Below are 245,267 nucleotides of genomic sequence, written 5' to 3'. Positions count from 1 at the left end.
ACCCTTATCGCCATGAGCGTTTTTGGGTCGATAGAGCTTAAATCCCCGGGGGCTAAGACGCATGTAGAACACATACATTTTTTCAGAAAAATCAAAGGAAGTCGACTGTGAGGAAAGAAAATAAGCCACCGGACTGATTTTAGGACTGCCGTGACACGGCAAAAATTCCCGTGTCTCGGTACTGTGCACCGTCAGACGGTGAACTGTACCGTGACACGGCAAAAATTCCCGTGTCACGGTACTGTGCACCGTCAGACGGTGCACTATACCGTGACACGGCAGATTCTGCCGTGGCACGGCAGTCAGAAGATCTGACTGGTGCCCTGTTTTCCATCGCGCGCAACCAAGTTATTCAATTTTTCCTACGGGACAGACCTGAATGCGACGTTAAAACGTCTATGCAGATGCAAAAATGCCAAATTAATCACAGGAATATTTTTTCAAGAATCTTTCAAGTCTCTTCCACTCATCTTAATTAAATACCGATCACTCAAATCGATAAATAATTAAGAATCCTCCCTAGTGGAGTCGCCAAATTGTAGGCGTCGCTCGAAGTGCGCCTACGTTAAAGCATGTTGTGAATATGCTTGGCACTCATAGGAAGTGGGAATTGACATAATACGATTAGGGACAAGGAAAGTAGGGAGCCGCCAACAAGTTTTTAAGGAACTTGTAAACCGTTAACGGATCATAAAAGGCAACCACGATAAAGGGACAACGAAGGCAACAACGATTGACCCGTGAAGGTTACACCTCATTCATAATCCATGAGATTACTAACTCCATATGGTTCGGAACCACGAAAGGAGGATCGGGGATGATGGTACGAAGTGAGTCATGGAGTCACATTCGCCCGTATTGGCCTCTACTCGATTCTTATAGTGAAAAGTGATTCCTGCGATCTCAAAGGCATACAAACAGAGATTCAATTTGCTCCAAACTATTATTAAGCTAAAATTGGTTTAATATTAATGCAACACATAATTCTAAAATATTAATGATCACTTGAGTTAATAACAAGATTAAAAAGGAACCTAAATCGGTTGTCCAAATTATCTTATTAGGCGCGATTTTCAATTACATATTCCCTTTAACATGCAATATGGTGATCAATAAAAATATAATAAAACAACATTAATATTAAAACCAATTTAATCACAATTCCAACAACATAAAATCGTTAGAAAAATAATAAGAATAAAAGGAGCATGACTCTTACTTTGATTCTGTTTGTTTGCAACTACAAAATAATAAACGAGTTAGTAACTTCAAGGAAATAATAAAACGATGATTAAATTAAATTAAATAAAGTAAAGTTGATTTTGGGGCCAAACCCTCAAATAATTCTACCTTTCACGCCTTGGCTTAAGAATGGAACCACGAGTGAAGTATGGACTCCTTTGAGTACTTGAAGAAGGAATTTTGAAGTAGAAAAGGGTAGGCTATTGTTTAGGCTAAAGCATAGAAGAGGGGAGAATAAAATTAGAGAATTACTCGGTGCCCCATACATCAGAAATGAGGGGGTATTTATAGGGAAAATGTGCTGAGGGAGCACACGGAACCCTAAAATGATAAAAACCCTAAAAAAGTATCCCGTGACACGGTCAAACTGTACCGTGACACGGGAAGTCCCACCGTCAGACGATACACTTTCCCGTGACACGGTACATTTTTGGTGTGACGCGGGAAATTTTCAGAAAACGGGAAAGAAAACGCGTTAAGGGTTTACGCGGAAAAGACACGGAATGTCCCGTGTCACGGCAGACTTCCCGTGTCACGGGAAATCCCTCCGTCAGACGGGAAGGATTCCCGTGACACGGTAGGTACCTGCCGTGGCGCGGGAAATTCCAGCCCGTTTTTCCGTCTAAATACATTTTTAACCCTAATTTCCTTCGGCATTTAAAGTGTCGATTGATAATTTTGGGCCTTTTCTGACTTATTATTATTTGGGCTAAAATAAGAAAATAATAAAATAAAAATAAACAAAAGGTTTGGGCCAAAAAATAAATAATAAAACAATAAAATAAAAAAGGTTTGGGCTAAAATTAAATAATAAGTTTGGGCTGAAATAAAAACTATACTTTTACCAAACATCAAGGCTAATCCATGGACTGTTCAAAAATACGAATTTAATCAAATACGATTTTTTAAGCACTCTCGGGATTAAATACTGAACCCGACCAATAGTGGCGGTGAAAGGTTGTTCATCATCGGGTGTTATTTTGGGGAGACATTTTAAAGTGTCTACAGGGCCGTTTGGTTCGCACGAGGGAATCGGAATGGAATGAACAAAGGGAAAGGAAAAGAATGGAATGAAAATACCCTTTTTTTAAGTTGTTGTTTGCTTTTAAAACAAAGGGAATCAATCCCCCCACTACACCACCACCACCACACCACCACACATTTCATCTTTCTTAGCCACCAAACTCCTCGTCGGCCATCCCCTGCCCCTCGCCGGCTCTCCCCCTCCCCTCGCCGCCCTTCCCCTCCCCTCGTCGCCGCTAGCCGCGTGAGCCACGACCTCCCCTTCCCCGAAAAAACCTCCCCTAGCCCCGCAAAACCCTAGGGTTTCGAGGGTGGTGGGAGGGCTGGGCGGCGGTTTTCGGGGTCAAGGGAGATCGGGGCTAGGGTTTTGCGGGGCTAGGGGAGTTTTTTTCGGGGGAGGGGAGGTCGGCGAGGCTCGGGGGAGGGGAGGGCGGTGGTCGGGGTAGGGGCGGCGGTGGTCTGGGTAGGGGCGGCGGTGGTGTTGTGGTGGTGATGTGGTGGTGTGAAGGTGGGTAGGGAATGGGAATGGAAATACCTGGGGGGGTGGGGAATGATGTTGGAAGGATTTGGGGTAATGGGGAGGGTAAAGGGAATGAATAAAAGTGCTAAACAAACATCAACAAAGGGAATCGAGCCAGTTGATTCTCATTCCCTTTCCTGATTACCCCCAACCAAACGGCCCCTAAGTATTTAATATAAATATCAAAAGATAATACTTTAGGAAAGAGAAATCTAATGATTAGGTTATGGTCATGACCATTGGTTAAGACTTAAGAGTGGGCAAACAATATGTATTTGCCACTTGTCATGGTATGAGTGGGTTGTTAGTTTTTTATTTTCTTATTTTTTGATGAATATTTATGATTATACTGTATAAAATTAGAGGACAACTAATGAGTGTATATGGACATAACTAGGCATGGATAAGATGAAATAGAGATATTAATAAAAAAGTTGATGATCATCATTGGCTTGGGCGATCAATGGTTTTGCTCTTACTAACATTATGGCATCAAATAATGCATATGTCCTTCCCTCATCTATAGATATCACATAATTTGATAAATTTTTCAACTTGCACTCAATCTCTTTCTCGGTATCTCCTTGTTAATAAATGTCGCTACACGATTCTAATGGACAAGTATATTATAGATTAACTCGGCAAGTTGGCATCACGAGTTCATGGCTTGATGAACAAGATTATCCCTAAGTCTTAAGATTCTAGATGACATCATCATTTTCTAATTTAGTGGTCTTAAGACAAGACTTTATTATTTTAAAGCATATATGAAGTTTAGCCTTAATAAAATCTGAAGTGGAGTCTTGAAAATTCAAAACTCAACTTCAGACTCAATTAATTTTTTTTTTTATTTTAAAAAAACTTTAATAATTTAATTTATATGTAAAAAATGAGTCTGAGCGATTGAATAGATAAATTTTACAAAAACTTTTGTATACACCTGGTTTAAAATAATATTAGTGTACATCAAACAGTATAAGGGTAACTTTTAGCTAATTTTAGGGTAACTTTTTGCCTATTTTTAGGTAACTTTAAACATAATACACCTTTTTATATAAATACACAACAAGAAAAGTTTTATAAAGGTAATATAATTACATTCAAGCACTAATATTTGATATTTAGTCATTCAATCACTAATAAAGCGTAGATAGTTTTTACTTGTATTGGGTTACTTTTATGCCTATTGGGGTAACTTTTATTCATTTCAGGGGTAACTTTTGGTCACTTTAGACTATCTTTATAATGGATGTACAATAATTATTGTACACCCGATTTTTTAAAAAGTTTGTGTAAATGTTATCGAGTTTTAAGGAGTCTTACATAATTATAAATTAGAAAAAAAATTAAATCTATATTATATATTAAAAGGCGTTCCTTTTAATGGAACGGTGACACGTGACACTCTTCAATGTATATGACAACATGTCACAATGCCACGAAAATTAATAAAATATTGTTTTATTAAGATTTAAACCTTCAACCTCAAACAAATAAATGCTACACACTTACCATCTCAACCAACTTTTATTAGTGTTTTAAATTTCACATATTTAACATTTTGGCCATGTTTGGTAATTGGCTTTTTAATGGCTTTTTGGTTAGCTTTTGGATTTTTTAGGTGGTCAAACAGCCAAAAAATGTGTTTGGTAATTGGCTTTTTAGTCAGCGAAAAAGCTGATTTTTAAGCCAAAATGAAAAAGCTGCTTTGAGTAGTTTTTTTGTTGGCTTTTGGCTTGTTGTCCCACAAATTATCTAATAAACAGCCAACAACCAACAATTAATTTACCAAACACTTTTATAAACACCCAGCTTAAACAACCAATTTCAAAAGCCATTATAAACAGCCAAACATTCTAGCTAGTCAAACAAGCCAAGTGAACCAGCCAACAGCCAACCGCCAACAACCATTTGCCAAACAGGGCCTATATATTGCTTTTAAATTAGAGGTTATTTTATTTATTTATTTTTCACAAGATTAAAAAATAAATACATATAAAGTAAAAAAAAAAGCGTAACATCCAAGACAAATGCTCAAATCACACTAGCTATACAACAGTTGAACATAATTATCAAATTAAAAAAATACAAACTAGCAATTCGGGATTCCGGGGCATCGCCCGGGATATACACTAGTTTAATCTAAAAAGCTGATGTGGCAATGAATTAGACTCTTACGTTGGTTAACATTTTAACGGACAAGTTCATCCTCTTTCATTTCCCGCAAAATTCCAACCACTTATCTTACTCCTCTCTCTCGTCACTCTTCCCCAATTTGGCGATTTCTCTCTCTTCCCCTAATTTCCTGATTTTGAATTTCCACTTTACAAACATTTCAATTTCCTGCAATTACTCAAAATCAAAACCCTAATTTCTGAATTCTATGCACAATCAAAAGGGCGAAAAATTAAATCAAAATCAAAACTCAAATGATCACATGCCACCCATCAAATTTACTAACAACGACGAATTTCTCAATGTTAGGGCAAAGAACTTCCACCACTACCTTCAAATTATTCCATAATTTTCGCTGGAATTCCCGCCATTTTCGCCCCTTTTACCCTCACAAAGTTGGGGGTTCCAAATTTGTGATTAATTCTTCACTTGGCCCACTTTTTGCCTCGGCGGCAGCTGTTGGTTCATCAACTCATGCCGCCGTAACTTCCACCATCACCCAGGTGGCTGTTTCCGCCGTCGCTATCGCCTCGGGAGCTTGCCTTTCTACTAAAGTGGACTTCTTGTGGCCTAAATCCCATGATCAGCCTAGTATGACTTTCTTTTGACAATCTTATTTATTTTGTGATTTTCTAGAATTTATTAGTTTATGCTTAAATATAGCAAGGAATTGTTAGTTTAGTGATATTGGTATTTGGACTTGTTGAATTACATACTGTTTTATTGGTAAACTAACTTTAATTGTGATTTATATTAGGAAACTACCTCCATTTCATATTATTTACTACTTTGAAATTTTTTATGTCTCACGAAATAATACACAAAAGTTGCAAATAATATGAAACGGAGGTGTATATTGTTTCAAGTAGCATATGATATGGAATGGAGGGAGTAACATTAGTGCATATGTGTTTGTTTCCTCGTTTGATATCGGTGGCACATAAGTATGGATGCTCAGCTTGCTGTTGTGGCTAGAATAAGTTAAGATGGAGTACCGGAAATGTTAAGGAAAAGTTTAAACATAGTTTTATGCGGTGTTAGCTAGCTTAAAATGCTTAACTCTTTCTAACAATAAAGTGGCCCTTTAAATAATTGTTCAAGTGACAAGAATCACAAGATTTAGAGATATATTTACGGTAGAAGCATTGACTTTATTTCTGGAAAGAGGGAGATTGCTTGTTTCGTTATTGAATTTCATTACACGTATTTGGTAGTGGAGGTGCATTGCCATGAATATTTGCATAGTCAACCATGTATGTCTAAGTTTGTATATATTGTGAAGGAGCTGCAATCTAGATAATAAATGCATTTTTTCTATCTTTAAACATAATCTATCTTTTGTTCGTCTTTTAGTTATAAAGGGTAAGGCTATATGCATCTGGACCGCCTACCCTTTGTTTTAGTGGGTATTATTGGATTGTTGTTGTTTAGTTGTATTCATTAGTATAGCTGTTTTAAATTTATGTTTCTGACTACGTTTCACTCGAAGCTGAAAGTTCTTACTCTGAATTTGGTGATGTTTGTTATATCTTTGATGGAATGAAGTGGATGGGTATCTTTGTGTTTTAAATGGATTTTATTTATCCTTTTTGGTTTGCATTTCTGGAATTTTTTAATTACTTATGTTTGTACATTATTCCCATGCCCCCTCTGATTCAGGTCCTCTTATACTAGAAGGAGTGGATGTGACTGGCTACCCCATATTTAACAATCCCAAGGTTTTCTATCTGTACTCTAAAGTCTAAAAGATATGTATACATAACCTTCTGCTGTATTTATGACAATGGATTGTGAAATCAGGTTCAAAAGGCTGTATCTTTTGCTAGGAAAGCCCACCACGGGCAACTACGCAAAAATGGAGAGCCTTACTTGGCCCATTGTCTTCATACGGGAAGAGCTTTGGCTGACCTAGTTCCATCAAGTGGACAAAGGGTATGTATATGATCCTATGTATGGCCTATGCGAAGCTTATTTACTTTAGAACCTCTCCTTCTTACAATAGCATAGCACATATGCATATGGAAAGTTACATTGTCCTCAACTACATTGCAAGGTTTGCAACAGCAACTTATTGATGTGTTATATGAACATAATGCCATAATTCTTGGAATTATAGTTTTATACTGTTGTACACAACACTATCCAGCTTGAATCTGGTTGTCGGCTATTGCTAGGTCCAGAATTATGCTATCTATATTTTCAAAAATTCCCAGAGGATAATTTTTCAGAGTTTTTAGAAGTAATTTTTTTTAATTGAAATATATTTTTAGCTGATATCTATGTGTTTAGCTTGCAAACTCCTTGTAAAGTAAGTTGATTATCCCTGTTTATAATACTGTAGTAAAAAGTATTTATCAGAACTCTGATTTTTGCATCTTAGGATGGAAAGCAATGCATAATTCTGCCTCTAAAATACTTAAAACGTTATGTCTGAAGCTTAAAGGAACTGATGCTGTCTATTAAGTTTATGTTGTCTAAGTGTTTTATATGCTGTCCGTACAGTAACAGTACAACAGATATAGATATAAAAACTTTGTTGTTTGATTGAGCTCCTCAAAACTGATGAAAGGAAGAAAATGTCATTGTGTGTGCTATTGGAATACTGGATAAGATGAAATAGATCATATGCAGCTGTAATAGTGCATGTTATTTTCATAAGGTCTAGTTTTTAGTGGCTAGTTAATCTGTAAATGTATCAGCTCCATCTTTGGTGCCACAATAACAAGAGGACATGCTTGACTGATTCCACATTGCAGGGTGCTGTATTGCAGCTCCATTATTTCATTTCCACTTGTCATTACTTTATTTTTTGGTGCTTTTAATTTTTTTTCTATTTTATTGTTGTTATTATTTTTATTATTATCTTTATATATTTGTACTTGTAGGCTTGTAGCCTCTACTGAATGGATGTATGTACTTATATTGCTCTTTACCCATGGTTACCCAAGTTTCTATCTAATTAGATGTTGCTGCAGGCTGCTGATACAGTGGTGGCTGGAATTCTTCATGATGTTATTGATGATACTAGTGAAACTCTGGTCAGTATAAGAGAAAATTTTGGCAATGATGTAACTCAACTTGTAGCTGGTGTTTCCCGGTTAAGTTATATTAATCAGGTATAGAAAACTTGCATGTGTTCTTGATGTTTCTTTTACTTTTCTCCCTTCTCCTTTAGTCTTTTAGTTTTCTAATCTTTACTGGGATAACTTCCATTTTTTACATTTTGGATGCTAATATGGATTAGAAGGCTATAAAAGAGCTACACTGCAGCTTTAACAAAGAGTCATTTCATGTCTCTACAGTTGTTAAGAAGACATCGCAGAATTAATTCAAGCCAGAGCAGTCTTAGTCATGAAGAGGTAAAAGTTATTTCAGCTTGCTGAGCACTAGCTGTATCAATCGCAGTGTTTTCAAATTTGTCTTATTTGTTCTTTATGTTGTTGGATCACTTAAAGAAGTACTTTTGTAAAGTGTTAATGTGTAACTATCAGTTTAACACATTCCTGTCAAAAAAATGGAAGAAATGGTACCGACACAGAAAATTCTTCAAGTTATATTTAACAAAAACTATGAAACTATTTATAGTTATATTGACATATATATTGTTTAGAGACCTGGCTCATGCTATAGGCTTTTAGAAACTCTATTTTATTGTGTCTCCCTATTCACCCGGATGCCTATATGTGCACCACCATGAGGATTAGAAACGTGTATTAAACGCTTAAAATCTTACATAACCAAGATAAACATGTTGGCTCATGGATCATCAAGCATGTTAGAAAAGGCTAAATTGATTGATTCTTTAATTTCTTCTATTTTTTATCAGGCAAATAATTTGCGAGTGATGCTCTTGGGCATGGTTGATGATCCACGTGTGGTACTCATAAAGCTTGCTGATCGCCTTCATAACATGAGGACCATGTATTAGCTCTCTTTATGTAGTTTTTTTTATTAGATTTTTTTTTTTTTTTTTTTTTTTTTTTTTACTATTTGTGTTTACTATGAACTAGTTGGTCATGAACTTTTCACCTACAGTTATCTTCCTGTTTGGCAGCTTAAGACTAATAATGTGTTAGATTTCTTCTCCGTTAGTTGTTGATCAGACTAATTTTCCAAGAACTTTAATCTTCTGACATGACCTCCCTCTTTTTCACCGCAGATAGTTAGAATTGTTGGAGATAGAATGGGTAGGTTGGAGACTGACTGAACTAATAACTATCCAAGGAACCTGGAAAGTCAGGTGAATTTCAATCATTCAAAAGGGGAATGCTTAGGGCATATGCTAGTTAATTGAAAAAAAAAGCTAAGTTATTATGTGGTAATTTAGGAGACTACAAGAATGTATCAATTGCATTTTTTTCCCCCGCAAATGTACAAGTTTAGCAGAAAAGTGCATGTAATTTACAGTACATTACAAGGTAAGTAGGTCAAGAAAAGTTGTAATCTGTGTGTACGTACATAATAATTTATGCTAAGTGTTTTATTTTGAAGTGAGTTTCTTAATGACTTTGTGGATGAAATTACATGTTATCATAAATCTGAACCTTCTTTTGTATGTAGAAGACACACCAGGATTACAATTAGTGGATTCTTTGTTACTACAAGAAACGAGAAATACCAAACCCTTTATTTTATTATTATACTTGTATTGCTTATACAGCTATGTGGTTCTTCTTAAAATTGTGCAGTTATGCTTTGCCACTTTCCAAGGCTCAAGCTGTTGCTGAAGAAACTTTGGTAGTTTGGTGCTCTCTTGCTTCGAGACTGGGCCTTTGGGCTTTGAAGGCTGAATTGGAAGATCTTTGTTTTGCCGTTTTGCAGGTTTGCACAGTGTAATTTCACCCCTCTTGCAGAAAGTGTGCTGTTTTACTTCAGTCCAACCTTATCACATCGACTGGATTTTGTATTTCTTGGTCAAGTCCAGAGATGAATCTGGAGGAATTTTTATGGGTCAGGGCAGCAACCACTTTTATATTCCTGTGTCCCTAAGTAGATCCAGAAGTATACTTTTAACGTTTTAAGACTAAAAGATCAATTTGAGAAGTTTTTCTGATGTGTGTGCTTTGTACTAGTTGAATATCTTCAGTACAAGGGTCCTCTCGTGGAGGGATTGCCAGAAGGAGGGAAGGGTGTGGATTGTGGAAGGATGCCAAGCAAGTGGTTTTAACTTCATTTATAGAGGACTGTATACATCCTATCCCTACTGACTGGAAAATACTGTTAGGCTTTCTGCTTTGCTAATTCTTAACATGCCTTAGCCCCACCATGTTCTGCCAACCACTGTTAGCGGCTACTTCAATAAACAGTAAAAAAAAAATGCACTTATTTACAGTATTGCCACTAGATAAACATTTGTTGTTTATCTTGCAGATCAACTTGTATTTTCTCATTTCTTGAGTGTGTATCAACATTCCAATTTACGCCTTTATGGTCTTTAGACTATATTTTATTTGGTGTTTCACTGCTCGGTAAAATGTTAACAAGTAGGAACAAACCAGCAGAATTGGCTTTAAAGTCTCGAGTGATGTTTTTGCAGCCTCAAATGTTTTGTCAAATGAGAGCTGAGCTGGCATCCATGTGGAGCCCTTGCAGAAAGGCAAAAAATCCCCGAAGAGTGTCCACAAAGAGCAGTTTGCTTTCAGCCTCTGATACAACTGCATCAAATAGCTTTAATTGTGCTGTGGCTACTGAGGACGATGATACAGAAATGAAGGTAGAGCTGTCATCAGTGAAAACTCTACTCTTATATATACGCTATCATCATATGCCCATGCACTAGGACCTTGTATATATAATTAAATAATAGTAAAAAAGTATAAAAGTTGATATTATGAAAATTTATATTAATAACTATATTTCATGATTAAAATTGTTTTACTGCTTTAAAGCTAATATTTGAATAGCAAAAATAAAGTCAAATTTGTCAATTATTTTGGGACAGAGGGAGTCTTATCCATCATGTCTATGTTGATGCGTTTGGAGTAAATAATTCTGATGCATGCTTTTAAAAAATCATGCTTGTTAGTAACACATAAATCCCTATGTATTTAAATGACTGTACCCTACTTTCTTCTATCAGAAATTGAAAACACCTGATCCTGGACCTCTCTTGTAGTAACTGTGTGCATTAGCTGGCAATACTTTCAGCATGGGATCTCCCTTCATACTCTCTGTCAAGTGCTATTTCTAAATAATTGATGTTTGATACCAATCATGCTGTTTCAATATTGATTGTATCCTGTCTTCTGTCAAAGCGTTTGTTTTCTGAATGATTTATCATCTGCAGGATCTTCTTGAAGCAGTCTTACCATTTGAACTATTGTTAGACCGAGGAAAACGAATGAACTTTCTAAGTAATTTTACAAGCCATTCTAAGATTTCAACAAAACCGAAGGTTGTGAGGGATGCTGGAGTTTCTCTGGCGTCTTTAGCAATGTGCGAGGAGGCACTTGAGCAAGAACTTCTGATATCAACTTCGTATGTTTCCATCTTTTTCTAAATATTTTTATTGTGTTTGACTTCTTATACACATCTTTGAAATTGCTCATTACTGTGACAACTAAGGGTTACATGATGTTCTATGTACACATTCTGTATTTACAGTTACGTACCAGGAATGGAAGTTACTCTATCCAGCCGCTTGAAAAGCTTGTACAGCATTTATAGCAAGGTTCGGTTACCTTAAACTTATTTCTATGTTGTAGTGGCACTTTTGAGAATGGATTCTGAGACTAAATCGATGATAATTGGACATCTTCAAATTATGTTGAAGATCACTAAATAAGATTCACCTTGTGAAGTGCAAATAGCCGAACAGTGTGAAATCTATTTTTGAAGTGCAAAGTATATGTAGTTCGTTTGGCTGAGCTGAATTTTTGTACCTGGTGAAATTTTGCTTATAGTGCTGGATATTAGAAAATGGCTCTAATTTTTATCAGTAGTAGTAGTAGTAGTAGAAATTACGAGTAATCTAGCTATTTGGTGAATGTTAATTGGGTGGCCTATGTTTGATGTATATGTTGCTTGTGTTTAAGATTTTTCTCCTTTGTCTGTCTGTAGATGAAAAGAAAAGATATTGACATCAACGAGGTCTATGATGCACGCGCATTACGGATAATTGTCGGAGATAAGGATGGAACTCTCCACGGACCTGCTGTGAGTTGTTGCTACAGTGTCCTTGACATAGTACATAAGTAAGTAATTTATCAATCATAACTTCAATGAATTTTTTTTGACTTTTGTTGATTTTATTTGTGTGCTTCAGAAAATTTTACTATCTCAAATTCTCAACCGTGACTTGTTTTTGTGTGCTTTCTTAACGTTATGTCATGCTATGGTGTCTGATAATAGTTAGCTGCCTCATGCAGGTTCTGGTCACCTATTGATGGCGAGTTTGATGATTATATTGTTAATCCGAAGCCTAGTGGTTATCAGGTTAGATCCTCCTGTGTGAAATATGCTGCCCTTGGCTTTTCTTATTTTATCTTCATATTCTCTGAAGATGTAGTCCTATATCTCTGTTCAATTGTCTTAGATTTTGTGCTTAATGGACCTTTATGCTTAATTGCTTAGTTTTGTAGTACATTCCAGTGACTGGTGGGGATACTCAAAAAAGAAACAAAGGGAAAAAAAAAAAAAAATGAAGGGAAGCCTTTTTATCTCTTAAGTTAAGCTCCTATTATAAATGAAAATGGTACAAAATTGCCTCATCATGTGCCATGGTGAGATTTTTTCTTTATTTTCTGTCAAAACTTCATTTCAATGTCTAATAGCGGGTCTTTATTGCCTTTGCTAAGAGATTGAACCTTGCAGCTCCTCTACCAATACAATGTAATACCGATATAGCTACATACCTGAACCAAACTCAATCTAAGAACTTTGTAGGCCTATCGGTAGGCTTATTATGGTTCCAAACCAACTTATATGACCTTGAGGGACACCTCATGCATTTCCTTCAAACTCAATCTAAGAACTTTGTAGGCCTATCGGTAGGCTTATTATGGTTCCAAACCAACTTATATGACCTTGAGGGATACCTCATGCATTTCCTTAAGTGTTTGAAAATTTTCCAAAATTGTCCAGAAAGTGTGGATTATAGTCTTCAATTTTGGACAATTTTTGGCTTTTTCGGACCTAGAGAAAAAGAGGTTAAGGTGCTTCCCGTAGACCCCATGACACCCTGGGAGTCTATTTCGGAAAGGGTGGAACTATCCTATTTGCCTTTAAGCCGACACTTTAGCCAATAATAATTTACGCCTTCCTTCATCAATTCAAGGCCACCACGAGACATTATATGACCGACTAGTGGTCATATATGGTTCCAAACAACATTATTAACCCCGGGATGTATACCCTTTAATCCCGAGATTTTTTAACGCCAATAACTCTAAAATTGGTCGTATTTCGTATATTAGCCTTCCGTTAGAGATTTTTTTACATTTTCCAGACTCACAAAGAAATGAAATCGAGGTGCTTCCTATGGACCAAACGTCATCCCGAGAGGTTATTTAGGTGGTTGAAACCGTCCACTTTTCCTTTAAACCATCAGTTTATCTATATACGTACATACCCCCACTTTTTTAACTCAAGGTCACCATAAGCCTTTATGTGAATGAAATGGTCATATTTGATTCCAAACAACATTATATGACCCTAGGATGCATCCCTTACTACCGAGTTCCACCTCTAAAATTGGTCTGTAAACGTGAATAATAACTAGAGCTGTCAATTCGGGTAAACAGGTCATGTTTGGGTCGGGTAAGAGTGGGTCGGGTCAACTCGGGTCGGGTCAATTCAGATTAATTTCATAACCTATGCGGGTCGGGTTTGGGTTGGGTGATGCTTGAGTTGGATCACGTCAGGTCATACTACTTATCAGGTTTGGTCGGGTTAATAACACGTCGGGTTTAATTCGGGTTTTCACGGGTTAAAACGGTTTAGGACAATTTTCGGGTTCAGTTCAAGTCAATAATTTGCGGGTTAGAATCAGGTCGGGTCATTCTCGGGTTTGAGTCGGGTTCAGTTCAAGTCAATAATTTGCGGGTTATAATCAAGTCAGGTCATTTTCATGTCGAGTCATTCTCGGGTTCAAGTCGAGTTAGGTTCAAGTCAATAATTTGCGGGTTATAATTAGGTTGGGTTATTTCCAAGTCGGGTCATTCTCGGATTCAAGTCGGGTTATGTTCAAGTCAATAATTTGCAGGTTAGGTCGGGTCATTTCTAAGTCAGGTCATATTTGGTTTCAACTAACTATAAATAGATAATTATCATTTTTATCAAGCTAATTATTTCCTTAGACTGTAATATATATGACAAAATACTAGGGAACTATAGTCTAAAATTTAGGAAGATAATTATCTCCTTTGACCATACAACAAATATATACTATATTTAACTCTTAAATTTGAGGATGATGCTCCTTTCTTTTGCTTTTGCTGGTCTAGACAAAATGCTTTGATCAACAATGATAAGGTGGTCTAAATTGCATTTAAGGTGATTTGAAATCGGGTGAGGAACAATTTGGGTTGAATTTTGGTCAGGTCAATAACAAGTCGTGTTAATTTCGAGTCGGGTTAGTAACATATCGGGTTGAATTTTTGGGTCGGATAAGTAATAGGTTTGGTAAAATTCGGGTCGGATCAATAACAAGTCGGGTTGATTTCGGGTCGGGTTTGTAACAGGTTGGATAAAATTCGGGTCGGGTTAGGAACGGGTCGGATTGAATTCAGGTCAGGTTAGTAAAAGTTTCGGGTAAAATTCGGGTTTTGACGGGTTAAAAAGGGTTAGGGTTACTTTTTGTTCAAGTCGGGTTCAGTGCAAGTTAATTAAATAGGCTGTTGTAAACCGGTAAATCGGTGAAAGTTCTAATCCGGTAAATTGGCCGTTCAACAGCAAATTGGATGGTTCTACACACCCAAACTGGACTCCCGTAGGGTATTAAGGACCATGGTAAACATTTTGGCAATTTTTATTTCCGAGCAAAAAAAAGTCAAAAAATTCCAAAATTGAATGCTAATATCCACTCTTTTTGAGAAATTTTGGAGGTTTAAGGGCCTGGTGTCAAAAATCATTGAGATTTTAGGGAGTGCATCTCGGGGTCATATAATGACGTTTGGACCGTATGTGATCATTAAATGTTGTCATAAATGTTCGTTGTAGACTTGATTTAATGAAATTGGTGCAAGTTATAAACCGGTAAATAGGCCGTTTAAAGGCAAATTGGATTGTTGCACCCACCCAATTAGACTTCGGAATCTATTAGGGACCATGGTAAACATTTCGGCAATTTCTATTTCCGGACGAAATAAGTCGAAAAATTCCAAAATTAAAGGCTAATATCCACGTTTTTCGAAAATTTTTGGAGGTTTCGAGGACCAGTGCAGAAAAGTCTTGATGTTTTAGGGGATACATCTCGGGATTATATAATGCCGTTTGAAACCATATATGATCATTATATGTTTTCATAAATGTTCGTAGTATGCTTGAGTTAATGAAATCGGTGCAAATTGTAAACCGGTAAATTGGTCGTTTAAAGGGAAATTGGATGGTTCCACCAATCCAATTGGACTCCCGAAGGATATTAGGGACCATGGTAAATATTTCGACAATTTTTATTTCCAGGCAAAAAAAAGTTAAAAAATTCCAAAATTGAAGACTAAATATCTACGGTTTTTGTGAAATTTTGGAGATTTCGGGGCCCGGAGTCGAAAAGCTTTTGAAAATTTAGGGGATACATCTCAGGGTCATATAATGGCGTTTGGAACCATATATGATTATTATTTGTTGTCATAAATGTCCGTGGTAGGCTTGAGTTAATGAAATCGGTGCAAGTTGTAAACCGGTAAATTGGTCGTTTAAAGGCGAATTTGATGGTTCCACCCACCCAATGGGACACTCGGACGATATTAGGGATCATGGTAAACAATTCGGCAATTTTTATTTCCAGGCGAAAAAAAGTTAAAAATTAAAAAATTAAAGGCTAATATCCACGTTTTTTGAGAAATTTTGGAGGATTCTAGGGGATACATCTCGGGGTTATATAATGTCGTTTGGTGCCATTTATGATCATTGTATGTTGTCATAAATGTTCGTGGTAAGCTTGATTTAATGAAATCGATGCAAGTTGTAAACCAGTAAATTGGCCGTTTTAAGGCAAATTGGAAAGTTCAACCCCCCCAATTAGACTCCTGGAGGTTATTAGGGACAATGGTAAAAATTTCAGTGTTTATTTTCGGGCGAAAAAAAGTTAAAAAATTCCAAATTTGAAGGTTTTTTTCACGTTTTTTGGGAAATTTTGGAGGTTTCAGGGCCCGATGTCGAAAAGTCTTGAAATTCTAGGGGATATATCTCGGAGTCATGTAATGCCGTAAGGAACCATATATGGTTATTATTTGTTGTCATAAATGCTCGTGGTAGTCTTGAGTTAATGAAATTGGTGCAAGTTGTAAATTGGTAAATTGGTCGTTTAAAAGCAAATTGGATGGTTCCACCCACCCAATTGGACTTCCAAAGGGTATTAGGGATCATGGTAAACATTTCGGCAGTAATTATTTTCGGGCGAAAAAAGTCGAAAATTTCCAAAAATAAAAGCTAATATCTACACTTTTTGAGAAATTTTGGCGGTTTCGGAGCCCGGTATCAAAAAGCCTTGAGATTCTAGGGAATAAATCTTTGGGTCATACAATGTCGTTTGGAATCATATATGATCATTATATGTAGTCATAGATGTTGGTGGTAGTCTTGAGTTAATGAAATAGGTACAGGTTGTAAATCGGTAAATTGGCCGTTTAAAGGCAAATTGGATGGTTCCACCCACCCAATTGGACTCCCAGAGGATATTAGGGACCATGGTAAACATTTCGACAATTTTTATATCAGGGGAAAAAAGTCGAAAATTTCGAAAATTAAGGCTTAATATCCACTCTTTTTGAAAAATTTTGGAAATTTCGAGGCCCGGTGTCGAAAAGCCTCGAAAATTTAATGGATACATCTCGGCGTCATATAATGCTGTTTGGAATTATATATAATCATTATATGTCGTAATAAATGTTCGTGGTAGGCTTGAGTTAAACTCGGTGCAAGTTGTATACCGGTAAATTGGCCGTTTAAAGGCAAATTGGATGGTTACATCCACCCAATTGGACAAAGGTATTAGGGACCATGATAAACAATTCAACAATTTTTATTTTCAGGCGTAAAAAAGTCAATAAATTCCAAAATTGAAGGCCTAGTTCCACACTTTTTGAGGTTTCAGGGCCCGATGTCGAAAAGTCTTGAAATTGTAGGGGATATATCTCGGAGACATATAATGCCGTTTGGAACCATGTATGATCATTATTTGTTGTCATAAATGTTCGTGGTAGGCTTGAGTTAATGAAATCGGTGCAAGTTGTAAACCGGTAAATTGGTCGTTTAAAAGCAAATTGGATGGTTCCACCCACTCAATTTGACTCCCCGAGGGTATTAGGGACCACGGTAAACATTTCGGCAATTTTTATATCTTGGCGAAAAAAATAAAAAAATTTAAAAATTGAAGGCCTAATTAAAAACACGACTTTTTCCAAGAAAATGGACGAGTCCGATACTTGGACACCCGTGTCTAATTTGACACTTCATCCGAGTCCAAGTAACATAGGGGACCATGGTAAACATTTCGGTAATTTTTGTATCCGGGCGAAAGAAAAAAAAATTTCAAAATTGAAGGCTAATATTCATGCTTTTTGAGAAATTTTGAATGTTGCGGGGCCCGGTGTCGAAAAGTATTGAGATTTTAGAGGATACATTTCGAGGTCATATAATACCGTTTGGAATCATGTATGATCATTATATGTTGACATAAATGTTCGTGGTAGACTTGATTTAATGAAATCGGTGCAAGTTATAAACCGGTAAATAGGCCATTTAAAGGCAAGTTGGATCGTAGCACCCACCCAATTAAACTCCCGGAATCTATTAGGGGTAATGGTAAACATTTCGGCAATTTCTATTTCCAGGCGAAAAAAAGTCGAAAAATTCCAAAATTGAAGGCTGATATCCACGTTTTTTGAGAATTTTTGGAGGTTTCGGGGACCAGTGTAGAAAAGTCTTGATATTTTAGGGGATACATCTTGGGATCGTATAATGCCGTTTGAAACCATATATGATCATTATATGTTGTCATAAATGTTCGTAGTATGCTTGAGTTAATGAAATCCGTGCAATTTGTAAACTGGTAAATTGGTCGTTTAAAGGGAAATTGGATAGTTCCACCAATCCAATTGGAATCCCGGAACATATTAGGGATCATGGTAAACATTTCGACGGTTTTTATTTCCGGGTGAATAAAAGTCAAAAAATTCCAAAATTGAAGACTATATCTTAGGGATACATCTTAGGGTCATATAATGCCGTTTGGAACCATATATGATGATTTATTGTTGTCATAAATGTCCGTGGTAGGCTTGAGTTAATGTTATCGCTGCAAATTGTAAACCGGTAAATTGGTCATTTAAAGGCAAATTGGATGGTTCCACCCACCCAATGGGACATTCGGACGATATTAGGGATCATGGTATACAATTCGGCAATTTTTATTTCCAGGCGAAAAAAATTAAAAAATTAAAGGCCAACATCCACGCTTTTTGAGAAATTTTAGAGGCTTTGGGGCCCGGTATCGAAAAGCCTTAAGATTCTAGGGATTAAATCTTTGAGTCATACAATGTCGTTTGGAACCATATATGATCATTGTATGTTATCATAGATGTTCGTGGTAGGCTTGAGTTAATGAAATCGGTGCAAGTTGTAAACCGGTAAATTGACCGTTTAAAGGCAAATTGGATGGTTTCACCCATCAAATTGGACTTCCGGAGGGTATTAGGGACCATGGTAAACATTTCGGTAATTTTTATATCCGGGGGTAAAAAAGTCGAAAATTTCCAAAATTGAAGGCTTAATATACACGCTTTTTGAGAAAATTTGGAAATTTCGAGGCCCGGTGTTGAAAAGCATCGAAATTTTAATAGATACGTCTCGACGTCTTATAATGCTGTTTGGAATTATATATAATTATTATATGTTGTAATAAATGTTCGTGGTAGGCTTGAGTTAATAAAATCGGTGCAAGTTGTATACCGGTAAATTGGCCGATTAAAGGCAGATTGGATGGTTCCATCCACCCAATTGGACTCCTTAAGGGTATTAGGGACCATGGTAAACAATTCGGCAATTTTTATTTTCAGGCGTTAAAAAGTTTATAAATTCCAAAATTGATGGCCTATTATCCACACTGTTTTAGAAAATTTGGAGGTTTCGGGGCCTGGTGTCGAAATGTCTTGAAATTTTAGGGGATACATCTCGGAGTCATATAATGCCGTTTGGAACCATGTATGATCATTATTTGTTGTCATAAATTTTCGTCGTAGGCTTGCGTTAATGTAATCAGTGCAAGTTGTAAACTAGTAAATTGGTCGTTTGGTTCCACCCACCCAATTGGACTCCCGGAGGGTATTAGGGACCACGGTAAACATTTCGGCAATTTTTATTTCTGGCGAAAAAAAAAAACAAAAAATTTAAAAATTAATATTCACGCTTTTTGAGAAATTTTGAATGTTGCAGAGCCTGGTGTTGAAAAGTATTGAGATTTTAAAGGATACATTTCGAGGTCATATAATACCGTTTGGAACCATATATGATCATTATATGTTGTCATAAATGTTCGTGGTAGGCTTGAGTTAATGAAATCGGTGCAAGTTGTAAACCGGTAAATTGGTCGTTTAAAGGCAAATTGGATGGTTCCACCCACCCAATAGGACACTCGGACGATATTAGGGATCATGGTAAACATTCCGGAATTTTTTTTTTTCTGGTGAAAAAAAGACAATTTTTTAAAAAATAAAAGCTAATGTCCACACTTTTTGAGAAATTTTGGAGGTTTCGGGGTCAGGTGTCGAAAAGACTTGAAATTGTAGAGGATATATCTCGGAGTCATATAATGTCGTTTGGAACCGTATATTATTATTATTTGTTGTCATAAATGTTCGTGGTAGGCTTGAGGCAATGAAATCGGTGCAAGTTGTGAACTTGTAAATTGGTCGTTTAAAGGCAAATTGGATGGTTCCGCCGACCTAATTGGACTCTTGAAAAGTATTACGGACCATGGTAAACATTTCGGCAATTTTTATATCCTGGCGAAAAAAAGTCAAAAAATTCTTAAATTGAAGTATTAGGAACCATGAAATCCATGCTTTTTTTAGAAAATTTGAATGTTTCGGGGGCTTGGGGTCGAAAAGTTTTGAAATTCTAGAGGATATATCTCGGAATTATATAATGCTGTTTGGAACCATATATGATCATTATTTGTTGTCATAAATGTTCGTGGTAGGCTTGAGTTTATGAAATCGGTGCAAGTTGTAAACTGGTAAATTGGTCGTTTAAAGGCAAATTGGATGGTTCCACCCCCCAATTGGACTACCAGAGGGTAATAAGGATCATGGTAAACATTTCGGCAATTTTTATGTTCGGGCGAAAAAAAGTCAAAAATTTCCAAAATTGTAGGTTAATATCCACGCTTTTTGAGAAATTTTGGAGGTTTCGGGGCCTGGTGTCTAAAAGTCTTGAGATTTTGTGGAATACATATGGGGTCATATAATGTCGTTTGGAACCATATATGATCAATATATGTTGTCATAGATGTTCGTGATAGGCTTGAGTTAATGAAATCGGTGCAAGTTATAAACTGGTAAATTGGTCGTTTAAAGACAAATTGGATGGTTCCACCCACCCAATTGGACTCCTAGAGGATATAAGGGACCATAGTAAACATTTTGACAATTTTTAATTTCCGGGGAAAAAAAGTCAAAAAATTCCAAAATTGAAGGCTAATATCCACGCTTTTTGAGAAATTTTGAAGATTTCGAGGCTTGTTATCGAAAAGTCTCCAAAATTTAAGGGATACATCTCGGCGTCATATAATGCCGTTTGGAATCATATATAATCATTTTATGTTGTCATAAATGTTCGTGGTAGTTTTGAGTTAATGAAATCGGTGCAAGTTGTATACCGGTAAATTGGCAGTTTAAAAGCAATTTGGATGGTTCCATAAACCCAATTGGACTCCTTGAGAGTATAAGGGACGATGGTAAACAATTCGACGGTTTTTATTTTCGAGAGTAAAAAGTCAAAAAAATTCTAAAATTGAATGCTTAATATCCACACTTTTTGAGAAATTTTAGAGGTTTCGGGATCGGTGTCGTAAAGTCTTGAAATTCTTGGGAATATATCTCGGAGTCACATAATGCCTTTTGTAACCATATATGATCATTATATGTTGTCATAAATGTTCGTGGTAGGCTTGAATTAATGAAATCGGTGCAAGTTGCAAGTCGGTAAATTGGCCGTTTAAAGGCAAATTGGATGGTTTTACCCACCTAATAGGACTCCCAGAGGGTATCAGGAACAATGGTAAACATTGCGGCAATTTTTATTTTCAGGCGAAAAAATGTCAAAAAAATTCCAAAATTAAATGCTAATATCCACACTTTTTGAGAAATTTTGGAGGTTTCAGGGCCCGGTGTCGAAAAATATTGAAATTCTAGGGGATATATCTCGGAATCATATAATGCTGTTTGGAACCATTTATGATCATTATTTGTTGTCATAAATATTCGTGGTAGGCTTGAGTTAATGAAATCGGTGCAAGTTGTAAACTGGTAAATTGGTCATTTAAAAGCAAATTGGATGGTTCCGCCCACCCAATTGGACTCCCGGAGGGTATTAGGGACCACGGTAAATATTTTGGCAATTTTTATATCCGGACGAAAAAAAGTCAAAAAATTCCAAAATTAAAGGCTAATATCCATGCTTTTTTGAGTAATTTTGAATGTTGCGGGTCCTGGTGTCGAAAAGCATTGAGATTTTCGTAGTTACATTTCAGTGTCATATAATGTCGTTTGGAACCATATATGATAATTATAACTAGAGGTGGTATTTTCAATTTTGGCAACAATAGATGGTGGTAATTATCAAAATTACCTTTTTTATCAAGCTAATTATTTCCTTTGACTATAATATATATGGCAATATACTAGGGAACTATAGTCTATAATTTAGGAAGATAATTATTTCCTTTGACCATACAACAAACATATATACTATATTTAATAGGGGTGAAAGTTCGGTTTTCGGTTTGGTTTATAGGCCAAACCGAAACCGAACCACCCTAATTCGGTTTTTGGTTTTTGGAAACCAAACCGCACCACTTTACTTTTGAAACCAAACCAAACCAAACCATATAAATTTCGGTTTCAAAAGAAAAAACCGAACCAAACCGATTTTTTTTGGGCCTTGTTTATTTGGGCTTTAATCTGCAATTTTTGTGGGCTTAAATCATATAAATATTATATTCATCAACATATGTAGTAGCATAAATGCTTAATGAGATTTAAACAACATTAACAAGTTCTAAAACTTCAAAGTTATAATTCAAAGTTTTAAAAGTTCAACACTTCATCCAAAAAAAAATAAAATTGTTCAACATTACAACTTTAACAATTGTTTAACAGCAGTAGCAACAAGCAGCATAGACCAAGTTCTAAAAGGCAGTAAAAAAATTGTTTAACAGCAGTAGCAACAAGCAGCAGGGCAGCAGCAGCATCATAACAGCAGGTCAGCAGCAAAAGCAGGTCAGCACTCAGCAGCATAGACTAAGGCAGTAGCAGTGATAGAGCAAGGCAGTAGCAAGTCTGGCAAGTGGCAACAGCAAGTCAGCAATGAGCAAAGAGCCACATCAGTCTATTATTTCAAGCACTTCATCAATATCAGCATCACCAACTGCCATATTCTTCAAGTCTATCATAATTCATAACAAAAATAACCAAGTTAAAATATATACACATAATGAAAATAAGTAACTTATGATTAGATGTTCTTATATATTACCCTCTTCAAGAAGCTCAACTTCCTCTAAACATTCTTCAATACTTGGAAATGGTGAAGCACGTAACCAATTTTGAGCACAAACAAGACCTTCTACAACTCGAGGAGTTAATGAGCTCCTAAACTGATCTAGAACCCTGCCCCCAGTGCTGAATGCACTCTCAGAAGCTACTGTCGAAACAGGGACAGCAAGAACATCACGGGCAATTCTCCCCACAGTAGGAAACCTTGAACAATTGAACTTCCACCAGCTCAAAATGTCAAATTCATCAATATCCTCCGCTGTATCCTCCTCCAAATATTTGTCTAACTCTATTTTTGCATCTCCATCTCTCTCACACTTGTGTTTCTTATACTTACTCTTTAAGACTTCAATCTTTTTATGTTTGGGACTCAATGGAGTTTTGCCATCCTTACTTGAAGACACTTCCTCCCTATTCACATCATTACCAGAAGAAACACGATACTCCTCATACAAAGCATTCAAAGCTACCTTCACATTATCAACTAACTTTGATGCAACAATAGGGTCATAAATTTCAGTTATCATCCACTCAACATAATCAAGCTTATAACGAGGATCAAGGACAACGGCAATAAAAATCAGGAGGTTTATTTTTTCTGGATCACCCCAATACTTTTCATATTTTTCTTTCATTCTACAAGCCATAAGACACATATCCACATCATCACTTGAAACCAAATCTTTCATAAGTACAGCAACACTCACCAATTCATGAAAAAACAAATTCAAACTGACATATAAAGAGCCAGAGACATGCAAGGTCAGATCATAAAAGGCTTGTAGAAATTCAGAAAGTCTTCTTACATTATTCCAATCATCAGAATCTGGGCTACCCTTACCATCCCTCTCATTCAAATCAACTACATAGTGAGGGTCTTCCCCAGAATACCTCTCAAAAGCATCTTGAAGCTCAATAGCAGCATTCAACATCAAATAGGTGGAGTTCCACCTAGTAGGCACATCAAGGCACAATCCCTTTTTTGTGTTGATTTTTTCATCTAAGACACATTTTTTAAACCTTTGCAACCTAGCAGGAGATTGTTTGATAAACCTAACAGCATGCCTAACACGTTGAACCGACTCATTAACAGTTTTCAACCCATCAGAAACAACCAAATTGACAATGTGTGCAACACAACGCATGTGAAGGAAACGACCCTTAAGAACCCCAGTTTTCCACCCATTTATTTTCCTTCTCATATACCCAATTGCAGTATCATTTGAGCTAGCATTATCAACTGTTATGCACATGACATTTTCAAGCCCCCAATCAAGCAAACACTTTTCAATTTCTTTGCCAATATCATCACCCTTATGACTAGAAATAGGACAAAAATTCAGAATTCTTTTGTGTAATTTCCAATTATTATCAATAAAGTGGACAGTCAAGCACATGTAATTGATTTGTTGTATAGAGGTCCATGTATCAGTGGTTAAAGAAACTCTTGAATTACACCTTTTTAACACATTTTTCAGCTTTCGTTTTTCAGTTAAATATGTTTCAAAACAATCTTTGGCTACTGTAATTCGAGAAGGAACATTAAATCTAGGCTCTATTACACCACAAAAATGTCTAAAACCTATACCTTCAACAAACTTAAATGGAAGTTCATCAACAATCACCATAAATGACAAAGCTTTTCTAATACTACCAGCATCAAATTTGTGGTATGTCAACCCACTAGTACCACCACTTAGTTCTTTAGCACTTTTAAATGAAAGCAAACTTTGTTTTGAATCTTTAGGGGTGTTAAAGGGATACTTACGACATCGCGAAATATGAGCCCATAACACACTAGTGCCGTTTTTCTTTGCCCCACACTTGTAGCTCATCCCACAATACTTGCAAATTGCCTGCATTCCAGAAGGTAAGTCTTCTTTATCAAAGTGCTCCCAAACTTCAGAGCGTTCTTTCATCCTCTTCCTTTTTGCTCCCTGTTCTTTTTTCTGATTTTGAGAGACTTCGTCAGTCTCATGTTCGGATTGAGGCTGGTCAGGAACACCACCCACGTTGGTTGTCATTCAATAATTCGTGGTTGAATAACAATCTGTAAGAATACATGCAAACTCATAAATTAAGAATATTGGATCTTTTAAAGGGAATAATAGGTTGGGGCCGTTGTGCATTAGTCATGCAAACTGTTTTCTTGTTTATGAGGCTTGGTGCAAAACTTATTATGATATTATATTAACAATTGTTGTTAGATGAAATTAAGTTAATATTGGGTTTTGTTAGTTTTGTTACATATTTTTGAATTGTAGTTAATTTATTTTAGTAAGAATTACAATGAATTTATAGTCCTATAAAAAAAAAAAAAAAAAAGAGACTTACAGTACCAATAATAATAATTATACCCCTAATAAACAAAATCAGTAGTAACTGGCTAACTGCACCAAAGACAATAACAATTTAGCAATAATAATTAGCCCCCTAAGATTCCACCCCACCACCCAAAAACAATCAAATTAAGCACTAACTGACTAACTGTACCCAAAACAAGTAAAATCAAAATTAACAATAATAACAAAGATCAACAATCTAATAAACACTTATCAAGACAATGATAATGCTATTAATCATGCGAACCCTTGAATTAATAACTAACTAATAATCTGAAACAATCTTCAACAGAGTCCAATCGAATAGAGCTTCAAAATACCAGAAAATTCAGAATGTTTTACTAGACCAAAACCCTAATCAGAATGTTTTACTAGACCAAAACCCAAAATACCCTTGAATAGACCAAAACCCCGAAACATCAAAATACCAGAAAATTCAGAATGTTTTACTAATTTGTACAGAATAGAAAATTCAGAAACAACATCGCAATATGAACATCAAGCATAGATTAAAACCCTAATCAGAATGTTTAACAAATTTGTACATGTAATTTGCAGATTTTCGTAATTAACATTTAACACTAATCATAATTAAAAACCTAAAAAAAATATGAACATCAAGCATAATCAAAACTTAAAAGCATACCTTTGGACGGTGGACGGTGTCACAGTGAACGCCTGAACGAGTGCCGGTGAACGATGGAGAGTGAGAATTCTGAGAAACACAAAAGAGATGATTGAGAAACTGAGAAAGTGAGGGTGAGAGACTGAGAAATTCGCAATGAGGGTAGGGTAAGAGGCGAGGAACTGAGGAAGTAGGAGAGAGAATCAGAGAATGAGGGTTAGGGTTTTTTTTTTTTTCCTTATATACTTAGGGTAAATCTGGGCCTAAATTTCGGTTTTCGGTTTTTTTCGGTTTTCCATTTCCTCAAACCGAAACCAAACCGAAATATTTTTTTTTAAAAACCGAACCGAACCACTTCAAAAAAAAAACCGAACCATATTTCTTATTCGGTTCGGTTTTCGGTTCGGTTCGGTTTTAACCCGAATTTGTTTCACCCCTAATATTTAACTCTTAAATTTGAGGATGATGCTCCTTTCTTTTGCTGGCGTGGACCGACTTGGTCTCCTTAGACAAAATGCTTTGATAAACAATAATAAGGTGGTCTAAATTGCATTTAAGGTGATTTGAAATCGGGTCAGGAACAATTTGGGTTGAATTTAGGCCGGGTCAATAACAAGTGTTGATTTCGAGTCGGGTTAGTAACAGATCGGGTTGAATTTGTGGGTCGGGTTATTATTAGGTCTGGTAAAATTCGGGTCGGGTTAATAACAAGTCGGTTTGAATTTGGGTCAGGTCAATAACAAGTCGGGTTGATTTCGGGTTGGGTTTGTAACATGTTGTGTTAAATTCGGGTCGGGTTAGGAATGGGTCGGGTTAATAACAAGTCGGTTTGAATTTGGGTCAGGTCAATAACAAGTCGGGTTGATTTCGGGTTGGGTTTGTAACAGGTTGTGTTAAATTCGGGTCGGGTTAGGAATGGGTCGGGTTAAATTGAGGTCAGGTTTGTAACAAGTCGGGTAAAATTCGGGTTTTGACGGGTTAAAACGGGTTTGGGTCAATTTCGGTTCAAGTGGGTTCGGTTCAGGCCAATAATTTACGGGTTACATTCAGGGGTTGGGTCATCTCCAGGTTAGTTCATGTTCGGGTTCAGGTCTCACATACTCGGGTCTAGGGTTGGTTTCAGGTTGGGTCAGGTCGGGTTTGGGTCACCATTTTTTCGGGTTCAGATGGGTCGGTTTATAATCGGGTTTGAGTCGATATTTCGGGTCGGGTCAACTTTTGACAGCTCTAATATTAATAACCTTCAGTTTTGGAAAATTTTCAATTTTTACGAAATCAAAAAGGAAAGTAATTGAGGTGCTTCCTATGGACTCTAAGACACCTCGGGAGTCCATATGGGTGGTTGCAGCCGTCTACTTTGCATTTAAACTGTCAACTTACCCACTTACAACTTACGCACTTTTATTGACTCAAGGCCACTGCGATATTTTATGTAACCGAATAATGTCCGTTTATATTTTCCCCTACGATCTCATGACTTTTGGAGACCAGGTCCCCATATCTTTGAAAATGGTTCTGGTTCGTGTTTAATAACTTTCAAATTTGGCTTCCTTAAAACATTTTGGACTCTAAAAGATTATGCATTGTTTCCTACGGCTCCCAAAGGATCCTGGGAGGCCTATTGGTGCCCAGATTTCCATATCTGTCGTCGTTTTTCTTTTAGTGGCTTTTATGCGATGCAGATGAAAAATATGGACCCTAGGCGATTCTTGAGAGATTACATAATGGCCTATATTATAGGCCTATGCATGGCTTAAACATTGGACAACACTGTTTCTGGCCTTGGTTGAGAACATAGGATAAGCACATATATAAGTCACATCTGCAAGCATTCACAACGTAGTTCAGTAGGAGTAGGATGTTAGGGTGGCCTTCATGAAAGTGTCAAAGTTTAGGTCCTACAAGGAGATATATAGCCACCATAATATTAACTCGTTTTGCTGGTTTGTTTGGAGCCTGATTAATTTTTGTAGATTCATGTCTATCTGATTTGATTTTGTATGTTTAAACTGTTTTTATTTGTTTATTTCAGTCTTTGCATACTGCTGTACAAGGTCCTGATAATTCACCCTTGGAAGTTCAAATAAGGACTCAGGTTAGCTATTACATCTCTCTCTCTCTCTCTCTCTCTCTCTCTCTGCTTGTTTGGCTTCTAACCAAAAGTTTTTGGGAATTGCTGGTAGAGGATGCATGAGTACGCAGAACATGGACTTGCTGCACATTGGCTCTACAAAGAGATTAACAACAAATCACTTTCTGGTATAAGCTTGGGTGATTCCCATGGACATGAGCTCTCCAATTTTTCACAAGGCTTGGAGGAGCAAAGCTCTGTAGGAGATATGTATTGGAAGTATAGTTCCTTGAAAGCAGGACATCCAGCACTTAGAGTTGAACGAAGTAACTTGCTTGCTGCTGTTATCATCAGGTAGTTTATGATTTGATATCGTATGTTAAATTAACAATGCTTATACCTGGTCAAGCTTATCTCATACATGCTCATGGAACTCCTCGTCCAGTGTTGATAAGGATGGAAGAGAATTACTTGTTGCTGTCAGCTTTGGATTAGCAGCATCTGAAGCAGTTGCTGACAGACGAACATCTTTCCAAATAAAGAGATGGGAAGCGTACGCTAGGTTATACAAAAAAGTACTCCCCTAATCCCTGTTTCTTCAAAATTTATTATTGTATGAAGTCTTCTGCGTGTATCAGGCTGAAGCACCCAGTTTGCTATTTGACTTATTTCCACTTTTCAATCTTTATATCACCTTCCAGTTAGCTGTGGTATCTTAACTTTATTTCTGTTTTTAAATCTTGTATTATGCCTATCCTAGCAACAGCCAACAGCAAGCTTCCCATAAATCTTAATTTTTGAATGTGCTTTGTATCTTAGTCATGCAGCGGGTTCTTTTCTTCTCGGTTGTTGCTAGCTTTCTTTGCACCATATTAGGTGGCCTTAAATGTGTCCTAGTGCTGCTTGACATTTAATGTGTAAGTACTTTCCATGCTTGGAATCTGGCGCTGACCAACTGGATCAGAGATGTACGCTTGTCAACTCACCTGTTAGGTTTTCCATATAGTCCAATCCATTGCATTGCTGTTCCTGGTGTAATACCCTTACTGAGTTCCATCATCTATAGGAAATAGTACTCGTGATTATAGGTGTTGATCTGATTGTCTGGCTTGTATCGCTTTGATGATTGCTTATCAATATAAGTCAATGCCACTTCCTAATTTTATTGATGTGTACCTCTCAAGGTTATATTTTGGATGCTCTCAGCCTCCTATGGTACCTCAAAAACTTGACGAATTTGAGGCCACAGATGATTTTTTTTTATTAGTCTTGACGAATTTTACCATTCTCTTCTATCAGAGTATTATTAATAAGATACAAGAAAATTTTGGCAATGACTGTTTCATACTATAGCTCAATATGTGTTTTTTTTAAACAGATGTATTTATTCTCTTCTACTTGAGCTGTATAATCAGAAATTGCAAACCAATTAATAATTTTACAGTGAAATTATTTTTCTCAGATCTCTCTTTCGTCATTTAGCAAGGCTCACCATGGTAATGTCTTGGTCTTTCTATTTATATTTCTACTTTAAACTTTTTGCTCCAGGTCTTGGATGAGGGATGGTTTGAACCAGGACATGGAGATTGGTGTACATGCCTTGAGAAATATTCACTTTGCCGAGATGGACTATATCACAAGGTATGTGAGTGTGATGTCCACTAGCTTCTGATAAGTGAGTTACTAAGGCTGATTTTATTCGATATAAAACAGCTAATTGGGTTTGCTGAAACATATCTCTTGTCGTCCCCCCCCCCCCCAAACACACACACACCCTTTAAAAGTGAAAGAGAGAAAATAGATGAATTTTAGGGAATTATTGGTAAAGGGTGAGTTACTAAGGCTGATTTTATTCGATATAAAACAGCTAATTGGGTTTGCTGAAACATATCTCTTCCCCCCCCCCCCCCCACACACACTCTCACACACACACACACACACACACCCTTTAAAAGTGAAAGAGAGAAAATAGGTGAATTTTAGGGAATTATTGGTAAAGGTAACTAATTTGTGTGGAAGAAGATGTATTATAGATTCAGTGATGGGGGCCTAAATTACAAACTTTCCCAGTTGCGTTGTCTGTTAACCACTTTAAGTGCCTTGCACACTTTGTTAGGCCACCGGGAAGCAGTACCTTGGGATGTCTAAATAGGCGGCTCAGTGGCGTGAGCCGCTAGTGTAGCTTAATATTAAATTGAGTATTTTTTTTTAATGATATTCAAGCTGCAAGTATTATTGGACTTATGTATCATAGTTGATAGGAACCTTAGTGGCCACGTGAGATTACAATGATCGAGCAGAAATATCTGGTATAGCAAAAAATGAGCCATCTGAATATTAATGATTTGATGACATTTATGATGTCTATGTTATTATTTATGTTCCAATGCAACCAATCTGAGTGAACTTTTTCTATGAGAGGGGAGAGGGAACAGGGAAGAGCGTCATGGAGAATTGATGTTTATGGATCAGACTGCATGCTATCAGGCTAATGTATCACAACCTTAACTAGACTGTATCAATCAAGCGATATCATGCGATGTACATGTGCAGCTGAATTAAATATAATTCTGACGTGAATTTTACTGATATCCTTCTTTGCAGCAAGATCAATATGATCGTTTGCTGCCAACATTTATTCAGGTTATTGACCTGACTGAGGAAGAAGAGTCTAATTATTGGACTGTCATGTCAGCTGTTTTCGATGGAACAGATGTTGATTCAGTTACGTCTTGTTTGGGGAGCTGTAAGACACCCATGTCTGGTGCTTTTTCTTCTTCCAGCGAAGCTAATATCAATAACAAGGTTCGTTGACCATTCTCTTATTTCAGAATTCTATCTTCTTATATAATCTTAATATCAGGCTACCCCAATCCATTCTGATGATTTTCAGTACCAAATTATCAGGGTTTTTTTTTTTTTTTTTTTTTGTGTTAGTCTGACATTTGCTGTCTTAATTTATCAATGCCAAAAAGCTGTTACAATGATTAACATGAAGTTGTACCTTTTACCTAAATTGCCTGAAATTCCTGACACTATGAGCTCATTTATACATATTTTCAGGTTCATTTACTTAGGACAATGCTCCAGTGGGAGGAGCAGATATTTTCTGAAGTAGGAGTGAAACAAGGCTCCAAGTTGAGTGAATCATATGATGATTCCTTAATCATTGGGGAAGTAGCAGTTGTTTCTTGGCCAGATGGTGATATTGTACGATTACGAGCTGGCAGTACTGCTGCAGATGCTGCAAGAAGAATTGGGCTAGAAGGAAAGTTTGTTTTGGTAAATGGTCAACCGGTACAACCCAATATTGAACTAAGAGATGGTGATGTGGTTGAAGTAAGACTATAAATTCTGTATGTGCATAGAATGGGTGTAACTTGAAGCTTCCAAAAAAAAAAAAAAATGTATTTATGTATTGTCAAGTGTACATAAAACTTCTGTATATTTGTCTATAGTCATAATTAATCTGCGAGAACAAAATTCTTATAGCAACAAATATCTCATCCCTTAACTGCTTGCAGCAATCAAACAAGTCATATACTTTATCTGAACCCTTATATTCTCTGTGTCCTGTTTTATAGTGGTTTACCAAATGCTGCAGTCTGCACAAATTTGATGCGTAACAGAAGTACATCATCAAGCCTAGTACAATCAAGCTTCCGAGCCTTCTGCTAACACTTAACTGCAACATCTTATAGTAATACATTTTATGACAATCAACAACCAAGAAAGAGTAATATGTAGTACTTTTTTTTTGGAGTAATATGTAGTATATTGATCCACATAAATTGCACTTTTCATCAAGAAAAAAAGTTGCAGCAAACTCCTACAATATACAGTACTCGACTGTAAAGCCGTTCAAGATTCTTGTTGGGAACGTATAATTTCTATACCTCCCCCCCCCCCCCCCCCCCCCCACCAAATAAACGAATACACTTTCTTATTGGAAAAAAAATGCAGAAGTGCAAAAAATAATATATCATAGCTACTATGTATATAATTGAAATTTATAAATGATAATAATAATAATAAAATAATAATAATAAAAAAAAAAAACCTGTAATCTAGTCTAGGGACATGGCAATTAAACTAAAGTGTGCAGCTGGTGCTGTCAGAACAAACCATCATCAAAAGCTTCATAATCTTCTTCATAATAACCATTGTCTTGGTAGTCTCCGTAATTTCCTTCTTCACATTCATCCACTGTCTCCAATTCATCCTCATTATTCTCACCTTCAGCTTCAGTTTTGTTAGTCCATGACATGCCATTCTTTTCTATATTGGTTTCTGACTGACTCTTCTTTGGCTTATCAGGAATTGCCTGCAAAGACATGCAAACAAACTCGATAGTCATAAACTATTGATCCTGAAAGAGAAATCATAAGGTTTCCAGTCCACCACCTTTGACCACAGCTCACTCCAAAATTTAGCACCAAAGATCAATTCAAAACCCTACAACCTAGTAAGAATGTGTGCTATAATATATCTACCTTCAATTGGTAAAACCAAATAGCAGTGTTCCAACACACTTCAAGGAACAGCATAAGGTTTGAATTTTGTAATTAAAAAACAAAATACTTGCTCCATTTTTTTTTTTTACTCACAATGTTTCCACAGTTTACAGTATTAACAATTCCACTTCAATAACATTTTGTGATTTATACTTGGAGAAAATAATAATCCTATGCAATATTGTTGGATCTGTCTCAATGTGTACTATATTATAATTTAATTTTCATAGTTTTTACAAAAGTATAATTAAAGATATTAGCAATTAAAAAAAAAAAAAAAGCACTGGCAATCGTGAAAAATATACTGCAGGTAAAAAAAAAAAAAATTAAAAGCAAAAATCTATGCTGAATATTAAAAGTGGATCCTATGCAATATTGTTGGATCTGTCTCAATGGAAACTTGCATTTTCATAAAAGTGGGTTTACTATGGATCCTATTCAAGAAAAGCGTGCAGGAATGGTGCATACAATAAAGAAGCATGACACTCCTCCCCAATAATTATTATGGGTGAAGATGCTGCCGAGGAAAATACAAAGAAACAATGTCACCAAGAACTATTGCGCTTTGGATATGGCAAATATTGCCATGGAAAAAACTTCACCTATATGTCGGAAACCATCAAAATTACTTACAGAAGAGGCAGTCACAGTAATGGATTATATAACATAAAGAGGTAAGTCATATTTTACACAATTTAGGTGTATCTTCAAGTAACACCCCTAAAGAAATCTTTAAAAAATTGAATTAGTGTACTTACAGGTTCATCAAACAGTTCCTTCAATCTATCATATTTGATATTTGTACTGGTCCTCCTCTGAAACCAAAAATAAATTCAATAGATATTAGAAATTGCATGCAGCATCTAAATCAAATGAGAGATGGATTAATATCTGTCCTAAGATAAGGTTAACAATAATCTATATTTTCAAAAATTAGAAATGGATACAAAGGGGATTAATCAACCTGCCAACCAGTAATCAAATAGACCATATATTAAAGCTCCAAATAAAGAAGAAACCAACACCAATTTATAATATGGCAAACTTTACCTTTTTAGATAGCATTTGTTGAACTGCTTCTGCAGTAGTCTGAGGATTCTTTGTTTCAGCAGCCCTTTTTAGCTGGCGTCCCTGAAAAGTGGCACTTATAAGGATTTAAATAGTCACATATGGTTATATCTGCATTCTTGTTGGAATGGTTTAATACAATCACCAGTATTCTTAAGCTTGGATTCAAATTATTCAATATTCAAACTATAAGGGCATAGGAATAGCCGAATAGGTATGGAGTAGTAGTTGAATGACACTGAGAGGATCAGATGAGCACAATTAAAGCACAAGAGATGGGGAAAGGACTTTTGTTTTAACCAACCAACAATCAATCAAAGGCTTAATCCCATAAGTGGGGATGGCTACATGAACCAAAAGTGACTATTCCGAATAGTTATCCACAAAAATCTTCCTCCTCCATCCCTTACGACCAAATACCTCATTCTCAAGCAAATCCATTTGCTTCATATCCTTCCTAGCTCCTTCCAACCAAGTCTATTTCGGTCTCCCTCAACCACGTTTACGCACTCCTTGATCCCACTCTTCGTACTGGTGCACCTGGAGTCTCCATAATTTTCCCTTGGTATGTCTACAATGCCTTAACACCCACTTTCTTGCGAATAACATTCATTTTTCATTAATAATTTCTTGGTATGTCTACAATGTCTCCATAATCTCTTAGAGTGTTCCCACACATACATCTTAACATGCGCATAAGGGCAAAAAGGTAAATTAATACTATCACGACTAATTATTTAATATTTCACTATTCCAGAATTCCATCACCTATAAATTATCTACAGTCTAATTTTCAAAAAGGTAAAATAGTCTCTCATATTGGATCAAACGGGTTTTTTCTGTTCATAAATATCATTTAATGTTGTACCAAAAAAGCACTTTGTATGTTGTATGCATAAGAGTGATATGACCACTACAGAACAGATATATAAACTACTTCATATTAACTTAATTTCCTCTTGCCTACCACCTAGATTATGTTACATTTGGTAAAAAACAAGAATCAAAGAAATTATTGGTTAAATTGTTTTGTGCACTCAATGAACTAGTCAATGAACCCAAATGGCATGCTTAGGTTGAGAGTAATGTATTAATAGGAAAATAAAGTCAAATCAAACAAAATGAAAGTAAATATAGTGGAGGAGGGGATAATGAAGGTGTGATTGTAATTTGTAAGGAGTCTTATAATTTATAGTGATGTTAATCGGTGAAGAAAAGGGACTATTACCCTCATATTGGGGATAATGGTTACAGTATGAGGAGGGTTGGTAACTATTACCCTCATTACGAAGGTAATGATTCCTCCACCCCTCTCTTTTCCTTCACAACTACCTTATTTTTATAAACACCTTATCTCCTTACAACACCACCTCTCATCACTTATGTTTTCCTAATTTGACTTTTATTACTCCCAATCCAAGCATGGATTAAAAGAACATGAGAACTAACACGAAATAACATGAACCCCAAAAGAAACAAAAGAGCATGCAGTTTAACCCCAGAGAACATGTCTAATCTCCACAAAGAAAAAGAAATTAAAAAAGAAAAAAAAAAAAAAAAAAGAGGGAACCGTATAGAAAAGAATATAAAGTAAAAGAACATGTAGCTCAAACCAAATATCTAAAACCCATAAATAAAAAAACACGAGTGGTAATGAAAACTGAAAAGATTATAGGCCCCGTTTGGTTTAATGTAAAACATTTTCAATGGAAAATTAGTTTTCATGGAAAATATATTTTCAAGGAAAAACACAATTGCAAATTAGTTTTCCTTTGTTTGGTTGCATACAAGAAAAGTCCAAGAAAAATAAAAAATAAGAGTGGAAATGTAAGGATGAATGAGAGGGAAGTAAAAAAAGAGGTAAGGAGGAGAGAGGAAAATGTGGCTTCCCTTGTTTTTAGAAGGAAAATGTTTTCCATCATTAAGGATGGAATTTTCCACCCTTGAAAAATTGTTTTCCACTCTTTAACAAACCAAACAAAGGAAAATGGGAAAAAATGGAAAATTCATTTTCCATGAAAACATTTTACATCAAACCAAACAGGGCCATAATCTAAAGAACATATTCTTCAACCTTATATAAAACACAAAATCATACATGGCCCGTATTGAAAAGAATGTAAAGTTAACAAACATATAGTTCAACCCTAAAGAACATGGGTATTTTGATTGAACGCACCATCTAATTTGTGACCTACTGGTTTACCACTAAAAGCAAGAGTTAAAAAATTTATTATCCATTCACCAGAAAGATATAGAAAGAGCAGGAGAAAAGAAAGAGAGCATCAAGACATCAAGGGCAAAGATGAGTTATAAGCAGCAAGAGTTACTTTTTTCAACTTTGCATAATTTGCAGCAGCTTCATCAGCCAGTTTTTTGGCATCAAGCGCCTGTGCTGAACCATTTTCAAACTTGGCCATCATTGCTTCCCTCGCAGCAGCTTCTGCTTCTTTAGCTGCTTGTTCCTGCACACATGGGTCCATATCAAGTAAAAGTAGAAGGGTAAGGTGGATAATCTGATCTTTAGAGAGTGAAGGTATAAATAAGATCATGTCTAAGATTCCAAATACAATCAACCTTAACCTACTCTAGGTGATAAACCCAGGATTCAATAGCACAAGTGGTTCTCCAGGAAAACATAGTAGCATGTCCTCGGACTCAGATTAATGGGAAAATATGAATTTCTTACATTATCAAGTTAAAGTTTCTAAACCGCCCCCCCCCCCCCCCCAAATCAAAAATTAAACACACACATTTGAACTAAGTGTCCACATAACACATACAATTTAGAAAAGCCACTTGATGACTGTTTAATTACCAAGTCCTTATCCACATACCCATTGACCAATACTTATTTAAAAAGACAGCAGAGACTGATATTCTAGAAGTATTGTTTCTCCCATGCAGCAAAGGACATATTCCTCTGTGACTAAAAGATAATCTTAACTTTTCTGCTAACTCTTTAATACTGCTTCATATTTACTGATATAATCCAAGCCATAATAAACTTACCCATATCCGAAAGTCATGAATCCTCCAAGTCTCTTTTAAGAAACTATGCTAAATAGCTTGCAGCATACAAGAAAATTAACAAAAAACAAAGTATTATTTGCATTACGGGGCATAAATGCAACTTAATAATATACCTGAAGGTATTCCTGATTTAAGCCCTCCCAGATTTGCTTCTTGCAGAGCATTTGTTCTTCATTATACAAGTAACCGGCAACCTTCAAAAAAAAAAAAAAAAAAAATAAATTTTTGTTTCAAAATTTGTTTTCCTCTGTTTCTTTATATTGCACCACTTCCTAAAATAAAAATATCACAATGCTTGCAACACACCATAAAAGGTAACTTTTATTTGCCAAAAGTTACAATTTTATCCTTTTGTAACAAACTAAATTTTATTTAATTAACCTTCCCCATTTTTAGTAACTTTCTCTCTCTGCTCCCAATCCTTTACCTTAGACAATTTCATGAGCAACCCATATTAACCCCACCCACCATTATTTCCACCATAACCGCCACTACCCCCACTGTGACAGCGATTAACCCAAGTACCCAACCAAAACCAACGCCTACCTAGTCAAATCACCATCCACCCTCGTCGATCTCGTCATAACCACTACCAACTTCACTTAAACCACCAACTACCTCCACGAATCTGGCCAAAACCACCACCCACTTTCACTACTTTAACAAAATTAATAGTCTACCACCATGATTTTATGAAGAATAGAGAAAATGGGCTAAATAAAGCATATGTGGTCAAAATCGACCAGAGGTCTAAGACTTCCAACGCCAACTCCAACCACTGAGAGGTTGAATGTTGCCTAGTTCATTCTACCTCTCTCTCTTAATTTATTATAAATGATGGGTTCTTCATTCTTTTTATTATCCTGTCTTTCCTGAAATTTCTCTTTCGATTCTTTATTTTTAATGGCTGGTTGAAGGGGTCATGAGGGTAGTGATGAAGAAAAGGAGGAAAGGAAGATGGGTTGTGGCGGCAGTGGTGGTGGAGCTGGGTGTTCAGGTCATTGGTAAAGATGCAATTGTGGGGTGGGTGATTAGAAGGATTAATTAAACTGTGATAAGTCAAGTATGGCCCACCCAATTCTACTTTCTTCATAACTATGCAAAGGGCCATCTTGCAACAATAAAGAAACAGGAAAAGTATAAATCAATTAGTAAAATAATAGGACATGACTTGGACAGCTTGTATATTTTACAAACAGTCAAACACAATATGTACATATCTTCAAGCAAAACAACAAATTTTCTACCAAAAATAGATTGGACAAGGAAAATGATACTAAAGTTGAGAAGATATTAAAAGGGTTAAAACCCAAACAGAGATGTACTCCTTCTGTCCTGTATTGTTTCTCCCGTTTTCCATTTTGGGTGTCCCAAAATAATCTTCCCATTTTCAAACACTCTGAAAAGACCAAATTGCCTAAACTCTTTTTGGTTTTTATTCACTCAATTACCTAGAATACTCTCAATTTTTCTGTAAATATTTGTGCCCCACTCATGTGCATGTACTTATTTCTTTATCATGCACTTATTATTTGTGCCCCACTCACATTTCTTGTACTTTTCTCTCTTTTTAATGTACTTCATATATTTCCTCCCATTTCTTAATTCCCGTGAAATTTTCACAACGGCAAAAATTGTATGGGACGGCGGGAGTAAGCAAATAAAAATGTCTTAGGCAACCAGCAGTATAAGGTCAACAAATGAAAGGACTTTCTGCAATCTCGCACCATCACAGGACACTGTCATTCCAACATTTCCCTTCATGTCAAAATACAAACAGGATCTCTCACAGCTCACACCGTAACAGATACTGTAACTTAGACATTTCTCAACAGACTCCCTCTTCTTCCCAACCACCCCTTAGTTACAAACCCAACAATTTCTTTATAACGGTTTACAAATCACTATATGGTTTTATGGTTTACCAATCAGGTTTACAGCTCAAAGTTTCATAATTTGCCGCATGTGTTAAACACCTTAGACATTCTCCTTTGGTCCATCTTAATATTATTAGCTCAATCGCTCGCCTTATTATTTTTATTATTGTTGTTAATAAAAAGAAAACAAGCTTAAATGACAATGCAGCAGCCACAAACATAGAATAGGGGTAAAAAAAACAAAAAAAATATTTGACCATACCTCATCGTCATCAATATACGAAAAGTTTTCAGATTCATTGCCTCCTATACACATGTAATCAGATTTAAAGGATTTCTCACCACGTGTTAGGTTTGGAAAAAAGGGAGGGTAGTTTTATGGTTTACCAACCAGGTCAAAAGCTCAAAATTTCATAATTTACTCGATACACATTGTTAAACACCTTAGACATTTTTTGAAGGTCCATCTTAACATCCTAAGCTCAGTTGCTCGCATTATTATTATTGTTATTAAAAAAAGTATAATCGAACAAGTGACGTGCAGATAAATGACAATGCAGCAGTCACAAACATAAATTAGCAAAAGAAAAAAAAAACAAAAAAATACCTCATCGTCATCAATGTCTGATAAGTTTCCAGATTCATCGCCTTCGACGCCCATGTAATCAGATTTAAAATATTCCTCACCACCATCATCTACTGCCTCATGCTGAGTTCTGACACCTGATAAATCAAAAGATTTAAGGGCAAAGCCGCAAAGTAGATATGTTATCACTTACTATGACCAACTTTTGATTTATGACAAAAAGGCAGATAAAGAAGACCAACAATTAACACCTGCAGCTGCCATTTGGTCAATTCCATCAGCACCGAGTCTTCTTTCTTTCTCCATCTACACAAAGGAATAATGAGTAAATAGACACAGAAGAAAAGTAGAAGCCATCTGAGATTTTATATATATTTAGAATAACATAGTGCAACATGACAAGAAGATGATCTGAAAACCACTCATGAAACATCAACAATATTCATCGCCAATGGAAGATGTAGGGAGTATGGACACTAACACTAATGAACAGAAAACTGCACAAAAAGCATTTATAATGTTCCGGAGAGAAGTGAAGCAGAAATAATAGATATAATACAATTACATATAATCCCCCCCCCCTTCTGATATAATACACCTTCATACAACTTCAGGTAGAGGAAGATACTAAAAGATAAGATTTGCACTGTCATAATAGTTCAGAAGTGAACTATTATCATTACCAATTGTATTTATGAGTAAATAAATAAGCAATAGACTAAAAAAAAAAGTAAATATCGATAAACAAAATAAGTGATCTTGCATAGAGTAATTATGATGCAAGTAAAAGCAATACCAGTACTTGGGGTAACTTTATTTGGATATGGGAAACTTTTGATGGGATGTATGTAAAATGATAAATTCTTATGGGGTATGAAGAGACATTTTATAGTCAAGGTGATTGCAGTTTTGCACTGTCTCAACAAAGCAGATAGTAATTAGGGTGAAAAAAATGCAAATCATTAGAAAAGCACATATTGATTTGCATGGCCGCATGCACACACGTGTGCCCTACCGATATCTAGTGCTCAGTGACAGATCTGGCCGTATAATCTATTGCTATATTCACAAGTCAAAATTTGGTCAACAATTGTCTTTATTGTAACTCAGCCAGTGGGTTTCTTGCTGCTAGTACCAAGCCTAGATAAAGGAGGGTTACGGTAGGCTAGTGACAGCCAGTGTAAAACTTTGTCACATCTCTTGACATGAGCCACAATGATTGAGAGTGTACTAGGATGGATGACCTCCTGGAGGTCCTCATGTAGCCGACCCCACTTATGAGATTAAGGCGTTCAAGCAAGCACGTAATCATTTGTCTTCATTGTATTCTTCAAACATTTATTTTTAACTTTGATTGTAAAAAAAAAAAACTAGTATTCTATAGGTGGCAGTAAAACCATTGAAGGTGGGAGAGAGAGAGAGGTACCAAACTTGCACATCTCAAAATACATACTCCCTCCGTGTTTTAACAAGTGTTACACTTTGATCAAACACACATGCCGAGACACAACTTTGACCATTAATTTATCTAATTATATATTAGTAAAATTATAAGAAAATTGATATCATGAAAGTATACATTATAACGAACCCAACAATGTATTATACAGTAACATTTTTTAAAATATATATTAGTAAATTAATCAAGTCAAAAGTCAAAACCATTGTGTGAATAATGAAAAGTCAAAATGCAACACTTATAAAAACAGAGGGAGTATATTCTTACAAAAAGGCCAAAGGATAAAATTTTCCAGTTTCATATTCTATGCATTATGACCCTTTCTTCGTTTAAATGAATCCTATCAAGAAAGGGTTAAATGTAGTGGGGTCTGCATTTTAAATTTTTCTTTAATCAATGTGCAAGCAATTCAATATTCATCACAGATAGACCATTGTAAAAATGAAATAGGGACATAAGATATAACATAACATAAATAAAACAAGTAGCGAGGCAAATGATGCAGATAAGGACAGTACATTTGAGTGTTCACAACTGTTTTCCACAAATGCAGGTTCCATAAGAGAATCTGCAGCCATTTCATTTGCACATGCCACTGCTAATCTTTCTCTCTCAGCACGCTGGAAAGCTGGGGGTTCTGATCCCCCGTCAAGACCTCCTGAAAGTTTTATGAACTGTATCACCCAGCCAGCATGAACTATGTTAAGACTACTAATGTTACATAGCTCAGCAAAATAAACTGTATATTGTTAAAACAAGAGCCTGAATAAAAGTATAAACCTCATGATAACAGCTTTCACAAAGTCCATGAGCAAATTGAGGCTCTCCACCACCCTTATGTTTGCAAAGCAATTCCTCTCCTTTGATCATGTTGTCTCCAAAATTCGTATGTTTGACTTTATTACCATTTCTGTCAAGCTCCTCAGCTTTTTGGTTGAATTCCTCTATCTGTTACACCCAATACATTCATGACAAACTGCTCTCCAAGGAACAGAAGATTGAAAACTTCACAAGCAAATGACTAATAACAGTAAACAATAAACTACACAGCAGCACCCTACTACACACTCAGAGTGGTGTTTACAGTTATCAAACCTCTGGTCTTAAATTATTGATCCAACATTAGCCATACCCCATAAAAAAGCCAGATGTTAAGCTAGCACAAGTTATTTGAATAAATATATGACATACACCAAGAGAAAGGAGGAAATGGCTAAGCCATAGAAAGCACGAGCGGGTGGTAGGATAAACCCTAACAAAGCTATGTGCCCACCATTTAAAATTATTTTCTCCACTCAAAAACAGTGCAAGCACCACGAAAATAAATCCCCTCCTGGATTAGCACAAAATTTATCAAATTTACGAGAGCAAAAAGAAACTTTGACACTAAGTGATGCAAGAGCAAGTAGATGGTTTTCATTAATTATTAGTCGGTAGATTATTAGTATCATTAATATTGTTGTTTTAGTAGATAATATATCTTATTGGTTATGGAAATTTATCTTTTTAGAGTTTATGTCAGTCAAATAACCCTATATAAGGGATAATAGTATTAAATTATGGGCAGATATTGATTATATAAAAATATATGAGTTAAGCTTTAGTGCTTAAATTTAAGTTAGAGGATTCTTGTTAAGAGTTCGAACGGGTTTGTTAACCTGGAATTTAGTGTCGTTGCCACTAAATCCACCCTTAGAGGTCATTCCTTTCTAAGTTTTATCCTACGGTTGTCAAGATCTGCATCACTAAGCCATAGACATTGCTAGCATAGGCTTTTGGTACCCCTAATAGAATACTTTGAAAAGTCTGAGTTTACTTTGCCACTACCCATCCCTCATTAGGTACCAATCCACAGACAACAATAACACGACAACGACAACCAAAAAAATGTAAACAAAAATTTTTAAAAAAAAGTGCATAATATGCACGAACCGTGAGGCCCCCTGATTCTGTTCCCTCAAATTCAATCAACCTCTTGGTCAATGTGGCTTCACAAATATGTACATGTTTAACCTGCACAAAACAGTAAATATTGTCAATGAAGGACCTAAAATCATTTCCATGTAAGCTTTGTAAAATGTATATTGTATTAGGGATATAAACATCAAGAGCAATCCCATTAGTTGGTTTAAAATACAATCAACGTTCTTCAAGAAATTGATACCAATCTTTGATTTAGTTAGTCTTTAGATAGTCGAGGCAATCTAGAAATAAATAAATTTATCAATTTAGAAAACATCAAAACAAGAACATTGACCAAGCAAGCATCCAACCAAAATCAAGGCCAAGGGAGTTGCTTCCCTTATTTTTTTCACATTTGTTTTAAAAATAAACACATGTTTTATTCCCTAAACCAGACACAAATCTCAAATAACTTTTACTCTCATTCACAAGGAATGTCACATGCCCCCACTATCCGATACTAAAACATTCAACTAAAAAGCCATACCCCATTTAATTGTGTTGAATTCTATAGTGAAAAAAGTATGAGGTGGAGGAAGAATCTTATTCACAGGTATGTGCTAAATGAAAATATTATGTTGGGCATTTTATGCATGTATAGATGCCTAAATATGAAGTTGGATCAAGCTAAATGGAAGAAAGAAGCAAGAAAGGAAGCATATTGAACTGGAAAGATTAGCATGGTTGAACGGAGCCTCACAGCATGAACCATAGTTGTCAGGCAGCCCACATCCTTAGTCCTAAGACACGGCTGTGCAGCTCTAGTGAGCCACATGGTTTATTACATATAAAAATTTCCTGAGTACTTTATGACAAGCAAACAGCCACTTTTAATAGTCAATTTTTTATGAAAAGTAATCAGCTCTAGAGAAGTCTGACTAATCAATCAAGACACATGTCATGAAAAGAACAATAATTTCATATCATCAAGAAAAATGATATAAAATAAATTATTTTTTAAAAAAAAAAAAAAATTCCTAGTACGCTGATAAGTTTTTCATTGACTTCATGTATGTCTCTATATCCTACTTGATACATTGGTGTCATAAACCTATCTCTTGCCTCTCTGTTTCCCATACAAGTGCAAGTGCAAGTGCATAGTGACAATGAGAAATGTACACTTCAGGGAGTGCGCACTGCCCAGCATCCTTCAAAGTTTGTAACTGTTTCCATAATCATCCTCTAAATGCTTTAAGATCTACCACAATCTATAGACTATACCTTAATCAATTCATTGATCATAGCCATACTTTGTATGAGATATTGAGATGGACTCAATTTGTCAAACTATATCATTTTGGAGGTAACTTCAAGAGAGGAGAAGGTAAGAGAAAAACCCTTTGTTTTTCAAGATACATTTAGTATCTCATACCTTTTCACTTGTCTAGAAGCCCGAGAATTTGAAAAAGAACCCTGAAGAACCTCAAACCAAGAAAAACAGGAAAATTAACGCATATATTGGCACATACTCAATGGAATGTCTGATGCATGGTTTGGTGCCTATCAAATGGTTCTTACAACTTTCTTTCTGTATAGTGCACCACTACTATTCGAAAGTAACCACCTTTCACACTTACATAGTATTCAGCTTTCTTCATACTTATCTCAACATAAGGTTGAACTAAACTGATACAGAACAAGGTTGAACCAAACTGATACAGAACAAGGTTGAACCAAACTGATACAGAACAAGGTTGAACCCAGTTGATACAGAACAAAGCTTAGAAAAACAAAATATCAGTTGAGGTAAAACTGAAAGGGAGAAGAGTAAGTGACAAGGAAAAGATTCTCCTTCCATTTGACTTAAGCTATAAAGGGTTGCAAGTGCGGAGGAAAAGGAAATTGCATCCTTCACTGGGCCCTTATTAACAACTTCCAGTGCTCCAATGTAAACAAAATGCTTAAAGAGGAGCCTTAATCTTTCAATACTCATCTGCTGGGAATCTAGACGATTTCCTTTAAAGAAGATCACGACAGTTTATTGGCCAAAATACAATAAACAGATAAATAAACAAAATTTTAAAAAAAAAAATTAAAAAAAAAATCTCTCTTGTCATATAGCCAAAGCATCATACAGACTTATAATTTTCCATCAACACCAACCTATAAATAAAGAAAACAGTCCAGCACGCTTCGCTACAGGTTAAAACTGAATATTCTTTCTAGTCATTAGAGAGCCTTGAAAAGGGAACATTTTAATGGTTCTGATAATCTAGTTACCGTTTTACGCCATTACCTTGTTATTAGTTCACTCCACAAGAAAGGCAGTAATCAATACATGTAGGTATATAACCTTAAAGAATTGATCCACTCACCAAACTAACCCTTGATCTACTCTTTACTATGAAACCCTCCAACTGGTTATCATTATAAATGCCCATTGGTGTTGGAGTCATTATTTTTATATGCTTCATAAACATAAAGTAATAATATTCTACAGTTGCAAGTATTTTATAAAGCAGGAACACTCACTATCTCTGCCTTTGAAAACTTGAAACCATGCGAAAGAGCTGATATGTACAGTGCTGCACCACATAAGCCACTAGGCTTTCTCCCTGTCTGCATGCCATGGCAATAGTAAAGAACTAGATATCTCACTATAAACACCAAAATGTAAGGTATGAAAAATGAAGAGCATCAAGTACCATAGATCTGATTCAAATTGATTACTAGCTACTGAAAGCAACAGAATTTGGAAAGTAAAAGCAATGTTGACAGAAAGAAACAAAAAACTAACTGGAGCCATTACACCAACAGACATTAACTATGCACAAATTCTGGAGCTTTGTCTGACCATTCAATTCTAACCATGTAATAGTACAGCATGAAAAAGGGTACAATTCCATGCAGAGCATAAATAGCTTGATTAATATGGTTTTTTTTTTTTTTTTTTGATAAGAAAATAAACTTTGCATTCAACAGAAGAAATCTACAAAAAAAAAAACCCAGGAGGATAAAAAAAACGGAAAATATATCAAGTCCATAGCTCATAACAGAACGGAATTACTTTACATCATCTATTCCATGGAAGTTTTCCAGCCCCCCACATGATAAAACAGAAACTGGGGGGTGGGGGGGAGGGAGTAGACAATGTCAATACCTGCATCCAGTTTAGTTTCATGCTAGCCATAATACGCAAAGCAGTCTTCTCTACGTCATGGTTTACTTCCCCCAGCAGAACTGCAAATAATGAAGTGAATATTTAGGACCTTATTTTTTCACAGAGATGAGGGCTTTGACCCTTTTGTGAAGCGCTCTCTCAGAAAATTCCACTCCAGCCCCAGGATAAAAAAATCCGGGGGGGGGGGGGGGGAACTGGGGAAGGTAAAAGCCACCATGTAAAGAAGAAAGGAAATTTGACTCAAAAACATATAACTTCATCACATTTATGCATAAACTATCCAAGGCTTAAAACATTACGCAATAGTAATTGAGTTGCACAGATTATTTTTCACCAACCAGTGCAAGAAATCTACAATAAAAAAAAAAAAAAAAATAAAAAAAATAAAATAAAATAAAAAGAATTCCTAAATTCAAGATTTCAAAGCAATATGCCCTTATTGAAAATGAACTTCTAAGTTAATCTTTATTTTATTTTCCTCTCAAGTACTTTAAGAAAACCAAAACAGAACAGAATATTAGAAAACAACAAAACTCGTTCAGGCCTCAGGGTTGGGCAGAAGAGATAAAAGAAATTAAGGCAAACTGCAGGATATAGAATATCATGTAAAATCTCTACGGCGTTAAAAAATTGCAGTCAATGAAATAATGCATACCATTTGCAAATCGGTGAATAAACAGACTCGGATCCACTGGTTTTTGAACAATTGGATGTTCTTGAAGGTGCAGTACTTTACAAAGCTGCAAAAATACAGCGCCTAGCACATATCTGCAGTGCATATGTTATCAGGACATGCAATAGAAAGACACTTAGAGCTTTTTTATATTTAAAAAAAAAATACAAAAATACATCAAAAAGAATGCATGCAAGGATAGGAAAAGGGAGATATAAATGACAAATCAAATTAAACTATGCATACATGCAAGTATATGTAATCATATATGCTGACTCAAAGAGCAGGAAGATAACAGCCTTACACATTTACTCGCAAAAACTCTGAAAATTCAATAAGGAGGAATGGTTTGTTGTTATCCCTGCACATATAAGAATCCCAACAGCTAGTTAGGAAGGAAAATTATTTACCCATTAACAAATGCTATTCGTATTAGTAAAGTGTCTGAAAAGGGAAAATGTAATATAACATGGTAAGTAATCTAGAAACCTAGTTCTCAATAAGTTTACAGTGAACTTTGTGGTCAAAATCAGCCTCAAATTAGTGCTGTGGATTAAATCAGTCAAAGAAATCCAAAATATATACAGCAAGGGTTTTCTGTTGGACCTAAACCCCTTGGAAGAACTATACATCAATCACCAACCAAAGAGATAGTCAAATTCAAAAGAAAAGGAGAAAAGCTGTCCATTCTACAGCTTCTAGCCTTCTACATTAAAATAGAAACTGATTCAAGCAATAGATGTATAACAATAGTATTTAGTTGCCTTTTGAAAAGTGATAGGAAGGGAAGAATGGAAGATATTCTCAATTAGATCATTCTATTCATTCATAAATTTAGGGTTCATAATATCAATAAGCAAAAAATTACAAGGGGCCCAGAGAAGGATTAAGGGAGAGAGAATGATCAGCATATTATGATAGAATATAGCCCAGGTGAAAGTAGAAGCCTAGAAAGTTGTGTATAATTTTCCTTTGGTTACATAAACAAACAAGAACCCTCGTTCAATACTTTAAAGAGAAATAACTCCACTACTAAGTTTCAATACAAAATTAATGAGCCCCACCTCGAAGCTTGTATCCTTGGAAACAAAAATTGGCCTGCCATAGAGCACTAAGAGCAACTTCAATGACAAGCTGCAATAATCTAACTTGCTTAGCCACATCAAATTTTAAGCTTAAATACTTTCTGACTACAAGTACTCTAATGGTTAGCAATAAGACATTGTAGCTTGCAATATTTACGGAGTAAATAATAAATATAGTAAGCATTACATCTACATGTCACATTGTAAGAGGCATTTGCTTTACTTCAACAGATATAAAACTAAAAAATAAAAAATATATATATATATAAATGCTAGTTTGAGCTACCCATGCTTTCAAGCTAATATTTTTTTTTTAATACTCCAATTTTATCAACCTACTTGATATTTTTACTTATTTGCAAGTGGGTCCCTAAAAGTAACCATTGGAGATGCTCTACAAATAGGGACTTGCTTGCAAATTAATTAAATTTGCAAGCATGTAGCTTACCATTGGAGTGGAAAATTGATGTAGCTAGATTAAGCAACGTTTCTCGAACAAACTACGTTGCTTGATTTTTTCAAAGATAACATCACCGATTTAAAATATGACATGTGTATAATAAAAGCTTATTTATTTATTTTTCTTCCAAGCTACAATATGCTACAATTAACCATTGGAGCACTTTGTAGCTACAAAATATACTAGCTTGAATATTTGATGTGGTAAGATAAGCTACAGGGTATTGTAGCTTACTATTGGAGATGCTCTAAGGACTACAACCTTTAGACAAATCAACCTACAATGTACAAGTGGTTTCTCTAAGAAAACAACTCAACATCGAGAGACAAACTCAAATACAACTTGAACTCTTTCCCTTTAGCCATCCGGCGCAGCAACAACCATTGCGGCAAGTTTTCTTACTCCCTCCGTTTCATAATGTTAGTCCCATATACTATTTTGGGCGTTTCAAAAAGATATACCCATATTGAATATATTTCATTTATAACTTGATTTTTTTTTTGAATTAATAATTTGTGAATTAATGACATGACTCTAAGTAAGGAAATCTTTACCTTAAATTATGCAATTATGACTTGTGCTTTCTTAATAAAAAATTAAAAAAGTTAAATAAGATAAACTAATTATGAATTATGTTGTACTTTAATGTTAGATTCCAAATATATTTCTTTTCTTATTTTATGTATTGATTCTATATGGGACTAACATTATGAAACGGAGGGAGTAAGTTATTTTTCACTAAAAGTCACAAAACTAGGATAGATGCAACACAAACCCACACGTGAATCATGGAATGAAGAATCAAAATAAGAATTTGGGTTCACTTACCGGCATGCAATGTAAAGACATGCAGCTTGAACCTGTTCAGCTTTACGTCCACGCACAAAATTTTTCTCAACAGCTATCTTTAATAAATGTAGACACTCATCAAGACTTATCATATTATAAGTAAATTATGAATATCAGCAACAGGATAAATTCTTTACAACTCACTTCATAAAATCGTACAGCTGGTCGTGCTAAGAGGTCTCCACCACCCACACCCAAGTTCTCGGCCATGTGAATAATGTAGTCATACGCTGCAGTAAATAAAAATGAGAGGTTGAGATCATATAAATATATACAGCAAGCTTCCAATCCCCATCCAACCCAAGGTAAAGGAAACAACACTACATCAATACCCCCTGGCCTGGCACACCTCAGTAACTTTTTCTTATTTCTTAGGGAGCGGTGAGGATGGAATAGTGGCATGTCAACTAAATAAGCGCCAAAGTTTAGACCGCTCACAGTAATTCAGAGCCAACCGAGGAGAACTTTAGATTTTGTGGAATGGGTCATGGTGCATTCGGAAAAGTATGAATACAATTACAGAGGCTATCCACAAAAAGAGGATCAGGAGGAACAAACGAACTTAATCAATGCTACAATTTTTCAATCATACCTAAAGTCCATAGAAGTAGTCTCAATCCCCAACCTTCAACTGCACACTTATCATACTGCTTGCAAAATTTTTACACAATAACACTCCCACTGCCTCAAAATAGTAGACCACATAATTCTGAAGTTGAAATGTGTCTACTTGTTGTCTGTCAAATTCTAATCTTTCCTTCTCAAAAGAAAAAAAAAAGGGGGAGGGGGGGATTTAAGATCATAGCGCGGAGAATAAGGAGCCCTCAAAAAGAATACAGATGAGAAATTGAATAGAATACCTTTTTTAACATAGGACTTAATGCCTTATATACTGCATCAGGTGAAAAGGGGAGCGAGATAAAAATTATAAACCTGCTCTAAATGTTTCACAGCTTTTTTTTAACATTACATTATCTTTTAATGCACATCAACTCCATATATATTTTGATAAGTGAATAGCCAAGTTAGCAAGCATTGTTAACCAGGCCATATAAGGACTAGTCAAAATTAAGTTAGCAACCATAAGGACAGGAGACATCCCGTTCCAACCTTGATATACGAAAAAATCCAGAAACATGCTTACATACGTTAAGAAAGAGAAGGAATTAGCCTACCCATAGAGCAACAAAGAAGCCAGCTACAGAATATTATCCAGAAATTACTACTTCCTCCATTCCTTTTTAGTTGACAGATTTAGACTTTTGATACAATTCATGACCTCTACTTTAACTAGCTTTTGTAATTTATAATTATGGTAAAACATATTCATGTAAGACCTTGTTGGACTTGTCTCAATGAGTCAATGTATATTTTCATAATATCAACTTTATATAATTTTATTTATAAATCATTAAAGATATTAATCATTGAATTTGTGTGTAGGCAAACGTATTAATTTATTTTTTTTAAATGTCAACTCAAAAAGAACGGAAGAAATACATTGCAAAAGCATAAACTAACACAATCCAACAACAATATATTTAGCAAAAAAATCCACAAAGTACATTAAGAACAACCAAGTTTGGCAGTAACAATCACATCAATGTGATGCTAGCCACTACACACCTCTATTTAATGTCCTCTCCCTTGAAACTGCATTCTCAGTTTGTACAGTTTTCACATAATTCCCAGCCAACTGGCTCTGTAACATAGAAAACCACAATGTTACACCAAAGAGTAATAATGTAATATATAAACAAATAAAGCAACCAACTCCTCTTAACACAAAGCACCAACCTGCCCTGCTGCATTTTTAACAAAACTTGGCTCATTTGAATAAATATCATGATCAACGACCTTCCCACAAAGAGTACAACATCTAAGAAAAACAAAACAAAACAAAAAAGGAACAAAATTAAGATATAATGAGGATACAAACCCAAATACTTTAGTATACATCAACGTGTGACAATTGCGCAATTACATTACACAAATTCTATAGGAGCATTCTTAACACATATAATTCTTAACTTCTCCCACCTCAAAATTTATTATATCAGTATCACTATCATGGCAAATAAGAGGTCCAAAACATCAATAAATCACAAACTATGCAATACTCTATTTTAAGTAATACAAATACAATACTAACTTCCTCATACTCGCTGCTCGACCCACATAGTTCACCACAATTCACAAAGTATTATCCCCCCCCCCCACTCCCCACCCTTTCTAATCTTAAGTCCAAAAACATGTACTGTATAACTTTGATGTGGAATGAAGAGTCTAAATAACATATAATCCAATTTCCAACACAAACCATATTTAAAACAGGTCATCTCAAAATTCGAAACCCGAAAATAAAATTAACAGGCAAATATATAAGACCAAACAGAAGGGTTTATAGAGGATAAGTGAACTCACACATAACCCAACTCGGTTGTCTCAACAGGCTGACGTTTAGAGCAACTGTTGCAAAACAGCAGGCGAATCATCCCCAAAATCTGAATGATCAAACACTTTCAAATTAATCAAAACCCAACAAATATATATAGCTCAAATTGAAAAATCGCATTAAATTCTTCTCAATTAAAAATATGTATTGCAAAATTCTAGCAACAAAATCACTCGTTAAAATTTCATAGCTTCGGTAATTAAAACCAATAGTTCAATAATCCACCCTAGAAAAACCCTAAATTTGATTGTACTGACAGTAAAAAATTAGCGATTATCAGTACAATGTGAAATTGATATTCTATGATTAAATAATGAAAAGAAAAAAAAACCAATTACCTAGGAAGGTGCTTCAATGGAGGAGAGAAAGCTCCAAAGCCGCTTCAATGGAGATTTCCGAGTACCCTTTAATGGAGGGAAGGAGGGGCTGTAGCCGCGCAGCGTAAACGTTAAACGGTTAGAGGCTCCAAAAGGGGAAAAAAATTAAAAAAATTACGAGTAGGACTGTAGGAGGCTGAATATAATAATGTTAACCGTCATATCTTTAGATAGCAACAAGGCCAACAGGTTAGAATTCATTCTCATTTAAATTTTATTCCTCGTGTTCTTTCAAAAAAAAAAAAATAATTCCTCGTGTTCTTTCAAAAAAAAAAATTAATTCCTCGTGTTCTTTCAAAAAAAAAAAGTTATTCATCGTATTTCAATACAGTTGTGAGCCTGTGATTAGATTTTGGGCTCAATCGGCACCTCGGGTTGTTAAGTGACGCTTATTTCAACATACGATCGAATTTGTAAAATGTTGTCTTACTTTTTTTATTATATGTATTTTAATACTTATATATTGTACGATTGGTATAAATTTAGTTATTTCAACATATAATCGAATCTCTGGGGTTTTTTTTTTTCAATACTCTATTTTTAATTTTTAACATGTGATCAAATCTAAATTATTCAAATTGTTAACAATTTTGTTATAATTTGACAAATTTAATGTAGACATGTCATTGAGCGCACCTAACATTATAGTTGATGTTATCCCATTCAATTGATTATCCCTCAATGGCTCTACCTAGATATTACATTCATTGTCATCAAATTTTCCGATTCTTAAAAATTGCATTGGGCATGTAATATTCAATTTTAGATTTGGACCCAATAATTGCTTATTGGATTGGAGTGAAATTGATCATGATGTTTGTATTGCAAGCTGGAAGAAAAATGTAGCAAAATTTGAATGTCATGCACATATAGTTTGGGTTTCTATGAAGCAAAAGAGAAAGCAAGCACAATCAAGAAAAACCTTTGTATCACACATTTACTGTGCTTAAAGTGATTGAGTTTGATTATTATACTAGACTGCCAGAGTATGGATTGAAGGTATTTGTTATCAAATGGAAGACGTAATTGCTACTGATTATTGTGTCGAAAAATGAAAGATAAACCCCCAGCATTTTTTTTACTGGAGAAAAAGAAACAAGAGAGATCTTGAGTTTACACTACAACCACATTTGGGCCATAGAAAAAATCCTAGCAAGAGATGGCTTTAACCTCCTAATACATCATTAACCAAACATGCACATTGCTGAAGTTTTCAGTTAAAGGGCTAGCTAGCCAACAGGCATTGGTTTTTCGAGCAGGCCTGCAGTGATTGTCTCTGCATGTCTGGCTGCTGCATCATACATAACACACACCAGAGAAAGATGTGAATTAAGGGAATAAGGGTACACTTAAATAATTGATAGAAGAAGAAAATATTTCGGACAAAAAAGCCTCACCTGGTGCACGCTGAATTAGTTATTCAGCATCCATCCCCTGGGTCATAGTGGACAGAATGTTTCCATTCTCAGATTTAGCATCAGCCCCTACTTTTCCTCTTGTATTGTTGACATAGCTGGGCTCATCGTCGTCTGAATATATAACTTGATCAATGACCTTCCCACAAATAGTAAACATCTAACAAAACAAAAAAACAAAAAACAAAATTAAGATATAATGAGGATACAAACAACAAACCCAATTAATTCAGTATACATAAAAGGGTGACGATTGCACTAATAGTCTAATACATGACTCAAACTCTATGGGAGCACCCCAACCTCAACACACATAATTCTTCACTTTATCTCAATATCATGGCAAATTAAGAGGTCCGGGACATCAATAAAACATAAACTCTGCATAATTCTATTTATGTCATAAAAATACAGTACTAAATCCTCACACTTGCTGCTCGAGCCACAAAGTAATATCCCCCCCCCCCTCTTTTCACCCTTAAACCGAGAAAAATAAACACATTCATTATATTAGTACATTTATAGTAACAAATGCACTAATATGTTTCTCAAATTCGATATTGAAGCATCATTAGTGAACACAATAATAATGCGAACTGAAGCTTCACTTTTTCCCATCAGATTTCAATATTTCATCAGCTAAGTATCTAGGCAAATTAAGAGGTCCAAATACATGAATACGAAACAAACTCAATCAACCAATCACATTACATTTTTCATAATGCACTAGCATACTAGAAATGCTTTTAGCCTGGTTAGGACTATAAGAAACCTATGTACCATAAGAAGAATATACGGAATAAGATACACAACCAATAAATAACACCTCCTTATTTTACAATAGGAGGCTCTCGAGGTCTAAAACATGTAAAATTGTACACCAAATTACAACTTTGATCTAAATTCTAAAATAAAGAGTCCGAGTAACATATATCCCGATGCCAACAGATACATGTACACAAGAGTTCTTTACAACGATCGATAACCATGGAAACAGACAAGTGCAGCACACAAGAAATTAAGAGTTTAAGAGCATAAGTAAACTCACATGAAACCCAATGAAGTAGTCTCAACCGGCTGACGTCGAGTGCAACTGCTACACCAAAGTGAAGCCATCTCTGTTGAGCTTGACAGATTAAATAAATTGATACCAAAACACAAATTTAAAAATGTACCATAAAATCATCAACAAACAGTATTTTCTTGAGTTTGAATTCATGATTGATTATACTTCAATTTTTGTATAATTTAAGTGCTTTTTCTAGACAAATCATGATTTATTCTGCTTTATTTAAGCAAAATATACATCTCATTGTGCATCATTGATCATATCAGATTAAGAGTGACCGTAATTTTGTAACCAAATCAATAATTCTTCACATATTTTGATACCTCATTACAAAAAAAAAAAAAAAAAAAAAAAAAAAAAAAAAAAAGACTAATTAAGTTTTTCCAATATGATCCATAATAATTCAATTGTATATAATGTTTCAATTCATAATAATTCATATTTTGATACAATCTAACGTATATAATAAAGAAAAAGAATGAGAGGAAGAAAAATTACCGATTATGGATTTATGGGGTTTTGAAGATGCAGATGAACAGGGGTTTGCGGTGGATTATGCTTGACACATTGGAACGAAGAACAATGGTGTGTCAGTGTGGCCGGAAAACTAAGATGATTGCTTTGAGAAGCAAGAGGATGGCGGTTTTCCGGCGAAGAAAAGCCGATCTTCCGGTGACGAGTTATCAACTAAGGAGGGCTGATCAAAAAAATCCTGTGTAATACTTCGTATGAGAAAGTTAGGATTCAGGGCCAAGGCTTATACGAAGTAGGGTTTTATATGTCATACTCCATAGTCCCATACATAACATTTGTAGTATATAGATAGCCCGTAATCCCGTATTATATAATACTTAAACAAATAAACAAATTAAAATACTCTTATATACGAGAAATATAATGAAACTCTGTTTTTTATTTTTTTTAGCGTTTTATTGACCTTAAAATGTCAAATTTCCTAAGAATAAGGTTTTTCTATATTTGTAATGTTAGTTTTTTTTCAATTACATCGCTTAAAAAACTCTTAAATTTGAGATACAAAAAATCTTGAATCTTGAAAATGATAGGAAATTACCATCATCTTATTAATCAGTCTACCACTTGACTTCATTACTAACTTTGAGATAAGTTTCGAAAAAAATGATCCAAACTTGGGATATAAGTTCATACGTCCTCCATTCGTAGTATACAATCTTTTACTCCGTATTTCATAAGAGCACTATAAAAGTACACAATCCCATCATTTGGATTGTAACCAGGTCTAATGATGTTTGAGCCAAAAGGTAAGTATTCATTTACTAAAGAAAGATCAGCTTTCGATCAGAAAATGTTTACCATCCATCTAAATTTGTTGCATTATCATTTACTATATAAAAGATACAAAAACACTTGCGTGGACCTGGTCCACAATAATATTATTGTGGACCCGAAATCTATACACACGCAACTGATATTATATTGAATATAGTGATCATTATTTTTAACATAGTAACCTTATTTTTAACATAGTAACCTTTATTAAAACTACTACAACGTTTAATAATATTGTGAACTTGAAATACGACGTTATTACACTAGTTTTAGCATAGTAGCCTTTATTATTCATATTGATTAGTATATAAAATATTTCATTACAAAAATATCCACTTACGCCTATATATTAACAAAATGATTTTTATTTCAACATAGTGACTTTTTTAAAATTATAGTGACCCTTTTTTTTGTTAATAAAACAACCATACTTTCTCTAATGTTAGTGGTCCACAATAAATTAGTGTGAACCAGGTCCATTTAAGAATTTCTATAAAAGATATCGAGTTTATTATCATCTAACAAAAAGAGATTTAACATACCCACATTTGGGCCATTGAGAAAATCATAATAAAAACTAAAAGCAGGTAAAACCAAAGATTTAACCTCCAACTATTGATCAGACTTGCAGGACTAAAACACAGGTCTTCAGTTCACGGGCTAGCTAAGAGGTATTGGTTATCAGAACGCGACTGCAGTGCTTTTTTCTTCTTCTCGGACTGCTGGAGCCCTTTGAATTCCTTTTTCAGCATCCCCATGCTCAAAGCAGAAAGAATTTTTCCACTTTCAGTTACAGCAACTTTGATTTTTCCAGGCTCGGTTTTACTGATACTGTCAATGTTCTCCTTGTTGACATCCATAACGCGGTTCTTCCTTCCAGCTGACATTGGAGTTTTGCAGGCAGATTTAGTTGGTGTAACCATGCTAACCGACAATGGCTTCTCAGTCATGCTTGAACATTTGGTTGGTGTAAGTGTTGGACATGGGACAACATCAATGTCACCAACTACTGCTTCTTCAGATACAACTTCATTGTCCGGTAGAATGTCAACTGGGCAGAGTTTTGCAGTTTCGATGGCAGAATTAATCTCTAGGGTCTCCTGAATCACATCCTCCTTGTCTTTCTCGGATCCTGTCTCATCAACGGTGTTTTCTTCTGATTCTTCAATATCGTCCTCATTGGCTTCATCAGAACCAGGCATCACTTGAGAAACTGGAACATTTCCTGTAAAAAAAACATGACATTACTGTAAGTCTCAATTCTAGAAATTACTCATATCCATCTACGGTTGGTAAACAGGCTAAAGTAATATACCTTGTTGCAAATTTTCATCCACATTGGCCAGTGGGACCTCAGTCTCATCCAAGTCCAATTTCACCATTCCCTCAACCAATGTTTTTTCCTGCAATTTGACAATAATAGAAGTCAGTATTCATAGGTAAATAAACTTTTTGAAGAGAAAAAGGCAAAAAGAAATTTCTTAAAACTCACTTGTAGTTTCTCCTTGTACATCCTCTTCAATTTTCTCAGACTTTTATGGTTCAAAGGTGTCTTACTTTCTGTAGGAACACGTGAACGAATTTGAATAGTTGATTCAGTGTCGAACTGGTTGGCAAGAAGTTCAGCTAGGCTAACTTCAGGCTTTTCAACCCAGTCTGTAGCAGAATCAGCAGTTATGTCTAGTTTCTCAAGCTGGCTTTTTTCAGATCCACTGTCCACGTTGGCTTCCATGCTCAGTAGATCAGACACCTCGTCATCTTCTGGCATCTCGTATTCAGACCAGTCAGACTCATCTTCTGTACAACTACCTTCACTTTCCACATTGGTTTCCAGACTTGGCTTATCAGCTGATGTAAACTCAGTATTAAACTCTTCAGACACCTCGTCTTCTGCAGGTTCAGGTACATCAGAATCAAAAGTAAATGTGACCGCCTTTTCAAGCTTGGTGTTTCCAGAATTGCTATCCTCGTTGACTTGATCAGCTTCAGTAGTAGACTGACAAGCAAAATCCTTGGGCATTTGACCTTCAGCAGGAGTAATGGCAAGGTTCTCATCGAGGCTCTCTGCAGCAGAAACAGGAGCACTGGCCAGGTTCTCGAGCTGGCTGTCTTGAGAGTTTTGAACCGTGATAGTTTCCAATTCACTATCAGCAGAACCCAATTTCAGGTCCTCGTCTTGAATGGCAACGTTGGCCACTGCTTCAGTCACCTCCAAAGTTTCATGGCTCTCATCTTCAGCAACCACTGCTTCAGTTACCTCCAAAGTTTCATGGCTCTCCTCTTCAACAACAATTTCATTGTCTACTTTAGCCACAAGATCACTTGATTCCGTCAGATTCTCGACATTGAGAAGATCGTTGTTACCTACAGGTTAAAACGGAAATCAGAATCATATGTTAACACATGCAATCACTATCTTCGCCGCAATTGATACTGCACAATCTTCAGAAATGAGTAGGTACTTACTGTTACTGATATCATCATTGTTCTCAGAAAAAACTGAAACTTCAGAAATCTCAACACTAGAGATATCCCATTGCACTGCACCACCTTCCTCATTCTGAGTACTTGGAGCAGCTGGAGTTTGATCAGCTACATCATTCTTTCCTTGGTCTGTTTCTTCTACGATCCTCTTCCTTGAAACGCGGCATGATTTTGTTATCAGCTTGGAGCTCGGTGGCTCTTCTCTACTGATTTTCATTGTGGTACGTGATCGACGAGCACAAGATGAAGTAATTCCTGACATCAGAGGGGAGCTTGGTACTTGAGTGTCACATCCCATCAGTAACTCTTGCAGACCTTCAACCTATAAAAATGCAACAATCAGAAAATTTATTAAGTTTAGAGATAAAACGTAGTCATTTTGGCCTCCAAAAGTCAGCTATACAAAAAATTAGAAGAATGGTTTAGGAATTAACAGCCAAATTAAGGTATGGCAGCAAAAGAAACTTACAACTTCGAGGGATTCAAGCGAAGCAGCCATTGCAGCATTGGTAGTATTGGCAGGTTTCTTGTTTCTCTTACACAGAGCTTGGAGGTCCCTTCGGCTGAGGCTGTGGAAGTCCACCTTACTGTCATTCGACATCTCGGTAGCTTCTTCTTGTGCATCCAAATCAATGACTTCTTGCCCATCATTGACCTGCTGCTCTACATCCTTTTGGGGTTCACTTTGTCCTTCAATTTCTTCACTAACTCCGGAAACCACTTCTGAAACTTCCTTAATCTCACCTCCTAAACAAGAATTAGAAACAAAATTTAGGCTCTCAGAGATCAATAGCAGTAAATAAAATCCTAAAAATTTCAAAAAAAAAAAAAAAAAAAAAAACCATTACCAGGAAGCTCACTGTTGTCAGTAACTTCAGATTGCTTCTTTTCAGCCTCAAATTCAGCTTCCATATTCTTCTCCATATTTGTCTGGATTGAGGCTTCCTGAGATGCTCTCTTCCGAGTGGTTCGCGTTGCCGGAGTCTTCCTTGCATCAGTTCCTTCCACCGCTCTAGTCCTTGTACTACAGCGAGTTCTTGTGGCTGTGGTCCGGGGTGCGTAAGATGAGTTGATCGCTGATCTTTCAGGGGAGCCCTGGGTTTCAGAATCTGGTTTTGCCAAATATTCAGCTAGTCCTTCAACCTGCACCATTGAATTATAATTAGATTCAATAAAAGAAAATATATATTGAATTGCAATAAAAAAAAAATAAAAATCCTTACTACAAATTTAATTTAACTTAGATCAGGATTTAATTTCATTTCTAGCAAGCTGACAATCCAATATCAACTTATTACATTTAACAGCTCCGAATTCCTATTATAATGACATGTTTTCATTCATACACTAACAATATACAAAGAGAAGACATTGTATAAAAGCCTAATTTTAAAAATTAGTCTTTCTGCATTCATTAGTTGAAACTTGAACGCATGAAATGTATGCAACACACCAGAATACTCCGTATTAAACATCATAAATCATTTGATTCAAACCACTAATTCTGACAATTCAAAAATCAACTTGCTACTAAAAACTACTGATATTCCAGATTAATCATCTTCAACATCTACATACTCGAACAGCTCTGAAATTACAAACATCCATCTGCTATTACACTATCCATCAACATAACATTACTTTAATCCAACGATTGAACTAATGCTTATAAAATTAAATCTGGATTAGTTATCTTCTTCACACTTGCAATTATCCGATTTACGATTATTAACAGATTAAAAATAAGTCCTCGAACATCTACACATTCATTTCAATTTAATCTTAACAATTATTGAAATCCAGTTTCATATAATTTGAAACACACAAATTCATCGATTACTCAAACATCAACCGATCAACAAAAAACCACAAACATCTCCACAGTTAGGTTTAATTAAATCCAGTATAACAAATTCTTCACAAATAATTCATCAAATAACTAAAACATATAACGATTCAGCAACAGCATCATAAGATCAAATCAAACAATATCAAATCAAAACAAAACCCTAGAAAACGAGATTAAGCAAAAACTTACAGTAGGAAGCGAAGCGAGAGCATCAGCCATGGCAGCATTGGTAGTATTAGCAGGAATGTTGTTGAGTTTGCAAAGAGATTGAAGGTCACGTCTCTTGAAGGTTTGGAAATCCATGGATTCTGGAAAGTTCTCTTGAACAGAAAATTGAAGATGAAAGAAGAAGAAGAGAGAGAAAATTAGGGATTGAATCAATCAATGTAAGAGAGACGATGATAAATGGTGGTGGCTAAGAGATGTGAGTTGTGGGGACTTTATATACGATGGAAGAGAGGAGATTTGTTCAGGGTAAAACTAACCGTTAGAGTGTGAGAGAGCGGAAGATTTTGAATTTGAATTTTGTGTGATTATTTTATTATTTTTGTAATCAGGGTTTGTATGCGATTTTGTTTCCTAAGTGGTATAATTGTTTCATTGGTGCAGAGAATGTGGTTCTTGGGCCTTGGGTATTAGGGGAGATGGATTGTGAGATTTATGACCCAACTTAATAATGACGTGTGGTTTTGGAGAGACATCTGAAGGCTGAAGCTGACCTAGTTACAGAGAGATATCGGAATTTATGAAATTGATTGACTTATTTGACTCTTTTATCGTATTTTGTGATTATCGTAATTTTAGTGTTGAATAGACCCAAGGTCTAGCTCGAACCTAATTTGTTGAGTATTGACTTAAATAGCGAGTTTTATAGAACGACTAAAACCGATTAAAAAGGGATCATATAGTTAAAACCCGATAAAAGAGAATGATGCCCAATGATAAATTTGGCTCAATTTAAAAGGTCATTGTTGCTTTTTAAGAGCAATTTCCATATATAAATAAATAAATAAGGACTCTTTAATTTCTTTCTCATATATGATTATAAATTGTTGAAATCATCTATCCAATATTTTTAAATGTGAAATTGTCAGTAAGTTATATCTCAAATTGCAATTTATAGGTAGATGGACTAAAATCACTAGATAGAAAATGTAAAAGTACGAGTATTTTCATTTATCAGTTCACAAGAAGTCAAAGGGAATGTATGTAGATGTGTCATATCAATCACACGTACATTGTAAATTAGTACAAATGCAAGCATTTTCAATGGTAATCTTAAAGCTTATCTTGCCACATCAATAATTCAAGCTAGTATATTTTGTAGCTTCAAAGTGCTTCAATGGTTAATAGTTGCGTATTGTAGTTTGGAAGAAAAATAAATAAATGAAATAGGTTTTCATGATACACAAGTCATAATTTTAGTGGGTGATGTTATCTTAGAAAAATCAAGCAATGTAGCTTAGCTAAATCAAGCTACGTCAACTTTTTCACTCTAATGGTAAACTACATGCTTACAATTTTAATTACTTTGCAAGCAAGTCCCTTTTGTATACCATTGGCGATGCTCTTATACTTCGTACATAGTTTCTTAGGGATATGCTGAGCATCTAACTTGTATAGACTAGCTTAGCAAGATACAAGTAAGGCACAACTTACCATTAAGGCTTCAACTAATGTTTTGGTAATCATAGTTTTAGTTTGATAGTATAAAGGGATAATGAGCTTAGAATATTTAGCATTATTGGGTAGTCATTAAGTTCTACATAAAATACTGGAATGTAAAATTAAAGATGTGTGGAAATACCAGGTGGTTGGTCTTTCAAAATATTATTTTAATTTCATATATAGTTACTTCATCCTTCGGAATAATGGAACACATCCATACAGGACATTTAGCAGACATTAAGCAAACGTAAACAAGGTTTCAGGACATTATTCTTGCTCAATTTAAGACTAAAAGGTTCATAGAAGTTCAGTCAAATCCAATAACTTCAGGGTTGATAAAGCACATAATGGCTTACACGCCCTTAACGATAGGTATAAATCGCCATGGGCTCCCTTTAGAAAGATCTAGGCTTACAGCAATTATCAAAAGATATAAAAGATGTACATAGCTCCCCAATTCTTCAGTTGCTTTCAACAACGAACAGTTGTAGGTTTGTAGTCAATCACAAGTACCTTGTCCAAGTGAGCAAGGAAGAGGTTAGCAAACTCAACATGCTTCGGGTGTGAAACATACTCTGCAACGCCTTCAGTGCTCCCAAATGAGGACTCAAAGATATGGGTGAAACCCTGATGCAGGTTCTCAATGCTTACATCCTTGCCCCTGCAACATCATTCAGCAGATATATTAGGACCCAATTCCAATCCTGTGCAGGTATATGAATATAGCAACACAAAGCTGAACAAATTTATAATGCAATTATCAAAGGCGTTCAATCCAGCTAAAACTTGAGTGTGGCTATGCAGAGAGCCAGCTGAATACCCCCCCCCCCCCAACACACACACACACACACAAAGCAGTTCCAGGCTTAGTGTATATTTTAGGGGCCAAGGAGAACCACTTATGTGGCTATTCACATAGAAGAATCGTTAGGAACATGATAGAAAAATCTTCCTTGATACTTCTCCGCTACAATTAGCCCCTCTGCCTTATGCACAGACCAGGCTTCTAACCTGCTGAGCACATAGTAATATTGGTGTTGCTTTCTTTCTGGTTTACTATGCCAGGGACTTCCCCATGGTTTCCTCGGCTTTAACTTTTATTGGTTTTTTTTACCTTTATAATGCAAAGGTCTTGTAGTATTCTCATTCTTTTGTGGTGGCTCTCTGCCATACTTTGGAGGAAAGCATTAAATCTTTTATATACTCCCAAAAATGTAACATTAATCAACACATAAACCTTCCCTAATTAAGCTTTATCATCCACAAAGTATATGATATACATTTGATGTGCATGTTATGATGTGAGGCTGTGAGCTACCAGCTATGTCCTATTGTCTCTGCACAGATCATGTTACTAGAACTTAGAAACAATTATAGCCTAAAACAATTTAAGGGGCCAAAAAAAAAAAAGATATTGCATAACCGAGCAGCAAGTGGCACCATATAGTACTTCAGCAAGAGCATTGAGCTATTGATCATAGACTAGCATGGAAACTCCCCCTTTCAGAGGCTATTTGTGAGCTTGTTAAGAACTTCGAGAGCTATCTGCATTTGCAGAGGCTCTTTGCCATTCAGGAAGCAACCAAGGTATACCTTATTAATCTATATCTATACTTAGTATTTAAAAACTATAACCAAGGAAAACACATGTCTCTATCCTATTACACTTCAATATCTTTTTCTCTAACAATATCTTTTTCTCTAACCTAAATGCCGCATTTCTTCTTACACTATTAATTAATTTTTTATTACACTATATTTCTTTAATTCTTTCATTAAAATTATATGCTTCATCTTCTATATACACTTCATCTTCATCTTTATCTCCCCTCTTCAATTCAACCTTTTGTTTTTCTCTCTTTAATTTTAACCCCTCCACCTTTATTTAATCCCCATTTTCAATTACAATTCCAAAAATTAAATTTTTTAATCATATTTTTGTTCACACGTTATAACCATAATGGTTTATTGATATATCTTAATTCATCTTTCAATTCAATTTTTTATGAATAACCCGTGCATTGCACGGGTCAGAAGGCTAGTTTTTTAGAAGACACCAACCCTTGTGGCCCTCCAAGCGAGTCCATTATTGCAAAAAAAAAATCCAGCTAGCAAAGAAGATTAGGTATCAAGAATTTTAAGCCAATTGACTGTAATTGTAACTTGTTAAGCATTGTTCTCTTCACCTTATTTTCACTTATTATAATAGCTAAGATAAGATAATATAAGAGTCAGGTAAGATGATATAAGAGTCAATGAGTTCAAATGATATATGATAACTGGATAAGACTTGATAAGTTCGGATTAGACATGGGTTAATAGTTACAATAAGGTTTACTGACCCATTATTTGAGACCCGTAAAGTTTAAAAAGGTCCAATAAATAAGATATGATAAGTTCGGGATAAGTAAGATAAGTAAAATTCGGGTGTAGAGTACCTTAAATCCATTTCAGTATATCGGCTATAAATGCTATTCCTACTTCACTATCTCTTATAGTAGTATCACAAACCTCTTTGGGTTGAGAGTGAGGGATAGCTCAAGTGGTTAGAGTTTTCCTCCAGGTGATCCTGGGATCGAATATCACCCCGGCCTTGTAGCTCTCTAAAAAATAAAAAATAAAAAACTCTTTGGGTTTAGATTTCTAGCTTGGAGCTAATTGACCTTTCATCGAATACGACATTCCACAAAATTCATTACATATCTAATTTCTTATCAAATTATATAAATCGCATGTATGAATAATTGAGTGAAACGAAACAAGAACCCTAGTAAATTACAAATCAAAAATCACTGACACTGATAATAATCACAAATTTCAAACAGGGCATTCACATAAACTATTGCAAGCTATAGATCATACTCCAAATTGAAGATATTCAACCAAAACTAAGAGAATTAATACTCAATTTCAAACCCTAGGTTTTCCATGGCAGATCAATATCAACGAATTGGAATGCAAATAACAAGAAATTGAAAAAATTGAAGGGAAATGAGGTACCAGTGAAAGGCTTTCATGGGTTCAATGTGATTGACGAGATTTGCATAGCCTTTGATGAGATCTTCAATTTTATCAGGTGAAATGTCATCTTTGAACTTTGCTAATAGTACATGCTTCACCACTCCCCTAGCCTCCTCCATTTCTCACTCTCTCTTCTGACTTTGTGTTGCTCTTTTTCTTTTCAAGTTTGATGATAGATTGAAATGTCTATGACATAATATTGCCATGACACTTTGCCACTAATAGAGCTAATCAAAAGTAGCCCGACCCGGTTCGAGTGGCCTAAAATGGGTTTGGGTGAAATTGAGAGTTTGTCTGGTTTGAAAATTGTCCGAAAAGTTCGTTTAATAGTCCGACTGGCCAATCCTAGCCTAAAAATATCTACGCAATATTTTGGGTCTGACCTCAATTTTCGCAGGCCGAGGGGAAGGAGAAGAAGAGTTTTCGTGACCGCCTAATTTTTTAGGCAATCTGAATTTGAAATTTTAGTTAAGATTTTGCCCGATTTGAAAACGGCCAAAAATCGCTTGACTTGGCCGAAATATGTAGGTTAGGGGCTTAAGGTATGTTATGTTTACCTTATTTTCTCTAAGTGAAGATACTTTAATTTTTCAAGACTGGACTTTTATTAGAGAATTTGATGGATGGGAATGGGATTCCGTGGTTGTGCGGCGGCGATTTTAATCTCGTGCTCATGTCGGAGGAGAAACAAGGAGGGAGGGTGTTTAGTGTGGAAGAGGCGGATATTTTTCGAAGGGCAATAAGCTACTGCCAGCTAGATGACTTGGGTTTTATAGGCCACAAGTACACATGGACCAACAATAGGGGAGGAGTGCGTAATGTGCAAGAAAGACTCGATCGATTTTTGGCGAATCAAGCTTGGCGTGACTTATTTCCGGGGTCTTTTGTCTCTCATTTGTCAAAAAGAAAATCTGACCATATCCCAATTTTGTTGTGCATTCGTGATACTATAAACACCCCGAAGAAAAAGAAAAAAAAGAAACAATATCGCTTTGAAGAAATGTGGCTAAGGGAAGAAACTTGTGGTGAGATTGTAGCGCAAGCATGGGAAGTAGGGGGAGATATTTGCTCAAAAATTGCTTTCACCTCAAATAAACTGAGTGCGTGGAGTAGGAAGAAGTTTGGTGATTTCTTTAAGGAGATGGAGGATTGCAGGGCTAGAATGAAGACATTAATGTCTGAGAATCAAACGTAGGAGGTTATAGCTGAGATGAGAGTGCTAGATGATCGCATGGATGAATTGGAGAGTAGATAAGAGGCGTATTGGAGGCAAAGAAGCAGACAAGATTGGCTAAAAAATGGGGATAAAAACACAACCTTCTTTCACACAAAAGCAAAACAAAGAGCAGAGAGGAATAATATTGTGTGTATCAAGAATGAGCTGGGAACCGAATATAAGAAAGAAGAGGAAATTTCTGAAGTTTTTGTGGATTATTTTGAGAACTTGTTTGCCACAGGTAACCTTATTGATCCGGAAGCAGTCACGGCTAAAGTTGAGCCAACCATTTCTGAGCGACAGCAAACCATGCTTGCAGCAGCTTTTAATGGGGAAGAAGTTCGTGAAGCTTTGTTTCAAATGCACCCTACTAAAGCCCCGGGTCCTGATAGTATGTCTGCTATTTTTTTCCAAAAATTTTGGGATATTGTAGGAAATGATGTAATTGCTAAAGTACATGACATTTTGAATAATGGGGGTGATATAGGTTCTATTAATCAGACTCATATCATACTAATTCCGAAAAAGAAAATTTGTGAGTCTCCTGTTGATTATAGGCCTATTAGTTTGTGTAATGTGATGTATAAAATTGTCACAAAAGTACTTGCAAATAGGCTAAAGAAAGTTCTGCCATCTATTATTCATGAATCCCAGAGTGGGTTTGTCCCGGGAAGATTGATTACTGATAATATTCTTGTAGCCTATGAATGTTTCCACTATCTCAGAAAGAAGAAGAAAGGGAAGAAGGGGTTTCTTGGGCTAAAACTTGATATGAGTAAAGCCTATGACAGAGTTGAGTGGGGCTTCCTGGAAAAAATGATGAGTAAACTGGGATTGCCGGAAAATTTTGTGAATATGGTGATGAAATGTGTGAGCACTGCCTCTTTTGATGTTCTTGTTAATGGTCAACCGTCGAGAAATTTTGTGCCGAGTAGGGGGCTTAGGCAGGGTGATCCACTCTCACCTTTCCTGTTTATTATGTGCGTGGAGGGCCTTTCTGCATTACTACGGGATGCGGAGAATCGGAAGCTGATCCATGGTATTAAAATTGGTAGGAGTGTACCTCCTATTTCTCATCTATTCTTTGCGGATGATAGCCTCTTGTTTGTTCGTGCGAGTGAGGAGGAGGTGGAGAATGTGCTTGACATCCTCTCAACCTATGAAATTGCTTCCGGACAAAAACTGAATATGGATAAAGCCGAAGTTTCCTTTAGCCGAAATATTGAGCCGGAACGGAAAAACACGCTTCAGATGAAGTTATCTTTTAAGGCTGTCGAAGGACATGAAAAATACCTCGGGTTGCAACATACATTGGTGGTTCGAAGAAGAGGGTTTTCCAAATTATTCAGGATAGAATCTGGAAGAAGTTAAAAGGATGGAAGGAGAAATTCTTATCACAAGCCGGAAGGGAAGTCCTTTTAAAATCTATTGCTCAAGCCATTCCCACATATGCTATGCAATGTTTTGCCATCCCGGTTAGCATTCTTGATGAGATTGAAAAACTGTGCCGGAATTTTTTTTGGGGTCAAAAAAATAATGAAAGGAAGATGAATTGGGTGGCATGGGAGAAAATGTATGTTCCAAAAAAATTCAGAGGCCTTGGGTTTCGAAATATGAGGAATTTCAACAAAGCCCTCCTCGCCAAACAAGCTTGGAAAATTCTGACGAACGATGATTCCTTGATGTCAAAGGTCCTCAAAGGTAAATATTTCCCGAAAACATCGTTCATGGAAGCAAAAATTGGTCAAAATGTGAGTTATACCTAGCGTTTGATTTTGGGAGCCAGAGAAGTTCTTGAGAAGGGGCTTAGGAAAACTGTTGGTGATGGCTATGCAACCCGTATTTGGGAAGACCCTTGGATTCCTGGAATGCCTGGCTTTAAAGCTATGTCTCAGCGGAGGGAAGATGTAAGTGAGTTACAATATGTTAGAGAGCTCTGGTGTGACAGGAAATGGAATATGCAGCTCCTCAATGTTACGTTTTCTCAGTGGGAAGTTAAGGAAATTTGCAAGGTGATGATTCCGTTGTTCGACAGGAGGGATGCTTGGACTTGGCATTTCTCGAAAGATGGAAGGTATGAAGTTAAAAGTGCCTATAATATGCTGACTTTGGATAGGGCTCGTGAACAAGCTTCTTGTTCCATGGGTGCCCCTACATTTGATTGGAACCTCATATGGAATGCTAACGTCCCACCGAAAGTGAAGATCTTTGCTTGGAGAGCTGTCAGGGAAGGTGTTGCTACTCGCCAGAATTTGGCAAACAGAGGAATGAATGTCGACAAGATTTGTGCAATGTGTGGAGTAGAGAGTGAGAGTGTACTTCACATGATTGTATTTTGTAAGGAGGCTAATCTGATATGGAGATCATCGCCGCTTCGATTGGAGGTAAATCACTTCGAAGGCACAAGCTTTAGTGAGTGGTGCAGCAAAGTGCGTGAGAAATATAAGGAGCCTCACTGGTGGGATATCTTCTGGTGTACTGTTTGGGGATTGTGGCTTCGAAGAAACGGGTGGGCTTTTGAGAAAAAAAGGAAACCTTCTATGTAGGTTATTTCGAAGGCTGTGAGTTTAGTGGCCGAATTTGAAAAGGCAAATGAAGCTAGTAATGTAGGTGTGGAGGGTCCGAAGTTTTCTGCTGTTTGGAGTGCTCCCATTGCTGGCTCGATCAAAATTAATTCAGACGCCGCCATGTTTCCCGGAAATCAAGTGGGATTAGGTGCTGTGATGAGAGATTTTGAAGGTGAGGTGGTGGCTGCAACATGTGAGGTTGTAAAGGGGACGGGCGAGGTTGATGTGGCAGAAGCTTTGGCAATGCGCCATGCTCTGAATATAGCTATTGAGGCGGGGTTCAGGAACTTATTGTTAGAAACCGATTGCTTGAAGCTCTTCAGTGCCCTCGTTAAAGGTAAAGCTAGCCCAAATAGCTTTGGATCAATTGTTGAAGATATACTGCAGCTCTCCCTTATGTGTGACTCTTGCTCTTTCTCCTTTGTCAAACGAGAGGGCAATAAGGTGGCACACAGCCTAGCAAAGCTGAGCAACACCTTTGAAGGTCTTAGAGTTTGGTTAGAAGATTTGCCTACTGTTTTGTATGAACTGGTTTTGGCCGATTTGAGGCCCTTTGTTTCTTAATTTTATTGTTTGATTGCTTTTCGTCAAAAAAAAAAAAAAAAAAAAAAAAGATACTTTAGTTTTTAAACTTACGGTTGGGGGTTAAAAATTATACAATCCATATTAAATGAAAGACTCAATTAATTGAGGAGGGCACCACGTGGCATATAGGCTTGTTTAGGAACATTTGTAATACATAGTATAGAGAAATTTGTTTAATAATTAGTTTTGAATGTAGTATAGAGCAATAATTTATAGTTTATACGAGTATATTGAGAAAGACCCCATTGTATTAAAGAAGAAGAATATGATGATAAGCAAAAAAAATTAAAAAAAAAAATCTTATATATATATATATATATATACATAAAGGGGAGTTTTTCCCCAAGTTTTTAGAGAGCCACGTAGGATTTAATTTTCTTAGCGCACCATGTAGGATTATAAATTTAAGTGGTAGCCAATTAAATAAGAGATTATTAATTTCTTTTACAATTAAATATTTCAAATGCCACGTAAGCAAAATTGGTGAATGAGATTTTAAAGTTTAAATTAATTAAGTACAAAATATTATCTTTTGATGTCAGGAATTTTATCTAAATATATAAGAAATTTTAGCACATAAATATATTTATAAATTTTTAAAAAAAAAATTTAAACAAAAGTATATATATATATATATATATATATATATATATATATATATATATATATATATAGGACAATATAGTTTGGAGTTGATTGCTCCACATTTGCCACATACTCATTGCAACTTATGCTTTACCATCATCATCTTGTTATTGTTTAAAATAAGCTCAAACTAAAGTTAATCTATTACAAACTACTAAATCAATGACAAAGAATATACACTATAAAATGATTGCATGAATAAGAATATGATGAGTACAAACAAGATAAGGAGAGGGGAAATGGAAAATTAGAGAAGAGGGGGGGGGGGCAACAATGTTTGGAAAAATGCAATATAAATACAGAGTATATAATATACGAAGTATGTATATAATGTACGAAGTATGTATGTATAAATTGCTCGTTATATGTATGCATAAGTTTTTATGTTATTATTTCAACAACTTAGGTAATAAATGAATTCGAATAGAATTTTTATCATTCATGAATTAATATTGCTAAGCTTCATTCCACTTTGTTTGGGTTTAACTAGGTGCATCTGTGCATGGTTGATCTTTCTAATTAAATTTTGCTTTAGATTAATGAAACATGAGACATTAAGCAACATATACAAGATTTCAGGACATTATTCTTGCTCAATTTATGACTAAAAAAGTTACATAGATATTAAGTCAAGTCTAACCAAATTCAATAACTCTAGAGTTGAAAAAAACACGAGTATATAATGGCTTAAACGCCCTTAACATTAGGGATAAATTATCTCGGGCTCCTTATAGAAAGATACAGGTTTACAGCAATCACAAAAAAGATTAAAAGATGTACTCAATTATACCCAGAATTCCAATTAGACCAAACTGTCTATAAATATGAGATGATTCATTTTCACCAATAATAAAAACAAAATAGTTTCCCCATTCTTCATCTTCTTTCAACAACGAACAATAGTAGGTTTGTAGTCAATAACAAGTACCTTCTCCAAATAGGCGAAATAGAGCTTTGCAAATTCAACATGCTTCGGGTGTGAAACATACTCTGCAACTCCTTCAGTGCTCTCAAATGAGGACTCAAAGATATGAGTGAAACCTTGACTCTTGTTCTCAAAGCTTACATCCTCGCCCCTACAACATCATTTAGCAAATATTTATATATAATGCAAATGTGGAATTTATTAAAAGAAATATTGATAAGTGGCATTTATGCCACTATTTAGATCCTCTAATCGCGGTATTTTTCTACGTTTGTCCCTTGTTTGTACCCCTTTTGCTCAGTTTCTCCCTTTATTATGTTTTTGTGCTTTTTCTCGTGTTTTGTAGGCTTTTGGAGTTGATTTTAAGAGAATGAAGAGCTTGGAGAATTGGAGTTCATTTGAAGAGCTACAAAGGAAGTTAAGGAGCAAGCAAGCAAGGCCATGCGGACAGCGCGGGTCGCGCTTTAAGAATGGCGCGGGCGCGCCAAACCCAGCGCGGGCGTGCCTAACATTGGGGTCGAAAATATTGGAGGCAGAATGTAGGCGCGATTTGGGCGCGGCTTAGGCGCGGGCGCGGCTTAGGCGCGGGCGCGCCTAAGATAGGCGCGGGCGCTCAAGGGCCTGAACTCCAAAACTAACCTTTGTTCACTCTTTTAGCCATAACTTTTGATCTACAAATCGTATTGAGGTGATTCAAGTTGCATTGGAAACTAGACTTGAAGAGCTTTCCAACGGTAGGTCGCACGCCCCTAGAAGTCTCTTAGAACAGAAGTTATGGCCGTTTGAAAATGAATGTCGCTGTCAGGCCAATCCCAGTGCGCGGCCGCGCAGGCCTCTATCGCGGGCCCGCACGAGCAGCTACTGGTCTTTTAAATGCTTCTTCCTCTCCTCTTTTTGGCCAAGTTTTTATGGTGGGTTTCTTTGGGGTTTTCTCTCTCCTCTTTGAGGGGTTAAACCCTAACATCTCTCCATCAATCTTCACATAAATTAGGCTTAGATTTAGTTTTAATCTTTGTTTTTATACTTTGTAATGTAGATTAAGAGTAATTTAGGGTATTTTAGAGAGAGAAAGTGAAGAGTTTCAATGGTGGATTGAAGAAGATGAAGGTACAAAGTGACATTGTTTTGGATTCCTTTTCAATACTTCAATGAGCATTCTAAACTCTATCTCATTTATTGTTCTTTCTTAATTTCTTGCTTGATTAGAGTAGTTGTTTAGTTTAATTTCTTCTCTTTGTTCTTCTTGTTGGGTTTTGTGTTAGTTGTTCATGATTAGTGAGTAATTCCCTTTACTAAGGGATTGGTGATAGCATGTGGTGAATCTTGAATGTATTAGGCTAGACAAATGTTGGTTATATGTGATTAAATATACCTTGTAACCATGTTTTACTAATTACTCCATGTGAATGGCCAATCATGTGTTGTAATTGGGTGGATTGAACTAAGTTATGACGATAGTGTAACTTAGGGATATCCATTAGGTGATCGATTCTATGCAAAAACCTTAACTTTCATAGCTTATGACGATAGTATGAGCATGTGTTAAGTTGGGAAAGCCTTTGACCCCGATAGGTGGTTAGATGGTATTGTTGGTATTGCCTTATATGAGATATTTGGTTTGCATGTAAACTCATTTCCATTGCCTAACTTTATTGAAGATCATTGTCATGTTTGACCCTCTCCCTTGGTGTTAGTTTAACTTAATATTAATCTCATTTTGTTTATTGTTCTATCCATCTTATCTCTTTGACCTAGCTTAATTGGTGGTGGTGTTGATAGTGTTTATGTCGTCTTCGTGGTTCGACCCTCTACTTATCACTAAACTTGTTTAGTGTGGGTGTAGGTTTATAAATATTGTTTGGTTGAGGGTAGTTAGTCCAACGACCTAATTATCCTTCACCAAATATCAAGTGAAAAGTTTATAATGGCAATTTCAATCGTGTGCAAGAATGTGAATATAGCAAACATAACACTGAACAAATTTATAATGTGTGAAATTGTTCAAAATGTTATTTCAAATTATGTAATACGGAGTAGCAATTATGGCATATTATAAAAAGAAATATCATGTGAAAAGTATTGGCAGTTTAGCATTTATAAAATAATTTAAAATATATTAATCTTTTAACCACAATCGTAATAAATTAATATCATTAAACTCTAAAAAATTGTTAAAGCTTTTATCTAGTGTCAAAATCATACAACTGAATTATTGTACAATAGATCTTTTTACAATTTATTTTTAATTTTCAATTAGTCATTTTTTTTTCCTTTGTAACAATAAGTCACTTGTTATAGAATATTCTAAGGGATATACACCAATTAGTTACGGTAATTTCAAATAAGGGTGTCCATTATTCTGATAAAAACCGAAATCCAATCAAATCCAAATCGAATTATAAATTCGGATTGGATCCAAACTTTAATTCGGATCGGATTGAAATTTTTTGAAAATTTGAATTTTGGATCGGATCGGATTGACCTTGTTTGGATCCAAAGAATCGAATCAATCAAAATATGAAACCATATTTTTTTACATATAATTAATCATGTAGAGTTATGTTGATAATTACATTAATATAAATTATGTAAATCTGTGTTTTCAATACTTGTATTAATCATGTACAACTATGTTTTCAAAACTAAGATTTTTATAATTGCATCTTCATTTTATAATTACTTTAGGCCCTAAAAATTTGCAATGTATTTTAATTTGAATTTTTGGATCGGATACAAATACCCAAGATTTAATTTGGATTGGATTGGTAAGAAATGCGGATCGGATTTGAAAATTAAAAACCAAATTTTATTTCGGAACAAATTGGATTTGGGATTTGGTCAAAATCCAAACCAAAAACCGAATAGACACCCCTAATTTCAAAAAGGGTAAACATTTCACAAAATCGACTTAGTAATGTTTGCTTACATGCGTTCCAAAAAATCACGCACGCATCGGGTGCATAAAAGGATATATGATATTTTAAGCTAAAACTTTACTCCAAATTAAAGATATTCAACCCAAATTAAGAGAATTAATACTCAATTTCAAACCCTAGATTTCCCATAGCAGTTCAATAAAAAACGTATTGGAATACAAATAACAACAAATTGAATGAAAAAAACGCAAAGAGAAATGTGGTACCAATGAAAGGCTTTCATGGGTTCAATGTGATTGACAAGATTAGCAAAGCCTTTGATGAGCTCTTCAATTTGCTCGTTTGAAATGTCATCTTTGAACTTTGCTAGTAGTACATGCTTCACCACTCCCCTTGTCTCCTCCATTTTTCTTTCTCTTTCTACTAAGTGTTGCTCTTTTTTTTTTTTTTTTTTTTTATGAAATGTCTATGACACTTGTGCCTTTATTAATAGAGTTGATCAAGAATAGCCTTACCCAGTTCTAACCTGTAAAATAGTTTAAATTTTGAAATTTTGGTTGAAATTTCGCAAATCCAGAACTGGGTTAAAAACGTCAGCTTAATTTGGTTAGGACACATTAAAAATATTTGTTCTTTTTAGCCAATAAGTCAAAGGTTTCCACTCAGTCAAAATTTGTACACAAGCATTTATGGTAACATTTATAATTTTATCAAAATCAAAGGATATCAAAATTATTCAAATATCTTACTTGTATTCAATAAGAAAATAACCCCATTCATGTATCAATATTGCTATGGATTCAACTTAATTTGATGTTAATCTGGTCAATAACTCTATCTTTGTATCGAATTTAGAAATTTTCACACATCGTGTCACTTGCATGTCCTTCAAATAACATGTGTTCGAACATATGTACAACATTAACACGTTAGTGAAGTGGTAGTTTTTTCTATTGTATAAGACACATTTATTTCACAAACATTTTTAGTAACATATATCATTCATTATATCAGAATCAAACAATATCAAAATTATATGGCAACAAATTAGCTAAGTATCTTTAAAATTTGATCCATATAAATATATCTTTCCATTATTGTAAAGAATCCAAATTATTAATATTTCCATACAAATAATATATGAAGTGCTTTGTACCTAGTAACACAATATTTGAGAACGTAAACGAACAATTAATTTTTATTAGAGCTGTCAAAACTCAAACCGACCCAAACTCACCGACGTTATTTGAGCCAAAAAAAAGAGGGCAGGAAGCATTTCTCTACAACATTTATCAGAGCCAGGTTTCGATCCTGGGACCTGTGGGTTATGGGCCCACCACGCTTCCGCTGCGCCACTCTGATTGATTGATAAACTCCCCTCTCAAAAACTATACAATCTCAAATAAAATCAAAATCCAAAAAAATAAATTGTCACAAGAAAAACGAGCACGAGTAAAATCGTCCGAGTCAACCCAGGTAAAACTCAGAACCGAGTGAACAGAGGTCTTTCTTCCATTCCCAACAACAAGCTTCTTCTCTTTAGGAGAGAGAAAATCTCACACAAACACAAGAGAGAGAAATTAATTTCAGAAGAAGAAGAATTTGCAATTTGTTCAAGTTTTTGACGGTTTTCGATCATACGAATTCGTCGGAAATAAATCCCAATTTGGTTGATTTGCCGAATCTGAATCGATTACAAACCCTAGAATTTTTTCTGATTTTTTTTTTTTTTTTGAAAAAGAAAAAATCTATCCAGAAAAATCAAAGATGATTTTTTTCCCATTTTGAATGGAAACCCTAATCATCTTCTTCCTTTTTAATCAATGGCGTCTTCTCCTATTTCCCTCACCACTTTCCGCTTCTCTCTCTTCTTCGCCGCTGGTTGATCGTCCTTTGATCAAATAATTTCTTATTTTATTTTTTTCTGTGTAAAAATATTGAAAATCCGCCATTTTTGTTTGCTGTAAAGCTTTCTTAGTATACCCTGTTTTTTCCTTTTTTTTTATTTTTATTTTTAGTTATGGGGAGCTCAGAGTGTGGTGGGGTTAGAGATGGTGGGGCCGGTTCGATAGTGTGGGTTCGAAGGCGAAACGGGTCGTGGTGGCCGGGTAAAATACTGGGTCCGGATGAACTCTCTGCTTCTCATCTTATGTCTCCTCGATCTGGAACTCCTGTTAAGCTTCTGGGCAGAGAAGATGCTAGTGTGTAAGTAATTTGTTCTGTTATTCTTTCTGTTATTTATGTTCATGTTAATTGAATATTAGATTGAGTTAAATTGGTATTTTTATATTAATTTTTGGTTATTGTTTTGCTTTGGTTGGTTTTATAATTGTTTTTTATGAATTGGGTGCAATGTAGTTTGTGTATGTTGTGGGATGGGGTTGGTTTAGTTATGTAGAAGAGGAATGATTGATTCTATGAATGGAACTTTGTATATTCTGACCGCCACGAGCTGCTAATTTGGCCCGAGTTTTTATGAAGTACTAGCATAGAGCTTGTGAGGTGCCATTATAGCTATATGAGATTGTTTTAATTCCTAGGGAGAGAGCGGTTTTCCTTGTTGAATATGTAATGATGTTGCCGAGAATGTTGTTTAGTTTAGGGATTTAGGGTCTTTGGAAGGAAGGGAGGGAATGTGGCTATGTGAGGAGGGTAGGGTTACTTGTGGGTTGAAAGATAGATTGAAGCCTAGTAGTTCTAACTGGCGAGTGGCGTTTGTTTGTGGGTAAGTGGAGTGAATCTTGGCAGTAGGCTGTATGTTATTTTTGAGCTGTAACATCCCGACTTATCATCTAGGGACTATTGGTATCAAATTGCCGTCGACCAAGTTGCAATGGGAAGGTATAGTGTTAGTAGCTGTTTGTGTGCTAGGATAGGAGGTGGGTTGAGAGTCTTTAGTAGGAGGCAGGGGGCAAGGTTGGGTTGATATCCTCATTAGTAAGAACTTGATTTGACAATCAGTTCTAGCTTTCCACTGCTAAGATCATAGACTTTGAAGACACATCTTTGTAAGATCTGCCTGAAATTTCAGTGATGCACATTTGTTAGTAAGTTGGGAAGAGACTTGTATATTTCTTATAAATATCTTTTTTGCCCTGGTTTTGCTCTGAGGAGGACGGACCTAAGGACACTGAAAAAGCTTTTACTGGCCAATACACTAGTGAGTAGTGACTGAACTAGATATTAGTAATACTCTGAAATCTCTGTAGTCGGAGTGTCAAACACATGCTCACCAACTTGTCCGGGAAGAGTGAAAGCTATCTTATCCCTTGAACTGGAAGCAAGAAATTTGCAGGAAGTTGAATACAGTTGCTTTGGATTAAGGATAACTGTTTGTTTTAAAGGAATTATGAAAATTTGTTTTCTTAGAATACTAATCTCCTTATCTGATTTGCTAGTTTACTTCACCCACACCCTTCTTATGTCGAGTTGTCAGTTACTTGTGGGTGGTCAAACACTCGCAACAAAATGTGTACATACTTGTTTAGTGCTTCAATTGATACCAGACTCCTTAGCCTTCATGCAGTCACTACCCTTTCTATCTATCTCCATATCTATGAGGTTAGCTAAAAATATTTGGACTTCCTCTGCGGCTCTACCACAAATGACTGACAAGTTGGTAGTACTAATGCACACGTAACCACGTAAGGCCTAAACATGCTTTGGTTGGTAAAGTTCTCACAGAAATAGCCGGTATACTATTGCACACTTAAGACCTAACTGTGCTTTGGTTGTTGAAAGTCTTGTGCCACTTGTGGGAATGCTATCCTTTAATATATATGATATATGATGGCCCTCTCATATAATTATTCCGCTGGTACTCCAATATTCTAAGATTTACCTAGTGTTGTAGAAATTACTTTTCCTTCTTCAGTTCCTACTATCACTTGCTGGTATGTTTTTTAAAAACATCCATGTTCTATATTCCTTTTAAGCATATTTTAGTTTGTATTTCCTTGTCTTAAAATGCCTGCTAATACATGTTCAACCTGACTCTAAATTCTGGCTGGCATCATGTTATCTACTTGTCTTGTGTGGTCTAAATAGGTGGGTGGTGCGTAGTTACTACTGTCATGAGCCTACACATGTATCTCTAGTTAATTTTTAGAACTATTATTATTTCTATTACTTCCTGCTGTGTTATATTCATAGGCATGCATCTTATCAGGAAGGCAAATGCTGAAATTCTGGTATTTGAACAAACTGATCTCTCTTTCATTCATCAAGCATTTTTGCGTGCTCTTCACGTGAGTGAAGCAAATATGTTGAACAGGAATTACAACACTGCATTTCTTCATCCTGATTTCCCATTAATATTTTATGGATATTTTCTCAGGGACTGGTACAATCTTGAAAAATCAAAGCGTGTGAAGGCATTTCGATGTGGCGAGTTTAATGATTGCATTGAGAGAGCTGAAGCCTCCGTGGGACTTCCTGCAAAGAAACGTGAAAAGTATGCACGGCGAGAAGATGCCATACTTCATGCTCTTGAACTTGAAAAACAATTTTTTGAAAAGAAATATGGGAAATTAGGTAACACTCATTCCATGCGAGAAAAACAATCAGATTCTGAAAGAAAGGACTTAGTTAGATCATCTGGAGTTCTGGAAAATGGTAATGGGAAACTTGGAAACCATGAATCAAGTCAACTTGGCAGGACAGTTGATATATCTAAGTTAATGGAGAGAAAATCATTTCCCTTGTACACCCACAAAGCTATAGATGGAGCTCATCCAAGTTTAGAAGAGAGTGGCACTGATTTGAGCCGTCATGTAAGAGAGTTGCATGCTTTTGGCCTTAAGGCTGTGGCTACTAATAAAATGCTATACACTTCAACTGTGTCTGAAGAATCTAATAGAATGGCAGTTGATGGTCTTGCATATGCTGTCCCAACAGCTGATCACCGCTTTGAGAATTCTAGTTCATCTGATTCTAGGAATTCCCTTGGCAAGCGGAAGCGGTCACTGGATGGATCTGTTGAGGAGTCTCTTCCAAAAATGAATGATAGGCTGAATTCCTTTGTCAAGGTCAGGCATGATAATGCAAAATTTCATTCTAGTTCTTTGCATCCTGATGTGCAAAGAAAGGGGCTTCCCATTGCTGGTAGTCATCGTTCTATGTATTTTTCATCCGAGCCGCGTGAAATATTTGTTAACAAGCAAGGTAGCCTGATAGAAGCACCAATTACCCAGCTTGAGGTGGGCACCTGCCAATCTCAGCACAGCGCTTTTGCAGAAGTGTCTACCTCTGGATCATCAGAAGAAACTGAATCTGATTCATCTGGAACCCGATCTTTAGAAGCAAATGTTGAGACAGGGGCAATGCTTTCAGGTAGTTAAACAATTTTGCTACTTTCAAGAGTGCTCGCAATGAGCTTCTTATTTTATTTTGATTTTTCATGTTTGACTTGGCCAATTGCTACAAATGGCTCGGTCTATTTTTTCTACATTTTCTGGATTTAAGTGGCATTTTAGACATTCTCAAGTTTATCTTTTGTGCATATTTGACAGGTATGCATGTCAGATGCCTCTCAGCTCTTGTGACTACATGCCATCTAGTGCTTATCTGGTGAATTGAATGTAATTGTGTAGTGTGAATTGGACTACATACCCTGACTATTTTACTAATTGTTTAGTGCTCGACTTTTTTAAGACTGTTGTAAGAATGATTGTGAAGCATTGTTAGATTTACTAGTTTCTAGTTCAGCAGTTCACATTAAGTCTGGTCTGATTTCGTACTTGCTAGTCCGGGCTAGTAATTTTTTCTGTTGAACTTATATATGCAATCTTGAAGCAAAATTATGACCTCATCTTCCTGATTGCATTTGGTCCTGATCTAATTGGAGGATACACTTTGTAAGAGATCAAATTTTGAAGAGCCACTTGAAGGCCATTTGAAGATTAAAATCAGCAGTTTCAAGTAGAAGTAGGACTGTAGGAGTATGGATATTTGGGGGGTGGGGGCCGGGGTTTGGGGAGCTAAATAACTCATCATTTGATGTCTTGCTCTATTTTGATCCATGTGTCCTTTACAGTTATTGATTTTTGTGATTTAACTGTTGTTATTTATAAGAGATTCTGTTAATCCTGGATTTAGTACACTAGGTCTTTGCATAGTTACTTATAATCTGAACAATGTGTTTGTTGTAAAAACTCTAATTTAGTAAATTATTAATTGCTTTGTTCATTTGTAGCTATCATCCCTTGTCCCCACTACCAGTGGCTTAAGTGGTAAAGTTTGTGCAATTGTCTTGATGTGCATTTGGAATTTTGCTCTTTAAACACTTTGTTGCAGTGCGACATAAGCATGTGATTACTTAAAGATTTCTCTTTTTTGTATTGAAAATTATCCCACAGCTTGACGTATCTCAATTTGGTGGTTTATAATACAACTGAGTTTTGCTGCTTTTTCAGATGCTGAAACGTGCATCAGGGCTCAGCCAAGAATACTTGATAGGCTGCAAGTGCAAACGGGTCATGAGAGTACCAGCAGTGATGATTCTGAAGATGGTGATGAGAGGTCTGAGTTATATTTTCATGATCCAAGTCGTGCTGCCGCAGTCTCTAAATGGCAGTTGAAAGGGAAAAGAAATGTTCGCAATATCAACAAGAGACCTGGTGAGAGATTCACTTATGGATCATATCTTGAAACAAGGGGTAGGTCAATGAGCCAGAGGGCACCAAGCCATAGCTTGATTTACTCTCATAACAATGGCTATACCAATGACACTGATTATATGGAGGATGACTTTGACCGCCATTCACAAGGATTCAGTAAAAGAGGTTACTTGCCATCACAAGCTGCGGCCAGAAGGCAAAATTTCACCGGCCAGAATATGAGTGATTGGGAAGAGTTGACATGGGGAAGGCCTTTGAGAGGATTCTGGGAAGATAGAAGTGGCTACTTTAATCCAATGTTTGGTGGCCGAAATGGGCATGATTTGCTAATAGATGTAGACCTGAAGGTCCAAGCAAACCGTCAAGGCGGTGAGCATGTACCTTGGGTGTCTTTGATGAGCAGGTTAAATGGGAAGGCAATTATAGGTCATCCTATCCAAATCGAAACCCTTGAAGATGGGTCAACAGATATTATTGTATCAGCTTGTGATGTATATGGTGATGTAAGATATGACTCTGATAGAAGCAAAGTTCCACCAATTTGGAGGACTGCCAAGAGGACGGCCAATTTTCGAGTGCCACGTCCTCGTTCATCTTCATCCCAGATGGTTGGCAATGAAGGTTCTGATAATCAGAGTATTCATCAGTCTATGAAAGTAAGTTCCAAGAAGTCACATGCTTCAAATTCTGTTCGTAAAGGCGGAATTTTGATGAAAAAGAATCATTCCACACATGTGACCAGGACTCCTCACGGGACGAAGAAGCTTTCTCGAAAAGTGAATTCATCTTCCAATCAGAAGACAAAGACACTGTCTTCCATTGGCTTTGATCAGAAGTTCCCTACCGAAAAGAAAGAGGATGATGGTGATGGTGTGATAAAATCTGTGATTTCAGGTCCCCAACCAGTGGCCTGTATTCCTGTCAAACTCGTTTTCAGTAGATTACTTGAGGCTGTTGGTAGGCTGCCTTCTGCACCTGATAAGCAAGGGGTTTCAAGTGAACAGCAATAAGGAGAGAAATCCCACCCGCGTAGGTACTCTGTAAATTGTAATGTGGGGATGAATAATCTATATACCATTTTAATAGTCGATATCTTGCTAATTCTTTCGCGATAGAAAACAAACCGCATCAGTATACATCACCTGCATCTGGAGCTTAACGGAGTCTTTGCTGTCTTCGGAATACTGGGATGGAGATGATCACTTACTGGTATATGGCTTCAGATGCATGTCTGATAGTGAATAGTGATAGTCTCATAGAGAGGAAAACAGCTACCCTTTGTTCAGTAGGAAGTTATACTAATACTCAGTAATCAGTATTTAAAGAGAGGTAGAACTTTTAGTTTTGACATGAAAAATGTAAAGTTTAATGTAAATGCTTTCATATCTTGAAGCATACATTCCTAGTTTTTACTTATATGATAGCTTTTAGCTAATGTGTAACATTGGGGTTATATTTGAATGTGTTATTTTGCACATATTCTGGGGAATATATTGATGTATAGTCTGTCAAAATTTTCAGCACAATTTAAACTTGCCTAATCATTTTAACTACAGTTTATGGGAACATGATGCTTATGCCTTGGAACTAATATTTGTAATAGGGGAATAACTGAATGAAGTGGGGAAGTGAAGACTCATACTGAGCTGTTTTGCTTAGCCTAACCCTGATTAATATGATAAGTCATTAACCATGAGTATAATGAAAGTGATCAAATGTGTGCATTGAATACCATTTTTTTTTTAAAAAAGTGCATAGTGTTAGAAAAAAATGGAGGATTAGTGACTAGAGTTTCTAGGCACATAACTTAATGTTGACCCTCTGATATAACATGGTTTACAAAATGACTATTAGAATACAAAGAAGAGACCAATTCATTCAGGTTGTTTATTAAACCATTCATGAACATGCATGTATTGTCCTATTTTTGAGTGAAGAAGAATGCAAGGGGAATAGTTGAATTATTTTAAATTTTTTAAAATTATAACTTAAAAAATATATATAATAATATTTGAAGAACAAAGAAATGAATCTAATAAAATTTAGACCCCTTGTAGAAAGGTACTCCATCCGTTTTTAAATATTTGCTCCATTTCTATTTTTTGCACTATTCATTTATACTACTTTGACTAATGTTTGTGATTTATACATAAGAAAAAATATAGTCTTGTGGGCATTTGTTGCAATCATCTCAATGAATAGATTATTAATTTTCAATTGTTAGAAGTTATACCTATTGATAATTAAAGAATTATTGATAAAAGATTAGCATCGTCATGCGTGTCCAAGAGAAATGGAGCAAGTATTTAAAAACGGAGGGAGTATATAATATAGGAAAAATTGTCCGGAATAATCCGACCTTTGCCTCATCCGCCCAAAATAATCCCACCTATCGATTATTTTTTAATAATCCGACCTTTATACCTCTCCCGCTCCCAATGGTCCCAAGTGACTTGAAACCGGCTAAACAAGTTACCATTTATAATTTGGAATTGTTTGGACATGTGTCACCACATAGTTGGTTAAAAAATTAATTAAAAAAATTATTGAAAAATTAATTAAAAAAATTAATAAAAAAAATTAATAAAAAAATTTGGAATCTGGTTTGTGCGTGGTGGATTTGCAGCGGTTTGAGGGAGAGGGAGGGGGTGGTCAGAATGGGGAGGGAGAGGGAAGGGAAGGGATGGTCGGAAACGGGAGGGAGAGGGAAGGGAAGGGGTGGTCGGAATCGGGGAGGGAGGGGGAGGGGGTGGTCGGAATCGGGGAGGGAGAGGGAGGGAGGGGGAGGGGGTGGTCGAAATCGGGAAGGGAGGGGGAGGGGGTGGTCGGAATCGGGAAGGGAGGGGGAGGGGGTGGTCGGAATCGGGGAGGGAGAGGGAGGTGGTGGACGGAATCGAGGAGGGAGAGGGGAGGGCTGGTCGGAAACGGGGAGGGAGAGGGAGGGGGTGGACGGAATCGGGGATGGGAAGAGAGATGGTGGCCGGAATTGGGTAGGGGAGGTGGGGCTGCCGAAATTGGGTAGGGGAAGGGAGATGGTGGCCGGAATTGGGTAGGGGAGGTGGGGCTGCCGGAATCTGGTTTTAGTTTTTTTTTTTTTTTTTTTTTTTTTTAACAAAAATTCTGTTTTTTTTTTAATTTTATTTTTAATTTTTTGACCAATCGTAGAGTGACACGTGTCTGGTAACTTGTAATAACAAGTTATGTGACCGGTTAGGATCATTTAAAGCGGAAGAGATATAAAGGTGGGATTATTTAAAATAATCCAAAGGTCGGATTGTTATTAGCGGACAGCCCAAAGGTGGGATTATTGCGGACAATTTTTCCTATAATATAAGAAAACTATGAAAATGAATATGCATAAGTGTCATATAGTGACTTTATCGCAACTCGCTCATACTAGTTACATTTGATCCTATTTCATTTTTTTTTTTAGTTTTCAATTATACTAAAGATAGATGTCATGACTTCCAATCAATGATTTAAAATTAGTTTAAAGATTACCTTATTGTTGGTTTCCGGAAAAACAAATCTCAATTATTCTCGCAGTTAATTTCCTTTTTTTTATTGTGCGTAGCTTACATCCTCCCCTCTTTCTTCACCTATATACATTATAATCAATATGTATATATTACAATAAGGATAAAATGTTTTAAACTAGTAAAAAAAAAAAAAACAAAAATATATAATTTTACATAAAAAAAAAAAAAAAAGTATTGGTGGATCGATGAATTTTTTTTTTTTTTTTTTTTTTTTTTGAAAACCAATCGATGAAAGTTAATTAGTAATTAATTAATTGGTTTAAAAAGGAAAATTTGTCAAATAACACCTTTTATAACCCTTTTGTTGGGAAGAAACACTTTATAATTTTTGTGTTTTTCGTTAAAACACACCTAAATCCAGTTTTTTTTTTTTTGCTAGAACACACCATAGGGTGGTTTTAGGGGGATTGACTCGGTTTTCCGACGTTGATTATCACGTGCCAACACCCTTCCTTTCTTTTCCCCCTTTTTTCTCCAATTACTTTCTCTTTCCTCAAAACCACCAAACCATTACCTAGCCAATCCAGTCGCTGAAACTGACACCACCGCCTAGCCAACCCAACCACGCACCGAAACCACCACCCACCAACCCTAAGCATCTCCATAAACACCCATAACCACCTCATAAACAACCCCAAACATCTTGACAAAAACCCTTAACACCCTAAAACAAACCAATTGAGAGAGAAGAGGGTTGATAGTGGTTTTCCCCCCTTCATACCTCCAATAATGATGTTCAACGCAGGGAAACTGAGCCAATCCCCCTAAATCGCCCTAAGGTGTGTTCTCGCAAAAAAAAAAAAAAAAAAAAAAAAAAAAAAACTGGTTTTAGGTGTGTTTTAACAAAAAAAAAATTATAAAGTGTTTTTTACAACAAAAGGGTTATAAAGGTGTTATTTAACAAATTTTCCTATAAAAAATTAAAAGAAAAGTTTAAATTATTAAAAACATGTATCATACACCGTACAATAATTAGAATACAGTTGTACGTTAGTATTTCTTTAGTTGTTCTACTTTGACTTGTGTAGATACAAACCATTACAACTTTGACTATTAGCATATATATAATTAACTATCTTCGAATATAAAATTAAAAAAGCTATATTTTAACAGTGTACATTGAGAAAAGCTCTAGCATTTTACATTTTTACACAATAATTTTTTTAATTTAATTTTCCATATTTGGGTAAAAAAAAATGGTTAAAAGAAGTTTTGTAAATAGTGTCAAAAGACAAAATGAAATCGCTATTAAAAAAACAGAGGGAGCAAGATTTACTTAGACTAGAAATTTAAATGAAGAGGAGTGAGTTTTCCTCATCTACATGTCTCTCGAAACACATTTAGTCTTAGATCTCTACTCATGTCATTTAGTTTATCAAATCAAATCAATCAATCTAAGTAGTATATGAAGTTATATTATTACACCATGTCTAAATAATCACAAATCTAGTTGAAAATCAATATTAATGGCATAAATTAACAAAATTAACAGCAATAATCAACAAAATTTTCTTGAATCATAGGCATTGTATAATTGTAAATCTGCCTTAAAAAATAACCAAGAAAATTAACATTTTTGAAAAAGACAATTTTTTTACTTTAATTTATGTTATAAAAAAAAAATCAAATCAAATGAAAGAGTTTAATTTGAACTTAAATTACATTAAAAAAAAGTGAAAATATTAGAAATTGAAGGCATTACTTACAACAAGGGTCAAATTGGATTGTTAAAAACAAAGCAATGACATGCAACTTTGAATTCATATCTGATAAATGGATTTAGATTGTGCGGAAGCAATGAGAGATACAGAGGTAGAAAAGAGAAAAAGTAAAATTAAGAAAGCGAGGAGAGGAAGTTGAGTAGAAAAGGTCGATGAAATCAAGAGATTGAGAAAGAAGATGAGAAGAAATGTGGAATAAGGAAGAAATAGAGAAAATTGTTGGGAGAAGAGAGAGGGAGAAAGAAAAAAAGTAGAAAACTATAAGAGATAGAGAGCGTGTGAGATATCACTGGCTAAAAAGAAGAAGAAAAAAACGGCAAGAAGAACCATCAAAGCCGGTTACTTACCCTTTTGGCCAGAGTTCTCTCTCTCTCTCTCTTTTTTTTTTTTTTTTTTTTTTTTTTTTTTTTTTTTTTGTGACGTCTTGGCTAGAGTTCTTGTACCAAGGTAATGATGAAGAAACCCCCCTTTTTTTTTTGTTACTATGAGTATTTTACTATATTGTGTAAAATAAATTAAGATATTTTATGACAAATTTTCCACTTTTGATTGAGCGGTAAACCCTTCATATATTTTTTCTCTTAAAATCCCGCTTTCTTGCTCAAATATTAGGGATTTATCTATTAAATAACACTTTAAAAGAAGATTATTACAAGATACTAATGCTCTCTTGGCAAAAATAGTAGAACATCAAACTTTTAAGGTAACATATTTTCTTGACTTGATAAGTTCAAACACAAAAAAATAAAAGAAAAAAAAGGAAATTTTGTTAGAAAAAACCATTTATAACAACTCTTTTGTTGGGAAAAATCTTTTAAAAATTTATTGGCAAAAAGAAACCCGATTGTAATTTATTTTTGTTGAAGACAACCAAGACTCGTATTCCGACATTGACCTGGTCTTTTCCGGCGTTGACTCTACATGTGCAGGTCACGTGACCTCCTTTTTACTAATCTCACCCAATTTCTTCTAATTTCCGCTAATTTCCCTCTAACTCCCTCGTTTTTATTTTTCCCCCTTTTCTTCTAATTTCCCCTATCTTCTTTGTTGAATTGAAGATCTAACAAGGGCATGATTTTTTGAATTAATCGCAAAAATAGTTTTCGGGAAATAAATTTGACCAATGATACACTAACAGAGTTATTGAATTGTTGCCCAGTTCATCATATTTAATTTGTAGGTATATTAAAAATTAGGGTTTTTTTGCCCCTTTTTTAATTTGCGCTAATTACTCTTATTTATTTCAATTATGCAGCATCCATGGCTCAATCCGTTTAACTTCTTTAAACAAGACGCAACTTCTACGCTTGCCTCCTTTCTTGCTTTGCTCATCGCCGTGGCAGAGCAATTGAAAAAAAAATCGGAAAAAAATATACCCAGAAAAAGAAACCCGCATCAATTAAATACAAAGCAATAATTAAACTTACAATTTATGGTGGGTGAAAATTATCTTCCTCGATTGATTTCCAGCTTCAGAGTGACGCCATAACAGAGCGCAGTAGAGAAGAGGATTGAATACCTCGTTTTTGTAGAGAGAGGATGGAACAAGGAGGGAAATTGGAAGAAAAAGGGGGAAGAAGAAAAATTATGACAGACTTAAGAGGGATATTAGGGGGGAATTAGAAGAAATTGGGTGGGATTAGTAAAAAAGAGGTCGTGACCTGCACATGTAGGGTTAACGTCGGAATGTGAGCCTTGGTTGTCTAAACAAAAAAATTTTACAGTCTGGTTTTTCTTTGCCAAAATATTTTTTAAAGTTTTTCCCAACAAAAAAATTGTTATAAATGGTTTTTTCTTACAAAATTTCCAAAACAAAATGATTCATGTTTATTTCTTTTTGAAACATAACATCACAACTGATATATTATCTTTACTTACCTCTATCTACCTACAAAAGGAAAATTTAACAAGAACGCATCAACCTTTGCTCCGTTCTCCCAAATTGCACCAACCTTTAATCTGCCCAAAATAAACCTAAATTTGTAATTTTTCTCAAGTAGTAAAGGTTGATGCATTTTGGGAGAATGGAGCAAAGATTGATGCGTTATTGTTAGATTTTCCTTCAAAAAATTCAAATCAAATCTCAAATTACAAAAAAAAACTCTATAATAAAAATAGAAAAGTTAAGACGAAAATAATATAATCAACCATAATCAACATCAGCCAAGAAATGCTAATGATGTTTAACATAATCTAGCTAACTAAGCTTCAAACCAAATTAAAGTACATTACTTCACAATTTACATTGTACTGTATTTAGTAAGACTATTTCGAAATACCGCTCTCGAACTTAAATATGTTTTGACCATTAAAGTCAAATACGCCGCTCATATATCTCCCTTAAACGTTATAAAAACCCCAACAAAATCCTAAAATACCCCTATTTTTTCTTCCTTTTTCTCTCTCCTCACTCCTCTAAATTCTCAGAGCAGCTGTAGTAGAGTGACGAAAATGGCGTCGGATCTAACAAATTCCGATGATCCGATGATACATCGGAAGTCACCTAGGTTGTCTGTTGAAGGAGGAGGAAAGAGAGATGCTAAATTGACTGATTGTCCTGCTTCCGGTGACAAACAGACCAATAAGATAAAGAAGAAAAGGGGTAATTCTGCCTGTGTTTCTTTCTTGATCGGTGACCCAATTCCCGATAAGGAAGCTCGCCGCCGGTGGCCGTATAGGTATACGAATAAGGTACATTGTCTTAATTTTACATTTTTTTCTTTGTAATTTTAGTTTATTTGATTAATTATTAGTTTAATTAATTGGGTTTATTCTTGCTTAGTTTTTCAAATGCATGCAATGATTTAAAAAGAAATCCAATTTTCTTTAAAGATGGGATTGATTTTATTTGTTGAGTGTTTTTTTTCCCTATTGTTATAACATTTTTTTTTTAAATGTACAATATTATGATAATGAGGGTGTAAAATTGAAATTGGGCAGTTGATAATTTAAGTATTAATCGTGTTATCATAATTATTCTATTTAAAAATGGAGGGAATTATATTCTCAAATTTGTATCTAAAAGTTTTGCTGATTTTGCACATTTTGGGAAAAAAAAAGAAGTTTTGTTTTGTTGGGTAATTTTATTTTATATAGTAATTTAAGACCTGTTGATTCTGGGGTTATAAAGATTGATCATTTAGTTGAAATGCTGTTTTTTTTTTGCAGCGCCAAAGAAATAATAATCGAGGGAACTCGATTTCAGTGTAAGTGAACAATCATTTAACCATGGTGCTTCTTTTTGTTGGTGGTGCTTATTATTATTCAATTTGTGTTTATATAATTGATGTGTTTCCATGTATTTCCACAGTGATGATGATGATGAAGATGAGTTGATTTTGGATGTAAAATGTCACTATTCGCAAGCTGAAGTTGCGAATTGTATTTTTGAAATTGGAGATTGTACATATGTAAAAGTAAGCCTCCATGCTTTTCCTTTGGTTATCCTATTGATCAATTACTATGTCCGGGATTTTCAGAAGAAGATTCTTACAATCGTCACTTGTATTACTTTGTTATTAACATTTTACGATGTGCATTTATGCATGTGTATTGAGGTGGGGGCTTGAGTGTGGATAATGAGTTAATGACCTTGGATGATTGACTACTAAGCCAAGCAAAATGCTAATATACTCCTGTGTCCTGTCTGATCGCAGCCTCTTTCAAACACATGATTGGTAGCTTACCAAGATCTACTTTATTGGTATAATTCTTTAGAAGAATTCTCTAGCTATAATAATAGAAATCTGATAGTGGTCTTGTCAAATGGAAGGGGAACATGAAAGAAAACATGAGAATGGAAGTTGCTCCTGCTATGAAATGTGATGATTTGTAATGTTAGGGTATCTGGTCTGCTAGTAGGATTGAGAACGAGGAAATGCAAGTATGCTAACCTTGAGGCTTAGTTGGGGAGATCTCCTCCACGTTGAAGTCAGTGTGGGATGCCTTAGTTGATTGAGCGTGTGGAGGGGTATTTAGTGACTCTCTGTATGATCTTGGGACACCTGGGCTGGGGTGGAATTAGTCTTTGGAGGGTGCCAACAAGACAAGCTGCTACCATGGGTGCTTGTGGAGTTGTAGGCTACGTTCATGGTTGCAGGGAGGGTTAGGTTTTCTGTTGTCTTAACCATACTGGAATTGTATGATAAGCCATAAAGCCCCCACGTTTAACTAGCCTCCCAGAATGGCTCCTTTGATCTCTGTAAATCCTGATATTATTTTGGCAGGTTGGTGGGCTTCGTACTTGTGGATCACAATGTGATTCATTCCTCTGTTATGTGAAATGGGAATCTTTTGAGAGAGGCTTGTTTCATTTATCGAAAATTTGGTGCTTGGACCCACGTGGGTACTTCAGTGCTCTGAAGAAGCTAAGAATGTTGATCTTTGTGTGCACTCCAGAGCTTCCTAATCCAGTTTCAAAGATCTAGGAGGGTGGGACATAGCTAGAATGTATAAATTCTCGGTGTGGTTTTGAGTTGATTATTAGAGGCCTAAATGGAATTATGGACCAAAGGATGGACATTATATGGCGTCTTATGGTCTCATGACTCTCAACTCCTTGAAATACTTTCAAGACCATGCATATCTTATATTCAGTGCTAAACACCATTTTTAGTCCTTTTAATTTTTTTTTTATCCATTTCCTCTTTATTCTTTCCTCACAAACTATCTATGTTTTGTAGGGTGAAAAACGGAAGAAAAATTTTATTGGCAGGATTGTAGAATTCTTCAAAACCGTGGATGATGAAGATTATTTTCGAGTTCAATGGTTTTATAGGGCTGAAGATACGGTAAAGTTATAAACCTCTTAGGGATTTAGTTTTTCTGTTGCATATTAACTCTGTTTATGCTTCATTCTTTTCCCTGCCTTGCAGGTAGGTAAAAAAAAAAAAAGACACATAAGAAAAATTTACTGAGTGTTGATTCTGTAGCACTCATTTGCTTGCAGAAATCTCAGTCAAATAGTCAATACAATGGCCTTAACCTTTTGAAAAGTTCTTGTTTTTGAGCAACTTGGAAATAAGTTGGCTATTTTCTTTTGTCGTCGTGATTGGGAACTTTAAAGATTTAAGAATTGCAACCTTTGTGTGATTGCTTTGGCTCCTTTTCAGGTTATAGATGATGAGGCAAAGCCTCATGATGAAAAGCGGTTGTTCCTTTCGGATCTTATGAATGACAACCCATTAGATTGCATTGTTTCAAAAGTCAAGATCATACAAGTACCACCAAGTGTATGTTCTCTAGTCATGTCTTTTATCGTAAATGATGCATGCTATCCTGAAGGTTGTGTCTTCTTCTGAATTTCAACTTTTAGTTGATTGCAGTTACAACAGTAGGTTCTTGCTGACATCATGATACCCATGCTTTTGTGTTGGCTATATTTTGATTATGTTACTTTTAATTTTGAAGTTTTTTGTTCTCTTTTACCTGACAGGTGGACTTGAAAACAAAATCCCTTTCTGCCTTTGACTTCTATTATGACATGAAATACTGTGTGGACTATACCACTTTTTCTACAGTTGTTGATGGTAAGTTGATGATCTTGACTGAAGGCCAGGATATGTTAAGATCTCCTTCTTTGAGTTGCATCTACTGCTGTTAGTGTGTTAGACTCTCATCACAGTGATAAGCATGAACATCACCAGATAAATTACACAAGCGATAAAAACTGAATTTTTGCCTTCTTTACTTGAATACTGTGTGGGGAGTGATGCTAAAGCCAATGAATTTAAATTGACTTGGTTGTATCTGGTTGTCTTGACATTGAAGTCCTCTTTGGTTGGTTACAGAGGAACCTGGCCTTTCATCAGGTGATAACATGAAGAAGATCCAAGCAAATGGACTCAAGCCTAATTTCTGGAACTTTTCTGCCCATAAGCCAAATAAGTCTGACATGGCATTGTTAGATTTGTACTCTGGTTGTGGAGGAATGTCAATGGGACTATGCCTAGGGGCTAAACTTGCTGGAATTAATCTTAAAACAGTAAATTGTGGACCTTGTGATCTTTTTTTGGTTTCTAACTGCTATGATTTCTTTCGTATTATTAAACTTATTTCATTGCCTTATTCTAGAGATGGTCTCTTGACATCAATAAATCAGCCTGTGAAAGCTTGAGGTTAAATCATCCCCAAGTACAAGTCAGTAAGCCCAGCTTTTACACTGTCAAGCTATGCTTTAATTTCATTGGCTGTTTACCTCTTTGAGAAAGAAGGATGTGTGTTCTTATATTATGCCATTACAGATAAGAAATGAGCCAGCTGAGGAATTTCTTGGCTTATTGAAAGAGTGGGATAAACTCTGTAAACTTTATGTTGGTAACTCTAGAAACAAGAGTATGTCCTCTCCTAGAGTTCAAAGCCAGTTGCAGTCTCCGAAAAGTGATAATTTGAGGAGCAAAAATAAAAAATCATCTGATGAGTATGAGGTTGCTTGCCTTACTGATATCTGCTATGGTGATCCCAACGAAAGTGGCAAACCTGGACTTCATTTTGAGGTTGGTTTGATTTGTCAAAATCCATGAGCTTGCTAGTCTTATTGATATCCTCCTTACTGTTGCTGCTGATGGTTGTCTTTTGGGAAGAGAGGGGGGAGGAAGTGGCTAATAATAGTTGACTTTGCTAATTACCTTGGTGTACTTAGGTGCGTTGGGCTGGTTATGGCCCGAGTGAGAGCACATGGGAGCCAATTGAGGGACTAAGGTATGCAAGTTTCATGTTGTCAATTATTTTACTTTGCTGATCATTGATATTTGCTTATTGATACACACAAATGCGCAATTTTTAGTAACTGCCAGGAGCGAATACAAGAATTTGTTCAGAAAGGTCATAAACTTGGGATTTTGCCTCGGCCGGTAAAGTATTTAGGGTTATGCCATCCTTTCACCATTTGATTTAGATCTTAATTAATCAATTTGCTAATTTCAAAAGGGGTTACTTCTTTATCTTGCATTTGGATGTGCAGGGAGATGTCGATGTAATTTGTGGAGGTCCTCCATGCCAAGGAATTAGTGGGTATAACCGTCACAGAAATGTTGATAACCCTTTAGATGATGATAGAAATCGCCAAATTGTGGTGTTTATGGATATTGTAGAGTTTCTCAAGCCAACCTACACATTGATGGAAAATGTGGCCGACATTCTGAGGCTTGCCAATGGTCAGCTTGGAAAATATGCAATTAGCCGATTGGTTCAGTTGAAGTATCAAGCAAGTCTAGGAATTATGGCTGCTGGTTGCTATGGCCTTCCGCAATTCCGCCTACGTGTTTTCCTATGGGGAGCTCATCCTAATGAGGTTAGCCACTTAATGTTTGCCGAATGGGAAAAGAAATTCAGGCAAAACAATGAAACATGATTACATGACCAGTACACCAGTAATACATAGTTATAATAATTTTTTTTTTTTTTTTTTTTATTTGAAAAGGTAAGAAAAAGAAACATTAGTCATGTGGCGATGTATACGTAAATAACGTGATAAATGATTGATGGTGCATGTTTGTCAATTACTAGAATTAGCTTGGATCGGGATCACAGGTTTAAATTTTTTTTCTAGCATATCTACAAGATATTTAAGAAAATATGCCTACTTGGACTGTCAGTTAGATGATTCAGTTGGATTATATAGGGTTCTTCAGAAGCATAGGTGGGGTTTTCTATTCATCAGTAAAGTTCAAAAATTAGTTATCAATGCTGAAGAAAAACACAGAAAATATCTCTAAAATTGCAGAAACAAGATTATGAATTTATAACATAATTGTTCATGTACTGTACAGAGATTACCGCAATTTCCTCTTCCTACACATGATGTGGTGGTGAGATATGGTGCGCCATGTAAATTTGAGGTATATATCCTTTTTGTGTATTTCAATAATATTACTTATAGCTGCTTTTCTATAGTGTTGTATCCTTATTTACTATGATATTTGATGTGAAGCGCAATGTTGTTGCATATGATGAGGATCAGTCTCCTAACCTTGAGACAGCTCTTAAACTGGGAGATGCTATTTCTGATCTTCCGCCGGTAATACCTTTACCTGTCCTTGTTCATTCGTCCTTTTGAATTCTTGCTCACTAAAATTTTCCTCAAAAGGTGACAAACAATGAAGTTCGAGTAGAGATGTCATATCGAAAACCTCCAGAAACGGAGTTTCAAAAGTATATTAGATCAAGTGAATGTGGTAAGTATTCCACATTGTTCTCCATTTGAGCCACCTGGACTTAATCTTGTGATTCATATATAGGTCAATAGCCCCATTTTTTTGTTAAAAAACTACTTTCTCGTTTGACTCCTACCTAGCACTAAATTGGCATTCTATGTGGTTAAATTTGCTCTTCGTATAAACCCTTGAGATTCTAGCTTTTGCTTTCATTAATCATTACTATATTTTAGCATTATCCTTATCTATAGTCTCGTCCTCCAATATAGTTTCTTCTGCAACAGCATACACCGGGGTTCTCATCTTGGCTAGACCCTGTTACTTCATCCAATGTTGTGAATTGAAAAAGACTCAAAGCAGACCCCTGTTACTGTCCAATCATGATAGGGAAATCCTCGATTACTCCCCCACAAGTCCCCACCTTTGGATTGGATTCATGTCTCTATACATTGTAAATTCATACAAAGTACTCCCTCCGTCCCTATTTTGTTGCCCCATTGCCAATCTTTGGGTCAAACTTAAAAAACTTTGACCATAAATTCCCGTTATTCTATAAGTAGCAATATAGTCATGTGGGATATTGTTTGATTTGTCATATTGTATATTTTATTAATATAAACTTTTTATAATTTTACGTGTATGAAAATTGAGATATAATTATTTTTTAACATGTGTCTTTGAGACCATGAAAAGTCAAATGGGGCAAAAATTTAGGGACAGAGGGAAGTATATTTGAACGTGGAATTTCCTCTATCATTTCCCACCAAATCTTATCCCTTGGCACCTTGGAACTTTTAAGCCTTTTACATGTGAAAGAAAATCATGTGCAGATCCTTCTTCCTATCCATATTATATTTCCATTTTTTTCTTAACAGACATGTGACTTCCATGATATATCGACGCTATCATCCCAGCATAAAACCAAATAGTTTCTCTAGACTGCTTGTATATATCCTCAATATATGTATTATCACTCTCTTCCAGTACTTTATCTCCCTATAATTTATCTCCTTTTAAAACTTTCCAAATCTTGTTCTTAATAATGGATTCATTAACCAATAATACCAATCGATATTAACCTTCCTCAGACACCTCAAAGTCTCAATGGGAATGCCATATGGATTAGATGAAATCGTGAATAAAGGAATTTTTTGGAAAATCGTGTTTATTAAAATCTTATTTAGTATTTGTCTATCCCATTCTGGGATAGGTCATCTGGATAGGAGTGCATCTTATCTCTGTCTTGTATCATTTAACTGCTGCAGATATGCTCAGTACTCCTGGTGCCACAGCACGGAAAAAACCTGTGCTTTATGATCACCGACCACTTGAATTAAACGAAGATGATTACTTGCGAGTTTCTAGAATCCCTTTGAAAAAGGTTGAAATTCAAGTTTTAAATTTCATATAATTCCTTCCTGTAAAACATCATAGTTTCTTTCATAAGTTCTTGGAATTAAACATTTTGCAGGGAGCAAACTTTCGAGACCTACCAGGTTTAATTGTTGGAAGAGACAATGTTGTTCGTAGAGATCCAGAATCAGATATAAGATTACCATCTGGAAAACAACTGGTAAATCTACTGTACATCTCTTTGCCCTACCCAACTCCTCTTTTCTCTACATAATGATTTCCAAAAGTAAACTATGAGTATGTGGAAGTGGAATCTGGCTACCAACTTAAGTTTTTAATGTCCTACATATGGCTACTTCATAGGGCATCCTGTATCCCTTACTTGCACTCTTTTCTCATTGAACAGGTTCCTGATTATGCAGTAAACTTTTGTAGTGGAAAATCACTGAGGTATTTGGATATATAATTTATAAATCTGATAATTACTTTAATAACTGTCCTTCAAAATGTACTTATAAAATTCCTTCTGGTTTGCATGACAACCCTGTAAAGACCATTTGGTCGACTTTGGTGGGATGAGACAGTGCCCACAGTATTGACGAAACCTGATCCTCACAGTCAGGTAGACCTTGAAGTTTTATTCTTCTTTAGCTTATAACGTGGCCCAAATTTTTGATCGGTGTTGGAGAATTATGAAGTCCAAATGTGTCAATTTATAGGTCATTTTGCATCCAGAGCAAGACAGAGTTCTCACTATTCGCGAGTGTGCAAGGTTACAAGGTTTCCCAGATTTTTACAGATTTTATGGGAGTGTGAAAGATAGGTTGGTCCATCTTTATTCTTCATCAGATTTTGTTTTATAGATGCAATCTGCAGCTTCCTTGAATGAATTAATTATATGTATGTTTATTTTTGGTAGATACTGTCAAGTTGGAAATGCTGTTTCAGTTTCAGTTGCCAAAGCTCTAGGGTATGGTCTGGGCATGGCGGCACAAAAGCTGACTGGGAATGGTCCTCTCATGACTCTCCCACCCAAGTTTGCACACACCACAATAGCTGAACATTTGAAGTCGTCAATCAAAGAAGTGACTGAATAATTTTCATTTCAATATCTGACATTGCTAATGTACTGTAGAATTATGAACTGTATGATTTAAGTGATTATTTTCTGATTTGACTTTGTAATCTGCTGTAATTTCCTTTCTTGAGCCTTCTGTGTAGTTCTGAAGTTTCTTCAGTGGTAACACACAAGAGTCGGGGAACCTGTGATAAGTAGATTGACAATTTGTACATTGTTTTCAAGTTTGGCAGTTTACTAATAATAATGTGCTCTATTTTCTTGGTGCTTAAATTTTTCCTCTATTGTTTTGGTACAACTAGTATTCCAACATTTTAAGGTAAAAAGTTACAAGACTTTCAGTCCAATCACATATATAACCCTTGAAAGGGGGAAGGTAAGGCAATCGCAATCCCACTCCCAAGCACAAGTAGATGGCGAGACTTGAAACAGTGACCTAAAAGTCATGAGGTGAGCTCTCTTTATCAAGCTTGCTTGGTTTAGTACACCAACAATATGCCTAGTAAAATTTAACATAGCAGTACAAAACTTGCCCTTAAGCAGCAGAATACTAAATTCTTATAGTAGTTGGAACTAGGTATGATTAACTTGGTTAGTTACCAAGAATGGTAATCTAGCAGAAGCTAATGAGTATCTTTTCTCAGTTACATTACCTACAAAGCTATTAGTGCATAGTAAACAGAAATGACAAGGAAACATAAACAACGCAGGCAGATAATGTATTCTTCCAGGCTTCCATCCCATTGCTTCCATATACAATGTCAGTACAGTTAGGTGTATGAGTGTATCAATCTTGAGTAGGCAGTTCCCGAAGTATACGAGGGACCTGAGACCATGAAAATAGATTCCTCTAATTCATGCTTGAAATCTGCTCATAAATCCAGAATGAGATGCCACAGTATTCTAGTCTTCTATAATGATATCAAGTAGCCGATATAGGATCCTGTAACAACAAAGTGATGTAAGCAGATAAAATGTGCATCATATCATGCAATAAAATAAATTCTGTTATGAAACCACCATTTCTACGCTTAAAGATGATCTAAAAAAAAAAACCAAAGCAATAATGTTCAAGGTATGTCGTTGAACCATTTCGAATATTATGGTCCTCAGGAAGCTTGATATGTGAAGGCACATTTAAGTACACATCAATATTGGATTGCACACAGAAGGCTCATATAGATTTAAATTGATCACTTTTAGTGAACCATGTAGCTTATAGGCTATGGCATACGGATTACAAGGGCTTCTAGATGTGCACACAAATATAGTTACAGTAATTGCCCTTAAAATGAAAATTCAGCTTACCAGCTCCCGCTGCCACCATTTTGGGAGAAGAAATCATTATCCAGTGACACAGCAAGAGCTAACACCACTGCTCTCTCTGAAAGGGTCAGTGGGCGCGCAATTTTTAAATCCTCAACCTGCGGAGAATGTATAGCAGTATAGGATAGAGAAAATTTTAGCAAGAAAGACCAAACTCTGGCACAATTGTACATAAGTTGCTCTTTCTTCAGTACAGCATACTACCTCTTCTGCAAGGCCGGTTTTCAATGCAGGATCAGAACTCTCAAATCTAATTACATATTGTCCAGCATCTGTGAGCAGCTAATACATTGTAGTGAAAAAGTTCAGTACAACAGAAGCAGTGATAGAGCACAACAGATAACTCTCAACAGTTAGAGCAATAACATCCATCATTAAACGAAAAAATCAGTTGAAGATGTCCCAATCCCAACTCCCAAGCCAATATTTGCACCATTTTTTTACTTATTGGGAAGCATTTAGCACAAAGAATACAACATTCATTACCCCAAATCAGGGTACTGAATCATGATCCCTCAAATAAAAATTGTGCAGACATCAAATACAACTGCCTTTGTGTTATTTTTACCCGATTCCTCAATATGACTCACATTTAGATTGAGTGAGCATCAGAAATAGAACAAACCTCAAAACCGAAACCTCTCCAATTACGATTTATGTCAGCGAGCACATTACCATCAAAATCTTTTATTGTATATGTCCAATTCCAAAAACCAGGATTTTCAACCACAGCAAACTGCTTGTTCCTACATAATTCAGGCCTGATATGAGGGCTACTAAACTATCAAAGCAATGAAAGTGTACAAGCAAGGAAAGCTTACCCCAAATATAGATCGTAGATTCTCTTCCACGGATGCCATCGTTGGTGTACAACACCAATCTCCTGTACACAAACATTAGTGTAATCATAGCAATGTAATTGCCCCAGACAGCTAAAGATGGAGGTGCTTAAAAAAACAATCTGGCCTACCTTTCCGTTAACCTCAGCATATATTGAGCTCGTAATCCACCAAAAGAGCCTACAAATCTAGATTAAACGTTGAACAAGTCCACAAGGTTAACAAATTCAATTGCAAAAATGACAAAAGTAACCACTGTAGACATAAAGATAGAATTATACCCTGAATAGCTCAGTGCCTAATGCATCAGTTATGTATGCAACAAAGGGACGTCTCTTACGAAGAAACTGCAAAATTTTAAAACAGCAATCCATTAAAACATATCCTGCTGTCAAAATATCAAAACATATTCAGACTCAAGTTTTCACTCTGCACAATTTCCATGTACAATACGGGATAATTCGTATCAGTTAGTTAGATGAACATCAGTTGTCTCCTACTCTCCTTTGAAGATAATACAGGAAAGATTGCAAAACTAAACAAGATTGATTGATAATATACACATTATGATGGATTTGTTACCTGTCTCAAAAGAAAATGACTCTCTTCGTGGATGAAACCAACAAGCTAGATAAAACACATAGAACAACCCAAGTAAGAATTCTACAATGACTTCTTATTCCTCCAAAAACTGACATTAAAATGCAACAGAAATTCAAGCAAATGCCAAGTGCACTTACAGTCTGAGGGTAGCTTACATCCACTATTGCATACCGATTTTGCTGCAAGGGATATTCAATAACCGTTCGTTATATAAAACTAAAAGAAATACAACAGCAAATCTTTAAGTAAGTTTAACCAAATCTAATCAAATCAAATCATCACAATGTGTAATAAATGAACAAGACAACAAATCCCCTGCTCAAAGCCAAACGCAACGTCTGCCCATTCTATATCTCGGGTAATTAATAAATTTGCTCTAGCAAGAAGAGAGGAAACTTGAACCTGCAAAATTCACATAAGCATTATAGATTGTTAGCACATAAAAAAAACCAGGTATTTAAATGTAAATGCTCCAATTCAAAACAAAGCAAATTCAAACACAACTCATATATAGTCATGCAAATATGCAATCATACATGATGCTATCCAATAATGGGAGTGATTCAATAGAAACAATACTCCCTCCGCCCCATAATACAGCTCTTGTTTTGTGAAATTTACGGAAATTACATTTTATACTCCCTCCGTCCCAATTTCCAATTTTAGACACAGATTATTACATCATGATACAATAACACTTCAGCTCTAGTAAATGATCACAGAATTTACCATTTCACAAAATTGAAACGAGGTAATGTATACATATAGCAAAGCAAACTTAAGCCATATTATGTAAATGCAAGATACAAAAACCCCATCAAAAAGAGACAGAGAATATTTATACCTCTTCAGGAGAAGTAGGTGCCAAATATCTACTAATAGATCGACTAACAAAGGGCTGCTGAAATACATGAGTTCTTAAACCACGATATTTTCTATTCCTATAATTCTTTATCCTTTTGTAAACCATATTCTTTCTTTCCTTTGCTTTCTCCAATTCCTTGTCTAAAACCCAAAGCCGAGCAAGAAAATCCCGGTCCAAAGCCGGCTCCTTTCGAACAAGGCTATGCTTAAACCGACGAGGTTCCAGCATTGGTACAGGATGTTTGGGCATTTGGGATTTTCCATCAAAATCATATAATTGAAATAACCCAAGAATTGAACTTCTAGTACCCTTTACAATGCCAGTTTTGCTAAATCTGCTAATACCCTTTAACAAACAATTGCTTGAGATATTACTCTTAAAAATTTGCTTCATCAAATGCCTACTCCAACTCATTTGCATATATTTGGCAAATAATTTCCTGCAATTGTAAACAACAAAAACTTAAGTTGAAGAGCTGGAATACAAAATTTGAAGCCAATTTTAAACACCCATTATCAGTTATCACATGTATAGATGAATGACATGATTTTCCAAGCTTTATTGAGCAATTTGTTGGAAATAAAGAGAGAATTTTATGTAAAAACATTGCTGTAAGTTACATGAATGAATGAAGAGAGAAAAAGAAAGAACCTTTAAACAATTCAAAGCATGCAAACGCCTGTTAAAAAATACAAACTTGGAGAGCAAGTCTTGTTTTGTTGTATAGTGACCTTTTTTTTTTTATAAAGGTAAGAAAAAAAAGAGGACATTAGGAGACTCTGCTCACGAGGGGAATTGTTGTATAGTGTTAGTTGAGACGATTAATACAAGAGGGGGGGTGAATTGTATTAAGTTCCTAGTGACTACTTTTTGCGGATAAATAAACAATGCGTATAGGAACTTAATCAAACACACAGTTTTTACGAGGAAACCTTCCAGGGCCCAACTGGAAGTAAAACCTCGACCCTACCTTAGGGATTTCAAACACAAAACACTTCACTATAATAGGGAAAACACCAAGTTACAACCTATTAGACACAGACCTTTATTTCACAAGTTCCTCACTGGACTTGCTACTTGATAGGACCCTATCCTACCCAATCTAAGTACCACACTTAGATTCACTCGTACCACTAAAGTACTACACGTACTGCCAAAGTACAAACTACTTGTACCATCTAAGTACAAAACTACTCGCAGCCTCACCAAAAGACTTAAACAAAACTGTGTAAAAAACAAACTATCAAATCACCCAAATAACCCAACCAATACAAATACACGATGCCTATTATGCTAGGTAAGCAATGCACGAAATTCGAAACTAATATGATAAGTTAAAAGCTTGGTAAACTTACTCGTTTAAAGCACTTAGATTTCTTCACGCATAAACTCACAAAAACCTAAAATATTTTGCTCTCTACTATTTATACAAGTAACACTTGTATAGAAAGTAGGTTTTCTAAAAAGATAAACATGTTAACTTAACTTATCTTTTAAACACGGTTTTTGTAAATCAAGTAGCATAAAATCTTTTCTGAAAATAAGTATAAAAGATTTTTATAAAGAAAACTTATCTTTCTTAATAAACTGACTTTAAATAAAAAATAATCCTTTTTGTTACGAAATCTTTTCCTAAAGTCTATCTTTTATTATCTTCCATATTTATTTTATTTACCAAGCAAACTTATCACGTTTCTAATAAATCTCCTGCACTAACCTACTTACCATAATTACAATAATTTCTAAGAATAAACTTTAACAATTATTGCTGCGCCGCATTCTGATCAGATGAATTACTTGGGCTTCAAGCATATCAAGTTCCACCAAAGAACTTAACAGCTAGTCTTCGAGTTCCTGTTAGGGAACTTAGTTCTTGTTAGAGAACTCTTCCTCTGATTTGTTTAACTTCTTCAATAAAGATCTTCTTCATGTCTTCTTAGATTCAGACAGATCTTCAATCACCAAGATTATTCTGCACCTTGACTAATCACACACTAGAGAACCTTTATTAGATGAGTTTGCTTTTAGTTTAAGTTCCTCATCATCAAAACCTTTATGCTTCAACATATAGTGACTTGATTAATCGTAACATCGTTTAACTTTATATACTGTATTTAACATTGATGGAAATTATTTCTTAAGTCAGCTTATAAATTAATTTGTACATAAGGAAAATATTAGTATTTTATCGAAAATAAAATTCTAACCCACTATTTTCTCTTACAAAATTTATTCAACTTTTTAACCTTAATAAAAATTCCAACTTTTTATAATAAGTGTCGTTCATTGTCTCCTGTCCGGGCTAATCCTACAGGTTTATATAAATTAAATTACAAGGTATAACATGATTAGATTAGATTGATAGATGCGAATTTTTAATTAGTTCTTGCTAAGTATGCTACCTCTTTAGCAAGACACAATTCTGAATATTAATGAGGGTGCAAGATTACAGGGTTTCCCAAATTTTTACAGATTTTTATGGGAGTGTGAAGGATAGGTTGGTCCATCTTTATTCTTCATAAGGTTTTGTTATAGAGGTGCAATCTGCAGCTTCATTGAATGACTTAATACCTACTCCGTACGCGATGTATGCTTGTGTAAACCAATAAATATTCCATTATTAATAGGAAAATAAGATTTTAATAATCCCAACTTTGCTCGATTTTCTTTGAATAATCCCACCTTCGATTATTCTGAAAAAATCCCAACTTTGGGGTGTGTTTTCTTCTAACAATATGCCTGGTGAATTACAACATACAAAATGCTTGCCCAAATACACAAGGTTCAAAGTAATAGGAACAAGATATCAGTATCTTAGTAACCAAGAATGATAATCCAGCAAAAACTACTGAATACCTTTTGTGATTTTGTCATAAATTGTGAATTTAGTTCTATTTTGGACAATACATTCCATAATGCATATTCGTTATTCTAAGGGAAGTTCCACCCTCCCTAAAAAATATTCCAGAATCCGCCTTTATACACAGTTTATTAGTAAAAGGTAAAAACTCACAGTTGTATCAGTAATCAGTAGCAACCTTAAACAAAACAGGCAGATAATGTGCTCTTCCAGCCGATTCTTTGATTTCTCGACCACACAAATGAAAAGCCCATTGCTTTCATTTACATTGCCAGTACAGTTAGGTGTATGAGTGTATTGTCATTGTGTACACAGTTTCCGAAGAAGGTGACAGGCCAGAGACCATGAAAATAAATTCCTCTAATTCATACTTGAATCTGCTTGTATTTCCAGCATGAGATGCCACAGTATTCTACTCAGTGACAATAAATGGGACGCCCAAGAACCTGGTAACAACAAAGTAAAATAAGCAGCCAGAATGTGCATATCATGCAATAATTAAATTTTGTTACGTAACCACCATTAAACTATAGAGCAGATCAGCAGAAGGCAGAAGTAACCCAAGTACAGATTAATAATTTTGCTATTCTTCTCCACTTCCTAGGCTAGTCAAGGTATGTTGATGAATCATTTTGAACATTATGATCCCTCAAGAAGCTTGATATGTGAAGGCATATACACATCAATATTGGATGGCACACAAGAGGCTCATATAGATTTTCAAGCAGGAAAAATAAATATTAATTATCATTTACAAAGGCCACAAGCTACATGGTTTATCTTGAATCTCAATTTTATATAATATTCCTTTTTAAGGCTACATATGAAGCCCACATGATTAGGCCAATAGCATAGACAAACACGGTTGTTCCTAGAAATGCACCAACATAGAAAACACGCACACACCATAGGCCACAAAATAGCCCGCATTTTGCTCCTTTTCTTCACCCTCTTAAAAGGTGTGCTTGTGTTTCAGGATGGGGAATTCCATGTACAGAAGTAATTTCATCCACAGTACCATGAGAAAATCAATAACTCTCCAGTCAAAGCTTAAATATGGTGTGACATTTATAAATGCAACTTAAGATAGTAACTGTAGCTTGTAGGCAATAGCACAGTACAGATTGCAAGGGCTACCAGAAGTGCATGCAAATAAAAGTAATTTCAAAATAAAAACTCAGCTTACCAGCTACCACCATGTCGGGAGAAAAAGTCATTATCCAGTGACACAGCAAGAGCCAACGCCACTGTTCTCTCTGAAAGGGTCAGTGGGCGGGCAATTTCTAAATCTTCAACCTGCAGAGAAGGCATAGGAAAGAGGGAAAATTAATGAGCAGGATCTAAACTCTTGCACAATTGTACATAAGTCTATTTTTTCGGTACAACATATTACCGCTTCTGCAGGGCCGGTTTTCGATGCAGGATCAGAACTCCCAAATCTAATGGCATATTGTCCGGCATCTGTGAATACCTAATACATTGGAGTGGAAAAGATCAATACAACAAAAGCATCGATTGACTATAACAGGTAACCCCTCTAACTAGTTAGAACAATAACATAAATCTCTAGATGAACAGATCACAAGTTATTTCTATTCAAAAGTCCAGAAGACCACAACAGTTGAAGATGTCCTATGCCAATATTAAATTCAGCCAATCACTGAAAAGGAGTGATTTCCTAAGACCTAGTGGCAGGTTCAGTACACATATACACATCAACACAAGCAAGCGAAGACACAGCATCTCACAGATGTATTTTTAGATTTTTTATAATTGTCCCTGTGTCAGAGGAAGAGGGGGAGATAAAGGCCACAAAAAAAAAAAAAAAAAAAAAAAAAAAATCAACAATAGGGCTAAATATGACACTGTGGCACAGAGTAGATTTAGTTATTGGCACTGTAGCACAGAGTAGATTTAGTTATTGGCACGATCTCTTTATTTCATGTCAAAATGTAAATTTGAAGCCTGGCATGTCATATTACGCATGCAGAACTTCTAACCCTTAAAAATTGATGTAAATTTTCTTCCAATTCTTCAGAATTTGAAACATGCAGAAGCTTGCTTCTTTTACACACAAATTAAATAATCATGTTGAATGGTATTCCTTCTATGTTCAACACAACAACAGAGCTAAGAAATTGATGATGCAGATCGAAGCTTTTTACCAACATAAACAATACAATATTGCTAAGAACTAATAAAGTCAGATCACCTCAATCTTAGCATTTGTTTTAAACTTTTAAACAGTACTCCTAGTTAGGAACGGGTACTGAGAATGTAATCCACTCAAAAAATGTATAACAATTTTCACATAGGCCACTTTCTAAAATCAATTTGCATAATTTGTCAACTAATGAGGAAGTATTTAGCACAAAGAATGCACATGCATTACCCCAGATCAGGAGGACTGAATCATGATCCCACATATAAAAAGTTGTGCATAAATCATATACATCTGGCTTTGTGTTATTTTTACCCAATTCCTCAATTTGACTCCCAATTAGAATATAGCCACTTAGTTGAGATTGAGTGAGCATCGGAAACAGAACAAACCTCCAAACCCAAACCTCTCCAATCACGATCAATCTCCGCGAGCACATTACCATCAGCGTCCTTCATTGTAAATGTCCAATTCCAAAAACCAGGGTTTTCAACCACAGCAAACTGCTTGTTTCTACGTATTTAAGGCATGATATACGAGTTAAGGGCTACTTAACTATCAAAACAATGAAACTAAAATTGTACAGGCAAGGTAAGATTACCCCAAATATAGATCATAGATTCTCCTCCAGAGATGCCATCTTTGGTGTACAACACCAATCTCCTGTTCACAAACATTCATTTCAGAGTTGTCATCTTAATGGAAAATTGAAATCAGCACTAGTTTTCAAATTATATATCATTAGACAGGAAAATAAGTGAAACCTGTATTGAGAAAGGGTCATCCAAATGGAAAAGAGTACTTAGAACCACAGCAATAGTTTTGTAGGCACGAACTTCTAACATTTTATAAACTAATTGCCTAAGAGTGCTAAATATCAGGGTACTTTAGAAAAACAAAATGGCATACCTTTCCATTAACCTCAGCATATATTGAGCTCGTTATCCACCAAAATGGCCGACGAATCTAGATTTTACATTGAACAAGTCCACAAAGTTAACAAATTTGCATGTGAAAATGATAGAAACCACTTTAGACGAAGAGAAAGAGTTATACCCTGAATAGCTCAGTGCCTAATGCATCAGTTATGTATGCAACAAAGGGACGTCTCAGACGAAGAAACTGCAAAATTGCAAACCAGCAATCCCTTAAACATTTCCTGCTGTCAAAACTTTGAACATACTCAGAATCTATTTTTCACTGTGCTCAATTTCCATGTGCATATGGGCACATCCATGTGCTTATGCGCACAGTTAAAATTGCTCGGAATATTTTCTGATGTTAGGGTGTCGCCAGTGCTTAGTCATTGGATAATTGTAGTCACAAATGCAAGCTCATCATCTCAAAGAAGGTAGTTATCTTAATAAAATTCAAAAACTAGTTCAATTCTATCAAAATTAGCTAATTTGGACTGGACTTGTAAACTTTAGACTTGAATTCGAGACATCCCTTTAGAGGACAAAAATCTAAGATTTAATGAAGATACTTTCAAACTTCAATCTGAAGTTTTGGATTATGCTGAATGTACTGTACGAAGTATATTTCAAATCCAATTTCCACTTTCTTGACTGAGAATGAGCCTATTTCAATAAACTTTAGGCCATCGAATACATATCCTTCTAAATCCACCCTTCCAAATATTCGATGCTCAAATATTTGAACCACTCCTTCTGAGTTCAGAAAAGAAAAAAAAAGAAAAAAAAGCACCAATGCAAACCATTAAATTACATCAGACAGCCATAACCTTTTCCTTTACAGAGATAGATTAAGAAGGGTAAGAAAACAGGTGCCTCTTTTGTATCAATTTGCATATCTCCTGCTGAATGAACACTGTTGGTCTCTCTGAAAAACAATTCCACTCTTCGAAATCAATTGTCTTATATTTTCATATGATACTCCTTCCATTCCAAAATACACAATACACTAATTGAGATTTAAATTATTATCTTCCCCATCATATATATCCTAAACTATATATTTTCAGTGTTTAACTATGTTATTAAGGATGGTCAAATTTAAGGACACTGCAATGTAGCATATGCTTTTGAAGGAGAGGATAATGTAATGGAAAGCAAGATGTTCTACATCAGGCGTCACGACATCAGTAGCATTGTTTAGATTTTTTTTTTTTTTTTTTTTTTTTTTTTTTTTTTTTTAAAGCATTACTTGTCTTCTATGAGGATTATTAGGGGAAGAAGCAAAACTAAACGAGATGCAAGGAAAAAGGTAAGCAAATGGCAGTAGGAATATAGCTTATTGATTGCACAAGTAAAAATTAATGCTTTATAGTGTTGCATGATTCTGAGTCAAATCTGATCATTTGTTCAACAACTGTCTCAATTAAAAAGTTCTTATATATATTGAATTTTCCAACAGCAACAAAAAACGGCAGTGGTAAATGAAATACGGAACCAGGTTACTGTATTTAGCCATTAACTATTTTCAAGGCATTTAAAAGGTCCTGTCAAGGAAAAAGGTAAGCAAAAGGATCTCTTACAGACCAAAACACGATAAATAAATGTAACATAATGACTGTCATAATATTTTTTTTTGAACAAAGACTGTCATAATATTTAGATAATGATGGATTTGTTACCTGTCTCAAAAGGACATTACTCTGTTCGCGGATGAAGCCTACAGGCTAGATAAACACACAGAATAACCCAAGTCAGAGTTCTACAATGACTTTATTTTCCTTTGGAAACTGACATTAAAATGCAACAGAACTTCAAGCAAATGCCACATGCACTTACAGACTGAGGGTAGCATACATCCACTATTGCATACCGATTTTCCTGCAATGGATATTCAATAAGTTTTCATTATAAAACTATAAGAAATATAACATAGCAACAACTTCCAGGTAATCAAGGGTCTGGGAATGATTAATGCCTGAAATCCGCATTTTTAAAGATATAAAATTCTGACAAATATTCATGATTAGCATACTCCATAACAAATTATTGGTGGTGCTTAGCTTGGGGTGGTACTGCACTGGTCAAAATATTGACAGTGCAGAGATCATAGCTACAAATATCAAACCAAACTCCATAACTTTAACCAAATCAAATCATCACTTTGTGTACGCTAAGCAAACTATAACATTGTTTGTGGTAGTTTAGAATTTGACCCAGTCACTTTGGGCTTTGTTTCTTTCCAAGTAAAATGTTCCAACTTCACACTTTTATAATCTTGTTTATGCACATATAGCAATTACTGAACAAGACCACAAATTACCTGCTCAAAGCCAAACACAAGGTTTGCCCATTCTATATGTCGGGTAATTAATAAAGTTGCTCTAGCAAGAAGAGGGGCAACTTGAGCCTGCAAAATTGACAAGCATTATAAATATTTAACATATAAAAACCAGGTACTTAAATGTAAATGTTCCAATTCAGAAAAGCAAGTTCAAACACAACACATAATCTTGCAATCATGATGCTATCCAAAAGTAGGAGTATAATACTATACAATAAGCTAATATACCATAGGCTATCACAAATAACACCCTCCAAGTACAAATAAACAGCTTATGATATCCTGTTCAAAAGAAAGACATGTGCATGAGATATAATAATGAAATCAGACAACCATTTAACTATTAAACACAGCCTAAATGATTTCACAAAGTTATTAATCCACGATCCATATAAAGGCTATATGTTTCATAACTGGGTTTGCAAATTAAGGGATGAATATGAAACAATGATGTATGAATGATCCCAAGCCCTGTTCCAGGAATAGCTTAACTGATACACCACAAAGTCCAACCCTTCATAGATGCAGATACCTTCCTCATGACCCTATCAAATCAACAAAACAAGGCAAACCATGCTTTGACTTGTTAACCTAGAGACATACAACATTACAACAACTTGTTCCCAAACCAAACAGACATTGACCAATAAAACCTTCAGCCCAAATTTTCATTCAAAAAGCCTCATGATACTATACAGTTCAGCTATGTCAAATGATAACAGAATCCACCAATTCACAAAATCGAAACGAGGTAATGAATCCACCATTTTATGTAAATGCAGGATACAATAGCTCATAATAAGCACAAAAGAACACACCACTCAATAGCTAACTCAATCAAAAGGGGACAGAAAATAATTTTACCTCCTCAGGAGAAGTAGGTGCCAAATATCCGGTAGTAGATTGACTAACCGGGGGCTGCTCGAATACATGTGTTCCTGAACCATGATATTTCCTATTATTACTTATCCTTTCATAAGCCATTTTCTTTCTCTCCATTGCCTTCCCCAATTCCTTGTCTAATACGCAAAGCCGAGCAAGAAAATCCCGGTCCAAATCCGGCTCCTTCCGGGCACTATGCTTGAATCGACAAGATTCCATCATTGCTACAGGATGTTTGGGCAATTGGGGTTTTCCATCACAATCAAACCCTCCCCCATGTAATTGAAATAACCCAAGAATTGAACTTTTAGTACCCTTTACAATGCCAGTCGTGCTAACACCCTTTAACACATAATTGCTTGACACATTATTCTTAACAATTTGCTTCAAATTCTTACTCCAACTCATTTTACATAAATTTGACAAACAATTTCCTGCAATTTAAACAATATAAACTTAAATTGAAGAGCTGAGTATACAAAACTTAAAGCCAATTTTAAATACCCAGTATCAATTATCACAAATATAAATGATTTTACAATCTTCTAAGTTTGATTATATTGAATCATTATATCGATTTCTTGAGCAATTTTTGGAAATACAAGAGAAAAATTTAATGTATAATTTATACTCCAAAGTCAGTGAAATGATAAGAAAAAATAAATAACAAACAAACCTTTATTAATATTCAAGCGGGCAACTTCTGATGATCGTCGTAGTAAAGCTTGGGAGAGAGATTTCCGAGGAGCAGAAGAAATTAGAAACCTCTCGAACTCTTTGGCCAATCTGGGTTTTTCTCTTTCTTTTTATTTTAGGTGTTATTTCATTATTAATATTTTCAATTCTCCAAGATGCAATATTCAACTTTCTTTTACATTATAAAAAAACGTCTACTCACGAGATTATAACTTAATTTATCGAAAAATAAAAAATAAGAAAAATTGATATCCATGAAGAGGCCCATATCTTGATGCGTCGGGGTAGAATGACCTAGAGAGGCAACATAATCTAATGTTCGATTTCCTTCACCATAGATTTGTCCATAATCAAAAGCTGAGTGAGAATCAAAAGCGAGTGAGACTCAAAGTATGCAGGGTGTTAATTTTGAACTCGTATTTTATAGCTTAACTAGTATGTAGTCCGGACGTTGCATCACGTTGTTACTTTTAACGTTACTCCGTAATATAAAAGAGGATTAAAGAGAATAATTCTCCATTGTTTTGGAATTATTGAGGTTATTCCACTTTATTCATTTTATGTAGACTACATAATTTTTTATTTTTGTAAAAAAATAAAGATAAATTTATTTATGTGTAGATAAAGTACATAAATTACAATGGGCTAAAATGTTAAGAAATGTTATCATACAAGTGAAGTAGGTTTAAAAGCTTTAGAACATTGATTTTATTTATTAGTCTATCTGCCCTAAATATAGTTCTCATTTGATAATTCGGGCCATAAATTTGTGTTAATTTATAAGAGATTATATGTTCAAGTAAAATCTTGTTAGATTCGTAGCATGGTATATATTATTAATATCAAGTTTGTATAATTTTTACGCGTATGAAAATAAAGATAACGTTTTAAGACAAGTTTTAGATATTGTGAATAGTCAAGAGTTATATTTAGGGACGAATAAAATAAGATTTTTAATTATTAATGACTAGATAAGGTCCCTAAATTATTTAGCTGGAAATAATACTCCTTGTTAGCTAAAGGATCAAATTGCCTCGGACCAAAATGCTACCAATACTTTAATTTAAGGACCGTATTTGACCTTAACTCGTGCTAAATGATTGGCAGTTTGGTAATTTGGTAATTTCACTCTTATTTCTCTTAAGATTTCAACGCTTATAAGAAATCAATTTTAATTTAGTGCAGAAACCAAGAAATTCTACCAAAAGAAAGTCTCGCGTCCTCCATATTTTGGTAATGAAATCTTATCCTTTTTTTTTCATTTAATTTTGCTTGCTAAATTTCTTGTGAATTGTGATATACCCTCTTTGTTGGGAAACTTTTGTAGTTTTGTTTAAATTTTGGTGCATATTCCTGTATTTTCCGTTCTATAAAGTTGGGGTTTAAGGAATTTTTTTGCTGTACAGAATTCAGAGAATGATGAATATGATTTATTTTGCTTTATTGGGTAAATTGAAATATTTATAATTTGATGTGAGAATCTGGGTTTAATAATTTTAGTTCAATTGTTGCTTGTCTGCTTGGTATGGTTTTAATTTATTATATATGTTTAATAATTAAGGATCTAAAAGTTTTGTTCATATGATAGAATCATATAATGCTCAAATTTGATTGGAAGTTGACAAATGCTAAGGTGCTTAAAGTTGCCTTCTTTAGTTTGATTGAGCCTTGGGAAGGTTATATTTTTAGTTGAGCTGCTTATAAGGTGATTGGATATAGATCAAACCATGAAACTCGAATTAGATTGGAAATTGAAAATCGACCATTGAGGTGGTTGTTGGCAATTGATCTAGAAACCCGTCTCTTTTGGAGAACCCAATTGGATATTCTTAATATTTTTGGCTTGAGCTCTACATAGGATGAATCATTAGCGCTATTAGGAGTATAGGAGCAAGAATATGGTAGGCCGGTCTGTGAAAAGGAGCTTGCAAGTAAGATGAACTTGTGATTAGATCATTAGAGCATGAAGTTTTATGTACAAACTGTACAAGGTTGTGTGGTACAAGTAGAAGGCAATGCTATAAGTTCGGGCTTCAAATTAGTTTAAATGTACAAAGGGAGAGTATTTCCATATAGTATGCAGCGATTTGCAAGTTTGGAGATTTAGACAAATAATAGGTAATGAAGAAACTGCGTGTAATGTCATTTTGGCTATTTATTTCTGTCTGATTTGTTCACTAGTCTACAGCAAACAAGGTTTTAATTCACTATTTAAGTAGTTATATGCATATAGCTAGTTTGGAAAGAATATAGTTATTCTAGGAAGCAATTCATGATGCCATTGTCGTTTTCATATCTGATTTCATATATATGACCTTTTGACTGCTTTCCAATGTTCTAGACTCCTCTCATTTTCTTTCCTAATTTTCTTGTGTTTGTGCCACTTTTAAGGCGTGTTATTGTGACTTACAATTGTCATCGTAAAGTATATAGATTATAGGACATCATCTCATGTTGTCCATGGTCTTTCCTGACAGGAGTGAGGGAAAACTTCTTCAATAGGATTAACCAGTTGTAATCACAGATATAAGTATCGAAATCCCAAAAGCAACCACTGGAGTATGATTCTCTAAATTAAGTAAACTTCCTTAAGAAACACAGCCTTTTGCCAAAATCTTATTTGAGCCAGTTTCTAGGGATGAAGTCATGTTGGCTCTCTTCAGGAATGAAATATGTATTCCAATCTAATTTGTTTCGACAAGCAAACGCCTCAGTGCACATCTGTGTGCCAGGCTGCACAATTACTTCTATAGTTAAATTGAACAGGCCCCCCGACTGTTACTGTAGAGCTGCTGCTTCTGTGGATTACAGCTCTTGTCTAGGTGTGTGGAGTGTGGATGATTCTATAATTATTATTGTGCCTCCCCCCCCCCCCCCCCAAAAAAAAAAAAAAAAAAAAAAAAAAAATCACCACCTAACTCTAAGCACCTTAATAACCTTCACTGTGTTCTAATTATATTGGATTAGGAAAGGGGATGGATATAAAATTGAGGTGAAAGGCAAGTGAAGAAGAAAATGTTGATATACTTCTTAACTAATTGTAGAGTTAAGTGGAATAGTTTGCTTTTCTGTTATTTTGAGACCCATTTAAGGGGTGGAATTGCTCCTGCTTCTGTTTTTTAATGACTCGTAGGGTGTGTCTTTCTCCTTGTTAATCTAATTTGAGCTGGTCAAATATTGAAGAAATGTTCTAGCAATTACGTGTCCCTTTTTATCATAAGCATGCTCATTTTCACGTGCATTACATATTGTTAATTCAAACTGTCTGTTCCATCCCCTATTTGCTTATGTTGATCCCAGATACATGCATTTGATGCAACCATGTTGTAAAGTTTGAATTTTGAATACAAGTTGAAAGTGTGGCTTTATTTTGTTCTTCTTACCCCTGACTTTAGTCAGTGATTTCAGGGGCACAGTGTGCTTCAAAATCCTTCTCAGAAATGGCACCTATAGTTCCAGGTGATCGTCTACATCAATGTATATGTATTCCTCATTTGGTATATGTATTGCTCACACTTCTATTGGAAATACAGGAGCAGTCATCGTGATTATGGGTGTTAGCGGTGCTGGAAAAACGTAAGTCGTAAAAGTTTATGTAGGATGTCTTGTGATATGTGCATGTCTTCATTCTGTTGAACTGTTCTGGGGGATTACAATCATTTTTTGAACAGTGTCGAGATGTTTGCTTTTATGCTTTATTGATTTCACATCTTTCCAAGGAAAGGACACTGTTGGCTGGATCTGCGTATTTTCATTGAATCATTTTCTCTGAGGAAAAAAAGAATGAATATGGTTGTAATGTCTGGATGGAATTTTATGGTAGAGTTATAAGAAAACCTCGCATATTGAAGAACTAAAAGAGATAGACATGATACACAACTCATTAGTCTGGATTCGGCTGCTATCCCTTGATGAGAGTAGTGATTTTTATGCTGGACATAATCCACTAATGCCTTGCTAATATTTGAAATTGCAAAGATGAGTGTACTGTTATACATATTACTTTATCAAAACCACTCGTGTCATGCAATGATGTTGTACTGTCGGTAAAATCTGGAACATGCATGCACCTATGGCTGCTATGGGAATGGGATCATATCTTATTGGATGTCCTTATGTTTATACATCATTCGAAATTTGCTGATGATCGTTTGCCTTTACTGATGTCTTGTGATTTTTAATTTATCAGAACTATAGGTAATCATCTAGCTGAAGCTGCAAACTGTGCTTTTCTTGATGCAGATGACTTCCACCCGGATTCTAACAAAGGTAGCTACACTATGTAAACCCGGAGCTTTACAGTAATACATTTCCAGTTTATACACTAATCTACTGATTAGTGGAGATAAGTCATCTAGATTTTCTTATGCATTGCCATTCATAAATAGAAAAGATGAGAAAAGGAATTCCACTCTCTGAGGAAGATCGGATGCCTTGGCTTCAAATGTTATGCAAAGCATTGAAAGAGCGCATAACAAATGGGGAAATTACAGTTCTTGCTTGTTCAGCGCTGCGGAAGAATTACAGAGAAATTCTTAGATCATCAGACCCAAATCATATTCCAGGGAGACAGGGTAGCTCAGTGAAGTTTGTTCTTCTTAATGTTCCCGTTGAAGTCCTTGCTGACCGGCTGAATAAAAGACTGACAAATGGGGAACATTTTATGCCACCTTCATTGCTGCAGTCTCAGTTACAGTTACTTGAGATTGATGCCTCTGAAGAAATACTTCAAGTTGATGCTACACAGGATCCCACAACTATTGTGGAAACTATACGACATTCGCTTGTCCAGTGGAAGATAATTGAAAGCTACTGACAGGACTGCTATACAGATACATACATTTCTGATTTGCCCGATTCTATATGGCTTCAATTCTTTTCCTGGATAAGGTCGAATAGCTTAATTCTTGAATAAGTAGATATGGAAAAATTATTGTGTTGTAACTAATTCAACAACTATGAATGTATATGTTGTTGATGATCCATTGTGTAGAAACTTAAAAGATGGGTGTAATGGATGATTCAACTGATGAAAACAAGATTTTACAATCCATCATGTTAACATGCATTTGGCAGAGACGTGCATGGTCGAGCACTCGAGCAGAGTGGTAACATATTAAGCGATAAAAGCAGTGTAAGTTAGGGTGGTACCGTGGTAGTAACCAAGGATAAGCTGAACGAAAACTGATTCTAGTGATTGACCATATCTAAGACCGATATAAATGGACATCATTCATTGAAAAGAGAATTTAAAATTTAAATAATGAAGATGCTATAGAAATTGAAGCTATGATGCCATGGACAAAAACTGTGGTAAACGATATGAAACTATAAGGCTAGGTTATCATGAACATATTAAAAGAATATGATTTATGTTTTTTTTGGTGCTAAAAGAATTTGATTTATGTGAATGACTTGTATTGGTACATCTTGTTATATGTAATTAAATGCATTTTTTTGGTATGGTTTTGATATTGTTCTTGAAACATGTTTGATCTTTTTTTTTTTTTTGCATAAAAGGTTTTAATATTGTTCTTGAAACATGTTTGCTCTTTTGTGTGTTTAGGTTTATCAAAAAGGTAATCATTTTGCACCTGGTAAAATTTGTACGGTATCGCAACAGTTGTTAAATTTTCAAATTCGTTATGTAAATAAGATGAAAATCATCCTTACGACACAAAAAATCGTTATTCTATCTCTTCGAAAATGGAGATATACCACAGTGCAAAATCTATTCAACAATTGTAGTTTCGAGGAAGAAAACCCTTATTTGACTCAATTTTATGTATTTGTTTTAAAAAATATATTGATAACACATTAATATCTCTTGTGATATTCTAAATCAACCAGTTTATAATTTTTCAGCTTTTCACACCTTAATATCTGTTGTGATCTTATGTATCAATCATTAATGATTTTCAGCTTTTCACACCTTAATATCTGTTGTGATTTTCTCAATCAACCATTTATAATTTTTAGTTTTTCATATCTTAATATCTGTTGTGATCTTCTAAATCAACCATTTATGATTTTTAGCTTTTCACACCTTAATACTCCATATCTCTTATGATCTTCTAAATCAACCATTTTATGATTTACAGTTTTTCACACCCTCAATATCTCCTGTGATACCATTTTATGATTTTGACACATTAATATCTCTTGTGATCTTCCAAATCACCATTTTTTGATTTCATTCTCATTTAAACAAAAATAGATGATTTTCAAAACGAAAAAAAAAAAAAAAAAAAAAAAACCCAACCCGGCCCAACTTAAACACACAAACCGGGCGCCGCTCACCAACTCACCTCTCCAATAAACCCCCCCCCCCTTTTTTGTCAGGGAAAAAAAAAAAAGAAAAACAATTTCAAACGTCTCTCAAAAAATTATAGCCGTTGGGACCCTTGTGAAACAAAAACCCTAATTGCTATATAAAGCCCCAAATTCAACCATCATAAACACAATTAATCAATCTGCTCTCTCTATCTCTCTCTAATTCCGCTGCGATCTAATCATTCTCTCTCTAATCAGCTGATTTGCTCTCTATTTACAAGCTAACAATTTTTTGCAGGAAATTTCGTTTCATTTCTTCAGTTCTTTTTCATAATCGTGTTTTTGCTATTATTATTTGTTTGTTGTTTTTGTTTTGGTTTGTTTTGCTGTAATTGTTTTGCAGAAATTCTTTCTACATGAATCCCAGAAGTGCTTTCCAAGAAATCGCCCTTCCCAGGAAGAATTCCAAAGAAAATGTAATTTTTCTTCAAACCCTAATTTTTTCTGTTTCGATTTTCAATTTTTTCGTGTTCTGCATCTAATTTTGCTAAGTTAGATTATTTTTTGAACCATTGTGTGAATTTTACAAATTTTCCGCTGAATTTGTCGATTATTCTGGTGTTTATAAGATTAATCAATTGTTTGGGGAGTTCAATTTGAAAAATTAAATTGGGGAATTTTTTTTTGGATGACATTATTTATATCTCAATCAGTTTTATTTTGATTAATTTTCTATTTTAATTGCAATTTACAACGTTCATGGCTCAAAATGATCATGAATTTGATTTAATAATTAATGGGCTGTGTTTCTGACTTTTTTTTTTTCTTTTGATCTTTGGCAGTTGGACAGGTTCATTCCCAACAGATCAGCTATGGATTTTGATTACGCACACTACATGCTGACCGAGAAGAAAGGTAAGGAGAACCCGGCTACAAGTTCGCCTTCGAAGGAGGCGTATCAGAAGCAGCTGAGGGAGGTGTTCAACATGAACAGGACAAGGATTCTTGCTTTCAAGAACAAGCCACCTGCTCCAGTTGAGTTCATGCCCCAGGAGTATGCTTCTGCCCAGCAATCGAAACCCGTTAAGCCTCGCAGGCACATCCCTCAGGTAGTTTTCATATCTTGTCTATATTGAATCAACGAAATAATTTGTGTTAATGAAGAAATGTAGTCCAATAGTACACTGATTCAACTAGCTACTCAAGATTTACTTGACTGTAATGTCGAACTTAAAGAAGCTGTATCGTAGTTTGTTGTTGTCATCATTTAAATTGTTGGGTTGTTGTTTCAGTACAAGATATCCTTAGGCTGTTAGCATCAGAGGGATAGTATTCATTTTTGAGAATTTGTTTCTATAATGTGTTCAATTTTCTGTTTGTTCTGATCTGATTATCGATTGCTCGATTGCAGACTTCAGAGCGTACATCAGATTGATAAAATTAATTTTTGAGAATTTGTTTCTATACTGTGTTCAATTTTCTGTTTGTTCTTATCTGAAATCGATTTCTCGATTGCAGACTTCAGAGCGTACATTGGATGCCCCCGATCTCTTGGACGACTACTACTTGAATTTGTTGGATTGGGGTAGCAGCAATGTTCTAGCAATTGCTCTTGGAACCACAGTGTACCTTTGGGATGCGTCTAGCGGGTCTACTTCAGAACTGGTTACAGTTGATGATGACAAGGGTCCTGTAACCAGTGTGAACTGGGCTCCTGATGGTCGTCACATTGCCGTTGGCTTGAACGATTCCGAAGTTCAGCTATGGGATTCGACATCCAACCGGCAGGTAGTTAAACAATCAATTTTACAGTCATTGCCTTTACTGTCTGGTTGAGTTTTGTTGGTTCCATTCTGACTGTCTATGCTTTGTTCCTGCAGTTGAGGACTCTGAAAGGAGGCCACCGAGCTCGTGTTGGGTCACTAGCTTGGAACAATCACATCCTCACAACTGGATCGATGGACGGGAAAATTGTTAACAACGATGTGAGGATTAGAGACCATGTTGTGGAGACCTACAGAGGACACCAGCAAGAGGTTTGTGGCCTTAAGTGGTCAGCTTCAGGCCAACAGCTTGCTAGTGGAGGCAATGATAACATCCTTCACATTTGGGATAGATCGATGGCATCCTCTAATTCTGCTACTCAGTGGCTACACAGGCTCGAGGACCACACCGCTGCAGTGAAAGCCCTAGCTTGGTGCCCCTTCCAGGGTAATTTGCTGGCTTCTGGTGGCGGTGGGGGTGACCGATGCATCAAGTTCTGGAACACCCACACCGGTGCTTGCTTGAACTCGGTTGACACCGGATCACAGGTCTGCTCTTTAATGTGGAGTAAGAATGAGCGCGAGCTGCTGAGTTCCCATGGTTTCACTCAGAACCAGCTGACCTTATGGAAATATCCTTCTATGGTGAAGATGGCTGAGCTTACTGGCCATACATCCAGAGTTCTTTTCATGGCTCAGAGTCCTGATGGTTGCACAGTGGCTTCTGCTGCAGGAGACGAGACTTTGAGATTCTGGAATGTATTTGGTACTCCTGAAGTTGCTAAGCCTGCACCAAAAGCTGCTCCTGAGCCATTCGCTCACGTAAACCGAATCCGGTGATCAACTTACTACCCACCCCTAAGGGAAGACAATCTGCAGTTTCGTTCCGTATATTTTGTGAATTTTATCTGCTCTTGTGAAATGTTTGCATTTTGTTGGTAAATAGGAACATTGGCTGTATTTAATTTGAGATAATATGTAAATGAAATACTTCGAATACTTTTTATATGTACCTGTAAAGAAAAGTGTTGAGTGCTGTGCTCAACAGTTTTGTTGATATATCACATATAAATGAAATTTTGTTTTCTGATGCATTTCATTTCTCTTCAATGTTTCTTACGTAGTATATACTATATACTTGAGCACATGAGGTATTAAGACTTTCTTCACCAACAATTTTAATTAAGGTTTGCTGATTGTGTGACCACCGGAACTTGAGGGATAATCTCCGGTGGCGAATACGCCTCAAGTCCTCAACAAAGAGTTGATTGAGTATATTTTTACCTACCAAGTTTGTCAACCTTTAGATAACTGCAACTATGCAATAACTAATAAATCATTTTTATTTTTTATTATGTGATTTTTAAATTTCTAATTAAAAGGTTTAAAACACTGCAAAAGAAAAACATTGGACTGTTCTGCCTTCAGTAAAAAAAAAAAATAAATAAATAAATAAATAAATAATAACATTGTCTTTGTTTAATGTCTTTGTTTAATGCCTATTGTGAAACTTGCTATCATTTTCCAATATGCCTAAAAAAGAAAAAGAAATTGACTGGTAGTTTTTGTTGTAACGCTATAAATCACACATTTGGTCAATATTGGAATCTTATCAAAAGAAACAATAATTAAAGACTGCTTGCAGGACCATCCAATGAGATGTGAAATTTATTCACTTTAAGAAGTTAAAGTCACTATCTCAGGCTCTTTAATTCAATTTCAGTTTAGTTTGCTAAGACCTTGACCTTAATACGCCCTTTTTAAAGTTTAATAAGTTTTGATAAAGGCTCGTAACAAAAAAAAATTGCTAGAGCCAATGAATAAATGAACACTGAACAGAGTCCAAGTGTCAAGAATTATAACCAGAGACATTCACAATGATCAAACGAGTCACAAATAGCTTACTGCAACTTTGACAAATATTCAAGCAGCTGCGAGTGATAATGAAGCAGCTCAATGATCATTATATAGACCCCCAAATGTATTTACAATAGCTAGCTATATATTCTTTGAAGGAGGGGTGGGGAGCACTAGAAATTTCCCAAAATAGAGGGAAAACAGAAATTCCTAAAACCTGATCATTCTCGTGGAAAATTCAGCCTGTCAAGGACGGCTAGCTGACTCAGAAGAAAAAGAAGGTGCTAATTTCGTATTGACTACTCAGGTGAATTGTCGCCTCACATACGTATCTTCATGCACGAACACGGGATTATGAGAAGTAGGGGGAACCTCAGGTTGGCCCATAGCAATGCCACTCTGATTGGGAGCAGCAGGGTTTCCGAATAGATTGTCCTTTCCAGATGAAATGGTTAGATAATACAAGATGCCAAGGGTAGCACTTGCAAGGCACAACACAGCAGCCACTGCAAAGACACCAGGCTTGACAACATAGCAATAGTAGTAGCTAAAGTACGCATTTTCAGCACCGTGTTGATCATTGAGGGCTGCGCCACCGAGGAGTAGGAGAAATGCTACAACAAAGGTGAACCTGCAAGACACATAAGAAAGAACTTCAAGTCACTGCTCATTCTTTGAACTTGCTTTATATACGAAGCACAACTATAGAAATTAGCAAGTATTCCTTGAAGTAACCAAGTATTTGACATCATGAAATTTTTTGACACAATCCTAGGGCATCAAAAGTCACTAAAGTTGGAGTAGCAACCAGAAAAATGTATCGTTGATTAGGGTATATCTTGCAAGTTCTGACCGCACAGAGATATCTCATTTAAATGTCCAAAATATAAGCTAAGATAGACCTCCATATCACACCATCTCCTAATTCAGTGTATTTGCAATTAAAATTTAGAAAGACTATTCAAGTGCGGCTGCAAATTTGCAATCAGAACATCCGTGTCCAAATTGAAACAAATACACATGCAAATTAGTAACTCGAGCTTTTCTATGAACAATAAAATTCAAACAGGCACTATGATGTAGGAGCTATGCAGGAATTTTGGGTTTAAGGAATTGTGCCACTATTATGTGCATTTTTGTGCCATGCATAGGGAGAAAAAAGCATTTCCATGATTCTATCTGGCCTCATTTCCAATTTCAAGCATTTCATGATGCAAAGCCTAAACACGAGTTAATGAAGCAAAGAAAGAGAAATACCAGGATATAATAAAGCAAGTAAGGGCAAGAGTCCAATGAGCAGTTGAAGTATAGGGATTTCGTCGGCAACAAATACAACCGCTTGCAACATTAACAATAACTTGAGCAGCTAGAAGGGCAACCGCTGCACTTGTCCCTAGCCCATAAGCTGGACTCCTTGGGTAAGCACATATACCAGGTTGAATTTCATTAACTTGGGAAGCCTGCAAGATAAAATTGAAATAAATAAAAATTGGTAAACCCCTGAAACAAAACTTCTGTGAATTATCTACAATTGGATTAGTACACGATGACAACAATCACAATTTGTTGTATGTAACCTACTCAGTTACTAGTAGAAAGGTTGGTTCCGAAAGACTTATATGATGGGCAAGTCCAAGTTCATCGATCAATTATACGAGTCAGACCTCATCACCTCATGAACTCTTTTTTACACAGCTAAGCAATGAGTACTCATCTCTTACCTTTCTATACCAAACTATAACATACTCCAATTTCGGGTTCTTACAACCAAATCTTAATGACACATTAAAACACTCGAATGCAAAGATAGATAACCCCAGATGGATTAAATCTTAACTAATTTTGGAACCATTCCATCAGTTGAAAAATCGCGGTGGGATAAGGTCACCGTTTCAATTAACAGCTGAAAAAGAGACAGGGCACCCATTTCAACTTACTGCCACTTTCTGCAATAGCATTTAGGACATATAACAAGGTTCAATTTTAAAACCCTAGATCTCTCATAACATATCAAATACTACAAACTAAAGCAGGAAATTAGAGAGCAAAATTAACAAGGAAACAAAAAAAAAATAAAAAAATTGAAAAAATATCAAATCTCTTCAAATTGCACAAATTTCAGCACAAAGTAAGATAATTAATTAACAAATTTCATGCCAAATTATATAATTTAAACCAAATATTCAGACAAATTAACTGGAAAAACTAGTAGCACTTATATACATACCCATTTCATAAAAACTTGTAAAATTACTAAATAATGAGCTAAAAATGAAATTAATCAAGAAAAAAATAACTGGGTATGTTTAATTTGGATTGAAAGATTGAAACTATAATCAAACTTACTCTGATTCTTTTACCCTCAGCAGCGAAACCAAGAACAGCTGCAAGAAGCCCTAAAAAACCCACAACTATGCAGATTATTAGACTCTTCTTCTCAATCTTCATCATATTTTTCTTTGATTTCTCCTTCTTCTTCTACCTTTCTCACTTTTCTTGTTCTTCTCTCTGTTTCACAGATATCCCGTGAAATGTTTTCTAGAAAGTAAAGAAAAGAAGCAAACCTTGCTTAAGCACCTGCAACTCTGCAAGTAGTGCAAGTTTACTGTATTTGGGATTTACTGCAAGCTTACTTTACTACTCGTATCTGAGAGGATATTTATGTACAATATTTATTTAATCGCAATTTTAAAGTTACACACTTGCTTTTGCGGACAATATTAAGATAAATATATTATATACTCCCTCCGTCCCTTAATTAGATTTATATTTCTCTTTATTATTTGAAGAATAAATGCTAGAAATATGAATCTAATTAAAGGACAGAGGGAGTATACTCTAATCGTTTTTTCAAGTGCCTCATTGGGTGTTTTAGCACTATTTATTAGACCTACTTTGGTGGTTTGACCAATGACATCAAAACTTTGTAAGAAATCTAGAGGGGTATTACCTGTTATTGCAAGTATGGAGTAAATGGTATGAAATCAGTATAAACATTCTACCTTCGTTTCACGTTATGTGCAACAGAAAGAGGAATTACGGATTCCAAAGCAAAAGTTTGTAAATTATAAGTGGGGATTAATTTTAAAAAAAGGGACATGTGATTTAAGATAGAGTGAGGATAATTTATTAATCAAAATCTTCTACCATAACCGACCAACGACCACCCCAACAACATCAGCGACCACTCCAATGGCACCTGTGAACATCCAATGTCATCACCAAACAGGCAAACACCCCAACAACACCAACCACACCAGTCGCAAATAAATGATATCAAATCAGGTTCTAATTAATGGTATGAAATCAACTTTGTTTCAATACATTGCAAATAAAAGTGTATAAAATCAGGTTATGTATAGGATGATATCAAATCTATTTCAATATATTGCAAGTAATAAAATATTGTATTTAAAATACGTAGATTGAAATCAAGCCACTAGACAATGACACATTGCATTCTAATTTTTAGCTAAGTGTTGTTCTGCATAATGTCAACTAAGCGTAGACAACCATGCGCATAATACCTATTAAGCGGAATTTGGATATATTTATTAGGATATAGATGTCATTAGAGATTTATATTTGATATTATTCTAATCCTCCAAATTCTTAAATTAATTTATATATTTGATTAAGTATCTAATAAAATTGTACTATGACCTTTTGATAACATAAAATTCGCTTTAAAATAATGCTTTTAAACTAATTCATTTATGCTAGTTTTAAAAAAAATTATAAATAATTATATTAAAAATAAAATATTATGATTTTTTTTAACAGAATTTTGCCTTTTGGTACCTCGAAAAATAACCTAATTTGACTTTTGATAACCATTGATCTAAAATTTTATTGAAAAATTCTCAATGGTACTCTTGAACTTTTTATTTTTCTCAATGATTAACATTGAAATATCAAATTATCTTTGGTAATCTATAATTTGTAAAACTAATTCAATGGTAACATTAGTTAAGCATTTTTAAAAAATATTAATCATGGCTAATGTTTTAAAGGGGAGGGAAAAGTGAAATGTCTAAAATACCCTTTAAAACAAAAACCCACCACCACTCCTCCCCCCTGCCACCTCTGCCCGACCAGTTGCAACCACTAAGCCACCCAATCTCCAACAGCCAACTCCCGCTTTTCACCGCCCCCCGACGTTGGCGTGCCTAGATCCTTCCTCCTCGGCGTCGGCGCTGTGTAGAACACCCCTCCCCCCTGTCGCATCTGCCTTCCGCGCGTTGAACCACCCAATCCCTTCCTTTAAGGTGGAACTTGATCGTAGAGGTGTTCCGATTCAAGATGTGTCTTGCGATCTTTGCACATCAGAACCGGAGGACTTACAACATCTCTTTAGAATGTGCTATACTGCACGAATAGCTTGGAGGGGTGGATGCCTCGGCATCCGCTCAGAATTTAATGGAAGTCTTTCTCTCTCAGATTGGATCCAAGAGTATATCCGACTTTTTACTAGTCAGGATGGTCCTTCGGGTACGCGCTTGGGTAGCTTCGTCGGTACCCTTTGGACTCTGTGGTTATGTCGAAATTCCAGAATATTTAGGGATTCTACTACTTTCCAGACGTTTGATTCTCAGTTAGCACAGGTTATGGACGCGCATACAATGTTTGTCAACACGGATGCCTCTACGAGCACCTCCTCCATTGCAGGATATGCTGCGGCTGCCTCTCCTCCGCCTGGGTTCTACACAGCTCAGCTTGGACTGGGCACCCAAGGACCGCCTCTACTTTCTCTCCAAATTGACGGATCCTGGTTCAAAGATTCTCAACAAGATGGAATGGGATGGTGCGTGGATAATGCAGACCCGTTGGATGATCGGATCATTGGTGGCAGTAACTTCGGGATTTGCAACTCAGCTTTACACGCGGAGGCCTTAGCATGCATGTATGAGTTACAATGGGCTTTTGATCGCGGTTTTCGCTCGCTAACAGTTTTTACGGATTCCTATAATCTTGTCTCCCTTCTTAGGGGGGAGGGTCATGGTAACGTTGCTTACCTTTGGCTCATTCGCAAGATTAAAATTATTTGCTCTACCTTTCAATTGTGCTGCATTCACAAGGCAGATCGTCAGCGCGTTCATCGAGCTCATCAAATAGCTGGGGAAGCATCGGTTAATTTTATTTGCTTTAATATTAATATGTAATCTGTTTGTATCCTTTGTAAAAAAAAAAAAAAAAAAAAAAAAAAAAAAAAAAAAAAAACCTCTCCCTCTCCCTCCCCCTTCGAGTTGAGAGTTTGAGACCTTAACATTAGTATCCTATTAAATTATGTTAAGGACTTTAAACGAACTATTACAAAATTAATCAGTTTTAAAGAATTATTTTAAAACAATTTTTGTGATATCAAAAGGTCAAAGTACCATTCTAATAGATGCTTATTGAAATATATAAATTAATTTAAGAGTTTGAAAGATTAGAATTATGTCATATATAAACTCTAATGACATTTAAATCCTAAACATCTTATAACTAATATATAAAGCTAAACTTTTAGTCAGATCACAAGGCAACGACACTTGGCGTTCCAACTTTTCGCCAAGTATCGTGCCAAGTGTCGTGCCACGTTGGATAGATTTAGATAGACTTCATATGATAAAAAAAAAGTTAGTTTAGAATTCTATTTAAATATAATTTTAGGATAAAAATGTTAGTTTACAGATTTATTTTTGAAAAAATACCAATATTTTAAATGTACAAATTGAATTATAAATTTATTCAAAAAAATTATTAGATTATAATTCTCAAAAGTTATCATATAAATTTATTTTTTTATATCATAATATTTTTGGAGCGAAGGGAGTGGTTCAAAACGTAAAACATCAATTTATAATATATACTAATCGGTTAAAATAATATACTTCACATTCTAATTGAAATTTATTACTATATTGACCTATCAATTAGGGTTAGATAATGAGTTATCTCGGATTTAAAATTTATCTTAAAATTCAATAAACAAACCTGGCATCGCACGGGGGCACGGGGCACAAAACTAGTAATAAAATATACCCAAATCTTGCTTAAAAGGTATTATACGTGGGGTCTATGCTTAGTTGTCAATATATGGAACAATACTTAGCTAAAAATTAGAATGCCAAGTGTTATTGTTCCATGGTTCAATTCGATTTTAATACACATATACATAATAATAAATAATCAAAGATCATTAATCCATAGTTAAAAATCACTAATTAATAGTTCAATTCAGTTAAGCTCTAATAAGTTCAGTTCAGTTCAGTTCAATTCAGTCAATCAGAACATGCCCTAAATGTCATCAAAACTTTATAAGATATACAAAGAGGCATTAATTGGTTGTTATTGCAAGTAGAATGGTATGAAATTAAGATCTTACAATCCACCACATATTAGTTATTACCAGTAACATTTATTTGGCTATAATGAAAATACATACGAGTTTTCTACAAAAAAAATACATACGAGTACCTTAATTTAATCGTTATCACATTTATTCGAATTCAAAGTATTTAGGAAAAGAAAATTTACACAATGATATTATTTAATTGTCATCTTGCGCAAACACAGGAGATGAGCTTCTGCGTAACAAGCTTAGATATTACAAGATACTGGACATGGTACTAAATAAACATAGTGCAGCGGCCCCTGCAAACCATCCGGAGTGCATGACAAGCAGTGGTAAAAATCGTCAATTTGAACATCATGTTGGTCGTTGAGAGCAACATACCAATATAATATGATAAATGTGGCCAAAAATGTTAAACTGACACGAAATAAAAAAAAATAAAAATAAAAAGTTATTAATATTTTGTTAAACAAAGAAAAAATATTAAAATTGAACAAGTAAAATAGTTTTAAAAACATGAAAAAAAATAATAATAATAAAATAAAGCCAAGGACATATTCTTAGAAATTTAATTAACATGTTTTTTTTTTTTTTTTTTTTTTAATTTTATATTTTGGCCAAATTAAATAAGAAAGTGATCGAAATAAGTACCATGAGGTGATGAGGCTGATGATGAAAATTGTCTAGTAAGAAGTAGACGAGCAGGGTATTGGGCCGCAACAAATGTGGCCGCCAACAATATGGACTAGGACTTGCGCGGCCAGAATGACACACATAGCACCTAGTCCGAGCCCATATGCTGGACTCCTAGTGAATGCACAGACACCCGGTTGAATAAACTCAACCTGGGAGGCCTACAAAATTTTCAAATAAATAATAAAACTTCAGCATGAATTGTTTATTTGTAATACAATATTAAAGTAGGGAAGATTATTGAAGGGCGGCTACATATATTGATATATAATTAGAAATTGTAACTATTATAATTATGTCCATTAATATATTTTGACTGCATAAATAAATATACTTCATTTATATAATAATATAATAAAACAAAATTTGAAATAATATAATGAAACAACTTTGTCCTTTTTTTTTTTGTGAAATAATATAATGAAACAACCTTGTCCAATTTAAGTAGTCAACGTTTGATGATAATAGTGTGTAATACAATAATAATTACTTTATTAGTACGGAGTACTATTTTTGTTATATATAGCATTTATTTTAGGCGCTACTTCATTTGATTAAATCACAAAGTTATTTTTTAAGCACGTATGTGTAATTTGCACTAAGTACTTAATCCTAGTGTATGTACATATATACTAGGAACACTTTTAAAAAAAAAACTAGTTTACTTTGGTTTTTGTAAATTCTGCCCCAAAGGCAAGGGATGCCGCCAGAACTCCTAGCAACCTGACACTCACACAAACTAAAATCTCACCTTTCATTTCTATTTCTAGGTATATGTGTCTTTCTTTATGGTTTATTTTATGAAGAACTGTAGAGAAATTGAGAGAAAATTAGATTCAACGAACTCCAGCCAAGAAAGATTATAATAATATATAGTGTAAGAAAATATAATTATATTTTGAGTATGGTGGTCAACATTTGAAAACCTTCCACTTTAGAAAGACACTAATATAAACGTCAAAACCATATCAGGTGAGACATTATTGGATTCATCGTGAAATGAATTTTCCTTCTCTGATATCTCCTCATTTATTGTGTTTTTTACCGTCCATCCTCATAAACCAATATAATTCCCTATTACCACAACATCAGCAATATTACTTCTTATATATGAATATAATCACATTGTATTTTTTTTTATAATTATTTTCCAAATTAATTATGACCTTTATAATCAACCAAATCAATCAATTAAATCAATGCATATTACTTTCAAACTTCAACTTTAATTATTCACTAGTGTAATTATCAATTATAATGGTAAAATGCACTACAATTTCTGATTTTATGCATATTATGCACTATAATTATGATGTAATATATATTTTGATTTATGTAAGATACCTGATCAGCAGATTGTTGATTTAGCCTCTCTTGATATGACAAGTAAGACTGAGAAGTGGACACCAGAACTGCAGCGGACTAAAGTGATAATGAGAATATTAAAGTTTATTATTCCATTACAACCAGACCTGCTCCCCTGCAAAACTATCCAAAACCATGACATAGCACTAATAGGTAAAAATTAAATTGTGAGTTTAAACATCTTGCTAGTCATTGAGGGCAGCACACCAAAATAGTATGACAAATGCAACAAAAAATATTAACAAACACAAAAATGGTCATTAATTATATTTTGTTAAACAAAAGTAAAATTATTAAAATATTTTTTTTAAGTAAAAACAAAAGTATAAATAAAGGCAAGGACAACCGGACCCATTAGAAATTTGATTAATATAATCTTTATTTTTTGGCCAAATAAGAAATTAATTGAAATACGTACCATGAAGTGATGATTCTCAACTTTTTTTACATATTCTCACGTATTTTTAAATTATATTATTTTTGTACATAAATTGTACATATATACGCCACCGGATATTAGGACTTTTTAAATTATATTATTTTTGTATATATATACGCCACCGGATATTAGGACTTGCGCGACCAGAATGTATGGCACACGCATATCCATTTAGTTTATTAATGGGGTCAATTTTAATTAGAATTTTTAAAGTTCAAAACTTGACCCCCAATACCTTTTAGTCTAATACCCGTCACTAAGTAGGAAACGGGTCTGGTTGTAATGGATAATTTCAACGAATGAAATTAAGATCTTATAATCCATCACATGATTGCGCCTAAAAGGCTTACATAGTACAGGATACCAAATGCAGTACTAAGTTAAGCCACTCCCCTAACATCCTCCACTAAAATACTACAATTAATAGATGCTTAGTAGAATCGCATAAATTAAAATAAAGGTTAATTGATGAGGTTTGCGAATAGAGTATATCTTTGAAACATGACTCCGCTTTGCAAAACTTCAAAACCTCAATCAAGTAATAAGTCCTAATAACTAAGTAAGATTATAAAAACGCTAAATGCCACACAAAAATCTCGATAATTAGAATGTTGTCTCTTTGTTACATTTAATTAAAATGACGCCCTTCACAAGAATAATCTGCAAAATTTTTGAGATCTTCAAATACGGGTTGGTGAACATGATGATCAAATGGAGATTAATATTTTGAGTATTGTACAAATAAAATTCTAAGTACTATTGGTTATTAATGTAAATAAAAATAATTAATTATTTTCCATTGAGTTATAGGTTGGTGATATAAAAGGGTATCTTATGAACAAGATGGCATGTGTTATTTCATAATCCAAGAGTATAATTTGAGTAAATTGTACAAATAAAATTCAAATTATTTCTGGTTCTTATTAATGTAATTCCATTCGTTTATATATTCCCTTTGTCCTTAATTAATGTTCAAAAATAACTTAAAAGGTCAAATCTTGCAAACTTTGACCATATATGTTACGAAGTAGTATGACCATATATGTTACAACTTAGAAAAGTTTAAACATTTTTTTGTATACAGAGGGTAGGAGCATAATTAAATCTACTTGATTCAAGGATCACATGAATAATGTATGTAACTTCATAAGAAATTACTATGTACAATTGGTTATCTCTCCCAATAATGTTATTTTTCGAAAATAAAATTTACCAACATGGTCGCAGCTACTAGCTATCAAGATTAATCAATTAAAAATGTAATAAAAAACTACATTTTTTTTTTATTATTTTTTTTAACCTTTGACAAAATCATGATGAGAAATCATGAAGAAAGAGAGGAACACCACACCATAACAAGTTAATTAGAACCCATGATACACATCAGATAAAATAATTATATATAACTTCACTTTATTCAAATAGCATTATCTAGGACAAGTTTTAAAACATTCAAATAGATTAGATGTAAATATTTATCATCAAAGTCTATTAATTTTGAGGATGTAGATTACTCATAAGGGAGACAAATTAAAGATTGATGATTTAAACACTAGAACAATTTCTCCCATTGTCATTGAAAAATATACTTGGCTGTCTTAAGATTATATAAGTATAGCCCATCATCATCCGCTTTCCAATTACAATGATGCCCTCCACAATGATTATCTACGAAATTTTTGGTATCTTCAAATGCGTCGTAAGTTATATGTTTACTTTGACTAAGGCTTGTGATGTTACATATATAGACAACCTTTTCAACAAGCTCTGTTTTTAATGAAAAGTTATAATTACCATTCTTTGGTATACGCATTAGCCCAATATATATGGCATGACCTCCATGACATTCTACATCAAGAATATCATTACTTAATGCATTTTCTATATTCACATAAAATTTTGAAGGAAACAAAGGATAAGATGTCACAAATGGATGATTCGTGACTCCTAAAGTTAATACTATGACTATCAATAGTTTAAACATTTTAGTTATGGGTGTTTTTTTTTTTTGAGAACTAATAAATATAAGAAGTTGAGAATATGTAGGACGATTTGACTTATTTTATAATGGTTTGAATCCAAGGATTTGAACATAGAAAACGACACATGACATGCATGCAAATAAATGCATGGTATGAATTCAAGTTCTAAATGGTTTGAAATCAAATTTGATTCAACTTATTGCTATTAAATGGTATGGAATCAACTTAGTAATAAAATCCATAGAAATTAGAAACATTATTAGTTGTAATTTCAAATAAATGGTATGAAATCATGTTGTAAATGGTATAAAATCAAGGAAATTTTGATTATCATAATTTTTTTTTTAATGTTTGACTATCGATATTCCAAAAATGTACTCCCTCCGTCCCTTATTCACATTTCAACTTTCCTTTTTGGGTATTTTAAAATTACAATTCTACTTTTCTTTTTTAGTAAGTAAATTTTTATCAGATATCCCAAATTATCCCTATTTTTTCAGTTTTGTAATTAATGCTTTATCTATTTCTCACTCTTATTTCTCATTCTCACTCTTATTAATGCCTTTAAAAAATTCAGAATCCATGTGCATCACTTTAGATGAATATGATTGGTCCTTTTATTTTTCACCAAAAAATGTTATTGGGCCTTTTTCTTTTCAAAGGATTGATGATATGTGCATCATTAAATATTATTCAATCTTTGTTTTATTCAAAGACATCAATTAATGTCTTGTAATTCCCATTGTACTTTGTATTATTGTTTCTTTATTTTATTCCAAGTTCCTTAATTCCCTTGAAAGGTTAGAAATAGGAATAAAAAAAGGGACGGAGGGAGTACCACTTTAATTATTGCTACCCATCTAAATTTCTATTTTATTTATTTTATTACCAAGAAAAATAAAAAAATATACTCCCTCCGTCCCTAAATTAGAGTCCTACTTTTCTCTATTACGTAATGAATAAATGGTAGAAATAGACATGTAATTTAGGGACAAAGGGGTAAATTTTACTACCACTTAACAATTTATATTACTTTTTCCGTTTGTGGGGTCCATTTAATTAATTCCTTCCATTTTCTTCTTCTCTCTCCACAAAGCTCACTCATAAACCCCTACCTCTTCCCAACAACCCTATCCATTGTCCAACAACCCCCACCCTTAACATCAACCCAATCCAAAACCCCCACCCCTCACGACCAGAGGCAAAATCAAGGGTAGGCTGGGGTGGGCCTTGGCCTCCCCTTTTAGTTATCCAATAAATGTTGCATTAAATTATGTTAGTTGTAACATAGATGAGTTGGTTTTGGGTGAGAATATAGAGATCTTTTTAATTTCTAGCTTTAAGTTCGAACCTTCTCCCTAATTTTTTTTTTGGTCTCATTCTTTTTTAATATTTCAATATACCCCATACTATTTTTATATGAGACCTATTAGTACATATATTACGCTTGGCCCCCCCTATAAAAAAAAATTTGGTTCCACCACTGCTCACGACCGCCCTCCATTTTCTACTTCTCTTTCCAAAAAAATATAGGAAATCAAGAGAAAATATCACTTTAGTAACATATAAATAAATATGTATCACAAAAAAGTTTCATAATATTCACATGTAGATTTTTTTCCCTACTAATATTTAATTATACATATTTAAGGTAAACTAGCGGAATAAGGTTGCGAGAAAGGGAGGGGGAGAATACAGGTGAGTCGGGTAAGGGAAGCGGAGGGGATGGCCAACGACAGCGTTGGGTGAAGGTGGCAGTGGTGGGGCTGGGGTGGTCGGGTGATTTAGTTTTTTTTTATACATTTTTTCTTTTTTTGCCCAATAAATAAGCAACACGTGGCTTTATGGCCCCACTTAATGGATTCTTGGACGGAATCAATTAAGCGGTGGTAAAATCACATTTGTTAAAAAATTTAGTGTTAAATTTTTTTTTTTAGGTGTTAAATACCATTTTGGATTTTTTTTTCTGGTGTTAAAATCCAAAATTTCTTATAAATTAGGACTATGTCAATTATTCTAGGACGAAAGGAGTATATATAATTGAATAATATACTCATGTAAGTTTGTTAAAATCGTATTGAATTTTACTCAAATTCTAAAACACGAAAACATGCGCTTTAGGTTTTTTTTTTTGGGGGTGGGGGGGGGGGTTTGGCACTTTGGTTCTTTGGGTCCAATTTGAGGTAAAAATTGACAAAATTGATCGAAATTGTTCGTTTTTCCTACTAAAAAGTACCACAATTTCTAAAAATTACACAAAACGAAAACTTGACTTATGAGGAAAGGCCCGTGAAGATTTTAGATAGTAAGGTGAGAAGCACCAGGAACAAGGATGTTAAGATAGTCAAGGTTTTATGGTCAAACCATAAAACTGAGGAAGCTACTTGGGAAGCCGAAACAGATATGAGGAAAAGATATCCAGAATTGTTTTCTGAGGTTAGTCGAGTTACGGGGGGGGTAACTCCTTTTAAGGGGGGGTAGAATGCGATAGAGTTTCGCGCTTTTGCCCTTTTTGGTTAGTTTTGAGTCATTTTGAGTTGCTAGTTGAGTCATTTCGAGTCATTATAAGTTGTGCATGAATCAATTTATTGGAATATTTAACCAACTTTTTCTCAAGTTTCGAGGTCGAAACTTCTTTTAAGGGGGTAGACTGTAATACCCCGTATTTTTAAATCGTTTAATAATTATTAAATATGGATTTTCCGATATATTTTATCATACAAAATATTTATATGATAATTTTATATCTATATTTTATGATGATTTTAATTATACGAGCCAAGTCAAAAATTTGTCGTACCCAAATCAAATTTTCAACCGTTAAATTGTACCCGATTCAAACGACAAAGTACAAAATTCGCTATTTATATACGAGTTCAACTCATATGTGTAGTACGCTAGTACTACACAAAAATATCTACTTCAATATATATATATATATATATATATATATTATATATATATAATATATATATATATATATATATATATATATATATATATAAACAATTTGATGTCAGCAAGGGGGGAGTAAATTACCCATTTGCTTCCTTCATTGAATGCCATGGTAGAAGTAGTACCAAGTATTACTATAAATAGCCATACATATATGGCTACTTCACTCCATCTTCTTCTCTAAAATCCTCTTCATACTTCTTCCTCCAACTAGCTTCTCCCCTCTACACCACCCTCCCATAGCCGTGCACCACCAGTCGGCGACCCTCCGCATCCACCCACGGCAGCCCGTCCTCTCCTTCCTCCTCTATTCTTCCTTCGTGCTCCTACTTCAAACAAAGACCAAGTGAGTCCTTGCTCCTTGCTGGTAATAATGAAAGTTCTTCATCTATATAGCCTAATACTTCATATCCTTATGCTTTTACTACTAACTATCATTACTATTGTTATTAGTGTTACTTACAACTATTACTAAAACTACTACTACTAGTACTCTTATTCCATGTACTACTATTACTACCTTTCCATTTATTATTATTATTATTATTATTATTATTATTATTATTATTATTATTGATGTTAGTATTGTAGTTGTTGCTGCTGAGTTGCTACTACTACAATTACTATTATCATACTACTACTTACCTACGTATCACTACTACTACTCTTATTATTATTAATAGTATAATTATTATTATTATTATTACGGATAGTTAAAGATTATTTTATAAATACAAGTGTTAATAAATTGGTCATGCACAATTAGTCAAAGTCGATAGTCTAAGTCCTTGTGTCTATGGGTTGAAAAGTATTTGATTAGGATTATTGATTTGTTATAGGAGGAATTTCGGGTTTGAAATTAGGAGTTTCGTACTTGTGTGCAAGGATCAAGGTACGTACACGTGGCTAGATCTTTTAAAAAGTGACTTTTATATGCAACGTGATTTGCATGTTAAGTGATTTCGAACCATGTTTAATGATTGTGAAATATTTCGGTGAAATATGTTTTCAATATTTGATCTCAAATGTTTAAATATTTTATATGGTTGATTAAAACTTGTACTGATATTCAAGATGTTTTAAAAAGGAAATTTTATTATTTATATCATCCCGAGTATGGGATATTGGAAAGTTTATTTAACAGGATTTATTTCTTGGATCTTTGGATTTTCAACTCCCACTATGCGGAGTAAGTTGAAGACTATGGACCTAGTCTTTCCCCTTGATAGCACTATGTAAAGGAGTTACTAGCTTGGGGGGTGTGCACACTTAGATGGGAAAATGATTTATGAGAATATGGACTGATCCATCCTATTCGGAATTATCTTTGGAAAGTTGGTTATTTCGGAAATTGGTTCTTCTGACAAGTTTTTATACATGAATTTCTATTCAGGAATGATTTGGATAAATTATGATTTATTAAAGTTAAATCTCTTCGAAAGCATGTTTAATTAATTAAATTGATTACATGTCTAGCATTTGTATGTACTTAGCATTTTGGCCAATACGTATTTGTTTTGTTTTGGCTTGGCCCTACTTATCATTTTGATAAGTAGATAGGTGATGGCGATCGGATAACGTGAACTATATGCTGCATTGGGAATGATGGGCGGTGATCACCTAGTTTGATTTAGTATACATAGTATTAGTGGTGTAGCTATTTTGAAAGTGTATCAAACTATTATTATTACTATTATTATTAATGAAAGTTAAGTACTATTTTCCGCTGCAAAACTCTGTTAAGCCTTACGTAATCACGTGGCGGTAATACTCCCATGTTACTCCCTAAAGTTGGATACTATTGTTAATATTAGAGAGTAATTTGGGGGTGTTACACTAAATCTCCAAAGAACATGTTTTAGGCACGGAAATCCAAGCCCTAGGTGGTAAAAAAAAAATCGGTTGTAAAATAAAAGTTTTAGAGGTTTTAATGGTAAAAAAAAATAATTTTGTGTTTTGTTTTTTTGTTGGTAAAAGTAAAAAAAAAAAAAAAATCCTAAATTTTTCTGCTAAGAGTTTAACATATTAACGATGAAAGTTAGAAAATTTTCACTTTTGCTACCAGCAAAACACATGCATTTCACTTTTTCTACCGGAAATTTTATTTTATTTTACTACCATGCAAAAATTGCTACCACTTAACACTTTCAGTTAATAATTCCGTTAGTGGGATCCAGCCACCCTCATTATCACCTTCCGGCTACCACTCCCTCCTAAGCCACCCTGGCTGCCTCCCCGTCAGCCACAAAAAAAAAAAAAAAAAAAAAAAAAAAAAAAAAAAAAAACTAATTTGTTTTTTTAAAAAAAATCTAGCCACTAAGAAACCACCTCAGCCTTTCCCGTTAGCCACCCAGTCCCATCCCCTTTACTGGCGGCCGACGCCAACGACCCATTCCCCCTCCCTTTCCTCCTCTGTCACGACCATCCCTTTTTTCCTCTCGATTACCCACGACATCTCTTCTCACCGCACCACCATTACTCACCTTCAGCATCTCGCAACACCACTAAAATGCGCCGTTATTGTTGCTGCTCCTCCCTCTGAACAAGTCGCCACCCCACTCCCTAGCACCAAAACAGACACCTTTGACCTTGAACCATCAGCCCGAATCCACCCTAAACAGGTTTTAGGGTTTCGATTATGGTGGTTTCGGGGTGGTGGTTTAGGGTTAGGGTTAGGTTGCGTAGGTGGAGGAAAGGGAGGGGGTCGGGAGTGGAGTCACCGGCGCCGAGCGACACTTTGGGCGCCGGCCTTCGGCAGGGGGTGGGTGGCTGGCAATTGAAGGTGGTGGTGGCTAGCTTTTTCTTTTTAAAAAAAATAAATTTTTGTTTTTATTTTTATTTTTTGAATTAACTTAACGGAACCTAACGGATTCCGTTAATTGTGGTAGCAATTTTAACAAAGTTGCTTTTATATGGTAGTAAAATTAAATAAATTTTTTTTCCCGGTAGCAAAAGTGAAATGCATGTGTTTTACTGGTAACAAAAGTGAAAATTTCCTTAAACTTATACATTGACAAGCATGAAAATCAGCATAGTGCCAGTAAAAGAAAAAAGGAAACCCTTTGTATAGCACCTCAAATAGCATAATTTAGTACCCTTAGGCCTTAGCACAACAATTATTGTTTCATTTGTTTTAGAAGGTTTAACTTTGACTATATGGTAATATGGTATGTTACGCATAAATTATATTAATTAACTAATAAATTTGTACACAAACTTGCTCTCAAAATTGATGCTTCAAATCAAAATGTAAAAAATAACATATACACCACAATTATTAACAATAATAACATCATACATTAAGCTTCAATCTCACTTGGGACTCTAGTTAGATAAAGAGATAATTTATTGAAGCTCATTTGTAGAACCCCTTCTAGCTTGATTTGTTCTTCTGATTCTGTGATCTTCAGAAACTAAAGTTATGTAACTTATGATTCCAAGGGCAATACCGCCAAATGACAATGCAGCTGCTGCACCAAATACTCCACGGTTTACCTTGAAGCAACTTCGGTAAAAACCACCAATATTTGATGAAGCATCACTGAACGATATACTCCCTCCGTTCTAAAATAAGTTTCGATCATTTAGAACAAGGCACATAAAATAAGTATGCATTCCATAATGTTCCCTTTCCAGTTACTAACATTATATTAGTTACAACTCATTTGTTTCAAAACTGGTAAATCAATGAATTTATATGTAATTTTATAAAGAAGGTTTGAATGTTTGATTTCAATGTCCAATTGTCCATGTAATTATACCTACCCCTAATTTTATGTAAATCACATATTTGCGAATAATCATAGATAAAATCACAAGTCATTAGGTTTGTATATATCCACTATTGCTTATCAAATGAATTGAAATGATGTTTTTTTTTTTAAATGTACGTGCAAACATATGCTTATATAATTAGAAACAGAGTGAATTAAGAACCTTAGAGATCCGTATTCCATAATGTGTGGCTCCAGCATAAAGGAATAAGATAATTGCTGGTATACATGTCAACCTGTGGTACAAATTTCTCAATTCAGTAACAGAAATTATAGTAATTGCTTTGCTTTCAAATTTCAATTTCACAGTCAACACATTACATGTAACACGTATTAGTCAAATTCATTAATCGAGGTACTTAGGGCATAATCTAATAGACTGAAATCAGCTAAACTGAACTGAAGTGAAGTGAGCTGAACTGGATTGAATATTTTATAAGAGAAGGAAATTAGGAACTGAACTGAACTGAGATGAACTGAACTGAAAATAAACGTATGAGAATAGACCCTTAATAATGGTAAAACATATGTTGTAAATAATTAATAACAAGATTGTTTAAAAGCTTGCAAGTTTTCTACTATCTCTGTTTCTGTTAAATAATACCCATTTTGTCAAAAAAAAAAAAAAATAATAATACCCATTTATTACAAATAATAAGAAACGTATGTAGTATAATGATATTTTTTTTGTATTTTTTTGTTTTTTTTTTTTTTGACGAGAATGATAATTTTTTTTCAAACATACGAAGTAGTAATTTTCTTTAAATTTTTATCGTTAATTTGTTAAAGAATGACTTCTATATTGGGAGTTGCCCTTTCAAACAATTAATAGGTGATTAGTAGGATATAAATTACTAAAATCAATCAATGTCGCATAAAATAAAAGGTTAATTGATGAGGTTTGTGAATAGCTAGAGTATATCTTTGAAACATGACTCCACTTTGTAAAACTTATTGTTACTACTTACTAGTACTCAAGTATTTCTGGTTACATTTTCTATCAACTTCCTATATACTTCCAGTATATGAATTAGAATTTAGAAATGCATACCAACAGCAGACAAAAGCAAGAATTGCTAATGCTCTTGAAGTAGAGGATGAATTAGTTGCTCTGCCACAACCACAATCAGCTGAAATGCTAATTAAGATTAGTGCCACTATTAGGCAAACTATTGCAGCAACGATCATATAAAACATTGGACTTCGAAAGTATAGGCATTCATGCACTACACATAAATCGTTTGTACATCTGAAGTAAAGCAGACGAATCTGGCCAAAAAAAATAAAAATGATACACGTATTAAGAAAAAGATTATTGTTAATTGCTCGTTATTGATAGATAAAATCCAATCTCGGGTATTTTCATTTCAAAGTACCCTAATTTAACTAGGATAACCCAAGTACATACCTGGTTCTTAAAAGGCAAGACCGCGAAAGTAAGACCCACGCCTGTTGATATCAACCCTAAAATTCCAACAATTATGCTAGCCACAACAGTTTTACCATTCATCCTTGATCCCTCTCTTTAGTTTCAAAGCAGGTTGCAATGGATCATAGGATATGTTTTAAGGTACATTTTATAATTTATTGAGAAAGATAGTTATGGTTCACAAGCCATTAACATTAAATATTAAAGACAGCTTATTAAACGTAATGTATTATTATTAATGCCAAAACGCAATTGTGAAATATTCTATGATTCTATCCATATACTAATAAGTTCTCCATTATACTACTTTGACTTTGTAATACTTTATTGTTTAAAATTTTCTAACACCATATAACACGGTAAGTAACATAGAAAAATAGCCATTTTAAATCATTTTTTGCATTATTGCCTGAACATCGTTTGACTAATTTGATTGAGAAATCTTAATTTTAAGAAAGGCTAAGGGTCTATTCTTATATGATTATTTTCAATTCAATTCAGTTCAGCTCTAATAAGTTCAGTTCAGTTCAACTCCTAATTTCCTTCTCTTATAAAATATTCAGTTCAATTCAACTCAACTCTAATAAGTTCAGTTCAATTCAGTTGAGTTCAGTTTAGTGAGAACAGGCCTAAGTTGATTATTTCTTGGTCTATCAACCAATTTGGAGAGAAATAGTAGGCTTTGTACAATTTGTACATACTCCCTACGTTCTCAAATAATTTTTTTTTTTTTTGAGGCATACAGAGTAAATATATTAAGCGGAAGAGTCCAAATCAGCAAGAGTTACAATGGCTTGGGGGAAGTTATCAAGCCTAACATACTCTACATTACCATATGTCTCAAATAATTCATGTTATGGAGAGATTTTTTTTTTTTTTTTTTTTTTTTAAAAATTACAAATACTGAAACCATGGGTTTTCAAGTTTTCAGCACTATCCAAGTGGCTTGCGGTAATCAAAATGGGTCAATCCATATCCGTCGTCACCAACTCACTTGGTATGCTCCTAATAGACTAAGATGAACACACAAAAAAAGTGGTCTTCAGCCTAAGAAATTTTAACATAACAGATTCCTGGCCTTCTCTACACTCTTTCAACCTCTTGGTTGGCAAACTCTCACATCTGCGGGTTCTTGCAACCCACTTTCAATAAGCCTACAGCAAGATCTTATCAAAGATGATTTGTTGCATCGTACGGAAAGATTACAGTTTGATTAGATTGGTATAATAAATTAAGACTTTACACTATAGTTTAGGTAAAGAGAAAAATGCATAGTCCGTGCATCAAAATTAAAAGGCATACGAGCATTCACAGTAACTATTGATACACCCAATAAGGTTCATTGTCTCATTTGTCTGTCATTGAAAGAACGATGAGCTCAATTCTGAAATGAGGTCACTGAAGCTTGAAATGGTGAAATAATAGACCTTCATAGATCAATTCGCTAATGAGCTAAAGTCACAAAGTAGCAACTAATATCACAAGGAGCTTAAGTAGGAGTGTAGGACCGAGCAGATTTTAAAAAATAAATAAATAAATTTGTAAACATAAAGATTGTGAAAAAAAAATCAGTAGTTGAGGTGAAACTGGTTTGACAATAAGGCAAACTGCTTAAGTGCTCAGTGTGCAGCATAGATGACATTATGGTTAGTGGGCATGGAAATCGGAAACAGAAAACTCTAGAAAAAAAGAGAGCCGCCATGGAATTATCAGAGAGGAAATTATGCAAGACAGCAATCAAGGTCTTCAGGCCAAATGTATCCAAAGGGCTAAAGGAGGTAGTCTATACGAGTTTTCTTGTTTCTTCACTATATGACAGTATATAATTGACATCAAATATACATTAACTGATACCAATCCTCAGAACAGTTGAAAGTTGATGATGCAGTAGTTAAACTCATAACTAAGGGGGGACAAAGATAAGGTTTAAGACATTAATCTTCCCACATAAAGTGAAACTTGCCTAAAGGAAAGCTAGGTAACCTACTTCCCTAGTCTTGAACAACTTACCACAATCTTTCTAGTATTTTTGTCAACCTATAAATTTTCACTTAAACAGCCAGGGGAACATAACTGTCAAAATTTTGTCCTGTTTTCTGCAGATTAATGGAAATTCCCTTCTCATTTTCTTCAAGATTTCAGAAGTATCAAGCATTGAAAACTCAAACAAATAGATAACAGATGATTCAGAGCTGTAGCTAATAACAAAAGGCAAGAACAAAGTTGATCTATTGGGAGGAGCATTGACAGGATGCAGCCATCCACCGTGTATCGTAAACTCCAACAAATAAATATCAGATTTGTAGCTAATAACAAAAGGCAAGAACAAAATTCATCTATTGGGAATAGCATTGACAGGATGCAGCCATCCACTGTGCAATGCGTACATGACAAAATGCAGGCACCAGCCATCATAAAATAAATCAAAATGATGGACTCGTTCTATACTGTTAATGACAGTTAGACAAGTTAAAGACCTTTTCTAAGTGGCAAATAAGTAGTAGTTGCAGTACTTGAAAGCAATAGAAGACACGTTTAATGCCTCTAACTACAGCATTTAACAAGTTGCCCATAATTTCAATCAGTAAACAGAAACCAAATTTAAATAGAGTATCAAACATGAGGAGACAATAATGCATTTCAAAAATCTCTAGTCCCAATAACTCAGCAAAATGAGGTCTTACCAAGGATATCTTGAAAGTCCACTCAATTATTGCCAGGAAACTCAACCTACAAGAGTACAAGTCCAAGTTCTGAAGGCTTTATTGGTTGCCTTAAGCGATAGTTGTACAGATAGTAATGAAGCTTTCCATCTCCCGGCCCAAATTTCAGCTCCTTGAGAAATGATTCATTCTCCATAACATCCAGGGCATTAAAAACATCATAGTCCTTCGACTTTGCAACGATAAGAGCATCATTCATCAACTGAAGCAGCGGGGTTTTTGTAGCCACGTTGTAGTAAGAGTAGGCAGCCTTCAGAGTTGAGTAATTTGGGTTGCCAAGAATAGTAGAAGGGAGAGTGTAAAAGCTGCAGAAATCAGTGATCTCATGAGTCAAGGGACTTTCAACAACATAACCATCAACTACATTTTCTTTGGGAAGAAGCCAATGCTCAACATCATCTTCATCAAAGTCAGTAGCCACAATGAACTGGCTCAAGTAACCCCTCAAAAGCCGGGTAACAGCAGGAACATCACGAAGCTCCATCTTCCTGAAACCAGGTGTAACTGTTGAATCGGGTAGCTTATAAAGCCTTATGGTACGGCTCATTGTCATTCTCGGGCCAAGCCTAGAGAATCCAACATCAATCAGCTTCTTAGGGTTAAGAGACCTATGCCAATATTGACAGGTTGCTATGGGTGTTGGAATAACAACACCAGCAGTATAAGCAGCTTGCCATATATTTTCCAGATGAACCCTTCTAGTCACCTCCTTGATCATAACAGGTGCAAGCCTTTTCGACCTCAGCCTCTTATGCACACACAGGAAGTTAACCTCAGCCATGGTAACAACTTCATCACGAACCCGTATCCTAGCTGGAACACCAGTAATAAAAGCAACCAGCTTCTTTGACTTCGTTGCTCGCACACCAATATGCCAGCTCTTAAAGTGACCAGGTGGTCGAAGAGCCCACTGAAGGAACTCCTTAGAATAGTTGAACCTAAACATGTTTTCATCATCCTCAACATAGTTGTTAGTCAAAAGGTTGTAGACCTGACTGCACATATCATCGGTTTCCAAATCACAAGTAATCCACTCATAATCCGCAGGCAACTTGTACGGCTCCTGCTTGACTTCAGACACTGCAGTAGGCTGCTCGATGGGTCCTTCGGGCAAGCTCGAATCTCCAATATCCTTGAATTGCCCAACAGGTTGTGTTTCCCAAAACTTGTGTCGGTTTTCGATAGCAAGGGACTCCTGAACCCTCCTAGTTATCGCCTCAATGCTATTTTCACCCGTCTTGCTTTCGGGGTTTTCATCAGGTTCTGGGTCTCTTTTCTCAGTCGTTGGTGAATTATTATCTCCCATAATGACCAAATTCCTATATAAAATTAAAATACCCAAATCTATGAATCAAAAAATAAAACCCCAATTTTCGGTCACTAACATAACAATCACTGAAAATATCAACACATTCAAATTCGCAATCAATCAATGACAACAAGATAGATAAATCGACAGATAATCAACAAAATAATCATCGACCTAGAAATGTTTATGATTCACTCTAGATTAATCAAGAGCAGGTAAATTTAATCGATTTATGGATGGATTCAATCCAATTCCAAAAAACCCTAGAATAGTTTCAGATCGAAATCAACATGGATAAATTACGGATTGAAATGAAACCCTAAAATGCGTAAGATAATAATAAAATTTAGCAAAGTAGTAAAATGGATTGAAGAGAGAGAATTACAAACCTCCGTCAATGGCAGGGGCAGATGATTGCAGCGGCGAGAGAGTGAAAAATAGAGTGAGATCGGTATCGTTGGTGACTTTATGATGAGAACGAGAATATTGAAGTGAACTATCCAAGTTTCTACTTTTACTTTTGTTGAGTACCGAATATCCACGCTTTTAGAGAAATTTGGAGTCTTCGACGTCCGATGTCTAAAAGTTTTGAAATTTTAGGGAATACATCTCGAGGTCATATAATGTCGTTTGAAACCATATATGATCATTATTTGTTGTCGTAAATATTCGTGGTAGCCTTGAGTTAATGAAATAGGTACAAGTAGTAAACCGGTAATTGGTCGTTTAAGCAAATTGGATGGTTTCACGCACTCAATTGGACTCCTGGGGGGTATTAGGGACCGTTAATAAACATTTCGGCAATTTTTATTTCCGTGCGAAAAAAAAAGTCAAAAAATTCCAAAATTGAAGGCTAATATCCATGTTTTTTTAGAAATTTCAAAGGTTTCGGGCCTGGTGTCGAAAAGAAATTAGATTTTAGGGGATACATCTCGGGATCATATAATGTCGTTTAGACCATAAATGATCATTATATGTTGTAATAAATGTTTGTGGTAGGCTTGAGTTAATGAAATCAGTGCAAGTTGTAAACCGATAAATTGGCCGTTTACAGGAAATTTGGATGGTTCCACCCACCCAATTGGACTTCCGGAGGGTATTTGGGACCATGGTAAACATTTTGGCAATTTTTATATCCGGGCAAACAAAGTAAAAAAAATTCCAAAATTGAAGGCTAACATCCATGCTTTTTGAAAAATTTTGAATGTTTCGGGGTCCGGTGTCAAAAAGCATTGAAATTTTAGGGGATACATCTCGGGGTCATATAATGCCATTTGGATACATATAGGATCATTATATGTTGTCATAAATGTTCGTGGTAAGCTTGAGTTAATGAAATCAGTGCAAGTTGTAAAGCGGTAAATTGGCCGTTTAAAGGCAAATTGGATGGTTCCACCAAGCCAATTGGACTCCCGAAAGGTATTAGGGACCATGGTAAATACTTCGGCAATTTTTATTTCCGGGTGAAAAAAAGTCAAAAAATTCCAAAATTAAAGGTAAATATCCACGTTTTTTGATAAATTTTGAAGGTTTTGGCTTCGCAAATGTGGGGTTTATGGATATGTACCAAAGATAAAAAAAAATTAAAACAAGAGCAAACTTTAATTTTACACTATAACCACTTAATACCTTAATATATATATATAAACTTGCAAATTTTTAGTTTATATTTTAAAAAAATTATTCACTCCTTGATAATTAAAAATATTGTTGATCAACATTATATGTTGATAAATATCGAATACTAATAGATGTTAGTCATGTTATTGCAAAGTCAATAGTATGGAGTTGATTTGTTTTAAGTATTGGATAGCACCGTAAATATGGGGTTTAAGGGCATGAATCAAATAAATGAGTTAACTTGGAATTAATTTGAAGGTAAACAATCTAGATATTCAACTGATTTCTGACTCAATCTAATTTAAAATCCTTTGAAATCCGTCATGGATCGAATTGATTCTAGTTAAACTATTTTGTTTCGTAATAATCGCAACACTAGAGTATGCACAAATTTATAGGAATTTAGAGAATTTAGAGTAGTGACCATTATTTTTTATTCGTCTGTTTTTTTAATGCATAAGTTTGACCGACACATTTGCCTAGATACAATTTTGAACATTAATATCTTTAATGAACTATTACTAAAAATTACTACCTCTGTTTTTTAAGCTGACACCGGTTGACTTTTTACATTATTCACATACTACACTTTGACTCGCTTTTGTGATTTATAGTTACTATAAAATATAGACATGTGAGATCTTGTTTGAATCATCTAGATGAATATTGTATTAATATCCACTTTTTATAATTTTACAATGTTGATAGTTAGAGATATTAAGCGTTAAAAATATGCGTTGGTAAGCGTGATAATAGAAAGGTGCCAATTAAAAAAACGGAGCTAGTATAACAAAACTATAATATGAAACTAGGCATTATAAGTAATCTAATGACATATTATATAATAACATTTATTTATTTTATAGAAGTGTAAAAAACAAGTCAATGAATAATGTAAAAGTCAAAGTGCTGCATTAAAAAAAAAAACCCGAAGAGAGTAGTTAGTATGAGTGAGAAAAAATAAAAAGTACTCCGTAGCGTATGTGAGAAAAGTGAATCATATCTAATAAAAAGAATGTTTCAGTTTTTATGAAACGAATGTAAAAGGAAAATATTGTGATTGTTGCGAAATAGTGGGAGTAGTTAATTTATCCAATAAAAACTTGTCTTAAATCGACCCTTTCTAATTTTATTGGTTCGCCCAAGTTCTACTCCTTGCATAATCCGTTCTAACTCCAATTATTAATATTTATTTATTTATTTGGTGCAATTCGAATCTACATCAATCAACAACTTTTAGTGTTATATTACCAATTCTCTTGCTACATGGGGGGTTGATCAATGTTCAATACCATTTTTTTTTATTTAATCAATTTGAATAAAATTATACTACATTATTAGATTTATAACCAGACAAGAACGGACCAATAACTAAAATCATACTTTGTGGTTCGTAGTTAGTTTTAGGTTTTCCTTAGCTCGAGATCGACTCAGCTCAATTAACACCCCTGCTTCGTCTTTTTATTATTTTTTTATTTCCGTAATTAGGAGGCCGTTTCCCTTAATTGCAAATTGCTTTTTTTATTTTTTTATTATTAGTGGGGTTTAGGGTTTTTCATTATTTGTAAAAACTTCAAAACATTGGGTCTCGCTCATACTCCAAACTAACCTGCCATTTTCGCTCATTCGTCGGAAAATTGCTATTGAACGTTGATCCGACTTCTGTTGATTTTCTTTGGTAAGTAAAGTAATCAGAAAATGTGAAATCCAAGCTTTGAATTTCCCAAACAAATACTATAATTTTAGAAATCGATTTTTAGGTCTTTTAACTTTAATTTTTGAATTTATGATTGTCGAAATCAATTTCAAGTTTCCAAAGATAATCTAATTGAATTTCAGCTAGTTTTGTTGAAAACTGGAAAATTTGAAGAATTAATGTTGCAGTTTCAATTTATTTGCACGCTGATTGCTAATTTTCGTTGAATTTTATCTTTTAAGAACTGCGGAAATTAGGTTAATTTCGGTTGAAAATTGGAAAAAATATTGCATTTTCAATTTCTTTGCATGCTAATTGCTAATTTCGGTTGAATTTTATGTTTAAGAACTGCGGAAATTAGGTTAATTTGTTGATGATTTGATTTTTTTTTTTTCAGACTCTGAGTTGATTATTTGAGACGAGCTAATGGAAGTTGATTCAAAGATGCATGATTCAGCTTCTGAAGATGCCTCGGCAACAACGTCTTCTTCAACGGAAAAGGTATAAATTTAACTGTGTTGTATGTGAAAAACTACAACTTTTAATTTTTGCAAATTTTGTAAAGAAGATGTTGATTGAAATGTAAATTGTAGGGCAAAGAAAATGATGAAATGATGCAGTCACTGGAGAAACTGCAGATTGATGAATCATCGTCGTCCGAATTCAAGAGAAAGCCTGTTGTTATTATTGTTGTTGGAATGGCAGGTCAGTAATCAGCTTACTTACATATTGAGGAACAATTAGTTATTTATCACAATTCATTTATGTTGCTTTTGCACGAACCGGGTTTAGTTATAAGATTTATAATCATATTTTAGGATGGATGTTAGTTTTGATTGATCTTAGTATGTTATTGTGTAATGCTTGCAATATGGTTGAGCTTAGTTTTGATTCGAATGTGATTAGGGAGTGGAAAGACGACATTTATGCGTCAACTGGTTCAACATACACATACTTCAAACCGTCGTGGTTATGTGATTAATCTCGATCCAGCTGTTATGACCCTCCCATTTGGGGCAAATATCGATATAAGAGACACTGTCAAGTACAAGGAAGTTATGAAGCAGTTCAACTTAGGTCCTAATGGAGGAATTTTAACTTCACTGAATCTGTTTGCTACCAAGTTTGATGAGGTAAAGCTCAAAAACACCAGTCTTGTAAAATTTATTAGATTTTGCTGTGATGTATTTTATTGTTAAGGATGACAAACTTGAAGAACAAGAATTATGATATGCATCTTCTATTGATATTGTGATATATACTCTTGTTGTTAACATCATTCTAAAAAGTGACTATGATACTTCCTCCGTTCTGTTAATATTGCAACAAGGAGGAAATTACGCATCCCAAAACACATTTTATATGCTAATCTATAATTGTGCAAGAGTAAAAATTATAAAAACATGATATTGTGAAAGTATTTTATGAGACGAATCCAACAAGATCTCACTTTACTATATTTTGCTTAACGTATAACTCATATTATATGGTCAAACAAGAGTGATGAATAGTGCAAAAAGTCCATTGTTGCAATATTAATAGAACGGAGGAAGTATGTTGCTAGTTGAATTTTTACTTTTAATTAATTAAAAGCATAAAGGTTAAAGACAACTCGATATCATAGAGTCTTATTTTCTTCTGAAGAGGATTATGTGTGCCTTGCTCCTAACCTCGTAGGCTCGTAGTCATATAAAGCTTGCTGAAGACTATGAAACTTTATTTTATTTTTTTGAGGAAATGAAACCTTGTATTTTAACAGAAGGAACCTGTTGTTTGTGAAATTATTTGAATTGTAAGCTTCCTACTGTAGGCCCGCACCAATGATAATGATGAAGTTATTAAGAAGAAGCAAGTTATGAATAGGGTAAAAGAAGTTTAATAATTAAGAAAAAATTGATTATTCCTTTCATGCACATTTAAAATGGAATCCCTGACTTAGGAGTATTATTCTTGTAATTGGATTATCATGGACTAAATTGAAATATCTTATCAGCCTTCTCTATCCTCCTTGTTCATTTTGAAGTACTCCGTAGTACACAGTACATGTGTCTCAGATTAAGGAACAATTGCTAACAACCTCCTTTGTAAGGCTACATGCATGATGCATTCAATTCGTTTATCCTAATCTGAGCGAGAAGTTCTTTACTTAAGAGGCATTGTGGCAATGTAGGCAGTAAGCCTGATTGATGCGCAGGGCAGCCCAATGATAGGATCAAGTTATGAGGGTTCTTGTTGGACAACGTCAATATTAGGCCAAATGACAGCTTAACAATTTTGTCATGATGTTTTCCTATTTCATCTTCTCTCAAATCTCCCTTAACAGAAGATAATAATACTCGAGATGGTATATTGAAACCCAGTTCACTTGTCGAGTCTTTTTGCGTTATCACTTCTCTAGCTCTCTCTCTTCCCTATAGTGGCCCATAACCCACATGATCATACTTGTCCAGCCTGTTAACATGACTAATCAACTATTAGCCTGCTCCTATCCAACTAATAGCTAGCTAGGCTTTCTACTTTCTACCAATGTTGATGCTGAAGGTCTCTGGTCCTTACACTAGGAATTGCTTTTTAGAGCCTATTAAGAGTTTAAGACTACCTATCTCTTGCTGTCTTGCATTCATTTAAGCTTTTGATGATAAGGATTTATTTTAAAATCTTTAAATGCTACCTTTACAATTCTCCTCGAGGCCAATTGTTGAAATGTAAATACAATCACGAGCATACTTTTAAATGGATGTTACTCCATATCTTCAAAACCCAGTCAACCATAATATCCCCCCCCCCTCTTTTCCACGCACACACCCCACTTTACTCGTTTTCCATGCAAGACTGCTACATTACATAACGGTATTTTGTTGCCCCATATTTATATTTTAATATTTTGTCTTGTAGTGCATCCTAATGAAGGGTGTCTAATTCAATTTTCAGGTTATATCAGTTGTTGAGCGTAGAGCTGACCAGCTTGATTATGTGCTGGTGGACACACCTGGGCAGATTGAGATATTTACTTGGTCCGCCTCTGGAGCCATAATTACGGAAGCCTTTGCGTCTACTTTTCCTACTGTGATTGCTTATGTAGTTGATACCCCTCGCTCTTCAAACCCAACCACATTCATGAGTAATATGCTATACGCTTGTAGCATTCTTTACAAGACACGGCTGCCTCTCATATTGGCATTTAACAAGACTGATGTAGCTCAACACCAGTTTGCTTTGGAGGTAGGTTTTATTCAGGAGTTTTATAATTACCGATCTGTGAGAGTGTGAGACATTGACTTTTATGCATGCAACTTTCATGAACATTTTGTTTTGATCTTTTTCATAATATGCATCACATCCAAGAAAAATGCAACATTGATATGGATGGTGTGTTTCTGGAGAAAATTGTTATTGATCTGCTTAAAATGTCATCTTAATTAATCCTGTGGGATTGGGAGCTGAAGAGCATCTCATTGGATATTGGATTTTCTTACCTTTTTGCTTTCCTCTATTCATTGTTCTGACATGAATTGATTTTTTTGGAATTTTCCATTCATGTATCCTGCTTGCATTCAATACCTTGTCTTAAAGGGTACTTGGTATCTTGGTGTGAAACTTGAAGTCATATGGATTAACTTACAAAAAAAACCCGTGTCAATAGTCTTTTTAATTGCTGAACTTTTTTTTTTTAATCTGTTGGTTCCTTTTACGAACACCCATTTACCAGGTCTATCTCTTTTATTACTCCTCAATTATTGTTGGAAGGCCTAAAGTCCTAGGAAACTTGGGTATTAACTTGGGCATTTATTTGAAGCAGAGAGCTAATGGGTGCTTTCTCTTAATGTGTGTTAGGTTAGTAGCAAGAGGTCTGGGTGCCTTTTGTTTTTTGTTGTTATTTTTCTAAACTTTAAGTGAAAGATGGGTGTTTTTTTTTTTTTTTTTTTTTTTTTTTTTTTTTTTTTTTGGGATGGCACAAGAGGAGTAAAGCTTTACCTTCTGGCTGCTTGCATAACTTTTCCTAATAAAATGTGGATGAGATTTTTTTTTTGGGACTTGGAATCTATGTGGGATAGTGTTTTCCTCCTTCTTGTTGTCTTTTTCTTTAGAATTGCTTCCTGATCTAACTTTTATTGATGATATTCAGCACAATTTGCATGGCATGGTAAATTGGTAATCTTTGGCTTGAGCATTTTTTTTTCTTCATTTTTTTGTTTGGAAAATCGCTGGTCCTTCCAATGTTGAATTGATCCTTGTAGTTATGTGACATTGTATATTCTTAATCTAACAATATCTGATTAGAAGTTTCTAGTCAATAGTCTCGGTATTACACTATTTCTAATATAAATGTGGTATCTTTCAGAAAGATGAAGAAAACTTGTTCAACTTTTTACTTATCTAAAGTCTACTTTCAAAAAATCTTAAAAAAAAAAATTAAATTCTTGGGTATGCTTTTTGTCTGTCCTACAAATGTATAGTAACTCCATGTTCTCTCCCAGATTAATTGCTTTGAATTTCTTGGCTGATAAGCTTAGCTGAATACAGGCAGTATTATCATTTTTAGTCAAGGCTGCACTGCCGTTGGTGACCAGCAGTTTGAAATTGTTCTTATTATTCATTCCTACCTTTACAAACCTAGTTCTCAGTTAGTTTAGTCTCATTTTTCCTCAACCCCTTTTTTTTATAAATAGGAACAGCCTTCTGTATTCATGTGGTAAACTTGGGAAGAACAAAGAGAGATGACTAATTTGTTGAAGCCTGATAATTCGCCTCATGATAGTCATGAATGATTTTTTTTATTTTTTTTTATTTTTAATTTTTAATCTAGTAACAGCTTCTGTCATTAGGTATAATTTTGGTGATCAACTGTTAAGGCTTATTTACCAGAATGGGTATAATCTTTGGTGATTTCCTTATTTACTACTCCCTCTAGCCTTATTTTTTGCCCCATTTGACTTTACACGGTCTCCAAACGTATATATCTCCTTTTTTATACGCGTAAAAATTATAAAAATTTTTATATTAATAAAATATACAATGAGACATGTCTAATAAGATAGATTAACGAGTATTTATGGTCAAAGTTATAAAAGTTTGACCCGTATATTCACAATGGGGCAAAAAATAAGGGACAAAGGGAGTACCAATTACCATTATAGCATTAGTACACTTCTTCACACTGTTGGGACGACTTTGATTTGTGTTTTATGCTTTTCTTTTCGACGTTCTCTTTTCCCAATCTACTTGTTCCCTTTTCCCAATCTACTTGCTCCAATTTTCGTTTGGGTGCCCAAATTACTATCCCTCTCGCTCCATTTTTCTACTTGCAACTAAACAATGGAGCAAGTAAATTGGGGTGGAGGGGGTATAATCTAGCTTCTTCCAAATATTTTGAGACATGTTCTTGCAAATTAGCCATTCTTAGGTTATCATGGTGCTGTGCATTTACTCACGTGACTGTTTTCTGTAGTATTCAGCAATTATGACTGACTTGCATTATCATATATGTGATGATGTTTTTACGATCCTAGAATGCTATCTTCAATTTTGATCCTTGCTTTCTGTAAGTGAACTGATTAGGCTTTTTACTGCAGTGGATGGAAGATTTTGAGGTGTTTCATGCAGCCCTTGAGTCTGATGAGTCCTACACTTCGACCTTGACTCGAAGCCTATCTCTTGTACTTGATGAATTTTATAAAAATCTAAGATCAGCTGGAGTTTCTGCACTTACTGGTGCTGGGATGAATGAGTTCTTCAAGGCTGTTGATGATAGTGCTGAAGAATTCATGGAGACTTACAAGTAACATAAATGGACAATTTTCATCCTCTTATAGAAAACTTTTGACTGCATAAATGTATTAATTGTGATGTTTTTTTTATAGGGCTGATCTTGATAAGAGGAAGGCAGAGAAGCAACGGTTGGAGGAAGATAGGCGGCGAGAGAACATGGAGAAGCTTAGGAGCGATATGCAGAAGACTAAAGGAGAAACCGTGGTTTTGAGCACTGGTATGAAGGACAAAGAGTCTGGCAGCAAGAGCATGTTGGAGGAGGAGGAAGAAGACGAAGATGAATATGAGAGGTCTAGCGAGGAGGAAGAAGCTATGATAGATGATGAAGATGAAGACGAAGACGAAGAAACCGGGTTTTCTTTTTGACATAATCATGAGCCAGAAATCTCTTTTACCAAGGGGATGGGATCTGAGGGAGAGAGATGGTAGCTTTTCGGTCTTGCTGTGCCTATATGCTTTGCTCAAATACTCCTATACATTGTCTAATTTGTTGGGAATTGATTAATAGCCATGGTCTGTACATAAAGAATATCTGACACTGCTGGATTGCCGAAACTCTAATATCTCCATTATTTTGTAACTGAATGGAGTTATCGAATTGACTATTGGAACTTCACCTAGTTCTATATATCATCATGATGTTTTCTTATACAGTCTAACATGCAGTGTTTAAAAACCAGTACCATCTTTTATCAGTTACTTCCAGTTCTCGCTCGTGCTAGTTCGAACTTTTATAATCAAAATCAATTTTGATGCAAAATGACGAAGAATTTTTATGATAATCAATTCTTGATTACGTTTGCTTTATTATTCTGTCCAAATAACAAATACATCAATTTTTGCAGACATACATAAATTTGAGTTCACAAGATCACATAAATTGATAAAAACACATAATGACGTTTTACACATTTGTTGGCATTTGTGGTTTTGCTGTGGCAATACCAGACTCTTTTCCAACATTTGGAGCACTACCCTTCGGAATAATCCTCTTCTCGTTAGAAATCAATACCCCCGCCCCAATGAAGTAGCCGGACTTCGGAACGAGGCAGCCCTCGCCGAGAGTGTTGGTCGCATCTTCAAGGTACTTAGTGGTGTTGAGAATGGACGCATACATCAGCATTACAAATGCTCCAATGAAGACCAACCTGCATGCATGTTTTTAGTCTTCTTATGAAATCATAATTTTTATGAATTAACATTATATTTCGAGGTCAAGTAAATCAATCTAGTTAAATTCTTCCTATATGATTTTGTGTGATTTTAAAATATTACGGAGTAAATTTTATAACATTGTTTGTAATTAACATTTTGAAAAGTCAAACTAATGTTCTCTCCGATCTTTTTTGTTTTTTTTTTTAAAAAAAATTTGATTTTTTTTGGTTCACATAAAATTCTAAGCAGGAAGAACAAATATAGTCGTATCAATACTAATACATAAAAAAATTGATTTGAGATGATTTATTTATAAACGGAGGGAGTACGGCACGAATAATGATTAGTTAGTTACCAAGAGAAGATAAAGCAAATAAGAGCTGTTATGCCACTACAAGTTGAAGGACAAGGATTTCGTCTGCAACAAAAACAGCCAGTTGCACTACTTATAAGTATTTGCTGAATCAAAAGAATTATTGAAGCAACTATTCCCAGTGCCACCGATGGACTCGTTGGATAAAAACAAGCCCCATAATCTTGTGTAAATATTACTTGATCACCCTGCAATAATATTATTATATATACGAAATATATTAATATGGAGTACATATTACAAATAAAGTACGAGTTAAGTTTCAAATATTAAGTATGACCTATAAAATTCAGTCCATTGGTGTGAAAGTAAGAAGAAAAATGAAGTGAACATGTTTAATTTCATACCGACTTACTGAGTAATATTAAACGTTACTCAAAATTATATTATACGAGTGTCAAATTACCAATTAGATATTAAGATTATGACGTATACACTATTGAAGACGGGAACACATATTACCTTAACTTTGGTAGCCTCGGCAACAAAGCCCATAACAACTGCTATTAAACCAAGAACGCCAGCAATTACACATACTGCAATGTTCTTTCCTTCCATAACTTTCCTTCTTTTCTTTTAATCTTGCTCTTATGCTTTAATTGAGTAAGTTAAGAGAAAAGCTTAGGTTATACAACTATTTTTTATGTAAAGTAAGCTATATATAGCCAACAAATGTACTTGTACTGGCCTGGTATATAATATTTCTATAAAATCAGAACTTATTATAATGTTCAGTCAAGCCCTGCCTAGTTAAGCACTCCATACATACGACTATTGAATTGTCGATTGATTATGTGCTGCTTCACGTCTAGTAGACTATTATGTACGTAGCGATTAGACTATTATGTACGTAGCGATTATAATGAAACTGCTTGTGTGTATTATTATTATTCTTTTCGTTTCATATTGATTTTCGTAGTCATAGTAAGAACACAAAATTGAAGTTTAAGAATAAATAAGGTTATTAGAATAAATTTTTATGTAAATAAGGTTATTAGAATAAGTTTTTATTGTTGACACATTTATATTACTTACTATTGTAAATCTATACTCCGTAGTATATACAAACTTGTAAATACTCCGTACACTTTAAAATGGAATACAGAGATCGATAATGATATAGATTGAAAAAAGTGGGTGGAAATGTGAGAAACTAGACCTAGTTATTTAATGTGTCGAATCAGGATTAGTGTAGGTCAATAAAAGATCAGGTTTAAATTGACTATTGCTTTTTAAATAGTGAAAAAGGGTCAGGCTTAAGTGAGCTGCAATTCATCATTAAACGGGCAAGGAAAATTAAAAAGGATTAGGCAAAAAAAAAAAAAAAAAAAAGTAAAATTATACGAAACTTATGTAGTTTTCTTAACATAACTACTCCGTATATTCGTTTACAAAATCATTGAGCAATTATTTATTTATTTTAGCTCTTTATTATTAACCTTGTCCAATAATAACCCTTATTAAAGCAAATGTTCAATAAAAAATCCTAATTAATAAATTAATCATAACCCTATACTTATTAATTATTATGCTACCCTGTCCAATAATTAGATCAAGGGGTAATAACTGGACATATAAATTTGCTTAATAAGAAATTTGACTCACAACAATCATGATATGAACAATGTTCTAGAACACCCTAATAAAGAAAGTAGGGAAATAAAATAAATAAAAACGAAAGGAGTATAATTTTAGAACGTAAACTTATTAATAAATCTCAAAAAATACCTACAAAAGAAGATATTTGTCAGTTAACAATGATTTTGTGCTTGGTTCGAGAGTTGACAATGCATGTATTCTTCAATGCTTTTTAGTAACATGCAAATGTATTTTTATAATGACATATTTATATATACTTGTGTATATATATATATATATATATATATATATATATATAGCAATTTGATCAGTTCTATAGAATGAAAATAAGGTTATATAATTTTACAAGAACATAAAATAAGTAGCAATTTGCTCCATTTTAATTTTATCGTTGACGTCAACCAATAACCAGCTCATAGACCGTTGAATAAATAGAAAACTAAGCTGGAAATTTGCCATAACTGCGCTACTATACTTAATATGTATCTCCAACGTAAACGATCGATCAAATATGTTTGTGTATACGTATGTATCGTGATTTCGACAAATTAGAATATTATTTTGATCTTAATTGTTTCGTATTTACAGCTTTTGATTCATATTCTAGAAGTCGTATGACTATTTTATTGATGAATTATTATGTTTACTTACAAGTAAAAGTTCATATATACATGCCTAAAGCGTAAAGGTCAAGGTCTCCTCCTAACTTTAAGGGAAAATGATGTAAAAGGTACAACCTATTGTGTGTATTTCATTTTTCTAAAGTTTGTTTTCAAAGGCATATTAATTTTATTACTGGAATGTCAACAAATTGATTATATAATGATGGTGCACTTGAACATGAATATGAACCTGGAGGTCTCATGGACTCTAAGGATGACATTGACGCCATTGAGGTCAAGTATGTAAGTATAAAATACGTATATGTAACATTAGATTTATATGTCGGGTGGAAGGGGGGAGGGACAGATTAAATTACAACTATGGAAACCCTCGTAGGAATGAGTTTGACCACAAACAAGTTTTTTTTAGAGCCAGTTACTTGCGGAGTGCTTTTGTATAAAGGTGCCTGAAACCACTCATTGTTCTGCTCTTGTAGCCAATGATGCTATACAGGCTACCTCCCAATACTCCCAAAGTAATGCAATGGGAAGTATAAATGTTTATCTATTTCTTTGTTTATGGGCGTTAAATATTGTATGATGCTATACCTTTGTTTGAGCATTTGGCTTCCATGGTCGGTCTGACTTAATAACCTCCTTGGTTAATTTTTGGTTCAAAGGTGTTGCAAGTGAAGATCCAAGACTCCAAGAGAACCTAGAAAAAGCAGCAATAGTGGCAGGATAGAGTAGAAAAAAGTATGCGTCCAAGGAATTCTTTAAATGACACGGCTTTCCCTTCCTAGGGTGGTGGTTCCTACTAAGACATTGCATTCCAGCCTTCCAGAGCAACAACTATGATCTTCCAAAATAGGATAAGCTCATTCAGTGCTATGGGGACCAGCGGCAGCTACAATAATAACACCCTCGAGGTGGTCTACATGAGCGAGTTAAATGATCTGGACCAAAAGTTGGTGTATGGATTGACTGATTCTATCAAGCTGTACAGTGGTCTAAGCCCAGACCCTTCGCCCCCTTCTGTGGAACTGTCCCTGGCACAGAGGGTACTGGTTCATTGTAGCCTATATTCCCATCTTGGCCCGCTTTCTGATCTAGTCGATGGACTTCCTCTTCGTGATGGGCTTTGTGTTTGGTCCTGCCATCTTGTACCACCACTACAACACCAAAGGGAATCACACTGGATACAAGGTTGCATCTTGCATGTACGATTTATCTTGCATCTTGCATGTACGATTTACAGCTTTGGGCCCAACTCTAGCCTCTCCTGATCCCTGCCGAGATCTTCTTTCCCCACCTGAGTCCACTTGACAGTTGACATGGGATTTCCTCTGCAATAGGGAAAGCCTAAACCATCGTTGGGGCATCGGGGAACTTAGTCATGTCCACCAACGGCCAACCCAAATAAGACTGACACATGATACATAAAGAGGTTATGCCAAAATGCCAAAATGCCAAATTAAGGACATAATGTGTCACATAATAACATTAGATTTGAGTATTTGACTACCAATTTGCAATCAAACAGATAAGATGTACATTTGTATCCCGGCACTTACAATGGAGAAAATTGCCAAGGGTTGCTTTTACACAGTAATATAATATTCGCTCTCCAATATATATAACAAATGGATCACAATTACCAATTACATGGCAGTCTCATAAATACCAGAAGATATACAGAATGGGTGAACTAATTAATAAGGTTTCAGATTTGCCTTACTGAAGACCGTATACTAATAATGCTCCAACAGCACCAAGACCAGCAACTAGCCCTATGATGACACCGATAGGCGGTAAAGCACCACCTACTGCCTTACCTGTGTTCACATCATAGCGTGCAAACCTCTTCTTTGGTGCTATACACTGAGGACAAGCATAATCATCGGGCTACAAAACAGACAAAACAAAATAGTTGATCAGGCCAAGTTATTAAAGACCTGGAATCAAATGTAATGAAAATTAGATTGATAAGCTTGCCTGATCTTCAAACGGTTTTGATAATGTGTATATGAATCCACAGTCAAGGCATATGTGAGTCGCTTTGGCCTGAAAAGTTTAGCAGCATCTCAGTAAGTAAAAGTAATTCAAGTACAATGTGCTTAAAAAATCTATAAAATCATGAGTATTGTTGGATCAAAGCTTCCATGAATGCTTGCCTTTTGTGCCTCGGTTAGTTTTCGCCCAAAACGTGGAGGAGCAGGACGTTTCGGAAGTTTTTTCACATCAACATCAGCACCTCTGCATTAAAATGCTGAACATCAGGAGCAAAAAGAGAATACCAATACACTATATAAAGAGATTTTTATTTACTGTTAAGCTCCATAATTCCATATAGCTCTCAAATATTACTATTATCTGATTTCCCTCTACTTATATAGGAACTCCTTCCTAAGCAAACACAATTTTTTACTCAGTTACTCCATAAAGTGGGGTGTAGGAAAGAAATACACATGGAAATATTTGGGAATGGTTAGTAAACTAACTACATACCTTGAATATGAAAATATCGGAAATCATTCAGTGTGTTTTAAAAATCAGTTTTTCATCTACCTCCCAGATTTTGGAATTAAACCTGGATTTGTTCAGATGTCCTCCTATAAATCTATCTTGTAATTCTGCCTTTTTTTGGATTTTATCTAGCTCCTTTCTTTGCATCAAAATAAAAATTAAAAAAGATCTAAGCTTTCTTCTACCTTTCGATTTCTCAGTGTGTAACTTATACTGGTATAAGTGTCATTGTGTTAAACATCTACTCGATTCTGCCCTACCACCATAAGCTTTGTATTCAGTCTATTCAACACCTAGAGAATCCGCATTTACCTAATACCAATCAAATGATAAGCCTAAACAAGATGTTCGAAGAAGAAAACATAGAAGAACAACGAAACAAAGACTCATAATGTATCCACAAACTTGGCACATTTCTACCTTGGCACATAATTCTTAACCTATAAATTGAATATTCAACAACAATACAAAAACTCAATCCAAACAAAATCAATATAACGAGCATATAACAAGGGATACATACTATATTATACCTGCTGACAACAAAGTAAACAGAATCAGGCTTAGCCTGAATTGCAGTTTTAGTGAATCCAAGCTTATCAGCAGGCCAAAGTTCATCACCAAAAAAACTGCTAGTATAAATCACCTGATCACCTGATTTAAGCCCAGCTTTTGCAGCATTTCCTCCACCATCTACTGCCTACATCAACAATATAATTGTATATTTTCCATCAAAACACCCAAAATTTCAAACCCGGATTAAAAAAATTACAAAACAAACAATTAAAAGATGACTCCTTATAATACGATAAACATTAATAACACCAAACGACACGTAATTTTATTAAATAAGTGTAATGCATTAAGTTAGTCCTTAGGGCTACATATATCATAACCGAATAATTAGTTAAAATTGCGAATAATTGAGATAAAAGTATTACTAACAGTGATGACAACTCCACCACCAGGTTTCTGACCAAGAGTGAGGCCTAAGGGTTTATCAACTTCAACCTCGATTGACTTAGAAGCACCAGTTGTTCTTGCTTTGATCTCAAACCCTCTTTTAACACTGGGAGAATAGTTCATTCTTTCAGCTACAAGTGAACTGAAAATGACCCTTTTTGCATCTTGCAAAGAAAGCCCATGAAAATTGGTTTTCTGCACAAACCAAGAAATACCCAGTTAAAATTACATGAAATTGTAATAATTTGTGAATCAAATGATCAAAAAATTGCAAAATTAAACAAAACAAAAAAGGGAGCAAACCTGAGGAAGATGAAGGGGTGGGCATGGTTTAGGAGAGGAAGGGTGGGTTCTGGTGGATAAGGCGGCAGAGCAAGAGGAGGAAGCGCCTGACATTAGAGAGGATGCCATGTTTTGAGGTTGAAAGATCAGAAATTACAAGTGTACCTTTTAATGTTAGAAGATTGTGGATAGCAAAGTTTATGATGATGGTGGGAGGGAGTGTGGAGCAACTAGGAGAGCCACAAGCATAAAATGAGGGACGTATCAAGTGATATGTGAAGTCGAGTTAGGACCAACAACTGATTGGATTGGCCGGTAAAGAAGTTGTTTCATCTATTTTACGGTTTGTATTCTTTTAAAATTACGGGGCGCATTTGGTAATAGTAATAGTTTGGGATAAGAGCGTGGGAATTCAATAAAATATTAGCCCATCTATAGCACTGACAAGTAACCTTTGTAAAAATAATCAAGTAACCCTATGATATTGATGAAATAACGCCTTTAATAATGACAAAGTAAACTTTATAATGGTTGGTCACATGGTGTGGTCAACCATATATGTACGAGTAGTACTCTGTATAAGAATTTGGGTTCTTCATTAGTGATTGGAGTTATCTTTATTACACAGTAACATTTACTCCATATTTCAGTTTTTAATAATTATTTTTATTTCATACACGTTCATCAAACAACTACTTTAACAACTATCAAGAGTCTACGATTACCACTAATGAATATTATAATCTGTACTAGTTAACCGTACACAACTACTCTGTATCATTTTTTTTACTTCATACAATAATTAATTTACCGAACACATTCTAACCCTTTTGATGCTCTCGAGTGAACAAATTAACGATCAGATTAACCCTTAACCCCCAACACAATGAGCATCCTCCATTCATCATCCTTTCGACTTTTCTAGTCACCTTACTTTTCTTGTAACCCCCTCAAAAAAAAAAAAAAAAACAAAGTAAAAATTCGGACATCTCTCATTCTCACTGTAGCAGATTTCCAGTAGTAATCCCTCTTTTACTTCTCAGATCTAAATCGCCATTGTTGTACCTTCAACTTAGAGAGAGAAACTCAAACACCATTTTCTCTCTCCTCCATTTTCATCCACCTTCAAACTTCTTCAATTCAATCAAACAACAATCTCCACCATTTCCCCAATTCAATCGCAAAGATCCACAGTTCTAACACCTCTGAATTCCGCAATCAATGCTGTCGATTTTCTAGGGTTTATGCAATTCGATCGAAATCACAGTATAAGACGCTGAGTTTTCCGATCGATTGATCGATAATGGAGTCGCGACCTTCTGTTTCGGGAAGGTTTAATCTCGAAGCAGCAACAGCGAGTACTTCATCATCATCATCTTCACCATCAAGGGAGAATAGTATCTCAAGAACAAGCTCGAATTCTTCTCTTTCAAGTAAGGCGATTTTTGAGCATAATTTGTCTTCAATTCTTAATAATCCTCACTCTAGTGATGCTTCTTCTTGGCTTGGATGGTGGTCATCGCCGACATCGGTGATTTTGCCTGAATTTGCCCCAATTAATACTTCGAAACCTGGGTTAGATGCTAATAAATCTGATTTTCAACCGTATTTGAATTCGATCTCGGAGCATTATGCTCGATTCGAGGATATTCGTAATCATAGTAGTAAGGAGAATGTTGATATTGTTGAGAATATTGGAGGGCAGGGAGAAGCGTTAGTTGCTTGTTTGAGGGAAGTGCCTGCATTGTACTTTAAGGAGGATTTTGAGCTTGAGGATGGGGGGACTTTTCGGGCTGCTTGCCCGTTTTCGACGATGAATGAGAATTTAGTGCTGCAGGAGAGATTGTCCCAGTATCTGGATGTGGTGGAGATGCATTTGGTGAAGGAGATCTCGTTGCGGTCGAATTCGTTCTTTGAGGCTCAGCAGCAGCTGGGGGATTTGAATGTGAAGATTGTTGAAGGGTGTAAGAGGATTAGGGAATTGAAGGAGACCATCAGGTTGCTAGATGCTGATGTTGTTGGGTCGGCCAGGGAGATTCAAGAGTTTAGTTCAATGAGGGGTAACTTGTTAGAGCTTCAGCAGAAACTTAGGCTTATATTATATGTTGATCAAGCTCTTGGTGCTCTTAAGCTGGTAACTTCTTTGCTGATTTGTATAGCTACATGTTATTCTTTATGTGTATTTGCTTATCTTAACATTTGATTGGCTTCGCTTGAAATTTGATTAGGGGGCACAATTTCTCTGTTATATGAGTTGCAATGTATAGAATTTGATATTTTTGTACATTCTTTGAATGGTCTTGAGTAGTATAGGATGATACAGATTGTGCAATTTATACGAATACAATGCTGCTGTACGCATAACTTTGGTGAAATATTTCTAGGGTGATGATATTATTAATGTGGGATTTTCACAGTGTGTAGTGATTATAGGATGATACAGATTGTATTGCTGGAAACTGGGAAAGTTACAATCAATATCAGCCTTAGTTGTGGTTGCACTTTATTTTGGTACAGTAGCCTTTTGCAACTTTAGTAACAACGTATAGGTGGCTTTATGACATTGTAGTTGGTGATTTTGGGATCTCGGAAGTTATGAGTAGTCTACTCTTGCAGTGTTGCTTCTGGACATGGGTTATGACCCCCAGTGACTTCTGACAATGAGTGCAATATAATAGATCTTCTGTTTTGACTTTCTTTGGTTGAAAATATAGTTATTACTCCTTTAAGTTCTTCTGGGCGGTTGTTATCGTGCTTTCAGTAAGGTTTTGGACATTACTATGTGTCTAAGGCTTTATTATTATTATTTTTTTTTTATTTTTTTTTTACAATGTTTTGGTACAAAATGAAGTGTGGAGCCTCCATACTTATGCTGGAGTGTCAAGGATTAGGTACGAGTACATAGGGTGGTATGAAGGATTGAAGGGTCTAAGTAACAAAGTTATTTCCATTTCTTATTTCGGGAAGAGGGTGCCAGGTGAACCAAGGGTTAATCCATATAGATTAGAATGGTTACGCTACATCCATCTCCACCTGCAAAGGAACTCTTTTGCCCATCATAACCGTTCGGTTGAGTGGAAGCTGGACTGTAAAAACAACTGAGTAAGAATTTGGCTGTGAATTGGAGGTGGGGCAGAAAAAGGCAAAAAGATCATGCCCTCAAGCTATGTTATTTGTAAGGAAGTGCACTCTAGCTCAGACATTATTATGTTCTAAGGAAAATTGACGGAGGAACAAAGGAACCTGAAAAAAAAAAATGATCTGATATGTATTTCACTAGCTAAGTATTTTCACTAGCTAAGTATTCCACCTTTCTATTAGCTATTTCTTTGATAATCCTCTATAGATGTGCTTGAGGTAAAAGCAGGGAGGTAGTTTGGGGAGCTTTGTGCATTCTTAATGTGTAATAGCTCTGATTCCACAAGATTTATAATGTGTGACCCAAGTTTAGGTATTAAGAACTGTTTCTGTTCTTCATCATATCCAGAGAAACACTTTTTGCATTATGCATCAGTCCCACTGTTCTGTTGGATGGGAGTTCCTTGTTGAGGTTGTGGGAGCCGTCAATTTTGTTGGTGTTATTGTATTATTGGTCAAAATGAACAGAGTGCTTTATATCCACTTAATATCCTTTGTTAATACCCGGGTTTGTGGTTTTTAATACTGTCCCTAATTAATTCGTACAAAACACTGTTATGATTGATATTGTTGTTGCTGGTGTTCAATATTCAACTTCAGTATATCTGCATTCTTTTGCATCTGTAAATAACCATATATTTTATGTTTGTTCAGCTTGTTGCATCTGCCGATTGTGCTGGAGCATTGGACGTTGCTGATGATTTGCGGCAATTACTGGTATAAGCAAATCCTATGTGCTGGTTAATCTGCCATTTTTTTGTGTACATCATCTGAATTTCTTCCCAGTTTACCTTCTTCATTTTTTTCCGAGGTTGTACTTTTAATGATCATAAATGTTGATCATACATTGGGTAGTTGATTGAATGTATCAGACTAGATATCTGGGCCAACCTAAACCTAAATTCTTCTTTATAATATTAAAATTTGCTCAAACACTGATCATCAGCAGAAAAGGGATTGAGACAATCTAATATATAAAGCTCAAAGAAGTTAATATGGGTAGGAGGTTAGCCTTCTAGTCCCTTACAGTCCTATTTTCTGCTGGAGGGTGGCATTTGCAAATCTGTTTGCTTCTTGCTCCACTTTTGAATTGTTTTGTTGCTGTGAAAATTTTACGTTTAATGAGTTTTATCTTTGATATAGCAAACAAAGTGGAGTACTTGTGTAATATTTTAGTTTCTGATCATATATCTTTGTTGCTAGGATGGGGATGAGTTGACAGGTTTACATTGCTTTCGTCATTTGCGGGACCATGTTGCTGCATCAATGGACTCCATATACAGGTTGGTCTACTCAACATGGTACCAGTATATATCTTGGAAATTAAGCTTCATCTAATGTTGCATAGATTTCTTAAAAATAATATATAATTCTAAGTACATTTTCAAGTGGATTCAAGCCTTTGTTGGTCTATGGAGATAATCATTTCTATTGTTAACTTTTGGAGATTATGATGGATTAGCAATTTAGCTTGATGTTCTTGAACTATTATGGGATAGGATCCTATATACAATCTTTGTTAAACCTTTTTGTTCAACTATTATTTTTGCAACAAACTATGCAATTTTAAGTTGGAGTATATATAGTTGTTCCAATTGATAATTATGTCATGGCTGCTAGCTGTGGTCTATCTTTAACTCATTGAATTCATTCTTGTAGCATTCTTTCAGCAGAATTCATGCGTGCATCTTTGCATGATGCCGGGGATTTAGATGCTATAATTGTATCAACAGCAAAAGAAAGAGCTTCTGTACCCAGTAATGGAAGGCTTGATGATGTGAGTATGACATTGGTCTTCTGGTTTCTTCCTTCCTTACCCTTATTGTTAATTTTGAGGGATTTAGATTTGTGGATGACTTGTGTCTTTTGTGGGTGAGTCTTTTTGGAAACCAACTCATTACTAGCCTTGACTAGTAACATGTTGATATCCTAGACCCTGCCATTAACTTATTTGTGGCTATCCTTATTATCTTTTGGTAATTTTATCTTTGTAATCTTCCTCATTTTTACTTTAATTGCTGCTGGTCCTTAAAATTGGTATGAGGGTCAGTGGAATAGGGTTTTCATGGCTGACTAGCATGTAGCTGGAAACCTGATTCGAGTCTCCCTCTTTGCAGGTTAAGCTAGATGAAGAAGAAACTTCTAATTTCCGAGATCTTGTTTTACCTATTGTGATTGGACTGCTTAGAACGGTGAGAAGCTTTTTCCTTTTAAAATTGATTTTTATTTGTATGCTGCCTAGCTCTATTTTTCCTTTTTAATAAATCTGTTGGCCTTTAGAGAAATGTAAAATTGTGTTGGTGATTACTTTGCTTAAGCTAGGATGCTAAATTTGAAAGTCATTGTTAATTTGCTAATCAACAGTAGATAGTTTCTTACTGATAGTAAGTGGGTCGAAGTGGATCAGTTATTTTGCATTATCAAGAGAACTTTTTCACTTTACATTAATTTGTGATGTTTTCTGTCTGTGTCGAATTTTCCCTTTATAATGAAATTGAGGATTTACTATTCTTTGATTTATAGATAATAGATTATGGCAGTGGTCGTTGTGTATTGTATCCCGTATTGCCAAATTGAAATAATGTAATATAATAATGTCGATGTACTGTTTAGTATTTCCACTTAAATTGCATGATGATTTTTGAATATCCTGGCAATTTTATGCTATGAGAAATCCGTATTGTTGCTGAATGAAGTTCTTCATCTTTTGTCTCTCTTTTGCTACAAAATCAACTAGAAAAAAGAAGAATGGAAAGTTGATTGACCTGTTTTAAATTGACGACATGTAAAGGAGATTTCTATTGCTCCTGAATGAAGTTTAAAGTTTTAAACTTCTGTCTCTTTTTCCTACCTAGTCAAATAGGAGAAGGATAAATTCAAAGATCTGTTGTTACTGATGACTAAAAATGTTATGCTTGTTTTCTGATTATTGCAGACCGTCTGTGCAAGGGAAAGCCTAAGCCTTTGAAAATTTTGGCTACTTGTGCAGTACTCAGTGTTGTTTGTAAAAGATATAATTAAGACTCCAGTGTCTTGACTATTCAATGCTTAGTAATAAATAGTAATATGTGAATGGGTTATTTCATTTGCTGAACTAACATGTCATATGGGTCTATATGTCACTTGTCAGGCAAAACTACCATCTGTTCTGAGAATGTATCGTGATACACTTACTGCTGATATGAAGACAGCTATTAAAAATGCTGTGGCAGAGCTGCTACCAGTTCTGATTGCTCGTTCTCAAGAGTCAGATTTCTCGGCTGGAGAGAAGACTGGTGATGCAGATTGTGAGATACTCTCCAAACTCACCCCTTTATCCTAAAAACACCTGAGAAACATTTTGTTTTCTTTGTCATTTCTGTTAGTTATTCAGTCAGATCAAATTAAGGGAAAATAACCTATTGACACTTGGTGTATGATTTAGGTGGAGGCTCGTCTCTTGCAAGCAGGTTAAGGAGCCTGTCATCTGAAAGCTTTGTTGAGCTATTAGCTGCTGTTTTCAAGATTGTCCTGGTAATGTATGCTCAAGCAATACTCATCAGTAGATCATTTATGTTGTAATTTTATTTATTTATTTATTTATTTTTTGATAAGTTTTAGGTAAAGTTGGTTAGAGGCTTAAGGCTAGCTTTTAAGTAAAAGATTTACTCTTTGTAAAGGTGGCAAAAACATTTTTGAGCAAAATGCATATCATAGAATTCAGTCTGGTGCATGATCCCTAGTACAACTAGATCTCACATAGCAACTAGTTAATTTCAATTTCATTACTGAAGTTGAATTTTGGGCATATTGAGGAATGATTTAAACATATTGTTTGACAAATTGTCAAAATAGTAAGACTAACCTATATATACCCTTGTCATGACTATGAAATACAGAGAATGTTTAGTGATAGAACAGCTTTGAATCACCTTATTACAAACCTAAAACCCTTTCCCTTTCTTCTTTAATTTTATGAGGAGAGGAAAGCCATATCAGTAGCTATCTTTGCAAATCAGTTAAAGAGCTAACTGAGGGAATACCTCATAGATGCAAGGATTCGAGGACCTATGATTACATTATGCATACTTATGATAGTGATTGCTCTTGTTCAAGCTTGGTGCACTATTCACTTCTTAAAGCAGAAACTTGAAGGATCTTCTACTTTTCTACCCTTGGGTATTCTTCAAAAGGCAGTTGAGTGAATATTTATCTGGGTCTTCTAGGTTCTATTGGGCCCAACGAAAGAGGTTTCAGTTGCAAAGAAAAGAAGGGCTAAAGACTAAGTGGATTAGTGAAATGTGGAGGTTGATGCAGAGCTATTTGTTTGTTGACAGCTCGACAGGAAAAGAGAGGAGTTAGGATATTAGAGACTAGAGAGCTTATCTTGTTCTGATGAAGCCTTAACTTTATCTTTTTGGACACGTGCTGTTACTAAGCATATGGTTTGTATTACCTGTATAATATTCGGATTATATAAATTGGGCAAATGATGAGCTTTGACCAGTATCTTATTTGATAATGAACATGCGTATACTTAAGGGGTAATTGACCTGCTTGCAGACTTGAGTGAGTTTAGGTCATTCATTTAACAAAAATTAGCAACTTTAAAGTGAGCTAGTTCAGGCTCTAACGAGTGCACTGGTTACCTCAACATCTCAACCACTTCTATGAATGTTTACATGGCTTTATAAATTAGTTTGCTTGTTTTCTCTGTTAAGTATGACGTGACTTATTCTGTTTAGTAAATATAGGCACATCTAGTTCGGGCAGCTGAAGTTAAAAAGTCCATTGAGTGGATCATGTCTAATCTGGATGGTCATTATGCATCCGAGTCCGTTGCTGCTGCTATTGCACATGGTGCTGCAGCTTCCGAAGCTGCGCAAGATGATAATGATAATCAAAATCAAGTTAATCACGCAATTGCATATTCTTCTCAAAGAAATGCTACCAAGGCTCCTTCATTACAAGGGAAGGCTACTGAACTGACAAGTACATCTAATGTATCCAAAAATTTCAGGTCAGCTGCTTCACCTTTCTTTTAAGATGCATTGTTCCTTATCTTTATTTTTGGCATCATATATATTGATCATTGTTGTAGGTGTTGAATAATAAAATAATTCTGTACATTACTTTCAGTTGTTATATACATATAACAAGCATTATCTTCTTTTAAATGTCTGTTTTCCAAATACATTCTTACCACATTCTAGGGGATAGTTTGTACTGTCTGTAAAGTGGTTTGGTAACTCTGGTATGAAAGTCAGTACTTACTACTTATGTAATTTGCAGCTAACATTGTTCTTGTGGGCAATATATGAGTGAAGGAGACAAGACAAGGTTTAATTCTGGGGTGATACTTTGCAGTGAAAAGTTTCAGTTAGGTAGGACTGGCACAAAGTTATGGGATATGGGATATGGGATATAGAAAGTAGGATTGGGAAGTGTGTTATGTCAAAGAAAGATTGTTTCATATATCTTGGCTCCATAATTCAAGGTAATGTAGAAGTGGAGGAAAATGTTGCATTGTATCAATGCTGAATGGATGAAATATAAGAGCAATTTAGTGCGAAAAGAAAATCCCAACTCAAGGAAAATTCTTTTGAGTAGATGTGAGATTAAGTTTCTCAGTTGTGCAAAATGTTGGCCTTATTAGCAAGTGTACAATTAATTGTGGTAGAAATGAGGATGCTTTAACTGAAGGAAAATTGATGGAGGTAGCAAGTCATGAATGATTAATTAATATTGAAAGATGAAATTTGAATTTTCCAAGAATAAGACGTGAGAATATTAGGTAATTTATGGTCCGCTCTAAGCAATGGGAACATGATCCCTGGAAGATGATTTTTCTGTTGAATTGTATTTGACCTTTTTTCATATACCTATCATTTTGCTTGTTGTGATCGTTCAGGACATGTGAACTTAACAGTTCATTGAGTGGTGGTGGTTTGGGCAAACTTTGTTCTTAATAGTAAATTTCTTATTACTATTACTTATGCTAATATTTAATCTTCTTTCTTTTTTTTATTTCACTGTGAGATTGCCAATGTCCTGAAGTGTCTGCCACAGTGCCACTAGCTATCCTTTTAGTTGTATTATATCGTTTCACATTATGATAGTCTATTCAGAAATTGTTGTTATTGTTTCTGTTATTTTTTGTTATCATTACTGTTAGTGTTTTTGTTGACTGTTCTGCAGAGCAGGTTTTTTTGCCATGTTAGTAGAAGGAAGATAAAGTGCATTTCTTTAGGGAACTGTCCTTTTGATTGTTTTTAACCGCCTAGGGTTAAGGCCATGTTCTTCTGGAGTTTCCCAAATTTTGTCAAACCTCCCTCTTAAGTAGAAAGAAAAAATACTCTTTTTGGTAATCATCACTGCAATTTGTTTCTTTTGGACTAGCTTTGTCTTAGTAGTGGTTGAGCATGGCTTACATTTTACCAGTGGCGGAGCCCGGATTTGTAATCCGGGGGGACAAATTTCAAATGTTTAATAAATCGACAAAATTTTTTGATAACATAATTGCTTAATATGTAATTAAAATCGCATATGAAATATGACAAATATTCTTATATGACAAAAGAGGAGTGGTCAAAAGATTCATTGCATATATATTAAGAAAATTATCAACCAAAAAAATAATTTTTTGTTGGTAAACTCCAATTTTAAGTTATGTAATAAATATGATTAATCAATAACAAGCATTTAAATAAATTGATAATAGATATAAAGAGATTTGGGTTATATTCGAAAAAAATAAACACAACTTTGTTTGACTATTGAAATTATTACAATGTAATCTATAAAGTAAAAATAATTAAAAAAAATAATAAAATAGAATTTAAGCGCACATAATTAAAGAGATGAAAAAATTACGGAAATATGTATTCATCAAAAGATCATATATAGTCGAATAACACATTAGTAATCATTATCAACAAGGCAGTACGCCGGTACTTGATTAAATAGCTAAATGAGAGTAGTTAGAGGTTTAAAGATTTATAATACTGTACTTTAAATATACGAAGTATATATTATACACTATATAACGAAATCCAAATACAAGTAAATAAAAGGGAAAAATCCAAAATCAAGAAAAAGAAGTTAAATGGGAGCACTTTGTATAAACTATAAAATGAAATAAAAAAATCTCAAAAGAGGAAAAAGGAATTAAAATTAAATAAAAATATGTATTTGTGAAGACTCGATCCTAGAAATGAAGGAAGAAACAAGCCCTATTCTAAGCCCAACAACCACCAGACCATATTCAACCTTTATGGTACAAGTTGCACATATAATATATATATTGTTATTTACTGAAGCCTTTTATGCTTACAAAAATAATTTTTTTAATTTTTTTTTTTAAATATGGGGGGACAGCTGTCCCCCCATGTTCCTATAGTGGCTCCGCCACTGCATTTTACAGTGTTTGGGCATAAAAATGATATGTGATAGCATGTCTCTGTTTCAAAAGGTGTAGTGATTAAACCCTAGTTTTGGACAGAGCTGATGTGCTGCGAGAAAATGCTGAAGCTGTCTTTGCAGCTTGTGATGCTGCCCATGGAAGGTGGGCGAAGCTCTTAGGTGTTCGTGCTCTTCTTCATCCCAAGTTGCGTTTGCCGGAATTTCTTAGTATATACAGCATCACCCAAGATTTTATAAATGCTACAGAAAAGGTATGGTGAAGATGTGTTTGTATTGTGTATCTGTCCTATTCTTAAGTTACAGAAATGTGTTCATGTTCTGGTTTTGAGCCCATATCTTGGTTATATGAACAGATTGGTGGAAGGTTGGGATATAGTATACGAGGTACATTGCAGTCACAAGCAAAAGCCTTTGTTGATTTTCAGCATGAATCTCGTGTAAGTATTCCTTGGCGCTTATTTGATATGAGTCGCAAGAAAATATCGTATTTATCATGAACCCATCTCTCTGCTGGCTGAGGCAGGTGTCAAAAATTAAGGCGGTGTTGGATCAAGAAACATGGTCAGAAGTTGATGTTCCTGATGAGTTTCAGGCCATTGTTGCTTCAATGCACGGTTCAGATTCTTTAATTACTGAGAACTTTGGTGATGATCAGGGCAGTTCAATAATTTCAAGCAATGGTGTGTCAACTGTGGTTGACGGTAGTAAAGAATCCGATGTTGAGCAGCATATAGAGAGAACTGATTCAAACAATGTTTCTGGTGATGTGTCCAATCAAGAGAAATCTCAGCATTTAGGTGAGGCTAATGATGCAAGTAAAGCTGATGCTGGTACTTCAGCCCTCAGCAAAAATAGCAATACAAAGGACCGTGGGAAATCAACTTCTCAAACATTAATGTACAGGGGAGTTGGTTATCACATGGTTAACTGGTTAGTTATTCTACCTTTTATTTTAGTCGTTGCCACCTTAGCTGTTATATATCTCATGAATTTTTTACTGGCAAATGTTATTAATTTACTGTACTGTTATGTTCTGACATCAATGATGGTTGACTGTCTTGGGAAGTTGGGAGAGTACAGAGTAGGTTGTTCTGTCATCTGTAAGTTGAATTCTGAGAAAGCTTGTGCTTGGCTATGCTAGACTCTTTTTGGTGAATTGTTGGAGAAGTTGTTTGATCTAAAATGGAGGAGGTGGTTTAGCAGCAGCCTTTCCACCTCATGTTTTCTGGTCTAGGTTTACGACTGCCCATGTTTTGAGTAGGTTATTGTCTAGGATTTAAGAGATGGGATATATTAACGGCTTTTGAGATTGTGTTATGTTGGTAATTTGCTTATGGTTTAAAGAAGTTTAAAATCGCGTGTGTTATGTTGGCAATTGGCAATTTGCCAGGAAAGTCGGGACTTGGGTGCTTCTTGGATATATGGGGGATTCATCTTGAAATGTAATCGAGAATAATAAGCTCCAACTTCCTATTTCTAAGGTCACGTGAAAACCCCACAAGAGAGTAAAATGTCAAGCTCTTTATCTTTTGATAAAAATCATAGACCCCAACTATGTATTGGACTAATATAGCATCCGCTTCAAGTTCACAAATATGTAGTCATCCTTTATTATATTTCCTTGATGGATCCAGTGTACATTTGGTGACCTAAGATAACATTCTTGCTTCATCCACGCATAATGTGTATTGTGTTTTGCAAGTGAAAGAACAGGAATTTTCCTACTTTTGCAATAAAAAAAAACTGCTTTCAGAAGTTATTTAGTGCTGTTGAGAATTGAGAACAGGTTGGGGTAGTTCAGCTAATCTGTTTGAGCATATATTTTTGTCTTATAGTGTGAGTGTTATATTAGTTTTGGCTGGTGCTAGAAGCTTAATCTTTTGTGGAAATTGTTTTAATTTGCTATTTTGTTTGTAATTTGGCTGGAGAGATAAAACAGGATCTTATGAAATCATATGTCTAGCATTATCACTTTGTGGGAGTAGGTAGTGTTTTTTAGCCTTCTGACAGCCTTTGCTCAATTGGTTGTGGAGTTTTCTTTGGTCTGATAATGATTTATGTAGTACAAGATTGGAGCCTCCCTTTCTTTTATGTGTAACTTTGATGATCCTCAGTCCTTCCATCACCCAACTTCTTTTATCCTTGACTTTTCTTAAGTCATAACCCGGAGCTGAAAAAAAAGGATTTTGTTGGCCCCATTCTTTTTTTGGAAGTTAATTACAATTTACAATCAGTATTTGTTTTGAAATTTTTTTATTTACGAAGTGAAATAATATACTCACTTGGCTTCTATATTGTGGCTTCCAGTGGCTTGATATTGCTGAAGATGCTGTCAGAGTATATTGATATGAATGATAGCTTGCCGTCACTTTCATCAGAAATAGTTCACCGCGTTGTAGAAATTTTGAAGTTCTTTAATACAAGGACCTGCCAGCTGGTTCTTGGCGCTGGTGCTATGCAGGTAAATCAACATTTCATAGCTGATATACAGCTATTAACGTTTCTGCTACTTCTTTGTTGGCTTGTTATGAATCTTATGATCTTTGTGATGTGAACTTTTCTTTTTGGACAAATTGCTTTATAATCTACAATATACTCTGTGTATGTGGTCTGAGACCGTTTGATGGGCCTTCCCTGTCTTTCGTTTTTGAATTTTTCAAGCTTATGTCTTTTGTGTTTTCTTATTGGGTGTGGGGAGGGATGTTTGTTTGTCAACCATTAGCCTGGGCTTCTTGTCCTCTGACTTAGTTATCTGCATGCTTTTCCTACTGTTTCAGTAATCTTGATTGCCATGTTTAAATTGCAGGTGTCTGGTTTGAAATCGATCACTTCCAAACATTTAGCTTTGGCAAGTCAAGTCATCAGTTTTACATATGCTATTATTCCAGGTGCGTGAGTTCAATAATTTGTTCCCAACGAACTTGTTATGAAACATAAATTGAGCAAAGAACTATAAGTGTAAGAAAATTATTTATTTATTTATTTTATTAAGTCGGGTGATAAAAGAATAGATAAAGATGGCATACATATTCTTCTGGATGATATTAATGTACATTATTATTAGAAAATGGTGACACAGGATATTAGAAAATGTACATCTTGTTTGGCCATTAATGTGGTTTTATGTTACTTGTGGCCGAGATGATTTAATTTTAGTTATCTACTTTCTCGTTCTTGTCAAAAGATAAAAATGGGTAGATGAAAAATATTTAGTGCTTCATGCATGAGAAATTGTTTGTTACATATTGTTGAGTTGCTAGTAGCAAAACGTAATCTATTTCGTGTAATGCCTATGATTGAGCATCAAGCATATTACTCATCTTGACCGGAAATGTTTTGGAAATCATTGTTAGCCAGAAAAACTCTAATGCTATGTTACTTTCTGTGTTTCAAGATATCAAGCAGGTTCTTTTTCTCAATGTACCAGAGACCAGAAAGCCAATGTTAAAGTCGGAGATCGATCGGGTGGCACAGGTATGGATTTTAATATGCTGTTACCCCCTTTTGTTTTTCTTTGTTATCTATTTCCATTCATACTCTATACAGTTTCGTTGCCTTTGATATGGTTCTCTCTCTCTATGGAGCTTCCAGCATACGCAACCTTGTCTATACCAATGAGAATTAAACAAGCCATTGGATTCGTCTACTCCTCTGTAATCCATGGTTGTCTATTAGAAACTCCTGCTTTGTTGAAACTGGACAGCCTTTTTTTAGTCGTGCTAGACATTTTCTCTATACTTTTTAATTTCCTACAAGCCAACTTATTTCTCAGTCTAAATATGATTTTATGTGACATCATGCTTTATTTGGTGTCTGCCAATTGCATTCGTCAAGTACAAGGTTTCATTTCCTTATAGAAGTGTTTAAATATTGGTCTGTTTTTAATCCTTGATTCTTTATATGTGTATATGTTTAATTCAGAACATGTCTTAGAATGCTATATTATTTTCAAGGACTGGTCAGTGTAGGAGAACGAAAGGGAAAATTTATTTCTCCACTGTACTTGTCAAGTATGCAGTCTCCCTTTAATAGAAATACAATTGTGCATTTCAGTGGATATGTTTGCTCTGGAGTTGAATTATATCTGCGAAGACCACTGAAACTCTATGCAGATCTTTCTTGACAGCCATGTCTAAGAAGGCTGAGGAGATCTAAAATTGTCATAGCAAGAAGGCAACATAAAGAATGAAGACTTTACTACTTGTCTGTGTGCTATATCTGGAATTTGTAATGCATATGTTTAGCAATTTATGGCCTTAAAATAAAATTTCTAGGAGTAAACTTGAAACCACAATAAGCAAAGGCACACACTCTTGTCCCTGCGAATTCTTGGGGGCCTGGACCTGCTGTTTTCCCTATTCTCTCCCTACCCCTCCCCCCCCCCCCCCCAACCCCCAAATAAATAAATCTGCGTTTCTGAAGCTTGTAGCTTCTTCTGAAAATGACCTTGTTATTTGGTTTTTGGCTTTTAACGTAGTCATATATCTCTCTCTCTCTCTCCTTTGTAGGATTATAAGGTCCATCGGGATGAGATACATACAAAGCTGGTTCAGATCATGAGGGAGAGGTTGTTAGTTCATTTACGAGGATTACCTCATATTGTTGAGAGTTGGAATAAACCTGATGATGGTGACACGCAGCCTAGTCAGTTTGCAAAATCATTAACAAAGGTAATAGATATCACCTTTTCTTTATGTTTCTTTTCCTTGGCAAATTAATCTCCTTTTTTTTCTCCCTCCTATAGTCCTGTTTACATTCCTGATTCCTCCTACTATAAATGTTTCAATCTATTTTGATTCTGTTTTAGATCTGTGTATGACAGTACACAGTAGCTAGTATTGCTTAAGCTTATTGAATGTGGCTGCTGTTCTCTAAACTTCATTGAGGACATGCCTGCATTTTGAGGCTCAAGGTGTGAAATAACTAAATGAAGCATTGATGGCCATTTATTTCAGAGCTACATGATTGAAATAAAAAAAAATGTTCAAAATTTATTATGAGCCCCTTGATCATCCTTGTAATGTGAAATTTTGAAAGTCATAGTGTTTGTCTGCAAAGCCTGGGCTTTGTGAGTCTATTTGTTGTGAAAATTTCGTCTTTAGTATTTACAAATGTGAACAATTTTTTTACATAACATTGTAGGAGGTAGGCTATCTTCAACGTGTCTTGTCTCGAATGCTTCATGAGGCGGATGTTCAAGCGATTTTCAGGTGATTTTGAATTATGTTGATCAATTGTTTGTAGTTTCTGTCATCTCACATGTTTATATGCATTTTTGTGCTTCTCTTCTTTCCCAAAATTTTAAATTTATCCAGATGTATGCCTAGCTAAGATGTGAGAATAACACACCCCCCAATCTAATTTGTTAAAGCAGAGATTTCCATAGATAGTAATAATTAATGATAAAAATGCCTCAACATACATATATATGTCAGATAGCTTGATCAAATACATAGTAAAGAGGTGTATAAATGGTGATCTGGGGGGTAGGTTGAATTTAAAAAAAAATGAATTCGATACTGCATTTATTTATGTATAAAGGTTTGTATTCTGAAATCCACCTCTTTAACCTCCCGAAAAAATTTGTTAAAGCCCTTGAGTTATGGAATAGCCAGGGAGTAGTGTTGTCAATCCACTTCATATTATACTGTTTTAAAAAAAAGAAAAAGAAAAAAGAAATCTACTTCATATTATACTATCCATCCTATTATGTATGTTTGTGTTAGTTTTTGTCGTACTTGCCTATTGTGTTGGCCAATCTGTTCAGCTTCTTAATCTGCATTTGTGTGGCTGCATCTTTTTCCTTTTTTTCCATCATATAGTTTCAAATTTTGAATTTCAATCTTAATTTCTGACATTTGTTATCAATAAGTATTGAAAAGTTAAATTATTTTATTGAAATAACCTTATGTTTCTTTTGTGAATCCCATCTGCAGGCAAGTGGTCATAATATTTCATTCACAAATTTCCGAAGCATTTTCCCGCTTGGAGATCAGCACTCCACAAGCAAAATCGAGGTACTGTTGTGTGTTACATTGTAGCACTATGCCTGTAACCTTGATTTATAAACTTTTTTCTAAAATATGTAATGGTGTTGCAGACTTTATCGGGACGTTCAACATATTCTAGGGTGTATACGCTCACTTCCTACTGATATTGCTAGCAAGTCAGGTGTTGCAAATTGGGGGCACCTTGATGAATTCTTGGCCCAAAGATTTGATAGTGAAGGTGATCAGTAGACTTGCTTTTGTATGTTTTTTCTCTTCTCCGCCGAAGGCATTATTGCAGATAGAAAAATCCACTGTTCAGCTATGCTGTCATCCTCTGCTTCTGAATCTAGCTGTAGAAAGGTCAGTCCCATTTTTTTTTCACTTTTCATGTACGTTATTAATTTTTGGAACACCTTGCTATATATATCATATTGTTGCACAATGGGGTTTTCCCAACTCTAGTTTTTTCTTGTGCCAATCAAGGCATAAAACTAGATTTTGTGGCTTAGTAGTAAGTAGTAGATTTAGTACCATTTTGCTTATTTTTTTTTTATTTTTTTTTTTAAATTTGTGCAGGTATATGAGGTACAATTCTTTGGATTCTTATTTTTCACGGAGATTTCACAACCAGGATTTTTTTGTATACTAAATACAACAAACCTAATGGGTAGCATCCTTAAGACTTTGTTCCCCTGAAACAAATTTTCCGATTTTCCCCTAATTTAATTTAGTAGACGCAGGGAACAAAGAATAGTGTAACAGTTTTGTGTCTCCACTCCCCATCCTCTTTCTTTTTGTTGTCTTTATAGGTTTTGGTTGCTGTTTTTTCGGTAACCATGTTCATATGAGGTTATTGTATGAGTATCAACAGCATTGCATATATGTTTCACAATTCTAAAGAGAATGAAAATTGTTTTCTTGCTGTTTTTCTTCATGGAAGGGGCCAAATTGCGGTCAAGCTGATATGTAAAGATTTAGATCAGAAACATTGTCGCGCACAAATGTGATAAAATTTTCTGCAACTTATTTCAGTTTAAAGCTTAAACAAAGCTCCCATGGATGATTGTTTATTTCTCTAACATTGCATTTCTTGAGTTGAATACTTGTATTAATCTTTTTGTTCTCCATGCTTCTTTTAACAACGTAGTTTGGTCAAGACAACGGGAAGAATAAAGGATCCATCAGCTATAACTTCGAAAAACACCCATTTATCAATCTACATTAAACTTCAATTAGGAGGCAACTATGATAAAATTATAGTCCGTGAAAAGTCAAATAGGGATAAAAATAGAGACGGAAGTGTATTAGTAAAAACTACCATATATATACAGAGCTCTAAATTCGGTTAGATATGGACATGACCTGTGGTTTTTAATCCCAGTTTCTTAAAATTGTTTTTCAATGATTAAAATCAAATATAATCTTAGGTTATATTACCAGATGAAATAATATTTTCAAAGTCCAATTTAATAAAGTAGAATAAAAATAAACAATACTCCGTATAATTACCGGATTTAAATATTATTATACAAATAGATATGAATCTGACTTCTTATTTTTTTTTTGCCCCCAACCAATACAGATTTCTCAATAATGAACTCATACAGATAGCAAATGCCTGATTTAGACCAACTAAATCAACTCAAACTTTTTCTTTTTAAATATTTTTTCTTGTTTATTTTTGGGTAATTTATATAATTATACAACGCCAATGATTAAGCTGCATCTTCCTTCATCTCAGCTTCAATGGCTGCAGCTAGCTCATCATAGGCAACACTCCAAGCACATTTTAATTCTTCACTCCATTTGTCACCGGTTGCTTCTTCAATTGTTCTAAGTAATGCTTGTTTCACAACCTATTCATAATTAATCAACATAGCTCAATTAATAGTATGCCTAATCAATAACGAGTATTAAATAGTATATAATTCTCATGGTAGTATTAATCAATTATTAACCATAACAAAATTGTGTACCTCAAAATGGGGATCAGCCACTCCATTCTTCAAATGAATAGCTCCCAAATACTTAAGGGTAGTCTCTCCTACAACCACCTCGCCTTTTTCCCGAAGTTGAATTGCTGACTCACATGTCTATAGATGTATGTACGATATATAATTATGATAAGATATATTTTATCACTTTAAGAAAAAGTGAACATACTCTCAAGTGAAACAAGAAAGAATGCACTATCATTTTAAAACGGCGGGAGTAATAATTTTGTAGAAGGGATCTAGTGTCTAATTAGAATTGCCTTTAAAAAATGTGAGCAAGTTGACAACCTATATAAGTGGGCCACTGGGCCTTAAACCCCTTAATACAGTGGCTAGTACCTCCATTCATTCATTGAGGAAAAATTGCTGACTGTCAGTATTGTGTTTTGTCTGATACATTATAAATAAATCCAAGAGATGCATAGCCATTCATTTTGATAAATATCATTAATATGCCATTATATCATACTAATTTAATTTCCTAGAGTTTATCTTAGGTCATTATAAACAATTATATCTTCCAATTTTTTAGTGTACAAATATTTTGAAATTGATAATAAAATTTTCTAGTGTACATATATATGTAATATTCAAGATTCGATTAATTAACTAGTTTAGTCGATTTAAATATATGGATTCTTCTTTATTTTGCACACATACATAATTTTTCATAAAAACTTTAATCTAGTTTCTTTTCAAATGACAAAACTGAATGTATATGTAGAATAAACTTGACTTAATATATATTATTGATGGTTTTAACACAAATTAAACTTAAGATAATTTCATCATTACATATATTTGTATACAACTTACATTAACATAAATGATACACAAATACTTGCATTTGTTTAACAATTTACACAAGTAAGAACTTAAGAAGGTGATGATCAAGTTACATTAGTATAGCGTGACATTTAGCTATTTAATAAATTATATATTAAGATCTAAAAATTTAGTTGTTTAAGAAATAAAACTCACCATTTTAAAAACCTTAACAGCATGAGCTTTGAGCTTGGGATTGTTCTGTGGAATTTCTTCTGAATCCCTTAAAAATGAAAACATAGCTTTTGCTGCTGGTGCTATTTCCAATATTCTGTTATATTCCACAAAAATTAGGCCATTTTAATTAGAGAAGATAATAATATATTTTTATTATTTACAGTCAATAATTATTTATATAAACTCTATAAACATAAAAAAATATACCAATAAACTTACATGGTGAAGAAACGAAGACTGTATTCAGGGATATTTTGCTTCATGATATCCCATGATTCTTTGACCAATGCTTCATCCTTCTCTGTGAATGTCATCTTCTTTATTTTTTTCTTTCTTTCAAGTGTATAATAAATTGGTAAGCTGAAGTTTTTGGTTTGTAAACAAGTTGAAGCTAAGGAGGAAGCATAGTTGGCTAATTTATAGCTAGCATGGTTACATATAGCTAGATTTAAGAAAATAATATAATTATTTTTTTTAACACTTATCATTATTAAATTGCTCCATCTGTTTCTTTATCTTGTTTGGAATCTTTATAAACTACACTATATATTATAAGGTGTTCCTAAACAAAAAAAGGTGTTCCTAAACAAACCTAGATGTCACGTGGTGCCTTCCTCAATTAGTCGAGTGACTCGAGTCTTTTGTAAAATTGTACTTGTATAAGATTTGAACTAATAGTCTTAAGTTTAAAATCTAAAGTGTTAGCCACTAAACTATGACCATGTTACATGTCATTATGATATACCATGATTTTAATCATGAAATTAATGCAGTAATCCGGATATCCCCGGGCCTAAAAAATAGGTATTAATTTATATATTGTATGGAATGTGTGATTATGTGTGTGATGACTTCATCTAGATGAACACTTTGGGTCTTTGATTGATGTGACTTTTATTATTCCTTTTACCATAATTTATACTAGATATAAGCCCGTGTGATGCACGGTTCTAGTAAATCTTTTTAATTAATTTAAGATTTTTTTATATGAAGATCATTCATCGGATATTTGAATAAAATTCCTAATATCATAAGATAATTTTTTAAAAAAAAATTTAACACTAAAATTATCTTTCGTAGGTTTATTTATTTTACGTGACGCTTGAATTTAAAATTCCAAACCTTATTCTTTAATTTTGCTTAATAAAAAATAAATGACAAATCATTTTATTTATAGATTAAAATAAGTCCTTTGCAAATGCGTTTTTTTTTATACTCGTTCTGTTTCAAAATGTTAGTCTCATCTAAAATCTTTTAACTATTAAAAAAATTAGGGGGAATCTTCTAAATTTCTCTTTGTATATAAGGAAAAACATAGTGATATGAGACTTAGTTTTATTTGTTTCGATGAGTACATTTTTAATATCTAATTTTTATAATATGTGCTAGGGAGAGATTAAAGATATTTACAATCAAAGATTTACATCTATATGTGTAAAAAAGATAATTATTAGTTTTTTAAATAATTTAAATTTTAATTGTTCACTATTCGTTATTTTTTACCTAGATGGCAAAAATTTTAAATCTTATTCGTCACTTTTTCTTCGGTGGTGAGTGAATCTTTTAATTCTAAAATAAATTATTAATCTAAAATTTCATTGGTCAAAATAATACATTTTCTTATGTGGCGCGTCAAATGCTCCCAAAAAATGCCTACTTTATATATATATATATATATATATATATATATATATATATATATATATATATATTATATTTTTTTTATGTTCCTGTTTAAGCATTCAACGTTGAAACAAAAACTTATTTTTTTTTTTGAAATAAAATTGATTCATAAATAAAGTCATACGACATGTACAAAGAGATTTAGATCTAATGAATACATAATAATTGAATCAAATAAAAACATTCCATAAGCAAAACTACAATCGTTGTTGCAAATCGTACATTCTTCATACCCTCTTTCATATCGCTGTGATTTATAGCCTTCATTGGCGAGGGGGTCTATCGATCTGTTGTAGCCCTGCAGAAAATTTCCGTCTGATTCGCTAGGTTGTAATCGACATATTAACCTCTTTTTCGATCTCGCACAAAATTTTACCCATGAAACAACTCTATAGCAATCCATAAAATAAAAAAGCAAATCCTCCCTCAAAGGAGAGAAGAAAAACCCGGTCTTTCGAAGGAGCCAAATCTTCCTAAAGAAGAAGAAAAACCCTGTCTTTCGAGGGAGAAATATTTCTCCTAAAAGAGGAAGAATTATTATTATAAACCTAAAACAATAGAAAAAGCACACAAAAACAAACAATTGGGGCTTTCCACCGATAAAAATCGATGGAAGCCCCTGAACAAAAACTTATAATCAAGCCTTGTAATTAATTATAATAAAAGTTTTTGTTTCAAGGTTGAATGCTTAAAGAGGAACATAAAAAAAATATAAATTTGTTGTTACCTTAGCTACCACCTACCTAGAATTTGTATGCAACAAGGAGGTTGTATTAGAAATTTATTATGGGGAAATTTGCCAAAGTGGTTTTATTATAATCAACCCCATTAATTTCGTACTATTGATAAGAAAAGGGTTAAGTTGATAATAATTGCTCCTTTTGTGTGTTTCAATTAGTCACATTTTTCTTTTGTAGAATTTTCATGACACATGTCAAATTATAATATTTTCAATTATGTGATATATAGACAATTTTTCCTATAAACATTGATATTATGAAAGTTGCATATCAAGATTTGAAACAAATTAAACAAAATCTAACATAAATGTGTTTCTTGTTAAACATTTATCAAGAGCTTACTAGACTCCTTTACATTTAATTTTATAAAAATTTATTCGGAATTTACAAGAATAAACGGGAAGAGTATGATAATAAATAATTTAAATTTAATATGGTCCAATCATTGTTAAATTTTACTAGGGGGAGGGTGAACCGAAGTAGGGGTCATACAACTTTATATGATAAAGATATTTGATTTGGCTATTTGCATTCGTGTGGACAGCACAAGTAAAATTGACAAGGTCACAAGTGGATCTCCATCAACTTTGAAATGCTCAAAGAATCTTTCATTGAGATGCAACAATACACCAAAGTAACCCTTCATTGATGCAAGTAGACGTAATTATTTGGTTTTTTTTGACAAAAGCTTTATTTGTCTTATTGAGTCCATATGATATTTTACTTAACCATTAAAAGTGTCTATTATTGGTGAAATCAAGTAATTATAGTTTTAAAAAAGTGATTTTATATAAATATTAGATTTGTTGTATTATTAAGCTTGGCAGAGTTGTAGATTAGATTAGCCCACTAAATTATCTGGATTAAGCATCTTCTTTTGTAAAAGTGAAAAATGCGGCTTCAAAATAATATGATTGCATAAGAAAGATTATACTAGTAATATATATCAAAATTGATGGTCGTACAAATATTAAGGGCCTGTTCACATTTATTGAAATAAGGTGAGTTGAACTGATTGGAGCTAAATTGAACTGATTGGAACTGAACTGAAATGAATTGAATTGAATAGAGCTGAAATGAATATTTTATGAGAGAAGGAAATTAGGAGTTGAATCCAACTAAAATGATTGGAGCTAAGCTGAACTGAACTGAACTGATTGGAGTTGACAGAACTGAACTAAGCTGAAATGAACATGCCCTAAGTCCTATAATGTTTTTTGTTGCAAGATGGTCCTATGTTAGTCATGGAGCATATTACTTGGCTAACGAAAGTTTGCTTGTTTGATGTTTACTATACGAATAAAGAATGTAGTACATTTGACTTTAGTGTTCGCAACTTTTTTTTGAGGATTACTTAATACTACATGCAACTTGTGTATATAGTGTTGGGTATTTCCCTTGTCATATGCCTTGACCTAGGGCTTGACATGAGATCAAATAGACTGTTGTGTTATTAGTATCTTGACCCAAGGCACAACATTATAAAAAAGAGTGTAAGAGTTGTCAAAACCTAATCCATCTGACTCGATCCGAGAAATACTCAATTTAGATTTCGACTTGTATGAACACAATAATTTAACCTAAGTCAAGTTTGAAATTATACCCTACTCGTACTTGAGTACACCGAGCTCAACCCAAACACCCAAATTGACACCTCTAGTCACTGTAGCGTGAGTCAGTGAGTATAGAGTATACTTAGAGACAAGATCCAAACCAAGGACTAATCGTGTTGGTCTTCTATAAATAGGCTAATGCACAACCTGTTTCATGCGTTGGGTTGTATGGTGTAGTACATATAGGCTAGTAGTCTAGCATTCATCATAGTTGTACATTTGTGCACTACTGGTGTCAATATTTAGTGTCAACATTTGAAAATAATGTTCATGCATGACCCATGACCCTCGCCATGAGCATAAATAGCATAAATTAGCTTGCGTGCCAGACATTTAGCAATAGAAATTGGATCGCCTCTTCAACTAATCATTATATACGTAGTACTATAAGTTTTCATAAAAAAATATACGTAGTATAAAATTTTTTTAAAAAAAAATCCAAACTCCAGAAAATGAACCAGCCCAAAAAAAGAAATTGGGCCAAAATAACCGACTTAAAAAACGGGTTTCACCAAAGTCCAGTAAAAAGCCCATCATCTTTCTCTCTCTTCCACCTCTCCCTTCTCTTTCTAACTTCTGAATTCTAAAACCCTAAAAAATCTCGCTCCCGCCTAGTACAGAATTCTCGATTTTTTTTCTCCTATTTTTAAAAATGTCACCAAATTATTTTTTTTATACAAATTCGTAATTAATTGATTGAATTTCATTCAAAAATAATCAAATTTCTCCATTGATGAAAAGGTTTGATCATTCAATTTTATTTTTTATTCTTATTTAATTTCAATTAGGGTTCTTAAATTATTCATTCTGTTTATAATTTTTCGGATTTTTTGTAAAAATTTGCAGTTTATGGTGTCGAATCTTCTCCAGTGAAGACAATGGAGTCGGTAAATCCTTGTTGTTCGAAGGTATTTTCTCATGATTTCTTGAACTTTTTTAAATTGAACTTAAATCGTCGAAAATTTATAAATTTTAGTTGAGATTTACGAATTTTTTTTGTTTAATTGAGCAGTGGGTAAAAGCATATAAGAAATTGGAAGGTAAGCGGAATGCTCTTCGAAATGGTGTTGAAATTCTCCAGAAACAAATTGATCTTCTTCAACAGGATAATGCCAGCCTTAAGAAAGGTAACTTTTCATTTTATTTGATTTGCTGTTGTTGCGCAATGTTTACGGTTTCGTACGAGTATACTATCATTGCTTTGGCTAAGTGATTGTTTGATTGACGAGGGGAGAACAGAAAGGAATTACAGAGACCTTGAAAATGGAAAATTCTATTGTAGTTTGGTTGAAAAAAATCGAAAGCTTGAATAATATTAGTGATACAAATTTAGCCATTTTCGTCGTTGCACATTAGGAAGAAAAGAGTAACTTTGAATCTGAATAATGATGTTCTTTCATTTATAATTTCGATGTCGGGGCCTTTCAAGGTTGTATATGTTGATGTGGAGTGTTTGAAAATGGGCAATTTAAGTAATCTTAACTTTGGATGGTTTTTTTAAAATTTAATTTTAATGTTGTCGAGGTAATGTATAGCACAATTCTTCCAATATATAAAATGATTAATAATTGCTACTGTGAGAGACAACTTCGAATTTTAACTTTGTTCGCCTTGTTTTGTTATTGAACTCTCTTTGCCTTCAAGACCGGCTATCAAATAAACACTGCATCTTCAAAGCAGGTGGGCACTTTTAGATATGAAATTTATTTATGTACAGAATTTACGTGACTTCTTTAAAATTTTATTTTAAATAGCTAGTTCCAAAATGACGATGAATGGATTCTTCGATTATAGGATTAGACCAACTTTTTTGTGAAGTTTGCATCAATTTCATCCATGGGAGCAAGAATTATGATTTGGTATACTCTTAAATCTTTGCACATTTACATACTTTAGACTGTCCGTTCCTGCATGGTGCACATGAACGGATTGTGGGAACTAGTTTATACAGTGAGTAATGGTGTTCTTTTGTAATTGTGCATCTTCAGCATGTGATGAAGAGCGGGCACGGGTTAATGTTGTGGAAAAGGAGAAAGGAGAGGAAGCATCTCTTAGGATCTCCATGGAAAAAGAAATTGCTGCATTGAAGTCTGAGACATCTTCCATCGGGCCTCAGGCGACCTTTGGAAATGCAGGATTGGATAATGAAGCAACTCATCTTCGAACTTGCATTTCTGAGAAGGAGATGGAAATAGATCGCCTTAAGCAGCTTCTTGCTGACGAAATAACAAGGGTTAATGTAGAAAAAAATGCTGCTGAGTTGGAAAGGAAAAATGTTGCTGAATTGCAGAGATCTTTAGAATATGAAAAGAGAAAAGCTGAAGAAGCAAGTAAGATGTCTGATGCTGCAGCCAGAAAAGCTGAAGACCATAGGATTCAGTTGGAGACTTTAAGAAATGAACTTGAAAAAACAAATTTGAAATGGGTAGAAGTAAACAGAAAGCTTGAGGCTGAAAAGCAGGATGCTATCAAAGAGAAAAGGTGTTCCGATGAGAAGAGGGTTCAGGAAGAAGAATGCCGTGCTAATTATTTTACTCAGCTGGAAGAGGAAAAGCAGAAGGTTGAGAAATTGCAAAATGAGTTGCAGGAAATCATGAGATTGAAAAGTTCAGTTGATACTTCCGAGTTAGATGAGGTTAAGAGAAAACTTGAAGCAGAAAAGAATGAAGTTGCTAAAGAGAAAAGACGTGTTGCAGAAGAAAAGGTGAAAGTTAGTGAGCAGAGAAAGATTGCAGAGGCCTGTGAGAAGAGAGTTTCTGAAGAGAAGTGCCGTGCTGATGAATTTATGAGGCAGTTTGAAGAGGAGAAGCAAAAGGTTGAGAACTTGCGAAGGGAATTACAGGAAGTTTTGTCATCTCAGAAAGCAACTGATTTCTCTCAGTTTGATGAGCTGAAGAAAAACCTGGAGGAAGAAAGGAAGAAAGTAGTTGAAGAACAAAAGTGTGTTGAAGAAGAAAAAGCAAGAGTTATGGAGCAAAGAAAGATTGCAGACGCAAACAAGCAGAGGGCCTCTGAAGAAAAGTATCGTGCTGACAATTTGTTTATACAGTTGGAAGAGGAGAAACGGAAGGTTGAGAAATTGCAAAGGGAATTACAGGAAGCGTTGTTGTCGCGGATAACTATTGATTCATCTGATTTTCATGAGCTTAAGAGAAACCTTGAGGAAGAGAAGAAGAAAGTCGCTCAAGAGCAAAGATGTGTTGAAGAAGAAAAGGTTAGAACTATGGAGCAAAAAAAAATTGCAGATGCAAACAAGAAGAGGTTCTCTGAAGAAAAATGCCATAATGATAAACTGCTAATGGAGTTGGAGGAGGAGAAGCGTAAGGTTGAGGAATTGCAAAGGGAGTTACAGGAAGGTTTGCCATCTCAGAAAGCTATTGATTCCTGTGTTTTTGATGAGCTTAAGAGAAACCTGGAGGAAGAAAAGAAGAAAGTTACTCAAGGGGAAAGATGTGTTGAAGAAGAAAAGGTTAGAGCTATTGAGCAAAAAAAGATTGCAGATGCAAACAAGAAGGTGGCTTCTGAAGAAAAAAGTCGTGCTGATAAACTGTTAGTGCTGTTGGAAGAGGAGAAGCGGAAGGTTGATAAATTACAAAGGGAATTGCAGGAAGTGGTTTCATCTAAAAAACCTGCCAAATCTTCTGAATTAGATGAGGTTAATAGAAATCTTGAGGCAGAAAAGAAGAAGGTTGCTATTGAGAGAAAACGTGGGGATCTTGAGACTTCCAGAAAGGAAGAACAGAAAAATCTAGCAGAAGCCAGTATTAAGAATGCCATGGAGGAGAAGAGCCGTGCTGACAAGCTATTTGAGGAGCTAGTGAGTAGCAGAGAAATGATTAAGAATTTAGAGAGGGAGCTAAATAAGGTGAATGGTATGCTCAAGTCTGAAAGAATAGAGGTGGCCAGAGAGAAAACACGCGCAGATTTGCAGAAATTAAAATCAGAAGAACAAGGGCAAATTGCCGTGACAAATAAAATGAGAGCCATGGAGGAGAAGTCCCGCGGTGATAATTTATTTCAAGAGCTGTTGAATGCTAGAAAACAGCTTCAGGATGTGGAACATGAGTTAGATGAAGTGAAATTATGCAGGGGTTTGAATAGAACCTCAGTTGTGGCTCCTATTGCTGTAAATGAGCAAGCTGCAAGAGTTACCCTCTTGCAGGAACAATTAAAATTCGAGAAGAAGCGAGTGAAGCATGCCAAAGAGGTGGCCAAGTTAGAAAAAGACCGCAACATCATTTTACAACAGGAGCTAAAGAGATTAAAGCAAGACTTCCAATGTTTATTGGATCACCTCGGTATGCTAAGTGATACTTTTGGCACAAGAAATGGTGTGGCTAACATACTAAAGGTTTGTCAAGAAGAGCTCCTTTTTACCTTTTTTTAAAAAAAAAATAAAATTATTTATTTCTCGTTTCGTATTATCCTGTTTCCACCTTATTGTGCTAAACTGCTAATGTTAATTTCCTTAATCATTTTAAGTCCATGCTTATCTGAGAGCCTTATGAATACTGTTTATTATATAATTATGAATGAATCAATATAATCCTAACTGAATTTTATATACTTGTAGAAATCAGGCCTACCTCAGATGCGTTATCATGGCGATGATGAGCTCAGAATGTCTAGCTTGTCGTCCAAGGATGCTTCTTGTCGTTTCAAGCCAAACATGCGTCTCGTGCAGGCAGGGCCTGGCATGGAATCAACCTCAGGTATGGAGAATGAATTGGATCCTCTACAAGGGGGTTCTCATGGCGATACTATACCAACTTCTGCCCTTAACTCGAATACAGCATCTTTTTCTTATGAACAGTTGCTGGGATCACAGGAAAGAGTTGCTGGCTCTCTTAACATGTCAGCGGGGTTGTCAGTGGAGAATCCAAAACAGAGAGCAACAATTCTCAGAGACTCTAATGAGTGCTACAAAGGAAAAACTGGTGATAAAATTTGCATTGCTGGTGAACACAGCATTAGAAGCCCTGTTGAGGCTGTTACTGATCATGCCAAAAAGAGAAGGAAAATTCTTGATGAAATTGAGTCCATCAAACATATGCATTTAGAAGGTAAAAGCATTTTCCAAGAAGCAGAAAAAAAGCTGTTAACTTTACAAAATACATTACTCCAACCCTTGATGAACGATCAGCTAGAGAAGGAAAATTTTTCATTACCTGTCAATAAAAATAAATTATGTGGCAATTCTGATTGGTCTAGCAAGAAAAGGAAGATATTACGCGAATCAGATTTAGTCTTTCGGCAAGCTAATGACCCTAATGTGGAAATGGAAGTAGATAAAACTTTTGCTCCAAGTGCCACAGAGACAAGGGAAATTTCCCAGCCTTCAACAGATCTTGAGATAGACCGGGTTGAACACATTCAAGATACAATGACGGATTTTGAGCAAGTTATAAATGGGGATTACATGAAACTTCTTGATTTGGATGACGCAGTTGCTGAGGAATGTTTCAAAATGGCGATGGAGAGGCCGCTATCTCCTATACCTCCCGAGTTGCTTGAGTTTGGACAAAAGGCCAGAGCACTGACGCTTAGTGAGCCTATATCAAGAGACAATGAGGCAGAGCATCAAGCGTACAATGAAAACCAACTATACTTTGTGTTGTTTACTGATCTAGAGGATGTTAGCAGTATTACCCAGATATATGGTGCTACTAGAGCTTGCTTAGCTCGGTGCTTGTTTTTTCAAACAGATTTCTCATTGCAGGATATACTGATGGCCTTACTGTTGGAGAAAGATCTGAGACCCAGGTGAATTGTTAATTTAGATTGACTAAATTATCCTCTTTTTATAATGTAGCAATGGTGTGTAGATTTGTTTGGTATGGTGTTGGGCTTTTAAATTGTCAAAAATGCTATTATACCTCTATCTTATGCATGAGTTTTGCTGCAATCTTGTGGGCATTTTGTAGCAAAATGGTACTTTGAGTAGGTCCTAAGGTGTTTAAGTCTCTTTTAATTAAGTTTTTCCGCGTCATTATATAGCTAACTTGTTTTTGCCTTTCTCTGTGCATTGCCAGGGAAAAAGCATGTGTTCTTTTCTCTCTGATACTTCTCAATTTTTCTGCGGTGTCATCTAGTAAGCCTGTTAATTTCTGCATCCAGGAGCTTATGGATTCTTTCTCTGCTAATATACACTCAGGTATATTGATATATGCCATCTTTAATGGCACCAAAATCACCTCTATATGTACTTCTTGATGTTTTGTCACTCACTGTTAAATTATCTTTTATCCATGCAGTGCTATTCAACTCTGAAACGAGAGATCTATTTGCCAAAATTTGCGACCTCCGTGAATTACTTACTTTGAGTGAGGATTTTATGCTTAACAGAAGAACAATGTCTAATTTCATGACCTGTGAGTTGCTGGGTGGTTGTGGTTCCAGTGTTGAAATTCTGCTTGAAGGAAAGAAAATTGTCTTGTGGCCCAAGATGGCTTCAACTGATTTGGTTGTCGCAGGGAGCATTGTTTTTGCATCAGTCTCTAAAGCAGTTGGTCATACTGGTTATGTATGTGAAGTTTCACTAAAATTTCTTCAGATTGACAGAGCCGAGTATTCTCTGGCCTTGAAAGTTCTTCATTCTTTTGCTCGTGTATGTGGGGAAGAATATTTCTCCATCAGCAATTACTCATCAGTTATGAACGTAGTTAGATCTGTGGTGACCTTCATGGAGGGTACTATTGCAAAGAATGCCATTCAACCAGGGGATAATTCTCAGAATCAGTTTACTCCATGTGTTAGATGCCCATTTTCAGAGGGTTCTGTATCTGTGGATGTTGTTTCCTCAGAGCTATTAGAAGAACTTCAAAGTCATATTGTTCCCCAAGATCCTGTTGTGTCCGCTCATCCATCAAACAGGGAAGCCCTTAATTGCCTTCTGGGTGATGTCCTATCATCTCTGGAGCTCATCTCGTCTTTTATGGTACCTGATTTTCATATTTCACTATTAGCATATACCGAGTCCTTTTTCTCTTTCTATATCCTATTTGCAACATGCTTGATCTATGTTTTATGTTTTTCAGGGCTGGGACTGGGTTTGTGACAAAATTGTACCCAAGTTATATAAGATGTTAGAATCAAGTTATCAGGATAGGGTCTTCACTACTGCTCTTGTTGTCCTTCTAGGTGATATTGGGAGGTGAGGTTTTCTTTGCCGAATTTATATGCTGCATCACTTTCCTCTTTTGTGATAAATATTTTTAAGACCTGACTAACAGTTCAATATTTCAGACTGGGTGTAAAAGCACGTGGTTATGATGATACTGGAATTGAGGGCATTAAACGCCACCTATTGGGTCTTTTATATCAGACTGCTGCCTCAAAGTGCGATACAACTCTATCCATGGCAATTGTTTATGGACTGATTGGGCTTTATCCGAAAGGTCTAGAGATGTTTCAGAAGGGTAACAATTTTGAGCTTCCGGCCGAAGGCAGCCATTCTGCATCTTCTTCATTTGATATTGTAAGCAAGTTCCTTTCTTCTCTTAGCAGCAAGCAGATAACCTCCTTGGTCAGTCTAGTGAATCCTGATAATAGGTGTAGCTGATTAGTTGTGGCCTAGATTTTGCAAGTAAGGCGGTTTTGCTAGTCATTTAAGGCCATCTATGGATGGAGTTTTGCAAACCCTTTTGAGTTCTGTAGGAATATTTTGCTGTAGATAAGAAAATTGATTCAAAAAGAGTTGGCAAAACCCTGTTCACTGGAGATGTTCTCCGTTATATGCAATATTTATGCATGCGCCCAATTTTTACAGGAAGGGTGTTTGCTTTTATCGTACTAGGAAAAATGTATATATGAGAGAATCAGAATTATAGGTTGCATTTTAATCAAGTACATTTTATTGTTATGATGCTGTTGAAAGGAACAAGAATCGGTGGGACAAGATGACTAATATATACTTCCTCCGTTTATTCTTTAAATTACACACTTACCTTTTCACAAAAACTGAGAAATCTATTTGATTTCAGGAGACAGAAAAGATAACATGAAAAAAATTACATTGTTTTGCTAGATAATGAAGTGGACATTCACGGGTCTCAACCCAGATATGAATCAATTCGAACCCAAGACTTCCCGTAACGAAAAAGTACGTAGGCGTTGATCCTCGATACAACTACATAGAGTTTGATCCTTGATACTACTTGAGCTGAACTCTTGTGGTGTTGAAGTTGATGACATATAATAAGAGGAAGATCGAATTGGTAATGACTAACAATACACGAGAAAGTCGCCTTGGGTGGTCACGTACAATACATATAATGCGGAAGCCTTGGTTGAGCACAAATAACAAGAGGGATCTTCTTAGGATTAGTGAGACCAAAAATCTCTTCCATGTCCATACCTTGAGGTTTAATGTTATCAGGCAATTTCCATTCAATTCCATGAAGAAGATTGGCTAAACCAGGCTCAACAATCTATAAGCCAATATTATACCCTGGACACTTCCTTCTTCCTGAACCAAAAGGTAAAAATTCGAGTTCTTGACTTTTGACGTCTATATCATTGTTAATAAATCTATCAGGCCAAAACTCACGAGGCTTGTCATGCACATTAGGGTCACTATGTATGGTGAACGTATTCATAAGAGCAAGTGAACCCTTAGGAATGTCATAGCCTTCAACTTTCACTTGCTCCCTTGAAAATCGAGGCACAAGCAAAGGAGTAACTGGGTGCAACCTCAATGTTTCTTTCACTATTGCTCGAAAATATGGTAGATTTTGTATATCTTGCTCTTGGACCCATCTTTCCTTACCTATAACACAATCAAGCTCTTCTGTTGCTTTGGCAATGATATCAGGTCTTCTTATGAGTTCAGTGATTGTCCACTCTAGAGTAATTGTAGAAGTGTCTGTACCTCCCGCAATTAAATCCTAGAAATTATTTTGAAACCCATCAATTTTTTAAAGATAGAAACTTTAAGGCACAGAGAGAATATCTTGTTGTACGTAAACATGTAGTAAAGAAATATGCCAAAAAAGCATAAATGAGGAAGCATTATATACCTGGGTAAATGCCTTGACTCCATTTCTTTCAATCGTAACTTGATTATTGGAATCATTAGCATGTTGTAATAGCACATCAACCATATCTTTAGGCACCCAATTATCCTTCTCATTTTCCCTCCTAGCATTATATTCATCCAACACATGCTCCATAAACCTATCAAACTTTTTACCAATTATCTTCATTCTTTTCTCATAGCCTTGAATATCAAGGTACTTAACACGAGGTATCCAATCACCAAGATTTAACACCCCATTTAGTACGAACAATTCATCAAGCATTAGCCTAAATTCGTCGTCCACCTTTTCTCTTGATTATTGACATAGTTATCATTACATTTTTTTTTGGGTGAGAAAGATAAATCACTTTTTTTTTTTTTGGGTGAGAAATACAAATCACATAATTGACACTACAATTATAACATAACAACAATATTTTCATTGAATAACTCCCAAACTTTGCATCGATATTAAACAAAAGTCTAGGGTTGTAAGCAAGAAGTAGGTAACACGAAAGTAACGTACCGTGTGCATGGTACTCCAGGTTTATAAATTTATGTTATTTTAATATGAATTTTTTGTTATTTTAAAATAAGTACGTAGTACGTATATGTTATTTTATATTTGCATGTTTTTTTTTCCCAACATTGATCCTTTCTCTGTAATCTAGATTTATAAAATTCATGTTATCTTAATGTGAACCTATTAATATATGGAACTGCAATCTTTGTATTTACCACTATTAGCAGCGTACTAAGAAATAAGACTACTAAAAATACTATCATGACTTCGCAAGCAATCTGAATAAATGCTTATAATTCGTGATAAAACAAAATGAAATCAGATAATCTAGCAGCTTCATCTGATATAAAATTATCAATATTCTTTGACAATACTCGTTATAGAAGTCTAATTAAGCTAATAAGATGTTTGGTACTACTTGTGATATTGACCAAACATACGTTTCTGGCTTTATTAAAAGCTATATAAATCATTTAATAATTTTACGAGTAAACAATTATGTAGACCATTCCTTAAACTATTAGATTGCTCAAGGCCCAGTAGTTAATTCATTCCATATTTCCATGATTCACAAATTAAAGTAGGCAATTAAAATAAGAAGTGTACGAGTAGAACTAAAGAGTCAAGACAAATTAAAGATGTGGAATTTAATCAAATAAGATAATAATATTACTTAGCTTGATAACATAATTTACTAATTTAATATACTATAAAGTTGATAAACAAAGCACATGGGCATGTTTTAATCAAGTTGTGGATTGTGTATTATACTTCTTTTATGAAGGAGTAAAGCACCCATTTTAGATTATTAAAAGCAAAAGATTAAAAGACAAGATGATATTGATTCGAGCATAAACCGCATATTATGGTGATACAAATCTTCGAAACAGCGACTTACATAGCTAGAAGCATGACATAAAAGTCAAATTTATAACAAGGAACCAAAAGTTATAGGAGTATAATATAAATCACTTTTTTTTTTTTTTTTTTTTTTTTTTTTTTTTTTTTTTGGGGATTAATTTCGTTCCACAACATACAACATAGTGTATGTATAATTACAAAGTTTACAAAAACATATAATCAAATAGTTCATAATTAGACTTGTTGATTTTCCGCATAAAAAACAATTTTATTGCTTGCTAATTTGATTTAGGACATTTATTTGCATTACACCCTTCGTGTTATGATTAATAATACTGATTAACTTTGTGTGCGCTAGTTCTCGCCGTGATTATTTTCTTTGCTGTGTGGGCTTTGTACAAGCTACTTTGTTTGATAGGCACATCAACCGTACCCCAGACATTGCTGCGCCAGAAGTCGAATTAGGATGGTCATGGTCATGCTTTTGATGACCTATCCAGCTTTGCCGGTCGTATAATATAGCTAGTCACCAACCCCTTTTATTTCAGTTTTGTGTTGAATTATATTTAATTATGATCCTGACATTTATTTAGATTTTTTGGGGACCTAAAATAAGTTGTAAGGTGTTACTTCCATTTTATTTTAAGGATATTATTTACTTCTGTCGCTAGTGTACGTCTTACAAGTAGTCTAAGCTAGTTGGCGTTATTATATTATGCCTAAATTTTTTTTTTTTTTTGATGCAAAACCGGAGGCAGAAATTAGATTAAAAGAGTATCAAAAGTTACAAGAAAATTAAGGAGGTTTATCCTCCAAAATTATATTATGCCTAAATCTGTATCCCAAAGAAGATTGCTTTTTAAATATTGTCTAAGCTCTCTCTCTCTTTTTTTTTTTGGTAGACTAGTAGTAGAGCCAAGTTGTCGTTAGTGTTTTGCATTTTTCAGACAAAATTATATTTTTAATGGTAATTATATTGTGTACATGGAATTCTATTAGAATTTGATATCTCAAACCTTTTTATTTTTTGGTTTTTGTAAGTAAAAATGATGTCCGAATAAATACATCTACCCTTAATTGTAATCATAGGCCATCAAAATAAAATCAAAAGCTAGTTTTCCACAATCCAAATTTTGGTGCACAGTTTTCTTTTAAAATAATATTCGTACTCCGTAGTACTCTCTCTTTTTTGACCTTTGAGTTAAGATTTAATCCTATATACTACTCCGTATTTAAATATGATGATGGTTGGAAATGTAGGCCAGGTTTTCTTGTTTATTGTTTCCTGATTCCTTGGACATGAAACAATATGATATAAAGAGTGGATCTACAGGGTCCCACTTGCCTAAACTCCTTTAAAACAACCAATGAAAAAAAATCATTATTTTCACCACCATAATTATAATGAGTTTATGGCCGTGGCAACAAAGGTGGTTAATGAGGTATACAAAGATTATGTGTGCTCCAACCAGAATGTCATGCTATTTTATATGTAGCCTACAACAAGCTCGACCATACTACTCCCAAGTCCTAATCTAGACAAATAGCACTGATCCCGAGGCGGTTCAAGCTATTAGTTCCAGCGGAAAAGGCTACACATACAATGGTTGTATGTTGGCAGCATTTAATTGGTTTGCATTTTGGGTCCCATCTTTTTCCCTCTATTTTTCCTTTTTATTTTTTACTCCTTTTTGACGTGACATACATACAATGGTATTGTATGTGGTAACCCATATACCTACCACATAGGCACATACAATACCACTGTATGTGTAGCATCACTCAGTTCCGGCATACATTAAACCTAGCTATTATTGAAAGTATTAAGCTTATTTCCTCTACTATGGATTTTGTATCACGCATTTAAGTAGAAAGAAAATGAATGTGTTAGGAAGCTAAGGCTCATATTCTAGCCACTAGGGCTAGAAAAGGCTTAAACTAACTCTTCTTTTTTAGACCCACCTGCCAAAAAGAAATAAATAATTAGGTAGTCCTTTGGTTTTCTATATATTAAACTCCAAGTTTTCTATATATTAAAAAGAAATAAATAATTATGTTCGTTTTCATCCTATATATTAAACTCCAAGTTTGTTGCTTCAAAAGACCAAGTGTCCCATATTGACAAATTTAAACCCCTTATTTTTTCTAATAATAGTGATCGAGATAATATTTGCTTAATTGTATTAATATTTATATTTTCAATTTTTTTGTCAATAAATAATAAATAAGTTTATTCTAATATTCATTGCTATTAGTCATAATTCCTACAATCTAAAGGTGACTTTCTATCTTTTAAATATCTATGGCTAATGGCAAAATCTAATCAACTGTTTTTTTTTTTTTTTTTGAGGAATAATCGACTAATATGTTGGTCAATGTAAGTGTGTAGCGTTTTGCAATCTCATTCATAAGTCATGTATGGTGTTGTGGCACTTTTATTACTAATACGACAGCTACCGTGCGCGATGGCTCGCCATAACTAGCCATATATATTCGGAAGTTCTTTTGGTTTGACCTTAAATCATGAATTTATTTGTTAATGTGTAACAACTATGTTTAGTGGTTTAATTGTCCAAGGCAACTTTATTTTTTTAAAAAACACCATGGCTACTACGAAGTAACATTTATGGTAGAAAATAAGTAAATAAATATTTTTGAGGATATAATTGTCCAAATACTTTTCATTAATAGAAACTTATATATATTAATGAGGGTCGTATATATACTTATATACACTTTTTGAGGAATAAATTTGGCATTACACTATTTATAAGAGTAGTTTTATACTTTTTATAAGGTAGGGAAAATATAAATATAAAGTTTACTTCTAACGTGAGGGAACACACTAGCTTAGACATTTAGTGATACATTATTGTTAGTTATTATTAATAGATTAGTTATTATTGCTTTTAGACCTTAAAGATTGTGAAAAGATTATTTCTGCAAATTGCATTTAAAAAATTAAATGAACACATGTGTATGTGATAATTTGGGATACTTATGGTTGAACCATACGGCCTTTTCAATTTTTCCTTTTGCATATTCCTCTACATGATAGGTTAATAATTTAATCTGGGGCAAAGTGGGGGTAATTAGGGCCATTTTCTCATAATAAATTGGTATTGTATTCCGGGAAACTTGCTTGATTGATTGGATAATGTAGGGAATACGAGTACTTCCTTCTTTTGTGTAAATCTATAATAATACTACATAATTGTTATCGTTAATATTAAATTTACCAATAATACATTATATATTGTTGTGAACTGAGTGGGATGATGACTATGATGAGTTAGAATTAAAATTTGTCCTTTAATTGCTAATATGTAATTGATTATTTAATCAATTCAAGTAAGTAAGGTCAATAAAGTTTATAGACTGTATGCCACGCACATAATGAATAATGAAATAAGAGTTTATGTAATCATTTATCACTGAAAGAATATATATTGAGTATTTTGTGGATTATTTAATATTCATGACCCACCTTTTATGCGGGGTTAGTAGCCATTTTCAACGAACTATTTACAACAATTAGTAGTATCTCAATGAAAAGACAGTTGAAACACCATAATTTGTGCAAAAAATCATTTCCGGCTCCTTAATCATTAGTTGATCGAAATATAGGGGTGTTTAACTTGTAAGAGAAATTATTGTGAAACTATGAGTGGCTAATATGTTGTTACATATACAAAGTGCTATTTATTATTTGAATGATTCGAATGTGAATTATGGAGTTAATTACATATCATTGTAATTCACATTATATTAGGATGATTATTTTTTGTGCTTATTAAGTTGTTGTTGCTTACTTCGTATATCCTTTATATGACAGTCTTGAGTTCTTGACTCTAAAGTTGGTTAGAAATCAACTATAGATTAGCAAAGGACAAATTTTTGAATTGGTTCAATCTAATAATTTCTAGGCTATAAAGGTGTAGATGGACTAAATATTACTATGGGACATCTCCAAGTAATCGATCATAGATGAAAAAACCTCAAATTAAATGGAGAGACCATGGACGGTTGATCCAGGGTAGCAATTTTAAGACTATTTTGTAACCAGGTATACTTGAAAATAATTGTGAGTTTTTCCTAAACATTAGTGATGCCATTAGTTGTAAAGTTCACATTAAAAAAAAAAAAACAGTTTAAAGCGAGATGGATGAAAAGTTAATCTACTACGGAGTAATGTTTATATTTTCATTTTTGATAGTGTTGTTGTATCTCATCTAATCACATACATATTGAATCCGTATTGCTATATTGTTTTTAGATTTGGCAGAGCATGCAAGAAGTGACTTAATAGAGATAGAAGGAGTACTGTATATGTACAAGATTGTAAGCAAGAAGTAGTAGCTAGGTAACACGAAATGTAATAAGACTTGTATTGAAACAAGAACGACAAGCATTGTCTAAGACTAAGTTAAGAAAAATATTGTAGCTTTCAACTGAATTAATCTGATCGTGATATAATCTTGTGGTTTGCTTAAACTAATCTACTTTTGTATAACTAATTATTTTAATTGTCTTTAGCTTGCTTAGGTTCAAAATGTGTCCTTCTGTCTCTATTCCCTATTTAGCACCAGCTAAAAGAAATACACCATACAAAAAGTGGCAGATTTGATAGAAATATAGTAAACGAAGTAACACTTTAATAAAGGGTACACAACGACATTGTTGTGATAAAAAAAACAACTTAATCTAGCAACTTTATCATAGCAGACTTTTCATTTACCACTATTAGCAGTGTACTAAGAAATTAGACCACTAAAAATACTATGATGACTTCGCAAGCAATCTTAGTAATTGCTTATAATACGTGATAAAACAAAATGAAACCAGATAATCTAGCAGCTTAATCTCATATAAAATCTTCAATATTAAACAAGTAGTACTCGTTATAGAAGTCTAATAAAGCTAATAATATCTTGGTACTACTTGTGATATTGACCAAACATATATAAGTTTCCCCCCCTTTTTTTAAAAGCTATGTAAATCAATTTAATATAATGAATATTTTTTGTTAAAGATGACATAGATTGAAGATGAATTTCAACCCAATTCATACAAAGGTTAACAATAAGGTTAAAGATTATATATGTTGAAGATGAAATAATTAAAATTTGAAATAAGGTCAATAAAGCTTATAGACTGCATGCCACGCACATAATGAATAATGAAATAAGAGTTTATGTAATCATTTATCATTGAAAGAATGATATGGATTAGTTAATATTTATGACCACCTTTCATGTGGGGTTAGTAGTCATTTTCAACAATTAGTGGCACTCAATAAAAAGACAGGAGGAGTATATGTACAAAAATGTAAGCAAGAAGCTAAGTAGCTAAATTTCATGCATAAATTTCCATAACCATGAGTTGATTAAAATGTAAGGGGTGTTTAACTTGTGAGAGATACTCCTCCTACAAGTTTTGCAACTAGTAAGAGAAATTATTGTGAAACTATGAGTGGCAAATATGTTGTTACATATACGAGTACCATTTATTATTTGAATGTGAATTGATATATGGAGTTAGCTATCAGTGTAATTCACATTACATTTGGATTACTTTTATTTATTCTTTTTATGTTGTTGCTTATCCTTTCTATGGTATAGTCATGACTTATATTATCCTCTAAAGTTGGTTAGAAATCAACAATAGATTAGCAAAGGACAAATTCTTGAATTGCTTCAGTCTAACAGTTTCTTTGTTATAAAGTTGTAGATGGATTAAATATTACTGTGGGGCATCTCCAAGTAGTCATAGATGAAAAAACCTCAAATTAAATGGAGAGGCCATGGTCGGTTGATAAAGAATAGTAGCAATTTTAAGAGTTTATTGTAACAAGGTATACTTGAAAATTGTGAGTCTATCCTAAACATTAGAGTTCACTTTCAAAAATAACTTTAAGGAGAGATTGATGAAAATTCAATCTACTAAAAATGATTTTTGATAGTGTTGTTGTATCTCATCTAATCATATACATATTGCTTTTTTTTTTTTTTTTTTTTTTTTTTTGGACTAGAAGTGACTTCATATATGTACAAAAATGTAAGCAAGAAGCTAAGTAGCTAGGTAACACGAAAAAGTAATAAGAACAACAAGCATTGTCTAAGAGGAAAACTAAATACTACATAGAAAAAAAAAAGAAAAAAAAAAAGGGACAGCTAAGACTAAGTTAAGAAAAATATTGTGAATTATACAAAAAAAATCCCTATTCCTTATTAACACCAGTTAAAAGACATACACACATACAAAAAGTGGCAGACTTGAAAAAAATGTAGTTAACGAAGTAACACGTACTATAATAAAGGGTACATAACATTGTTGTGATAAAAAAACAACTTATTAATCTATGGAAGTGCAATCTTTGTATTTACCACTATTAGCATTGTACTAAGAAAAAATACTACTAAAAATACTATAATGACTTAATTCGCAAGCAATCTGAATAGTTGTACACAAATAAAGCAATAGGATTTGTATTGAAACAGAAACAACAAGCATTTAAGAGGAAAACTACTTTAAGCAGGCTGAGAAGGGAATGAGAGGGCCGGGTGAGTCCGTGAGAGTAGGAGAATATATGTACGTAGTACGTACAGAGTATTATTTACTCTTTTTATGGAATGAGTAAGGCTTTTTTTTTTTTTTTTTTTTTTTTTTTTTTTTTTTTTAAATGAGTAAGGCATTTCTAAAAAACGAGTAGCGACAATGAAGTATCAATTGTATAAAAAATCAAGTCTAGTAGTGGTCGATCGAGGGTTTCATTATTATGAACTAGTAAAAGAGAATCAGAAAAACTTGACGTTTACTAATGTAATTATGTGATGTAATTATGTGATTCGAACACTTATTGACGTGTCACGTGTGTCACAATCAGCAGAGGGCAGAAAGGTAATTTGTGCCTTTATGGTTTTCTAACTCATGTAATGCCTATATAAGTCCTAAACGAGCTCTTTTATTTTGCATGTACTCCCACACACCTTCTTTTATCGACATCCTCTCTTTCAGTCTGAAATCATGAATAAACTTTGCATTTCAATCCTTAGTTTCTTATTAATAGTTTCAGTAAGTCAAATTGAGGCTAAAAATTTTTCCGACGATGAGGTCAATCGCACAGTCACGACACTAGCACCAATGGAGGCCGTTGATGTTCGAGGTACAAATTCTTTCATTTTTTATTTATTTATTTATTTTAGGAAATTTTGACTTTTACCACAAAAAAAATCAAAAAATTATTTGTCACCACCAAAACTTTTATTTTACCACTAAAAAAAATTCTAAAAATTGTTTTTTTACCACCATACGTCAAGAAAACCGTTAAATCTAACGGTTTAAAAAAATATTTCTTCAAATTTTGTGCACAAAACATGTTTTTCATAGGTTTAGGGGGGCACTTTGGCCCTATGGGTCCAATTTGAGGTTAGAATTGGAAAAAAATGATCGGAAATGCCTCGTTTTGAGTGTTCACGCAAATCGAGGTTTTTTAAAACACGTAAAATGAAGCATTTTCGATCATTTTTTGTCAATTCTGACCTCAAATTGGTTCCATGGGACCGAAGTGCCCCCCTAAACCCTTAAAGAGCATGTGTTTGACACGAAAATCGAAGAATTAAAAAATTCTAAAAATTGTTTTTTACCACCATACGTCAAGAAAACCGTTAAATCTAACGGTTTTAAAAAAAATTTCTTCGAATTTCGTGCACAAAACATGTTTTTCATAGGTTTAGGGGGGCTCTATGGTCCTATGGGTCCAATTTGAGGTTATAATTGACAAAAAATGATCGGAAATGCCTCGTTTTGAGTGTTCACGCAAATCGAGATTTTTTAAAACACGCAAAATGAAGCATTTTCGATCATTTTTTGTCAATTCTGACCTCAAATTGGTTCCATAGGTCCAAAGTGCCCCCCTAAACCCTTAAAAAGCATGTGTTTGACACACAATTCGAAGAATATAAAAAATTCCGTTAGGTTTTTTACGACAGGTGGTAAAAAAAATTCCGTTATATTTGGTGGTAAAATAAAAGTTTTAGAAGTTTTGATGGTAAAAGTCAAAAAATCCTTTATTTTTTTTTTTTTTTTTGCTATGAATGGAGGTTAAATTAGTAGTCGTAATAAATACCATTAATATTCAAGGTAGAGATTATTTACATGAAGAACGTGGATTTTCCAATTCATTGCTAATATGATGTAGGTTGTTTGTAGCACCTTGTTCCATGTTTCAGCCAATTTATTTAATTTTATGATGGAATAATACTGATTAATATTCTCTTTACATTGAATTGAAGGTGAAAAGGTTTGGATTACTAATGACTTTGCAAGAGTAATTGATGGCAAAGAAGTACTAGAAAATCAACCGGAGAGTGCCAATTCTGTTGAGATTGATTCTAATGTAGATATCAAAGTCAAATCAACAAGGTGGAGTCGTCTTTACACTTTTTACGTGATATTGGCTGTACTATTTGTCTTTGCCGTTTGGGTTCTGCGCTCTAAGCAGTCATCAGCCCCAAACACTCCTGAAGTTGAATTGGGATGGGCTGGATGGTTGTCCTCATTTTTTGCTCCCGAATCAACCTAAAACTCCAACAACAAATGCATGTTCCATTGATGAAGTTCAATTTTTCCATTGAATTTTCATTTTTTGGTGTTGAGTTTTATGTATGGTTGTTAAATCTATTACTATGATCATATTAGACATTTTTTAGGTTTTGAGGACCTAAAATTTTAATTTACAGTAAAAAAAGTTGCAATGGTGCATATGTGCGTGTTATGGTACGAGTAGTACTTGACTACTTTCCATGTTAGCGTAAGATGTTATTTACTTCTCTAGCTGGTGTCATACACTAAGTATGATTTAATTAAGCTAGTTGTTGTTATAGGGCAAAATATGTATTTGTGGATGACATATTGCCTTCTTTTAAGGCTTTAAGCAATAAATATATTTCTTTGTTCCTTAATGGTTGTTATAGTTCAAAACTTTTACTGTTTTCACTTACTATATTTTGTTTATTTCAACAAAGCAGAGATGATTGGTACAATGAAAATCCTTCTCTTTAATTTGATAGTAGGTGACGTAGGTTATTTATTATTATTACTAGTATATTTTTTTTTCCTACTGTGCTGACCAAGAAAAGTGTTATTCCTTGTTAATATTTGAAAACTTGAAAAGGATAAAGTAACCACTTTGTACTAGTGGTTGTTGGTAGGTCAGACTTGCTCACCCATGTCCCTATATATAAACAATATACATTAACCTTCCCACATCTCACCTCACTAAAAATCGGTACTCACTACCTTCTCATTTTTGTTAAATTTTATATCTCGGATCAAGTATGGGATCATCCCCAGCACAAAACACCCAAATGGGGGAACGCGAGGCGTGCTCAGTTACCGCATGTCGGTCCCGCCCATGGTTCTTAAGGCAGTGATTGAGCTTCACAATACTAGTGTACTTGAGACCACCAAACGGGGCTGGGCCGGGTGCCCATCTTTCTCCGGCGGAGATTACGACCCGATTACCTGTTGCCATAGGATGCTATCAATAGTTTTTTTTTTTTTTTTTTTTTTTTTTTATCAAAAAACTTGGAAATCTATGTACAATGTAATATATTATATGAAGTGCTTCTAATTATTACTAGTTTAACTTATTTTTCTTTTTTTTTGACGTGTATTCGTGTTAGGGAACTTTTAAAAGACATATTTAGTTGATTCATTCTTTAATAATAATAATTCGTGTTTCATTTTTATAAATATGTGTGATTTAAAATAAAACAAGTATAAATATTGCATAAATGTTTAAAAAGATTTACTATTAAATTCACATGCATTTTGTTCCATTTTTTTAAAGAAAAATATTGCATAAATGTGTGATTAAATAAAAAGTAGTAAGTTCAAAGTTTATAAATCATAAAATATAAATTAATTTTAAAATGGGTCATAAGGCAAACTTTGAAAAACAAAAGATTAGGAAGACGATAATTGAAATACGAGTCATAAGTCAAAAGTATAATGCCGTTTATTTGAGGACTAATATTAGGATGTGGTTGCCACTCAAATTGTTGCTTGTTCACACACAACTTTTTTGATTTTTGATTTTTGATTTTTTATTTTTTGATAGTCTTTTTTATCACTATACTCGTACTTCTTATAACATAACTAGTCCTAAACTTGTCATTTAATTTTATGTATCAAAGCTTGTCATTTATTTTTATATATCAAACTTATTTTGTAGTAACATAATATATATAGATGTTAAAAAAAAGAAATAAAATAAAAATTGAAACAATTTTTAGATCATTTTACTTCATCATTTGCTTTGAGTATAAATTAACTGGTATTGTCCCAAAATTAAGGGTCATTACTGGCACATATTTTTTTAGAGAGCTCATGGATTGAGTGATGGGGTAGAGGTCCAATAGGTTGATACTAAATTACATCACAATCAGATTGATTCGGTTGAAAATCCCAGACAATTATATGACTACAGTACATACTAAATAGCTATAAAGCTCTCTTTTATTTTACTTTTTGAGGCATAGCTATAAAGCTAAGTATATACTGTAGCTAGAAAGCATAAAAGTCAAAATTTTTAACTGAGAACCAGAAGTATAACCAACTAAATTTGATATTCTTTTTTTTTTTTTTTTATTAAAAAAAAGCACTAAAACTAATATTCATCAATACAATCTTAAACTTAATACAAATCACATAATTGATACTACAATTATTATATAACAACAGAATTTTCATTGAATAATTCCCAAACTGTGCATCATTATCAAACAAAGGATAAAACCTAGGGTTGTAAGCAAGAGGTAGGTAACATGAAAAAAAAAGGAGTAATAAAACTTGTATTGAAACAAGGACAAGCATTTAAGAGGAAAACTAATTAAAGCAGGCTTTGAAGGGAATGAGAGGATCGGAGGAGATCGAATATATGTAGTACGTATTATTTACTCTTTTGATGAATGAGTAGGGCATTTTTAAAATTCATAGTAGCACAATCAAGTATCAATTGTATTAAAATCAATTGTTATGCGAGTTTAGTGGTGCGTGGAGGGTTGGATTGTGCTGGGTGCAGTTGCTCGCAACTCAAAGGGTGAAGTACTGTTTGCGGGTGTTAGAAGAATGAATAACAAAGCCTAATACATACCGAAACCGAAAACTAAGACGCACGTACGATGAACTACGTTGTACAAGATATTCATTGTGCTTGGGGATCTTCAAGTAATTAAGCGAATAATATCTTGGTACTACTTGTAATATATATTTGACCAAATTAAGTATTCCCTTCATTAAAAGCTATTGAAATCAATTTCAATTTAAAATAATTTTATCCCCAACAAAGTTCATTCCTTTAACAATTAAATATGTACATCATTCTTTAGAATATTAGATTGCTCAAGGCCCAGCAGTTAATTAAGTCTTTCCATGAATCAGAAAGTAGGCAATTCAAATACATACAAGTAGAACTCAAGATAAAGATGTGGAATTTAATCGAATAAGATAATAAAATTACTTAGCATGAATGCATGATATACTAATTTAATTCACTATATATTTGATAAACAAAAGAATGAAGTTGAGGGTTGTCTTTGTTTTACTGAGAAATTATTTTAACCACTAATACACCTTCTAAAAAGAAGTATGAAGGGCCCATTTTATGAGCTAAAAGACAATCAAATTAATTATACAAAAGTAGATTAACATAATATAGTATCACAATCACATTGATTCGATTAAAAATCTATCCCATAATGGTGATACAAATCTGCTAACTAAACAGCTACTTTGCATGAGATAAAGTCAAATTTCTAATAAGAGATTAAAGGTATATATTGCAAATCACATAATTGATACTACAATTATAACATAACAACGTAATTTTCATTGTATAACTCCCAATAAACTTTGCATCAAAATTAAACAAAAAAACCTAGGGTTGTAACTTGTAAGCAAGCAAGTAGGTAACACAAAAATAACGTAATGACTATGAGAAGGTGAGAGGAGGAAGAGATACGGGGGTAGCTGAAGGCATGGCAATATACAAGAGATACGGGTGCCAAGAAAGTGGTGATTGAATTAGGTTGCCAAGTATTGATCCTAGGTTTACAAGGCCATCCACTTCACAGATTTAGATAATATCTTAATGTGGTTTTGTGATTTCATGTAAAGCGTGAGGGTAATGTTGTTGTCCATTACCTTGCTAGCTTAGTGTCATTCAATCAATGTCGAACAAGTTTGGGAAAACCACTATTGATCGGGAAGACATTTACTTTTATGTATTGATGGATGGACACTTTGTCCTTCAATTAATCTAAGAGCTAATTAATCTTTCTTTTGAAAAAATATATATATATATACGTAGTATATTTTTATCATTTAACACACACCATTGATCAACAGTGTAAGCCTAATACGTACCTAATACTAGTTAGTGTTTTGAGGGGAGAGAATATGTTGAGTTATTGAGAGAATATATATCCGCTGAGCATCATTATGAATAAAAATGTTTGTCTGCTTAATGGATTTGTGCAAATTATGAGAAAGATACAATGTAGATCGTACACGTGTATTGGTCAATAGAGGGTAGAAGATAAGTTAACATTTTAGGGGTATTTTCGTCAAAATCCTTAAAACATGAAATGGAAAATCAAACCTGTTTGAGTAATTAGAAATGGTAATCATTGAGACAATAAGACCCCTATATATACCCCCCTATATTTGCTTGGGCAAAGAGACACACGCATTAACACATACATATAAATATACAATCTCTATATTCTCTCTTTAATTTCTTAGTTACCGAGTGATGATGAATAAACTTCTCATTTCATTCATTGTTTTGGTAGGAATTCTCTCAGTAAAACACTATGAGGCTAGAAAACTTCCTGATGAAGGTTTCGCAGTCACATTACTAGCAACTAATCAGACTTATAATAGAGGTACAAGCAAATAAATGTTAATCTATTAAAGTTAAGCATACAATTAGGTACTCAATTATTTTTATTTTGCTTTTGGGTACCGAGTTAAGAATTCAGGTGAAAAAAATTAAATCAACCAAAGAATTGAGTACCTTGGGTTAAAGAATTTAGTACCCTTGGTTAAGTATGTGGGCCCCACCCGATTTTATGCAAATTAAACGGAGTTAAGCACACAATTAGGTACTCAATTCTTTAAAATTTCACCTTTTAGGTACTCAATTCTTTTTACTTTGCTTTTGGATACTGAGTTAAGAATTCAAGCCAAAAAAAAAATTAAATCAGCCAAAAAATTGAGTACCTTGGGTTAAAGAATTTAGTACCCTTGGTTAAGTATGTGGTCCCCACCCGATTAAAAAAATTAATATTTATATATAAAAAAATATTTATAATAGTTCCATGTACCATTGTACCCTACTAACAATGTATTGACATGAACACCTACATTGTAGGCCACCTTCTTTACTCAATTGGGAAGTTTGCCGACTACTCAAAATGTAAGTTAAGGGACCGATGGAGTTTACAATGGAGGTACACAAGAACACAACAAATTGTTTCATTTATCCAATCAATAGCATTGTGCCACGAGGATTTGACGAAATTCATTTTTTTTATTTTTTTATGTTAAAACCTTAAAAAAAAAAAAAAAAAAAAAAACCTTAAATCATAGTAGTATTAATTAGGTACTGTAGTATATAAATCCTAATATTAGGTGAATTTATAGATAGGTGTGTTATTCTAATACAAAATAAATGGTACAAAATACTGTATTTTTACTAACTAGTCTTTTGGCCCTTGCAATGCACGGAATGTTTTTACAATATAGATTTTATTTTGTAATATGTTTTAATTGAAAAAAAATGATTAATTAGTTGGATGGTGTAAATTTAAAGCAATTATTGTCCAAAACATGCACTTCCAATAATTTCTTACTAGTCTTTTAATTTGTGCACGCGATGCCGCCGAGGCGTGCGTGCACTGGTTTTTCGTGATTTAATTTTGACCTATGACTTAAAAAAAAAAATAATTAAAGGCTTGTTCACATTTATTTAATACTCACTCCGTCCCCGAAAGAACGACTCATTTGGGTTGATTACGCGGGTATTAAGAAAGTTAAATAAAAAGAAGTAAAAGTATATTGAAAATATAAATTTACATGAGTTTGTAAAAAAATAGAGAGAGAAAGTAATAAAATTACATGGAAAATCAAATTTTTATATGAGGAAGCTAATTTTGCACAAATATTGTTACAAATTGGTGGGTGTTTTAATGCAAATGGGTCATTCTTTTTGGGACTAAAATTAGGCCAAATGGGTCGTTTTTTCGGGGACGGAGGGAGTAAATATTAATCATTAATTAGTCTAATTTAATACATTTTTTTTATAAATATTAATTTTTTAATCGGGTGTGGCCCACATACTTAACCAAGGGTACTAAATTCTTTAACCCAAGGTACTCAATTCTTTGGCTGATTTAATTTTTTTGGCTTGAATTCTTAACTCAGTACCCAAAAGCAAAGTAAAAAGAATTGAGTACCTAAAAGGTGAAATTTTAAATAATTGAGTACCTAATTGTGTGCTTAACCCAATCTATTACGGAGTATTTTGTTGCTGCAAGTATTTTGTTGGCTTATTTTTTAATTGGTGCAAGTATTTTGTTGGCTTATTTTTTAATTCATTTAATTGGTGCAAGTATTTTGTTGGCTTATTTTTAATGCATATGCACTATAAATATTTAAGGTTAAATCTAAGCCATTATAAAAAAAATAAAAAAATAAAAAAATAAAAAAATAAAAAAAAATAAAAAGTTTACAATAATTATTAGTTTTAAATTTGAAATAAAAAGGTATTAATTAATATTGAATCACTAACTTATTATCATATTCTGATTTTCTTAAATGTTTTTTTTTTCCTCCTATTAATCTTTTTTTTATTTTTCATTGATGTAATCCAATTCTTGACAATTCTTAACATTCTATATATTTTTCTTAGGATTTTAATTAATTAATGAAGAAAATTTTCGTCAATTAAATGATGGTTTAATTTGTGTGAAAGATTTAAGCCAATATTTAATAATTAGGATTTTTGGTAGAATAATCAAATACACTTTTTTTCTTTTCTTTCTTTTCCTTTTTTTAAAGTATATAATTATTTTTTTTTTTTGAAAAACAGTATATAATTAATTAAACTAGTGTGTGGCCCGGGCTTTGCCCCGGGTGATACTTTGTATAATTTCGGTTTTATATTAGACACTTTAAAAGACGTACTTTTTTTTTGTTTTATATTACATTATAATACTTTTACTACATGTATTTATACATAAATGTGGAAACATAGATTATAATTTAATTCTAGCTAAGATGACATTGCATGTGGTTTTTATTCAATAAAGTTTAGGTTCGAATCTCTTTGCATGCATTTTTAATTTAATTGAATGATGATGTTGCATGATGGTAGAGGTTGTTGAATGATGATGTGGCGTAATATGGGTGTAAGAAGGAGTACACCTGGCACATACACAATTTTAATTATAAACACCTTTTAATGTATAGTATAGATATTTCATAATTGCAGTTTTTGATTTTCCACAAAAAAAGAACGTCAATTTCCCTAGACAATATTATTGCTAACTTGATCTAGGGCTTATTGAATAATACTGATTAATATTCTCTTTGATTTGAAGGAGAAAAGGTTTGGATTATTAATGATTTTGCAAGGCCTCCGACGATGGGAGTTAAAGTAATGGATGAGAAACAAGTAATTGAAAGTCCTTCAACTGCTAGTTCTGTTGAAGTTGAGTCTAATGCAGCAGTTACCCTAGATATCAAAGTAAGGTGGACTCGCCTATACACTTTGTGTGCGCTAGTTCTGGTCGTGATAATTTTCTTTGTTGTATGGGCTTTGTACAAGTTACTTTGTTGGACACGGACATCAACCCCAGACAGTGCTGCGCCAGACGTCTTATTAGGATGGTCATGGTCATGCTTTTGAGTTTTGATGACCTATCCATATAGTCACCAACCCCTTTTATTAGAGACTGAGGATAGCTCAAGTGGTTAGAGCTTTTCTCTCTCTCAAAAATAAAAAAAACCCTTTTATTTCAGTTATATGTCGAGTTTTATTTGTTATTGTTACATTTATTTTAGGTTTTGGGGACCTAAAATAAGTTATAAGGTAATGTGATATGGGCTATAATGAGCTAGTGTCTTACAAATACTACATCTGTATCCCAAAGCTAGTGTCTTAGCTAAAATATAAAGCTAGTTAGCGTTATTATATGCCTAAATGGCTAAATCTGTATCCCAAAGACTGAAAGCCTATTAAAGCTTTAATGTTTTTTTGTTGCGAAATAAGGGAGAACCCTTAAGCAAAGAAAATAAAAGCAACAAACAAAACAAAACTAAAGGAATTAAGGCTTTAATGTATGTTGCCGAAACTCTTTTTTTGTAGTAGAGCCAATTTATCGTTTGTCGTCTTTCCCCTCGTGATTACCAAAATAAAAAAAATTATCATTCGTGGTTGTTTATTTTTTTTTTCAAAAGAAAAAGATTTTGGGTTTGGTGATTTGACTTTAGCGGTTTTTTCCATTATTATTATTTTATTTGGGTTGCATGCTGATAGCAAATCTATAATTATGTCATTTCTTCCCCAATTTTGCAAAGTGCTGTTTTTTTTTTAAAAAAAAAAATGTTCCAAATCATTAATGGTAATTTTAACACTGTATTTTCAATGGCAAGTAGGTTAGGTCTTGTAACATGCAAGGTAATGACATGGAAAAAATACAAATATAACACACTTCATATTTATTTGCCTTTTATTTTATGTATATTTTAAACTTAAACGTGAAATATAACGAAATAATCAATTAAACCATAAATATATTTACATATTAGATTATGGATATTTAAACAATTCACTGATAAATTAGTATCATTTTTCTTATTATTACCCAAATATATAATAAAATTATCTATTACACCCAATGGGTAAGAATAACAATTCCGAATTTAATGTATTTGGTTAATTTTTTTAACTGGGAAAGGGTATGCGTAGGGAGGTTCATGATGTGCATGTGCTCCGAAGGTTTGGTGTTTCCTTATCGATCTTTGTAATTTGATAACTAGGTTTGCTTTGTTTATGTTTTGCTTACATTATTACATATCCTCTAATGCTTTGACATATAAATGGATGCTTAAATAGCATTTTAGTTTGGCAACTTAGTTGTGAAAGCAAAAGTGGAAGAATTTTCTCTATATATGTACCCTTGTAAGAAACAAAAGGTGAGTAGCACTTATTTACAATTGTATGTCTAGTTAATCTCCATGTTGTGAAGTAGATGTGAATTTTTGGTTTGGCCTCAAACCAAACAAGTAAGGCTAATCAAAGCATAATGAACGAATTACATAATGAATACATAATGAATGAAATAAGAGTACCATGCATCATTGAAAGAATATTGAGAACCCTGTGGATTATTTAATCATGGTAATCACTTTCATGTGGGGTTAGTAGTCATTTTCAACTATTAACAACAATTAGTAGTCTCTTAATTTTTTATCTGAATTGGTTCAATCCAATACTTTTCTTGGTTATGAAGGTGCATGTAGATGGATGGTTGATAAAGGATAGCAATTTTAAGAGTGTTGTAACAAGGTATACTTGAAAATTGTGAGTCTTTTCTAAACATTAGTAGTGATGCCTTTAATTAGTTGTAAAGTTCACTTTCAAAGGTAAGTTGAAATGTGTGAGATTGATGAAAATTCAGTCTATTATGGACTAATGGTTATGTTTTCAATTAGAGAGAGGAGTATTTGAGAACCTCTTAACAAAGGCCTTTGAATATAGTGCTGGAATCAGCACAAGGGTAATGTATTTAAAGCCTATTGTGGAGCGAAATCATCATAAAACTACAAAAGAATTCAATCAAGGTGTGAATACTACTATCATTCCTATTTGATCGATAATGTGATGTAGTACTGTTGAAGAATAGACCCTCAAGTATCACTACATGTAAGTGTCTCACATTGGTTAAAGAAGAAAGAGTTTAACACTTTATAAGGCTAAGGGGCTATTGATATTCCTCTTATTGCCTTATGGTTTTGGGATGGAACCTCCTTTGGACTTGTGAAATAGACACTCTGATCTCTTGATTTGCGGGTAAGGCCCAAACCCATGTTTAACAAGTACAGTATTTTTGTTATTGTCATATGTGTAATAGCACAACAATTCAACCATATCTTTAGGCACCCAATTCTTTACATTATCCCTCCTAGCAGTTTGTTCATCCAAAACATGCTCCATAAACCTATCAAACTTTTTACCAATTATATTCATTCTTTTCTCATAACCTTGAACATCAAGGTACTTAACACAAGTCATCCAATCACTTTGATTTAACACCCCATTTAGCATGAACAATTCATCAAGCATTAACTAAAATTTGTCGTCCGCTTTTTTCTCTTGATTATTGACATAGCTATCATTACATTTGTCTAATAAATACCTTTTCCCTAACACCACCCTACTAATCACATTTAGGCTCAAATTCGAGAGGTGATCTTTTAATGTTATGGGGTTTTCCATTATTGTTAAAAATGCCTCTTAATAAAGAATTCAGCTCATCTACTCTACTAATGTACTTGATAGATATTATATTTACGATAATATTTGTCTAACAGTACTCATATGATTCGAGGCTCTTGGCGCTGAAAAAATGCATAGACGGATAGACCCCAATTTTCGCCTATGGACCATAATGAGACCATGTCATATTTGAGTAATTATAAGTTGTATATTTACCTGCTGCGGTTTTGGATTCCCAGCAAATATTTCATCATTAGTTTTTATTATAAATTTTGCCATTTTAACAGATGAGCCCACTATCACTGGTACTGCCCCAAATTTAATGGTCATTAGTGGCCTTGACCAAGATGGTTAATGAGGTACATTATGGAAAACAGACCATACGCGGCCCAAGTTGGTGCTTACATGGGTGAATGGTGATGACACGAGTTCTTTTTTTTTTTTTTCCTCATATTTTATTCCAACATCTTTTGATTTCCACACTTACAAATACTAAATAGGATCTCTACAACCATCAAGCATCCTTTCCTGTACGCTTTCTCCATCTTAAACTAGTGTCAAGTCCACTTCTAGCCTTCAAATTAATCCTGCAACTCATAACAACGCGAATTAAAAGACCATATTGCAGTACAATGTAAGAGCTGAATTGCTGATCAATATATTGCTGCATTAAGCATTTATATTACCTTAGTGATCCAGAACTCAATTCTTCTTGATCATCCCTTATTTTCATAACAGAAAACTGGTCTGACAAATTCTCAGCACTGATAACTGAATGAAGTGGCCAAGACATTGGCACCACCAAGTTCCTGTATGCATCAGTAACAGAAAATTAGAGTAACAATTCTTAGAAATTTACACATTTTTTTTTAATTTTTTTTTCGGAGACTTGTATTTATATGCACTTCCTTACACAAGAGAGTTTAAGGTTAACATACCCTTCAAAAGCTTTATATTTGCGACGGTTTATGAAGTCTAATGTATATCTCTTAAACAGAATATCAAGTTCCTTGGCAAGTTTAGGAATCTTAGAAGCTGGTAAAATATTCCAAAGTTTGATAGCTTGAGTATACTCTGATTCCTCCTTTATGATGTCAATGGTCCAAGCGAGATATAATTGTTCATCAATCTTGTATAGCTCCAATAACTCGAATGCTATGTCACGAATCACAACATTCTTTGTTGCTTCATCAGAGTTGGACTGACGCCAGCCATCAGCTATTTTCTTAAGAATTTCCTGCACTTGGTTCTGAATTTTCTTGTTGCTTATGCTAGTAATTGAGGCTTTGAAAGAATTTCCGAAGGAAACCTGTAATTATTAAGGCATTCACTACCTTAATTATGAAATTCAGGATCATAAATGAAAAAAACAAAACACTAAATTATGTGTAACAATACCTTCCATTTCGTTCTCACGAGGTTTAGGGAACCAAAGAAGTCTAGTTTAGAGGTTGATTGGCTAGTCTTTACTAAGGCTCTTGGTTTAGCGTGTGTAAGGTCATAGTCTTCATCTGCGTCGTAGAAGCACCCTCGTGTTTTGGCATCATTGACAACATTCTTCCAAACCGATCCACTTTTGGATAATGTAGTACAATTCCCTACTATCCAAAGACAGTACCTACACACAGAAGTACAGAACCATGTAAACTAAGAAAATGTTCAAAATTCAGAATAGAAACACTTAAAATGTGCTTGACAGGAAAAGTTTATTGAATGATTCATGATGGATACCTTGCTCTGGTTAGAGCTACATTTGTTCGTTGATGATTAGACAGAAAACCAACTGATCCACTTCTATTACATCGAACTGTTGAGATTATTATGATGTCCTCTTCACCGCCTTGAAATCCATCAACAGAACGAACATTGACAGCAAAGTTCTCCTTATAATTGACATACTTCTTGCCAATTTTTTCTTGAATCAGGCATACTTGACCTTTGTAAGGTGATATTACTCCCACAGTCAACTTCTGTTTTGTGAAATCTAACCCTGCATATTTGAGCAGATTCACGACGTTATGAATGTGCAAAGTGTTGTATAGCTAGATGTAGCAAATACTCTCTTACCTTTAAAGAGTTTTGCAACAATCCGATCAACCACAACTGCCTCCTCCATATTTCTTGGACTGTGTCCTTTTTCAATATCCTCTTTTCCTCGCGACACATTTATGAAAGAATAAGATCCATACATGTCTTCTTTAAGAAAACTTCTGTGATAGCTTCTGTCTCTAACTGTAGGTGTGAAAGTCTAACCGGCTAATACAAGAGGGGGGGTGAATTGTATTTGAGGTGAAATCTAAAAACTTTTTGCGGAATTTAACTAAATGAAATAATGACGAGAGAAGATATAGGCTTTTCTAAATTTCCACTATGTAATCAAACTCTTTACAAGTGAAGATTCAAACCCGTTAACAAGTTCCACAAATTAGGAACTTGTTCCCAACTCTCACAGAAGCCTTCAGCAACGAAGCTTCCTTGACCTCACCTTACACAAACTCACAATCCCAAACCCCAAAGTACTTGAATACAATCTGTGATTACAAATACCTATTGCACTCAAGAATATATGAAGGATAATAACTCTCTTTATGTTATTAGGTGGCTACTGGAATTTTTACGCTCAAGAGTTGTGTTTTGCTGAGATAGTTTGCATGAGTATTTATAGAGAAGGCTTAGTCATTAACCTCCACTATAATTACGTCCACATGCCAACACCCCACTAACAACTTGTGGAGTTATCTTGACAGATGGTGATCATGAAGGAGGTTTCCTAGCCTTATCTCACTAATCCACTATCTCAACAACTTGATAAACATTAGCTTTGATAAAACCGTATAATCAGAGATTTTCACAAAGAAAACTGCTTGCTAACTTTATCAAAAGTTTGTTTAAAAAGATTTTATTTTAAAAAAAAATTTATTTGAAAAGATAAATTAATTATTTATATTAAAACAACTAGATAATTATCTTCGATAATTATCTTTATTCGAAATTAGATAACTAGATAAAACTTTTATAAATTATCTTTTCCTTAAGAAATTATCTTTTAAAACTAACTTTTATCCCAGTAGTCTTTTTAATAACATAAGTCATTGAGTTCCTTTCCGACTTCATATTATTGAGTGCTCACAATTAAAACTAGAACGTGAGATTTGCATGAGGCTTTTTAGAGAATGCTACTCCGCATCCAAGTTCCTACTCCGGAACGAACTTTGCTTGAACCCTTTATTCACCAAAGACTCAAAACATTCATTAGTCGAGTTTGTCAATTTGTCCATCAAAACCAAAAGGCTCAACAAGGTGCATCTATGATCCTTCCCTTGTAAAACTCCTTATTCGGAAATAGGCTTATGGAAGGATGCATCCTGTACTGAACGTTGAGAAGTAGCGTCTTTTTGCCTAACTTTGACAGTCGTTGAAACAAACTCCTGCCAAAGTTAGGGGTGAAAGTAGTTTGGATAAAAACCGAAAACCGAACCAAACCGAACCCAATAAGCAATTCGGTTCGGTTTTGTTCGGTTTTCGGTTTGGATCGGTTTGAGAAAATGAAAACCGAATTATATCGGTTTGGATTCGGTTTTGGGATTTTAAAAACCGAAAACCGAACACCGAACCAAAATTTATAAGCCCAATTATCTCAGCCCATTTTCCTACATATATATACTCAAACCCTAAATAATTTCCCTCTTTTCCCTTTTCCCTTTCAGAGTTTCAGCCGTTTCTGATCTCTTTCCCTCACTAAAACCCTAGATTTTCCCTCATCTCTCCCTCTCACCACCTCACTCCGTTCGTCCACCACCACCAATCCACCACCTCACTACTTCCTGCTTTCCTACTTACCACCTGTGTTCCGTTCGAGTGTTCCAACGCCGGCCGCCGCTGACCACCTGTTCGAGTGTTCCGGTATGCTTTGATTTCAATATTTCATATTTCACTTCTCTTTCGTTTATGATCTCTTTCCCTCACTAAAACCCTAGATTTTCCCTCATCTCTCCCTCTCACCACCTCACTCCGTTCGTCCACCACCACCAATCCACCACCTCACTACTTCCTACTTTCCTGCTTTCCTACTTACCACCTGTGTTCCGTTCGAGTGTTCCAACGCCGGCCGCCGCTGACCACCTGTTCGAGTGTTCCGGTATGCTTTAATTTCAATATTTCATATTTCACTTCTCTTTTCCTGCTCGAATTGCATGTTTTCTTTGTTATTTTGAATTTCAGATTTCACTTGCACTTCTCTTTTCCTGCTCGAATTGCATGTTTTCTTTGTTATTTTCGAATTGGTGATAGATTGTTTTCTTTGAATAGTTATTATGATCGAATTGTATTATGCTCGAATTGCAGATATTCCTTCAGAGTTCAGAATATATGTTGTTCTATTATAGTATTATGCTCGTATTGCATGTTTTCTTTTTGATAGATTGATTGTTTTTCATAGATTTGCATAAAAATTGTTGGTTATTGAGTGAGTTCTTTTTTATGTTTTAAATCAGATTATCAGAATGTCCACAAATATGGATAATGTTGAAGGGAATGTCGCTATTGAGGAGCATGAATCTGACAATGAAAAATCCAAACCCAAGAGGAAGAGAATGAAGGATCGTTCCGAGGTTTGGGAGCACTTTATCAAGGAAGAAACACACACTGGAATGGAAGCACGTTGCAAGTACTGTGGTATGAGATACAAGTGTGGTACAAAGAGAAATGGCACTAGTCCATTGTGGGCTCATATAAATAGATGCCGTAAGTACCCCTATAATACTCCTAAAGAATCAAAACAAAGTTTGTTGTCTTTCAAAAGCAATAAAATTGAAAGTGGTTGTACTAGTGGATTGTCTTATGTGAAATATGATCCAACTGTAATTAGAAAAGCTTTATCTGAGATGGTTATAGTTGATGAATTGCCTTTTAAGTTTGTTGAGGGAGTAGGCTTTAAAAAATTTTGTAATGTAATGGAGCCTAGATTTCATGTCCCTTCCAGAATTACTGTGGCTAAAGATTGTTATGAAACTTTTTTAACTCAAAAAAGAAAGCTGAAATTGGTATTAAAAAAGTGTAACTCAAGGGTTTCATTAACAACCGATACATGGACATCTATTCAGCAAATTAATTACATGTGCTTGACTGTTCACTTTGTTGATAATGACTGGAATTTGCAAAAACGTATTCTGAATTTTTGTCCTATATCAAGTCATAAGGGGGAGGAAATTGGGAAAGAAATTGAGAAATGTTTGCTTGATTGGGAACTTGAGAAAGTATTTTGCATAACTGTTGATAATGCTAGCTCAAATGATACCGCAATAGGATATATGAGAAGGAAAATAAATGGTTGGAAAGCTGGGGTTCTTAAGGGTCGGTTCCTTCATATGCGTTGTGTTGCTCATATTGTGAATTTGGTTGTGTCTGATGGCTTGAAAATTGTTAATGAGTCTATTACTCGTGTGAGACAAGCTGTAAGATTCATCAAACAATCCACTTCTAGGTTGGTAAGGTTTAAAAAATGTGTTGTGGAAGAAAAAATCAACTCTAAAAAGTTGTTGTGCCTTGATGTGCCTACTAGGTGGAATTCCACCTTTTTAATGTTGGATGCTGCTTTGGTGTTTGAGTATGCTTTTGAGAGGTACTCTGAGGAGGACCCTCATTATGTGATTGAGTTAAATGAGAGGGAGGGGAAGGGCTGCCCTACTTCTGAGGATTGGGAAACAGTCAGAAGGTTTTCTGAATTTTTACAAGTCTTTTATGATCTTACGTTGCGTGTCTCTGGGTCTTTGCATGTGACTTCCAATTTATTTTTCCATGAATTGGTGAGTGTTGCTGTCCTTTTGAAAGATTTGATGACAAATGATGATGTGGAGATGTGTCTTATGGCTACTAAAATGAAGGAGAAATATGACAAATATTGGGGTGATCCGGAGAAAATGAACATGCTGATTTTTATTGTTGTTGTGCTTGATCCTCGTTATAAGTTAGATTATGTTGAGTGGATGTTAATTGAAATTTATGATTCTAAGCATGCATTTGTTTTGGTGAATAATTTGAAAGAGTCTTTGAATGCATTGTATGAGGAGTATCGTGGTTCTTCTGGTGATGTGATTAGGGAGGAAGTGTCCTCAAGTATGGACAGTTCCCAATTTTCTCCCAAACAAAAGAAGCTTCAGGTATTGAAAAGTAAGTATAAGAAACATAAGTGTGAGAAAGATGGAGAAGCAAAAATTGAGTTAGACAAATATTTAGAAGAGGAAACGGAGGAGGAATGTGAAAATTTTGATATTTTGGGGTGGTGGAAGTTTAATAGTGCTAGGTTTCCAACAATTGGAAGAATGGCCCGTGATATACTTGCTGTCTCTATCTCAACAGTAGCCTCTGAGAGTGCATTCAGCACTGGTGGTAGGGTTCTAGACCCATTTAGGAGCTCCTTAACTCCAAGGGTCGTTGAAGGACTTGTTTGTGCTCAAAATTGACTACGTTCTTCTCCCTTTTCTAATATAGAAGAGTGTTTACAAGAAATTGAAGATCTTGAAGAAGGTAACATAAAACAACAATTATCATGTTATTATTTTTCATTATTTCATATATATTATGTAACTTGTTTATTTTTTTTTAATGTTATTAGACTTGAGGAATATGACAATTGGTGGTCAAAACCCGGACTTGGTTGAGCTTGATTGAGAGTTAGCTGCCAAGAATGAAGCTGCCCTATTGATTGAAGACTTGAAGTTTCTGCCAAGAGCCTAAGAATGAAGCTGCCCTGTTGGTTGAACTAGTTCATTTGTGGACTGTTTGTCTGTTTTATTATCAATTCATCATGTGGACTGTTTTGATAGTTTTAAGACTTGTTAAGTTCTTATGTCTCAATGTGGACAATGTGTAAGTGTATTTAATTACTATGGCAGTATGGCTGGACAATTTAGTTACTATGGCAGTATGGCATATGGTTGTGACTTGTGAAAGTTGTATGTTAAAATTTATGCTTTAATTTTATTCAGGAACAGGTACAAAATTTAGGCCTTAAAAGGCCCAAAATTATATGCCCAATAAAAAGCCCAGATTTTAAGGCCCAATACAGCAGCCCATAAAAATTCGGTTTGGATTGGATTTAATTCTCAAAACCGAATTATTTCGGTTTGGATTGGATTGGATTGAATCCAAATTCGGTTTGGATTCGGTTTCAAAAATCCGAAACCGAAATAATTCGGTTTGGATTCGTTTTGGGGTGTAATCCAAACCGAATACCGAACTTTCACCCCTAGCCAAAGTTCATTTCTCCTAAAGCCTAAATAAGTTAACACTTAGATTGTAAGAATCAGAATTTCAGAAATCAATCAATATATTCAGGGAGATAAAAGACAATTCTTACCTTACTCTGAACCATAGCCGGAAGCTGTCTGTCATCGCCTATCAGAACAGCATTCCTAAGTCCAGGAACTTGTAAAGGAATTGTTGACTCGCATTCCTTAAGTTGTGCAGCTTCATCAATGATAACCATTTCAACATTTTTACTCACTTTCATTGAACTTGAAGCAGTGCAGAATATCAATTTTGCATTTGACAGGCAAAAATCGCGCAGGCTTCCTTTAAATTTCAGTTTAGGGAATCGATGACTAATGTAACTCGAGATACTTAGAATTTCTTCCCTCTTCATCAACAAGTTTACATGATCAGGAAATGGACAAACCTTTTTTCTTTCATTTGTGATGGTCTTAAGCATATGAACAAGTCTTATCATCTTCTTCGCTACATCTAGTGGTAAGGATGATGTTGGTAGGTGAGAATAGATGCTCTTCATACTATAGACTAGACGATCAGATAAAGAGTCAAAAGTCTTCTTGAGAAACTCTTCAAATGTCATAAATTCTTCAATCTTTGCTTCTGCATCATTTGCTTTGTCATCATTTCTTTTACCTTTTCGTTTGTTTTTCTTCTTGTTATTCTTCCCTTCTTGTACCTCTGAAGCTACTTCATCATTACTTTTCTTAGTACCCTTTTCGCCATCTTTCTTTTTACGCTGTTGCAGCTCTTGCAGGTAAGCATTGTACCTCGCTTGGGGATCTTCAAGTAAAAATGTCATGGACTTAAAAGTAGGTTTCCAACCACAGAAGGGATCAAGACATTCAACAAGAACTTCCTTTCGATTATAAAGAAACACGTCTACTAACTCATCATGATCATTTATCTTCATTCTTTCTTCATGCCCAAAGAGGACTATGTCTCCCAAACCATAGGTGTCGAATTCACCATTAGACTCGAGGAATAGCTTCACAAGTCTATTAGCCACTTGAACTACTGCTATGTTGGTGGGAGCACAAGTTAGTGTCCTGCATTTCAGCTTGAGAAGTACAAACAATAAAGAAGCAACTGTCTTGGTTTTTCCTGTTCCGGGTGGGCCCCAAATCAGCTTCACATTGTTGCTCTGATGTGAGCAATTTCTCATGGCAATGCTGTTTATAACAGCATTTTTCTGAGATTCATCTAATCCCAATGAGTATAAGATCAATCACATTCAACCCTTCAACATTGAGGCGTTCTTCGTGAATGCATAGAGAACAATCCTCATCCACCTATTAATTATCAGCATTCACAAATGAGTGCATCAGAAATTTTATTCTCAAGGAGAAGATTTCAGGGGTTTGAAAAAAAAATGTCAGAGATCAGAAAACTGTGGGAAATCATAATTGTTTCTAAGGATTCTAAAAAGTGTACAAACACAAAAAAAAAAGAATCTTCATATTAAAATTTATAAATACATATCACAATTCATACATAAATTAGACTTATCAATGGAAAAAGAATGGAAAATCAGATTCACTTACAGTCGAGTCATACTGCAGGACCTTCTGAATTAGACCCATATTTGTGCTTTTAGGATCAGGATTTAGAGCACTCCATATTCTCAAACTGGTTGTCATGTTCATCAAGAAAGTAGCGAAAAGTCTGTCATGTTTCTTTTTTCTCAACTTAGGCTCAAATTCCTTTGAAGACAGTATCTGAATTCAAGGTTCATCTTCATTTGATGTTTCAACATAGGCAAACAGAAACACATTATCAGGCGGTCTGATCAGATCTTCCATGGACTGAGGCCTTACATTCGTTAAAGCAACAAGATCACCGGATTGCAGCACATACTGTCCACCACTATTCTCTACATCTTTTATCTCATTCGTCATAATATCATAGTATAAGCTCTTAGGGGGCTTATAATTCTTAGAAGTCTGATGTTCGATATCTCACATGCAGGGGATTGAGCCACAGATTCCACACCAGCAAAAAACTCAGCGCGAATCTCCTCCATGAGTGGATAATGGAATGAGCTTAAGTAATGCGCAGTGGTAGAGAACATGTCTGGTATCTTCTTTACCTGCTTAGCACGAACACGAAAGTGAGTTATGCTAAGACTACAGAGTAACCACAAAAGAATATCTCCTAATTATACATCACAAGAAAATCTAATGGTTAATATGCTAAATTAGAAACTTTGTTTTGAACTCTGGCAAAAATTAAACCTTGCTAGCAAGTGAAAGACTAGTTGAATAATGAAGGCGAAAAATTATAATCAAAAGTCTTACAGAATATTGATGCTATCTAACTACAACAACCGCGTGTTCACCTTATTGTTGTAACACTGCTCACCACTAGCAGTCTAGTCCAATTGAAATTACTATGTTCATAAATTTAATTCATATAATGAACGCGTCTGTATATGTATATTTTTGCAAAGCATATTACTAAGGAAGAAGTTATGAAGTACGAATAATACCTTATTTTTGTAAAGCTTTTTGTTGAGAACGTCTTGTAAAGACCAAGAAAACACAATATTTAGCAAGCTGTTTATTCTCGCCGCCTCCACTTTCTTTTCGCTTGTAGACTTCGCCATTGTCATGTTTAGAAGGAGTTTTGCTGCTTAGAAGAACAATGTATGTTATGAAACACAATCAACTAATTAACCCCACAATAATGTAACAAATAAATAACTTTTCGAAAACCTCAAATGTGAAGAAACAACGATCTAGCTTCGTAACAAAGTAAAGTAAGGAACTAGTACATACTATTTGGTAAAAATAATGTTATGTGTTATGTCCGTACTAGGTTGACTATAATGGGAGTAAACTCTTGGTCAAGTTTTATGTTTTTACAAAGAAAAGTTTATGTCATCATCAAAAAAGAAAAAGCTAAAGAACATTATATTATGCCTTTAAAACAGTAATGTACTAATAAACCGTAGTAAAGAAGAAATTAAAAGTAAAAGCTAATTAGAATTGAAATAGTTACATACCTTTACACGGACGAGTAAAACTTAATTATGTGTTATATCGATCTATATGTTAAGATAGGTAAGGTACAAGGCTGCATTTTGATTTTTCACGATCTTAAAGACATGTCCTAATTCCTATGGACTTTATATATGAAATTTTATTTATAAGTACAAATGTACGTACCCTTGTATAGCTTTGCTTATTCAATTCAGAAATTTGTTAAGGACGTTGTGTCGTTGTTGTTGAATGACCACACGAGAATGGCACATCTAAGAGTCTCCGGCCAACACGAGGTGGAGGGAGAAGAAGAAGATTAGATTTTGTAAGAGATGAGAGGAATTAATCTAATTTTAAAACTTGTACAAGATTCAACTTTGATATTAAATTTAAATAAATAAGACTCTTCTACTTCTAGCTAATTGCAAGGGGAAACTAAAGGACTTGTGTCTTTTCATATATTTAAGAGGCGTAAAAGTCTTTAAAACAAGAACAATTCACAATGATGCATGGTTAAGCTAGCTGCTGCATGCGCATCCCTTAGGAGTTGTAAGTTTGCAACCACATAGTAGAGATATTAGTACCAACTAGTTTTAGGTCCGGGCGATGCCCCGGATTATTTTTTATATATAAAAAATTATAATAAATTAAAGTGAAATATATTGGTGGTTTTATAATTTAATAAAATATTATTGAATTTTTCAAAATTCATTATGAAATATACAATAACCTAACTTTTATACTTCATATTAGTTTGTTTTATTTGTTACAGGAATCTTTATCTACCATCATAAATTTCTTCAAAGTAAACACATGTTGTGGTTTTAAAATTGCTATATATTTTTTTGTTACATATTTTAAATACATAGTACATATAACCTATATGAATTATGGATGAGTAAACGAAAGAATGAGATTATGATATGAATTTTGATGGATATAACCTTCAATCGCAGTTGAAAGGTTTGGAATCTTGAGTCTCGGTCAAGAAACGCTAAGTAACACGAGCTTAAAACCTAAACTAGGCCAAGAATACACAAGCACAAGCTTACGTAAAACTTTATAAATTTCAAATCAATCAATCATACTTTTCGTTAAACACCATCACGTATTTATAAGCTAAATAATTAGCCTAAAAATCGGTAAAACAAATTCTAATCTAACTAGGAAACTAACTCTAACTTGTAAAGATAATATTTTGCAAATATGATCTTTAAAGTTAAGCTTATCTTATACTAACCAAATTAAACTAACAAAAATATCCTAATAAATTCGGTCATCTAATAATAAACTAAAAATAACAATAAAAATAATTATAATAACAATATTGATGCCTTGGAACCGCATCATACTCCCCCTCTTGAAAAAAACTTGTCCCAAGTTTTAGCAAATCATGGAACCAAGATATCATCCAAATTAATCGAACATGAGCTAAAAGAATATGTCTCCATCCAACCACGTCATGCTTATATTTTACACCAATGAATGCACCACAAACTTCAATTGAATGCTCCAAAATTTTAATTGATGACACACCTTTGTCAATGCAATCAATATAATGGAAATAATACGTGAAAATATTTGTATCCCAATTATCACCATAAAAGGAAGTTGTAGAAATTTGACTTTTTGCTACCAACTTAGATAGTTCAAATGTAACCTCCTCGTCAACAAAACTAGACAAATATACACTTTTGTGCTCCATAATTTCTTTTTCTTCTACTAGTTGTTCATGAGATTGCTCTAAAATTGGATTTGTAAGATTATCACTCGGTAAAGATACAATCTTTTCCTCGTATATAACCTCAACAATTGATTGCTCTAGTTTCTCTTTCTCATAAGACATATCTTGTACACCACATCTCACGTCACGAATTTGAAAACGAGCATCAATTCTATCCAAACATTCATTCATTTTCTTGATTTCCATCATAAATGCTTCAAACCAACTTTTATTTTCCATGTTTATGTGGATGAGAAAACACACAAAACCAGTCCAGAAATTGATCGAAAGTACGAGGACCAAAATCCAATGAAAACACCTCGAAAAATTCTGAAATTTTGTATACTGCTAGCCTTGTCTAAAATACTCGACCAAAAATGAAGAAAAAAATTCCCAGCCAAGTAATCGCAGTTTATTTTTTTCTCAACAATGGCAGATTAATTTGATTTTTGACCAGGTGTAAAGAACGAACCCAGTTTATTAGCTATGCTTCTCGAAAAATTCTCAAATTTTGCAGGTGAAAACTAAACAAAAAATTAACCAATTTGAAAAAAAAGAATCACCTCAAAATCTTTAGAAACAAAGGAGAACCAAGTCGATCAATATGACATTCGAAACTGAGTTTTTTGACACAAATTGTCAAACTCGTCCCTCGTCAAACAGCAGCCACACCAATTTGATATGAATTTTCATGGATATAACCTTCAATCGCAGTTGAAAGGTTTGGAATCTTGAGTCTCGGTCAAGAAACGCTAAGCAACACGAGCTTAAAACCTAAACTAGGCCAAGAATACACAAGCACAAGCTTACGTAAAACTTTATAAAATTCAAATCAATCAATCATACTTTTCGTTAAACATCATCACGTATTTATAAGCTAAATAATTAGCCTAAAATCGGTAAAACAAATTCTAATCTAACTAGGAAACTAACTCTAACTTGTAAAGATAATATTTTGCAAATATGATCTTTAAAGTTAAGCTTATCTTATACTAACCGAATTAAACTAACAAAAATATCCTGATAAATTCGGTCATCTAATAATAAACTAGAAATAACAATAAAAATAATTATAATAACAATATTGATGCCTTGGAACCGCATCAGATTATATATAAGTTGAATTAAAAATTTAGAATTTATGAACATAATTTTTTTTATGAGGAAACATTGATGATCGATTTTAATAGGACATGAGTCACATGATCCCACATCATTTATCAAGTTACGACGACATATGGCAAGAATCATGACATGTGACATGATTACAATTCTTGCCATGGGTTTTAAACTTTTAATATATATAGATATAGATTGGATATTGGTGTAGTGGTAATTGAGATTACACCTGTGTTCGATCCCCCGCAACAATAATTGGGAGGGGACTAGAATCTAACCAGTAACCACCCAAAACTGATCCCAAATCCGGATTAACCCATAGGTGAATCGGGTGAAACACAATATATATATATATATATATATATATATATATATATATATATATATATATATATATATATATATAAAGTGGAGATATTAGTTCAAGTGTTTCATGTTTGGGTCGAGATTCGTTGGATTATTACAAGTCGAGTCCAGTTTGGAATGGGTCTTATGTTAATGTAACCTTTTAGTGTAGTCGAGTTTGATTCATATTAAGTTTAGATAGGTCATGTCAGGTTGTATATCCTTATGACGTTGTTTTATGAGTTGATTCATGTTTAGGTAGGTTCATACGGGTTATTTAATTTCAAGCTTAAGACAAATTTGGGCTAAGTCAATTTTAGGTTCTAGTTAAGTTATGTGCTAAAAATGTGTCAACTAAGTTGATGAAGAATTTAATGCTATATTGGCTTAGTGCAAGGCCCAATTATACAATAGTTAAATGCATTACTAATGACAACCCAAGAGGCCAAGACTAACAATTACTTTCAAGTCTCAACTAATGGTGTGGTTGACAACATACTACCTCCGTAACTTATTTATGTGTAAAATAAAAAATATTATTTATAAGACATAAAATATTTCTTTATTGCATATAATAAGAAACGGAGAAGTATAAAAAAAAATTGTGGAAATAAAATCAATATAATGTTAAAGAGATTGCACATAATACACATCGTATCCTATAATGTGAATTTTTCCAATAAACTGTATCAAATGTGATTTCATTATTTCAATTATAAAATGTAATATTTAAATGAAAGCGCTGAAAATAAAATAATAAAAAAAGAAAGATATCAACATTTATAGAAAAGAAAGATTTCTTCAAAATTATCACAACATTATTGAAGAACAAAGTAAAACGTTCTCGCAGTTACTCTTCATATCAATTAATTCAATGATAAAAAATTTTGTTATATATATCCTAACTTCACAACCATATTCGCATCAGAGTCTATCTGTATCGATTACAATCAACCTCGCCCTTCTCGGATCACCTCCCCCCTCACTTCTCCCCCCATTTTCGTATTCGTGTCTGTATTGGCTACTCCCTACCCCACTTCACTTCTCCCATTTTATTTTTTTACCAAAATAAATAGCTCCCCATTACTATCCAAATTAAAAATAAATAAATACAACTCTTTGGCGCGCTGAATAAACTTGCTCATCAACTCCCCTCTTCTCTCGCAAAATTGATTCTCCACTTTCTCTCTAGTTTTTACGAGACTTCTCTTTGGTAATTTTTTTTTACTTTAATTTTTTAATGCTCATTTCTTAATTACCATCGATTTAATTTATATTCATTAAATTAACAGATTTGATTACTTTTTATGAAGGTTGATAATTGGAATTTTGCTGATTTTCGTGGTTGAAAGCATCAACATTATTACTAGTAGGAGGAGATCTCAAGGGTAATTAATTCCTCAAATTATTACAGTATTGTTTTTTAATTTGATTTTTTGTTTGATTGCTTAATTACTACTGCTTTGGTGTTTAATTGATTGAATTGTATGTGGGTTTAATTAATGTTTGGTTGAGCTAGGGTTTAATGCACGAAATTTATGTAATTGGATGATTAATGAGAATTCACAATTGTATGCCCTGTTTTTTCTTTGATGTGCTCTGTTTTGAGCATTTTTGGCAAATCATGGGGTGTTTGAATGATTTTTTTTTTTTTTTTTTTTAATATGGGTTCGATTAAAATGTTGGACCCTAAAAGTTTGCACTTGATATCTTCACCTCGTTTTTATTGAATGCAAATTATTTTTACGGAAATTTAATTATATTTGCTAAAATTAAGTGCTCATTCGATATCACTATTTATTTATTCTATAGTTTTTTAATTAATGTTATATGGTACATTTAACAAAAAGAATAAAAAGTACTCCGTAGTCAAAATTATTAGAATCGTGAAGAAATTGTAAACAAACGACATAAAATTATAAACCATTTTTGGAAAATAGAAAACAAAAGGCAATAATTTTTATTGAACTTAATTTATTTTTACCAAATACGTAATACTCCGTATAATTTTTTAAAATGAGGAGGACAAAGTCTTACTTACTTAAATATCATAGCACAATAGCACCCATATTAACGTGACATGGGAACAATAATGGATATAAATACGTGTCTAAATGTTATATGGAGTATTTTATAAAATCTACCATTTTTAGTCTCTAAAAAAAAAAAAAAAAAAAAAAACAAACCCTACCGTATTTGGTTGTTAATTAAGTGCCTAAAGCTTTCAATTATCAATACCCATGTCAGGATGTCAATGATCTGATACACGACTTCAGTGGTGAAATGAAGTGTTCAAACAACTTAACTTGGTACAATATTAATATATTGGTGAATGGGATTTAATCCTATTATTGTGTGATTAGGAAAAATGCTAAGTAAACTATCAATTTATTGTTTAAAGGGATTTAATCTTAGTACCTCCTGATTTAAGAGTGTTATAGATGGATTAAAATTCATTTTCTTAGCAAGTTAGCAGCCAATGCACAAAGTAATAAAACCATATTAGCTTTTCCATGCAATGGTCTTTCATGGTCCTAGTCAATAAGTAAGACACATTTTATACTTTGAATTTTTTACGATTATAATTTTCACATATAAATAGTCAAATATATTAATGGTAAAGAAATAAGAGGAAAAAAAATTGTTACTCTTACAAATCATACAAAAATCAAATGAGTCAAACTTGTAGGAATAAAGAGTGTGTATATATTTAATTGTTATTATTGATGGCCTTACCAACAAATAATATTGCAATCTATATAATATGGACCTATTGATTACAAAAGTAATACTTTTGTGACAATCTATAGGTACTAGAGAAAGGTACATCTTAACATTCTTTAAGACTACTATGCTCCCTAGTTTTAGTCAAGAATGATGATGAATATCAAGGAGCTAAGATGACATAATAAGATCTACCATTATACTAACAACCACAACTACTAAAAGATATGATTGCAATAGAAAATTAATCCCTCATAACACCAATTAAAGAAAAGCCTATTACTCTATAGCAATAGTCAAGGTTCTACAAACAATATAATGATGGGTGGAAACTGGAAAGTGGTACGAAACTAGCACAAATGACCAAAAATATACATTATTTAGATTATTAAAAGACTTGGTTGTCACAATAAATTGTTGATCTATTACTACTATTATAGGCTTATAGCTATCCGTACAATTTTAATGTTACTATTGAAATGAGAATATGATTTTTAACGATTATATTATTCATTGAAGTTGTAGATTAGAATAAGAAAATTGTTAAATATTTTTAAGGATTTAACTCAAAACTTTGTATTTCTTAGGATACTCATCTTAAGTTGGCGTTACGCAATGTATCTTTTAGTTGATGATGTTTTGACGTTCAACTCATGGTGTGTGGTTCCGTTGCACCCAATTTATTATTGGTGCTATTGTATGTGTTGCACCCCAAATTGTAGTTTGAATTGCATGTTGATGCCAATTTTATTTATGTATAATGAAAATGTAAATTTTGGAAGAAAAAAACATGGGACCCTATTATGCCGACACATAGAATTCAAGTTAGTTAAAGCAATATTACACTGATTATGAACATCACAGGCAACAGGGAAAGGTGACCATGAAAACAACTAATTATAAAAGCAACTTGTACTAACAACCAAGTCTATGTTAAGTCATTCAAGTAAAGAACCTTATATTGGAGAATCAGAATTTCTTAACATTTATTTGAATCATCAAAATAAAGTTGCTTTCTATTTGAGTTTTTTAAAATCAAAGATTAAAATGAATAACCTCCAAGAAAAGAAAGAGGAAGAGATATACTGATTTTTTACAAGTTTAAGTTAGTTTTTGATGTAAATTTTCGCAGTTGACGATAATCGAAAGTCGAAAATGATGAAGGTCCGCGTTGGAAAGAAGGAAGAAGGAGTTGGAGGGAATAATCCATATCTTTTAGACTTGGTATTTTCATGGACTATCAGAAATGTTCTTAACGAAAATCACTATGCATACAAGGTACAATGTTCATTTTTTTTAATAAACTGTACCTTTTTTTTAATCATAGATGTATATTCAATATTCATATTTTTCTGGTCATCTACCATATGTTTTACATAATTGTTTTATGGTTGCGCGCACCTTGTGATTGAGTTAAGATGAGGCAACATGCTTAATACGTAATACTACTTCGTATAAAACATAATGTAGGCCATACTGACATACTCCCTCCGTTCCTTATTATTGCATCATTTGAAATGTACTCGTACAAACTTTTAGGAAGCGGGAAAACAGAGGAGAGATTAAGGTGAACTTACCAAGTTTTCCATGTGATGATGAACACCATCTATATTTTCCCGCTTCAATTTCAACTTCTCGGTTGCCATGGCTTAGCTTCTTCTAGATTTCACGTATCATTCTTAATGGAAGTTGGTCTAATTGTCGTCCTATAGAATTTTCACCTTAGCCTTAGAGGTACATTATTGTCACACAATATCCTAGTTGCTCTACATTTGATTGTACGGGCTTAAACCCAAATTGGTTCTATGATGATTTAAGCATGCTTAAACATCTGTTTAGTTCGTAGGAAATTGTCATCAATTACTATACAATTTAAGCATTGAAGAGTCATTTAGTCACAAGCTTTATTTGATATGTACATGGGAGTTTAGCCAATTTAATGCAGAACTAAGCCAGTAAATTTATGCTTGAAATGATTTTTCTTGGCTAAGCAGGTACGTCAGATACCTGACAAATTCTCATCAATTGCTCATTACTTCAACTCATTCAAGTTGCCTCTTATAGAGGAGACTCGCGCAGAATACTGTTCCGGTTTGGTTTCAATTAGTCATGCTCCTGTTTGTGAGATCTCCGGTGTTTGGCTTTCTGCGTCCTATAAGCTTCCTACAGACTTATACTATGAAGTTTCGACCAAAAGGATAAGTGAGGATGTTAGCCAAGACGAACATTACGTGCCAGAGTCTGGTGACATTTTTGCTGTGACAACTCGAAGGCCTAGAAGCATAGAAGATTTACTCAAACCTGATAGGTCATTTCATTTTGCTTATGTCTCAATGTCAACAGAAGATGCAAATAATATCGAGATATTATCATCAGAGAAGATTGATCTCGAGTTACTTATGAAGAAACAAGGGAGGCTATTTGTTACCTACTTGCTGAACATTACAACCAATTTGAGAATATGGAAGGCACTAAATCCTGATCCTCAAAGCAAAAATTTGGGTCTTATTAAAAGTGTTCTGCAACACAACTCTTCAGTAAGTAACCTTATTATATCTTGTTTTCTTGAACTATTGTTCTCTTCACATAAAACTGATGTAAACAGATTTTTGCTGCTTTTCTAGAGTTTTCAGACGCGATTATAGTTTTTATTTACTGATCTAAATTGATTTTTTGAGGAAATCTAATCTAAACAACCAAACTGATACATTTTTGCAAGGCAAAGTAAACAGGATAGTTTTTGAAGTCTAATTCATTTTTCATCATATTTATCTGATACTAACAGGCAGATGATGATTGTTCTATCTGCATCCCCGAAAAAATCTTAAATGTTCAAGGATCAGTAGTTTCCGGCCTTATTGGATCATTTGGACTAAACGAGTCTCAGACAGAAGCTATTTTGAGCAGTGTTTGCTTGGCAAAATGCCCACACCAGGAGTACAATGTGAAGCTGATTTGGGGGCCGCCGGGGACAGGGAAGACCAAGACAGTTGCTTCATTGCTTTTTGTACTACTTAAGCTGAAGTTTTGCACAACACTAACTTGTGCTCCAACCAACATAGCAGTGATCCAAGTCGCGAAAAAGCTTGTAAATCTAGTCATAGAGTCACTCGAATATGAAAGTTATGGCCTGGGAGATATAGTCCTGTTTGGAAATGATGAAAGGATGAAAATTCATGATCATTATGAGCTTGTAGACGTATTTCTTAAATACCGGGTGAAATTACTTGACCAATGTCTGGTACCGTTAGCAGGATGGAAGGGGAGTCTGAATTCACTGATATCTTTACTCGAAAACCCCCAAGTACAGTATGAGGCTTACTTGGAACAGAACAGAAAGTCTGACACTGACAAGAAATCTGAGAGTTATTATAGTTCTGATGATGAAAGTGATGGTGACATTGTGGAAGTAACCAAGGCCATAAAACTGAAAGAAGAAAGAATGAATATTACTAAGGTATGGAAGAGAGTTATCGTTCAGTCCGTGAGAGAAAATGTAGTGAAGAATAAGAAAGGATTAAGGACTGGCGGTCAAGGAAACAAGCATTCAGAAGAAGATGGTGAAGCAAAAGATGATGAAGAAGTCGAATTGTGTATGACTTTTGAGGAGTTTATGAGGAAAACATTCAGTACTTTAGCTAACCGTTTGATGTTTTGTGCGGAGATTCTCTATACTCACATGCCAACATCATGTTTACCACTATTTGTGGCAAAGGAGATGATTAAGCTTGTTGATCTGCTTCAAATGACCCTCGAAAAGGCAAAACATTGTAATGTTGATCAATTCTCTGAACTAATTATGATGAAGAGGGAAGAAATCCTAGCAATATTGAAAATGCTTCAAGAACATTATCCTGTGCCTAGGATTGATGGAAACACAAGAGAATTTTGCTTGGATAATGCTCGTTTACTATTTTGCACTGCTTCAGGCGCCATCAAAGTGTCTTCTTTTGTCGATATGGTAATCATAGATGAAGCTGCACAGCTCAAAGAATGCGAGTCTGCGATTCCATTACAAATCCCTGGTCTGAAAAATGCTATTCTAGTAGGTGATGATCGACAGCTCCCAGCCATGGTCCGGAGCAAGGTTAGCTACCTAATACATCATTTCTATATCATTCCTTCAGAATTTCCTCTGTTTTTTCTTTTGTAAACTGCCAAGATTTTTTAATTTTGTACTTTCTTAGATGTTGGAAAGAAATAACTTTGGAAGAAGTTTGTTTCAACGGCTATCATGGTTAGGCAAAGCAAAGCGCCTTCTCAACATTCAGTATAGGATGCATCCTTCCATAAGCTTGTTCCCAAATGAACAGTTTTATAATAACAATATTGTCGATGAACCAAGCGTGACAGGAAGAAGCTATGTTAAGAATTATCTTAAGGGGGACATGTATGGATCTTATTCGTTCATCAATGTGCCTAATACAATGGAGAACTTCAACAGAGGACCTAGTCCTAGAAATTTTGAAGAAGCAGCTGTTGTTGTTCGGATTATTGCTAAGCTCTTTAGAGGTAAGGATTGATCAATTTTCGCTACTTGTAACTATGCATAGTTGATATTGATGACTTATTAGCTTACATTATGAGTTTGATCAAGTGTTTTTAAGGGTATACACATCAAATTATATTAGACTCTAATGTGCATATATACATAATATCTAAGATTTTATTTTGATCTGCCACTAAATGTATGCAGATTATTACTGTGTCACAAAGCAGAAGGTGAGTGTAGGAGTAATTTCACCTTACAAGGGTCAAGTAGGTTTGCTTCAAGAAAAATTTGAGAATAAATATACCAAACATAAGGAAAAGTTTTGCATCAACATTCGATCTATCGATGGATTCCAAGGTGGTGAGGAGGATATCATAATAATCTCAACTGTTCGAAGCAATGGAAATGGATCAGTTGGGTTCCTTTCGAATTGTCAGAGAACAAATGTTGCTCTTACCAGGGCAAGGTATTATCTAACTTTTCTACCTTCGTTCTTTTCACCAAACAGTCCGTTAGCTGAACTTAATGTAACTTATTTTAGTCGTGAATTGAACTTATAAGTACTTTTTTTGTCACCCTGGTGTATTGTAGGTATTGTCTATGGATAGTTGGCAGCGCGAGTACTTTAGGCAACAGTGGATCGATCTGGAAGAGCCTTGTACACGATGCCAAAACTCGAGGGTGTTTCTATGAAGCATATGATGACATAGAACTTATCAAGAACGACTTTTTTGGGTACCTAACACTTGATAAAGCAAAATGGAAGGTGTGTAACATAATTAGTTTCATCATTAATAGTCTATACTATATAAATCAAGGATTTATATATCATGTTAATTGTTAATATTGATGAACCTCGATCTGTATGCAGATTACCTTTAGCAATGAGTTTAGAAACTCTATATCGATCACAAATATTAAAGCTCAAATTCGAACGAGGCAAGTGCTGCAAAAGATTGCTAATGGTTGGCGTCAATCTCCCATGATCGAGAAACCGGTCAAGATTACCATTGCTGATCCCGTGTCTCTTGCATTGTTAAAGCTATACAAGATTGATGAGAATCTTATTCTTGCTTGGACCGTCGACATTGTTAAGGAAGAAACTTGCTACAAACAAGTAATCAAGGTTTGGGACATTTTACCAGGTTCGAAGATGCCTAATCTTGCTAAGAATCTTAGTGCCATGATTCGGAGATGCAACGTGGACTTTATCCACTGTTGCGAGTACAAGTCTTTTGAAGGGTACGCCTTAAACTCTCTATTTTCTTAGATAAACGACCATGAAATACTTCACTTGTTTCAGATTAAAGGTATCGACAGTTTTTTTATAAACACCTTAATATACACTCAATTTTTTTTAATAGGAACTCCGTCGTACCAATGTCATGGCCACTTCACCCTCCTTATAATGCTCAAACGGCTAATCCTCCGAGGAATTTGGGTGTCATTCAAGGAGAACCAAGATCAAGGGCTAGGTAACTATTACCTCCATAACTATATATAGTTTTCGTTTATTATATACTTTTGTTTTGCATTATACAAGTATGTAAGCTTATTAATCTAGTACCTTCATTAATCTTATGTCTTGTACTTTTGTAGAAGCGTTGTTTCGGTATGGAAGCCAGTGCAACGGGAGGAAGGCAATTGAAGTTAGGGACAAGAGGAGTGATTTGGAGACTATAGTATAAACCGATATCATATGTGCTTCATGGCTATGTAATCAACTTTAAAACGAGCCGTTTGGGCCCCACACATGGCACAATCTGGTCGTTATTACATGCTTTATGACTTTGATACAATATTATTTTTAAACATTCATACTCCCTTTGTCATTTAAAGATTGTCGAACTAGAAATAAAATCTATACAAAAATTAGACTTCTTAAAAGTTGATTGGTTGTTCATGCATGTATTATAATATGTTGTGATTCTTGTCTAACCCAATCGAGCCTGAAAATACGAAGTTATATTGGTAATATGTGATGTTCAACAGTTCAAATCCTATAGACGGTAATAGGCCCCTTCAAGTCAAGAAAAAGTTTTACGAAGTTATTGTTATTTGATGTTTGTGTAATGGATTGTCAGTTAAAAATAGCCGTAAATCGTAAAATCAGCCCAATGAAAAGTGCACATTAGCCCACTTGTACTATGTATAAAGAAGCTTTAGGCTAAAATCAAGAATATCAATATCGTTTGCTGTACAACTAGTTGTATTTTTTTTGAGAACTGAGCGTACTTTATAAGCCCGAAACCTTCAAAATTTCTCAAAAAACGTGACTATTATCGTTTAATTTTGGAGATTTTTTTACTTTTTTTCACTCATAAATAAAAATTGCCAAAATGTTTACAATGGTCTCTAATACCCTCCGGGAGTCCAATTGGCTGGGTGGAACCATCCAATTTGCCTTTAAACGACCAATTTACCGGTTCACAACGTGCATCGGTTTCATTAAATCAAGCTTACCACGAACATTTATGACACCATATAATGATCATATATAGATCCAAACGGCATTATATGACCCCGAGATGTATCCCCTAAAATCTCAATGCTTTTCGACACTAGGCCCCAAAACATTCGAAATTTCTCAAAAAGCCTGGATATTAGCCCTCAATTTTGGAATTTTTTTACTTTTTTCGCCCGGGTATAAAAATTGCCGAAATGTTTACCATGGTCCCAAATACCGCCCGGGAATCCAATTGGGTGGGTGGAACCATCCAAGTTTCTTTAAACGACCAATTTACCGGTTTACAACTTACACCGATTTCATCAACTCAAGCCTACCACGAACAAATAATGATCATATATGGTTCCAAACGACATTATATAACCCCAACATGTATTCCCTAGAATTTCAATACTTTTCGACACCGGGCCCCAATGACTCCAAAAATTCTCAAAAAGCGTGAATAATAGCCTTCAATTTTTGAATTTTATGACTTTTTTCGCCCGTAAATAAAAATTGCCAAAATGTTTACCATGGTCTCTAATACCCTCCGGGAGTCCAATTGAGTGGGTGGAACCATCCAATTTGGCTTTAAACGGCCAATTTACCAGTGTACAACTTGCGCCGATTTAATTAACTCAAGCCTACCACAAACATTTATGACAACATATAATGATCATATATGTTTTCATACGGCATTATATGACCTCAAGATGAATCCTTTAAAATCTAAAGACTTTTCGACACCAGGCCTCGAAACATCCAAAATTTCTCAAAAAGCGTGGATATTAACCTTCAATTTTGAAATTTTTTTACTTTTCTTCGCCCGCAAATAAAAATTGTCGAAATATTTACCACGGTCCCTAATACAATCTGGAAGTCCAATTAGGTCGGTGGAACTATCCAATTTGCCTTTAAATGGCGAATTTACCGGTTTACAACTTGCACCGATTTCATTAACTCAAGCCTACCACAAAAATTTATGACAACATATAATGATCATTTATGGTTTAAAACAGTATTATATGACCCCGGGATACATCCCTTAAAATCTCAAAGCTTTTCGACATCGGGCCCCGAAACCTAAAAAATTTCTCAAAACGCATGGATATTAGCCTTCAATTTTGGAAATTTTTTATTTTTTTTACGCACAAAAATAAAAATTGTCGAAAAGTTTACCATGGTCCCTAATACCCTCCGGTAATCTAATTGGGTGGGTGGAATCACCAATTTGCCTCTAAACGACCATTTTACCAGTTTACAACTTGCACCGATTTCATTAACTCAAGCATACCACCAACATTTATGACAACAAATAATGATCATAAATGGTTCCAAACGACATTACGTGACCCTGAGATAGATTCCCTAAAATCTCAAGACTTTTCGATACCGGGCCCCGAACCTTACAAAATTTCTCAAAAAACGTGGATATTACCTTCAATTTTGGAAATTTTTTACTTTTTTCACTCGTAAATAAAAATTGCCAAAATGTTTACCATGGTCTCTAATACCCTCTGGGAGTCCAATTGGCTGGGTGGAACCATCCAATTTGCCTTTAAACGACCAATTTATCGGTTCACAACGTGCATAGGTTTCATTAACTCAAGCTTACCACGAACATTTATGACAACATATAATGATCATATATCAATCCAAACGGCATTATAGGACTCAGAGATATATCCCCTAAAATCTCAATGCTTTTCGACACTAAGCTCCAAAACATTCGAAATTTCTCAAAAAGCGTGGATATTAGCCTTCAATTTTGGAATTTTTTGACTTTTTTTTACCCGTGTATAAAAATTGTCAAAATGTTTACCATGGTCCCAAATACCGCCTCGGAATCCAATTAGGTGGGTGGAACCATCCAAGTTCCTTTAAACGACCAATTTACCGGTTTACAACTTACACCGATTTCATCAACTCAAGCCTACCACGAACATTTATGACAACAAATAATGATCATATATGGTTCCAAACGACATTATATGACCCCGACATGTATTCCCTAGAATTTCAAGACTTTTCGACACAATGACTCCAAAAATTCTCAAAAAGCGTGAGTAATAGCCTTCAATTTTTGAATTTTATGGCTTTTTTCGCCCGTAAATAAAAATTGCTGAAATATTTATCATGGTCTCTAATACCCTCCGGGAGTCCAATTGAGTGGGTGGAACCATCCAATTTGGCTTTAAACGGCCAATTTACCGGTGTACAACTTGCGCCGATTTAATTAACTCAAGCCTACCACAAACATTTATGACAACATATAATGATCATATATGGTTCCATACGGCATTATATGACCTCAAGATGAATCCCTTAAAATCTAAAGGCTTTTCGACACCGGGCCTCGAAACATCCAAAATTTCTCAAAAAGCATGGATATTAACCTTCAATTTTGGAATTTTTTAACTTTTTCTTCGCCCGGAAATAAAAATTTCCGAAATATTTACCACGGTCCCTAATACAATCTGGGATTCCAATTAGGTCGGTGGAACTATCCAATTTGCCTTTAAATGGCGAATTTACCGGTTTACAACTTGCACCGATTTCATTAACTCAAGTCTACCACAAACATTTATGACAACATATAATGATCATTTATGGTTTAAAACAGTATTATATGACCCCGGGATACATCCCTTAAAATCTCAAAGTTTTTCGACACCGGGACCCGAAACCTAAAAAAATTCTCAAAACGCATGGATATTAGCCTTCAATTTTGAATTTTTTTATTTTTTTTCGCACGAAAATAAAAATTGTCGAAAAGTTTACCATGGTCCCTAATACCCTCCGATAATCCAATTGGGTGAGTGGAATCACCAATTTGCCTCTAAACAGCCATTTTACCAGTTTACAACTTGCACTGATTTCATTAACTCAAGCATACCACCAACATTTATGACAACAAATAATGATCATAAATGGTTCCAAACGACATTACATGACCCTGAGATAGATTCCCTAAAATCTCAAGACTTTCGATACCAGGCCCCGAAACCTACAAAATTTCTCAAAAAACGTGGATATTAGCCTTCAATTTTGTAAATTTTTTTACTTTTTTTCACTCGTAAATAAAAATTGCCAAAATGTTTACCATGGTCTCTAATACCCTCCGGGAGTCCAATTGGCTGGGTGGAACCATCCAATTTGCCTTTAAACGACCAATTTACCAGTTCAAAACGTGCATCGGTTTCATTAACTCAAGCTTACCACGAACATTTATGACACCATATAATGATCATATATAGATCCAAACGGCATTATATGACCCCGAGATGTATCCCCTAAAATCTCAATGCTTTTCGACACTGGGCCCCAAAACATTCGAAATTTCTCAAAAAGCATGGATATTAGCCTTTAATTTTGGAATTTTTTTACTTTTTTCGCCCGGGTATAAAAATTTCAGAAATATTTACGTACCTTGGTCCCAAATACCTTCCAGGAATCCAATTGGGTGGATGGAACCATCCAAGTTCCTTTAAATGACCAATTTACCGGTTTACAATTTACACCGATTTCATCAACTCAAGCCTACCACGAACATTTATGACAACAAATAATGATCATATATGGTTCCAAATGACATTATATAACCCCGACATGTATTTCTAGAATTTAAATACTTTTCGACACCGGGCCCCAATGACTCCAAAAATTCTCAAAAAGCGTGAATAATAGCCTTCAATTTTTGAATTTTATGACTTTTTTCGCCCGTAAATAAAAATTGCCAAAATGTTTACCATGGTCTCTAATACCCTCCGGGAGTCCAATTGAGTGGGTGGAACCATCCAATTTGGCTTTAAACGGCCAATTTACCGGTGTACAACTTGCGCCGATTTAATTAACTCAAGCCTACCACAAACATTTATGACAACATATAATGATCATATATGTTTTCATACAGCATTATATGACCTCAAGATGAATCCTTTAAAATCTAAAGACTTTTCGACACCAGGCCTCGAAACATCCAAAATTTCTCAAAAAGCGTGGATATTAACCTTCAATTTTGAAATTTTTTTACTTTTCTTCGCCCGCAAATAAAAATTGTCGAAATATTTACCACGGTCCCTAATACAATCTGGAAGTCCAATTAGGTCGGTGGAACTATCCAATTTGCCTTTAAATGGCGAATTTACCGGTTTACAACTTGCACCGATTTCATTAACTCAAGCCTACCACAAACATTTATGACAACATATAATGATAATTTATGGTTTAAACAGTATTATATGACCCCGGGATACATCCCTTAAAATCTCAAAGCTTTTCGACACCGGGCCCCGAAACCTAAAAAATATCTCAAAACGCATGGATATTAGCCTTCAATTTTGGAATTTTTTTTATTTTTTTTCGCACGAAAATAAAAATTGTCAAAAAATTTACCATGCTCCCTAATATCCTCCGGCAATCCAATTGGGTGGGTGGAATCACCAATTTGCCTCTAAACGGCCATTTTACCAGTTTAAAATTTGCACCGATTTCATTAACTCAAGCATACCACCAACATTTATGACAACATATAATGATCATAAATGGTTCCGAACGACATTACATGACCCTGAGATAGATTCTCCAAAATCTCAAGACTTTTCGATACCGGGCCCCGAAACCTACAAAATTTCTCAAAAAACGTGGATATTAGCCTTCAATTTTGGAAATTTTTTACTTTTTTTTCACTCGTAAATAAATTGCCAAAATGTTTACCATGGTATCTAATACCCTCCAGGTGTCCAATTGGTTGGGTGGAACCATCCAATTTGCCTTTAAACGACCAATTTACCAATTCACAACGTGCATCGGTTTCATTAACTCAAGCTTACCACAAACATTTATGACACCATATAATGATCATATATAGATCCAAACGACATTATATGACCCCCGAGATGTATCCCCTAAAATCTCAATGCTTTTCAACACTGGGCCCCAAAACATTCGAAATTTCTCAAAAAGCATGGATATTAGCCTTTAATTTTGGAATTTTTTTACTTTGTTCGCCCGGGTATAAAAATTTCCGAAATGTTTACCATGGTCCCAAATACCTTCCGGGAATCAAATTGGGTGGGTGGAACCATCCAAGTTTCTTTAAACGACCAATTTACCGGTTTACAACTTATACCGATTTCATTAACTCAAGCCTACCACGAACATTTATGACAACAAATAATGATCATATATGGTTCCAAACGACATTATATGACCCCGACATGTATTTCCTAGAGTTTCAAGACATTTCGACACCGGGCCCCAACGACTCCAAAAACTCTCAAAAAGTGTGGATAATAGCCTTCAATTTTTGAATTTTTTGACTTTTTTTGCCCGTAAATAAGAATTGCCGAAATGTTTACTATGGTCTCTAAATACTCTCCAGGAGTCCAATTGGGTGGGTGGAACCATTCAATTTGGCTTTAAACGACCAATTTACCGGTTTACAACTTGCGCCGATTTAATTAACTCAAGTCTACCACTAACATTTATGAAAACATATAATGATCATATATGGTTCCATACAGCGTTATATGACCTCAAGATATATCCCTTAAAATCTAAAGACTTTTCCACACCAGGCCCCGAAACATCTAAAATTTCTTAAAAAGCGTGGATATTAGCCTTCAATTTTGGAATTTTTTAACTTTTCTTCGATTTCATTAACTCAAGCATACCACCAACATTTATGGCAACAAATAGTGATCATATATATATGGTTCCAAATGACATCATATGATCCCGAGATGTATTCCTTAGAATCTCAAGACTTTTCGATACCGGGCCCCAAAACCTACAAAATTTCTCAAAAAAACGTGGATTTAGCCTTTAATATTGGAATTTTTAGAATTTTTTTGCCCGAAAATAATAACTGTCGAAATGTTTATCATGGTCTCTAATACCCTTCGGGTGTCCAGTAGGGTGGGTGGAACCATCCAATTTGCCTTTAAACGGTCTATTTACCGGTTTATAACTTGCACCGATTTCATTAACTCATACCTATCACAAATATTTATGACAACAAATAATGATCATATATGGTTCCAAACGGAATTAAATGAACCAGAGATTTGTCCCTAAAATTTCAAGACCTTTCGACACCATGCCCCGAATCCTCCAAAATTTCTCAAAAAACGTGGATATTAGCCTTCAATTTTGAAATTTTTGACTTTTTTTCGTCCAGAAATAAAAATTGCCGAAATTTTTACCATGGTCCCTAATACCGTCCGGGAGTCCCATTCGGTGGGTGGAACCATACAATTTGCCTTTAAACGACCAATTTAATTACCGGCTTACAACTTGCATGGATTTCATTAACTCAAGCCTACTACGAACATTTATGACAACATATATATTGATCATATATGGTTCTAAACGGCAATTTATGACCCCGAGATGCATCCCCTAAAATATTAATACTTTTCTACACCGGGTCTCGAAACCTCCAAAATTTCTCAAAAGGTGTGGATATTAATTATTAACCTTCAATTTTGATTTTTTTTTTATTTTTTTCGCCCGAAAATAAAAATTACCGAAATGTTTACCATGGTCCCTAATAACCTCCGGGATTCCAATTGGATGGGTGGAACCATCCAATTTGCCTTTAAACGACCAAATTATCGATTTGTAACTTGCACCGCTTTCATTAATTCAAGCCTACCACGAACATTTATGACAACAAATAATGATCATGTATGGTTCCAAACAGCATTATATGACCCCGAGATTTATCCCATAGAATTTCAAGACTTGTCGACATCGGGCCCCGAAACCTCGAAAATTTCTCAAAAAACGTGGATATTAGCCTTCAATTTTGGAATTTTTTGACTTTTTTTCGCTCGGAAATAAAAATTGCCGAAATGTTTACTATGGTCCCTAATACCTTCCGAGAGTCCAATTGGGTGTGTGAAACCATTCAATTTGCTTTTAAATGACCAATTTACCAGTTTACAACTTGCACCGGTTTACCGGTTTACGGCCAATTTAATTAACTTGCACCGAACCCGACTTGAACCTAAATTTACCCAAACCTGTTTTAACCCGTCAAACCCCGAATTTAACCCGACTTGTTACGAACCTGACCTGAATTCAACCTGACCCGTTCCGAACCCGACCCGAATTTAACCCAACCTGTTACAAACTGACACGAAATCAACCCGACTAGTTATTGACCCGACCCAAATTCAACCCGACTTGTTATTGACTCGAATCGAATTTTACCATACCTATTACTTATCTAACCCAAAAATACAACCTGATTTGTTACTAACCCAACTCGAAATTAACACGATTTGTTATTGACCGTACTTAAATTCAACCCAAATTGTTCCTGACCTGATTTCAAATCACCTTAAATGCAATTTAGACCACCTTATTATTGTTGATCAAAGCATTTTGTCTTGGGAGACCAAGTCGGTCCAGGCCAACAAAAGAAAGGAGCACCATCCTCAAATTTAATAGTTAAATATAGTATATATTTGTTGTATGGTCAAAGGAGATAATTATCTTCCTAAATTATAGATAATAGTTCTCTAGTATATTGCCATATATATATTATAGTCAAAGGAAATAATTAGCTTGATAAAAATGATAATTATCTATTTATAGTTAGTTGAACCTGAATATGACCTGACTTGGAAACGACTCGACCTGATTGTAATCTGCAAATTATTGACTTGAACATAACCCGACTTGAATCCGAGAATGACCCGTCTTGGAAATGACCCAATCTTATTATAACCCGCAAATTATGACTTGAACCGAACCCGAGAATGACCCGACTTGAAAATGACCCGACCTGATTATAATCCGCAAATTATTGACTTGAACCGAACCCGACTCAAACCCAACTTGATTCTAACCCGCAAATTATTGACTTAAACCAAACCCGACTCGAACCCGAGAATTACCCTAACCAGTTTTAACCCGTAAAAACCTGAATTAAACCCGACCTATTGTTCACCCGACCCGAATGTAACCCGATCTGTTATTAACCCGACCTAAACCCGATAAGAAGTATGACCTGACGTGACCCGACTCAAGCATGACCCAACCCAAACCCGACACGCATAGATTATGGAATTAATCTTAATTGACCCGACCCGAGTTGACCCGACCCACTCTTACCCGATCCAAACCCGACTGGTTTACCCGAATTAACAACTCTACTTATAAGATACAATCAAGATCATTTTTCAGTTTATACACTCACAAGGGACAAGCACAAAACAAAAAAATTAATAAATTTTTTTTAAAAAAAATCAAACAAACAAATTAAAAATTACTCTTGAATCCGACTATATTACTTGTTGGATCAAACCAAGTTTTTTCATTTGATATTTAATCAATTTAAATATTTTTTATAGCACATCAATTTCTTTTTACATGTTTAAGATACTTTGTATGTTATAATATTTGTAACTTACTCATTAGAATTTATATTAATTGAACTTACAACTTTTTTTTTGCTAACCTAAGCATATATTTTTTGAACCTAAATTATATTCACTCGATATTTCTTTTTAAGGTGAAAAGATCATGAACGGTAGTAACATCATGAAAAGGACCACAAAATGTTGAAATGTTAGTGTATGTGAAAACTTCCATGTGAAAACTTCCATGTGAAAAGAACAATTAAACAGATGCATTGTTTTTATTTGGAGGTCATTTCTTCATTTTGAGAATATCAATATCATTATCTTCATATCTTGTCATCAATTTATTCACGGACTATCACCTTAGCTTTCGATTAAGAAATGGTGCATATATTTTGGGAGTTTACTTTTTAAATTACTAATATATTATCGATTATACCTTCTACTTTAATCTGCTGAATTTGACAGCACAATTCATGGCATTTTTATATCATATTCTATCATTTGATTCTCCAAATTTATTGTAAGTTTAGGTGTACCTTAGATTATTGTAATTAAATCTATATCGTCGATAAGAAATTGACAATATCACATACGTAAGAGTTGATATTCAAGCAAAATCTTTGAATTTCATGAGGCATGGGTTCTTGCTGTTCTAAATTAATTAAATTAAATCACCTAACAAAGAATTTGTCTTTGATTATTGATTAAGATTTTTTATTTTATTTTATTTTTTGGTGGCGGTGGGTATTTGTTTAATTAAGTATTTTGATAATTAGATGCATTGATATTGACATTTGGTTCCTAATACAAATTAAGAGTGATATATTAGTCAAGAGGACTAAGGGCCTGTTCGGATTTACTGAAATAAGCTAAACTGAACTAATTGGAGCTGAATTGATTTGAGCTGAACTGAATTGTTTATGAGAGAAGCAAATTAGGAACTAAACTGATTGAAACCGAATTGAACTGAAATTAAGCTGAAGATGCATGAAAACAGGCCCTAAATATATATAACTTGTTTTTAAGCTTGACTCCTATATAACAGTTCTAAATCACTTAACAAACAATTCAATGTCCAACCCTAATCTTCTCGGACCTCAATATGACTTATTTTTGCCTTTTTTTTGTTACTTATTTTACTTATTTCTAAGACATGCATCTTCTTGTTTATTTTTCATCACAACAAACTTTGTATCTACTTTTTTATAAAATAGAATATTAAGTCAATCGATCATATATATTATAACTACCATACATATGATGAAAATGATATTAGTATTAATTATTAACTAGCTACACACAGAACTATAGAATACTTGAAGACTTGCTAAAGTATAAAATTAAGAAAACTTTATGTTGTATAATATTCTTTGGCTTCTTTGTAACCTTTTTATGGTCTTCCTTAATTACGTGGTATTAAGCATAAGCCCTAAAAAAGAAGAAAAAAAAGTACAAAATTCTCAACGTTACTTCTTTATCTTATGAAATTTCATTGTTTATTGTTGTACGCAATGGAACTTCATGATGCAGTTATATGAATGAAACACGTACCGATCACTTTATTCTATATTTTTTTTAGATACGAAGTATGATTTAATAAAGTGTGATAGGAGTAATATCAACGCGGCTTCAACACGAATTAGATGGAATAATTTAGTTTAATCTAAAATGACTGTTTGGGTCCAATTTAGTCCAATTGAGCCTAGACATTAAATGATCCAATTAAAAGCCCAAGATCAAGGTTCAACTCTCCAATTGTGCTAAAGTCAAAGGTCAGCCCACAAAGCAAGCCAATTGGGCTAAGGCCCAACCTCTCCATGTATGAAGAGGTATAAAAGCCATCAATATTCATACATTCAGATTCATTCACAAATTTACATATTCACTCATAGATTCTCATATATTCTCATATATTCAATCAAAGCCTCAAGCAATTAATTCTCTTGCATAGTGTTCTCTTTCTACACATTGTACTGACTTTAGCATCGGAGGGGCCTTCCTCGGCAACACCCCCGAGGCTAGTTTACGTGTGTTTACTGTGCAGGAAACCTTCGGCCCAACATAACTTGGACCGAATCCAGTCTTCTCCGTTTCAGCGGACCTTCGGCAAGGTCCCATTGTTTTCACCCGAAACAATTTGGCGCCGTCTGTGGGGAAGACTTTCAAAAATCTTTAAGCCAAATTTCTAACCAAGATCATCTTGCAATTATCTTAGTAGCAATGGCTAAGAACCGCAAGAGCAAAAGCCTCCGTCAAGGAGCGGGCGAAAAGCCTAAAACCCCTACACCATCACCCTCGCCGGACCGGAACTCTCCCAAGGGTGCCGGCTCGGGGGGAGGATCATACAAGGAGGATTCCCTTTCTCCCGTAATTCATGACTCTCATTACAGGCCGAGTCACTCTCGGTCTAGCAGGGGTGAGTCCGATCACAGGACACATTCAGTGCCCCAAAGCCAACCATCGGCTACGCGCCCTCATTCCCATACTCGGCCGAGGACCCCTTTGACGGGGCCCAGCTCGGAAGAGGTGGCAAGAGCGCTGGCAGTGCTCATGGAGGCGATGAGGGCACAAAATATGCCACCACCTCGTGATCGAACTCCTCCGCATACCCGACATCAGCGGAGGAAGTTAGACCATGATGGTGGGAAGCTTTCTTCCTTCCGGGAACTGGAAGAGTGGGAAGAGGATTCCTGGAAAAATGAAAAAGAGAGGAAAAAGAACCCTCAATTTTTAAAAGGATCCTCATCCTCAA

At 34.5% G+C, this 245,267-nt stretch overlaps 21 protein-coding genes, 1 long non-coding RNA gene, 1 other non-coding gene and 2 pseudogenes across 27 annotated transcripts; 9 read left to right on the top strand and 16 right to left on the bottom strand.

Annotated features, from left to right (window-relative positions):
* Positions 1-4,930: 4,930 nt before the first annotated feature.
* LOC110692992 lies at positions 4,931-31,487 on the top strand. Its single transcript, XM_021870083.1, has 18 exons — positions 4,931-5,551; positions 6,620-6,678; positions 6,761-6,892; positions 7,936-8,076; positions 8,263-8,319; positions 8,787-8,881; positions 9,649-9,781; positions 10,497-10,673; positions 11,247-11,437; positions 11,564-11,630; positions 12,020-12,153; positions 12,328-12,394; positions 27,893-27,955; positions 28,044-28,285; positions 28,377-28,506; positions 29,480-29,572; positions 30,536-30,736; positions 30,995-31,487. The coding sequence occupies exons 1-18, from the start codon at positions 5,215-5,217 to the stop codon at positions 31,280-31,282; spliced, it is 2,607 nt and encodes an 868-aa protein (XP_021725775.1). The 5' UTR covers positions 4,931-5,214; the 3' UTR covers positions 31,283-31,487.
* A 410-nt stretch (positions 31,488-31,897) lies between these two features.
* LOC110692993 (transcription factor IIIB 90 kDa subunit-like) lies at positions 31,898-51,819 on the bottom strand. 2 transcript variants are annotated; one of them, XM_021870084.1, is made up of 20 exons: positions 51,412-51,819; positions 51,043-51,122; positions 50,416-50,497; positions 50,245-50,320; positions 48,763-48,848; positions 48,598-48,674; positions 46,529-46,585; positions 46,207-46,319; positions 45,531-45,610; positions 44,903-44,989; positions 42,401-42,481; positions 41,249-41,416; positions 40,987-41,142; positions 39,261-39,315; positions 39,031-39,146; positions 36,660-36,740; positions 35,844-35,978; positions 33,496-33,576; positions 33,204-33,260; positions 31,898-32,255 (listed from the first exon to the last, which is right to left on the bottom strand). In XM_021870084.1, the coding sequence occupies exons 2-20, from the start codon at positions 51,111-51,113 to the stop codon at positions 32,046-32,048; spliced, it is 1,869 nt and encodes a 622-aa protein (XP_021725776.1). In that variant the 5' UTR covers positions 51,114-51,122; positions 51,412-51,819; the 3' UTR covers positions 31,898-32,045. The 2 variants fall into 2 exon arrangements, with proteins under 2 accessions (XP_021725776.1, XP_021725777.1); XM_021870085.1 differs by lacking the exons at positions 50,245-50,320; positions 50,416-50,497; positions 51,043-51,122; positions 51,412-51,819 and adding an exon at positions 47,289-47,358 and having other exon boundaries at positions 48,598-48,670.
* A 403-nt stretch (positions 51,820-52,222) lies between these two features.
* On the bottom strand, positions 52,223-54,684 carry LOC110693125. Its single transcript, XR_002505558.1, has 4 exons — positions 54,433-54,684; positions 53,914-53,983; positions 52,848-53,025; positions 52,223-52,741 (listed from the first exon to the last, which is right to left on the bottom strand). It is a non-coding gene; the product is annotated as an uncharacterized LOC110693125 (long non-coding RNA).
* A 1,045-nt stretch (positions 54,685-55,729) lies between these two features.
* Positions 55,730-60,437, bottom strand: LOC110692991 (cytadherence high molecular weight protein 1-like). Its single transcript, XM_021870082.1, has 7 exons — positions 59,765-60,437; positions 58,575-58,869; positions 58,196-58,473; positions 57,709-58,048; positions 56,735-57,606; positions 56,558-56,645; positions 55,730-56,467 (listed from the first exon to the last, which is right to left on the bottom strand). Exons 1-7 carry the CDS (start codon positions 59,876-59,878, stop codon positions 55,896-55,898), a joined length of 2,559 nt encoding a protein of 852 aa, XP_021725774.1. The 5' UTR covers positions 59,879-60,437; the 3' UTR covers positions 55,730-55,895.
* Positions 60,438-61,369: 932 nt separating this feature from the next.
* On the bottom strand, positions 61,370-64,466 carry LOC110692989 (stress-response A/B barrel domain-containing protein HS1-like). Its single transcript, XM_021870080.1, has 2 exons — positions 64,244-64,466; positions 61,370-61,904 (listed from the first exon to the last, which is right to left on the bottom strand). Exons 1-2 carry the CDS (start codon positions 64,381-64,383, stop codon positions 61,715-61,717), a joined length of 330 nt encoding a protein of 109 aa, XP_021725772.1. The 5' UTR covers positions 64,384-64,466; the 3' UTR covers positions 61,370-61,714.
* A 5,479-nt stretch (positions 64,467-69,945) lies between these two features.
* Positions 69,946-73,726, bottom strand: LOC110692990 (stress-response A/B barrel domain-containing protein HS1-like). Its single transcript, XM_021870081.1, has 2 exons — positions 73,345-73,726; positions 69,946-70,353 (listed from the first exon to the last, which is right to left on the bottom strand). The coding sequence occupies exons 1-2, from the start codon at positions 73,482-73,484 to the stop codon at positions 70,164-70,166; spliced, it is 330 nt and encodes a 109-aa protein (XP_021725773.1). The 5' UTR covers positions 73,485-73,726; the 3' UTR covers positions 69,946-70,163.
* A 500-nt stretch (positions 73,727-74,226) lies between these two features.
* Positions 74,227-81,184, top strand: LOC110692988 (uncharacterized protein At1g51745-like). The gene is made up of 3 exons (XM_021870078.1): positions 74,227-75,283; positions 77,415-78,409; positions 79,492-81,184. The coding sequence occupies exons 1-3, from the start codon at positions 75,099-75,101 to the stop codon at positions 80,703-80,705; spliced, it is 2,394 nt and encodes a 797-aa protein (XP_021725770.1). The 5' UTR covers positions 74,227-75,098; the 3' UTR covers positions 80,706-81,184.
* On the bottom strand, positions 74,369-74,440 carry TRNAM-CAU. Its single transcript has one exon. It is a non-coding gene; the product is annotated as a tRNA-Met (tRNA).
* A 6,009-nt stretch (positions 81,185-87,193) lies between the features above and the next one.
* Positions 87,194-95,812, top strand: LOC110692987 (DNA (cytosine-5)-methyltransferase CMT2-like). The gene is made up of 21 exons (XM_021870077.1): positions 87,194-87,646; positions 88,124-88,161; positions 88,266-88,371; positions 89,638-89,745; positions 90,067-90,186; positions 90,390-90,483; positions 90,745-90,938; positions 91,028-91,093; positions 91,198-91,449; positions 91,596-91,654; positions 91,740-91,806; positions 91,917-92,246; positions 92,725-92,793; positions 92,886-92,972; positions 93,042-93,129; positions 94,374-94,489; positions 94,580-94,681; positions 94,868-94,911; positions 95,014-95,083; positions 95,181-95,284; positions 95,381-95,812. Exons 1-21 carry the CDS (start codon positions 87,407-87,409, stop codon positions 95,556-95,558), a joined length of 2,532 nt encoding a protein of 843 aa, XP_021725769.1. The 5' UTR covers positions 87,194-87,406; the 3' UTR covers positions 95,559-95,812.
* Positions 95,813-96,442: 630 nt separating this feature from the next.
* On the bottom strand, positions 96,443-99,586 carry LOC110693099 (altered inheritance rate of mitochondria protein 25-like). The gene is made up of 11 exons (XM_021870224.1): positions 99,152-99,586; positions 98,608-98,709; positions 98,445-98,486; positions 98,287-98,331; positions 97,986-98,051; positions 97,836-97,892; positions 97,687-97,748; positions 97,491-97,611; positions 97,070-97,147; positions 96,848-96,963; positions 96,443-96,482 (listed from the first exon to the last, which is right to left on the bottom strand). The coding sequence occupies exons 1-11, from the start codon at positions 99,584-99,586 to the stop codon at positions 96,443-96,445; spliced, it is 1,164 nt and encodes a 387-aa protein (XP_021725916.1).
* A 2,400-nt stretch (positions 99,587-101,986) lies between these two features.
* LOC110692986 (altered inheritance rate of mitochondria protein 25-like) lies at positions 101,987-109,344 on the bottom strand. The gene is made up of 12 exons (XM_021870076.1): positions 109,010-109,344; positions 108,316-108,767; positions 107,431-107,517; positions 106,947-106,988; positions 106,790-106,834; positions 105,250-105,315; positions 105,103-105,159; positions 104,795-104,856; positions 104,586-104,706; positions 103,426-103,503; positions 103,219-103,328; positions 101,987-102,478 (listed from the first exon to the last, which is right to left on the bottom strand). Exons 2-12 carry the CDS (start codon positions 108,739-108,741, stop codon positions 102,445-102,447), a joined length of 1,128 nt encoding a protein of 375 aa, XP_021725768.1. The 5' UTR covers positions 108,742-108,767; positions 109,010-109,344; the 3' UTR covers positions 101,987-102,444.
* Positions 109,345-110,138: 794 nt separating this feature from the next.
* On the top strand, positions 110,139-114,085 carry LOC110692984 (probable gluconokinase). The gene is made up of 5 exons (XM_021870075.1): positions 110,139-110,262; positions 112,438-112,488; positions 112,563-112,605; positions 113,219-113,298; positions 113,418-114,085. The coding sequence occupies exons 2-5, from the start codon at positions 112,470-112,472 to the stop codon at positions 113,843-113,845; spliced, it is 570 nt and encodes a 189-aa protein (XP_021725767.1). The 5' UTR covers positions 110,139-110,262; positions 112,438-112,469; the 3' UTR covers positions 113,846-114,085.
* A 1,290-nt stretch (positions 114,086-115,375) lies between these two features.
* LOC110692983 (cell division cycle 20.2, cofactor of APC complex-like) lies at positions 115,376-118,159 on the top strand. The gene is made up of 4 exons (XM_021870074.1): positions 115,376-115,778; positions 116,145-116,411; positions 116,821-117,090; positions 117,183-118,159. Exons 1-4 carry the CDS (start codon positions 115,719-115,721, stop codon positions 117,903-117,905), a joined length of 1,320 nt encoding a protein of 439 aa, XP_021725766.1. The 5' UTR covers positions 115,376-115,718; the 3' UTR covers positions 117,906-118,159.
* Positions 118,160-118,943: 784 nt separating this feature from the next.
* Positions 118,944-121,581, bottom strand: LOC110692982. Its single transcript, XM_021870073.1, has 3 exons — positions 121,269-121,581; positions 120,180-120,382; positions 118,944-119,553 (listed from the first exon to the last, which is right to left on the bottom strand). Exons 1-3 carry the CDS (start codon positions 121,371-121,373, stop codon positions 119,226-119,228), a joined length of 636 nt encoding a protein of 211 aa, XP_021725765.1. The 5' UTR covers positions 121,374-121,581; the 3' UTR covers positions 118,944-119,225.
* Positions 121,582-135,813: 14,232 nt separating this feature from the next.
* On the bottom strand, positions 135,814-138,430 carry LOC110692981. Its single transcript, XM_021870072.1, has 4 exons — positions 137,878-138,430; positions 137,521-137,738; positions 136,633-136,705; positions 135,814-136,260 (listed from the first exon to the last, which is right to left on the bottom strand). Exons 1-4 carry the CDS (start codon positions 137,977-137,979, stop codon positions 136,042-136,044), a joined length of 612 nt encoding a protein of 203 aa, XP_021725764.1. The 5' UTR covers positions 137,980-138,430; the 3' UTR covers positions 135,814-136,041.
* Positions 138,431-140,312: 1,882 nt separating this feature from the next.
* Positions 140,313-142,471, bottom strand: LOC110692980 (glycylpeptide N-tetradecanoyltransferase 1-like). Its single transcript, XM_021870071.1, has 2 exons — positions 142,320-142,471; positions 140,313-141,940 (listed from the first exon to the last, which is right to left on the bottom strand). The coding sequence occupies exon 2, from the start codon at positions 141,925-141,927 to the stop codon at positions 140,629-140,631; it is 1,299 nt and encodes a 432-aa protein (XP_021725763.1). The 5' UTR covers positions 141,928-141,940; positions 142,320-142,471; the 3' UTR covers positions 140,313-140,628.
* A 2,371-nt stretch (positions 142,472-144,842) lies between these two features.
* LOC110692979 (GPN-loop GTPase 1-like) lies at positions 144,843-151,666 on the top strand. Its single transcript, XM_021870070.1, has 7 exons — positions 144,843-145,228; positions 145,644-145,747; positions 145,840-145,951; positions 146,153-146,379; positions 148,178-148,468; positions 150,820-151,025; positions 151,108-151,666. The coding sequence occupies exons 2-7, from the start codon at positions 145,673-145,675 to the stop codon at positions 151,379-151,381; spliced, it is 1,185 nt and encodes a 394-aa protein (XP_021725762.1). The 5' UTR covers positions 144,843-145,228; positions 145,644-145,672; the 3' UTR covers positions 151,382-151,666.
* Positions 151,667-151,791: 125 nt separating this feature from the next.
* LOC110693124 lies at positions 151,792-153,156 on the bottom strand. Its single transcript, XM_021870246.1, has 3 exons — positions 153,006-153,156; positions 152,526-152,731; positions 151,792-152,163 (listed from the first exon to the last, which is right to left on the bottom strand). The coding sequence occupies exons 1-3, from the start codon at positions 153,099-153,101 to the stop codon at positions 151,920-151,922; spliced, it is 546 nt and encodes a 181-aa protein (XP_021725938.1). The 5' UTR covers positions 153,102-153,156; the 3' UTR covers positions 151,792-151,919.
* A 3,062-nt stretch (positions 153,157-156,218) lies between these two features.
* LOC110692977 lies at positions 156,219-158,767 on the bottom strand. The gene is made up of 6 exons (XM_021870067.1): positions 158,537-158,767; positions 158,216-158,428; positions 157,804-157,970; positions 156,919-157,000; positions 156,740-156,808; positions 156,219-156,649 (listed from the first exon to the last, which is right to left on the bottom strand). The coding sequence occupies exons 1-6, from the start codon at positions 158,642-158,644 to the stop codon at positions 156,479-156,481; spliced, it is 810 nt and encodes a 269-aa protein (XP_021725759.1). The 5' UTR covers positions 158,645-158,767; the 3' UTR covers positions 156,219-156,478.
* A 663-nt stretch (positions 158,768-159,430) lies between these two features.
* Positions 159,431-175,978, top strand: LOC110692976 (vacuolar protein sorting-associated protein 54, chloroplastic-like). Its single transcript, XM_021870066.1, has 19 exons — positions 159,431-160,649; positions 162,308-162,370; positions 162,857-162,936; positions 163,313-163,430; positions 163,771-163,845; positions 164,784-164,940; positions 165,078-165,166; positions 166,387-166,652; positions 169,134-169,305; positions 169,408-169,491; positions 169,578-169,984; positions 171,362-171,515; positions 171,861-171,942; positions 172,449-172,528; positions 173,563-173,724; positions 174,197-174,264; positions 174,991-175,071; positions 175,155-175,404; positions 175,621-175,978. The coding sequence occupies exons 1-18, from the start codon at positions 159,819-159,821 to the stop codon at positions 175,291-175,293; spliced, it is 3,108 nt and encodes a 1,035-aa protein (XP_021725758.1). The 5' UTR covers positions 159,431-159,818; the 3' UTR covers positions 175,294-175,404; positions 175,621-175,978.
* Positions 175,979-176,530: 552 nt separating this feature from the next.
* On the bottom strand, positions 176,531-178,534 carry LOC110692978 (non-symbiotic hemoglobin 2-like). Its single transcript, XM_021870069.1, has 4 exons — positions 178,260-178,534; positions 178,020-178,134; positions 177,021-177,137; positions 176,531-176,900 (listed from the first exon to the last, which is right to left on the bottom strand). The coding sequence occupies exons 1-4, from the start codon at positions 178,526-178,528 to the stop codon at positions 176,760-176,762; spliced, it is 642 nt and encodes a 213-aa protein (XP_021725761.1). The 5' UTR covers positions 178,529-178,534; the 3' UTR covers positions 176,531-176,759.
* A 3,872-nt stretch (positions 178,535-182,406) lies between these two features.
* Positions 182,407-190,294, top strand: LOC110692974 (nucleoprotein TPR-like). 3 transcript variants are annotated; one of them, XM_021870065.1, is made up of 13 exons: positions 182,408-182,817; positions 182,923-182,984; positions 183,089-183,203; positions 183,721-183,756; positions 183,871-183,935; positions 184,065-186,427; positions 186,650-186,788; positions 186,870-187,839; positions 188,109-188,230; positions 188,331-189,013; positions 189,114-189,229; positions 189,322-189,553; positions 190,103-190,294. In XM_021870065.1, the coding sequence occupies exons 6-13, from the start codon at positions 184,139-184,141 to the stop codon at positions 190,190-190,192; spliced, it is 4,641 nt and encodes a 1,546-aa protein (XP_021725757.1). In that variant the 5' UTR covers positions 182,408-182,817; positions 182,923-182,984; positions 183,089-183,203; positions 183,721-183,756; positions 183,871-183,935; positions 184,065-184,138; the 3' UTR covers positions 190,193-190,294. The 3 variants fall into 3 exon arrangements, with proteins under 3 accessions (XP_021725755.1, XP_021725757.1, XP_021725756.1); XM_021870063.1 differs by lacking the exons at positions 183,721-183,756; positions 183,871-183,935 and having other exon boundaries at positions 182,407-182,817; XM_021870064.1 differs by lacking the exons at positions 183,721-183,756; positions 183,871-183,935; positions 190,103-190,294 and having other exon boundaries at positions 189,322-189,937.
* Positions 190,295-190,331: 37 nt separating this feature from the next.
* Positions 190,332-211,559, bottom strand: LOC110693098 (annotated as a pseudogene).
* Positions 211,381-220,391, bottom strand: LOC110693097 (annotated as a pseudogene).
* Positions 220,392-225,055: 4,664 nt separating this feature from the next.
* LOC110692973 (probable helicase senataxin) lies at positions 225,056-233,565 on the top strand. 2 transcript variants are annotated; one of them, XM_021870061.1, is made up of 11 exons: positions 225,056-225,691; positions 225,792-225,866; positions 228,335-228,480; positions 229,197-229,739; positions 229,988-231,289; positions 231,390-231,714; positions 231,899-232,160; positions 232,286-232,460; positions 232,566-232,936; positions 233,059-233,169; positions 233,294-233,565. In XM_021870061.1, the coding sequence occupies exons 3-11, from the start codon at positions 228,358-228,360 to the stop codon at positions 233,340-233,342; spliced, it is 3,261 nt and encodes a 1,086-aa protein (XP_021725753.1). In that variant the 5' UTR covers positions 225,056-225,691; positions 225,792-225,866; positions 228,335-228,357; the 3' UTR covers positions 233,343-233,565. The 2 variants fall into 2 exon arrangements, with proteins under 2 accessions (XP_021725753.1, XP_021725754.1); XM_021870062.1 differs by lacking the exons at positions 225,056-225,691; positions 225,792-225,866 and having other exon boundaries at positions 228,158-228,480.
* Positions 233,566-245,267: the final 11,702 nt, after the last annotated feature.

This window comes from Chenopodium quinoa, unplaced genomic scaffold, assembly GCF_001683475.1.
Source record: "Chenopodium quinoa cultivar QQ74 unplaced genomic scaffold, ASM168347v1, whole genome shotgun sequence".
In the NCBI taxonomy this organism is placed as follows: Eukaryota; Viridiplantae; Streptophyta; class Magnoliopsida; order Caryophyllales; family Amaranthaceae; genus Chenopodium; species Chenopodium quinoa.
The sequence above is the reverse complement of the archived record's forward strand: the minus strand, read 5'-3'. Positions and strand labels throughout refer to the sequence as shown.

Excerpts from the sequence above, each read along its gene's own strand:
- LOC110692992 (XM_021870083.1), top strand. The coding sequence starts at position 5,215 with ATGATCACATGCCACCCATCAAATTTACTAACAACGACGAATTTCTCA. Across the intron at positions 6,679-6,760 it reads CCATATTTAACAATCCCAAG|GTTCAAAAGGCTGTATCTTT; the intron begins GTTTTCTATCTG and ends TTGTGAAATCAG. Across the intron at positions 27,956-28,043 it reads AAGTTCAAATAAGGACTCAG|AGGATGCATGAGTACGCAGA; the intron begins GTTAGCTATTAC and ends AATTGCTGGTAG.
- LOC110692993 (XM_021870084.1), bottom strand. The coding sequence starts at position 51,113 with ATGATTCGCCTGCTGTTTTGCAACAGTTGCTCTAAACGTCAGCCTGTT. Across the intron at positions 42,482-44,902 it reads AGTTTTCAAAGGCAGAGATA|GTTAAACATGTACATATTTG; the intron begins GTGAGTGTTCCT and ends TGTTTTGTGCAG. Across the intron at positions 33,577-35,843 it reads ATTATGCAAAGTTGAAAAAA|GGACGCCAGCTAAAAAGGGC; the intron begins GTAACTCTTGCT and ends GCCACTTTTCAG.
- LOC110692991 (XM_021870082.1), bottom strand. The coding sequence starts at position 59,878 with ATGGATTTCCAAACCTTCAAGAGACGTGACCTTCAATCTCTTTGCAAA. Across the intron at positions 57,607-57,708 it reads CAATGATGATATCAGTAACA|GTAACAACGATCTTCTCAAT; the intron begins GTAAGTACCTAC and ends TTTAACCTGTAG. Across the intron at positions 56,646-56,734 it reads TGTACAAGGAGAAACTACAA|GAAAAAACATTGGTTGAGGG; the intron begins GTGAGTTTTAAG and ends GTCAAATTGCAG.
- LOC110692989 (XM_021870080.1), bottom strand. The coding sequence starts at position 64,383 with ATGGAGGAGGCTAGGGGAGTGGTGAAGCATGTACTATTAGCAAAGTTC. Across the intron at positions 61,905-64,243 it reads CCCATGAAAGCCTTTCACTG|GGGCAAGGATGTAAGCATTG; the intron begins GTACCTCATTTC and ends ATGATGTTGCAG.
- LOC110692990 (XM_021870081.1), bottom strand. The coding sequence starts at position 73,484 with ATGGAGGAGACAAGGGGAGTGGTGAAGCATGTACTACTAGCAAAGTTC. Across the intron at positions 70,354-73,344 it reads CCCATGAAAGCCTTTCATTG|GGGCGAGGATGTAAGCTTTG; the intron begins GTACCACATTTC and ends ATGATGTTGTAG.
- LOC110692988 (XM_021870078.1), top strand. The coding sequence starts at position 75,099 with ATGGGGAGCTCAGAGTGTGGTGGGGTTAGAGATGGTGGGGCCGGTTCG. Across the intron at positions 75,284-77,414 it reads GGCAGAGAAGATGCTAGTGT|GGACTGGTACAATCTTGAAA; the intron begins GTAAGTAATTTG and ends ATATTTTCTCAG. Across the intron at positions 78,410-79,491 it reads GACAGGGGCAATGCTTTCAG|ATGCTGAAACGTGCATCAGG; the intron begins GTAGTTAAACAA and ends CTGCTTTTTCAG.
- LOC110692987 (XM_021870077.1), top strand. The coding sequence starts at position 87,407 with ATGGCGTCGGATCTAACAAATTCCGATGATCCGATGATACATCGGAAG. Across the intron at positions 92,973-93,041 it reads CTATTTCTGATCTTCCGCCG|GTGACAAACAATGAAGTTCG; the intron begins GTAATACCTTTA and ends TTTCCTCAAAAG. Across the intron at positions 94,490-94,579 it reads CTAGAATCCCTTTGAAAAAG|GGAGCAAACTTTCGAGACCT; the intron begins GTTGAAATTCAA and ends AACATTTTGCAG.
- LOC110693099 (XM_021870224.1), bottom strand. The coding sequence starts at position 99,586 with ATGAGTTGGAGTAGGCATTTGATGAAGCAAATTTTTAAGAGTAATATC. Across the intron at positions 97,148-97,490 it reads GGAGAGGTTTCGGTTTTGAG|CTGCTCACAGATGCTGGACA; the intron begins GTTTGTTCTATT and ends ACAATGTATTAG. Across the intron at positions 96,483-96,847 it reads AATGGTGGCAGCGGGAGCTG|GATCCTATATCGGCTACTTG; the intron begins GTAAGCTGAATT and ends TTGTTGTTACAG.
- LOC110692986 (XM_021870076.1), bottom strand. The coding sequence starts at position 108,741 with ATGAGTTGGAGTAAGAATTTGAAGCAAATTGTTAAGAATAATGTGTCA. Across the intron at positions 106,835-106,946 it reads ATGTATGCTACCCTCAGTCT|CCTGTAGGCTTCATCCGCGA; the intron begins GTAAGTGCATGT and ends GTGTTTATCTAG. Across the intron at positions 105,316-106,789 it reads GTAATGTCCTTTTGAGACAG|TTTCTTCGTCTGAGACGTCC; the intron begins GTAACAAATCCA and ends GCAATTTTGCAG.
- LOC110692984 (XM_021870075.1), top strand. Across the intron at positions 112,606-113,218 it reads GTTAGCGGTGCTGGAAAAAC|AACTATAGGTAATCATCTAG; the intron begins GTAAGTCGTAAA and ends TTAATTTATCAG. Across the intron at positions 113,299-113,417 it reads CCACCCGGATTCTAACAAAG|AAAAGATGAGAAAAGGAATT; the intron begins GTAGCTACACTA and ends ATTCATAAATAG.
- LOC110692983 (XM_021870074.1), top strand. The coding sequence starts at position 115,719 with ATGAATCCCAGAAGTGCTTTCCAAGAAATCGCCCTTCCCAGGAAGAAT. Across the intron at positions 115,779-116,144 it reads GGAAGAATTCCAAAGAAAAT|TTGGACAGGTTCATTCCCAA; the intron begins GTAATTTTTCTT and ends GATCTTTGGCAG. Across the intron at positions 116,412-116,820 it reads CTCGCAGGCACATCCCTCAG|ACTTCAGAGCGTACATTGGA; the intron begins GTAGTTTTCATA and ends TCTCGATTGCAG.
- LOC110692982 (XM_021870073.1), bottom strand. The coding sequence starts at position 121,373 with ATGATGAAGATTGAGAAGAAGAGTCTAATAATCTGCATAGTTGTGGGT. Across the intron at positions 120,383-121,268 it reads CTGAGGGTAAAAGAATCAGA|GCTTCCCAAGTTAATGAAAT; the intron begins GTAAGTTTGATT and ends TTTATCTTGCAG. Across the intron at positions 119,554-120,179 it reads ACTTGCTTTATTATATCCTG|GTTCACCTTTGTTGTAGCAT; the intron begins GTATTTCTCTTT and ends TGTGTCTTGCAG.
- LOC110692981 (XM_021870072.1), bottom strand. The coding sequence starts at position 137,979 with ATGAATGGTAAAACTGTTGTGGCTAGCATAATTGTTGGAATTTTAGGG. Across the intron at positions 137,739-137,877 it reads TCTTGCCTTTTAAGAACCAG|ATTCGTCTGCTTTACTTCAG; the intron begins GTATGTACTTGG and ends TTTTTTGGCCAG. Across the intron at positions 136,706-137,520 it reads CTTGCTTTTGTCTGCTGTTG|GTTGACATGTATACCAGCAA; the intron begins GTATGCATTTCT and ends TTTGTACCACAG.
- LOC110692980 (XM_021870071.1), bottom strand. The coding sequence starts at position 141,927 with ATGGGAGATAATAATTCACCAACGACTGAGAAAAGAGACCCAGAACCT.
- LOC110692979 (XM_021870070.1), top strand. The coding sequence starts at position 145,673 with ATGGAAGTTGATTCAAAGATGCATGATTCAGCTTCTGAAGATGCCTCG. Across the intron at positions 145,952-146,152 it reads TATTGTTGTTGGAATGGCAG|GGAGTGGAAAGACGACATTT; the intron begins GTCAGTAATCAG and ends GAATGTGATTAG. Across the intron at positions 146,380-148,177 it reads TTGCTACCAAGTTTGATGAG|GTTATATCAGTTGTTGAGCG; the intron begins GTAAAGCTCAAA and ends TTCAATTTTCAG.
- LOC110693124 (XM_021870246.1), bottom strand. The coding sequence starts at position 153,101 with ATGGAAGGAAAGAACATTGCAGTATGTGTAATTGCTGGCGTTCTTGGT. Across the intron at positions 152,732-153,005 it reads CCGAGGCTACCAAAGTTAAG|GGTGATCAAGTAATATTTAC; the intron begins GTAATATGTGTT and ends ATATTATTGCAG. Across the intron at positions 152,164-152,525 it reads ATTTGCTTTATCTTCTCTTG|GTTGGTCTTCATTGGAGCAT; the intron begins GTAACTAACTAA and ends ACATGCATGCAG.
- LOC110692977 (XM_021870067.1), bottom strand. The coding sequence starts at position 158,644 with ATGGCATCCTCTCTAATGTCAGGCGCTTCCTCCTCTTGCTCTGCCGCC. Across the intron at positions 158,429-158,536 it reads CACCCCTTCATCTTCCTCAG|AAAACCAATTTTCATGGGCT; the intron begins GTTTGCTCCCTT and ends TGGTTTGTGCAG. Across the intron at positions 157,001-157,803 it reads GTTTACTTTGTTGTCAGCAG|AGGTGCTGATGTTGATGTGA; the intron begins GTATAATATAGT and ends ATTTTAATGCAG.
- LOC110692976 (XM_021870066.1), top strand. The coding sequence starts at position 159,819 with ATGGAGTCGCGACCTTCTGTTTCGGGAAGGTTTAATCTCGAAGCAGCA. Across the intron at positions 172,529-173,562 it reads AGATCGATCGGGTGGCACAG|GATTATAAGGTCCATCGGGA; the intron begins GTATGGATTTTA and ends TCTCCTTTGTAG. Across the intron at positions 173,725-174,196 it reads TTGCAAAATCATTAACAAAG|GAGGTAGGCTATCTTCAACG; the intron begins GTAATAGATATC and ends ATAACATTGTAG.
- LOC110692978 (XM_021870069.1), bottom strand. The coding sequence starts at position 178,528 with ATGATAAGTGTTAAAAAAAATAATTATATTATTTTCTTAAATCTAGCT. Across the intron at positions 177,138-178,019 it reads CTGTTAAGGTTTTTAAAATG|ACATGTGAGTCAGCAATTCA; the intron begins GTGAGTTTTATT and ends ATACATCTATAG. Across the intron at positions 176,901-177,020 it reads TGGCTGATCCCCATTTTGAG|GTTGTGAAACAAGCATTACT; the intron begins GTACACAATTTT and ends AATTATGAATAG.
- LOC110692974 (XM_021870063.1), top strand. The coding sequence starts at position 182,955 with ATGGAGTCGGTAAATCCTTGTTGTTCGAAG. Across the intron at positions 182,985-183,088 it reads TAAATCCTTGTTGTTCGAAG|TGGGTAAAAGCATATAAGAA; the intron begins GTATTTTCTCAT and ends TTAATTGAGCAG. Across the intron at positions 188,231-188,330 it reads CTCTGCTAATATACACTCAG|TGCTATTCAACTCTGAAACG; the intron begins GTATATTGATAT and ends TTATCCATGCAG.
- LOC110692973 (XM_021870061.1), top strand. The coding sequence starts at position 228,358 with ATGATGAAGGTCCGCGTTGGAAAGAAGGAAGAAGGAGTTGGAGGGAAT. Across the intron at positions 228,481-229,196 it reads AAAATCACTATGCATACAAG|GTACGTCAGATACCTGACAA; the intron begins GTACAATGTTCA and ends TTGGCTAAGCAG. Across the intron at positions 232,937-233,058 it reads GAGTACAAGTCTTTTGAAGG|GAACTCCGTCGTACCAATGT; the intron begins GTACGCCTTAAA and ends TTTTTTTAATAG.